The following is a 288358-nucleotide window of genomic DNA, read 5'->3' as shown; positions in this document are numbered from 1 at the left end:
ATGTAGAGATGGGGTGGAATGAGTTGAATGAGAAATCACAAGAGAAAGAGACCTGGCCATTCAGCTGGGTGCCACACACCTCACACTGCGAGCGGCTCCTTTCTGTCTGCAATGGTTTGGTTAATGCTTAGAAAGGGAATAAAACGTGTGTATGTCATATATATATTTTTTTTTTTGTTAATAACAGTGATCTATTTATAGGCTGTAAATTATACACCGTGAACATTGCTCAGAGACAAGACATTATTTTGCTGCCAACAGGGAAAAAGGAAGGAAAGAAAAAAAGACAGAGACAGAGAGAAGGCGAGAGAGAGGAAGAGGGACATAGAGAAAGTGAGGAAGCTGTGAGCTCCTGCGATGCCACCCACCCTGCACCTCATGCATTTACAGCAAAGGGCACGTTGGCTGCAAGAGGGATGACGCTGAAAAGGAGAGGCATATGGGGGCAGCTCCAGGAGCCCGATCCCTCTCCTTCCTTCCTGCCATGCTGGCAACATGTGGGGGCATTTCTGAATGAGTTGGGGTATTTTCTAGGGCCTCCTCTAAGTGCCAGAGCAAAGCACCGTGAAAAATATTGCACAGGAGCTGATGGCCTGTGGTATCTGGCACCCTCCTGTCTGCTGCAGACACAAGTGCATGGGCCACCTGGCCAGCTTTCCTGGCCCCGCAGCAAGCAAAATCTGGGTGCTTCAGAAAAATGCTTTACTATCCCCCCTCTCTTTTCAGTCTCTTTTCTGGTTTCTCCCCGAAGCCCTCTCCCTCCTTTTGAAACCACACATGCACAGAGAAGACATTTGAACCCAAATTCATCTGCCAGAGTTAGAAACTCGTCACATTGCCTGCCTTTGCAGCCAATAGGGAAAGTGAAAGAAGGCAATTTGCCTGCTTGGTCTCCCCATTAATTATAAGATGGCCCTACAGTATTTAATTAAGTATAATATTTAAGTATCTGACATTAGATAACATAAGTCTAGGCCTTATGAGAAACCCTACAAATTCTTTCCATCAAGCTTGCTGTGCACAGGATGAAACCATTCAGAAGTAACCCTGGGCCATGGCAGAATAAGAAAGATCTATTTTTAATGCAAGTACTGATAAACTTTTCCATGACTCCTGGGGCTTCAGAAAGGATCAGAGAAAATCTAACATAGCTTCTTTTTTTCCTGAATCTTACTGACCTCTTTCTTTGGATCTCTGGGCTTTATTACCTAATTGTTCCTTTCTTTCCACAGTAGTCCACTTCCTTTTTAGTTACCTAGATTTCATACTGGTTTTAGTACTCCATTCCTTTTGTTTTTATACACTGGGAAAAGAATAAGAGGTTTTGACCCAGCTTGCCTATAGAATTAGAAAATGTTTGTCATCTCTGATGTTTCCCTCATATGTATCCTGTATGATCAAAATGGAAAACCTGGAATGTGAAACCCACTCAATTTACAGCCTCACCACGAAAAGCACCATATATCCACCCTACTGGCACTGCAAACATTCCCACTGCAAAACATCTGTAATGTCCTCTGAGGGAATTCACAATCCAGATATGGACCAGAATCAGATACTACTCCCTACACAGCCTCAAATGCAAGGAGCATGTGTGGAGGCACTGAGATCCAAATTCAATCCACATCTCTGTTCTGTGGTACTTAGTAATTGGCTCCGATTTGGCATGCCCAGGGTCAACCATGGTCTGCACACAGGGCTTCCCTGCATTTCAGTGAGGGCAACAAGAGATGACAATACAAAGACCTGGAAAAAGATGAGAGAAATTTGTTTGACAGTCTATTGAATCATGAACAGTTGAGTAACGGGTGGCTGAGTAACTGGCGGGGTACTGCTTGGCATTGTTTCAAGCCACGTATTCCTCATGAGGAAGGAGCAATTTAAGCCAGTCATCCTCGGGATGGAGCTAAAGTGAGATCATGAATTCGGATCTGAGTTTGCAGGGCAAAATCCCCAAAGTGATTCTCTAAGCTGCTAGTTAGGAGGGACGGCACACACATGTAAGATGGTGCCCTGTTCAATGCAAGCTCCCTGGAAGCACCAGCAAAGGGAAGGAACAGCATTACAGCACTTGACTCCAAGACCCTGCCCTCTGCAGTTGGTGTTATAAGCCAGCCTAGGATACTGTCATAGAGAGCAATCCTTTTCATGATGAGTGCTTGTTTGGTGACCTGTGTGCAAAAGGACTTTCTGATTCCACTTAAAGGGACACAGAAACACTATCCCAGATGAATCCAAGGGTAACTCTCATGCAGTGCTGTACAGAGATATCTGAGCAGACACTTAGCAAAATGTTACATCATACAGAGTTCCGTAAGTGTGTTCAGATGTACTGACTTCTGCCCTGGAGGTATTATTGATATAGAGCCTTTGGCAGAAATACCATGTCAACAAATGGCCCTTGCACCCCAGCAGCAGCTTTTTCTACAGCTAGGAGAGAACATCCATGCTGGCAGTGATGTGTGGGCAGGGAACTTGCAAAGCAAACGCTGCTGCCAAATAAATAGAAACTCAGATCTCTAGAGTTTTCAGTTTGGCCTGGAGGACAAGTCAACCAGCAGAATGGATCAGCCTAGCTACTCCTCATCCGAGCCCCAGGGAACAGCCCTAACTAAGCCTAGTGCACCCTTTCCCCCTCAAGCTCTGATCTTGCCAGAGCTCAAATACAAGCAACATGAAAGAATATCCCACCGTTGCTGATGAATTAGTACATGCTGCCTTCTCTCCGAGTCGGTGCTAAAGCTAAATCTGTCTGCATCAGATTAGAAAGCTACGTTCCCTCCCCAGAACCCAACACCTGCAACCCTGCCTCAGTCCTATCCGCTGAAGCTCAGAACCGATTCCTGGACCAGTGCTCCTAGCAAGCAGACTGGCAGCACCTACCCTTGGCAGGGTTTTGCAGCCAACCCATATTTTCACTGATGCAGCAAATCAGAACTGAGAAGTCTCCTGATCTCAGCCTTGCAGGGCACAGCAGTCTCCAGAGCTGCTGTCTGTAGCCTTCACTCACGTGCCGTTCCCGTGCCAGAAACCCCTCTCCTCTCTGTGCCACACAGCCCGGCCGTAGCTGCCACTCCAAGGGCAGACGCCTGCCAGGGAGACCCAGCAGGGCTGAAGTTCTGCAGAATCACATCTGCTCCTTTGTCCTGGTTTACCCCAGCTCATCTGCGATTTCATTCAAATGAAATCACAACAGCTTTTCCAGTCCTACGTAGGCAGGGCTGATCCCTTCCCAGTTAGATTTTTTTTTTTTTTAATGAGTATTATTTTGGGGTGGAGGTGGAGGGGAGGGTGCTTAAATGCAAAAGTCTGAATCTATAGCATAAAATCTTCACTCAGCCTAAAGGAAGAAGTTGGCAGATTGATGGAGAGCGTCACCATAGTGTGAAAGAACAAATAGGGTGAAGATGCTGCCAGATGGGAAACTGAATCCTCCTTGGCTCAATGCACATAGATATCATTGGTGGTGTACGTACCACTGGCACATTCTGCAAGCAAACTTTAATCTTAGCTGTAGCTACCACCAAATTCTGCCCTGATCTATAAGCAGCAGCAAAATATTGCACTGAAGTGATCTGGGGGCTTGGAAAATCCTTTCCTTGTCCCACTCACCAGATCCCAGATTCATACCTCTGTTCTTACACCAGCGACATTAGCAGCCATAGGTAGAGGACCCTGGAAGGATATCTCCCTCAAGCACATCCCTTCCACCTCTGACAGCTGGAAGTTTCTTGCAGCAAGAGACCTGGGAGAGGTGGTTCTTTGCAGAAGGCAAGATGGTTTCTACGTGGGTGAGATTGTTGTTGTGAGGGCTCTAGAGAAGGAGAAAAACCTCCTCTGTTACTAAGCAGGGATCTGAAGGCCGTTGTCGGGGGAGAAGCAGAAGAATTGCCATAAAAGGAAGAATTATTCTGCTTGCAGCCAAACCACCTCGACTCTGATCTTGTCAGATCTCACAGCAGTGGCAGGGCTGGTCAGTACGGGGAGGCAATTCCTGGGGGGAAGCAGGGTGTTGCAGTGACGCAGGGAAAGAGGGAGGGAGCTCCTCACCCTGTGTAGACAGTAAACACATTCCTCCCATGGACTTTTAAAGGTTTTCTTTCCTGACCAAAAGGAGAAGGGCCCCTTATGATCTGGGGGGTGCTAAGTGCGCATCACATGGAGCATCTAATCCGGCTTTCTCATCTAATTCCAGAAGGACTAATTAGATAATGTCAGAGTACCCTCTCCCTCTTTCCACCTTCTTTCCTCCTTCACCTGAACTACTTCCACTGGTTGCTGGCCCCTGTTTGAACACCTGTGTATGAAAAATATCCTGTTATAAGCAACGTAAGGCCTTGGGAACAAAGCAACCCATTGCAAAGCCACCCTTTGGGAACAGAGTGACCCCTTGCCTGATCAGCAGAAGGACCACCAGGACACTAAAGCAGGAATGGGTTTGGTGGAAGAGACGGAACTTAGAGCACAGGGCCTCCATCCATTGATCCAACATCAGAGTCAACATTTCGCTATGGACTACAAGGAAAAAGAGACACCCCCAGATCCCAGACCCCTTTTCTGAGACAAACTCAGGCAGTTTGTCTCCTTGCTTCACCTCTGAACCATGCCCGGCACAGAGAGCAGAGCTTCAGAGGCTGACACAAGAGCATCACCCTCCAATGTCCATGAAGTCTCTGGGACAGAGCTGAGAGCAGGGGCAAGTGCACCCACAGCAACTTACCCTCAGCTTGACCGAGTCCGTCTTGATTTCTTTCCACAGGCCGGTTGTTTAAATCCACCATAAGACAAGTTGGAGGAAAAGAATAGATCAGTGGGAGCAAATAACCAACTCTTGTCCTCCTGCTCTTTGGCCAGTAAAGTGATAAGGCAGAAAAGAGAGAGCAGGCTTTTCCCCTACCACGTTAAGAAGCTGAAAATTGAAGAGCAAATGAAGAGTATATTTGAAGATAGCACAAATCCTCAATAAAGCCTCTCTGAAACTTGATGAAAAATTTCAAAGTGTATCAGGAAAGCTGGGATTCTCTAATGGATAAATCCATCAGACAGGACAAATTGAGGAGAAGAGATGGACACAGATGGTTGGTGTGGGCCCTCTGGAGCGAGGTAGGCATGTAGAGTGAGCTTTAACCTCTGTAGGCCCTGTTTGGCTCAAGGTCAGGGACAGAGCACTAGCCTGGTGATGAAGCACCCAGGGCCTTCAGCCTCTGCTAAGCCTCTCCTGCCATCTCAGGAGACAGCTCCAGTGTGCTGGCACTGAAGATGCAGAGGCTTCTGAGGCAGCCATGAGCACAGCATGGTCCCTATCTTGCCTTGCTCTCTGTCCAGTTTCCTGCCTCAGCGGAAAGCTGTGGACAGCACAGGCAAGCAGCATGCTTGACAGCTCCCTGCCTCACCAGGAAAGCAGGGGAGCATGGCCAGGGTCATTGCAGATGTGGTGTTGAGGCCTTGGGAGGAGATATAGCTGCAGTCACTAACCTTAAGTCTTGGTTTTCTCCAGTGTCTCCTACAGGTGAGCAAGCAGAAGCACTCTGCCTAGTTTTCTAGATTTGCACTAACCCCAACTTCCCCAACATTTAAAAGATTTGGCCTAAATTTCTTACCTGCTCTTCAGGGATTTGTCTTACCCCCTTCCCTTTTCCAACAAATTAATTCCCTTGGAACAGGTCTGTAATTAAGAAATCGTACAGGGGACTTTGTCATCAGGTAAATACAGAACATAGTGTCTGGAGACAGAAATTCTTCCTATGAAGATTAATTAAGCAGAGTTCCTGTCCCAGTCTGTCTGGCAGTGGGGAGACCAGGGTTTGAACATGGGAGAGAAACGCCAACACTCCCTCCTCCACAAATCCAGCACCACCCACCCAGCAAGCATCGCTCCGGGAGGCTCTTCAGAGGATACAGACGGTTTCTCTATTTGCAGGCTTTTTGTTTAGGAAGAGCTACTGCTCAGACTAGCTCATTCAGCAGCAGGGAAAAAGGCCCGAGAAAATACACTTATTCTTGATCAGAAAGGACCACATTTATTTGCCCTGTATGCATTTGCTTCCCAGAGGGCATGTGGACAGGAACTGATGCTTGCAATGCACCCAGCACTTGGTGGGAAGGCAGGTCCAGGAGAGGTAATAGGACATGGCTATGCCTCTTCCTGGCAGATCATCCTGGCAACAGATGTCTTGCCTTAAGAGTTTGTGCTTATTGGTGCCCACCAGGCAGCAGGAACCTGACTGCAAGGCCTGAGTGAAGGGAGCAGGAAACATGGCGGGGATAAAGAGAAAGCACGACTTTGTTTTACATGTTGAGTGGGAAACGAAAATATCCCAAATGAGGACAAAAATCCACAGAGGCCACAGCACACAAAGCAGAGGAATGGATGGAGAGATGATGCAGAACTCAGCCCTGAAACTGTGTTAAAGCAGGGAGGAGAAAAAGGGCTGAGGAAAGATGTACCAAGCCTCTGTCACTAAAATTAATCAAAGGTAGCCAAAGAAGGAAGAAGCTCAAGAGAAGAGAGGGAAGACAGGAGCAGATCTTGATGGGGAATGAGAAGAACTAGTGTAGAAGAGAGTGCTTACCCTTTTGCCAGGAGACTCACATGCATAGGTCCTGCTAAAGGAGATCTGCAGGCAGGAGTGGATTACTCCAAACAACAAGACTCCTCTGCCTCCATCTTGCACAACCACATATGAGCCTTTCCCCTGTGTCTGAGCTTCATGTACCAAAGCAGCATTGGCAAAGACCAGAGTGAAAAGATGTGTGTGATATTCACAGTGGTGAATTTCCCATCACCAATCCCCAGCAGGTAGTGTGGGCTTTGTGGGTATCAGCAGCAGATTTTGACTTGGTATGGGAAGGGTCAGCCAGACTGGCCACCCCTGATCATTCAGCTTTGCCCAGAGGCAGCCAATAACAGGAGCACACAGCTCTAGATAACAATCTTAGAAAAGCTCCTTCTTATGCATAATAACTTGTTCTTTTAATAACAGTTACAATACCTGCACTCCTTGTAACAAGTTCAGCCCTTGGGATGTTTAATGGCAGAGTCCCAGAAATCTGGATTAGCTAGCTGGGAAGGCATGGGCACTTCAGGGAACAGCAGGTCTCATCTGGGAGGCACAGGGCTTCAAGTAGGCTTTTGGCCCAAGGTAGTGATTGAAACACTGCCGACATTCCCGGGAAGGAAGGAAGAAAAAAATATATTCCGAGAAAGTGAAGAAAGCCTTTGATGCTCAGTTTATTGGGAGGCATAATGTGATATATAAGAGATTTAGCCAGCATTATCAAGAACTGGAGGAGACTGCCAAGTCCTTCAGAAGAGTGGCACAAAGCTATTCAGGACACTTCCAGAGAATTTATAAGAGGCAGCACTGTAGGCCTAAGAGACAAAGAGTATTGGGCTCCTCCTTCCAGCTTGATCCCACACTGACTTTGGTAAAAAGCAAAAAAGCTACAAGAGTAGAAAAGAAGCACGAAGACTTGGAGGGTAGGGTGTGCAGAGGAGGAAGAAGCAGGTAGGTTGACCTATGATAATGCCCAGGCAGGTAAAAGGGACCAGGCACACCACAAAAGCCTCCAGGGACAAAGAAAGAAACAAACAACAGAAAACATTCTGAATATGCCTATGAATTCAGGCCCTGTATTTTCATGCCCAAACAAGGTTACACGAGGCTAAAAGAAAGAGGGAGCTCAAGAGAGGTCTGTCCAACAAGCAAGGATGTAATTAAGAGAAGCTGCATTTGACACAAAAAGACACTGAGGTGTGCAGAAGCAGGGTAACCTCTCACACCTCAGACCTTAAGGCACAGGATTTCAGGTGCTATGATGAAACCCTTAAGGCAATTACTTCTTGAATTGCCAGGAGGTCCCAACAGAGGCAGGCTTTTTTTCCTGTAACTCCCAGGCTGGCCCAGTCTTCAGAAAAAGCTGCCAACTGGGGCAGGTTGACTTTTTTTCCCTCCAGCTGTCCCTTTGTTGTCAGCAGATCCATGCTCTATACCGTTTGCAGCAGCCGTCCAGTCATTCATAGTGCATATCGAAGAGCTCAGCCTGGGATATTTTTCCCCACAAAGCTTTCCTTAGGAGGCAAAGATCATACCCTCTTTTGGAGATGAGAGCAATAGAGGTAACAGGAGATGCGTTTCTGACGTGAGGAAGGAGCTAGATACCCAGGTGTGATTAATGCCCTGTAATTTTTGATGTCTAAGCACAGATAAAAGCCTAACGTAGGAAAGGGAGCTAGACCTGACTGCAGTCAAAGGAGAGACAGGTACTTTTATATTGTGATTCTTCAATCCATTTGAGATAGGTACGTAAGGATGAGATAAATCATGCTCTTCCTTTCCCATGGTTACAAAGGGAGCCTGGCATTGTGGTAGGCATCTATCCTTAGAGAGAGAAACCCACCACCAGCACCTAGAGAGCTTTGAAAGGCTCCACTTACCCAGGCCAAGGCACAACTAACCAGGTGACAATAAACAGCCTCCTCCAGAGAGGATACCAGTGGCACAGGATCTGGTGCTAAAACCAATATATCTGTGAAGATGCTGTAAATAGGTCTGCACGCTATGCTTGCTGCAGGTGAGGGAACACTCCCACCCCAGCAGGAGTGGGATGCTCAAGACCCCAAGCATTTCCATCCCAAGGCCCAACATGGCCCCAGCAAGTGGACAGATGTGGAAAGCAGGGGCTCATCACTCCCCACTCTGCAGACAGAGCCCCAGGGACTCAGGGCCACCACAACCTTCAGAGGCAGAAGGAAGAAACAGGCAGTTGTTATGTCCTCCATGAGGAAAATGAACTCATCTGTCCCATTGCTTAAGATAGCCCCAGTGCCGAGCAGGAGCCACCACTTTGCTCTGCCCAGCCCGTTTTCTCATTTCTCTGTTTCTCTGGGTCTACCAGCCTTGGTCCAGGAAGGCCACAGCAGAGTTGCTGGGGAATGTAGCCCAGCAGCACAGCCTGAAGAAAGGACAATTAAAGTGATCATCTGCCTTTTCTCTGTTTGATTGACAGCTAAGTGTACACGAGGAGAGCTGGGCCACAAGCAGGGCCCAAGTAAAAAGTACTTCACAGAGAAACTGAGAAGATGCTCTTAAAAAAATAATCTCCTGTTCTGGGGGACCCAGGGAGGTCTCTGTTTAACAGGCACCACACAAAAGTGAACAGTGAAAGCTCAGAAGCCCCTCCTCTACATATGAGTGAGTGATTACTGCTGCTTTCCAGGAGGGAATATTTGTGTCTTGATGTTGGAGAATGACGTCCTGTTTTGCAGAGAGGTACAGAGCAGCTTCCTCCCCCGAGTTCTTCAGCATCACTGTCTGAGAGAAGGAGCCGGTCTGCTCCACCTCTGGCATCTCCTCAGAGATCGCCAACACAATTAGTTCCAGTTGCAGAAGGCTGTTAGTTTTGTACGTGCACCAGCCTGTGTGCTGACTGTGTAAAAATGAGCTTACAGAGCTGGAAAACAATAGTTTTCCTCTTGCATAAATTTCTTCCTCATCTTCTGTGCAGCCATAGGAGCCCAGGCAGTGGCCACAAACAAGTCAGAGAATCCAGTCAAGACCTAGAGAGCTCCATGGAGGTCTGTTGGGCTTGAAGGGATATTTTACTGCTAGGCAAGGATCAGGGGAGATACTGCCTTTCAGGAGAGATATAAGCCAGGTTTCTTTGCATAAAGGCATCCATGGGGATTCTCCACAAATGGCACATACTGGCCAAGCTCTGGCCACATGCCAGCCTGATTCATTGCAACTCAGCTCCCCTTCCAGCTCACATATTCTCACTTGTGCAGAGACATACATGTGATAGGGGTAGATTGTAGATGCTCTATTTCTGCCCCTGGAGCATTGAGAAAAAAGTCACAGTCCCATATTATTTGCACTGTAATCACAACAGTGATCTGAACCAAGGCAAGTTGAGGCTGTTCATTCAGGATGTGCTTACGGAAGTTTTCCTCCTTGTTTTGCAACCACCAGATCTAGATGCTTACTTTCTAAAAGCCCCCTGAGATTTCATGAAATTGCCAGAGTCCAAGCCTGGTACTTTAATAAAATCCTACGCAAAGCTAGGAAACTTACTCCAACAACTTTCATCAGTCTCTGGGGTTACTGCTAGCTGTAAGGTCCTAGACGCAGTCTCTAACTTCTACCCCAAATAAATTATAAAAGCAAGCATCCTGCAAAATAAACACAGGCTAAATGAGGCTGTTTACCATCTATGCTTCTCACACTACTTCGTTTCTCTATTCCATCATCTTTCAGCTGTTGGTGTCTGTAAGCACAAGCTGTCTTTGGAGGCACCTGACCTACAGCACCTGGATTAAGAGCACAAATACAAGCAATTCAAACTGGCCCCACAAACCAGCTCCATCCCCCAAAGGGACTGGAGAAGATAGCAGCAGAGATATAAATCATGACTGATGTTAAACCCCAGATGCATCACTTCACAAAGTCCCAGGGACTGGTATTCAGAGCAGATGAATTTGGGAGTTTAGTTTGAAGTAAGAGGCAGAAGACTTAGCATCAGGCAGTCTGAAGGATGTTAAGTACATTCATCTTGTCCACAGATGAATAAAATGTTATCAGTAGAGCCAGAGAGGATAATTTGACCTTTCTGTCTGTCTGTCTCTCACTCTCTCATTCCCTCCCTGCAGTTCAAGGAGAGAAAAAAAAATCCTTCACTAGTTCTATCAATAAACTTCAGTTCCATTTTTGTTCCCCAGGTCCTGAGAGCGTAGGACATACCAAAATGCACCTTGCACACTGGAGAGGCTCAGGTTGCAGCAGAGGGAGAGGTGGAGTAGTAGAGCTGGCAAAGGGTTGAGCCTACTGGAGCTCACAATAAGACTGGGATTTTGCTGGAACAGGTTATGGAATACCCAGGAGACAGCAACAGGACTGCTGTGCTCACTGAAGAGCCTGTTTATGGAAAGGCTGGACAGTGGGTTGTACAATGGGCCTGGGAGTCAGGGGTCCTCATATACAAGCAGCTCCTCTCATGCCAAGAGGCTTCCAGCATTGGAGACCCACCAGCAACGTGCTGCAGAAAGCATATCACTGAGGGCTGCATTCATCCAGAAGAGCAGAGCAGGAAAACCAGAGCATCATTGGGAATGCCTATTTCTTGAGCACTGGGAGTCCCAGTTGAAGAGGTGTTCCTATCTATCCCAAGTAGGACCAGACAGACTATAAAACACAAGAAAGGGAGTACATACAACGAAATTAGGAGCCTGTTGTAGGAATGAAGACCAAGGACTGTGACAAAAGCCAGGCACAGAGTACATTGTACCTTGCGAAGTCCCAGAGAGGTCTGGCAACCAGAATCTCCCACCTCTTCCCCCTCTTGCAGGAAAGCTGACAGACACAGCTTCTTCCCTCCCTCCCAGCTTCACCTCGCATTTCCCCCCACCCTCGGATCTCCTGTGCCTGACACAGCTGATTGCATGGCCTGCAACCTGTCATGGGGGCCCACTAAGCAGAAGGAAGGCTCCAAGGCTGTGCTGTGGCAAAGAGACCCCTGCCCTGGCTCAGCATCCCTATCTATGTTTGCCATGTGCCTCTTCTTTCAAGTTCCAGCTATCGCCTTCACAAGTCCAGGACGTTGTAGTGATTCCAGGTGCTGGACAACAAACTGTTCCTCAGCTGGCTCTGCACAAGCTTAACAAAACCCTCAGCAATGAACCTGCAACAAAGCGCTGTCTGGGGAAGGTGGAGGAGCAGGTAAGTCTCCCCTAGCTGTAGACTATTGGTCTGGCCTGAGAAACATATGGCAGGAACTCCATCTATATGGGTCCTGGTCAGATCAGAACATGATCTGGTAAAAATTTTGCCAAAAAAGTTATGGCTTCATTTTCTTTTTCTTTTGTTTTTTTTTTGGAGGGGGGAGGCTGTAAAATGGAAGCAAAGAGAAGAAAATTGCAAAGCTTCTTGTGAAGTCCAAGAGTGGGAAAACGTGTTCAGCAGGAACAGTACAAGCACTGCATGAGTGTGTCCCAGGAGCACTAGGGGAGAAGAAAGCAAAACCTGACACATCATCTCTTCCATCAAGATCCAACACGCTGTCCCTCCAGTACTGGCACTGAATGCAAAATCCACTTTTCCTCCAAAAAGCAGCCTAATTGATGCACAGAAGTGTGAGCACATTACCAGGAGGTGGAAGCGCTGTGGATCTGTGTGTGCAAGCAGGAAGGCAGTCCTGTGGGAATGGGGGCAGGAGGCAGTGGGCAGGGATCGGTGCCCCTGAGCAGGGCACCAGAGCAGAGCAGGGGGCAGTGGGGTCGGCACAGGGGCTGCAGAGAGAGGCACCCACAAGGCACTACACAACAGCCCAGACAGCGCTCAAGTTTCTCAGTGCTCAGACAAGTGCACAGCCAAAGCACTTGATGCGAGTTGTTATTTAAACGAGCCAGTTGTTAATAAACGGAGCCTTTTAGTCCTAATTGGTGGAGAACCACAAGCCTGCAAACCTCCCAGAGTTCTTCAATTATAGATACTGCCCCAGAACTGCTGGGAACAGCTGAGCTATTTTGTGAGTCACCAGAGAGCTGCTCCTGCCCATCACTGCGCACAGATCTGACACCAGTCTGGCATGTTGGAGAAGCCATGATGTGAATCTTCCTTTATATACTCCCCAGAGGCAGATTCACCTATAAGCAGCCAAAGGCTCTGGAGGCTGAAGGAGAAGGGGGTTTGGTGCTGCTGTTTGCACCTATTCTGCATCCTGTCCACTGCTGGCTTCCTCCCCATCTCCCACCCATCAGCTCACTGGCTCTGATGGGGCCTGTCTGACTCACACAGGTTTTGTAGCGAAACAACCACTCAGTGTTTCCAATGATAGCCCTTTTGCTTGTTTCCTACATCTCCTGTGACTTCATACACCCTCTCCTATACGTGGAGTGCTGGACAAGCCCAGAGGTACTTTGTTTCCACACCCAAGCAGAAGCAGCTCAGCACAGTCAGAGCCCAGGTACTTCCTTCTTTCGAAATTATTGCCATTTCCATGCCTTCAGTCAGGCTAAGAAATCCTTCCCCTTTGGCCTTTCTCTCTGCTGCAAGATACTACCAGTGTTAACTACCTTCCCTCGTGTAACCATGAGTACAAAGCATGCAGACAGGCACCACTGACAGAGGTGTGAGTGAACCTTTCCTACCTTGCATCACACCAGGTGAAGAGCCAGCACACACCTCAGTTGCGGGGATTCAGCTAAGAGGCACCAACATCCATTGAAGGCTCTGAAATCCCTCTTGTTCTGCCATTTGGAGCCCCTCTGGCTTGCTAAACAAAACATTTAAAATGTTTCATTTTTTAAAATGCCTAAGGGAGAGTTGCCCTTTAGATACTAAAAAAGAAGTTTCCTGGTCTGGCTGCAGCTCCTGGGCTCCAAGGCCGGAGGCTGGGATCCAAGGTGAGGGGCAACGCAGCAGCTGCTAACTGTTTTCCTGTCCTACCAAAGAAATATTTAACATGCCCAAGTCCCAAGCATGGATTCATCCAATTGAGTACACTCCTGCCAAAACAAATGAGCCTCGTGAATCAGCGTTTTCTAACAGAAACGCACTGTCAAAAAAATTATTCACCAAGCCCCAGAGCCCTATATAACCTGGAAGACCCTACAATACAAAGCTAAGTCTCAGGGGTGGAAATAATCGCATGGTTTTAAATCCATCATTTGGACCCTCCTCTTTCTCCATAAGAAATTAAGTTACCCGTCTTCTGGTACAGCCATGTGCCTTCATTTTCAGAGCTCTCAGTTGTAACTCATGAAGATAAATAAAGGAGTAGAGGGAAGAGGGAGCTCTGAGGTGTTACAAAAGGGGCTGGGCTGCTTCTCTACAGCCAACCTATTTGTTCTGTTGCCAGCGTCTTGCAATGACTTTAACTGGCTGCACCTGAAGGCACCTAGATGCTAATAAGAAAAGGGGAGAAGGGAATGCTATTTATTCATGCTTAGTTATGCATTTTTAGACTCAAAAGTAAGCCACACTCTGGGTGTAAGCCAAAATCCCTCTTCCAGAGCAATCTCTGTGTTTATGAGCTGCCTGCCCAACCCAACTGGCAAGACCCCTCAAGGTAAAGGCATGCTGGCAGGAGGCATCATGCAAGCCACTGCATGCAGAGGACTGAGCTCTGCAGATCACATCTGCTGCGTGTACGGAGGGTAGAGGGATCCTCAGAGCTCCTGGTCACCCCCATTCCTGCTTCTCAGAGCAGTGGAGATGAGCTTACTTCTGAGACATGTTCAAATGGCATGTGGGCACACACATGAGCTACGGTCAGTTACCCCTTTTCTGTTAGTCTCAGACCTTTCCTCCACAGCCACAACTGGTTCACCTCCTCCAAGTCTCTATTCATAACTCTTCAGTAAAGCCTTTTTCTCTCCTGCAGTCCCTTTCCTCCTAGGCTTGGGTTCTCTTCCCTGCTTTTGAAGTTTTCCTTTCTGTGAGATCTGTTCAGGTTAGCTCTTCTGCCAAGGGCAATGGTGTTAGCAGCTTCAATAGACTTAATCAATCACTAACAGTATTCAGGGCACATTGCAAAAAGACTCTTGCACGTGTTCATGCCAGGGCATTTCTGTTGTTTCCCATATGCAAGGCATACACCACAGCATGCTCTTACTGGCACAGTGGGAGAACATGCTAAACGGAATCCACATGCACCTTCCCATGATCTGAGGTTTGTCTCTTGGCTCCTGCTGTGATGTGCTGTCCCAGTTCCCCTCACGTCTATGGGCCAGGGGAATACGGAGCTGGAGAGCACAGTGGTTCATGCCATCCTATCAATAGGTTGCCTCCAGCATATCATCTCTCAAGTTGGGCTTCACCATATCTACTCCTTCCTAACCAGGAATCAGCCTTTGTAGCTGAGTAGTATTGGAGAATGAAAAAGAAAAAACAAACCAAAACACAAAGCCCCTTAGGAACAAATATTTTGGTTTTAATGCAGAAGATTTCACGCTGCTTTGAAGTTGTGCCAGAAAACTGTGTGCTGTAACTCTTTGCCCTTGGGTTATCACCTTACCTAACCTCCAGAGCAAGCAGGAAACATTGGGCTCAAGGAGAAGACAGTACAGAAAACCCTGGGTGCTGCAGAAGATAGGAGTCTAGGGCCTAAGATATGGGCCTGCCTTATATGGCTCCTCTGCAGCTTAGCCCCCAGAGGTTTTGCCCAAACCTAGTGCTGTGGGGTCAGTTGGTGGCAACACCACAAATCAAGTATAACGGGTGAAGTAAAGGCTTCTCCAGATGTGCAGGTGAGAGAGGGCTGCAAAAGCCACTGGGTCTTGTCTGTAAAAGCATGGTTGCCAGAGCCCAAGAGGATGTCCATCCTCAAAAGCCTTTCATTCAAAGAAGGCTGTCAATGGGGACAGATAGCACAGGGACTGCTGCAGCAGAGGGTTGGCGGCACCACAGCAGGGTGGCCGGGGAAGCCCCAGCATTGTGGTGTCCAGGTAAGAGCTCCAGAAGCCCACCTGTCTGTCCACTGTACTTTGCTGTTCAGCCCCTCCACAAATGGGTCATCCTGCCTGGGATTTTCACTGCCCACCATGCCAGCATTCTAAATTTCTTCTCCTTTTTAACCCTTTGGCTCCTTTTTTTTTTTTTTTGTTGGGTTGGGTGGGGGTTTTTTTCATTTTTTGCTGTCTGCACCACAACAGGAGCTCCTTACTGCAGGCAGCACTGACCTGCTCAGTAGCACCAGATCTCCATGCAGGGATGGGGCAGCCATGGTATGAGGAGAACCTCAGGCCTAAGCAGGCTTTATGTTCCTGCAATCAGTTCAGCCTGAATAAGAGCCTCCAAAGCCCTGAAGCATTGAACCAGTGTTCCCACTGTACAGTGACACAAGGAGGCAGGTCACCTGGGGACTTGGTCCTTCAGAAGCTGCATTTGTTTTCACACCCTTCACCTCGCTGAGGGATCACCTGCCCTGGTGCTCTGAGCCTCTGGCACTGCTCACACTGCTGCTGGTAACACTGAGTGCTGTAACGCAGCACAGCAGCCGTGTCCCAAACGTGTCCACACCACTGCAGCGTGCAAAGCTGCAGACAGCAGAGCTGCCCTTACTAGATGTTTGCAGCTTTGAAATCGACCAGCAGAGGAGATCTGTGTCATGTCGCAGCTACAGCAGCTTTTTGTGCAAGCAGATAATTAGCTCCTGCCCTCTCCATCTCTGAGTCCTGCAGACAGCTGCAGAGGCTACAGCCCACAAAATGCCCTGAGGAGATTCAGAGAGGGGAGAGACACTCACGATGAGGGGGATGTAGGTCCGCATGGATGCTGAAGGGCTCAGAAGCTGGGAAGGTCACATAATAGGTGAAGCCAGGAAGGAGTTTGGCTTTTGGATGTTTCGGACTCTTTGCAGGTGGTGATTTGACAGTGATGATAGCTGTGTGTCAGATGGGTGTAGAAGCAGGTCAGATCCTGTGGGGTTATAGCCGCACGCCACAGTGAGACCAAAAGAGAAAGAATTTCTGTGTGTACTTGGGGAACTCCAGATGTCTGAGTTATGGAGAGGGAAGAAAGAAAGCGTAGAGACTGTGTGTGCAGGGACAGGTCCAGTTCTCAACACAGCCTGTCATTCACTGTGCTCCAAAAGTCATACATCAGAGCTTTCCTCTGATCTAGGAAGAGAGTGGTGAGTGATTCCCCATGCCCCCTTGCATTTGGGAGAGGCAGGTCATTGTCTTCTGCCTCTGTCACAGACATTCATTTCCTTGAGGAAAGGCAGACACAGAGATTTGTAATGCTACTGTGCCTTCAAAATTTTCAATTCTCTTTCTGGTGACTGGAGCGTGCTTGAGGTACTCAGCAGGCATGTCAGTGACATGAGACCCTGGGCTGCGAGTATCACACAACAAGAAGAAATCAACGTTCAGCAAGGGACGTGTAAGGCTGCCAAGAGAGGAAACTGATCCCCAGTCTTGCAAATGGAGTTTACACATTTGTATTCCCAATTCACATCACATGAGGGGGACATTTCAAAATGTGCAGACAGTGCCACAGAGGAGCTCTCATCATTGCAGTGCCACATGGAGGACAGATCACCTGAATGTCTCTTCCTGGAAGAGAGAACAGGTGGGGGAGATGGTGCGAACCACTGGCAAGTTAGGGATCACCAGTCTCTCTGTACAGCTGTGCAGAAGACACCACATATTACAGCCTACTGCAACTCTCCAGCTCATCAAAGCAGTTCTGGAGGGCTCGCATTTGATCTTCGCACTGTTGGTTCTGACAGCAAAGTTGTCCCGTTTCCAGTTTCTCCTTGCGTCATGGAGATGACGTGGGCATAACTACATGGACAGAGGTGAGATGTGGCAGGTTGAGAGGCAGCAGAGACCTACAATATAGGTTTTGCCTAAAAATGCACAGGCACTGCAAAACACTGCAAGCTAGAGATCAGTGCGAGCGTGTGCATGTTGGCAGGATCACCATTCACCAGCGGCTGCAAAGAGCAAGGCAGAAGTTATTCGAGAATTTTCTGGTTTGGATGAGAATGCTGTTTGGGAAAGATGCCCTGTTTCTACCAGAAACTAGCTGGCAGACTGCAGCATCGATCATCCTGTTAGAGAGCATAGTAGGGAAATAAAACAACATTATATAAATCTGAAGTGGACTATTTGTGATATAATTAATGCTCAAAAATAGCAGTTATTTCAAGAAGGGGACTTGACCACTTGACCTTGGAATGACCATGAGTACTTGTAATGGCAGCGAGAGCTGCACTTTCGATGGGTAGGATCAGATGACTGCCAGGCCTGAGCTGGCTTGTTTTTTAATGTTACCTCTCTCAGCTGAGATGCGTTTGTAGCAGTGGCCACAACAACACTTGTGAGAGATAGATGTTTATAATGCTCTAGCTGACAACTGCTTGCGGTTGCTTACTGCCCAGCCTGAAGCGCAAGCAAACCCTGCAGGAACAAATATACACCTAATTAAAAAAGCCGTGGTGTGTAGGGCAGCGAAACAGCAGTGCCTGGACTGACTTGCACTAAAGCAGAGACAGTCTCAACACAGCGAAGCAGCGCCCAGGCACAACAGCTCTGCACCGTGCATGCTAGAAAACCATTGGAGAGAAATGTTGTTCTCAGCAGAAAGAAATGTAAAATGAATTAACAAAATGTCTCTGAAGGACAAAGTCCTGCTGCCAATTTAAATAACTGTTTTGAAACCAGCCTTTACCACAAACTGGTTTGTGATTGACAGAAAGAAATGAACAAAAAGACAAAGGAAACATGACAGAGATCAAGCCAAGCACAGCTACATCACAGCAAGCAAGTCTTTTGATAAAAAACGTTTCCTGAAATAGCCTCCAAGTGGGTCCATGTGGCAAAACTAAGCCTGTCATCTTTACATTACCAAGACCAAATACAGAAGTAGAGTTTGTAGTGGGAAACCTCACCTGGGTGTAGTTTACAGAATGATGTGCCAGTGAACACATTAGTGCTTGACCTGGGATAGCATACAGAGAAACAGAGCTCCCTTTAGCACCCACCAAAAGGATAATTGCTTTGTTTTCTCAAAACTACTTTTTTCCCTTTTTTTTTTTTCAATCAACAGAACTTTATGCATTTTCCTCTGCTGAGAGCCAAGGAAAGAATATTTAAAAGAGCATAAACAAACAACTGAATGAGATTAGTTAAACAGAACATCTGTGAAAAGGGCAGTTCATAAAAATCCAGGGAAATTTTTACTAATGGCAAAAAATTCTGCTAAAAACAGAGGGCTTAAAATAATGAGTACAGTAATACTTAAACAAAGTCTTTCTGGTTTGTTGCAGCTGAGTTCCTCATATGAAGAAAGACTGAGAGTGCTGAGACTGCTCAGCCTGGAGAAGAAAAGGCTCGGGGTGATCTTATCAATGTGTACAAATACCTAAAGGGAGGAGGCAAAAAAGACAGAGTCAGGCTCTTCTTAGTGGTGCCCAGAGACAGGACCAGAGGCAATGGGCACAAGCTGAAACACAGGGGTTTTCCTCTGAACATTAGGAAACACTTTTTATTGTGAGGGTGACTGAGCACTGGCACAGGTTGCCCAGAGAGGCTGCAGAGTCTCCATCCTTGGAGAAACTCAAAAGACACCTGGGTATGGTCCTGGGAAACCTGCTGTAGGTGGCCCTGCTTGAGCAGTGAGGTTGGACAAGATGACCCCCAGAGGTTCCTTCCGACCTCAACCATTCTGTGCACTTAACTGCTAAGAGGAAAAGCTTTAGGGAAGTAAAATAAGTTGCCAAAGACTACTTTTTCAAGATTAACAGTCCAAGGTGTTAGCTAGTGTGAGATCACAGAGAAGGGGCTGTTGGAAAGGCTGTCAAACTATGGCATCTACAAAAAGTCTAAAGACAAATTGACAAAGGATCCATGGAGTTCCTAGAGATTACTGATTGTCCATAGTCCAGACACTGCTCAGACTGAATGAAATGGGAAAAAATTACTTTCATTTCTATTAAGTGAGCTGTTGCACAACAAGGAGTGCCGGTAATAAAAGTAAAAAATTGCAGGGTTTTTGTACCAAGAAATTTTGGGTACGTTCCTAGTAAGTAGTGATTCATCTGCGTGTTTCTCTTCAATGTGTCAGTTCAAGCATAGCCATCAATGCAGAGTCAAATAAGGTAAACGAGAAATCCATACAAATGACACTACTGGATAGATGAAGCCCTACCTGATTCAAGTGATCTGTCTTAGCCTAGACCAGAAATACCTGGCAGCACTTCGTAAGTTTCACGATTTCAGTGATTCTTGAACAGAACTCTGCCATCATCTAAAAAGTTTCTAGTTCCAAGGTTAATTAATACTGAAGTTGCTACAAAAAAAACTATATGCTAGGAGACAGAGCAGACCTATCTAAAAAGAGGGTCAAACTGTTACTTGCTAGAGAAATGAGAAAGAATTAGATGTGTCAAAACCACTAAATGAGACCATGTGGCAAAAGTGACCATGACATGTTTGTATAAAGACAAACTACATCAACAGAGTTCCACATAGAAGGATGAGCATGAATCTGGCTTAAAACACAACCTGCCAGTGATGAAATCACAGCATGATTGTATCAGGTTGGTGTGGCAAGGTTTTGGTGGGGAGGGGGGGGTGGGGAGGGGAGCTGCAGGGGTGGCTTCTGAGAGAAGCTGCTAGAAGCTTCCCCTAGAGAGCCAATGCCAGCCGGCTCCAAGAGTGTCCCAAGGCTAGCAAAGGCCAGGCCAATCGGTGTTGGTGGTAGCGCTTCTCGGATAACATATTTAAGAAGGGGGTGGGAGGGGAATCTTATGTCATATATGTCACTGAGGAGTCACTTATACTCTTATGTTACAATGCCTTCTTCTCCAGTGAAAACAGAGAGATTTTTCAAACACACAGGTACTTTGTCTTTGAAAGCAGCAATGTTGAAGGGCTTGTGTGTCTCAAGGCCCCTATGCACACCTCCCACAGGATTAAGAAAAGACCTCCCCCACATCAATTTTGCCTCCTGCACATCCATAGATCCCTCACTTCTGTATCACTCATGCACATGGCAGATAAAATCAGTATCAGGCTGAGTCTGTTTGCACTGGGCCTGCTGCAGCTCTCCTTGACATGCAAACCTGCTTTCCCATCCTTGCAGCCAGAAGGACACAGGAGACTGTGGAAATGGCTCATGTTCCCTCTGTGCCTGTCACAAGAAAAGCAGTGCCATGGGACGCGGCGCCAGGTGACAGTTGCCTGTGGAATATTCTTTTCTCCCAGTGTTTCTATTCAGGACACCTCAGCATTTAACTAAGCAAAGCAGCTGAACTAGGAACAGGAGTCGCAGCAAAATATCTAAATCCATCTAAAGAGGAAAACCAGCTCTGGCACTCACAGCCGATCCCATTTATATCCTGCCAGCAGGATGGATCCCATGTTACTCCCAAGAGCAGGGAATTCCCATGCAGAGCTGCCTTTAGTAGCTAACCCACTCTGTGAGTTTGCTTTTGGTTTGGGATTAATTTCCAAGAGTGCCCATGTGGTTTTGCATGGTTGTTTGTTTCTAAAAGCATTTAGCCTACCCTTTTGAGTTCTGCTTTTCTTTCACTGGAAGACAGAAGTCTCACTAGGGACTGAATACCCACTCAAGTACTTACAACTCTGATGTAGGTGGCTAAAACACATTGCTTTTTCGGGAGGCTCACACTGTGTTTGTATTATGGCACACCTTTGGAGGCAACATCACTACAGACCAAAGACTTGATAGATCCTGCACAAACACAGACAAGAGCTAGTCCCTGCCCTATGAAGTCTGCATACCAGACAGCAGACATGGTGAAAAGCTGCTGGCACAGCAAGACCTGCAGAGGAGGCACAGCCCACCAGCTGGAGAGGAGGCAGGTGAGCTGTCTTAGAGGCCCTGAGTGGAGATTCCCTCCTCAAGCCTTGTACCCATGCCCGGGAAGCTGCTCTGCCTTCCTGACCGCTCAGCAGCAGGACAATCTGTGTTCATGGCATACCCTCTTCCCAGCCCCTGTCAAGGACTTATTTAACCATCACAGTAAAGAGAAGTCTGAGCCTAGAGACACTCTTACAGTGAGACAGAGGGGAGAAGCAGCAGACACATTCCTCTGTTCCAGCTACCTTTCCTCCCTCTTCATGGCTGATGTAACCATGGAGAGTCCTTGCTGGGTGGTCCAGAACCCAAGGGTACCCACAGTGTCCTCTTGCTAATGTCAACAATGGCAAATCTCATCACAGACACTGGCTTTCTCCACTCAGGGACTTTGTGGTAAAAAAGCAGTAACAGAGATGCTGCTGTTCATGTTGTGTGCAGCTACCAGCAGTCAGCCTGCTTTACGCTCATCCACCTCATCTTAATACACTTGAGTGATCTCTCGGAGCAGAGACCCTCCTTCTCCTGCAACTTGCTTTTGCCATGGCCTAAGATGCACCAATAGAAGGTGTAACAGTTTCTCTCCCCTACCTGAGCCCTACACTACCCATAATTGCATAATCCTGTAATGTCTTCCTGTCCCTGCCAGAGATGAATTTATGCTTTTAATCATGCTCTTGGTAAATTTCAACCAAGTTCAAACTACTCGTTAGGTCACAGCACTCCTATATAAATGTCTAATCTGTAAATTTACTAGCCCTTGTGCTGGTCTGTGACAGTGGTTTTGGTCTGGACAGGTGGGAATTGATGAATTTGTTCCTCTCTGAGGGGTGTTTTGAGCAATGAGAACTCCAGCCAGCTGGAGCGATGGGGAGAAGTGCCGTAAGTCTCTCTAAGGGCACTGCCCAGGAGCCTTGCTGTGAATAAGTACCTGCCTGACTTTCCACAAAATCTGTTGCATTATATATATTTGATATACGCAACAAGAGCAAATCCCAGGGCCTGATTAATTGCAGGGTGAGAAATGTAAGTGCCTTTAATCTATAAAAAGGAAAAGCATGTAGCCTTTAAGACTTCCTCTCTTATACCGGGCTGACTTGGAATGTCTGTTGGCCTGTTCTTGGTCATTCATCATGTACCTGTTTATTACCTTCACTTTGGTCTCCAGCATCCCTGGTCTCTCCATGCATCAGAACCTTGCTCACCCCCTGACATCTCCCCAGCCCCTCTTGCTTTGGATCATTTGAATTGCCCTTCAGTGGACCTCTATGATTTCTGCACTCCTCATTAATTACACCGCTCCTTTTTTCCCTCCTCATGTTTATCCTTCTGTTTGTATCGGCACACCTCTGCTTGTTTTACAACCACCTGGCAACACATGATGACAGGGTGTTGAAACAGCTTAGCTGGTAAGGGCTGGATAGCCGTCAAAATGCCATGTTAGTTACACAGGTGCTGCTGACTGAGGAATTGGCTCAGACATCCAGTCACCTAGAACAACACACATTCAGATTGCCGTACTACTGGGCTGACGGAGCGGGGAGACCCACCTGGCCACAAGCATCGCTGCCTCCCATCTGTGTGGGTGTGAGCAGAGCAGCGGAAACATTGGGGAGGTGAAGAGAAAAGCTACAGCCTCCTTCCCAACATGATGCACACGGAGGAGGAGACAGGGCTTGGAAGAGATGCTTAAAGCTGTTTGTTCCCAGCACCAGCAATGACATCACTGTGAGGCTGTGATCTCAATGCCATCCACATGCTAAGGAAGCCAGGAAGCTAAGCTAAGGCATGGAGGCTATTTCTGCATTCCACAGCCGTACTGAACAGCCCTCCCACCCAGAGCTGCCTGGTGGCAGGAGCTGCTGTGCCATTGGAAATACCCTCTGTCAGCTGAGCGGCAAGACTAAGCACCGACTCTGCTTGCAGAAGGGTCATTGGAAATTCTGCTGGCTCAAACTCAAATCCTATGTGACAGGACATACGTGCAGAGACCACTTTACTCACCACTAAAATGCACTAACCTCCCACAGCCAGTGGTACCCAGGTACTCAGGTTATCACAGCCTGGTATCAGAGGTGGAAAAAGGATGTACAGAAGGACGTGTCTAATTGCTCTGGGAGAGCAGCCTCACAGCACAAGCAAACACCACTTTCTGGGCATGTTTCATCTTGCAGTCAAACAGGGCTTCCCTTCACTAGAAAATATTTAACACTATCACTCACAAAGCAAATGTGCTAATGTAAACAGCTTCAGTGTTGGCTAGATTAACTACACAGCACATCGCTGCACTGAGCTGGGCAGAGCACCTTTGCCATGTCTGGGCTGCTGAGTTCATCCACGCTTACGAATGTGCTACAGCAGGCGGTTCCCCTGGGCAGGGTTCAAGTAAGAAAATCTGCACAGGAGCCCTTCAGTCAGGCACTAAAACAAGGGATTGTGCAATAACTTTTCTGGCATTTTTGGGATAGACGTTTTCCCGCACATTTTTAATTAGAGAATATATCTGCAAAGAATAGGTATCATCTCACAGAATAATCTTTTGCTGATTGCATCTCCTGAGCTCAGACATATTCAAACGCGTATGCAGTGCTGAGTACGTGGCTGATTACTGAATAAAGAGCAGCATTCAGATAGCTGGTGCAAGGAAGACTATGCAGTAATAAGCAGCCAGTCTTTGGGAGGTTTGGATAGTTCAGGGTGTTTTCAATATATGGATGTGCAATCCTTCTTTTACATTTTCTTAGCAGGATATTATTGCATATAGCCCTATATAGTTCATTTCACAATCACACAATAACTTAAGCAAAGTGAATTACAGCTTTTGTTGCTGGAACAACGCAAAAGATAAAAAGAGGAATATAAATATGCATGCATACATGTGTATAAAGGAGGCATAAGATATTTAAGAAGTCACAGAAGAAAAAAAAGTTGGTGGTTTGAAGCCATAGTTGGGAAAAGATTAAAAAACCCAGCCATACACATTCAAAATTACAGGTAGAATTTTTAGATAAGGAGAAATTAATTATACAAGCTGGAACTGGGCCAGGACACTGTCCTTTTCTAAACTACACAACGTTATCATGTTTGAACATGCTTGTAGCTAATTGAGTCAGAGGACACAATGCTGAGGACAACTTTCCTTTGAGAGCAGGAGCAAACCAGCACAGCCCCCTCTGGGTCACTCTGGTCCTATTGTCATGGGGCATCATGCTTTAGAATGCATTTTTTTCTAGGGTCCTGCTGACCACTAAATCAGTCAAGATCAAGTCTCTGACTGAACACAACCTTATTCAAGCACAAGGCAGCACTGTCCTTCATGCTCTTGCAGGCATTTGTGCTAATGTCACACCAGCTGAGAAGATGGTTCACCAGGATTTGGATATGCAAAACCCTACTGTACAGCTGATACTGCTAAGCAATACAGGGGGACCTGTAAGCCCTCCACTTGTAGTGTTTTATTTACATCTCATTTGGCAGAAAATGGGGGAAAGGGAGGGGAAATACATCACACCTGTCTGCCAAGCCTCATTCAGCTTTTTCAGTCCTCACTCAAAGCAGTGAGTACTTCTTACACCAACTTATTCTCCTGCAGAATCCTGGTTTCTTTCTCCCATTAAGGATTTATCCTATGCAAGGCACCAGAGTGATGACTTTTGCTTTAGGGTCCTCTAATAAGCCTTCCTAATTTGAGAATAATGAGGACTGAAGGGTTCACATCCCGCAGGCCAGTCAAGGAAGAGGGCAGCCCAGGATAGTACAGGTTGGGGAGGACACTAATATGTTTTAATTGCCTGCTAAGCTTTTGTTTTTCCTCCTGGGCCAGAAAGGGGCCCTCTTGCTCCATGAATTTCACTGACGGCACATGATGGAATGGTCTCATGCCCCACACCCCACACAGGACCTTTACTGGAGCAACCGAATTTCTGCATACCTTGGGATTAATGTTGAAAAGATCTGAGTAGATAGTGCTTATGGAGATGGAAGGCAGTGCATCCAGTCTGAGGGAAGGAGTCGTGAAACTTGCCCACTCCTGGTGGGTTGAGTCCATTGCCAGCATTTTCTGAGGGTACACCGAAGAGGTGGTTCACCCAGCAGAAGAGAGCTGGTCCCCAAGGCAAGCAGAGGAGCAAAGCTCCTTCTCAGCTGCAGCCGCACTGACAATGCTGTGGGAAGTGTCAGAAATCAGGTCCTGAAGGATGTCAGAGTGGTTGTGTTTTGGGACAGACGTTCAGAGATCTCCTTGATGTATTGAAGGCAATGTCAGCCACTGCACTCATAAGTACCTTTGATTCCAGCTACATTTTTTTCCCCAAAACACACACATTATTTTCTGACTCCTCTTGCTGCTTATTGATCTACCATTGAGTACAGGCTGCCGAGATGCCTCAGACAGTAGAGCTCGTTACACTTCATTCTGCTCCCATTTTACATCAGTCAGCCCTCCTCTCCTCTGTGCTTGGCGTTTTCAGCTACACCGCAGCAGAGAATTTGGCCCAGAAGGGAATCCAAATCCCACCTCCATCCTCAGGGCCTGGCACTCAGTGCAACTCACCTGTAAGGGAGACCTGCCCAGGCAATGAGTTTGGTGGGAGATTTGTCTGAGCCAAAAGAGGCATCTATTTGGAGAGGATGTAAATCTTTCTCTAGAGTCCATTGGCCCATTGACTGGATGAGTCTAGATGACAGTGAAAACCTAAGCATATAGCTGAGATTTCAACCCCTAAAGCTTAGGTGAGCCCCTACAGACACAGAGATGTGCATGCTCACATCCACGAAAACACACACACACACACACACCAGTGCCAATCATGTGGACAATTATCAACAGAAATGCTCATCCAAGGGCGGTTGTGCCCTAGACACTGGCTTTAGGCCTGCAGCGCTTATGTTTGGGAAATGCCTCCTGCTGCACCATGACCAAGGGAAGAGGCTTGGAGGTGTCCCCTGTTAGACACCTAATGTTAGGGAGGTGCACCCCCACATACGTGGCAAGGGTTGCAGACCCTGGATGGAGCAATTACTGAATTTCACTGAATTTCACTGAATTTTTTAGAGTTGGAAGGGACCATAAGGATCATCTAGTCCAACTCCCCTGCCGAAGCAGGATTGACCAGAGCATGTCAGAGCATGTTACTCAGGACTGCATCTAGGCAGGTCTTGAAAATCTCCAAAGAAGGGGACTCCACAACCTCTCTGGGCAGCCTGTTCCAGGGCTCTGTCACCCTCACCGTAAAGAAGTTTCTTCTCATATTTGAGTGGAACCTCCTATGTTCCAGCTTGTGCCTGTTGCCCCTCGTCCTCTCACTGGCAACCACTGAAAAGAGTCTGGCTCCCTCCTCCTTCAACCCACCCTTCAGATACTTATAAGCATTGATAAGGTCTCCCCTCAGCCGTCTCTTCTCCAGGCTAAAGAGTCCCAGCTCTCTCAGCCTTTCTTCATAAGGGAGATGCTCCAATCCTTGAATCATCCTCGTTGCCCTTCGCTGGACTCTTTCCAGTAGTTCCCTATCCCTCTTGAATTGGGGAGCCCAGAACTGGATGCAGTATTCCAGTTGTGGCCTCACCAGTGCAGAGTAGAGGGGGAGAATGACTTCCCTCGACCTACTAGCCACACTCTTCCCTGTGCAGTGCAGGATTCCATTGGCCTTCCTGGCCACAAGAGCACACTGCTTGCTCATTGTCATTTTTTTTTTGTCATTAATAGCTCTTGTCTTCCTGTGCTGTGTTTAAAAGCTTTTCTGTAAACCTTGGCTCTTCAAAGAACCATAGGGGTCAGTGAGTGCTGATAACATCAGAATAAACCTTTACTTGTCAAACTTGAGTATCATAAGGCCGGTGATAATGTGATTATTTCCCCCCATATTTTCACCCATTTTTTCATAGCTGTTCCTGGGCCCACCATATTCTGGATGAGGTGAAAGTGAAAAATAATCTACCAAGGAAAACTAATCAATCTCTTCCCAGTTCTAGCCCATTGTTGTGCACCTGGGAGATTCAGAGAGAACCTGATTTTTCAGTCGCTATCTCATTCACTGATAGCATCTCTAGTCGTCTTAAAAATCATTCACTTCAGCTAAAACGCTGTCAGTTGAGCCATCTGAAAAGTTCTGGATGGATTTTATTTCAGTGAGATTTACAGAAATAAAAACCTCCTGAGAAATATTTTTCTACTGTTTGAATATTCCTTCAATCCCTTTTGATGATTATCTTTGCTTTTCACTCACACACTCCATTTAATTTCCTGTTTGGATTGTTTTTTAGTCTATTAGCAGTTTTTAAGTGTGCATCTTGGCCAAAAAGGTGAATATTTTCAAACGTGAAACTAAATTGGCAGACGTTTCTTTTTTCAAAACAGAACTTGTCAATTAACAATTTCAGTTACAGAAAAAAGGAGAAAATGCTGTGAACAGTATTGAAGAGGTAGAAAATCTTCATGTTTTGAAAAGATATTTGAGAGGTGCATGAAAACTGTTTGTAACTTTCAAACTGTTCACATTTCCCCTGCACCTCCAGCCAAGACCTAGTTCTGGCTAGCAAGTGAAATCTAGTGAAATACCTGCCCCTTCCTTTGGCAGATGAACCTGTGGCAAGAACGAAAGTTTGAATAACCTATACAATATTTCACCTGTGTGTTGGAAGTTAGCCAGTTTTGATGAGTGTCCTGTGTTTGTGGGGGAATTAATGCAACTCTGTCCCAGACCTGCAAAACAGATTTTTGTTTTCTTAACAAAAAATATCAGCTGCTGTCAGAATTGGCCCAAAACAATCACATTTCATTTTTTGTACTAAGCCACCGTCAAAAAAAATAAAAAAGTTGATTGCCCACCAAAATGGTGCTGTTTTGAACTCAGAAATACAAGGGTGAGCATCTTTGGCTTAGTAGCTAAAGTACATGGGTTGAGACTGAAAAACAAAACCCCAATATCCACCTTTTTTTTGGCCTTCTGGTATCACTAAGGTCACTATTGCACTGGTGGATTTTGAGATTGGAAGAACCACTGTCACAAGACCATCCACACAAGCAGCTGAGTCATTTCACTGCAGCAAGCCCAGTGACTTACAGCTGATAAGAGAATGGGGCAGGTTCCGCAAGGGACACAGAGCTGTGACAATGGAGGCCTGAAACTGAGTCCCTCGCTGCACCCCTTAGAAAGTCACCCAGTTGGGTCTTAGATAGTGTCCCATTTCCTTTGGTGGTGAATGGCAGTGCTGACATTACCCACTGCCTCTCCAGCTTCATATCAAAACTGAGTATTGAGCCTTTTAATCTCTCCTGTGCTATTATTGACTTATCTTTCACAGTTAGTGCTTAACATCTATTTTTAGGATTCTCAATGAGCGTGTATTTATATGTTTATGTGTATATAATCCTCTTTACCTTTACGTCTACTAGCCAGGGATTCTTTTTCCCTGGCTCATAATTTTGTTCCCCTTATCAATTATCTGCATTTACTAATGTTTAATTTCTGTCAGCTGTTATGACCTTCCTTGGCTAACCTCTGTTTTTCCCCTTCTGAATCTGGCTTGCTGCAACTGAGTGTTTCTGCCGTGTTCCACCCTTTTAATTGCACCCTACAGGTAGTCTAGCATCCTCGGACTAGCTCAGCTAGTCCATTTTCTTTATTTTTAGCTCCCCTAAAAATAGCTGACTGCCCTCTCACCATTAAAGGTGACCCACTGCTCTGTGTTTCCAAAACTTGCCACTTCTTAGCACTTCTTTATAAATAACCTCTTTGGCCTTTTCCATTGGTTGGACTGGGGTAACCTCTGCAAAGATCAACTCCTTCCCTCAACTTCCCTGTAGTCTTGGGTCACGATTAATGGTTGGTGCCAAGATGAATTGACATAATTGGAGACTTCCTTACCATCCCTGCCACCCTGTCCCCTTCTATAGCCCCAACCTGAGTTTTGTTTTATGAAGACAATGTACCAACGCCTTGTCACTTGCTGGCCTGACAGGAGGGGTTCAAGACAGCTCCAAAATCCTACAGGTTGATTAACAGTGTTATCAGCAGCTTCGTGGTGGCATTCAGCATGCATCCCATTGCCAGTTTCCAGGTGGAGTAAGGGGAAATTCAACCTATGGAGACAGTCTCACATCCACGCCTCTGCCTCAGTATGTGTTTGTGCTTCTTGAATGTAAAAGGTGCTGGAAGCTATTCTTTCATCCACTCTCACCCCAAGACACGAGACTCAGCCCACAGCTACTAGTGAACACCAGGGCAAGAGCCCTAACTTCAACTCATCCCCATGTCAGGCTTATAAAACATCACACAAGCAGCAAAATTCCCAGGCATTCTCCAGGTTAAGAACAAAATGAAGACAACCAAGAAAATGTTCCAATTATGTGTTCCGATTTTTTTTTTTACCGATTTTTTAACCCTGATATTCTGTGGTAGGTTTCTTTATTTTTGAATATAAAGTGACAGAAATAATTTGTTGTTAGAAAAGAGAAAGTATCTTTGACTATTTACAGGTTTTGTACATCACAAAGGTTTTCATGTTTTTGTTGATTTTTCTTCTTTTTTTTTCTTTTTTTTTTTTTTCTCCACATCCTTTAAACAATGCTGAACTGGAAATCTCAACAGTTCACAAAAACTCTCTTCCCAAAAAACAAACCCCAATGAGAAACAAGAGAAATCAAAGGGGGAAAAAAATCAGTTCCTTTCATAGTTCTCCAGGAAATCCATTTGCTTAAATATATATATTTATATATTTATATATATTATTTTTTTCAAGTTCAAACACCAAAATTCAAGAGAGAAAGGAAAAAAACAAAACAAGTGTCTTTCCCGCCCCCCTCCAGAATCTGTTGATCCCTGCTTGTCCAAAATCAGAAAGAGTTATTTACAGAAAGAAGAACCGGAGGGGGGTGAGGGTGTAGGGAAGAGGAGGATGAGGTCGTGACTGGTGGAGGAAAGATAGTAGGATTAGGGCCTCAGAGAGACGAGGCAAGCCTGAGTTCGACTGCGCTTTCCCTTAGGAAGACGCTACACTGGGGAAGTATCCACAGTGTCCCCTTGCCCTCGTGTTCATTGCAAGGGTGCTGCCTTTCTGGGTCCCCATCTCAGCCCCACACCAGGTGCTCGGTGGTCATCGCTGCCCTTCTCCCCGCGCTCTCCACGGGTCCTCCCCATGCCAGCCAGCCATCCCTGAACAGCCTTAGCCAAATGTGGCACTACAGGGAGCAGTGCAGAGCACCTCGAGGGTATCCACTGCCCCCAGCTGAGCCCCTTCATGAGGATCAGTGCCAAGGTAACCAAGCCATGACTGGCAGCAATGGTTGCTGGCCCTTTCCCTCCCACTGGCTCCTTTTGCTGCTCGTCCGTTTCACTCCAAGCCTAAAGTCGCTGAGCACGCAACTAAACTGTGTGTTCACAGAAGCCTGACCCCAGGGCCAAAGCATTACATGAAATTCATCCTGTTGCCAGCTATCCTTGGCATCCTCTTCTTCTGTTTCATGACTGCAGGGTATTGGCAAGTAACAGGTGCTAAGAAAAGACTTCTCCACAGAAAATCCACCTCTGATCCCTGTTCCTCCTTCCCTCCCTGCCATATCCTGACCTCAACTGCAACCTGCTGGAAAAGTTCTGCCAGACAAGTCAAATATTACATTGTACAAAATGAAGTTTATGTTGCAGATGTGAGCCTGTGTGTATTATAATGTATTAATCAGGAAACACTATGTAAATGTGTGTAAATGCAAACCACGATCTTAAATCAGTTTTGCATAATGCAAGTAAACAAATTAATCTCCCAATGCACTTGTAAATGTTAATAAAAAATTGACACTAGCCATTAAGTTTAGATAATGTTACTGGATGAGAAAGCAGTGTTGTATGTCACATGTGCCCTTGAAATGCAAATGAGGAAAATTTACATGTCCAAGACATGCATGTTCGTAAGAACTCGAGTTGCTGTTTGCTGCAAGTCATGTAAGCTCTACTTTTTCCGTCAGCAATTTCTTTTTAAAACACTGCCTCCTCCCTGGGGAGAGTAAACCATTCAAAAATTAAATGTAAGGAACCCTTTAATATTTGAAGAGTGGCAGTGACTCTGTAAGCAGGAGTATGCATAATTTAAAGGGGTACTGGCAAGACAGACCTAAAATTTTCGAGCAATTATGAAGCTGGAACTTGAACTAAGCTGAACTGTAGCCCTAGGAAAACTGGTGCTATCATCCTAGCCTTTTGAAAACAACAGGAAGCTAGGTCAGCCTCTGTCCAGTTGCATATTTGTTTGCACTTCAAAGCATCCTGGAAGGTTTGGAAGCAAAGCCCAAGAAGAAGCTGGCCAGGAAGTTCAGCCAGTATTCAAACAGACCAGGATGTCTTGGATGAACTTCATCAAGAGATGCCAAGTTGGATGAACACTTTGCAGGGTACAATGAGGTTCTTGATGAAGCCTCTCGGATGTGACAGCCTGAGGTGTTATGCACACTGGTGGAACTGAAGAAGGAAATTACTTTCTATACAATGTTTTGACAGCCTCCCTGCAAAAGCTGAAACTTTGCAGCAACCTGACAAAAGCAGCAGAGGGATGCTCAAGACTATTCATGAGGAGTACACTAAGACCTTGATGTGCAAGCTTCCAAGGAAGGGAAATGTGTTGTATTTTGAATCCTAGTAGAGCCCCCACGATCAGCTCAGAGAAGTCAGGTCAGGGTGGCAGTAGAAGTTCAGCCCCATGCACCACACACATCCTGAGAGCCTGTACAGCCCAGCACCTCTCTGGATCAGGCCCATACATGCACCTCCTCATGCTACCTGTAAAAGTAGAGTTAATTAAAAATGCATGGAGAAAACTGTCACAATTTGTGGTTCAGGATCTGTTTGTCCAAGGCTGGGATGATGTACAGCACCCTCAAGGCTCTGTCCAATGGAAGAAGTTAAATGAAGCTGGAAAACCAGAACACTGTTGGAATAGTAAGATTTCTCACCAAACCCACCTGAAGCAGATGTTAATCGCTCTGGACGTAGCTTTGCAAATAGCTGTCATCCCTTCGTGACCTCCAGAGGGGTAAGAAGAAGAAGAAATCCTGCCAGGTACTGAAGTGGTGATATACAATTCTGGGGTCTGGTGGCCTGCTCCTGTATGGACCACAGATTTGCCTCCTCCCTGTTCTCCTGCCTGTGTGGGAAATTCTCATCCTGTTACTGGGTGGGGGGAGCTCAACTCAGTGATGTTTGCACAGTGCTGCAAAGAGGGGCATGTTTCTTTCTCAAATCTCGAAAAAATAACAGGCTGAGACCCTGACTGGCCCTTCAGGTTGAGGTCCCAACATCCCAAATCCTGTCTCCTCTCTCTTCCTGCACTACTTCTGACCACATCTCAGAGAGATTCCTGCACTGTTTTCTCCCAACAGCAACCATGAACATAATATTTTTGCGTATGAAAATGCCAGATGTCCTTTTTCTCTGCCCCTTGGCTTTACCATAGTTCACACAAGTCACATCAAGTCACCTAGCTTATCATATGTCTGGATGCCTCAATTGTTTCCCGTATAAAGTGTTCATCTCATTTAATCTCAAGAAAATTAGATGCAAATGGATGCAAGATTTCAGTATATTTGCATAATATATGTAAACTATGGCATCTGTCAATTTACTTGTTAATGTAAATGCTAATATTAACGTATTTCAGTTTAGCATCAAAATTTCAAACTCTTTGAAGTAAGGGCTATGGCAATGCGAAGCATCAAACAGACAAATCTTGTTTGAAAACAGGACCTAAAATTTTTTGATCAATTTTATGTCAGGGTTTCACCCTGCTGGCAAAGCATTTCACTTTACTCACTGCTTCCCAGATTAATGACTGATACTGACACTGCCCAGCTCCATAGCAATAGCGGTGTTGTTAGGAGAGGTGGAGTAATTTTGACCAACACAAAATTACCCCTGAAGCCATCAGTCACTGCATGCATTCCATGTGCATCCCCAAGCATACCGTTCTGACAAAAATCCTGCCAAATGTGCTACCTACTTCCCCCTCTGTGGCAGGTGCTATTGAGGAAGGAGGTCCTGTACCCTCTGAAGATAACTTCATATCCTCAGCTCAACCCAGCGCATCCTCCAGAAATATGTGAGATTATTATCACAGTATTGTAGGCTCAGGAGAGCTCAACTAGTTTGCCTCACTATTAAATACTCCAGCCACTTCACAAAGAAAGAACTCTTTATTCTTTAAAAAGAATAAACATTCTTCGCTTTTGTAGTGGAAATTTCTAAAATCACCTGCGCAGCTAAGCGCTATTGGCTTTTAGCGAGATGGGGTTTGTTTTAATAAATCTCACAGGTGCTTCTAAAAATCCTTCCCTAATCGATGCAAACATGGCACAAGCACAAGCATTAACTAATTATTTCTTCCCAACAGTCAGTGCTGCTTGCCCCCAGGCACCCCCAGCTATCCAGGGTGTGTAGTAGGATGACTTGAACAGAGCCATGCAAGCAGCAAGCACCTGAGACTCTGCACTCATGGCTCACCCCCCGAGACCAACGTGGAAGAGAAAGTGGCCCTGCTTTTCTAGCAGAAGCTATGCTATTCCCTCAGAAAAATGATGCAGAAACACACCCACAGCCTCTGTATGGCCACCAGCCAAAGATCTGTCTTATTCTACCACTGCAAAACAATACTCTACGCAGAGAGACGACAGTCTGAGTTTCAAGTGAGGCAAGAACTTTCCCTTTCCCCTTTTTCAGGAAATTTTCCCTTGGGAGCAGGGGGAATAGACAAGGAGAGAATCAATCCCTTCTTTTCTGCTTAGATGCGAGTCTACACACCAATGTTGAAAGGGTGGCGAGCACGTGGTGTAAGTCACTTAGCATTCCGGTGCGCGTCCTCTCTGCTAACAGCACAGCAGCAACCCACAGCCGAAGGGCGATCGCTTACCCAAAGCTTAACCTTGGGGCTGGCAGGCCTCGGTCTCTTGCCTCGTCAGCGAGGATAACTAATCAGAGCGCCACAGAGACAGGTCCAAAACGTCATGCTTCTCCAATTTTAATCTAACACCTCAGATAAGAAAGTGGCCATGAAGCCCTTACTCTCTGCATTTAAAGAAGGGGAAGGTCAGCATGGACAACAAATTGGGCTGCCACTGCAGCACAGAGAGAGCCCTGAAGTGGCTTGGGGAGGAAGTGATTCTGTGAAGGAGAACATCTGACCAGTTAGCCTCTAAGCACTATGAAACTGCAAAGCTAGGAGAAGTGGCTGGTTTGTTAGAACTAGCTCTCTTTGGTCACAAATGGGATGCTTTCACTTGTATCTTAGCACAGCAAGGTTCAGCTCCCAGAGCTGAAAAAGAAGTATCTGTGTGCAGGAAAGGGCCACCAGAGCCAGTGGGAGTGCATTTATCACTTGGAGAAGTCCAAGTGATATCACGTGAGAGACCAAAGAGGAGCCCTGAAATTGTTTGCTCCAAGAAGTGAACAACATCAGCTAATATCCTCCTGGTATGGGATATGCATCTTTGCAGATGCCTTTTCTGTAACTACAATCCTGGTCTCTTGTTCAAATGTCAAAAAGCCACATTGCATAGCTCTTCTCCACTGACAGAACCTTGGCTTCCTGATGGACCATGCAAATCAGCTGTGAGGGCAAACAAACCCAGCAGCACTCATGTTACCAAAGACACAGAGGTGTTTCAAGGAGAGCACCTAAGGCTTGAGTGCTCAAAATTTCCATACTGTACATGTGTACTGGAAGGATTTCTGCCCTCCCTCTGGCCTGGTTAAATGTCTACCTTGAGAGACCTGAGATCTGAGCAGTGAGGTGCAGAGACAAGGTGGGCAAAATGCAAGCTGTTCCACTTCATCATTAGGCCCTCTGGGTCTAAGGGAAAAGATGAGCCTGCCGCTTCACCCCAGGGAAGGAAAGGTGAGTGAGTGCAGAGGCTGGAGTAGAAGAACGGCCCCTGGCTGAACTTTCAGCAAGCATAACGCATGGCCAAAGCCCTGGTTCCAGACTCTGAGACATTATGCTTGGAAATCTGAATTTTCAGAGCTTTTGCCAAGTTTCTGCTTTAGCTCTGTTCCCCTCTACTTCTAAGGAGTTGCTTTCAAAATGTATTCCACCCAGACCCATATTTCCAGGCCATGTTTTTCCTCCTCCTAACACCCTGTGTGGCAAAATTATCTATTATTCTCCACTGCACTCTTTTCCTCAAGAGAGGCAAAGCCCCCAGAGCTGAGGTTTTCACTGTGACTTTTCTCTGCTTCCTGCCAGAGGCAGCGCTTGCAGGTCAGCAGTCTCGACTCTGATGTGCACCATGCACTTTCAGCACTGAAGCTGAGGACTCTGTAGGTGCTCAGTCCCTTGCCCTGTACACTGCCTTACATCCTCCATGGGGCATCCTGCTGCCCAGAGAAGAGGAAGAGAGACTATCTCTCAGATGGAGGAGACAAGAAGACTGGGGAGTCTTAAACTCACAGTGCTGCTCTTGCTCCATGCCACATTCTTTAGCAGGTGAGCACACACCACACACCAGCACAGCGTTACATGGTCACCCACATATCACCCTCTCCCTGATTCGCCTTCTCCTACCCTTCCCTGCTGCTATTGCCTTGATCCCTGACTCTGCTAAGGGGACACGTATAAATAGGAGGCTGCTGGTAGAGCACCAGTCACAGAGTGATTGTCCAAGCTAAAGATAAGAAGGTCCTTGCGATTCTCCTTATTATCTTTGAGGGAGCAAATGCAGGCCAATAACACAAACACAGACCTAGTCCACTGGTCACAGATGTAAGATACCATGTTCTTCGTAAGCAAGGCAACTGGAATATCCAAGCACTGGAGGAAAGTAAGGTAAGCAATACCCCTAAACTGTTTGTAATGACTTCTCAGACTTCACTGTTCATTGAAGGACATAGAACAGTGCTACTTCCTCCCATAAGGGAGCAATGGCCCCTTTTCTTAACATGCAAGGACAGGAGGCCACAGAGGCTTACTGTTCCTCATAGCAAGACAATCTTGCTGGCACGATTTCATGGCAAGAAGATGGGACTAGGAGACTGGAGGAACAACCTAGATTTATAACGAATAATGACAAAAGTCACTCTCTTCTTCCTTGTAGGAGTCAAAAAGCAAAAACAGATAGTGCATGGGATAGGGATTGGCAACAGGCAGAGACAGGCTATCTCAGACCTAGATAAGCCAGGAAGTTGCTTCGGGATTTCGTCTTTCTTATGATAAAAGGACTGTCCCTCTCTTTCCTCCACCAAGAGGTAATGTTCCCATGGATCGATCCTCTTTCACATCTGTATCTGGGGCTCAGAATTCAAGAACTCACCAGTCAAGTTGGTCTACACCACCACTGCCTCCATGTCCTCCCTGTCCACTTCACCCAAGTCTATCTTGACTTGAGCAGAAGACAACATTTTGACCCAGGGTTCTTTTTCTGCACACTGCTAGAGGAGTATTCTAGGCTGATCTTGAGTCTTTATTGGTTTTCATTCTCTCGGTCAGTGCTGAACCCATATTTTCAGCTACATGGTGTGCTATCCGCCTTCTCTCTTTCAGCGTACAATGTAGAAGACACTCAGACAGGAAGAACAGGAGCAACAGAGAAAGTCCCCTGCTAGCTGATGGGGCAGTGTTTTAATGATTGTGTGGAGATGATAGCATGATGGGGGGAAGATGAAATTCATGTGCAGGAGGTCTGATTCACTCAGGCACAAGGAATATTTTCAAGACAGAATGGACAGAGCAACATACCAACTTCCCTGGAACAGTCCAGACACCAGCATCTCCTGTCCTCTGACAATTCAAAGGAGCAACACCTTGATCCACAGCAAGGTGGGATGAGTGCTACCACCTCCTCAAAGGCAATCTAGTGCTCCAGCACTTAGCATCAGAGGCCCCAAAGGAGGCAAAGAGTACTCACACCCCACTTCCTTCAGTGGAGCAGAGAATCACCACTGTCATTTCTAAGAGGAACTGGAGTACTGAGACAACATACTCTTTTGACTGAAATTGGCAGAGGCGGTCTGCTTCCTTTAAGAAACCTATAATTTTCCTGTTTTTTTTAAAGGACTGAAGAGTGGTACCAATATGTCCTGCAAAAGGACATTACCTTTTTCCCTTATTCAGGACAAAATCTGAAGAGACCCTGGTTTAACTCCTGCGCCCCACATAAAGAAAACTAGAACTTTGTCAGCCCTTCATTAATGTCTTACCTCCGTCACACCTGCCTCCCCAGTACCACAACTTCAACTACACAAAAATCATAAATCAAGCAGAAAAGATCCATGGTCACTGTTAACACTTACAAGCAATTCATGGCCATTTTCAATTTGCCTTTTGTTTTTTGAGTCTTTGGGATTCATTCTGTTCTTATTTTCAAGATTTTCTCCACAGCAATCAGAGGTAAAAATATCTTTTCATATAAAATATGAGTTGTGATTTTTTCTTTTTTTTTTTTTTTACATAATCACAAGACTCCAGTTACGAAGATTGAAACTCACAGTAAAAGCCATGGCAGTAGCATCTCTCTCATACACCACTGCTTTTCTCTTCCTTCTTTTCCCTCAACAACTAAACAAAAACACCCGCTGCACAGCTTTTATTCTTGATCATTTTATTTTGGTGGTTTTCATGCTACATAAAAATTAGTTTTTATATCAAAAAATTATTCACAATATTTCCAAAATAGTTCAAGTTTTTTTTTTCCTTTTTGTGTTTTTTAAATATTTTTAATGTATTTTTATTTCTTTTTTTTTTTTACTGCAGCTAGGGTTACAAAACATCCCATTTCCTCTCGCCACCACCAATTCGCTGTCAGTTCCCTTTTACATTTGCATATGTAAAAAAAAAGAAAGAAAAAGAACAAAACTTTTTTTATCATTTACTTGAGAAATAAAAAGTCATTTGGCACTCATGTCTCTGTGGCTCTGATTTTCACCAGTGGAGTGGCTGGAAGTGGGCATGTGTGTGTGTGTATGTGTGTGTGTGTGCACGCATGTGCGTGCATAAAGGGTATGAGGAGGAGGCAAAATTTAGGCAAAGATGGTCTCAGAAGCGGATAGGATATATCTGCTGTGTGCAAGAGCCTGATGGGTGGCAAGGTTCACTGCAAGATACCAACAGCTCAAGAGAAGAGGAGGTAGCAGTGTTGGGCAGTAGAAGACTTAACATTAGAGGTGAGTATTTCTTTTTCTTTTGGTTGATAGATTGAGCTCATCAAACATGCTCTCCAAAGTAAAGGTACATTAATTAGAATTCAAATACAGTTGAAGCTGACCTGTGCCAGCTCTAGAGATGCTACCTGCCCCAACCCTAGTAGACACGACAGACCTCCACTACTGCTCTCAGCCACTTCCAGGTGCCAAAGGATGAAGGAGCTGGGCTTTCCCTTAGGTGTCATGACATCAAGAGCTGGCCAGATACCATGCACCACCTTTAACCCCTACTTCATGGTCTGTAAGACTCTGCTCAGCCTTGAATGATGTTGTCTGAGTCAAGGATGAGACCCATTCACTTGCAAATAGCTCAGGAGAGGAGAGTCTGAACCCCTCTGGCCCGTGTAGGGTCATTCATTTGGCCTTCTTGTGGACCTATGTGCCCTGCTTCTGCTCCGACATGGGAAGGGCTGTGCAGGGGTCGGTGAGCTATCTTCCCCTGCCTGCCCTCCAGCCTGACCCACAAGCCACACAAGCCAGAGGATGATCTCCTATGGATGCTCATTCCCTTTGGGTGAGGCCCCTCAGCAGCCACAGGGTCCTTGTCCCAGGAACGGCCGTGGAAACTGCCAAAAAGGGCTTTTCTCCCTCCTCACGCAGGCAATCCTGCATGGCTTCAGGAGGGCAGGACCCAGGGGTCAGACACCCTCCCTGCCTGCTACCCGCCTTACAGCAGCCTTTGGGGCAGTGGCCAAAGCTCACTGGAGAAACATTTTTGTTGTTGTTTAAAGGGAAAAATAGAAAAAGAAAAAAAAAAAAAAACCAGGAAGGAAAGAGAGGGAGTATCAAAAAAAAAAAAAAAATAACCAGCCCCAAAACCCACCTGTGCAACAGTTAAATAGTTTGCCTTCTGTGACTCCACAGGGAAGTTGGTGAAAAGCTACTTCCCAAAAGGCTGCTGCCTCTGCTATATACCAGCCCTCACCTCCAATGCTTTTGTCACTGGCAAAGAGACATTTCAAGATAGCCCTGCCATTCAGGAAAAACACATACAAAGGAAAGACCCCAAACACAGCTGAACCATACAAACAAAAACTGCACAGAACTGAGGTCTCGGAAAGTTGTATTGCTGAAAACACCTCCCTGCTCCCACTAAAAGGACTGCATAAACAAACAAACAAACAAACAAAAGAAATCAACACCTAATCAACAAACTTTTTTTTCCCCCCCATGTTAGAAATTTTGAAAATGCAAAGCTAAAAAGAGCAGTTTGCTGCATTTCTGACCACTTGTGAGAGAGAGCCTGCTCCAAAGATAAGAAAAGCAACCAGACAGGCAAAGAGGCCTCCAAAGCTAGCAGCTTTCTGTGCTAACCTCCGCACTAACCGCTGTCTAGTGGGAAGGTCATTTCCTACAGCACCTCTTGAAGGCTCCTGCTTGCTAGGAGCTTTTAGGTGTATAGCATGTTGATAATAGTAATAATACTTAAAATACACACACACGTGTACACGCACTCACACACATATATCTTCTCTTCCATAAAAGACAAGCCTGGCAGAGCACAGGATACAATTTGATGGAGAGGAAAGAGTGGCTGAACATGGAAGAAAGCAGAGCAGGTGGACGGAAGTAGTCTGATAGAAGGAGTCACTGGAGGCCACAGATTATTCTGTTACGTTTTATATATATAAATAAAAAGAAACCATCAAAGAGGCCCAGTGACACCAGCACTAAAGGGCTGGTTAAGCAGACCTAAGATAGTGTAGGTGGTAAGGGCCCTAGCCCCCACGTGTTGCTCCTTCCTTATCTGACTAGTCATGGCATCTCTTCATTAGGTCCTGATTGTCATTTCTGGCTGCTGACAGGGGACAGCAGTGTCTTGTTCAGCAGTTTGACCAGTTAAAGTGCTGTGCTAGTTGACACTGTAGGGCCCTCCCAGCAGGTCACCCTCTGTGGTGCTAGCAGCATAGTGATCTCTCCTGAAAATGAATGGGATGGAGAATGGCTGCAGAAAATCCACTCCCATCCTCCCTATTTACTGTCCCCTCTGAAAAAACTGAAGCCCTCCAGAGCTTGTAATTTGCAAGCTCCCTACCCAGCTCCAAGCAGCAATGATGAGGTTCTTCCAAACAGCATAAATAGGAGATCAGTCCACCACAGCTCAGCTTTTGCCTGTGTCCATCTAACACAAGGGCAAGAAAGGACAGGCTAGTGCGTGCTTGCAAGTGGAATTTCAGTGCTTGCATCGCCCTAGGAGGGAGTAAAAGGAATGGCAGGGGAGCCTCTTGTTTCAGTCACAGGACAGACTGATCAGATCTCTTCTAAAAGACCTTCCAGGTCAGTGCATGATTGTCTTCCTGCTCCACCTACCAATTAAGGCGAAGTAGGTAATGAGTATGGCACAATGGTTTGAAAATGTGGCACAGCAGATTCATCAGAGAAGTGAATGAACGCATGGAATGGGTTTCTGGTGCTGTAGTCAAACCATCTCCAGGAGGAATCTGTGTCCCAGCCTTGTCACTGGTTCCGAGCTGGTCTCCAGAGTCCAACCAAAGCAGCCATGCAAGGGCCTACCAGGTAAGCAAGAGCAACAACAGGGTTGCCAACGCACCTACAGGTACTCATCACCTGGCTTTAGCAGCATACGGCTTCAAACACTTTTCTCTCATCTCAAACACATGCGTACAAACACCTAAGCACACATACAGACTGTGGCACCACATACAAATGTGTGCAGGCTGCATAAATACACGTACCATGAACCCACCCCTGCCCCCCACAAGTAGACACGTGCAAGGAATACAGACAAATAGCAACAGGCATGCAACATACACATGGTGATCCCAAGTGGAGGGAGCCCCCCTAAGCTATGTTCAAGCATGGTGAGTTCCTAGGAGATGAATCCTGGCAAAATGCATTGCAGGAAGAGGCCTGCACAAGCAAGAGAATCCACAAAAGGCATTCTAGGCATCTAAACCCCTAAGTAGCTGTTCCAAAAGCTCCTTGAATTTTACAGGAATTTAGCTGCCTGTGTCAGTGGATCTGGTTCCAAGGCCTGGAAGGAAAGCAGAGGAAGAAAGCACAAAACTTTCATCTTATCCCCTTGACTGATTTTTGTCACTTTAGGGGCACATGTAATCTTTTTCCAGCTGGCATGGGACTTAGCAGCTACTGCCCATGGGCCTAGATAGAAGTCTCATGTGATGGATATGTTCTCCCTGGATGCCCTGCAAATGTTGCAGGTATGTCATGCTTATGGCACATCGAATAAGAAAAGGAAACACGTCAAGGAGCCTGGTGACACTCAGAAAGGTAACTCACTGCTCTGGCCAAAAGCTAATCTATGGGATATACTCCCAAGGATATGCCTGCCCACATCGCTGGGGTAGCACCAAATGGGCCAGGGATTTCCAACTTCATTTACGTTTAGACTTCTGCCAGGAGTCACTCGAATGCACAAACATAGGCCTTCTTCCAAACTGACATGTATTTGCAGCCATGTATACACAAGTACACAAGTACCATGCTGGAAGAGCCATGCCAAGGTCACAGCAAGCGAATATGAGAGGGGGTGTCTACCCTGCTCATGCCTTTGAGCAGAGCTCCATCCCCATGTGGCTGTAGTGGTTTCTCCCACTCAGAAATCAGAGATGCAGGCCTGCAACAGCAGGCTGAGCAAAAATTAGCTGCAGCTGGGAGAAGATTGCTGCTCTGGATAACCTCTGGTCATGTTGACCCTTTACACTGCTCCCTGCACTGCCTGTATACTTTCATACAGTACAGCTCCACATCTCAGAGACCATGCTGCATGGCAACACATATACACACACAGAGAGGCTGACTGACCCCTTCTCAGACTGTGACCAGCAGACCCAGGTGTCTTCAGGGATGAGCAGCCAGTGCCATGGCTGTGGAGAATGCTGTGTTGATGGTCATTCTTTCAGGAACAATGCAAGTTGTCCAAAAGGGAAAGAGGGAGGTGTCTTGGCATCTGCCTAGAGCCCCTACTAGTTTTGCATTGGCTGTGTCTCTGCTTATTCACCACATCACACCCTGTCACTCTCCTCCTTTACCTTACTGATGTGACACTAGACCACAAACCCTAGGCAGCTCATACCAAGCACCAGCTTATACTGACTTGCTGGACAGAAAGGGACCAAATACTAACAGACATTCACTAACAGGTTTGCAACACAGCAGAACATCGTGTAGGTGTTTACAAGCCAATGGCCTCTAGGCAATAGAGGAAGGTAGCCCTATGCTTCTAAAAGATAGCATATGTCTCTCAAGTAGCCTTGTTTTATTCACATAGAGTAAAAGCAAAGATACTCTACTGACCCTGATGTCGGTCAACCTGGAGTGGATAAAAACTGTATTTACCCCTGCTCTAAATTCACCAGTCAGCCATCAAGGACAGAAATTATGTTCTTTCTCTTGGCTTTCTCAGAAAAGACAATTTCACTGCTTTGTTGCACTAGCTAATTTGCCAGAGTGATCATTTCTTATTTCTTGAGTGAGCAAGAGCAGAACATCACCTCAACGAAAGTGACAGAGAAGTCAAAAACAGCTACCAAATATCATCTTCTAAAAATCTGGTCAGGGCTAGAATTTTCCAGGAGAGCAGAAGTAGAGGCCTGCCCTTCACTCATCTTCTGCAGAGCATTGCACAGTCTGATGAAGACAACGGAGCAACAAGACAGTAATAAGAGGAACGGAGTGGGCAAACAGCCAGCATAAGTCATTCTGATGGAAGAGGCGTAGAGATGAAATTGAAGGATCAGTGTGAGTAAGATGGGAAATAAGTAGATAAGAGGCCGGGGAGATGAGGCAGTAAACTGCTGGAGAGATCAAACACCTGAAAGTGAGGTTCTGTGTAGAGGAAGGACAGAGAGGGTCTAAATGAGAAGAAGCAAAGTGGACAAGAATGGCACAGAGCATCCGAGATCACACCACCTCCCCTCCCACTGGCACTGGGAAGGCCACAAAAAGAGGGAGATGGAAGAGTTGGTCAGGAGATGAAGGCCCAGAGAGAGATCCCTGTAATCCACAGTAATGAACGTACTCTGGTGACATGCCAAGGAGAAGACAATGGGGACCAGGGAAGAGAAAGTAATCAAAGAGCAAAGCACACAGAGAAGGAAACAGCCCTGTGCCTCACACAAACAGTCCCTAGCAATCAACACAGCTTTTATTACAAGAAATTATTAACACCCTCTGCTACCCACCACCCCTCACCAATCCCAAACCTCCCCTGTTTGGGGACCCTTTCTTGGAACACACATATAACATCCAGATAAACTTTCCGAACCAGCAAAAGCAACCACTGAAACAACTTCAAACACCACAGACCAATAAAACCACAATTTAGAAGTTAACTTTCCCAACCCCCCCATGCCATTATTTAATAAGGAAATACTGTACAGATATAAAACCCACCCTTTTCCCAACCTGAATATAATTGCTTGAGTTAGTTTCTGTACATATATACACACATATTTACACAGTAATGCTGCAGTCAAGAAAGCAGATGATGTAAAAGTCACAAAATGAATACATAAATTAAATAACTACCAGCTGAACATTAGGAAAGGTCACGTTGTTCCTACTTGGCAAAAATGCATTGTGGGACAGAGTCATTAAGCGTACTGCAATGTACCGTGCGTGTGTCTGTGTGTGTGTGTGCATACAGGCACGCAAGCCTCACAGCTTCCTGCTGCGTCAGGTTTTTCATGTGTGTTTCACTCCCCCAGCATGTCTTGTATGTGTGCACGTACCCAGAGGAATCCCTGTCCCACAGCGTGGAATTTTTTTCTGACCTGTTGGAGTGTATACTGGTGCTTGCTGTGAACCTTTAATGGCAGGAGGCCAGCAGGTTAAGAGATCTGTAACTACTAACACATCACAGAGATCCTCCTTTACCTCAGCACCTAGGGGACTGTACCCTTGGCGTTGGCAGACATGAATCTTGCTCTCTGCGATAGGGTTTCACTGCCTTTTTCTATACACAAGCAGATTCATGCTGTGTCAGTTTTGTTGTCAGGAATGAGAGAAGGGTGCCAGAATTCACTCAAATGGCATGGCTAGGAGAGGAGTTTGGGGATGCTCAAGAGATTAAGAAAGAAGTCAAAGCCAATTGCAAAGTCTTTTTTGTTGTTGCCGTTGTTGCCATTCTAATGGCAGACATCCAGGTCTGTCTGCAGTCAGCCCCAGGGAGGTCCAGAGAACCCGTGATGAAGATGAAGCAATAGTATTCATATTGCCAGTGAGACAGTCAGCGCCCCAGTTTGCCTTTGAGGGGGGAGGAGGGAGGGAGCCACAGGAAAGTGTAGGTGGGTGAATGCAGCAAGGGTCTATGGCTTGGAAATCTATTTGGCTGCAAATTGAAAATAAGCCCTTGTGGGGACAACAATCAGGTCCCACTAGTTACTATCTCAATGTGCCCTGCAGCATCCAGCAGCATGGTAGGTGTGTTCCAGGTGGACACGACAGGTGTGTTCAGCAGCAGGGAAGCACTTATGGGAAAGAGTGGGTGCAGATGGGGATCGTGGCTTGGAGTCCGTCCCCATTTGTTGCCAGCAATCCAGTTCCTTTCTCGCACACAGCTCCCAGGGGCTCCTGTGGTGAGCCAGGCATATACCACCGAGAGGCAGCATAATTGGACCCTGCCCTTTGCCAGCTTGGATTGAGCAGGAAGGGTGAAGCGGAATTCCTTAGAGCGATGGTGCAGAGAGTCAGCACAAAGTCCCTTCATCAGCACTCCTCATCTTTATCCCCTCCCCTTTTTCTTTTCTTTTTGACAACCAAAAATACGTGGGGAAGTGCAACCTCCCACCCTTCTCCATGGGAAGGGCTCATCAAAGGTTGCTTGACTGGAGTGGAGGATGTGTGAAAGGCCTAAGTCTGATCATTGGCTGTGTTCCCAGGCTTGCTTCCATCTGTTGATAAGCAATGGAGGTGGGAGGATATGCCACGTTTGATAGAAAGCTCTAAAGCAAAGACTTGCCTATAAAGATCCCTGAGGTATCTCTGATCACTCTAACCTGTCACCACCATCATATTCATTCTCTGTCTCCCCCTCTCTCTTTTGCTGGCAATGTTGCTGTGAGAAACAACCCTGATTTGAAGGTACAAAGGGGCTTTATTTAAGATAGATGCTAGTGTCTTCTTGGAGTGAGGAGCTCAACGTCAGCATGCATTGCTGAAGAAGTCAGAAGCAAAGAGGCCCATTCTGGCAACTCTTAACTCCTCCACCAAATCCTTCAGGACAACACAAAGGAACCTTCCTCCCCTCCTGCACTGGAAATTTAAATATCAATTCCCTACGGGCAAAGTTCATACTTGCATATTGCTGAGCATTTTGAACCTGCTGCGGTTCTTGCCTGGAGAGTTCTGACAACGCATGCTGGATTTCAGAGAGAACGGGATGTTTTTTGCTGAGGAAGTGGGACCGGTGTGCTTCATTGTCTCAACTGACAACAAGTCCTGACTGCAGCTTTTCTTTCCTACTTATGATGTGACACGGCAAGTTCTGATATTGCCCTCACTGGGAGGTGTGACGGGAGACAGAGAACTACTACACCAGCCTGTGTTGTGTTGCGCTATGGTAAAAATCTGGTGTGAATACTCCAAGAAGGTTTATGAAGTGGAGATCCACGGCTGCAAATTCTACCTGCCAGCTGCTTTCCACTGTGCGTGGCACATTTCTGATATTTTTTGAATATTTCCTCTGTCTCCTTCATGCACATCCTCCTTCAGCTGAGTACATACACTCCAGTACCACTTTAGAAGAACATGGCTCATGAAAATACCTCTCAGAGAGCCATGCCTGGGGCTAGAGTGAGGAGGCAAATGTCAGAAACATTGCCAAAGGCCCCTAATCTTTCCCAGGAGGCTGGCTGCAAATATACAGTAGAGGTCACCAAACTGTAGAGGACACAATGGTTTTTGCTTGGTATTCTTGTATGAAGAAACCTTCAGAGAGGGGAAATGTTCCCAGCCACTGCCCCAGAAAATACTGGTGTTTCTACAGGAGAGAGAGAGAAATGGCAAGGGAGGGGATGTGGAGTTTGTCAGGCTCTGGGTATGAAATCCCATTCTTTTCTGGACAGGTAATAAACAGCACATGTGTGGTTTTCTAGTATAGTCAACACCTGCTGCTAATATTACCTGATTGATTCACTTGAATACTTAGAATGAAAATACACCAAATCTAAAATTCTAAATATATAATCAGAGTTTAATAACATCATTGATTTATTTTCTGGATTATGAATTACACCCTCCCCCCTCCCACCCTCTCCCCTTCATCTCTGTCCCCAAACTCATTAACCTGTCAGAACTAAAATAAACAAAGCAACCAGAAAAGATCGCTTATTGGAGAAAGGATTAACCTGATGGACACATGGCCTAATCTATTATGGGAGAAGGCAAAATACCAGACTCCTGTGGTTAGACCAGTGGTTCAGTCCAGAATTTCCAGTTCTTCTTTTCTGGTTGCCCTAGAGCATTCATTTGAGTGGTTTGTGGCACAGTTAATATTTGCAGAGCACTCGGAGTGTTAACAGTGCTACAACAGTATCAACACTAGATAATGATTTTGGCAAACTATCATTTGCCAATCAGTGGAACAAGGGACAGACCAGTTCGGAGAAAATACGAACCAACTTTCACCCCGGAACACAAAAATCAGAACCTTTAAGAAGAGATTTGAAAAAAGTTCCATTAACTTCTTTTTGGTTTGTTTTCGGCTTAATTTCCCTGCAGAGACACCCTCCAGGTTTCCTCGTTCCAGGTGGGGAGGGACAGAAAAGTACCGAGATAACCGCCAAAGAGATTAGCTGCCCTCGCCAGCTGTCAAGCTCCCCCCCAAGCCCTTAGGAAATACCAGAAATTATCACGAGCTTTCCCAGGTCCAAGATTTCTAAACCAAAGTAGCATTGGAGAAGTCTCTTAATGTCAAAGTGATGGTCCAACCTGAGCGGCCAGCTTGATGGTTCACCCCACCACTATCAAGACATTGTAGTGCCTTGAGGCCCAAACTCCACAGAGAGATGCTGGTACAGAGAGTTTATACGCAAAAAGGAATTGGGGGTGTTCCCATCAAAACATGAAACCCTGCTGGCAAGGCTTGAAGTGACGTTCCGGCGTCTTCCATTCATGAAGATAAAGGTGACAGGGCAATACGGGGGGGGCCTCGGGGGAACACAACACACATGGGTTTCTCTCTCTCTCTCTTTTTTTTTTTTCTCATTCATACGGCCTCGACCCGCGTAAACCGCTTCCAAAAACGCAGTCTGAAAAGTCGTAGAAAACAAACAGAACAGAAACAAACTTCCCCTCCCTCCCACCCCACGACCTGAATATTCACGAGAAGAGAAACACCAATTTATACAAAAACGCAATAAAAAAGAAATATTTACAAATGAAAGGAACGCCTTCTCGGTGGCCGCTGTCAGAGGCATCTGACAAGCTGCCATGTGTTCTGGATTGCAGATCGCTCTGTTAATTTGTTTGGTTTCTTTTTTTTTTTTTTTTCTTTTTTTCTTTTCCTTTTTGTCTTTGTAATGAGAGAAGAGGGAAAGAATAAGAATTTCCCTTACCCTGAAGACTAAGGGGTGGCATTACAAAGACTCTCCCCCTCTTCCCTCTTTAATTTCCTCACTGAAATATAAGAAAATACTCCCCTCACCAACCCTGCCCACCCTCTCCTCACACTCTTTGATTTTACAGGCAAATCCCACCCTCCCCTGCCCCAGCCTTAAAAAATAAATAAATAAATAGGTAAATAAATAAAAGGCCATCTGTTGGCTTAAGAGAAAGATAAGATAAAATCAACCAGGGTTCGGTGAGGAATGTGAGAGAGGTGGCTTTCAGCTCCAAGAAATGTGGCTCATAAAGATGGGGCTGCCATCTCCTTTCAGAGTCAGTCCCCAGCACTGTCCCCATGCCCTCAGCACAGGGCTCTCTCAACCCTTCCCCTGGTGAGCCATGGTCATCGAGACACTGGGACAGACCCAGGATAAGCAGGAGAGATGTTGACATATCTCTCAGGACAGGAGAGGTCAGCCCACACCCTCACCTCAGGAGAAAGAAGACATATGAAAGGGGAGTTCAGCTTCTCACTCCTACCATTGCTTCCTTTCCTTTAGTTTAACTTGCATCTAAAATGATACAATGGAAAGAAAAAACCACTCTTATCGATACTAGGTGCACCAGGAAAGCTGTCACTACAACTGCAGGGATGGGAAACCCTAGGCTATTCCAGCTTTGCACCTGTGCTAGTATCTCTCTCTCTCACACACAGAGGCACACATACATGTACACACGCATCTCAGCCTTGCACGTATTGTCTTCAGCCCTCAGCACAAGTTTCTGTGCTCTCTGGCATTTATTCAAGCACACCCCTTCGCAGGAAGACAAGCCGCGAACTTCCCCTGTACATTCAATAGTAAATATACATATGTATTTCCCATGGGTGCGCACACCCTCCTCCCATTTCCACATGTGCAAGGAGGCATAGAAACAGTCCACCAGCACCACCGCCACCACACACACCCTTTCATGGCACTTTTTTTCTTCTCAAGCACCATGCCAGCATTGGCAGAGGGCACCCTATTCCTTTTGTTCCAACCTACTGGCCAAGGATAGGGAGGGCAGAAGGACGAAAACCCTTTTTTCCCTGCCCTCCTCACTAAAAGAATATGCCAAAACAGGCTTGCTGCACCCTGAAGTGACAGTGACAAAACTCCCCACCCTTCCCTGTTCTTTAGCTCTGTTCCACTGTGTTTGCTATCCAGACACCTTATAGGATCATGGGTTTATTTTGCTTTCTCCACAGACATTTCAAGTATAAAGTTACTGTATATACTCGCGTATAGGCTAACCCATACTATACACTGCTCCCACCCTTGAAGTATGCCACAACTAGTGAGCAATTCACAGCTAATGAACCAACCCTGCACCCCTTTCCCCAAACTCCTCTCATTTCAGTGCAAACCAGCATTCTCTGTCAAAGATCCCAGCAGCCTCCCTGACTCCAGGGTTGCTTTCCCAAACTCAGACCCCACTTCCTTTCCATCTCTCCCCTGGTCTGCCACAGATTCAACGGCTGTAATAGCCATAGTGAAACCACTAGCCAGACCTGCAAACAAGCCTTCTCTCCCTCCCCCCACACCCCCCAGCAGACAATTCAAAATTTTAGCGTAAAATTTCTCAGCATATACGCAAATATATATATATTTCAGCCCTAAACCCCCATAGTCTTCACAAAATAATGTAACGAGAACCTCAGTATAGCTAACATAAGTGCATCATCAAGTCAGTCGTGTTATTCACCCTTCACTTTCTCCATGTCTTCGAACACTACTTTTCTAGGCAGTCTTAGGAAGAGTTGCCTCAGCAAGCATCTTTTCCTGCATGTCCATTACACTGCTTCTGCTGTCTCCTCCTGCCACACACATTTGTGTGCGTGCACATGCCTTTGTCTGCTGGGAGCCAGCAAGAGTGAAATGTTAGTCACTGCCGCTCCCCCTCAGCCCACCCCTTCCCTGCCTTTTTCTCCCCTTCCTGAAATCACGAGCGAGGATATCCAACTCCGACGTCACTGTAAAGTGCAATGGCCAGGAATGGAGGAGAATGGGAGGAGCGAGAATATGGAAAAAGAGATAAAAGGGGAGGGATGGGAAAGAGGAGGAGGAAGAGGGGAAACCAAAGAGGTGGCACTTGTCACCAGTGCTGCACTACTCAGAACTCCAGTATCCCACAAACTAAGGATGACCCGGGAGAGTAGCTGATGGGATTGATCCCACCCCACCCTCCCACACTCCACATACACCCCCAGTTCCTCCCCGCGCTCTTCCCCTCTCACTCAAACGTCAGACTCAATACTGGAGAGTTTCTCATAAACATGCCCGTTGCTGGAGCCATTGAAAGCCCTGGGGTTTTTGTTGTTAGGCACACAGGGGTTGGACTGGTTCCCTATACAGATGTCCTTCTGGAAACGGGCTGGCACAGCCCCATGAAGGGCTGAGACCACCGGCTTGTTGGTGGTGACGATGGCTCGGAAGTCTGGCCTGGCTTTGGGCCCTCCTGCCACCACAGGCTGCCTGAAGAAATAAGATTTGCTGCCGTGGAGCAAGCATTGGTCATCCCCAAAAGTGGGGATGAAAGGGTTTTGGGTGACCCGGTCGGGGTAGAGCGACTTGCTGAGCATGTAGCCCCCGCTGCTGCCGGGGTTGTTGTGGTGGTGGTAGCTGGTGGCGGGCACTGAGGACTTGTTGTTGGCAAACGTGGTCTCACTGGCTGGCATCTCAAACATGTGAGCGTAGGGGCTCCCTTCCAAAAAGCGGCCCTTGTCCTTGAGGCTGACGCTGCGGGGGGCCAGGGCCGAGTCATCCTTCTGCAGGTCCACAAAGGTGTCGTAGGAGTGCTGCCGGCGGAGCTTGTTGCGGTTCTTCTTCTGCACCTTGGAGGCAGAATTGGAAGGGCTCTGAGGATATTTGGAGGAGGAGGTGGCACTGGTGGCCACGGGCACAGGGGCAGGTGGCTGGTCCAGCTCTTGGAGCGAGTTGTCCTCACTGATGTCATACAGGTTGCCCGCTTTCTTGCAGGCCTCGCAGCGGATGCAGGCCTGGCGGGTGGAGTTCTGCCCCACCACCGATGGCGTGTAGTTGTGCAGCTTAGAAGGGCAACCGCGGCAGAAATTAGCCCCAGGCCGGTCCTCCCAGTCTAGGTTGGTCAGATTCTTCTCCCATGGCGCCGGCACCCCACTCACAACGCCATGCTTGTGCTCATTGCCTCCTCCAAACTCGCCCGAGCCATGCTTGTGGTGGGCCCTGTTCGTGCAGGATCCACCCCCTCCTCCTCCCGTATCGCGCTTAAACTCATCTCCCCGCTCTTTGTAGATATCTGTCAGGTCCACGTGCTCCCAGTGCGGCGAGTTCTCTTTGGCCCGAAACTGGTCCAGGTAGAAGTCCCGTAGCCCTTCCTTGTCCCTGAAGTAGCGCTTGTGGTCAGGCGAGCGGGGTGGGCGCCGGCGGTAGGCCAGCTCTATCTCATCAAACTCCCGCCGGGACTTGGCAGAGGCTGGGCGCTTCTTCAGGCTGTCCTTGTACTGCTGCTTCCGCCTCTTGGCCGCGTTGCCCTCGATGTTACCGTAGGTGACCGTGTGAGTGGAAATGTCAGAGACGTCCGAGCGGATCAGGTCGTCGTGGGCCCCGCTGCCCCCATAGCGGTCACTCTTGAAGGAGAACTTGCCATAGAGGTCACCCAGCTGGCTGTGCTTGGCAGGGGGTAACCCCAGGTCCAAGGGCTTCTTCCCGATGGACCGCGACTGGGCATTGAAGGGCGGGTTGTCACAGTCGTAGAGCCCATCGATGGAACTGGTGCTGCCAATGCTGTGGGGACGGTGGTGGTGGTGGTAGTGGTCCTGATACACATTGCTGTCCTTCAGCTGGAGGTTGCCAAAGGTCCTTTCCACCTCACTAATATAGTCACTAAAGAGGTTCTCCTCACAAGGGGGGTTGTTGTAGGACTTGCAGTCTGAGTGGGTGAAGCTGCGGCGGTGCTCGGAGATATCATAGACCGACGATTCGCGGCGGATAAAGTCCAGGGCACTTTGCGGTGAGCCATTGACCCCTGACAGGTTGGCCATGTTCTTGGCTGTCCGAAGTAGGCGGAGGATGTTGGAATGGGTGTTGTTCATAGTTGCCGTGGGAGAGTTCATTGCTGACTGGCGTTCCTCGATGGCCACGCCATGGATGCAGCTGTAGATACCCTGAAATGAGAGAAAGCAGGAAGGTGAGTGGTCCTGCAAAGAATACACGAAAGGGGACCTGGACTGGGAAGCACTCTGTGCAGCAATAGCATGTTCCTGTAGGACAGCAAGGCCTGTCAGCCTTCCATCATGAAGCACAATCAAATCAAATGAAACCAGACCTGCTTTACCAACCCTTGCTGCTCTGCCCCTTTTTCTCTCCCCTCACATTTTTTCTCTCCCCTCCATTCCTCTTCCTCTGTTTTGCTTCATGCCATATCTGTAGGATGCAGGAATACCTGCTTGCATCTGCAAGAGTTACTCAAACCTAGTAGGTGTAACATGGAATTGCAAATGGGGAAAATAATATCCTTGGGAACAAAAGCATCAAGACAAATGATTCTGTGTGGATAAGAGGAAGAAAGTCTGTTTTGGCCCTTGAAATTCATCTGGACATCGGTGAATCAACGAGACAGAAGCTATCTTAAAAAGGGAACAGTTTCATTTGTCATAAACTTAGCAACATTAATCACCAGTACAGATTAGAGAAGGAAACAGAAAAAGAGCAGGACTGCCGAATAGGTATTTAGGTCTTTTGCATCTGTTTGAGTGAGGTACAATAGAATTTTTAATTGCATTCTGTTAAATTTAACAGTGATAACAGGCTCCAAATTGACATCCCTGAAAGCAAAGTCCTCTATTCAACCTCAAATCAGCCTGATTCCCCCACATTCCCACTAGCTCATTTCATCCATTACACAGACTGTTTGCAAAAGCTACCCCTAGGAGTAGAAGGAAAGGGGCTCATTTATTCCCTGGCCTGCCAAATGGCACCTGCTGATTAATGTCAATTGTGAAATGGACACCATCACATCATGTTACCATGGTTTCTCAGCAGCTAGCAGATGTTCAACACTTTTCAGACTTTTCACCAACCTGGCCCAGGTCTAACAGATAACCCCAGAATGAAAGAATCTGTACTTAGCTAAGGATCACCAAAACACAATCCCCCATCTCATCTCCAGACTAAACCAGGTTAGAAACTAACAATATAGAAGAGCGGCTGTGCCCCTGCATTGAAAAGGCTTTATCATTTTCCTTAACAATATGTTATGTAGCAATTATATATGCCTTGCACAAAGTTAACTCTGTAACATCAAACACTGAGGTCAAAATTCCCTCACTTCAGAATGGAACGGGAGAAAGGACCAGTGGCTTGAAAGAAGGGAAAAAAAAGCTCCAAATGGCATACTGTAAGCTACACGAATAGCAGAAAGATGACTCAGAAATTAGTAGAATCTGCTTTAAATATAAGTATTATACCCTAAGGAAGATTTGCATAAAGCAATTGCTAAATTCATGTGGTCATCCTCTCTGGAAGGACTTCTGCACGCTTTAGGGTGTGGCTTTTGGTTAGGGACTTCTGACTGTTCATGTTACAGTTAACTTCTCTTTACATTGCATTTTCATTTCCAGGTGAAATTTCGCTTTCCATGACTACAATCCAGCAGAGATGTCACAGAAAAATATTAGATGCTCTTGCAACATTAATGGTGAAAAAGATGCCAGCCTTTATCCTGCAGACCACCACTCCATACCATCTGAGTGTTAGAAAGTCCTGGTGGATTTCCCCACCTCCAGTATCTAGGATAAAACAAATAAGTCCTGTGTTCTTCCTCGCTAGCTAATGACACTCACCCTGCTGATGGAGAAGACCACACCGGGCTTGCCAGAGCAGACGCCCATGAAGCAGTGGCGGAATTGCCAGTAGAAGAGATGCTCACAGATGAAGGTGATGAGACTGAGAGCCATGGCTGCTCCCAGCATGTAGAAGACACCTGCCATGTTATCTATATCTAGCTGGCTGCTCATAACCTCATTCTTCTCATTGTGACAAATGCCAGTGAGCCACAGCGCTTCCAGCTCCTCCATCTCCCCTAGAAAGACAGAGAGAAGAAAAGAAACAGGTTAGATAGCCCTGCAATGGCTAAAGAGCTCGAGCTGGGAGAGACTGAAAGCAAGAAGCCGATCTAAGGTCATTTCCAGTGGCCACGCTCTTTTTCCAATTCTATTACATCCATGAAATATCCTGACTGGCCTTCTGATAGGGGCAGGTGCAATTTGTCACAGGGAAGGAAACAGGATTTTTCCACCGCCACATATTAGCCACAAAAAGCTGTCTCACAGGACACAGACATTTGCCAAATGTCTACACTGAGATTCTGAAAAAGTTGTCCACCAGGTGACTGAAGACCTGGCCTCACAAACTTCCACTTTCATATTAGGTCAATGAAGGGAAAAGTCAGTGACTGACACTGGTAGACAAAAACGAGTCACTTCTAAATGAAAACATTGTATGTTTCCAGCTCAAAACTCAAAATATTAATTTTTTAAAATCAAAATGTCTGATTTTGAATTTGTTTGCATCATAACCATAGCTCATTAAAACTAGGTGCAATGTTCCCAAAAATATTTGTGCATTTTTACCTTCTTTTCTCCCCTTCACTTTTGTCCAAATTCATCACTTCCAAGCCCTTCAACCAATCAAAAATATTACTAATTTGTATCAGCTAGGAACAAATGTTCTGTAGTCTAATTTCATACCCCACTTACTCCCATTATAGTATTTTCATGAAGGGAGAGAGAGATAAACACTCACAGAGACATTCAGAAATAAACTAACTTTGCAGGTTGGCAATTCTTTTCATTCTGTTAGGAAAGTTAGTTTTTCACATTTGCAACCTCTAGTCCAGTGACAGAGGGAAAAAAATCTGTATATTTATGTGGCGCGATAGCACAGTCTTTAAAGCTTTATGGAGCACTTACGTCTTTTTCTGAAATAATAGATATTAGGTTGTTTAGGAGACAGAACATCCTATCCTTCAGGTGCCCACTTTTCTGCTGAAGCGTATCAGTTATACTCTTTCCATATTTATTACACTGTATGTTATTTTCAGATTTCAGGAAAAAAAAAAGAAATATTTATAAATAAAATAACCTGTGAATTTTATACATTCAAAAGAAGGACACAGCAAGATGTAATATGGAATGGAAGGGGAAAGCCAGGAAAACATTTTCTAAGAAGGAATTCCTTATCCCACAAATATTTTTTTTTTAATAACAGCAATTTCTCTGTAAAGGATGAGATGAACTAGGTAACTATAATGTTCTGATTGAAAACACACTCCAAAATATGCTTCTGAGTCTCAAGTCCTTCCTTGTTTTTTCTGAGGTCTTGGAAAATCTGAGTTAAATCTTTCATCCAGAAATACTTACCCTTTAATTTTGTAAACTCTGCATGGCTTGATCCTGTCTAGAACTATAAAGCATGGGAAGACCACAGGAAGTCCAGTATAATTAGTGGGTTTGGTCATGGCAGAACCTCAAAGGTAGTGAAAAGTTCACAACAGAAACCTTGTTTTTATAAAACATTCTTTACACAAGATATTCTTCAAACACACATCTCAGCTGGTTCTGTGAAACCTTCAGTGCTTTTGACATTGCTTTTGATGATACTGCTACCCTGCATCAGCAACATAAACCAAGTGACATCCTCACATTTTTGGTGTAATGCCTCTAACAAACCCTTTTTAATAATTTCCTGCTCTCAACTCAAATCTGAAGCATCAGAGCCAGGAACTTGTATTTCTTACATGGGAAACTTGGTATTTCTTAGGAAAACTCCAACTCCTCTTTTTCTTGTCACTTACCATCTCCAAAAAGCTGTAGAATGGCAAGATCAACCTGGCGCTTCCAGCCTGAGTCCTTTTGGATGGCAATGCCATAGCCAGTGGAGGCAAACACTTTCCCACTCCCAATCGTCACCAGCTTGCAGCCTTCATCTCTTCCAGCCATGTAATTTAGCACTGCTGCGTCATAAATGAATGCATCCAACTTCCTGCACAGGTGCAAGAAACAAGAGGGATATAGTACAGAAAAGATAGAATCTGTATGAGTTCAAAGGGGTTCTCAGGTAATTAAGGCAGAAACGAACGTCTTTCAGATAGACTGTAATAGGTTGCATATTCACCTTCATCAGAGTTAACTAAAAACTGAGCCTGGAACCTGTTTACAGGTGAAACTAGATTATAAATGAGGACTGTCTATTTCTTTCTGATTCTTTGATAATCGCAATTTCTGATCTGAAAGAAAATTTGGAATACAAACATACTGCAAGATAAAGATGAATGAAGAGGAAGTCAAGGGGATCTATAGTCCTAAGAATAGCTTATATTTGTGTACTGCCTTTCATCTCAAAGGAACGTGAAATGTTTCACAAAATGTATCAATATTAGATAGCAAAGTAGGGGTTGGAGTAAGGAAAACATTATCTCCGATTCAAACTGCTGGCATCACTTAACTGAGTAAAATGTAGTTTTTTCGAATTAAATATAGTCAGGACATCATGTTTAACTCCTCAGTTACTGTGAAAAGCACTATTTGATCTTTACCAATGTCAAGTGGCCACAACAACAGCTTTATGTTTTACCATGCTGAGTAGCTCTTTGGTAAAGAGTGCTTAGCCGAAAACCACAAGAAAAATTCTATTTCAACACAGAGAAATCCCCATTGTGGGCTGGGATGGGTAGACAGCACAACAGACTGATGAGAGCCTTCCACTCACTGCAACAAATTGATTTGGGTGTGGGGGGCAGTCTCGGGGGCTGCATCTTCCACATAACCAAAGACAGACAATGAGTAAATCCTCCCACTAGATCTGAAACGAAGCACTTTCCGATAAAAGACCAAAGACCTTCCACCTTGCACATTCTCACACCCACGCTATCTTTTCAATCCACCTCCTGCACATATATTTCCACTATGATGATTATCTCAGTTCAAGTGCATATCTGTGGGGAAGTCTGTCCAAGGATGGATATAAAGCCAGGATGACATCTACCACAAGTGATGAGCTCTATTTCATCCATATATTTCCAGGACAGAGCATATTTATTTCCTGGATGATGACTATCCTGGCAAATGTACCTTCCCAGGATGGCATCCAACAATGGTACAATCATTTATAATGGGCTGTGTGCCTCTGAACCTGGCAAACAGGTCTAGGAATATTCAGTCAATCTAGTAATTAAATTGGCTGAACATCTTCATTCGTGCTTTGGAATGAACTTTCTCATAAGAGTGCAACATGAGTGTAAGCAAGAACGTTTTTTTTTCACTGGGGCTGGGCTCTGACAACCAAAATGGTCAGCTCTGGGAGGAGGTCTTTAATTGTAAAGGAAAAAGCTTGCAAAATGGCATTTTAAGTTAGCTCCTTTACAGATTCACTGCTATTAAAATAGGATGAGCAGTTCAAACATACGTTTTGCTAATGAGTTTTCCCACATTTCCCAAAATACCCAAGGAAATTTTATATACTTCCTCATTATTCAAACATTTTGTTCAGCCCTTGATACTAAAATATTCCAGAGAGAAGGGCTACTTCCAAACTATTTGCTTCAAGCACACCTTCTATTACATTATATTAGCTAGTAATACACTGGGGTGGGATTAGTCTGACAAGGATTGTTTCAGCTTCCTGATTAACATAATCTTTTATACATAGAAGAAGGGAAAACAAAGGAATTTCCAGATGACAATATGAATGTTCTGAAAAAAATTTTGTCCAAAGAGGCCTGTGAGCTTTCCCTGTGTATGCATAAGGACCTATTGGCATGAAACATCTCAATGAAGCAAGGTCTTCGGGACTAATACACACAAAGCTAACATACACAAGGATACAGAAGATCCTCTTATTTTTTTAAATAGTTTTATAAACACAGCAAAACCAGAAACTCTTACACAGATGTCAATAGAAAAACCTAAGAGAACCACAGAATTATTTTCCTGTGCTGTGTATGGTCTCGTTATACTTTTAACCATGGAATGATAATGGAGGCTTATTTTCCAAATCCCACAAAAACAAAAAATCCAGATAAGTATGAAAAGTCAGATATCTGTGGTGAGTAAGCATGGAAGAAAAAAGCCTCACCCAGTCTTCAGTGAGAACAGTGCATCATCCACTCCTCTCTGATTGAACTTCACCATGTAGCTGTGCATTTCAGGGTAGTTGTTGCGAATGTTCCTTTCTGTGCTCCCATTGGGAACCGTCCCGAAGCGGAAAGGGGGTGAGAAGTCATTGGGTTTCTGGAACTGGAGAGACAGAAAAAGAACATTTCTCACAATCTTTCAGCAAGAAGCAATCATCTGAATGGGAGAACACACTTTCCTTGGAAGGTAGTTCTGATTTTATTTTACTATCATGTAGAAAACATTATTGAGAAGATATTATAATTCACTGTTTTCAAACATAAACATCTCCTGTTAGTGCCTAAGAACCAAGAAGTGAATCTGAGCAATCCAGTCTTTTTGTCCACTCTGGATTAAGTGCATAAAATAGCCAGTGATCAAAGATTAAAAGGACGTTAGATAAAAGGAAAAAGGAAAGGGAAAAGGTAACAGTGGCTTTGGAACACAGTCAAGGAAAGATTTTCAATAAAATCTATGTGCATTTTATCCACAAAGTGTCATTTAGTTTCTACGAAGTATCTTTTTCAGCTCTGTGGATGCCTTTGCACTTCCTGATTCTGACTGAAGTAGAAAAGTAATTAATAGGGAGAGATGCCTCTCAGAACACCTCATACCCTCTTCACCAAACGAATGATCAGCTTTCAAACTTTTGGGCAAATGTCCCAAATGAAATGCCATTAGTGGCTGCAAGTCACTAGTAACATTTGATGCCCAGAACAGAGCTGGCAGAATACTCCAAACCTTTTGTTGTTCCCAAGAAATACATTCATCATAACATTTCCCTACGGCTGCAAGGCTGTGAGATTTTATATGCCACTTGCTTAACTCAAGTCATAATCAATGCTCTGTGGGGTTTTACGAGCAGTAAAATTTAGGCTGTCAATTATCAAGACTGCTTAAAAACCCTAGAACCAGCAGACGGGAAGGAGCATAGAATTGTAAGCCAGGAACTGAACAAGCAATAAAGAAAGATGCAAAGGTAGGTTAGATGGAGGGAAGCCCCCTCCTCTCTTGACATATCAAGCAGTAGCTTGCCTCATGCTAATTCTTGACTCCCAACTGTGGCTGTATATTTGGATGATCCTGAGAAGCACGCTAAGAACTTGCTAACGGTCAGACCAAACCCATTTAACAGCAACAGTTCACCTGGTACATGAATATATGCAGTCTTGTACTGCTACCTTCCATAGTGGAAATGTGGCTGCAGACCATAGCTATAGCTTAAAAAACATGCAGATGAGCCTTGTTCTTGAGTTCTGCTCAAAGTCAATTTGGAACCTAGTCAACTAAGCTGAAAAGACCAAAGCCACTAAAGAAGTGTATCTCATTCACAATATCTCAGCAATAAGGCCAACCAGCAGCTGTATTTGTGGGGAGGTGAATGCACCATTCATATGCATTCATTCCAGGGTGCAGGTGATTTTTTCACCACTCCCTCCAGTGGCAGGCAACGAAGCTGGGAGGAGCAGACGCATCAAATCAGTCAATACATGGCTCTGTGGCTGGTGTCGCCACCATAACTTTGGGTACTTTGATAGTGGGTTGGCCTATACGGCACTGGGCTCGTTGACAGGGAATGGAAGATGCCTCTCCCAAAGGGGGAAGAATATTCTGGCCCAAGAGATTTCGGGGTTGATTGATAGGTCTTTAAACTAGATGGGAAGGGGGAGGGGGGTGATAACATCAGGCCTGTCCTCTAGGCTCCTGAGGCAAAAAGAATCCGGGAAACACAGATAAAGCACCACAAAGGAGGGCCACCTGAAGTGCGACACAAAGGAAATGGAGCCATTCCAGCCAGTAAGTCAGCCCCATTGGGCGCACAGCTGAAGTGCCTTTACACAAACACATGCGGCATGGGGAACAAGCAAGAGGAGTTAGAGACGTACGCACACCTCCAAGGCTACGATCTTATTGGCATTACTGAGACATGGTGGGAGGGCTCTTATGACTGGAGTGTTGGAATGAAGGGTTACAGACTCTTCAGGAAGGACAGGCTGGGCAGATGGGGTGGGGGTGTTGCCCTCTATGTCAATGACCAGCTGGAGTGTGTAGAGCTCCACTTGGGGATGGATGAAGACCGGACAGAGAGCTTATGGGTCCGGACTAAAGGGAGAACAGGGCCAAGTGACGTTACAGTAGGGGTCTGCTACAGACCACCAGATCAGAGTGACAGGGAGGATGGGGCCCTTTATAGGCAGATAGAAGCAGCATCGCACTTGCACACCCTGGTCCTCATGGGGGACTTCAACCACCCTGATATCTGTTGGAAGGACAACACAGCAGGGCATGTGAAATCCAGGAAGTTCTTGGAATGTGTTAATGATAACTTTCTTCTTCAGATGATTGAGGAGCCAACGAGGAAAGGAGCCGTGCTGGACCTTGTCCTTACCAACAAGGAGGGACTAGTGGGGAATGTCAAGTTCAAGGGTAGCCTCGGCTGCAGCGACCACGAGAATTCAAGATTCATAGGAAAGCAAGGAGGGTGTGCAGCAAGCTCACTACCCTGAACTTCAGATGAGCAGACTTTGGTCTCCTGAGAGATCTGATTGGCAGGGTAGCGTGGGAGAAAGAACTGGAGGGGAGAGGGGCCCAAGAAAGCTGGCTGGCATTCAAGGATCGCCTCCTCCAAGCTCAGGAGAGGTGCATCCCAAAAAAGAAGACACTGTCCCGCACGACATCCTGGTCTCAAAATTGGAAAGTCATGGGTTCGATGGATGGACCACTCGGTGAATAAGGAACTGGCTGGATGGCCGTACTCAAAGGGTTATGGTCAATGGTTCAATGTCCAATTGGTGGCCAGTGATGAGTAGAGTTCCTCAGGGGTCAGTACTGGGACCAGTGCTGTTCAACGTCTTTGTCAGAGACATGGACAGTGGGATAGAGAGCACCCTCAGCAAGTTTGCCGATGACGCCAAGCTCGGCGGCGTGGTCGACACACAGGAGGGAAGGGATGCCATCCAGAGGGACCTGGACAGGCTTGAGAGATGGGCTCATGCAAATCGCATGAAGTTCAACCAGGCCAAGTGCAGGGTCCCACACCTGGGACGTGGCAATCCCAGGCACAAACACAGGTTGGGCGGAGAATGGCTGGAAAGCAGCCCTGAGGAGAAGGACTTGGGGTTGTTGGTGGATGAGAAGCTCAACATGAGCCGGCAATGTGCACTGGCAGCCCAGAAAGCCAACCACATCCTGGGCTGCATCAAGAGAAGCGTGGCCAGCAGGTTGCGGGAGGTGATTCTGCCCCTCTACTCTGCGCTCGTGAGACCCCACCTGGAATACTGTGTCCAGCTTTGGAGTCCTCAACACAGGAAAGATATGGACCTGTTGGAACGGGTCCAGCGAAGGGCCACAAAAATGATCAGAGGGGTGGAGCACCTCCCCTATGAAGACAGGCTGAGAGAGCTGGGATTGTTCAGCCTGGAGAAGAGAAGGCTCCGGGGAGACCTCGTAGCAGCCTACCAATATCTGAAGGGAGCCTACAGGAGAGCCGGAGAGGGACTCTTTGTCAGGAAGTGTAGTGACAGGACAAGGGGTAATGGTTTTAAATTGGAAGAGGGGAGATTTAGATTAGATATTAGGAGGAAATTCTTTACTGTGAGGGTGGTGAAGCACTGGAACAGGTTTCCCAGGGAAGCTGTGGATGCCCCATCCCTGGAAGTGTTTAAGGCCAGGCTGGATGGGGCTTTGAGCAACCTGCTCTAGTGGAGGTGTCCCTGCCCATGGCAGGGGGGTTGGAACTCGATGATCTTTAAGGTCCCTTCCAACTCTAACCATTCTATGATTCTATGACCTCTATATGACCCGTTTCTGTGTACCAGTCAACTCATCTGGCTGTGCAAGGAATCATCTCTCCAGTTTGGATGGCAAGATGGGCTGGCCACACATGAGTGTGTGAGAGAGATGACGTCCTACTGCTTTAAGCCAATAGAAAACATCAGGGCTGTTTTTTGACACACAGGCTGGCACATCACCAAAAAAAAAGAGGTATCACATAGCATAAAACAGGCAGTAAGGTGGCTCTTAGAACCCTGTCACACCCCCTAGGGATGAAGACAAACTCATAGCTATCAAAACCTGTAATGAAAGCAAACTTTGATGGGAGAAAAATCACTGCAGAATGCTTTTTTACCAAGCTGATTATAGCAGCAGCTTAGGGGAGCCATCACAAGAAGGGCATTGCCATACTGGGTGCAAAGGAACACAGTCTCTCCCCTGGCTTGCTAGGAAAGGAATTGGCACAGTGGGCAGCTTCCTTCCCCAGAGGCTGACCAAGCCCTGAGGGCAGATGGGGCACCCCCCATCCCCACAGAGCCCTCCAGCAGAGTAAAGTCAGCAGGGCAAGCGGCAGGCAGGCCCAAACAATATTGGTGTGACCTCAGCTTCAGCATGCCCTTTGGAGTGGCAGCAGCTATGAGAGCCTCACTCCGGGGCCAAAGAGTGTTAAGAGAAAAAGAGGCCCCACCCAATGTCCATTTTATACCTCCACCCTCCATTCCCCGTGATACAATCTCTAGCTTTGTCTGCTTCCATCACTGTGTATATGAACTTGAGCAAGAAGAACTATAGAGTCAGGCAGGGCTCTGATAAGGGAAATGATCCCACCTCTGAACTGTCCTTTGTCCTCACTGTGCTTGAATACCCATGTTAGCAGACAGAGCTGAAAGGCTCCATATTTCATTTTTAACCTCCTGGGCAATCAATAAATAAATGAAAACATTCCTCTTGAAGGAAATGACTGTTTTCGACAACTGGAAAAGCATATTTCTAGAGAAGGAAGCCAGGCTGATGGTTTCTACAAAACTACATACTACGCATTCACTCATCAGCCCTTAGCCCCGTTCATTCCTCAGTCAAAACAGATCTGCAAATGCAAATTATTCTTCACACACCCACATGCACACACACTTCAACCATAGCCTAGTGGACAACAAGACAGGAAACCTTCTGAAAGGATCTGTACGGGACCCACACTAGAGATCTCTATCTTGAATGCCTAACGGAAACAAACATCCCCAGGCACCTGGTTTGGTGTTTGCAAAGCTGAAAACAGTTGATGCCCGGCTGACTCCACAGTCCATGGAGACCAGGAGATAAGCAGCTAACTTCTCCACATTTGAGAAGTAATAGTGGCACATACATGCAGCTTTCTGGCAGTAGACAGCAGCTGAAAAATCCCCATGTTTGTTGCTTGGCAGTAGATGGCCACAGCTCAGTATCTTCAAAGAGCTGTCCAGACCCAACAACTGCTGCATCTTTCTGAGCTCAATTCTGCCCCACACAGCTCATGCTGAACGAGGAAGAATATATATAAGCCTTCCCAGAAAATATATGGGACAGACGGGGAAGGATTGTGTCCTCTCCTGGCAACATGGTAGAGGAATATGTGTGGAGAAACTGGAGAAGATCCATAAAGAGGGAAGTTAATTGACGTTGTGAAAGAGTTCAGTAGGGAAAGCCACCTGTTTGGCTTCTCCCAAGGGCTGGGACAGCGGGCCTCAATCAGAAGTGTCAGCCCCAGCGAAGTAGGGCACTTTGGCAGGCTGGTCTAGAAGGAGTCTGAGAGACATGGGACAGAGCCGAGGCACAATGCATGAAGGCAGCCTGTGCAGAGGTAATCTGAATGCCTCAGTAAATATCGACAAAGGAATTAACCAGATATTGACAGAAAGGGTCAGAATTTAGATTAATGAGAGAACTCTCCCATCATTTCATGTAAATGTTTCTCATGCCAGAGCCCTATGTCACAACTAGTCTACCCCGACCATCTACAAAGATGAGCCCTGTGAGGCTCTGGCAAAAAAATACGGTGGTAGCAGGGGAGAGGAAGATAAGTAACTGCACTGGCTGCTGAGCAAACCCAGCTGCAGAGAGACACAGGGAGCAGCAAACAGGGATGTACAGGGTCCACACTTGTAGTAGCCCCACGTCACCCTTCCCTGCAGCAGGAGCCCTGTCCTGCTGCCCAGCTCTACCTACCTTGAAGGGTGACTGCCTGGGAGGGAACTCTTAGGGCTCAGCTGCAGTCCTTCACCCAAAGAGCTCTGGATGGAGGTATACCCCACCTGCAGCCTCCTGCTTGCTCACCATGGGGCCTCAGTCATGAGATGCTCCTCTGGTACCCAAGGTGATGTGACACACTCTCACTCATGAGAGACATCCCTTATGGAGCTGGCTTCACATCAAATTTGGAGGGGGAGGTAGATGCTGGAGATGGGGGTGGGAAGCAGACACCAAGTATACCTGAAGGGCTGGGGTAGCTTTGGGACATGAGACATCTGTTCAGAGCACAGCGGCTGCCCCCTTCTCCAACCCCTCACTGCACAAATTGAAATCAAGAATTAAGTCCAAATCAGACCACAGCTTTGGGAAAGTAGCCTCTCTGAGTCAGAGAGCAAAAATCTTCCTGCTCTGGAGAGCGATAAACACACAGGCTGGGGGCTATTAGCACATTCAGAGTGGAGAGCCCCTTTCCTGCTCCCCCCCACTACTCGCCATGAGAGCTGTCGGCAGCAGCAGCAAGAGCGGGTTTAAGTGACTTGTCTGGCAGAGCTGTTTCATTAGCAATTTGGAGCCGTGCCGTGCAGAAAGCAGCATTGTTCTCAGATGTTCGAATATCAATCTGCATAATGAAACAGGTGATAGGAGCTTTTCCCATTCAGGCAGCCACGATTGGAGGGGATTCAGGGATGAGGGGAAGGGGTTATGTCTAATTGGCCACAATTAATTTGATGAGAATTTTTTTTCCAATATATTGTCTATCACCAAATGGTTCCTACAGAAAAGCGCATCTGCACTTATTTATCTGCCTGATGTAGGCCTTGTTTATACTGTAAAGTGTTTGCCAATAGCATTGAAAGCAGTTTCCCAAACTCAGCAAGCTCTCACAACCAAAATGCTCTTTTTTATCAGTTGATCTACTTTTACACTGCTTTAAAAAAAAATAATCCCTTGCTGGATAACATAATGAGCTGGCAAAACTTGGTCTAAGTATGTGTATGTGTGTAGTGCCTTACCCTTACACAGCTTCTCTGGGAAGGCTCCTTTCACTTTCTAAGGCCCAGACCCCTGATTTAAATTTCCTACCACAGGAAGCTCCACAAAGACCCACCAAAATAACGTCCCCGGGTTCAGCTCCTCAGTTAGCTGCAAGTCCAAAAGAGCTTGAGCCCATGTTGGATACTCTGGGTTCAGTTCATTTGCCCAAGTGCTAAGTGTCAAGTTGAGATGCTCCAGGGAATTTCATCCTGGGAGCAGGTCTCTCATAGCCTCCGTGTCAAGATTTGCCAGCCACTTGAGGGTATTTTGGATACTCTGGTGCACCTTAATTGGCTCTAGACATCTACATTTGCACTGCTGAATCTAGCCACTGGACCATTTGGCCCTCAAAACAGCTTCTCCCATCAAAAGTACAGGGATCCAGTTGCTGTGGGTACCAGACAGCCCAAAGTACCCACCACTCTCTCGAACTTGCCCATCAGGGCACCAGTCACAACCTTTTGCACAGGCACCTACAAGCACAACTCTGCTTGCTCTTTTGGCAGCTGTAACACCAGAAGATATCTGTTGTGGCACAGGCCAAATATCTCTTAAAAAGATGACATTTATTAGTGAACTGCAACGTAAGATTTAGTGACATCAGGCTAGAAAAGCAAAGTCCATGCTCGAGCGCATAATTTTAGCACAACCTCTCTGCATTGGCCAAACACCCTTGATTGCCCCCTCTTGCTCTGGTTCAGCCGCATGTCGTTGCAGTCAGCTTGCACCTTTCTTCATTGCCTGAGAATCCAGTCAGGCTGTTTGACCCGGACCTTCATCCAGAACTTGTTAAAAATTATAGAGTGGGTCAGCAGTTTTCAGATCTAACTCTGATCTAACCCTATGCTTACACTTAAGTCTTGATAGACTACTTATGTCCACAGAAACATCTCTTGTCCAGCTGCCTTGCTTTTGTATCCTCTGTTTTAGCCAGGAAATTAACTTCACACTAATGGATGACTCTAAAGAGAGGAGGCTTGTCCTTTTCATACCCAAAAATCTGTCATTTTTGTCCCCAAGATGCACCAGGAACAATGCCACAAAATCACAAACCCGGATCTGGCCCTGAGAAGGTATCTGCTCTGCCCTTCCCTCTCTAGTTTGTCACTCCTAGATCATAGTTCCTGACAGTTTTTCATTTGGCCTGCTGTGGAAGATGGCTACTGCTGGATACTCTCCCATTCCCTGGACAGCCTACACCAGGGCTTTACTATTGGAAAGTTCTTCCAAGTGTCTGAACTAAAGCCTTCCTGCTGCAATCCAGCTGCAATATCTTCACCATGGACAGGGAAATCAGAATAGTCTCTTCTTCTCTGAAGGTGCATTTTATGCTTTTGAAGACCACTGAGCTGTTTCTTCTCCATGTTCTTGTACTGGGGCTAAGGAGGCCCAGTTTCCCCAGTCTTTCTTTGCAAGGTGTATTATCTAGACCTGCAGCCTTTCTTGCTACTGTCCTTTGGCTGTATCCAGTAGGCCTTTCCTTGACTTGCCTTTGGTTGGTGGACATGCTTTCCACCTCCACTGTACTGAGAACAATCTGATCAGGATCCCAAGATGCTGAGAGAACATTACACTAAAAAAACTTGCAGCAAGACAGTAAAAGCATTGCCAGTGACACTTAATGCTCATTATTACTCTCCTCAGTGCCTCTCTCTGTTATATCCTTTTCCCTCTGTCCTTTAGTCATGTCATCTGCACCTTGCAAGTTCTTCAAAGTTGTATATCTGTCCTGATCTGTATTCAGGTGGTGACCAGTTTGTTTCTGGAATGTCAATCATCAATGTCAGCACTATCTCCAGGGCTTTTACTACATTACTTTCTTTATCCTGCTTGATCGTGCACATAGGCACATCCACACAACTGTTCCCCAACACCTGTCCTGGTAGAGGAAGTGCTCTACAGATTCCCAGCATGGAGCCTGCTCTGTTGGTATGATGGTGCAGGGCACTTTTACATTGCTACAATAGGATCCCAGCTAGGAGTGTGCCAGCCCAACAGCGTCGGCAGAAAATCATACTGCAAACCTAAATCATAGCACTGGTACAATAATATGTGAAGAGAGCAGACTAAAAAGACTGTGCAGCTCATTCCTCTATTACTCATGAATCTCTTGTACAGAGACTTCTCAAGTTCATTCCTAAAGCATCCCTCTCCCCTCTGCACAGTCACCTAGTTTTGACATTACAAACATTTTTTACTCCCAAGGTGGAACTCACAGCCATTTTTCAGTGACTACAAGTTTTCAGATCCTCCTTTTACTCTAGTTCTGATTTCCTCCCTTCTTCTGCATTCCCTCACAATATCACTCTCCATCTCCTCAGCAGCAGCTGGGACTCCTCATAGCTCAGAATCCAGTTGCCACATCAACTCTTCCTGACTGTTGGGCCCAGTTGCACAAATCATCCCTAAGACTGCGGTGGCAAAAAACCAATTTCTTGTCTTCGCCAGTCAAACAATACATGCCTTGATTTATAAACAAAACAAAACAAACAAACAAACAAACAAAAACAAACAAAAAAAAAGAAAAAGGGAATGAACAGCATCAAATCCAATAAATCCAATATAAGTCAGTTTTGGGAGGGCATAAAAATACCTTGTGCTCCTTCAGACTTTGACTTTGTGGTTTACCTTATTATTCAATACCCAGTGATGTTTCAAATTCTCTGGTCTTACTTTGCATAGTGTTTTCACCCATGAATTCCTCTAGATAACTCTGAGAAAGGAGTTATCAGTTAGTGCAGCTGACTGCAGCAAAGTTGGCAAAGAATTAAAGTCACTTTTAAAGGAAGATGTAGGGTGGGCCAGATCCACAAACAAGAAGAAAAATATCTATGAATGTCTGGTGGTGAAATAGGGACAGGTGTGGGTCAGGGAATGGAACAGAGCAACCTAGGGACAATGCAGAGGTGAGGGGGGGCAGGTGAAAGCAAAAGAAAGGAGTTCAAATATAGCAACTTTAAAAATAGTTGCCCTTGTAAAATAACTGAGATGAAAGCAGAGATCCAATTGGTGGAAGAAGCCACGATCACATGCAGTTATTGCCAGAGCAATGCACACAGTAGGATCGCGCAGCCTCTTTGTAAACTGGATTGCTATATGCAGACCTGCTCTGTGCCCCTTCTGCACAGAGCAGAAGACTGAAAACCTTGGGCAGCACAGCATCTCCCCAAACAGATGGCATTTCAGGGGTCCCATGTCTCCCACAGCCAGACGTACACGCGCATGCTGGGACCACACTGCCTTCCTGCTGACGCAGGTGTTACGGATACGGCCTGGCCTGTGGGGCCACTCTAGGATCAGACCATCACACGTGGACAGAGCCTACTCACCACCAACAAACCAGGCGTCTTCTGGGTCTGCCAAGTGTGTGAGCATTATGCAGATTCTGTGCAGCTTCTCCACCCAAAAGATAGCACTAAGGCTTTCAAACCTCCTCAGGACACATTCAGCAGGCTATAGGCTTCAAGTCAGTCACACTGTTAGGTCACCCTCGAGCTTGATCAGAGAACAACGTCTGTATTGGAATAACTGATCTTCACCAGAGACAAAAGCTCCTCACACAGCCCTAGTATTAGCAGATGTGGTATCAGATGAGCACAGTCATATCTGTTGCAATTAAGTGGGCTATAGGATCTTAGCTATAGTACACAATGTTTTCTTGCATGCATGTAGAGAGGATGGAGATCACCTGTTTATCCCAGTATCAAACCATGCCGTGAATTCCATCCTTGGAAGACAGCTTCCTTGGAAGCTAAACACAATGGGGCAAAAGGCACCTACTAAATAATCTCAGGCAAGCACAAACAAGAAATTAGTGAGGCAGAAAGATGCCAGTTAGTACACTCATGTTAATATCATTAAAAGTGTAGATGTTCATTCAGAGGGAGAAAATTAACTGATGAAAAAGACCTTGAGAGGAGAGGTGGCAGCTAAGTACAGAGGAGTTTGAAATCGGCTTTGTTTGCACATGAGACAGCTGGTTAACAAATTATGAAACACTCTGAGAAATTCAGAGGGTGTAGTTTGGTGGGGGAGCAATTCCATTTTTCATCCATTTTCACTAAGAAAGGCAAGTCAGAGCCTCCTATCTTCTGAGCACACAGTAGCCAACCTGCTTCATCACCTTGTATGTGGGTACCAACCACTAGGCAGTAGGATGAAACCCTGCACAAGTCTGGCAAAGACTTCACTGCGTCCAGAATTTTCATCCAAGTAATTAGAACAGCCTAGTCATAACATCAGTGCAATTTCTTAGGCACCTCTGTAGGCAGGGCGACAAAGCAAAAAGCAGGGCACTCAAGGCAGAGCAGCTGGGGCATCCCAGCACCATGCTAGAGGTGGGAGATAAACATAGAATGGCTTAGGTTCGAAGGGATCTTAAAGATCATCTAGTTCCAACGCCCCTTCTGCAGAAAGCTGCCTCCCATCTGCAGGCGGATGACAGCAGAGGAATGAAAGCCGTATTACTCCCTTGTGAGTCCTGGGGCACTGAAGCAAGTACACCTGAAGCAAGCAAGCAAGCCTGCTGGGCCACCAAGACTCGGGGGAAGTTTGACCTTGAATAGCCAAAGGCCTGGGAGAAGCAGGGCTCCTTTCCACCAGGTGAAGTAAAAATGCCTGGGAAGATACAACCTGCCAATTATTTATCAGTATATGTATGTACATATAACTTCAAATGTTACAGTCACTAGGCATAAGCAATGAAAGGGCCATGGAGGGGGGAGCTGTTGTACTTTTTTTAATCCTGTAGATCTCATCCTCCCGTCCCCTCCCCACCAGCAATTCCACCCTGATCATTCAGATGGAGGAGGCCAGCTCTCATCTCTCAGGCTGCCAAATCCTGGTGGCAGGGCCATTGTCTTTTATTTGACTGCAGAGTGCCAAGTACATTTATGGTACCATATAAATAATAAATAAAAATATTCATTGCTTCCCTCTCCACTGACTTATACTGACGCGAGAAGCAGGACAATCCTTTGCTCCCCCCTCTCACTCTCCCCTTACGTAACTCCCCGAAGACAGCTTTTTCCAGACTGCCAAACAATTAGCACAGAAGCGACCAAATTTGCCGAGAGCCTCCAAAGGGTTAGCCCCGAGAGACAGTTAAAAGGGAGGTGAAGAGGCAGTGGTGGCCAGGCCTGGGAAAGGCCAGGACAGTGCGGCAGGGGGAATGCAAAACCTGCAAGCTAAGGACCATGCCATGGCTCCATAGCTGACATCCCTCATCCAGCGACTCTCATCCCTGCTGCCAGCAAAGCCCAAGGGGTTGCGTTTCTTCCTTTCCAGCAAGGATGAATTAAGCCTACAGTCTGACTCTGAGTATCCCTTTCCCTTGCATCTTACCTGCTTAAGTTCCCAACTAAACTTCATTTTCACTGGCACTAATCCTGAAGAGTCCCATTACAAGTTTTTACTGCCATTAAATCCCACCAGCTCAACAGAAAAGAGAGAATCCTGAGAGACTGAGTCAAGGCTAAAGCATATCGCAGCCTCCTCGCTGCTCTGCGCTACACAGGCGCTGAGCTTAAAAAAAGAGAGGGAGAATGACAAAGAAAGTAGGACTGAAGTGGTGGGAGAAAAAGCATGCTTGGAAACTCACTGACTTTATAGTCTTAAAACTACCGAATCACTTTTTAGCACACAGGCACAGAAGTTTGTTCCAAGGATCTCAGAAAGCATAAAAATTGTGCCAATCTGAAGAGTGTAGAATGACTGAGTCTACAATAAATGTACCTATCTACAACTGTAAAAAATTATCTGAGATCATATTTATGTACATAATAAATGTAAGTCACTAGTTAGAAAGATCTATTATAAACATAGGATATGCTCTAGCTATTTTAATAGTTATTTATTAATATGAAGACTTTAGCATAATATGCAATTACACAGATATATACTGCACTATATAGTATTTGTAAATAGTTCATACTATCGGAACTGATGATTTCCAAAGAGGTGCAGAGAAATCATCAGATTTCAAGGCATAAAATTTCTGACTATCAAAGCTCTGAGTTTTCTACACTTCACTATAAACCAATGTTTGTTATATTAAGCACTAGTCGGTAGCATTAATGTTATATATAAAGGTCATATTTAAGCAAAAGACTGAACACAGTCGAACTCATTTACAATAAATTGTCCCCCCAGAGAAGCGCCACAGAAAGAAATTCAAGTCTACCCCATGATGTAATGTTTAGAGGTTTGAGGACTTCCTTATTTTTTTGGGTTTTGGTCAAGTACGTACATCAGAGTGTACACATTTTTAAAAAGGTTCTGATTTATCACAAGAGGACAGAGTTGGAAGTGGCATGGTCTTATTTCTGTCTAGGTAACTCATATCTCCACAAAAGTCACCCAACAATAAAAATCATACCGATGTTGAAAAGACTGCATATTTTCTGCTTATGGACACCACGACATAAAACTTCCTTTGTATCATGCAGAAATGTGTGTAAGTACCACAAATGTCTGTTGATAGTAAATGCGCAGCCCCGTGGAAGATTTCTACATCTTCAAGCCATCCAGTGAGACAATCTTCCCCTTACAGACCTTACAAGGGTCAAGACTGACTCCCACTTTTGGTCCCCTTGGATATTTTCTAGCTGACACATGTACCCGCTCTGTGTTTTCCCTAGACTTCCCCAGAGCAGGTATTTGTTGTATAAAAGCTGCAAGCTCAGAAAAGCATTTAACTTCAATCATGTGAATAATAGCCCATTGACTTTAATGTTGCCACTCATGAGCGCAAAGTTAAGCACATGCTTAAGTGTTCTGCATATCTGGGATCCTTGTATAATTTAGATTTAATGTGCCGCAGAGTACAATGTGGGAAATAATTCATTTTTCAGTTTCATGGCCAAGCATTTATTACTGCAGAAATACAGCAGATCCTTTTTTGCAGGTTTTTCAGTGAGACTATTGCTTTGTATCAACATGAAATATTTCATTCAGCTCAGAATAACGTGTGTTGTTTTGTCTTCCAATTATCTCCTTCTGTCCCTTTCCTTTGTTACAGAAAAAAAATCTTTATTTTCCTTTTTCTTTTTTTTTAAATGTAGGTCAATTTTATGAATAGTTCCTTTAGAAAATGACAAGTCAAAAATACATGTCAGAAATATCAAACAAAATATTTTGTTTCAAGTATTTCAAGTATACTTAAATGAGCTACTTTGGCAAATATCAGAATTTCTCACTGCCTTCTTACACTCTCCCCAGATTTTATTTTCAGTAAAAATATTGGCCAGTTTTAACTCCAAAACTTCATTTTTTGGAAAAAAAAAGCAAATCTGTTGAAAAAGATAGCTGACCTCTGCGGCATAGAAACAGGCCCTTTGTCTCAACATTTCATTAATATCTTATAAAGCAAATAAGTCAAATACGTGTGAAATTTCAGCAATCTATATTAATTTGCAGGCATGCAGAAATGCATTTCTCTCCTTTTTATGTCAATTACAAAATTACCATTTTGATACTTTATTAGTTTTTTTGGCATTTTCAACTAATTTATAGACATGGATACTGTTTTTTTATTATTATTAACCTACTGCATTCTAAATTATTTTATTTAAATGCCCTGCTGGCTGTCCACATTTGCTTTTATTCTATTACTACTGTGTATGAATGGAAATTACGTATAGCTATTAGATTATTTCACACATTAGTTCATTTTATATAATCTTTCCTGTATTTATTGCCTTCGTTAGACTGAAATACTGCAGGCACTTGTTTCTCTAATGTGTCTGAAGCTCTCCTGTTATTGGAAATTGGGTTATATCTCCTGATTACAGTCAGATGAAACCCAGACCCGGGAGCCGACTGCAGTACTCTGCGACAGGCCGTCTTACCAGCAGGGCTTTCATGGGGGGTCAGGGCCAGAGCAGCCCCCCAGACGGATGCAGCCTGGCAGCGTGTGCAAGGATGCTCCGGCTGGGCTCACTGGCGCCGCCACCAAGGGGTCGAGCTCCGGCGAGGGAGCTGACCTGGCCAGCATGGCTCTACCCCTGCCCGGACCACATCCAGCGGCTCCACTGCCCAAGGTGGACCAGTGGAGGTGGCGGGTGCTGTTTTGGCATCCACGCAGGAGGAAAGCGGTTCAGCGCACCATGAGCACAGGGAGCGGGAAGGGAGATGCTGTCAGGGCAGCTCTTTGCCTGCAGGACTCACAGGGCTAGCGCCGCTCTCGGGCAGGAGCGGCTTTCTTCCTCCCTCGAACTGCCGGTGTCTGCACCAGCGTTAAGAGCAGCAGCTTGACATATGATTTAGCAGCTATAAGGGTTAACTTGGGTAAATTAACAACCATCCTGAGGTGGGTTCCTAGGTCAGCTCTGGCACCAGTTTTGGGCTAGCTGGGCACAAAGAGGTAGCAGTCAGCAGGGTGAGCATCACCTGAGCCACAGAGAAAGTGGCAGAGGTCACCAAGGGCACTACAAGGAGCCTCCAGCCACCCTCAGTCCAACCTGCCACCCTGGGCACAGAAGTATCTGCTCCAGCTCAGACAGGCCTGCTCAAGCATCTACACAGCACAGTGAGGACATGACGTTAGTCACTGTCTTGCATGTCATGAGGAAGTAAATGCTGGGGCACAGCCAAGACACCATCCAAGTCCTTAGACAGCTGGAGCATTTCATCCCGCTTTTCTGGGGAAGCAGTAGGTCAGCGGCCATAGGCACGTCTCGGAGCAGCTCTGCCCAGGCAAGGCCCAATGAAGAGGGTCCAAGAAGACCCTCAGGGTGGCTGTCACAGGGTGTAGCCAGCCTGACCTTGACAAGCATTCCCCAGCCAGGCACAGTAATGGATTTTGTGAGTGCATCTGGCATTTTGGCTGCTGTACAGTGCCAGTGGGACACCTTCCCCAGGTACTGTCACGCTACAAAGACATTTGCAAGCAGATCTGGGTCTAGGCAAGTAGGAACAATATTCCTTAAAATAACTAGCCCTTTGCCTGTTGGCTTGGATTATATTCTCTGCTGACTTCTTGTGCTGGACACAGCTGCCCTCACCAGCTGACGTCACAGGCCAGGAGGTTATCTGCCTCGCTTCTACTCTGGACACCAGATCACACATTGGAGATAAAAGAGACTGAACGCTATAGTCATTCCTCTTGGCCACCTGGCATCATTCAGTGACTGCCTCCTTTGAAAGTCTAATTTAAGGAGGCAGGAAACGGGAGGAACAGCACAGCACACCTCCATCTCCCCTGCATGGAGTGCATTGAGGAGGTGAGTGAATTGCAAGCAGTATGCAGGCTTTGAAAGAGGGAAAAGAGGAGATTCGTAGATTGAATTCCTCCCAAACTAGGGCATCTTGAAGCAGTGTGACAGATGCCTGGATGGCTGCTCTCAAATTCTGCAGGCCCCTCTGCACATCCAGAGAGTGGAAATCCATGAGCCTGGTAGATCAAGCTCATTCACTCACATCTTTTGGATGGAGATATTCCCACCTGTCTTTATTCTCCAAAGGCAGCAGTTGGCCTTTAGTTTTTACCAGCCAATTTTCATCTGATTCCAGATGTTCTGATAGATCACCATTTTATCCAAATGTTGCACTTGCACTAGCAGCTGTGTTTGAGACATACTGCAACAATCTGCCTATGTACTGTGGCCTTTCTCTTCCCCAAGAAAAAAAGCACATATGCTTTAGGATAGCAAAAGCAAACACAGGTATGTTGGTAAAGAAAAGTAAAAGAAAATGACCTCAATCCAATACACACAGATGGCTCTCCAGTGAAATCGAATAAAATACAACCAGAGAGCTGTATCCAAAGGCTCTGTCAAGCTCCAGGAGTTACCACTTTCAATTGATATTTCATGCACATATCTCTGCAGGTATGAAGAATATCTTGAAAAACATGAGAATGAAAGCTTGGCTCTCTCCATGAGCCTAGGCACTGCCTGAAACAATAGATCACAGGTATGAACTATCCCATTTAGCTCAGACAGTTGAAAACCTAATGATGACAAACTAATGTTAACGCTGATAGGGCTGGCTGGTTTTGAACAGCGCCTTTCAGTCTGAGGGAGTCCACAGCTTCTAAGGAGTCTCTCTAACAACCTCCACCTCACAGAAAAGCATCCTCCCTCCCACCCCCTCCTCAGCACAGCACACTGCAAATGTGGAGACAGCGTGAAACAAATTGAGGTTGAAATTAAAACAAATAACAGGAGCACTTCTGCACGGATTGTATTATTCTGTGTCATATTTCATTCCAGGAAAAAACAACAAAAGGGGAAAAAACCTCTTAAAAATTAATCCACCACAGAATTTCCAGCCTGCTGCTCAAGACACTGTATCCACAGGGGGCCTGGCCACAATTTACTTCTGGACTACCATGGGGGACACAAAAGACAGTAACTATAACCAGTCTATCAGTAGCAAATCGACACTTGCAGACCTCTTCTTGCTGCTATCTCTGGTAGCAGCGTGTGCGACCTGTTGCTGTTCGGTTGCCCTACAACGGCATGATGCCTTAAGTAGCCCCAGTGACTAAATAACATATTCAGCATGGGCAATCGAGCCTCACAGCACTCAACTCCTTGTGAGTAACCTCACCACAAAACAAAAATAAAGCAGTGTGCAAAGCTTCAGACCTTCATGAACCAAACAGAGCTACCCTGCATGCATGAGCAATCTCCTCAAAATCCTCAGTGTGCAGAGCCCAGCAAAACCAAATGCTCTGTGAGGATGAAATGTGGTGCATGTAAACAAGGCAGTGAAACACACTCTGAACAGGAAAAAATTTCTTGTGCTAAGCTTCCAAAGGCCTCGAAAAAATGACAGTATAACTTCAAATGTAAGCAATAGTAAGTCATCAAAGCTACGCTGATTTACCCCCATGGGCAGAACTTGTCCCCATAATAAACTAACAGATCATATTTGCTAGCGTTCCCACACAGACAAATTATTTCATCCTGAAAAAACAGGTTACAGCCATTATACACATCATCTCCAAAGCTCAATTAATTCATTTCTTGCTGACAATCAAGGTGTGGTTTGGGATCATGCAAGCAAGCACATTTCAGTTCTGTTTCTAATTCATTCCCGGAATGCTTAAAACATGTAAAAATGCAACTGAATACCAATGAAGACCAATTGTGCTTTTTAAACTAAGGACTAAAGCTGTGATATGACTGAAAAAACTGAACACTTCCACAGTAAAAGCAAATAAGAGAGGGTAGAGCAACCTCTTCTATGGAAAAGGCTGCTTTGGGGGTTTGGGTAGATCCATTACCTTTTTGTCGCTCAAGCCAGACACCTGGTCCACGTATTCCTCTTGGATCATGAAGGCAGCCAGGTTGGCAGTGTAGCTGGCCAGAAAGATGACAGCGAAGAAGGCCCACACTGACACCATGATCTTGCTAGTGGTACCCTTGGGATTCTGCACTGGCACAGAGTTGTTGAACACCAGCCCCCACAGCAACCAGATAGCTTTGCCAATGGTGAAAGAGGGACCTCCGGGCTCTGGAGTGATTGAGAAACATGATCCCATAGTGAGCATCTCAGAGAAAGGGGTCTGCATTTCTATTCACATACGTATCTTGACTTAAGAGCAGTATCTATTCCCACATGAGATGAATGTGCGCATCTGTGCTCCCCTATGTTCATGGCATCATAGCTCAGCAAAATGCGACCCTGAAAAATGATTTTTTTTTAAATGTCCTCAGGCTCCCGTATTTATTGTCTCAAAGATTTCCGCCAAAACCTTATACAAGGGCACTTTTCCTGTATCTGACTGGAGTGTCTAAAAGCCCAAACATTCCATTTCGGTTCAAGTGTTGCCACCAGAAATAGAGTTTGCTCAGAAAAATTCCGTCCTCACTTCTATCTATTCAACAGTGATGTTGTCCTTGAACTTTCAGCATACACCCTATGTAAAACATGTCCTTCCCTGTACTTGTACAGGTGCAAGGAAGAGCATCATCTGAAGTAACAGGGATCTACAAATACCTCTGCAAGAGGGTTTCATTACCAGGTCTGTTGAAGACACAAGCTAGAGAAGACACAGATCCTTCTCCCCATGTTCTGTGCCTAAGACACATAACAGTGACATATACTCTGGTCTGTCTCAGGGAAATCAGCAGCTCTGCCCCAGACAGTCCAGGAGCAGATCCAGTGTTTTAAAAGCTGTTATTTCCCCTTATTCACTTTTCAGCATGGAACATCACTCATACCCCAAAAGCCATGTGTGCTCATCAAGCACCAGGCCTGAAAACTTGTGAAATCCTGCATGTCTCACAGCAGTCTCACATTCCTGGCATATGTTGATTCCATTAGTGGGAACCCAAACCAAAATTTGCTCAACTTGAGCACAAGAGGAACTGTCAGGGAGGCTGCAGATGCAATTACTCCAAGGATCCTGCTTCAGACACAAAGACCTTCTTAGGACAAGAGCCCTCTGGCACAATTCAAGGGTCGGTCACTTTTTCAATGGTGCCAACCTGGCTCTGCAACTTTTTGGTTTAGCATCCCATGTTTTATCTCCTCCCTTGGGTAGGCTGACTGATGACTAGTGCTGCTGCCTGTGGTTAATGTTGGCTCCAGCAGTGGAACAAAAGGGAAGAAAGTTTTGACACTCCTCTCCAAACCCCTGAGGAGGGAATAGCATAAATAATCTGAAAGCACTAACTCTGTTATTCTAAATGCAACTGAAAGGTGAAAGGGGCTCATTTTGTACCCTGGGAATGGCACACCAAGTTCAGAGCAGAATCATTACCTGGCAAAACTGGAGCCTCTAGATGCCAGGGAAACAAAGCTGCTATAGGAAACATGGTTTGGCAGTCCTTGTCTTTTTACATGCTGGAATGATAGCTTTATGTCCCTCTCTACCTGAGAAGCCCTAAGACACACAGGTGCAAGGCCTGCAAATCATTGGTGGGAACTGTGAAGTGTAAGGAAATCTTGAGAATTTCCCTCCTAAAGCCTTCCTCTCTCCATGAATCACCCCATGTGCTTTCACAGTTACTTTGTCAGCCACAAACCAAGCCAGCAATGGAAGCCTCCAATCCACACAAGGGACCTGGAATTCTGAGCTCTCCAACTTTTTGCCCTAACAACAACCTAACCTCATTTAGGGGCTAGGCACAGGGCATGCCCACCTGACTCTGGAGAAAAAATCTTGGTGTCTGTAAAGAGAAAATTCAGGTGTGGGAGGCAGGGGTATACTATTGTAGACTAGTTCAAACGCAGCCAAAGTAACATTACCAGAGTGTTCATTACCAAACAAGTGTTGCGGTCTCTGCAGCAGACTTCTACATCCTCACATTATATCTGCCTGACCATGCAGTACTGTTCATAATTACTCAGAAATATTGATACTTGCAGCTGCAGTTCAGCTAACTTAACTCCATAACTGCACACCTGTACTAAGGACTGCTTCCACTTCCACATCTGTATTAACGTCTGTCAAGAGACTCACAGGTTTATCAGTATTTACTTGTGTCCACAGATCCATGTGGTTACGATCAGTTGCCATAAAGGCCTTCCACAGCTCCATGTTAAGAGAGAAGTCTTCCACTTCCCTATATATGTAGTTCTGCCTGCATTCTCTTTAACACTTTTTTATTTTCACTCCTCTCTAATTTGATGGCATGAATTCATTCAAAGTACTAGATTGGGGAGCAAATAAGTGCTTTTTTCCAATAACTCTCTCTCTCCCACTAATCTGAACAGACCAATAAACCCAGAAATGTTTGAAAGGCCAATTCATCGGGAGTGAAGATATGAAGATGACAGAAGGCTCAACTTGCTAATTGTCTTCATACCAATACAGCAAAAAAAGGCTGTCTTTTAGGCTGTCTGTCCATCCTCTCTTTAACTCATCAGGCTGTCTTCTGAAAATCAGAAACATGGAGACAGGTCACTCACTTGTTCCCATCTTTCCTGCCGCCTTTGCAAAATAATCCATTAGCCACTCCCAGGAAAATGAGCTTCCCACTTTCTCAGTCACCCTTAGCAAGCCAGAGAGCCAACAGGGGGAGGGACATGCCCAGGTGACAGATGTGGAGTCTGGAGGACATAGCACTATGCTGGGAGTAGCTTTCTCTACAGGAAAATGTAGCACTGAAGGATGGATTGACAGTGCTGAACCCTCCGATTGCCTCAGAGAGTGCAGCACCATGGGTGGTGCCAGCACAGGCTACCAGGAGCCATTTTCCCTCAATGAGAAACACATTGGAGCTGGTGCGTGCTTTAGAGATGAAAGGCGACAAAGCTCCATCTCCTGAGCCAAGCAAATCATCCATTATACACATCTGCTCTCTTCAGAGCCTTTTTTTCCACCTCCATCCCTGCCCTCGTTAGTCTGAATGCAGAGCTCAGAGAGGGTTAGATCCATATCATGTTCAAGGCAAAGGAAACACCTCGACGAAGGAGCCGGGACTGGAAGCAAGAGAGGAACAAGGCAAGGAGGGACTCCCCTTACCTCTGCCATCAGCAAGGCACCGATTATAGCCCACAGGGCTGAAGTACTCAAAGACAAAGACAGCCACCGCAGAGATGATAAGCAGCATCACAAACATCATCACCCATACGTCAGCACTGAAAGGCTCTGGAAGGGAAGAGAAAACCATGATGAAAGACCCAATACACCACCTCAACCCTCTCTCACCTCCTTTGCTCTCCAGAGCACCCCGGGGAGAGTGTGGGGCAAACGGGGCTGGGGAAAAGCAGAAGTTACAACAAAGCCTTCCACCAGAGTCTGAAAAACTTCTTGAATCAGGAGAAGTATAGTTTCTGTTTCTGTAATGACCGCATTCCTTCTTATGGTTACATTTGTGACACATAGCTCCATCTGGAACTACATGCAGCCATTGTGGCATGCATTGATAAAATAAAATGCATTGATAAAAGATTGTTCCCAGGAAGTCCTCCAGCACCATCTGGAGAGAGTGGGGAAAATCAAGCAGAACTGGCAGAGTTTCAGACAAGCATCCAACTTTCAAGATGCCATTGAGCCAAAGAGCATCTCCAAATTTCTGAGGTTCAGCCATAATGATAGTATTTTTTTCAGTTATTCCATTCCTGTAGCAATGGGAACACTGGCTCATTCTAAAAATGTTAGCATTCATATTCTGCAAGTGTTTAATCTTTGCCAGGTTTTTTCCTTCTCCAAGCCTGAACAATAAAAATGGGACTGAACCAGATCAAAGAAACTTAGAACTTTGCTCCAGACTACAGCCAATATTGCAACCTCAGTTAAATCGCAATTTAAAATTTTGGAGTTAACTTTATCGTGGCTTTTACATACCCCAGCAATACTGGTGGACTTGGCTAAAGGCAAAAACACCTGAAGAGTGAGTACTCATGAAAATCCTACGTAAAGAGGTTTGGAAAAAATTCTTTACCCATATAAAGTTATTTCTGTTTGTAAATGTTCTCAGGATGCTGGCAGAGAGCAGACAGTAATTATATAACTCATATACTGTGTTTGCTGCATCATAAAGCATTTCATAAAGCCAAACAGTAGATCATAGGAAGACATGGATGTCTTGGGGAAATGCAGTATCATTTCTGCATTCTCTGATCACCTTCCACCACTGAAGAACATTAGAAATCACTTTACTGGAAGTCACAGTGTCAGCACAAAACTGATAGCTCAACTATTCTTGAAAAGCTGTTAGATCTCTAACTTCTATCAGTTGCTCTGTCAAGGGAGGGTCAAGTTAATACTTTCTTTACAAATATAATGTCTCTCAAAGTGCAACAATTTATTGCTAATTGTTATCACCAAGTGCTATGGCATACCAGCTATAAGGTTTGAATCAATTTTCTTCTGGCCTAAACTCCTTGAACATGCTATTAGTTGAGTCACTGGGAAACCACACGCTGCAGAGTAGGTGACAACTCTGAGTGAGCCCATTCTTTGCCAGGTTTAGACATACAATCACTGAGAAATGCCTTGGAACGCATAGGCAGTGCCTGTTTGCATTTGCCTGGATTTTTCTTGCTTGGGATTTAGAACTAAAACATCACAGTTTATTTTTATATACCTGTCCCAGAGGTACTCCCAAGAAGGGACTTTCAGGCTAAGAATCACAAGCAACCTTCACCTAATTTTTCATGAACACTGGGTGAAGTTTTAATTTTAGATTAAAATGATACCTAAGAAGGCAGAAGGTGAGACAGTTCCATTGCTACGTGACACCATGACACTGATTCCCGTCTCAATGAAGGGCACAGAGAAATCCACCACTTCTGATCGCTCCTCATTAATGGTGAGGGATCCCACAGCCATATAGGCCCTTTTGGTGACGACCTGGAGGAAGGAAAGGAAGAGATTACACACAGATCCGAGGCATCTCTCAAGCACAACAGACAAACCCCTTCTCACCTTCCTGCCTTTCCACACAGTCCTTTTACTCCTGTAATCCCATTCCCCACATTGTTTCTATCATCTCTCCTTTCTAATCTTTCATCAGGACACCTTCTTCTTTCAGGAAATCTATAGACATTAATCTTCCCCTCAAAGCTGGTATGTGTATAAAAAATAAATCCACAGAGGTCTTAGGATAAACACATCATCCACTGAGAAGACGTCTTATCTCATTTTTTTGTCCTTGCTTTCTCCTCCCTCTAACACTGCAAAGTCTTATTTCATTCTTTATGCACCTTATATACAATGTAAGTATAATCTAGGTTGCAGCCTCTCTGGTGCGTGGTTATCACCCTCTTTGTTGTCTGTGAAGGCCAAATTTGTGACACTATAGAGAATAATAATTAATCGTCAAACAGGAAAGGTAGTCATGGTCAGAGTATCAGAGCAGATTAATTCACCTGGTGTCCAGAAGGCATCCAGGGCAACCATTAATATAGAGTCACCTCTGTCCCTGCTGCAGAAGGGGAGCCAATAACGATGGGAGACCAGACCTGACCCATGTCACCCAGCCCAGGGATAAATCCCACCATGCCCTCCTTTTGCTGCTGACCTCTCCAATCATTCCATTCCACGTCCCATTGATCTTTTTTCCATGCTTGCCGTTAGTCACCAAGTAGAGGTCATAGGTGAACTTGACAGACTTTGAGATTTTCTTGAGGATGTCAATGCAGAACCCCTTGCAACATTTCTTCATGTAATCCGGCTCCTCATCGGTTTTGTTCCTGAACCGTCACAACAATAATGGGTTAGAAGACTGGGGAAAATTCCCTTAATTCCCTTCTGTTGTCAGTATGCACTCCCCCTCCCACAATATAATGTGGAGAATTCCCTTGTGCTATCTGTGCTGGAGGGTGAAGGGATACACTACAACGATTTGCCCAAAGGTGCCAGTCATGAATGGACACTGGCCAGGACTGGCCCAGGACTCTGGGCAAACAGAGGTGACTATCAGGGTATGATGGTATTGGCCCAACAGACTCTCTACATTCTGCTGAGAAGGCAGAGCCCAATAGGAGGAGGAAAACCCTGGGATGCATACTCAGTCACTATGCGTTTTTGGCAAGGGACCGTGTTCCTCATGCAGGTGCCACTTAGAGGGTCCACATTCTCCACGATGACAAACGGTGCCTCTTCCAAGGTCACAATACTCAGGTGGTCGTCCTCTCGTTCCTCAGAGTCAGGATACAGCTCAAAGCGGGGCCACACATAATACTTCATCTGCAACTTTTTTTCTTTCCATTTCCCCACCTGTGGAGACACAAACCACAGAAGATAGACTTCTAGCTGCCCCATGGCTCTGCATCAACAGCTCCCAGAGGCCTGGCAGGAAGACCGCTCTGGAGTACCCAAGCTCACAGCTCATGTGAGGTGAGGACATTTATGAGGAGTGGGCTCTGAGTAAGTGGGTTCAAACCAGGGGGAAGTGGAGAACAAGAAAGATGTCTGGATTGTCTCATCTCTGTGATGGGAGGAGAGCATGTGACTTGCGGGATACCATCACCATGGTTAAACAGACTTGATCTCTTTCAAGTTTCTCAGCCAAACAACAGGAACAGAGCTTGTCTCCTGAAATGTTGACTTCAGCCTACTAGCTACAATAAAAATGGGGTTTTTTTCTGCTAAAAAAAGAGGAGAAATATATACAAACACTGAAACAAATGTCATTTTGAAACAGAGAAATTGAAATACTTTACTTGCAAAAGTCAAATAAAAACTTCTTTATTTTTTCAAAAATTTGCCTGCATTTTTTTTTTCAGTGAAATTCATCAAACAGATTCATTTTGGCCAAACTTGATTTTGTCCAGAAATAACTCCTTATTCTGGGAAAAGGTTGCCCATTCCTAGTCAGGACTGAGTTATTCCAAGAGACAGGCAACTGAGGAGGGAGATGTTCTTCCATTTCAGGAGTGTCTTCACAGCAGAAGAACATAGACAGAGACGCTTGCTAACAGTAGTGCTTGCTATCTCCTGCTAAGGCCTTACTGAAATACTTGCTCTTGTCCCTTCCCAATGACTTGGTTACATATCTTAGCTGGAAACAAGGAATTGCTCTGTGTTTCTGGCACATGAAAAATATAATCAAAGAGCATCTATGATTTTTTAATCTTGCTATTTTTCCATAAGGATATATTGCAATTTTATGTATTTTCATTTTCCATTTCTTAAGCAAACAGAGATCATATCTTCCGCAGTCAGAGAAGGGGAGTGGGACTCAGTTGCCTTATACCTACTGCCACAAATAAAAGTGTTTTGAAGCCACTCCAGTCCCTGAAGAGGCGATACGTGTAGCACACCCACTGCCCATGGTAGACCACTCCTTGCAAAAATTCCAGGCAAAGAAAAAACCTGAACATCAACTACGCTTTCAACTATCAAAGTCTTGCCTTTGTTCTCAATTCCCCCCATTACAGTTGACACTAATTAGCACCTTGGCTGGCAGCTGAAGCTGAGAGGGCAAGAAACTTACTGGGCTCTAGAAAGAACTTTCCTGTATGATCCTCAAAGAAAGCCCTCCAGGCCACGGCTGAGACATGTTGACTTGATGGCAGAGGTAGTGTGGGTGTGTGGGAAGCTTGCACGACTGCTCTTAGCAGTGTACCTGCTTGGTGGGTAAACAGAAAAGCTTCATTCCACCGCAGTCCAACACCCCTCCCACCACCCTCAAATTTCAGTCATTTATTTATTTAAATGACAGGATGGGAGAGAGAAGCACTTATTAGAGGCTCATTAGGTGCCAGCAGTTATTATGTGAAACTCAAAGCCCAGCTGGGGTTTGGCATTTGAGAGCAGCTAGAATTCACATAAAACACTTGTCACCTTCAAAATAAACAAACAAATGCTTCATCTGGCCATGAAAGAAAAATCCACTCTGGGGGCTTGTGGAGAAAGAAGAAAGGCAGAAGAAATCACCCAGAGACAGCAGCCTCCCCATCCCTCCCTCCAGTGTGAACACAGCACTCCAGTGAGGGCAAGGCAGTGGTTTTGTAAGAAGGGGGTGAAGTGGCCAGGCAGTTGGTCTTACCTTCCCAAGGGCCCTTATGACCAGCAGATGGCAAAAAATGCCAAGGAGAGCTTGCCCCTAATGTTCCCTCCACCCATGGAGTCATGCTGCTTGGACCAGCAAGCAGGGTACACAGTTATTTTTCTTCTTTTTCTCTCTTCTTTTTTTTTTTTTTTTTTTTTTTTTTTTTAACTTCAGCAGGCAGGGAGGATTTGTTCTATTTTTAAATACACTTTGAGGAGCAGGTGAAAGCTGGCAGACCAGGACCCCCAAGAACTTGTGGCCCTTTTTGTCCACAAAAGACAGGTAGTGTTGTCTAGGGCAGCAGATGGTCTGTACTCATGCTAACATCTAAGCCTGGATGTGGAGAGTGCCTTTCTGAGGGAATAAAGAGCATATACTCACACGCTCACACAGGGTCTGCTCAGCCCTGGACTTCCCACTCGTTGACCAAGCAGGTCAATTTATCACCATCTGAGCCAGAGATTCCTGCAGTGCAACTTTAGTCCTCAAGTAACTGCGCTCAAATCCCCAAAACCAGTTCAGTGAAGCCACCAGACAAGCAGAATAACTGCACACACAGGGCTCAGTAGGGACCAGTGATTAAGACGCAGCACAGACCAGCCCAGACTTCAGCTCAGTAACATTAACTTATCATAGAAATAAGTGGTTGGTGAAAGAGACATCTTGCAGTATCTCAGCAGCACTTAGATATCACAGTAATAGGCATGATATAAACCCCTAAGTGATAAATTAGATCAGATAGGCAAACCCAACTCATAATTACCCAGAAGTTCTCTGGGACAGAAAAGGGAGTTCATAAGGCTGTGTGCCAGGCACGTTTCACAGTGTTGTACTACACAGACAACATTATGAAATTAGGGAAACGATGACACTCTTGCCACAGCCTCCTGTGCACTGAAGCACCTAACCTGCAAATATAGTAGTACACATCCTTTCCTTATTATTCCAATAAAACTATTCTAAATTGTCTAAAAAGGAGAAAAACCAGGATGTAAGGGAATGTGCTGACCTAAACTTTCAGATTAACTATGGAATGTCTCAAGAATACGTGCAAATATTACATTTCATTGCTAACCTGAACAATCAGGTATGCTATATACCTGCAGATATGTACAGATATAAAAAAGGGAAGTCAGAAAAGCTTTGTGAATTAAGAGGTGGCAGATTTCTTTACATACCCATGCATGCAAGGCTCAAGTGTGTATGCATGTAGTTAAAGAAGAGCGAGCTTAAGCAACATGTGGGCAAGGATAGTAAGGATAATAAGAAACATCCCGTGGGCAGGGGATGGAGACAATGCAAGAGAAAGAAAATACAAATGTGCATTGTATGCTAGATAATCTGCCATGAGAGGGAAGGAGCAATTCACTGTGGGGACAGAGGTTAGCCACAACAGAATTAAATGTCACAGATTTGTCCAGGTAATGATGCCTACTCTTAAAGAATATAACCTGCCAAGCTGTGCAGAGCAGAGCAAGGCACTTCTGAAGTCTCAGGGTATTTGGTATTAACAGCTTGTGAACTGTTATTACTTAGGTTTTGCTCAGTGCTTGCCTCAGCAAAAAGAGGAAAAATAAACCATCCCAGGCATCCTACATATTTGTCAACCTGCAGTTTTGAGACCCACTGAGGGTTCTCCGATCAGAGTCCAGTCATCCGAACTCCCACCAGGAGCCCTGGAGGGTCACAGAATCAGCAAAAGTAAGCATGATAGGCATCTTTAAAACCCCCTTTCTAACCATATTCTCCAACCCCTAGGTATGTTCCTCTATGCCAGAGCAGGGCTCCTAAGAGCCAGAATTTCACCTTAACTTCCCTTTGCTCTGCCTGTACGACATCTGATCTTATCAAGAAAGGAAAGTCACTTTGGTTTGGGCATCAATTGGGAGGTGTTAAGAGAGAAGAGCAGCTTTTACCTTAACTATAAGTTCCTATTTTGGATAACAAGCTGTTGGAAGTAGAAGTTCAATACATTCGCAAAGAAAGAAAGTGAGAACTCTTGTAGAAGAAAAAGTCAATCATATATGCTATTGGTTTGCCTAAGTATATAACCTACCCCATGCAGACAAAAGGTAAGATTGCCTATGCAAAGGGGAAAATAAGTGAGAGCCTTCCGAAAGCCTTCCAGCAGGCTGGCAAATTGCCTTAACCGCGGTATAATGCAGCCAGAATAAAAGTGTTTTGCAGTATGTTAATGCGCATCTTTAATGAAAGGTGTATCATATTAGTTCCCTGAAACTAACTCTTAACAGAGGCTTTTCTCTCCTCCCTAGGGAAGCAAAGGCTTTTAACAGCCATTTGTGGCAGATGTTTGTCTAACCTGTCCTTACGCCAACAGAGAGCCCACGGTCTCCACGGGCAGTCTATTCCAGTGCTTAACTATCCTTCCCATTAAAAAGGGTTTTTTTTCCTGATGTCTAACCTAAATCTTCTTGTTGCAATTTATACCAAGAGAGTGTATTTCCTTATTCTTCTACATGTGCTTTTTTCAGTGTTATCAGGTCAGTGCGATATTTATAACACAGAGGAGTTGGTAGTCTCATTCAGTGGATATCTTATGTGCTACATTGGCAAAAGCAACCACCTGTTCAAATGACCAGCACCGAGTCTCACCATTTACAAAATCTTTACCCAGATGGGTCATACAGACAAATACAAGCTACTCCCATGAACTTCCAAACTTGCCTGTTCTAGCCAGGGCAGAAGCCAATCTCTGAGCTCCTCCTACTATGCCAAGGCAGGACTTCAAAACACAAGAGCATCTGGAGAAACCTCTAACTAATGTCAACAGATGGAAATACAAAACCTCCTAGAAATTTGGCTTTCAAGGACTAAGCAGCAGAATACAATTCTGGATAAAACCAGAAATGTTCAGATACATTAGGCAAGACGCTCAGAGCCACTGGATTCGTATTTGGGGTCAAGGTTCAGGGGAAAACCCAAACCTTCAGGTGCTTGTTTTTCAACAGGCCACAGAAGAACTCCATCTGGGCAAAGTCTTTTGATAGCTTTTATTTCATTCAGGCTCCCATCTGCACTGTGTCTTGCGCCACTGTCTTTTCATTTAAAATCTTCTCTCACTTCCTGTCACTCCTGGTATAGGAAAAATGCAAAAGGAACAAAAGGGATTTGGTTTCATTTACAGAATAAAAGAAAGACCATCCCAGACTCACTTAGGACTTGAATTGCTTTCTGCATTTCCCCAAAGGTTCAATGTTTCCTCCCTTATCACCATTTTTTTTCCAGGAGCTGAGGGACTTGTTCATTCCAGTGGGGAAGCACTAAGGCAATAACACAGAGCATGGATTAGAAGGCAAAAATCCCCTATTCCACCAAGGACCTCTTGAATCCAATCTGCACCCTTGTGCCTCCACTCCACATTGTGTAAAATGGAGATAATGGTATGTTTTCGCTTCTGGGATGCACTGGGCAGATGAAAACAGGAAAGGCCATGAGGCTTACAAATAGTATGGAAATGAGGAGACACACACATGTGTCTAGAGCTAGATGAGGGAACATACAGCATGTACCTGTGAATGGTGTAAATGTCAAAACTTCCTGTCTTTTATCTTTGCTGTCAGATAGTTAACTGGAAAAAGCTTATGTAACTTTTACACCTGATTTTAATACAAGACAAAGGGATGATCAAATATAGAAAAGGTAAAGGTAGGATGTTGGGCAGCGGGCAGAAAATAGCAGCGTTATTGGTAACATAGCTGATGGAAAAGCATACCTAACCCCTCTGGGAAGCAGGGAGAGTACAGGGAGAAGTAAGAGTCTTGTCAGTACAATTTGTACAGATCCTGAATGAGGACATGGGAAAACCAGAACAACTGGGCAGGACCTGAGAAGGGCTACTGTAGGAATAATAGAAACACCATAGAAATAGCAATTATAACTGGGGCACTGCCAATGGAAGTAAGCACTGCTCAGGGTACATAAAAGTAAAGGTAAACTTGAGCGATGCTGTTGTAACCTTAATGCTGCCGTAGACTGTGAAGAAATAAATCATGCATAAATAAAATGGAGTCATCTGGGATTGAGGTCGTTTTTGGAAGGCTGGTGCAAGAAATTCCAGGACTGAACTACAGAGGTCCGCTGTAGCTCCACAGGATTGGCTTCCGGTCTGGATAGAGATGTCATTACTGTTATTAAAGAGAAATTATATCAGGAACTAAATCATTATGGGAGACTTTAGCTTCATAGAGATAAAGTGGAGAATAAATGCAAATTTTAACAGCAGTACCCTGATGTCTTTTTTCTGGATCTGATAGTTGACACATTTCTTCACCCCAAAATTACTCAACAGGCAATAGGTCACGCTGTTTTACGCTCAGTTTGGACAAAGCAGCAAGGAACCTTACAGAAAAGCTAGTTATCAGAAATAACCTTGGATTGAGTGATTAGGGGAACAGAGAGCCTGCCTTCAAGGAGGAGATTAAAAAGCTTGTTTAACCTAGATAAATGAAAGCCAAGAGGGGATATGACTGCTCTGTATAAATAAAGGGGGGACAGATACACAAGGGAGGAAGAAAAGGTTTTTTTTAACCAGAAAAGCAATATTGGTACAAAAACAACTGGTTGTGAGGAAATTTGCCTTGAAAATAAGATGGATTTTAACCATCAGAGGAGGGAAGTTCTGGAATAGCTGCCCAAAGGAGCTGTGAGAACAACTAAAATGGGGTCGAGAAGAAGCACAAGTGGTTTGTATAGGGCTACATGATGTTGCTGCCTAGAGCAGCAGAGGTGGGACCAGAAGAGCCTTTCCAGTCCAATGGCCTTAAGTCAGCAGAAGCAAAAGAAGTAATTCACAGAATCATAGAATGGTTAGAGTTGGAAAGGACCATAAAGATCATCAAGTTCCAACCCCCCTGCCATGGGCAGGAGCACCTCCCACTAGACCAGGTTGCTCAAAGCCCTGTCCAGCTTGGCCTTGAACACTTCCAGAGATGGGCATCCCAATTTCTCTAGGCAACCTGTGCCAGTGTCTCAGCACCCTCACAACAAATAATTTCTTCCTAATATCTAATCTGAATCTCCCCTCTTTCAGTTTAAAACCATTACCCCTCATCCTATTGCTCCACTCCCTGAGATAGAGTCCCTCCCCATCTCTCCTGTAGGCCCCCTTTAGGTACTGGAAGGCTGCTATAAGGTCTGCGTGGAGCCTTCTCTTCTCCAGACTGAACAACCCCAACTCTCTCAGCCTGTATTCATAGCAGAGGTGCTCCAGCCATGATCATCTTCATGGCCTCCTTGACTTTTCAGCCTGTAGATGTTAAAACTCAGTCTTAATCATTATAGCTCTGTCCCCCAGCTAACCCATGTGAACAGAAAGACTCTTGTTATTGATATCTCCAACTCCTAGGTTCATACTTCCATCATTCAGCAGCAAAACCTACTCCAGTGCCCTGAGAATAGAACATCACTCTTAGCCTTCACCCAAGCTGGTTAAGTCATGACTCTCACACTTACAGTGCTGACTTCACAGCCATTACCAAATGTATAATTCCTGTGATGCTACAGGTCTGTGCCCTCACATAGGCTGGTCTACAGCAGGTGGAGAAGAGATGCCACAGAGAGCAAAAAATCTCCTGTTTACAGACACTTAAGGTGATTAATTAGCCACATCAGCCAAAGCAGTCAAGAAATGGTTGTGAATGCTCCACATGCAAAATTAATTAACGCAGAAACAACACTCCTTCCTGAACCTCAAGTTCACCTTCCACAGCCACCTGGGGAAGGCTGCTTTCTTCACTGCACCTGCAAAAGCAGGAATTGCTTCTAATAGCCTTTCAATTAAACATCTAGGCTGCAGGAGCTGGTGGAATTTTCTTTCCTCTATATTTATACAGCACCTAGCATATGCCAGAGAGAGGCTTGGCTTAGAATACAGACAGGGTGAAGTACTTGCTCTTGCTTTACAACTCATTCTGGGAATAAAAGCTCTTTGCAGAAACACAGTCCCCCAGCTCACTGAAGTCTGGCATTTACACAGCTCCTGCCATTTTTGCTGAAACATTTCTTTCCTGGTGCGTTTATATGCTTTTTGCAGTTGCTGAGGTCCTGTCCCCTGCCGTGATTAGCCTGAGAAGGTTAATGAGATATACTTTGAACGCTTCTGACTTCTGCAAAGTCAGTGAACTATGGAGCTCTACTGGTGTCACAGAAAGGTCAGAGCTGTGAGAATGCCAAAGTGTTTGCCTTGGTAAATCATTCCTCCAAACCAGAAGGTATCAAGAGATCACTACAGGCATAAAACCAGCCAAGATCACCTGATGGCTCCCTCTGGGAGGTGGTGGTGTTCTTGGTGGTAGTGTTAACTCGGTAGCCCAGGAAGTGGTTCCCGCAGGCAAGGCTGGATCATGCAGGAGCAGCATGGTTTCCAGGGGGACATATTTGTTCAAGGTCCTCAGTGCTACCTGATGTACACATGACCATGATTTATGGAAATGCAGACTGCAGTTAGCACAGGCCTAATTAGGAGGCATGAGGGGAGAGATTAGAGGAAACTGTGGTAGCGCGGGCTGTGATCTGAGTAGGCTGGGGGATATAACTCAGCAAAGCCATAGCTTCTGGGGGGGTGCAAATCAGGTGTTAGGATTTTGGAAGAATGATTAAAAAAAATTCAAATCTTAACAAATACTGCAGACCAACTGTGCCATCCAACATAATCCACCTCTAGCTAACAGGCAGCGACAGCACCTGACTCAGGCTTCAATGATGTTGCATCCTTAGAGCCATCATGCCCTTCTGAAATGACTGTGTGAGGAGAGGGGAGCTTAATACAAAGTCTTAAACTCCAGCAACATCAGTCTATTCTGATTCTGGTCTGGGAAATAATAGCTAAAGGCTTATACTGCCCCTATCCTTGCTCATCTAAGGTCAAAAAAGGTTTCACCTTGAGCATCTCTGCTGCTCTCCTCTGCAGAACCGTGGGGCAGGGGAAAATGTAGCAGAGATACTGGTAAGATTGCATGCTTTGTGACACAGGGGGGTCAGGATTCAAAAGGTTTAAAGAAAAATGTACTTTTATGTGCATGTATAGGCATCTAAATGCTTTATGAAAGCATTTCACGGTCTCTAGGAGTGCATCCGCATTGTGCAGGTGTATGTCTGCATCTAGTACGTGTCCATGCATGTAATGCCCTATCTAATGATTTTTCCCCTTGGCTTTCCCTGTTGAGTGCTGGGCTTAGGTTTGCATTTTGCTGGCCTTTCATTTCTTTCACTCAGACTTTTTTTTTCCCTTTAAAACATGTTAGACAGAGGGAGGGATGGGCTTGGCAATTCACACCACAGTCTGGGAGATGGTTTAGGGCTTCAGCTGGTAAGTGGGTCCTGTACAGTGGTGTACAACACCCTGACATGTTCTCCTGTGCAGTGACACCTACTCTTTACAAAGAGCAAACATCTCTCCCAGCATCTCTTGGGACCTAAGGCTGAAGGAATGTTTAAAAATGCAGATCCAGAGGAAGGCCAAAACCATTTCCTTTTGCTGAGAAAAGCTAAACGTTGAAGCAGACCCCAGCAGGGTTAGGAGAGGAGGCAACATGAAGAGAGAGGGGGTGGGTTGCCTAATCTTAACTGTTTTCTGAGCTGTGCAAGCAAGACCGAAGGCACTGCTTTGAAAAGCATCTCTGAGAATATCAGAGAGATTCTTTAACTTTCACCGGGGGGGTGTCACAGAGGGGGAAACACCTCCCCATCCTGAATACACCAGCCAGAGGCCCTGCCCTCCCCACGGCAGCCCCGCGTTGCCCCCATGCAGAGATGCACACCTGCCAAGAGAAGCACGGCTGCACGCACGCCCCTCCGCAGAGGGATGCAGCGTGCCCAGCTCTTCTCTCGCTGGTGAAAAGGGGAGGAACCTGCCTCCTCCAGAGGAATTACTGCACATGTCGGCAGCAAGATTTCAAGGAAGGCAGTTACAGAGCTGCACGCCTCTGTTCCTTTCCTCTCCCACCACTGAAAGCTCTGGGCAGGTGATTGCAAATGTTGTCCTCGCCCACCATAGCCACAGCCAGCCCCACCATCTCTACACCTTCAGGGTGCACGTCTGCATGCCCCTCACAAACACTTGCCACATGGCGGGCTGCCTAGTGCACTCCACGGGGGCCGTCCCAAGGCATAGCCAGCAAAGCCACTGCTCCAGGTTGTCACTGGATCTCCAAACTGAGTAGAAGCACCGGATCTGCTCTGCACCCTGGTTCTCTGCCAGGTCTCTTCACTCAGCTTTGCAAAGGGGCCAGATGGTAAGAAGGGTGTGGGATAGGGGCAACGAGGGACACACTTGCTGATTTCCCTGTAGCCCTTGTGTGCTTAAGGGGGCTGCTCTCTGGCAACCTTACACCTTTTCTTATCCACAGTCTCCCTTACCTATGGAGATAATTAATCTCTATGGAGATAATAGGCCTTGAGTCAGCTTCTCACTCCCTCCTTCTTTCTTTTATTCACTCAGGTGGTCCCCAATAAACACAGGGGACAGGGTATGGAGGGAAGCACAGGCAGTAGATAGCCCCTGCCTCACCTGTGTGAGCAGAAAGGGATGGCGGTCCCTCGTGCCCTGGCTCATCAGCACCCCACTTCCTGCCCACCCACAGTCCTACCCTCCATCACTGGTGTGCACCCATGGACATGGTCCCCACTGCACAGACCTGTCTCCTCACCGCTGCCTCCATCATGTCTTCAATCTGCTGCCCTGCTGCCCCTCTGCCAGGACCAGCCGCAGGACTGAGACCAGTACAAGCGGTGGAGGGATGGGGGAATAACTCATGGTATTCCTCCCTTATCTCGGCTCCTGGTGACCTAGAGCTGGGATGGGTGGTTTATCCCCATCCCAACAGTGCCCAAAAAATAGCCTCACCTCTGTCCTGAAATGAAGTGGTGGGCCCTTTCTGCTGGCCCAAACCAGAGCCGTGTCAGCATTGCGAGTCTCCAGGAGCTGGTATAGGCTGTAGTCCCCAGCTGAAGAATCTTGCCTCATGCTTCAGGCTCTCTGGTGGATGAAAGCTCCAGAAAGCAAGCCCACGAGCTGCAGGACCCCCACCTGACCCACTGCTACAGCCAAGCACTGGGCTTTGCTTGAAAACCCTCGTGCTCTGCCGTGTTTGGGCAGAGCATGGGACAAGACCCACCAGCTCTACCTACACCCTACAGAGAAGCCTTGACCCTTGGACAAAGGCCACCAGTGGGACAGCTGGTTCACTGCACACGTGTGCATTACTGCCATGCTGGCTGGAGCCAGCGAGTACTCTATGAGCAGCAGAGAGAGTCTCTGCCAAAGATTTTGCTCCTTTCCCATCCCATATATAGGTGCAGACACACACACACACACACAGAGGTACCCCCAGCAGCAGTTATCCTAAGCTGATCTGGGCTTGGAGTCCAGGCAGAACTTGCCAAGGACCCAGCTGAGGCCATCTGGACTGCAAGGCATCTCTGTGCAAAAGGAGCACAATCAGACCTGAGTATGGATAGAGACAGAGGTAACCTTGAAATCAGCGATTTAGGAAGGAAAGAGGAAGCTGTGTATTTGTCAACCCCAGCTAGCAAAGAAGGGTTAAGCCAAGGACTACTTTCTTGGGAGCATGGCCTTAGGGAAATAAAATCCTCCCCTTCTCTCAGCCCTGATGGACCTCAGGCGCACCTATTTTTCAAAGATTTCCCTGTCATTTTGTGCCTAAACATGTCAACACAAAGCAGATCTTGTGCCATTCCCTTTCTGCAGCCCAAAAATAAGAGAACAGGCATGACACAAACAGTCTTGGAGACATAAGATGAAGCTAAGGGTCTCAGCAGGTTGCAAAATGTCTTTTGTGGCACATGTAAGTCCACACATGGAAAGACTTCTTGCAGGCTGGAATTAGCTGGATTACTTCATATGTGTATTTAAATGTCTGTGTAATGTGTAGTTACTTCTATTATAAGGAGAGTAAGTAGTAAGTCTGTTAATTAGGTTCTCTGACACTTCCCATTGCAAGAGTCTTCAGGCCAGTTGCCTGAGAAAAGCCAACATCTCCATGTTTTGCAACAGGCATTTGAAAGTCAGCAGGGAAAAAACCCTGAGGCTAAGGACACGATTTTTACTTTGGCCCATCAAATTTCATTCACTCTTAACCGCATTATAAACTGTTAAATAATCATCATTTCTTTTCTGTCACTTTCTTGCAGAAATCCTGGCAGAGAGCCCAAACAGAATCTGAGCATAAATGTTTTAAGAGCTAAACCCATCAACCCAGTAAATCAGTGGGGATATCCCCACCAGTACCACAGTCAGTACAAAGAACACCTCAGCTTTGGCAGAGCCAGGGGAAGGCAAAAGCCTGACCAGGCTGCCCACAAAATGTGGACAAATCTCCCAGGTTCTCCTCTATCTTTTAAATGGAACCCACTGTGAAAAAGTCACTTGCACTCCACCATTTAAGATGCAGAAGAAAGAGAAACCAGTTTGAGCTGTCATGACTGTCTGTGGAACAAATACAGGTTAGTCACTGGGCTGAGCAGTCAGACTGAGTGCTGAAGGCTCAGCATGCCTAAGAACGAACAATACCTTTCTACAGAAAAGACTTTGGGTTTTCCCTTAAAAACAAAACAAAACATGCACACACAAAAAGCACATAAAGCAAACTACACCACAGGAACTTTATTTAGGTTGAAATATTAGGAAATGGAAGGTTTACGGTTTCTTTTTCAGCTTTTCTTCCATCCCACTTGTGTGTGGACATTTTAATTCAAGTATTAATTAATGAGTGCATGCAACTCTCTCCATGGGGTCCCTGCCTCAATCCTTGTACTGCAAAGAAACTTGAAAGAGCAGAATTAAGATGGCCTGGGAAACAAGACTGACATTTCCTAGCTTGACTTCACAAGCTAAAAATGAAATCACTGTTCTTTTATTTTCTGTATGTAATTGCTTATACAGCTTGAATGTGCATGAACTCTTACAAAACCCTAAAAGGGCAAGAAAGTATCAGGGAAGATGGAGAAGGAGTTATCCATGAATCACGAAGCTCTGGCAGAGAAGGAAGGAATAAAGAAACGGTGATGGACAGCAAACCAATCAACCAAAGAAGAGATTATGCAATTCCATTTTACGACGAAAGAAGCAGCACTGACCTTGCCAAGGGGTTGAACGAGGCAAAGAAAGTAGAAGCCAAATTAGAAGGGAGCATTGGAGAAAGGTGGAAGAGGGTGAAGCTGGCAGGTCCTTCATGGTCATGGTGCCCAGAAGGTGAGAGGAAAGGAAGGTACTAATCAGGTGGATTATGCTGCAGGCAGGTTTCTCACATTGCAGCAGTATGCTTGTAATGGGCTAAGGGAGAGAGAGGGCTGGTCTGCACGGGAGGTATGGACAGGACCAAGCTGATCTGACCTGTGTAACTGTCACATAGAAGCATGAGGGTGGGAGTAGGTGGCATGGGGACACCAATCCAGTTATGGTCCTGATGCTGCCTAGCCACGTTAGCCCAGCAGGGCTAAACTGAGAGCTAAGGCAGCTTGCCAGGCTCACACAGCTGCCTTGCCCCCCGCCATGCTGCTGCATCCCCGTGGCGCTGCTCTGCACAGCATGGGTTCACCATCACAAGCCTATGCCAGCACAGGCGACATGTAGCCGGGTGTCACAGGGCAAGCTTGCCCTAAGCAGCTGCAGCAGCTGTGCAGAGCGCAGATGCTTTTTCCCCAGATGCCCGGGAGTGCAGGGACCCAAGTGCTGCCTGTAATCTTGTCTTGTGCTTGCTCCGTGACCTTAAGCAAGCCACTGAAGCTTTCTGAAGCTCAGTTTTCCCTCTATAAAAGGCTCTTAAAGGTCCATCCCATGTTGCAAGGGGGATGAACAGGGACCTAACAGCTGGGAGCAATGACAAAAGTCAGTATAGTAAGGAGATGCCTCAGCTCATCCACCCCAGAGGAAATTGTGCAGCTCAGGGCTACACCTACAGCACCCTCACGCCCCACCTCAGAGGAAGTGGGGAAGGAGCTTCGCCATAGGAGGGTGACGGCTACTGCAGAGCGGCCATGCGTGCCGGCAGTCAGCAGTGGAGATCACACTGATTAATGACAGAGCGGCAACACAGCAGGTCAGGCATGTGGATCGACAGCTGTAAAAGGAGCAGCGGGATTTTATATGGTACTCACTAAGGACTAGTTTGGGATCAGGAGCTTAACTACAGCTCGAGAGCATGTTCTTGGTCCTCCCCAGTTGCTCTGGAAGCTGAAGTGGCAAAAGTGACCAGGCAGCTGTCTTTCCTGGCTCTCTGAAGACACCTTTCCTGGAAGAGGGAGCACAGTGATGCTCAGGCTGGCACAAAGGCGCTCAGCCCTGCCCCTTCCAGCCTCCATCTCATCTCCCACACTCAATATAAAGCTCAATCAGCTGAGGGCCCAGGCCACAAACCCCCCTTATGGCTCTGAAGCAGCTTCTCTGCCACCCCAGGACCCCGTGCAGTAGGTCGCCACACACACAGGCAAGATGTGGGTGGGAGGGAGGCTGAAAGTGCTTCTCCTGTCCTGCCCCCCTGGGAGCCCTCCTCCAAGGATGCTCCCCAGCTGCAGCTGAGACCTGCAGCTCACCAACGCAGTGCTGTTCTTGCACAAGGAAATGGAGGGAACCTCTGAGACCTGGGCAGGAGAAAGAGCCTTAGAGAAGGACCTCAGTGACAAGACAGGCATTGTGGTGGGGTGGCCTGCCAGGTGAAGAGCAGCCCCACGGCCAGCCCGAGGCACATACAAGTGCAAATTTGCTTCAGTGCCAACGTTAGCCCCGCCTGCTTTTCTGCTGTGCCAAGAATATCCAGTAAGCCAGGCCTTACCCTCCTTGCGACAAAAGAGATCGTGCTTACGACTGAACATTTAATGCCTTCCAGTCTGCTGATTATTTCACCAGGCAACCTTAACGTTCCATTAATATCAGTCTTTGTGGAGCTAAATATATACACTAAGCACATATACAAATACATATAAATACATCTCTATCTAGCAGAGAATCCAATTAAGTGAATATGTTACGCCTTAGCAATTAATGAATTCAACAAGCTGAGCTGCCTCTTGCATATGATTAAAGTTCAAGCAATATCAATCACAACAGCAAAAAGATTCCAGATTTTCCTACGTGCTATCTACAAAGAGATTGTTAACACTTAAATCAATGGGCCAATTCAAGTGTGTTTGCAAACCTCGGGAAACTCATCTTTCCAATGACATACAGGTTGTCCTTCAGCTCACAGTGGCCTACTCTTGCATGCAGCATCTCAGACCATTCCTGTCTCCTTATATATCTTCCTGCAGCATTTTCTGGAAGGCAGGTCTATAAAAATGCTGGTGTCCTATGGGTCAAAATAAAGCAAATTCCGTGACTGAATGGAGCTGGTTCTCTAATCACTTGACTGGTGCAAACGCTTTCTTTCTCTTTGTGTTAAGTTGCGGATTTTTTGTTTGTGTTTATATATGTCTAAGTGTGTCTTTGTGTGCACACGTGTGCACGTGTGCATGTGTTCTTTCATACGTTAATCTTTTTTCCAGGACAAGGCTTTCTTGTGCAGTTTCTGCCTCTCAGCAATAGACAATACCGAGCCCTCTAGGGGCTGCTCATTCCCTCCTTCTCTCACAATACCCCTCCTCTGCATTCATAAGACATTCCCCAGGGGCAAGTTCTACATAAATAAATATTTAAGTAGCCATTAAACCACAGAAGATGCAGAAAAGCACACGAGGGACTTGGCTGCAGTATTCGGGGCACAGAGGGGAAAGAACAGAGGCATGGCTTGGAGGGCTGGGAGAAGACAAACGATGACGAGAGTTTGAACTGGAAACACAACTTCCCCCTTCTCTTCCCTGACCCAGCCAGCACAGCAGGTGGTTTTCACCCCGAGACCAGAGCTGATATAATACAGGCCTGTGTTAGTACCAACTGCACCAATCCAAAAACCAAGAACGCACCTTTGTGGGAGGCGAGTAGAGGAACTGAGACACCAGAATCCTTTAACTTTAATCCTTTAAAGAATCCTTTAACTGAGGCACCAAAGACACAGCTAAATAACTGTACTTCTAATGCTGAGTCTTTTTTATTTTAGCTGCTCTATTGTTCTCCTAATTTGTTGTCACACTCCAGAAAGAGGCCTCGAATGCCCAGGAACAGGTTGAAGGCTCTTTTGTGGGGACCAGTTGGAGCTGTCGCAGACAGAGGTCAGGCCTGAGCTCCAGCCCTGGTTGCTCCTTTGCCCCCTGAGCTGGGTACCAGGAGGGACAGCTGGCCACCCTCCAAAACCCTGCAGCCACTCACCCACACTTGTCCCTGCTATGTGGCTTGGCAGAGGCTGTTACCCTATCAACAGCTCCTTCCAGGCTCACCAGCTCATGGATCCTATACCCATGCAGAATTATTTGTGTCTACACCCACGGCACTACAGATTTCACAAGTCTCTATGAGATATTAAAGAAAAAAGCTTGGATCTTTTCTAGACTACTTGAGAAACACTGGTTTGAAAGTGGGCATTATATGGAATTGGGTATAAAATTGGCCATTTATGTCACCTATGTAAGATGGTAGTTTGAGGGGTAATAGCCTTATAAAATATGACATACCCCAGGAAACTACACACTATTTATATGCTTCCCAATATATCCAGAAGAGCTAAAAAGCCCTCAGAAAATACAGTCAAGAGCCAGTTTCTTGCAGAGCTGTGGGAGCACACTCTGGCATACACACAGAGCCCACAGCAGGCACCTGCAGACTTGAAGGACCACTTGTATGATCAGAGAGGGACATTTTTTGTGCACTGTCACAGTCAGAGGGTGACGCTTCAGAGAGATTTGGAGATCTTTCCTTCAGGAGTATGTCCCAGATTTTTCGCTTCCCCAGAGAGCCAAAAAGGTCAAGGAAGGGCCTCTTTCAGGTTCACTAGTTTTATTTCCTCCTCTAGGTACAAAGATGATGGCTGCTATTCGAGTTGTACGAAGGAAGCTGCCAATGAGAGTTTTGGGTCCAAAGTGAATGCAACCAGCTAAAGCTACTTCTTCCCTATGTTTCAGCAATTTCTGCAGGTTTTTTTCTGCCTCAGCAGGGTATTTTTATCACCATTTTACCCTGCTCCACATCAGTGTCCTTTAGGGAAGGGAGACACTTTGGGGAAAAAGCTCCTTATTGATAATGAGACAATAACGTATCCACTCTGTATATAGACATCAAAAAACTCAGCCTTTGCACATATGCAAACAAGTGTGCTCAACAGGAATGAGAGAGAGGATGGTTTCTTACCTGAACTCTGAGCAATACGTATAAAGAAATGTACCTTCCCCTAGGCAGCCTTTTTGCATTACAGGGAGAAGTGCACTGTCTCTCAGAAATTTGAAGAGTGAGAAGAGCCAGCAGTATCCACCAGAGCAATAGATGGAGGTGCCCTGTCAGTGTGGTGTGTACCACTGAGCATGAGAGGCTAGCCCATTCCTTCCATCCATTCCCACTTCTCCATAAGCAGAGTGGAAAATGAAAACACCCTTTCCACAAATAGTCATCTAGATGTCAAAGTATAACAGTATTTGCGCAGTTGGGATCCCTTGGGATTTTTCACCCCACACAGCCGTCACAGCTGATGATTCCCCAAAGTGGCTGCTGCATTGTCAGGCTCCTTGCAGTTTGCTTCCTCTGTGGCATCAAGCCCTTTCCACCCATCGCCTTCTCCCTGTCTGTGATTACCACTGTCTGTCAGCACTACAGTAAATATGGGTATATTTCCAGGTCCCTCATTTCTCACTTTGCAGAACTCTCTCTCCTAAAAAACACAGACACTAATATAGAGAACAAACAGGAATTTTTGACAGGCTCACCTGTTCCACTTACTATGCATGATACTACCTGCATCTAATAACTTTTTTTCTGCTTTGTGCAGGAGGTTGTTGCACTTCTGCAACTGTGACACTGTGAAGTTGTTGTCATAGGTGCCCATGATCTTAGAGGTAAGAAAAAGTCAAGTCTCATATGAGAGCTGGACAAGGTATCTCCAAAAAACAGAAGTCTGATGACATACAGCAAGCAGTGCAGCAGGACTGAGTGGAAGGACAGGTCTGTGCTCCAACTCCTGGGTGTAGGAAAGCAAACCCTGCTGCTGGACAGACTGGCTTTTTGGAGGGAAACAGCCAGGTTCCTGACTCCACGTTGTCATCAACGATGCAGGTCTGAGGTATGGGAGTAGGACCCATGTCTGTTGACCTTCACAGAATATCACATCCCTGCTCTCTCCCTTACTCTAACATCTTTTCACTTTAGCTGTGAAGAACACCTCTCAGCCCCACAGCCCCTGCACATCCATTCAAAAGATTTTTTCAGAGATTATTTGCCTGATATCAGTTTTCCCCTTTCTTTTCAGTCTTCCTTTGCCTCCCTTCTCAGCTGCATCAAGCACCTCTTTTCCAAGCAACTTGATGCCTCTGATCCCTCAGTCAGTGGCAAGATGTGAATGCTGACCTGCTCTACTTTCTTCAGTAGTTTTTCAGACCCACATAGCTTTCTTCAGTTTTGGCTGCCTTCTTGAGGGAAGTCCCACGAATACCAGTGAAGTTATGTCATTGCTTTTCTTCATACTCTACCCTACATCTCTCTTGCCCACAGAGCTGCAGACAATTTGCAACAGTCAGGCTGCTGATATGCTAGAGTCCGCAAAATTTACAAAATCCTCACCCATTTTCCCCTTGTAAAATCAATGCAAAAGTGTTTGCTGCCATCAGTGGATAAAACATGCCATCTCTTTACAGACTTTCCCTAAAGCATGCACAGCAAGAAAATCCTGGATATTTATTATTGTTCTTAACTTGCTTGCACTCCCTGTGCATTGTCTCTCTCATCTGTCTACATGACCATGTTTTCTCAGCTGATACTTAGAGTAAGTGTTTAGTGGCTATGGCCATCATCTTGGTCTCTGTGCAGCTCCCAGCACAATGAAGCGCTGGTTAATGGCAGGCTTTTTCAGAGACCACAGTAATACAAATAATCAAAATAACCAGAAGCTTGTTCTGCACAGTTCATCAATTAAACTAACCAGGGCTGCTTTTTTGCAAGACAGAGAACAATAGCCATATTGCAAACCCAAGTGCTATTCATTATGATCTTTGTCTCTCTAATTACCCCTCCATTTTCACCTGTTTCCTAAACTGCTGGTTAGAATGGCTTTGCACTGACCGCACAGCTGCCACATCTCAACCCAAGGAGGTACGGCTGCATCTCTACAGAGGGCAAAGTGGTGTCTGGGAACAGAGCGCCCTCACAGAGAGCTCAGGGACCCCCTAAGCTAAGGGAAACTAGGAGGTCTGCAGTGTCACAGATTTGCCTCTGCCTGGCCACTGCAAGATCATAGATATGGAAAGTCTGTCTTGTATTTAAGTCATTTATATATATTTAATCGCAAACGAAAAAATAGCAGAAACTCAAAAAATGGATTTCTATTTTCTTCTATTCATACCTCAAGAGCCTCTCTCACCATGCCTCCTTCCCCCTGTCCCAGTGCAAAACACACCCTTTAAGACATTAGCCCCTCACTCCATGCATTTGACAGACTCTGATTAAACTCCCAGATAATAACCTTGCAAGGCAGAGCCAAACTTGCAGCAGTACAGGGTGTTCTCATCATTGGCTCCCAAAAATAATTCCTTGCCAATAAGAGTCAATCGGTTCAGGCTTTGCCAACCTGCACTTCTACTGTGCCCACCCAACTCACAGGCTGCTGACACAACTTGTCCCCTCCAGAAGGTTGTGAAGCTCTAAATACAGTGAAGAGTTGTGTATTGGTTGCTGAAAAGACCTCAGGTTTGTAATATTGATGTAAACCAGGCTTCCACGGGTCATCCCTGTCTCCACTCCCTGGTACAAGGGAGATAAGGGAGTCCTGGACTGCAATAGCCGTGAGACATCGTTTGTGGACTTTGGTCTACACCTTCCACAACCTCCAGGCAATGATCATCCTGGGATAGCTATTTTAGCTTTGTCTCAACAACGCCTGCTGCAAGGACTCAGCACAACTGGCTGCAAAGAGGGCACAGAGGGTGGGGAACACATAGCTTAAGGGAGCGTGTGATAGCAGACAAGCAGATCTAAAGGGATTTGGAAGGAAGACAACAAGGAGGAGAAAAGAAGGTCCCAGGACCAAAGCAAACAGAAAAGGGGGCTCTTAATATGCAAGGATGGAGTGCAGCACTGTCAACAAGCCAAACCAAGCCCAAGAATGGGTCATTTTTGGGACAGAAACTACTCCATTATGCCTTAGTACTCTTCATTTTGATATCTACATTGCAAAAATTTACCCCTGACGTCAAGCAGTGAACCTACTCTGAAGTCAATGGAATTGCAGCCCCTTATGCCAGAGGTGAATTTGGCTCCCAAAGGATTTTTCTATGCAATGATTTAGATAATGACCCTTCAAAGCTTATGTTGCAGCCATAGCATGAGAGAGGGAGAAAAAGGGCCAAAAAAGGCTGCAACAGAATAGCCATCTGTCATACTCAAGCCTAAAGCTCAGCTAACCCAGGATGGCATAAAATAATGGCAAAAAATACTGGAAGTTAATGAGCACCCCTGGAGGAAATCTTACCCTCATCTAGCAGTACAAAACAGTACAGATGTGTTAATACAGGCGCCTTTGTGCAAACTGCATCCCAGAATATTTTGCAAAGTTAAATACAAGACAGCAAATGGCATGCGGCATAAAGAATAGCTGGTGCACTGAGCAATCAAGAGGCAGTGCAAATGGCCATATAATTTCGCATTTTAAAAGCAACTGCATAAAAGCTCATTCATCCATGAAAATGCTGTGTTTCTGTTTTCTGCCTTCCTAGGAGCTTTCTTGCCTGCCCCCTTTATCACCAACTACAGACTTCAGATCTTCTCAAAAGATTAAGAACAAACACCTGTCCTTCCATGCCTGATGTGGCAAATACACTTGGAATTTGAAAATTAGCAATGAATAGGATATGGTTTCAGGTATGGAAGGATACATTTGTTTTCCAGTTCCTTTGAGAAGGCAGAATCTGGCACTCTGGCATCCAGTAAAATCCAGATATCATTTTAAACACCATGAGATTCAGCCTTCAAACTCTTGAGCCATGATGTCTGCAAGAATTGCCAGCCATCTTACAACAGCTAGTCAGACAGCAAGTTACAAGCACCATTTGTTATGCTATAATACAGGTATCTCACTTCCTCATTGCCCCCAAGATCTCCCACTCTCTCCATATGCATATTTATTTTATCTACTCATAGTGTGCAACATCTCCTTTAAACGCTTTGAGAGACTGACCTCTGGAAGGTGTTTTTGCAGTGCCTCATACAAGACACCACAATACCTACATGAAAGATGAGAGAGGTGAGATCTGGAAGTCCAATTAGTAGTCTAGATGGAAGAGGACAGAAGACATGTACAAGAAGTCCAGAAGAGTGGAAGTTGGGGCAGTATCACAGACAGGCAAGCTAAATCACTGTAGATGTATACTGGTGACAGACAGGTAGCCAGATAGACAGACATAGACAGACGTATACATATAGAGGGTGCAGATGAAAGAAAAAGGCAAGGTCAGTGAAAAGGCCAAGTAAGGCAATAAAAAGCAAAGCCTGGCTTAAAGAAAGAACTAGAAGAGATAATATGAGGCCTTAATCCTTTTTCCAGGGTTACAGAAGCTGTGCAGAAGATGGCCTGCCAACCTTTCAACCTCACCTTGAAGACCTCTGCTGGCATGCAGCACACATTGTGAGTGGTTCTAACAACTCTTGGCTCCAAGCGGCCCATTTGGGCCCGTTTGGGCCCAAGGTGCACCCATTTGTTTCAAGTGGGAGAGATTCCTAGTGAGCACTGTTCACTTGCCCCTTTCCCCCTTCTTTCCCATGACAGCCTCCCGTGCCATTGTGTTGACCATGGTCCAAACGAACTGTTCAAGCAGACAGGAACCACCTGAACTTCCAACCACACAAATCCTATCATAGAAATGTTTCCTCCATCAGGGACCAGGTAAGGGTGCTGACACAGTCACTGATGTTGTCACCTAGTGCTGTCAAAGGGATTGTTACAAATGGGGAAGACAAAGAATGCATTGCCTGTTGTCCAGTCTCTCCCCCTTTCTTCTCAGTCCTCTCAATTTACAGCTAAACAATCCCAATTCACTAAATCACTGATTGTATGTCTTATTTTCTACACCTCTGATTATTGTCATTGCTTCCCCTGGACTCATCCCAGTTTGTCCAGATCTTTCTTGAAGTGCTATCCACAGAACTGCACAGAGTTTTTCAGCCCTACCATCACCCAGCAGACCACAGCAATTACATCATGCGCCTTGCAGGCTAAACTCCTATTTATATATCCAAGTACAACATTTGTCTCCTTCTCAACAACACACAATCATGTTCAGCTTGTGATCCTCTTTTATCCTCCCCCCAGTCCTTTTCTGCAGAACTGTGATCTAGTTGATCTTTCTCTGTACTGTATTTATGTAGTGCATTATTCCTGCCACGGTACAATAGTTTGCGCTTGTCTCTATTGAATTACATCCCACTTTTTCAGAGTGTATCTCCGATTTACCAAGATTATTATGAATTCTAACCCCGTTCTCCAACAAACTCACAGTTCCCCCAAATTGCTGTCATCTTCAAATTTGATATGCAAATTCTCCATCCATCACCAAGGCTGTTAAAGAAAACATTGAACTGAACTGAGCACAGGACAGACCCTCACAGAACCCCAGTCCGTGCTCCCTTCCATTTTGACATTCTCATTCATTTTGCATGCATTTGTTATTAGCTCTCCTTGAGACCTTGCTCCTCTAGATTGCTAACAAAGTGCGATGAAAGAGATGGTAAAAACCTTACTGGAGTCAAAGTAGATGACACCTTCTGTTTCACCTCTGTCCACAATGCCTGTTACCCTGTCACAGAAAGATATTAGATTGGTCTGACATGACTTGTTCTCAACAAATCCTGGTGGACTTTTACACGTCTCCTTGTTATTGCTCAGGTGCTGACAAGGAGTTTGGTTGATAATTCATTTCATATTTTTTCTGAGGGTCAGGGTTAAGCAACAATGATTCCATAAATCTGCAATTCCCAAGCGCCTTTCTCCTCTGCCCCCTATCCCCTGCCCCCAGCTCTTTTTTAAAAACAGGCATTCATGTTTCTCCAGTGTCCGGTAGATACTAGCTCGGTTAGCGTTACAGGTACAGATCCAATGCAGTGCATTCACAGAACACCCTTTCTGTAAATTTTCTTTGAAAAAAGGGGTAGGTTGGGTTGGTAATGTGTTGCTGCAACAGGAGAAGGGAGGTTGTTACCTTGTCTTGGGAAACACGCACCCTTGCCCTTGTGCAAGTCTCCCTTGTCACGCTGACAGCAGAATAGAAACTGCTATTAACATGCACCAGACCTGCTGTCCTACAGCCCTGGCCTGCAGCATATCCTGTCATTTCAGCCCTTGACAGCAATAAGCAGTTCAGCCAGTGCACCTTAGACCCCATCCAATAGCACCTCAACTATTTCAGTCCTTCCTGCCACTCCACACTTAGTTTTGTCAATATGCCTCCGTCCTGCTCAGCAGCATCCCCAGCTACACAGTCCTGTTACCCTATTCCACCCGTGTGCTTAGCAGGGACTGATGATGGCCTGCGCCTTCCCTGACATGACAGTTCTCACCCACTCTTCCTCCTCCTCCTTCTCCAGCTCCTCTGAGACCTTTCAACCCTGACTTCCCGCTCCCTCCTGCACCCACAGCTGTGTCAGTGCACCTTCCACCTCAATATAGAGCAGTTAATCCTAGGCAGGCAATACAGTGTGCAATGTTTCAGGATAATAATCGAGGCCATGGAAACCCAGGAGATGACCTGAGGCCTGCTGCACTTGTTTTACCTGTAGCAGAGGACAGGCTGGACATCAGTGGCCAGGAAGCAACCTACTGGAGGAAGAAGGAGTCTCAACTGTGCTCTGGTGTGCCAAGTGGAAGTCAACAGCCATGCGCTGGGAGCAGGCACAAGCTCTTGGCTGGAAGAAGTCAAGCAGCTGAGACCACTGGAGAAAGGAAGTTCCTCTATAACTACTGAGAGAACAATTAACTGGTATCCTGGGGAAACGGTGCTGTTCCAGGGATGCGGTCTGATGGGCAAAATAGCTTTTCCATGTACTAAATACCATGTGCACTCTTCAGTGCAGACAAGGACCCAGGTGCTCATCAATTATTGAGCTTGCTTGAAAAGGCATTTAGGAGAGTGCACAAGAGGCCAGTCTGCAGCTCTACCTCAATCCCAGCTGGGCTGCTCTTAGAAACCCAGCCAGTGAGAAGAGAAAGAGACCAAAAAAAAAAAAAAAAAAAGAGAGAAGGAAGGAGAAGGAAGTAAGGGGAGAGAGAGAAAAGGGAAGAATCTAGTAGAGCTTTCCCCTTGCCAAAGGAAATCATGCATGGTACAGGAAAGGCCTCCTTGCTGCCTTGTAGTATCATTTCTGTAGTATCACCCTTTTCCTCCTCCCTACTTTCTGGGATGAAAACAGCATCTACTTATTTTTCCCTCAGGGTGCAGCCCACACCCTCTAAGACCAGCTACTAGACTGCAGAGAAGACCTGGACTGGAGTCAGGTCAAGGCCAGAACACGCTGTTACCCCAGCAGTGTTACCACAGTCTGAACCCCTCTACTGCTGGACTTTACAGCTTTATTAAGAGCTGCCACGTTTACCCTGTTCAATGGACTATGAAACATCCTAAGCGCTTCTGTGACAACTCCCATTTAGGGAAAAAGACAGCTCTTACCCCAAATCAGCTGCCAACATTCAAACTCCCACCTGTCAACACACATCTTCACATGGATCTGCAACAGAAGACTGTCTCCTGAACAGAACAAGCCCATGCATTTGCTGCAATTCACCATGCATGTTGGCCATAGCCAGCATTTAATCTTCATTATTGCTTTGGAGATGAAGCACAACTCTCTAGAAAAACACATGTCTAGGTGCAGCTCTCTCAGGAGATCCACAGCTGATACGCATTCAAAATGAGAAAATGAGAAGAAATCTCAAGGAACAGCTGCAGTCTCAAGGAACATTCACTCACAATCACTAAGATCTTTTCTATTTGTGAACTAGATTTCCTCAGATATAAAAAGTCTCTTATACCACTGAACAAGCACGAAGCTAAAATTTGACCAACCATAGAATTATCCTAGCAGTAAAAAGTGTGTCTTTTATTAAAAATAGATATTTTTTTCTGAACAATAATATAAATTGAAAAACACTTAGTAAGGCCAAATTCTAAGTGCTTTTATTATTTGAGATTTTTGTTATAATTCTGAGCTTTTGAAGAAACTTTGGGTCAAGTACATATCGAAATAAGAGTATTTTGGATCATCACAATCCCCAAAAGGCAGAGCTTTCTAAACTATGAGCTTGTGGAGGACTAGATACAATTACAGCAGACAATACAAGATGTCTGGAGAGTCAAATTGCTTCCAATCCAGGAAAGAAAGAAAGTCTTATTTTTGTAATTTGGAGCCTTTAAAAAGCAGCTACAGGTTTGGTTTTTTTCATTAGTGTCTTTCATTTAAGATCATACATGCATCTTTTGATCTTATGGGACCTAGAAAATACTTTTCCACATGCTGGAGCATCGTGTTATGGAACCTGCTGTCATAGCACAACAGTGGTGGACATGGCCTGATGCTGATGAGGAAAGGACTGAGCATTCCCAGGATCAGGAACCATTCCCAAAGTTTCAATGGCAGTGATTAGAGAGAAACAAAGAAACTTGGAGTTACAGGAATGCTAAAAATTCTTGTGATACGGGTTAAAAATCAAGACTGAAAGAAGTGAAGCTGCCGTTAGGCAGCGCTCCACACACTGCAAGGACCAGTATCTCTAACTTACACATAGCAATACATGCAGGGCCAGTACACTTCCACGTGTACCCTGTTAAGCACAAGTACCCATATGCACATCTACAGCTTTCTGCAGGCATCTAACACCACACACCTGTACTCCTCACAGAAAAACATGTGCAAAGTTTTGTCTGCCCTGCAGGCAGCTCACTGAAGTGCGCATCTCCTGGAAACACTGGGGAAACAGGTCTAGATTCCCACCCAGTACCAGCCATTGCCTGTTCGCAGCCATGTTGAAGTTTGTTTCTGGGCTTACATTTGGTGTATTGGGTGCAGCAGCTGGCAAAAGCCAGAGGTTAGCCTGGACGGTGAGAAGCATCAAGTACAGCACAAGATTGCTGCATCAGACCTGGCATTTTGGCTGCCTGAGATCTTTGGCCATTGAACAGAAGTCCCCAACAGCAGCCAAAACAAGCCGGTAAAGAGGATGGAAAATAACATCACCCCAAAACTAAAAACTTGGGCTATTTTCCCTGAAGACATAATACTGATGGGGAGGCTAGCTCATATAATTACATTTAAGCCATTCCACAAGTAAATCTGCGTCTGCTGACTGTCCTGGCCTAAGGGAAACTCTGAAAGAACAGAGCTTTTAACACAAAATTCTGCCAGAAAAGTGCTTGTCTCTAGCACAAAGTTTTCTTTCTTATACTGGGCCCCAGGGGATCACACACTTAAAATATCGAAGGGACGAGGCCTTGTCCTCCGAGTCCAAATCACTGGACACTCACTAAGTCCACCAGCATTTTTAACTGTTCTCAGCGTCTGTGGAGGAGCCTGGAAACTTGGAGATCAAATTCACTTTGCTCTCCAGAGACCATAGGCCAAAGCAGTCCTACCTTGTTACTGAGAAAATGGGACATTATGTCTTGAACCACTCTGAAGTCTCCCACATCATTTACTGCCAATATTAAAACACAATGAACTGATACTTGCTGTGGAGATGCTATGTTCCTAGCCATGGACAGAAAAGCCTATGGCATAGAAAATTCTTAGCAGCTGCAGGAAAAAAAAGCACTATTTCTGATCACCAGTGAAAGCCCCCAATCTGTGTTCACCACCAAGTTAAGTGGCAGAGGCATTGGACTGAAGGAGATCTTTAGGATTTAACATGTTCTTTCAAAAAGTACTTCTCTCTATCACCCCTTTCTTTTGCCACAGTTTAATTTCAGCTGCCACTTCTCCATGTGCCTCTTTCTCAGCAGCCAGGAAAGCTGGCTTCTGGGCCCCCTGTGAAGACGAGGGAACGGAAATCATCATAAGGACAGCTCTACCTCTTCTCCTTCAGCTTCTCATGGGCAGTTTGCACAGATTAAAGATGAAGAAGGAGTGAATTGGTCTACACCACGTTACCCGTCACAGACTGTAGGGGTACTACCAGAAGGACCTAGAACAATCAAGCATCACCTTGCAGAGGCAGCTGCGCCTTACAACGTTGCATTAAAAACTGCTCCTGCAAAACACACACTAAGGACACTCGCCCAAGGCCACAGGTCAGAAGATCACTGATACTCAGTATGGCTTCAGGGCGGAGAATTACAAAATCTCAAGACTTTCCTTTTCTCAAGTAAATAAATTTGTTGGGGATAGGGGCACAGAAGAAAATTTCATTCTTGAACAATAAATCTTGAACTAATTTACCATACATATATGCGCCTTTGTAAACTGTATTGACAAAAGACTGAGGATAGAAATCAAAGTAAATAAAATTTTGTTTCCTTCAGGTGAATTTAGAAAAAGGATCATCAAAGAAAGTTTTAGAGAACTGCATTAAAAGTTTAGGGATTTCCTCTAGATATGGCAAACTGCAAGAGGCAAGGGACATCACTGTGAGCTCTGTTCTGAACTCTTCTTCCATAGCCATGGCTACACAACTGCAAGTATCTCCAGATACCCATGATATAAATGGGAAGGAAAGTGTTGTCTCCACGATGTGAAGCACCCCTTTCAACAACAAGTGCTGATAAAAGCAGTCTGTGTAGATCAGTCCACCCACAAGCCAGAAGGTTCCTCTTTCTGCAGCTGCACCAGCAGAAAGAGGAAACTTGACCTCAGGCACTGCTGCAGCTCAAGGGCTTGAGGAGCTCCCCAGGCTCCTGTGCTGCTCCTCCCTTATGGATCAAGTCCCATTTCCTAGGACTTCTCCTGGAACAAGCTGTCCACAGCTCATCAGTCATCTTGCTAAGGAAATTTGAGGCATTGTCCTAACTCAGACGATGGCCAATTTTTCAGATTGATCCCCCCTCTTTTGACTTCTTGATTAACAACGGAGTCAACAAATCCCTCAACTTTGATCTGTCACTTTGTGCATCCAGTCAAAGTGTGTCTCCCCTGTTTGCTGCCCTGTCTCCCATTCCTTAGCATTTCTGGTGCTCACTGTGTGTAAGAGAGAGATCCTGTGAGAACACTTTCTCCAGAAGAGAAGCCAGAGAAAGAAGGACAAATAGTTTATTAGCCAAAAAGGAGGCTTCAGGCACCACAGACGTAAGATTTGCCAAACCTCATAAGATCATTGGTTTTATTTATCCCCCATTCCATATTGTGTATTATTTCAATCTCTCCAAGTGCAATAGCAATAAAATTGAAAAACATCTGTGGAAACACTTCCAATTAACACAAGGTCAGAAAATGACATTAAAGACCTCCACAGCCCATAAAGAAGAAATACACCCAACACCTCCCTGTACTACCATTCTCCTCAGAAACAGCCTCAGCAAACAGGCAGGCAATGCAACTTGTCTTAAAGGTCAGCAGCCTACATATGCATTTTACCAAGGGCATGGAAGAAAGTCTCTGTTTCTAGCACCTGGTGCCAAGATCGCACCACTGGTAAGCTACATGTACAAATGTACAGATTTTTAGCTCAATCAACCTAGCTAATTTCAATCCAGGCTGAAGCACAGAGCTACAAAATACTCAGGATGCAAAACCACAGAAGGCTCTGGAGAACACATTTGGTATCTTCAGCTGCACCAGAAACACAAAAGAAGGTAGGCCCACCACTGAAAAAGACATGTACTATAGGGTCAGTGCATGAGCATCATTCAATGAAATGGCTTTACCTCACTACAACTTCGTCACAAGCTCCTGTAGAGTGCTCTGTGGCACCCAGTAGCAAGAGAGAGAATGACTGCAGCAAGAAGGGCACAAAACACAACTAAAATAAAAACAAAAATGTTTTTAAACAGCTCTGGTGCTATTTCTTGTCTACATGTCCAACATAAAATAGATGGGACACCCTGGTAGCTGGAAGTCAGACATCCAGGCCAAAGGGAGCGCTTGTCTACTTTAAAAGATAGCTGTTTGCAGTATCTCTTAAAAGTTGCTCACAGAAGGCTGGTAACCTGTCTCTTCTCTACAGGGGTCAGGGTGATGTCAGAAAATCCTTGAAGCCAGTTCCATTTTCCAGCACTGTCAGTATTATGCTGTAGGTGGATAGTTGACTGGCCACATGGCAATATTTGGTTCACTTCTCTGGAAAGTGCTGCAGAAATGGATGACCAGTAACAGCAAAATTCTAAGCAGAAATAACTTTGGTTTAGTCTCTTCCCCAAAATACAACTTTGTAATCAAGGATGAAGTCAATCTGCTTTCAACACATATCTCATGAGAGTTATTTATTTTAACCCTTCCCCTTCCAATCCCTTCTCCCTTTTCTTGACTATCTTCATGTTCTGGCTTTGCTGAGCTTTGCACCGCTATTCTGTCCAGCACTGTCTGGAGGGAAAATGTTGGGAGAGCATGAAAAGACTTCCTGGGCATACGCACTTCATATGAAGGACCAGGCAAGGACTGCTGTCCTAGTCCACCAGAGGACAAAGATGGTGCTCAGGCCCCAGAAAAGGGGGCTGGGTCAGGAACTTCAGTACCAATTTTATAGTATCAGTATAACTCAAAATAGACTGCTTTGCAGCAACAGAGCAGCTTCTGGAGGAAGGAAGTGGGAGGGGGTGCAAGGCACCGAGGAAAAGACACAAGCTTTTGACACTATTGAGGATGGTGTCTAGGTGGCCTGTGGGAGAGGCCTCTCAAGAATAGAACACTGCGTTTTTGGTTTAATTGTTAGAAACCATCTTGCAAAGTTGCGATACTGTCTAAATATTTATCATTGATTCTTATAACTCATTCCAATAATCTCTGGTTTTCCTGCCACACAGCTGTGCCCTGTGCTCACCATACCCTTCATAAACCCTCAAAAGGGAAAGAGATCACAGCTTCAGATTTGCCCAGGATCTCGACCTTGAACTGGTATCCATCCCTAGCTGTTTCCTCAGAGATCAAGGTTCAGTTGTTCCCTCCGCATCTGCACAGCTTTGCATTTATCATTACAGAACCTTCTGGAGCAGAGAGAGATGGTAATTTGCTCTGAAGGAGGTACACTGGCTAAGAGTATGTTCTTTTTTTAATACCAGAATCATCTGGTTTGTGCTTCTGGCTTCCTGAAACACACAGAAATATCCATTTGAATATAAATGAGAGGAGGTTCCTGACATCGCTTCTTTTGCTGAAAATTTCAAAATAGTATTCAAAAATTTAAGAACAAAATACCCAAATCAATTTGTACCCATTTGTAACAATAAAAGACTTTGGAGTGTCTCTTTTAAAACTTCTCAGCCTTCTCACAAAAAGTTGGAGTGCCTCAAGGAAAACAAGCACCTCATATGAAAAATGTGCTTTAACTGAAATACTAATTTTCCAGCAAAAAACCTTTCAGAGGATTTTCTGCAAGTTAACTCAATAAGAGTTGCTTTTAGGCAGAGCCACTCAAATAGATATGTTTGTATATTTAGTATTGTAACACACCAGCATCAGCAGCTCTATATATCACTGAGGCAAGTCCTGATGAGCACAATAGACAATTGAGTCTTAACCAGTGCTTCTTCCAGGATAACAGTCACACTTTCATAATATGAATATCTTCATTATATCCCTTTTGGTGCATTTCTCTAAATGAAATTATATTAAGAGCTTGCCTTCAGGGGACAATTTACTGGTAGAAGCTATACCAATTGACAAGTTCACAGCTTGAAGTCTCTTGCTGACCTTCCATCATCCCTTTAGAAAAACTCCGCAGCCTTTCACTTCACCTCTGTACAGCTGTAATTTCGTCAAAACCAGCAACTGAGGTGGGAGACAGTACCCAGCACAAGGGCAGAAAGGTAGCATGCAACATCTCAGGGGTTTGAGACATGGGTTTCATCTTCACCTCGCATCCTTGTCTACCCATTGTGACCCTGGCTGCATTGCTGGCCAAATCAAACAGCAACCCCCTATAACATCCTTCTGCTGTTGGGCTCTACAGAAAGGTTCAATAGCCCCCAAGCCAAGGCCCCCTTCTCCTGGGTGCCTCCACCCTGATGCTAGAATTAGCATGTAATGTCCCCAAATTCTATTTTTGCTCACTGCTCCCCAATTCTGCCCTCCATGGTTCTCATTGTGCCCCTTCACGTGTCACTTAGTCTCTGAGGGCTTCTCCTAAACCTGTTCTGACCTCCACCTGGGTCCTCCTACTTGGCCCTTGAGCCTTTTCTTAAGGCTCCCTTGCAATTCCCTCCCCACTGCATCAGCCCCCAGGGAATGTGCTCACTTTTGGGGAGGCAAGTCATCACTACAGCTGGTTCTGTGCTGTCAGGAGGAGTCTTGGCTGTGGACACACACAGCCCATGCAAGACCTCTGGACTGCAGTGCCAACAGAGCAACAGCACTTCTGCAGCAGAGAGGAGACCTTGCTGGGATCCAGGCTTGTTCTCACTTAAGTCTGCTGAGGTTCATCTTTGCAGGGTCCCTCTGTATCAGGGGAAGTAAAGGTGCTTTCAAGCCTGACTTTGCCAGTCTGGACTGTCTTCTGGAGCAGTCTCACCGCCGGTCACAGATCTGACCTTGGGAGCATCACCTTCCTTTCCCCTGTGGTCCCAAGCTCTGAGCCTGCTCAGCAGAAGTGGCAGCACCCCAGCTGCCAGTGAGCCAGTGAGCCCAGCTGCCCTGCTCCCCTTGAGTCTGTTCTCAGAGGTTCTGTCTTCCTCATCTTCGCTGATAATCCTCCACATTCTCCTCCTTCCGTAGCCAATGTACAAAAAAGGCAAAGATTCCCCTTCCTGGAGAGGACGTGGAAACATCTAATCCTACAGTCACATTTCCTTTCATTTCAGATCCTAACTGAAATCACAGGGGACTTTTTTTTCTCCCTTACCTACCCCTTTCACTGCCCTCTGTCAGAATTATTCAGCTCTCTGAAGCACTACCAGATACACTATGTAGGAAAGACATGGCAGAAGAAATTAAATAGTATTGTTAGGTATCTATAATTACCCCACATCATTTTTTCCACAGTGCAGCAATTTCAAATCTCTCACAGCGCTCTCTTTGGAAACCAGATGTTGACCATGTCAGCTGTGTGCTAAGAATGCATTTTCATAAATTGCGTTTCTTGGAGTTTGCAAAGGGATGGTGGTGGCAGAGGGGGACGCTCCTGGAAAATTCCACCCGTGCACGGTGGACAGCGCAGCGACCCACAGGGCTCCTCAGGGAGTGGGGGGGCTTCCCAGCCCTCTCTCTGTGTCACAGCATGAACTGCGCCCCTTCCCTTCAAGCAGAAGGCAAGGGAAATTTCTTCCACGCTCCTGCTTGTAGGAGGGCAGACAGAATGGCTGGGGGGAAAGAGTATCTGGGAGAGGGAGGATTTCCCCCCAGGGATGCTGTGCTGCTCGCCCTGCAGAGTGACACATGGACAGACATGGAACAATGAAAAGAAAAAAAATTGGTGGATGTCTCTCCAGTCAGTTCCTCTCCACCTCCCTCCCATTTGGTCTGTCCCATCCCATAGTCAACAGCCACAGCAACCAGAGTCCCAGCATGTTTATCAGACAACTGTTTTGCATCTTCTAAAAGAAGATGATCCCTGATATTCAATCTAAACACACCTTCTGCCTCCCTATTACTCTTTAATTACACTCACTTGGATTGTCCTAAAGAAGTCCTTGCTTTCCTTGTCAATTATTCACTTCTAACATTTGCAGAAAATTATCATACTCCCTATCTGGCAAAAATATATATTTGGGAAAAATCTATCCTCAGCAACCAGGCAAGGGTCCAGTAAGACACAGGCTACCCAGAGAAAACAGGTTTTAACTAAAGTTCAAGTAACATTGCACAGCAAACCCTGGGAATACTTCAGAGTGTTTATTTGAGACAGGGGACATCTTAATGGAGAATGTCCTTAGTGCAGATTTCACTAGATTGTACTGTTTTAGTCTTTATTTGTAAGACAGCGTCTCCATTAGTCCCAGGCTGGCGCAAGGTGTCTGGGCAATGAGCAGGAAAATATATACACACACAGGACTTATTCTGGGACCAAACATAGGAGGCAGAGCACGGATAAGAACAACTGTTCAAATATAGACACACACAGCTCTCTATGGGTCTGCTCCTCAGCCATCCTGAAAGCCAAGACCTCGATTGGCAGCCATCTGTAAGAAAAGGGACAAGGCATGAAGCTGGTGGAAACTACAAATGCAGGCTGATCTACATGCAGGAGAAGCTCAAGGAAAGCAGCGGTCCACAGGTAGCCCCTGTCAGAGGCAGAAAAGCTACAGAAATTAGATGCTGCCATAATCCCAGCAGTCTTTACAAAGCAAACATAATTAAATGCAGCGATACAAAGAACTCTGGCCTCGGTGAAAATGAGCACACATCTAAGAAGGAAAGCAAATACTCCCACTTCTAAAAAGGAACAAAAGTAAAGCACTGGCCTGAAAGAAGTGACCTGAGCAATCCTGAATTCTTAAAACACTCAGATGATGCTTGGAGCAAACAGTTAAACGCGGCGTGCAGGAGCTGATGTCAGGCAGCAGACTGCAGAAGAAGGGACTCTTTCTATTATCCCCAGATCCCCCAGCTTGGATAGTGAGATTGTTGTATGACACTGCTTAGACTGGAAAACTTGCAGCACACCTATGCTGCACCCAATATAAGTTGATTTACCAGGAAACACTATTTCTTCTCAAAAACCACAGGATTACACAATACCAGGGTGGATCTACTGGGAGAACAAAAGGATCTGCAGCACCTATTAGCATTAACATTGCAGTGTGCACCCCGTGTTATGTGGTAGGTGGCAAGCTGCCCTGATGCAGTTTCAACAGCTTCATAAAGGCCGGCCCTGCATGCTCCAAGACTGACCAAAATGGTGTTTTGATTAAGCTGCACCAAAAAAATGATTTTTCAAAGCAAGGTCTTAACAATAAAGAAAAGAAAAAAAAAATTAAAAGTATTGTTTCCATCTAAACCCAAGTTTGTTTGCTTTTTTTTGAATTTTCCACTAATGAAATTCGTCCACTCAACACAGACACAAAAATCACGTTCTTTATCAGACATGATTAATAAAAATGATGGAAATTTGGATCCAGACAAACATCTGCAAAGACACTCTGAGTACTCACTGGTAAAGGAGTTTGTATTAAAAGAGAAAAAATAAAGAAAAAAAAATCCTAGTCCCAAGGGTTAGACCTCTCTCCTGAGAGATGACGGAGACCACAGTTTAAACCTCCATTCTGAGTCAGGTAGAAGGGATCTGAATGCAGTTTTCCCATTGCCTAGGAGTCTATTCTCACCGTCTGGCTAACGAGGCTCTGGGATCTGGGGGAAGATGCTGCCATTTCCTCCTCCACGTCGCCTCTGTGAATGGTATCTAAAGGCTTTTGTGAGTCTACAGGAAAACACCAAAATGTCATTTTTCATTTACAGCACGAAAACTTCCAAAATAAATCCTCCATATCTACCAAAATTAATTAATATTTTTGTTGATCCTGCCCTATGTTTTTTCACAGACTCATTTGTTCCTCCCACCATATTTCTGAGGCTCAGGCATTATCATCTGGAAAGGGAAGGACACAGGCCTTACCACTCCTGGTCTTTAATGATCCATGTCATTTTCCCCAAAAACAGACTTTGGGGTCAAAATTGGCCAGAGTCCAATTAAAAATCCCTTGTTTCCTTCCATCTGAGACTCCTGTTTCTTACCCTACATGGCTGTGCAGTGCTGTTTTGCATCATTAAACAGCCTAACCCCATTCCACCACACGAGCGGCTGAACGTTACTCATAGTGAAATGTTGCCTGTATGTTAATTTTGCAAAGGGCTTAGGATCCTTCTCGAAGGCAGGAACAATAGAAATGTAAGTCATTATCGTGTACAGGAACCAAGGAAATAAACCTAAGGGAAACAAGCACCAGAAACTGTCACATAAAATGCAGACCAAGTCGAAAGCTTAAACAGGAACAAGAAAAAGGCTGTCAAACAATCTTCCAGGCTTGGCATGGTGGGAGACATTGCAGAATGCAGCCAGCCTGGCAGAAGGAAATTAAATAAGCCTGGCAAACTGCTGACTCAGCAGAAGACAACACAACCCCTCGCACATTTTAGAAATAAACCCAGGTCAGTAAATGCCAGAGATTTTTACAAATAAGAAAGGCCAAAGGATAGTGACAGAAACCCAGACACCACTACAAGGCAATGAAAGAGTAAGTACCGGGATCTAACGTTACCAAAGGCAGTCTGAAAAAATTACAGACTCGGGGAAAACACAGTTCAGGCAGAGGGAAAACAAACGACGCTGAACATATTGTATGCTCAAATCGATGACATTAAACGCATGCCAGAGTTCATGAGCAGCGAGAGTAACTCAAGCACACAGTAGCTCCAGTGATAACCACAGTATTAACACTGAGATACCTTTGAAAAGCAGCAGAGAAGTTAACACATAACAGTGCAGACAAAACCACAGGGGGAAAGACTGTCCTGGTCCAGTAAAAAATACTGCCAAGGCGCAGGTCAGCGTCAAGCCAAGTCAACCACACACAATCAGGATTCAAACACAAAGCAAGGAGCGTGTGAGAACCAAGCACAGAAATGCTGGCCGGAACCAACACCAGAGGAAAGAAACCAAGCCAAAGACACAACAAGCAATCTATTCCTTACTGGAAAAAAAAAAAAAAAAAAAAAAAAAGCCTGAGCAATTTCCTATTAAGAAAAATTTATTTCAAATGGATTCAGAAGCAAATGTGGCCAGACTTCTACTCCAGGAAAAGCAAACTGCCAAAACCTAGCAAAAAAAAAAAAAAAGGGGGGGGGGGGACGGGGAGAGGAAGAAAACCAAAGGAAAAAGGTAAAGGAAAGAAAAATGTAGGGTCCTATGAATATGCAGATGAGGACACAGCAGCACCTCCCTTCTCTTAAGCCCCATGGAAGGAAAACAGAGCCTCCAGTTAATAACATTCAGGAAATGTAAAAATAGAAAAAGCAAAGGATTCACAGGCCAAGTAAAGACGTCGCCGACGTGAGACAGAGTCTCAAGCAAATGCAACCGAACAGATGAAAACACACCCTCAGGCAGCGGGGGCACGTTCATTCACTGTGAGTCTCCTTCAGCAGAAGCTATGCTAGCACTTTCTCCAGACTGAGTTTGGTTGTTTGCTTCCTCTCTGCCCTCATCTCTTCACAAATTTAAAATCTTAAAGCCGCCAAAATTCCCATGCTTTTTTCAGCTGTCTTTTTGTTGCATAATCTGGCCACCAAAAGCAACTGGAAATAACCTGCCTCTTCCAATGGCACTGGTGCCACTTGTGTGGTTTCTGGCTGCTACAGAGTCCCTGAAGTGATTTCGAGTATGTGGCTGGGGACAAAGCAGGGGAAAGTGAAGTTTGTTGTGCTGTGTATCCATCCAGTGTTGTAGGGGACACAACCTGCCTGTGTCGCTCCTGAGTGGAGTATAGCTGGAGCAATTACTGTTGGGCTGACAAATCGTCAGTACACTTGTAAATGGAGTTTGGAGAAAAAGTCAATCTTGTGCTCAGATTGAAATTAGAGAAGAGTTTTGACCTGAACAGAGGGCAAGGGAGGGGATTCTTAGCATGTCAGCATATATCACTTAGACTTTTCATAGTGACATGCTTTGCTTAAAAATGGCAATGCACAAAATGAAAGCTTTAGAAAATTTCATTTTCACATGACATTTTTATATCAAAACTCATCTATGTTACAAAATGTTTTTACTACAATTAAATGACCTGAATTATTTTTTTTCAGGTCAGAAAAACATTTTGTGGGGACTCAAAAAGAAATATGAATTTGTTTTCATTCACCCAAAAATACAAAACAACAGCCATGTTTGTTTCTTTCATTTCTAATGAAATCAAACCCCCATTCTTGTGATTTTGAGGTTGTTGTGGACTGATAAGGGATGATAGGATGGATCCTTGATACTGTGTTGTGATAGGAATATTTAATTACTTCACCCATGCTTGAAAGCTCATTTTCCCTCAGCAGCTCAGCTCTCACCTGAATTAAGATATGGATGTTTATTGTCAACATGCTGAGATAACACATTCCCACAATCAATTAAATGCTCACGATGAAAGGGACACAGATACACAGCAACATCTGACATGCCATGGAAACCTCCAAGCTGGTGGCAAGCAAGAGGGGTTTTGACCAGAAGCAATGTGACTCCGGCAGTAGTGCACCAGCCCTGCACTGAGAAGTGGTGCAGCATCACAAGATGTAGCCTTACCACGGTTTTTTTGGTTCTCTCTAAAGTTAGGATTATCCCCTCAGATGTTAAGAAGACTGGAAATTTTCCAGCAGCACTGGGTATTTTTGAGTCGCTGCACCTTCTCAGCCACAGCTCTCCAAGCATGCAAAAGCACCTTTACTGCTTTTTCCCATCTGCCCTTCACACTCTCGATGAGGCACCCATAAACCTGCACAAAGCCGGTTATAATTCTCTGCTGCCTATCAAAGCCTTCACAAGAGTTAGGCAGTTGGTGTGTAAAGCCTGCTGCCTACCATGCTGACTAATGTTGTCTGATTGTTCCCTTGACTCCCCCGTTGGTCCATCTGTACCCATCTGCTGTCTTTTGTCTTCTAATTAAAGTGTAACCACTTTGGGGAAGGAGCCACCTTTCTGGTTAGTGTTCACACAGCTCCCTGCAGAGCAGAGTCCCAGGTCCATAACTGGGGGCTGGGAACAGCAATGATGACGCGCAAGAGGTGGCTGTGTGTACAGGCAGCAAGGGGGAACGGTGACCCCCTTTGCTGTGTGGCATGGGCGAGCCAGCTGGAAGAAAGCCCCCAAAATAGAGCTCTCATCTAGAACACAACAAAGACAAGAGCAGTCTTCTCCTCTGTCTGGATGGTGTTACCACATTAGTACACAGGGCACAGTCCTCAGGGTTGCCCTGTCGGCAGTCAGGTTGGCAACCCCAGTAAAGGTCAGATGGCTACAATCACCCTCATCAGCAACACTAGCACAGAAATGGTAGGAGGCATTCTAACTACAGCCTGGGCTTAATAAAGATCTCCAAATTTTCCAATATCTGATTTGCATTAGAGGACAAGGTCTCTCCAAGAAGCTGTCATTGTTTCAATGTAAGAATTCCCTCCGGTAGCCAAGGAGTAGGGCCTGGTGGAGAAGAGCCAGAATATTTTTCTGCAGGCTCATGAATCATACAAATGCACTCCAAAATTCAAGCAAACACAGTCAGAAACCACTTCAGGAAGAGGCAAAGACAGCAAACAGCTTATACTGACATAACATACAGTGGTTAGGAGGAAACACCCAACTAGTGTCCTCTTTGGTCAAAGAGATGGACTATCTCATTATTGCAGGATGCAGTAATCTAATCTAATGGTGTGATACCATCAGTCAGCAAAGATACCATTTGATCAGCATGTCCACAAGATTTACGTAGGAGGCTTTTTCAGAAAGATTGTTCCATTTATTGTCTGATAAGGAAAGCTTTGTGTGGCACTTGTATCTGCCCTTCTCCTTAGGAGTCAGTGTAAGACTAAGGTGGCCATAATTAGCCACAAATATATACAGTTACATCCTGGACAACTGTGAGAAGCCAGGCCAAATCCTGGCAGTGGGTACAGCATAGGTGCACAAATAAAGCCATCTGGTTGTCTGATTGAATCAGGGTCATCAACAGACCCATCAGATGTGACCTAGATCAGGTATCTAAGGGACACTCACTTGGGAGTGGGGTATCCATAAAACATGCATTCTTTGATGATGTCTAATGAGAAGCAAGGGATTCAGCAAATTACAGTCTCTTAGAGAAATGTCCAGAAAGAAAAACTTAAAAATAAGGGGGGAAATGCACATACAGACTCCCATTCTAATTTCAGCCGTACATGCTTAAATCCAGAACGGTCCATCTGCCCTAAGTGAAGCTATATCCTTCCTAAAACTGGTTCTATGGGAACAGAATCAGTCACTAACTCTGAGTAGGTTTAAACAAACTCCTATGCCATTTCTCCTCAGGGACAATGAGTCATAAATCCCCATGTACACCGGGAAATTAGCAAAACAAGACTCATTGGCAAAAACAATCCAATCTTGTCTCACCATAAAAGGAGTCAGTAGGATAAAAAAACATTTCCTCTCTGATGTCCTGGACATGCTGTCAAGATGCCAAAGCTCCACACACAGAGCAGAACCTGACCAAAGGCAGTAACTTCTACCCCAGAGAGACAAGCATACCTCTGCATGCACGTGTAAGTGATCAGAGAGGCTTGCTTAGGTGAGCACCAGACAACACAAGGAGGTAACTGTCTCAAATGATCTAGTCATCTTTCCAAAGGCAGGGGAGGGCCTTCAGAGAAGATGTTTGGATTTGTATAACTGCAGTTTTCACCTCACAACCCTACATTCTTGTTCCTCTCATTTTAAAGAGCCTTCTTCAGAAAATGAAATTTAAAAAAAAAAAAAAAAAAAAAATCTAAGTCATTCCTTCTGCTAGGCATCATAACAGGTACATGATTCATATTGGTTCTTCATGGAGTGACCAGTACCATATAGACCCTTACTAAAAGGCCAAGAATACTGATCAGATTTTCAGTGTTCTTCCCCCTCCCATTATTTCTGCCACTGGGACATTGAAGCACACAAAGAAGTGACAATGAATATTTCTTTTAATCCACACAAAGACTTAAGATCAGGCCTGAAGGCTGCATTATCATCAAAAGCTATAGCCTCTTCAGCATCTCTGTGGTGTTCATCAGCCCTCCAAAGCTGCAGACTGCAGGAGGTGGCAAGTGCCTCCATAAGGGCTTTATTTTCAGCCATCCACAATAGCTTTCATGTGCCAACTGCCTGCTCACACAAAAAGTACTGGTAGAAGCTTGCAGAAATTATGTCCTCACTGCACCAGGCTTGAATTTTTTTCTGATCAGCTTGTCCATAACCTAGGGTTGTTTTCCTATCAAATAAGTGGTATCTTGTGAGACACTCTTCAGGTTCATCTTATCAAAGAAATGTAGGCTAGCAGAGAACCACAAGAGATCACTTATTGCATCCACTAGCTCTGAGGCAGAACAAGATAGATTTAGACCCTACAATGTTGGGTATTTTTCTATGTGTCCTCCAGCAAATGAGCCTCACCAGCAAATGAGCCTCATCATGTCTCACCATGCTAACAATTAGACAGCTCCCTACATATCTTTCTGCTTGAAAATTTAGCAAGATGTCATCTTCTTTCTGCTTGCTGGGGACAGGAAAAGCAACTGACCATAATGTCCTTTTTTCAACAATGATTTGGATGTCCAAAGACTTATCTTGTTCCCCTTCCTCTTTTTTCAGATAAAGCAAACCTTATTTTTCCATTTTTATTTTCTAAATCCTCTTTCCCTTTTGCAGTTCTCTCCCACATCCCAAGGGAACCACTCCCAGGCACGGATGGGCATAACACTTTTCTGGCCCAAGCAAGGGACAGGGTCACACAAGTTCATAAACTCACCTTATGTGGACTACGATCCAAGCTGAACCCCTCTGGAAAGCCTGTGTGGCAGAGAGACCGTTTTTCACCCTATTGCAGCGTTAGGAAGTACTGGAAGTCTACAGTCACCGAGGCAGCTGACAGCACGTCACAGCAAATGGCCCCAATCCCAGGGAGCACTGTGTGCAATGGTGTAGGGGAACAGGCTAAGAGCAGCCTGTCTGTGAATTTGTAATCATGGCCACACCGATGGCTAGAGGAAGCAGAACAGATGCTGCTAATTGATTTTCAAGAGTTCAGAAGTCAAACACTTATAATTATAGGAGCAGCAGCAGGCAAACATTTTATCTGCTGAGGGGGGTGAGGGTTGATAGGGGCAGAGGATTAGCACATGCAGCAGGGAGAATTAATCTTTCAGCATAAGTTTCCCATCAGTCCTCTTCTAAGATGGCTTGTATTAGCACTCTGACCAAACCCATCACATGGGGCTTTACTCATCCAGCCAGGAGCAGGAGTTGCTGAAGCCTGTGTGGTAAGAGATGCCCCAGGGAGCCTGAGAATCAAAGGGCTCTGTGGGGTGGTACAAGAGGTTGCTTTCATAAGCCACATGGAAAGGTCCTCTGAATCACCTAGGGGAAGAGGCAGAGAAACATCAGAAAGGAAGAAGCTGGGAACAACCTGGTGATAGAAGTGATGCAAAACTCACTAGAAATTAAAGTAGCGAAAGAATCCCAAAGAGGGTCTCGGAGATAGTGACATTTGTGTCATCCCCAGATTTGCTGGGGGAATGTGAGGCAGCAGACAGGAGGAGCTGGGAGCTAATGGGGCAGGACTACTGTCCCCTGCCTCAGCATAGAAGACAGATGTGAGCAAGAGCTGGACAGCAGCCCTTGCCAGCTTTCACAAAGGGATCATGAGCCCAGAAATAAGTCCTCATCATATGTGGGATTATAGGAGGGCAAAGGAGAAAGGCAACCAGTAAAGAAAAAGCCTGGGTGAAAACTCTTCCCATCACAACCCACAGACACAAAACCTAGCATAGTACCAAGCCTCTGGCTCACCTTGTGTGACCTCTGGCCCCAGCTAATGGTTGCATTGAGGCAGGGCCCTTCATGGGCCAATGGGGCGTAAGGGTGGACCTCCTACACCACTTCCATTGATATATCTGCCCCTCTATGATACATAATACAACAGGGGCACCTAGGCACCCAAAGCACGCGTCGGCTGTCTGGCCAGTGAAGTGAAGAGCTCTACTAACTAGTTAATTAAAAGGTAGTGAGGGAAGGCGTGCAGTCTTCTGCCCCTAAGGAACTGAGAACAGAGAAGTGAATGAAATGCAGCACATTTGCTTATCACAAAAGGAATCATTACTCATGGCTACAAGAGCAGAAGAGCTGAGGTTACTGCCCCTTTCCAGAAAGTGGTTGCTCTATGTTCTTTCATGATTGTCAGCCCTACAAGGCTTCAGTCTGTCTGAAGGAATGAGGAGGAGATTTATCATCATCAGGGTCTGGGGACAGTTGTAGCTCTTCTGAAAAATGAATACCTGTTCTGAAATAACTGGTGAGGTTTTGGAGATATTTCTTCCCAAATTAGGATGCAAAATCAAAATCTCAAAAATTTTCACAGACCTGAAATCCTGAAACAGTTCAGTCACTGTCTGCATCTTTGCTGCTCAGAAAATGGAAGGCTTCACACCTGTTTTAAACCATTTCTTTATACCTATATACCTCATGAGACATACTCCTCACAATCTATACGCCATCTTTCAAGAATCAACTGCACCAAGATGTACAAAGCAGCAAACTGCGTCACTAAATCCAGAAGAGACTAATAAAAATGATCAGAAGACTAGAAAACATGACCTACCAGGAGAGACTGAACAAATTCTTGCTTAATCTACAACAGAGACAAGTGGGAGACAACATGATAGAAGCCTTCAAACATACATAGGGAAGATAAAAAGAGGGAGAGAATAAGCAATTCTCTATGTCCACTAGGGAGATGCCAAGTAGTAATGGGCTTAAACTGCAGTCAGGGAAATCTAGGTTAGACATTAGAAAAACTTTCCAGGGTAAAGAGAAAGAAGCCAGGGAAGAGATTGCCTCAGGATTTCATGGAGTTTCTAGAATCGAAGGACTCTCTCAGAGCAGGTGAGACAAACATCTGTCAGGAATAATTTCAGTCTAGTTGATCCCTCCCTTGGGCACAGGGAGGGACTAAATGACCTCTTGATATTCCTTCCAGGCATAGCGTCTTATTATGGATAAAAGTGTGCAGCGATGTAATTAAAGACTGAGATACAGTGATGAACACAAGTGGGCTGAATCAGTGTTTCCTATGCAGCCTTTCATCTCTCATCTCCTACCACCTGAGTGTTTGACTTGGAAAGTCTCCTGTGCTTTGCACAGTTTCTTCTACATATTGTGTTGAAGTTGTCAGGACAAAGTGCCTGGCTAATTTAGCAAAAGTTAGTGAGAGTTTGGATGATTGTACACTGCAAAGCAGTGCACTTGAAAAGGTGTTGGGATTGTGCGTTAATAATATATGAATTATTTATGGCCTGTATTGTGGCATTGCCTGGGAGCTGCTGTTAAGGACAGCACTTTGCTTTGCCTGACTCTCCACAAACACTGAACAAAATTATGATCTTTGCCACAAAGAGCTCTGTTTCACCCTTATATTTTAATGTTTGCATTTCTGCTGAATGGAGAAAATTAAGAAAAAGAGTATGAGATTCCAGGTATGAAAGGCATTTGTCTGTGATCAGAGCATGTTGAGATGACTTCTGCATTCTCTGAGAAGAATCTACCAGTGTGAAATTCAAACAGCTCAGAGTTTGATTATAATAATCTGATCTTCCCACTGAGCGAGACACCCACTTCAAGGTAAAACATTTGTGTTCGGGAAGCACTATGGCCTTTTCATACCACTAATACCATAGTTTATCGTAGTCTAATTTCAATCCAGCCCCAGCTCCTATAAAACAAAGAGCTGTTCTGGTTTAATGGATGCCAAGTAGTTCCCACAGACAGCAAGACTTAGGCAGGTCCCAGGTCTAACCCAAACACTCCAGCTCACCAGCATCCCTTCCAGTAATTGTCTGGTTCATCTGAGAGACCACAGATAGGCTCTCAGAGACTGAACAACTGCTCTTACCACTCATGGAAGCCCTCAAGCCTTCACTAAGGGTGCATGTGACAAGCTGGATAAACACAGGACTGCATTTAGCTGTGCCTCCCCAGAGCCTCCAAAGCACTCCAGCAACAAATTCCCTATAGCCAGTCCTGCTAACAATCCCTAGCAGGATTCATGCTGCTACTGCCTCATTTTCCTACTCTGAAGATGGAGCTTTCCTCTGTGAGAACAAATTTGGTGCCAGCTAGGAACAAATCCTCCTGGACTTTGCCTGGTGGGCTTTAGTGAAGTTGTGTGATGGACAGAGCCTGACGTGAAGCCTCTGCAGCCTGACCCTTGCCTGCCCACCCCCTGTGCAGTGTCCAGCCAGCCTGCCTCCAAACATGTCCAAGAGTTGTCCACACATGCTGATGCCATGCCTCACACTCCTGTCCCACTGAGACCTCTGTTGACTCTCCCAGACTGTACACTCTCATCTGGTCTGCACAGTGCCAAGACCATAAGGTAGACGGGTCTTCCTGGAAACCAGGCACGAGCTGGGGCCTTTCACGCTCTCCCCAGACTCCTGCAACTACTGGGAGACCTTAGGGGCTGCCTGGCAGTAATGCGGTGGCTCTTCTGCCTCCTTCAAAAGTTGTTCCTCCAGTCCACTTCTGAACGCATTTCTCCTGACAGCTCCCTACTTCATACTCATTTCCCCATGAACTTCTTCCCATCTTTGGCCATTTAGGCCACTTGTAAGTCCATTCAGAGAACAAGAAGCCAAGGACAGAAGGCTTTCTGTGCCTGGGGGGGCAAAAGGGAATTTTTCTAAGCCATACACATGATCATATCCAGACCAAGTTCTGCTTCATATCTATTGACTGCTCTCCTGAATTCTCCTTGCTTTCACTGTGACTTCTCACTTCCATCATTTTCTTATACCTTATTTTGTTAGCCCTTAAACTACTCCCTGTACTTCAATTCAAACCCTTTGGGAGTGCTTGTTCTGAGCCTGGACCACTGACATTTATGTGGGAGGTGAAACGAACCAAAGCTTTGCACTAACACAGAAATCTACACCATTTCTAAAATGGTGCTTTGGGTTACATGCAAATTATTCAGAAATATGCAAATTTGGTTCTTTGAACAACTCGATACGATCTCACGTACACATCCTACTTAATGCACCATCCCATTGCAAATGACACTGGCCAGATATATCAAGCACAGTTAACACTGGAATATATTACTAAGTGTGGCTGTAGCTCAATCACAGTCGTTTAGCATACAGAACTTCACTGCCTCCAAGCCACGCAGAGAAGTATTTTCTGTCTCTGCCATTGAAACCCATGGCACAGAGGAAGTGTCTTCTCTGAAAGGCAGGAAAACTTATGTTCAGAGGTTACAGAAGGGAAGCTGATGAATTTTTTACGCACACTAATGGAAGAATGTAATGGCATCCTGCATGGAAAAGACAGCAGCCAGGGTATTGGAGATACCAGTAGTCCAGGATGCAAGGAGATTGCCAGCCCTTGATAAGAAGTACAGGAGGGTGGGGGGAATTATTCGCCTGGAACCTTCCTCCATCCTCCTCCCTGAGGCAGTTTGAGAATTACCAAAAATGTCCTACCCTCTCCCACTTCCTCTCCTTGGTCAGAAGGATGATCACCAGCTTGGGATGCATCTGGTATCCGTCCTCACTGAACGACAAATTCCTGCCTTCAAAGGTAACATTGATCAGGTACCTGCAGGAGAGAGAAAAGAGCAAGGAGAGTGTTAATTCCTGGGAACCAAACCCGAATGAGAGCCTGCCCCCCGCCCTGTAGCTTACACTGGGATGGCAGGAGCCAAGTGCAAACAGTGTTAGGAAGCTGGGGACAGCAAAGGAAAACCTAAGAGGAAGGGGGTGGGAGAAGCAGGACAATTACTCCAGAAACCGGGACAAACAGGCAAAGCAAGGCAATTGTCCCCATTTTGAGACTGGGAAGCAATGTCCCACGTTGGCTCTCAATTAATTCCTGAAATTACGACTAAGAGTCACATGCACACACGAGTGCCCATGGTCCTTGATTTCCCCTTACTCCAAAGGGCAGAGGGATGCATAGCAATTACCTGTGTAAACACACTCCACAGCCTACACTTTGCTCGCTTTCCAAAGGGGATTTTACATGTCATTTGAGGACAGTGATGGCCTACAGGTGAAGCAGCGGAGACAACCTCCCCACCTCCCCCCAGCCCAAACATCAAGGCAATACGGGAAGCTGCAGAGAGCAGAAGAAGGAGCAGCACATCTGCGAGAAGATCCATCCCTATTAGAGCCAGCACGCCTCACAGGGCCCAAAGCAATCCTCTGAAGCAGTTTAGGAATAGGGACAGTGGATGTTGAGATAGTGCAGTGAAAGTCCTTTTCTCTAGGGACAGAGTCATGCCTTATACCCGGCAAGATCAAACTAAAGGGTGATCAGCCCTGCAAATCCCTGCAGCCAACATTAATGATTCTCTTTGTCTGGAAAGGCCCCATCACTTGTGTGCAAGGCACCCCCCTTTGGGGCATCTCATGTCAGCTGTACAAATGGACTATTAAACAGTCCAGGCTTCAATCTTATTTATCCTAAGGCCTCTTCACTCAGCTCTGGCAGTGGGGAAGACCTTTAAGTGGACCGAGATTACAGCTACACTCATTTCAAGGCCTTGCTGTGTCGTGAGAGCATGTTAAAATGGTTTTGCTGTAAATGAGAATCAGGTCTATTGTTTTCTTAACCGTCAGACTGTCGAGAATGACACTGTAGGGAAGAGGAGGAGGCAAATACACATTTCACAGTTCAGTGGCTTATATGACATCTTCGTGGCACTCTGACAGTTTCCCCTGTTCATATATTTCACTTCAATTCACAATCCTGTTGCATGAAGTAGATTTTGCCTTTATACACCTGCTCTGGCACCAGTGGCATCACATCACAGTGAGAGGCAGAGGTGACCAAGCTGCCTGCAGGGCTAGCCCCAGGACTCTGCCCTCCCGTGCTTTGCCAAGTTCTCCTATAAATTACACAAGCAACATTTCCATTACAGACATAAGAGGTTCTTCTGCTCTATTACACCATGACACCAGGAAACAGTTCCTGATATTCAGCTTCAGTTTGTTCCTTCTGAATTTGGTTTGAAGGGATTTCAAGAAAAAAAGGGGAAAATGAATCTGTTCTTTCAGTGGGTTCACACTTTCCCACTATCTGCATACAGAGAACTCCCTCCTAATTTAATGAAAGCATTGACAGTAGGGGAACTTCTTCAAACAAATTTTAAAAAGATCATGATTTTAGCTTCTTCCTTTTCCCAAACTTTTTTTGTCTAAACTCCATTAATCAACCAAACTCATCCACTAATTCCCCATTACCAAGTGCAATCAGCAATTATGTTTATATCTAAATGAAATTCCATACTTGCTCCATGTTGTGACCTTCAAGGGATGTGCACAGCATGGAAAACACAACCATAAGGGAGCCCAGCATGAAACATGTGCAACAGGATGATGATTTTCAAAGGCAGACTATTGGTTATTTTCCAAAAGCCAGACCCATTCAGCACCCAAACACTGAGAGATCCCCAAAACATCAGCCACATGGGAAATCTTAGCCATGCAGTTGTCTGTAATGGTGTAAAATATCCCATATCAGGACTACACATGCTCTTTTTCTGGCCTTTCTTTGCTGGCCATTTGCATTGCTCTAGCACTGAGGAATTCCGGGCCGTTGCCAGGTATGGACAGCCTACCACACCTATGTAAGGCTCTGGTGGTCGGAAAGACCTTCCAGCGGATAAAGAATACAGCTGCACCCATTTCATGACTTCTCTGCACCGGCCACCAGAGTAAAGACAAAGCAAGGCTCCAAGAAGATGAGGATGCCGTTAGCCTGATGGGAGTTGCAGCTTTATATGTCAGTAGTTACAAAGCAGTGCCAATATCTAATTAAGCAAACAGCAATAATAAACATTTCTCAGCATCTTTCCCCTCCCACCTGAAAATGATGCCACTATGGGAATCTCCCTTGCACAGCCTGACAAGAAGTGTTCACAGAAATCAGAAACAGATATGACACAAGAAGGTGTCACTTCTGTTCATTTTCCACTGGAAAGATTAGAACCACTAATAATAATCAAGGAGGGATCATCAGCGACTCCAATCCTTGAGTCTAAAACACATCCTCCAATCCAAGCTGCCTTGAGATTTACACTTAAAGCAGCACTAAAATCCCTCACTTCTCACCTTAATGACTGAAATTAGTCTCCAAATTTGGCACAATAACTCTTCAGAGGGTTTTCTCTTGAACCCATTAGCAACATGTTTACAGAAGTCTGCAGGACGAGCGCAGAAGCACCTGCTCCCCCAACCCTGAACTCCTGCGGCTTGCTGGGTCCCGTCACCTCATCACCGACACAGGGATGCAGGGTGAGAGCGGCACATGAGGAGCTGCAGGGCTTGCTCGGGTGCGCTGAGCAAGGGGACGCCTATGTGACAAAGCACCAAGGCTCGAAGGACTCCCTGGCAGGCCAAGCCAGCAGCATGCTGCAAGGCAGCCACACTCAAGTGTCTCTGCCCTCCATCACTATCAAAGCGAGAGTCATCCCCTTTGGCAGCAGCGCTGCCCTGGTATGCCAGCACTACTGCTGCTTGCTCTGTCCATGGGCATTTCTTTCCTCCCTACAGCCTACATACACTCCAGTCCCCAAACAGGCAACCAGGGGGCTGGGAGACTTCCTGGCATGCCCGCAACTGAGCCACCAGCTGTAAGAAGGGCAGAATGTGAGGGCAGCAAGCGGTGCACACAGGTGAGGTAACCCAAGATGAAACTGTGCTTGTAAAGGGCTTAATCCATGATTTCCTGAGTGTTCTCCACTCCAAGATGGAGACTCCAAGATGGAGAGAGAAAGAGAAAGGCGGGTGGGGGACAACAACGACAAACACAGGCAAATTAATTTAATTTGCTAGAAACACCTTCCAGCAAAGAATTTTGTTTATGTGAGTGTTTCTGGAACTGCTCAGCACAAGCACAGGAAGGTTGAGCCCTTCCCTCACCCAGTGCAGATGCAGCAACCGCAATGCCCGAACTCAGCTGAGTGGGAGCAAAGCACACACGACAGTGTGGAAACATGCTGACACTGTGAGCCCTGTGGTAGAGATGAGCAGGCAGGAACAAAGAAGGAACGGACATGTCCTTGGGCAGAAAGCAAGTCAGACTCAGAGGGACCTGACTCCCCATCCTGTGCTCTGAACATTGGGTAACATCACCCACCCTAGATGTGAGGCTGACAGCCCTGCAAACTAATGGAGAGTGTTTCCAAGGCTGGAAATAGAGCATTAAAACCACATCAGATGGACAGTTTAGGACCAGTGGAGAGATGCTGACATTTTAAATGGTTTCAGCTAGTGATGGAGAAAGCCTGGAGAGGCAAATGTGGTAGGCACCTGGGGGGAGACAGGGAGGGCGTTAACCAAATTTTTCTCTGCCCCAGAAACAGTTCTGAAGGAGATGCATTTGAAATCAGCACTAATCACTCCTACTTCTGCCTCGAGTGTCTCGCTGGGAAACAGCTCGTCCTGAAGCTGCTGACCGGGTGGGCAAATTTGAACAATGCCCCGGTTCAGTCCACCGCACTCCCCGCGTCACGTGTGCGCGCACACACACATACATTCCCCTGTGCCCTGTCAGTGCTTGTTATGCTCCAATGAGACAAGCGGTATGTCTGAAATGGCACAATTATCCTAACATCAACCGCTTCCCTGAATAAGACAGGCCATACAAATAAAACAGCCTCTCCACTATCAGCATCGAGGAGTCATCTTGGCAGTCCAGCATACGAAAGACAAACAGGGTGTAGGTGGACAGTGGGGAAAGAAAGGCTATGAGATACCTCTGCCAGAGAGGATTTGCAGGGTTAAAGGCTGGTGGAGTTTGATGCAGGGTAAGGGGATGGGGATGCAGACTACCATCAGCCTCTTTGGAAACTCACTGTAATGTGAAACACTGAGGCTGAAAGTAGCAGCAATGAGGTAAATGCAGTGAAAGGCCTTTACCCCGCAGAATTTGCATGGTGAAATAGCCTTTTTTTTTCCCCTAAAGAAAGCATTAAAAACCCACCAGCCAGGGGTACCAGGGACAGGCATAGCTGCCTACCCAAACCTACTGCATGCCCAGGAAAGAGCAAGGACAGATGTGTTACTGTATCTCACCACGAGTGAGATACCTCCAAACATGTTCCCTCACCCATCCCTGGCAAGACCTGCCCAGCCTGGGCTGATGCAAACAGTTTTGGCAGGGTACATCATTCCTGCCCTGCAGCAGGTCCTGCCCACCCCACACACCTGCTCCTGGATGAGGATGAACAGGAAGAACGCAAAGGACAAGGAAAAAGGAGTTTAGCACCAGTGTATTTATCTGCAAATGGGAATTCTGACCTTCAAATGGCAAGTGATTGACAAAGAAAGGTTTAACCAGCACTAACTATGCTGTTAATAGCTTCTGCTCTCATCTGAGAGACTGAAATAGGGTGGATTTTTTTAAATGAGAAAGCTGCAACTGATCCCTTTGACTTCTGATTTAAATCTCCATTCTCCAAACCCATGGGAAGCTTAAAATAATACTGATATTTTTTCTCCATACCATTGCCCGACATTTCCATGGCTGCCTCTGTCTCAGAGGACAGCCAAATACATGCAAAACAGCCATCCAGATCCAGCTGTGTGCATGAGATCTCTGTGGGATATCAACCCCAATGGCTCACCCCCAAAAAGGTGAGAACAGGCTCCACCTGGGCCTTTGATCAAACTTCCCCATGGCTGGTACCGACCCTGGCTGAGCCTTTCCAAGGCTCTTCCATTGCTCACTGGCCCAGCCTCCTGCGCTGCCTCCCACTGCTGCAGTGCCGGTGGATTGTGAAAGGCAGGCACATCTGGCTGTGTCTGTGTAACATCTGTCCTGTGTCAGGTATGATTTACAGTGAGAGGATTCCACGCAAAGGGCACGAGTGCAGCTGATTTTACATAACAAGGGGCACGGGCTCTGTTCTTTCTGCTATCATGAAGAACAAAACCAAAGCAAGACAGGAAAAAAATAGAAGCAACCATTGACTAGGAAAATTAAATCTTAAAGGAACAGCATCTCACTCTTCTTCATTTGCTCCTTTCTCCCTCACTGCCAGTGTTACCACTGAATCTGGGGAGATGCACTGCAAGAAAGAAAGCAAGTGCAGAGAAGAATCCAACCAAATTCCAAATTGTGCAGGCATCCTGCACCAGAAAATCTGTCCAGGCTACAGCCATTTTATACAACTGGGAACTAACTGCCCAGCAGGCTCAGAGAAATGCCCAGAGCTCAAGATTGTTTTCATTAAGCAAAGAGGTTAGGAGAGCATCTAGATTAGGAAATATCCCTCAGGCTACAAGATAACAAAGATATAAGAGATTAATTTGGTTGCTCCCTGCTGTCCACACCTTTTTAAAAGAGAAGAGGGCAGATACTGGGCTGGAATAAATCAGTGATATTCAGCTGACATCTATGGAGTGATGCTGTTTGATCTGCTGAGATTCTGGCCCCTCACCTCTAGGAAGATGAATTTTCTTGGTGTTTGATCCTGACCTGTGCAATACCCATTTCTAGTGGAAGAGAAATTTTAACTGATCTGTCCTTGCTGTTTCTGCATCATATTCAGCAAAATTGTTTTGAAAACAATGTGCTTGTGTGCTGAGACTTCCAAGTGACAGCTCCTATATACAGTGGAAGGATGAATCTTTTCCATCACTCCCTCTCTTAATCATAAAAAAATGGTACTTCCACTTTATTTTCCATTTCTTCTATTCAACTACCATGAATTTGTCATTTGAGAAAGACTCTGAGCTGACAGTTCCTGGGGACTGAGGATATATCTATCCTTAGAGTACGTAGGGAGCTAGAGCGATGGCAGGGCCGCTTTCCTACACGCATTGTTTGATCCTAATGAGACGGGAACATTCCTGAGAACGAGAAGCAAAGCTTGCTTTCCACAGCCTGTGCAGTCACTGGCCTCCCTCCTGAAAATGTAAGAGGAAACTCAAGCACCACAGCACAGGGTTTTCCGGCACGGACAGATGTCCATCAGGAAGCGGACAGAGGGGAGTCTCATAGTGCGGGGTTAGCTCCAATCTAGGGCACAAATGACAGTAATGACACCTAGGTGAAATGCTGCTCAGTGAGCTTCAGAGTTTCCACAATAACTTTTTCTTCCACGTACCTAATACCACCTAGGACCTGATCTCCCATTTGGTTTTTGGTCCTAAGTAGTCACTGCCTTTGATAACAAAGGGGAAAGAGGTGCTGCCACTCAGCTCTAGTGGCATTTTACGCTCCCTTTGCCAGCGTGCCGCTCACAGTACCAAGGCCAGACTGAGAGAGCTAGGTCACTTGTAGGAAACATTAGGATGAAGTGACCTGTTTATGGAAGAAAAAAGGGCAGGATAAATCTTCACTTTGCCCCATCTGCTATATCAGTCACAGCAATATCTTGAAAACCCAACAAAAGCCAAATTTTTCTCACACACATCCTGACTGACCTATTTACACAAATGCCAGAGCTAGGAAAAATTACCTATCAAAACCACTTTTTAGATGGGAAAGAGGGATAAGAACTTGGCAACAATATTTTCACATGAGGAGGTCAACATTTTGTTGGAAAGAAAGAACCATAAGATCTGAAAACTGTAACAACATGGGACAGAAAATGAAGCTTCTGGCACAGTCATGCTCCCAGACAGTCTGGTCTGTTGCGTGACACCGTCTGCCCTTTCTTTTATGGACAAAAGCCCCAGTTAAAATATATCTTTAATGTGGCACCCTGAAAGAGTCCCCCAAGTTACAGCATCACCTCAACAGGGGAAAGTTATCACTGGATATTTAGTCTGTCCAAGTTTCATGAAGGAAAAACAAGAACATAAAATTCCCATACTCCTAATCACAAGAGACAGCAAATAGGATTTCCACATCAAAATATTCCATTTTAAACCCAAATATTTGATTTACAACTTTTCTTCCAAAATTATCTTTTTTGCTGGGAAAATGACACAGTCCTAAGTAGCTTGAGAATATACCTTTACACCTTCTGGCCTCACTGGAAATAAAACAGAAATAAGTAAAAGTGCTTTAAGAGCATACTCTGGTTAAAGCTGGAATTATCTATAAATCTCATAGGAAATCAGCGTATTCTCAGAAAGTTTTTTTTTATCCAAAAATCTTTGATAAAAACAAATATACTTCTGGATTGACTCACCAAACCTTTAAGTAATAGAAAATAGCTAATAGAAAAATAGCTTTAAGGTCAAAATTGTTACAGTGACTGGATAAAATAAAAACTAAATGTTCAGTCCAAAATTGGATCAAGCTGCAAAGCTTTGCTGAGTTAATAAATTCCTGCCAATTACTCCTTTTAAGTATTATTTTTTATTGCAACGTCTTTCCATCCTTCCTTATTCATTAGGAACAGATAACATATCACTTTTCTCCAAAGTAAAACTAGTCTTCGAGGTATTGCTCCCATTTGAAAGGGCTAAAAATCTGCTTTCATGGGGCAGTAAAAGCATGGAAAATTACGTTTGTCAGAACAGCTGACAACAGGTCATAATTATGTCTTGGCATCCACCTAACAGGTCACTGATGAAAGCTATACCACTAGGATCAGTCAAATACTGAAAGGTTAAGAGATGTCCTTCAGATTTGTTTATCTGTCTTAGGGCATAGTCATACAAACATTGATAGGACAAGCAGTCACAGAACAGAAGTCAAATGAGGCTCTTCACAGTTATTTTTCACCCAGGATGATGTTTTTAGAGCTCTGTCAATTTGCAGAGCCTTAAAAAATATTCCAGTTGAACTGCTATCCCCATACAGTGAATTTAATGCCACTTTTCTTAATCATTTTTACACATTCTTTCAAAATCTCCCATGCACCCACATGGCTGTGGACCACAGCTTAAAAAAAATGGCCAAGTAGATGTGTATGTCAACAGCCCCTTTGGTCTTCTGAAGGTGGCTGGTGTGCTGGGAGTCAACCATCAGGGCATCTCGGTATGGTATTTACCCAGAACTCATTCCAGTTTCTGTTCTGCAAGTCAAGACCAGCAAGCAGGTGAGCACATCAATTTTCCTCTATAGCTTTCAGGACTTTCTTCCTTGTGGAAAACCACTCAAATCTGCCAGAAAGGTCCCTCTCACTGCCTGCCAGAAGCCAGACAAGGCTAAACTACCTGGAGAGTTTGAAATAAATCCCTTTATTACATTCTCTGAAACAGCAGACTAACTTAACTTTTTTGACCCACCAAGAAACCGCAAGCAATTTGGGGGTTATTCAACGTTTATCAAGTGTTGAAAGCATTCACACATTTGCAAGGGCAGCAAATTCACAGAGCTCACAGGAGCAGAGTCGTTGCCCGCAAGGAGACTCAGTCCAAAAAGTATAACTGAATTTTCCTGGGTCGGTAGCGGTTCGGCCAAGATGGCACGCTATCACTTTCTTCCCTATCACATCTCCAAGCAGGAATCGATTAAAACAAACAAACAAACAAATAATCACTCCCATCAGTAACTGTGTGGGGGTCTGGAGGCTGCTCCTCCTTTGCCAGAGGAGCACTCTGCTGCCGATCCCTCTCCCTTCTCCCTCTTTCTCTCCCTCCGTGGGTTGATGTTTCCATGGAAACATGTTCTTTAGTGCCGCTGAAATTACATTGCATTTAAAGCATTAACCCTTCCTTGGGCTGAGGAAGGTCTCAGAACAATTAGGGTTCTTTTTTATATTTTTTTTTTTGTTCGCACTCCCCTTTAAACTTCCTTGCAATTTTTTTTCCTTGCAGCTTTAGGAAAAACTCGTTCTTCCCAAGAAGATCTCCCAGCTAGCATTTGTCTGACAAGGGGCGCAGGAAGCATCACCAGTGAGGTAGTGTCTAATTTAGGATTTTTCTTTTTTTTTCTACACAAAACCATTAACGCATTTCTCTCCACACTACATGCAAATCAGGAAAATGCTGCAGTAGCAAAGAAAGTGAAGAGTGAGACAGAAGGAGAAGCAAGCAAGCCATGAGCTGGCACATGTGGAGAACACAGCTTCAGTTAATACCAGAGCTGAACCCCTTGTAGCCCTGCACTGAGCAGCAGCTTCTTCAATGCAAAGTGCCATAATCGCAGGCCTCACCACTCCTCCTTGAGCCTCCCTCTTCTTCCTCTTCACAATCATGTCTGTAATTAGCCACCCTTGTCTTCACTTGTAGTTAGCATTCCAAACACCACTGTAACACTTGCTGCAATCAGCACCCTTCCCTGTGCCACTGCTTCTCCACCCCAACTGCCGCGTTGGCCATCATTCCCATCAGCTCTCTATTGCCAGCCATCACCTTCAACAGCACATCCAACGCAGCCATTGCTGGGGCACTGCTGCAATGAAGATTGCTGCCAGCTCAACCACACAACCACTGGCATTGTCTGTGCTCCCACTGTGGGCCAGCAAGGCTCTGAAAGCCAAGATGTCCCCATCCAGGCACTCCCTGGACCCCAGGTCCCAATTCAAAAATTACTCTGCAAATCCTCAGCCCCTAGACTTTGCTTATCCCCACTCTGGTCACAGCCGTAACCCCTCTGCGCGCTTCTTCCACTGACATCATCCCTTTTTCAAACACTGGGAAAATACAGAAGGAAGGTAAATACCAAGAATCTCCTTCCAGTCTTTTGCCTGGGTTCCTACACTCAGGCATGCATCTATTCTACCCCAAAGTCCCATGACTTGACAGCTTGCAAACCTCTTTCATTACTTCTACCTGCATAGCTACAGGGTCCATATTCCTTTGCACCATCTATTTTGGGTTTCCCAACACACACTGAATGTTTCAAGCATATCTCACCATTCTCAACTCTTGCCCCATAAGTCAAAGTGTGAAGCCTCCTGCTTTGAGCTGGGTGCATATGTAGTGCTGTGAGAATGGATCAGTGTGGGAGGAAGATGCTATTCTGAAATGAACGATAAATATGGATAATAAACTCAACCTAAGTCTTTTCTGCCTGTCTCTAGTGGGTTCCCAATATGGAAGATAGAAATATCATGGGTACATTTTGAACACGGCTGGGAACACTGCCAAAGTCCTACTCAGAGTTCACACATTTACATCATTTATATCACATCCGACTTGTGCCTTGTATTATTAACTTTGTAGAGTGTTTTGTGATGTAGTTTGTAGTCCAGGCTCTGTTAAATAAAGTTACATGCCCTCTCTCTTTTCCTTTTGGTAAAAGAGAGAGTGGTGTTTAGACACAGTCTTGCTAAGCACAAGGAGGGCGACTGTGTCTGCTGATACGGTCAGTGCACTCCTACATTCTCACACAGTGCTCTGGAAAACCTTTTGGGATCCATCCCTGGGGCCTGAAATGTGCAAAAAGAAAGGAAATATTTGCCTTCTGGTCAGCAGTTCAACTCCTAGCCCAGATTGGTAGTGACTGAAGATTTTTCTCTGCTGCTGGATGTTCAGGAGCCTCTGTGAAACATACAGGTTGGGGTCCACCTGATAGGTGCCCAACATGGCACTGCGACTACTCAGGCTTCTTCCTCAGCAGTGTCAGAAAAGAGGTTGAAGACAGAAGGAGACAAACTACCCCAGGCATGGGATGGGAGAAATTATGTTTGTCTAGAAAAGAGTAAAGGCATATCAACAAGGAAAAAGGTACAGCACTGCTAACAGATCAGACTTTTTGCTTTCTGCAGGACAAACCACAGTCTGTGGCAGCTGAAAAATCTATTACCTTCCAGGAATTCACGCAAAAGAAGAGGAGCTACAATGACCCAGCACTGTGACTTTATGGTTTTGTAAATCAATAATTTTTCCAACAGCCTGAAAAGACTCCAGGTTTATACTCCATCACCTACTCCACATGCCCGATTTAGACTCTGTGACTATTACGACATCTGAGGCCAAGCGAGCAGCAAGTGACTCAGATGCCTGGTACACACAGACAATGGGGAGAGGTAACCACAATGCGTAGGCTAGGTGTCTGCAGCAGGCCACCTGAATGTAGTTGTCTATATAAAAAAGAAACAAAACATGCACCCTCAATGTTTCCTGAACAAGAAAAGAGAAAGAGTCAACTTCAGCCCGTGTTGCTGCACCTCTAGTGAAGTAAATGTGCCATTTTACTCTAGAGCTGCGTTTGATCTTGAATTACTCCTCTGCTTCTTCTCCACAAAAAGGTCAGTTTAAAGAAGCCTCAGGCGTGATGCTAACATCACGTCCAATGAATGACTCTCAGGAGGTCTGAAATAAGTACAAGGTTCAAATCTGGGATATATTCTCTGAATCCTTTCCCTTCCCCCTCCTGAACAGAGTGGGAAATATCAAGAATATTTCTTTACTCAGGAGCCTTCCAGGACTCCTCAGACCTAGAAATATTGTGAATAAGGTTTTCCAACATGCATCTGAGGATCCCGGGCCACAGTGCCCACTGCAGGAAGCCTGAGCACAGCACAGATGGAAACAGCAAGTGTGCTGGGAATGAGACCAGAACATTTCCATAGAGAGTGCAGCAAAGGGTCAATTTCCACATCTATTACCATACCACAGCTCCCTCCAGTTCAACCAGCTCTGCTACCCAGAACAGCAAAGCTATCAGAGTACCCCAATGCTTTTCAGAGATAACTAGGTGAGTTTATTTAATTTGAGCAGAAACTTAACTGATTTCACCTTTAATTGGTGCTTAAGATAACAAACTAAGATGTAACCCACAATCCTCACACACAAGTCCTGATAGAGTGTAGACATACCCTAAGAACTTGGGAATTAGCATGAGGACCAAGTGGGATAATGTGGGCTCTAGTTCTGGTCTCATTCAGTACCTTCAGCTGCATCATTTCCACGGCTCTTACTGTGCACATATTGTGGCAGCGTATGAGTTGTCTGCACCCTTTTCTGTTGGCAGCACTCACTATGATCATTTCAGAAAAAGCAGCCTCCAGAGGAGGCACCTTTCAGAAATCTCTCACTCCTCCTTTTTCTCCAACATGTCTTGGGCACTTAAACGTCATTGAGTCAGGCTCCAGACTCCAAACGACACAGTCCCTTCAAAAAAACAGTCATAACCTCCAGTGTCACACAAGCACTTCTCAAAGCCATAACCCTGTCAAGGGTGCCCATCAGTTAGAGCTCCTCTCTGCAGCTTCTTACCACCCTCCCTCCAGGAAGACTTCCAAATCCAAGACAAGAGTCTTCCCTCTTGCCCAGGGACAAGGTTTCAAAGAGGCAGATGGAGCCTGCCCTACCCACACATTAAACTGAAAAGCAAACTTTTAACACCAAAAAAACCCCAACCCAATGGGTGGGGGGAGAACTGAAATTCTTTGTGGATTATGATTTTTCCATGGCAACAGGCTTGAGAAACAGGAGGGCTGAGGAGGGGGGCGAGGAGGGGGAGAGGGAGGGAAAGGAAAGCAGAGCTCTGAGGAGGGAGTGAGCAGCACTGGTACATTGCCATGGAAACCCTCTTGCAACGGCAGCCAACTGCCAAAGTCAGTCAGAATCCCAGAAATGGGCTTGGAGGGGGGCCCGGGAGGGGTTGGGGGGCAGGAGCCATCATCTGGCCAGCCCTGAGGGTACCCCATTGCCAAGAACCTCAGCCCCACTGCTCTCCCGCTTCCCCACTAGCCATGACACTCCTGGTGCCCTCACCTCTGCCAGACAGAGCCAAATTTGGCCCAGCTGAAGAGTGGGAGGAAATAAGGATTTGCAAACGAAACAACCAGGGCGGGCGGGAAGGAGAGAGGCAGAGAGGGATAATTTTTCTGATAGCCGTTGGTTTGCTTTCCACCTTTCTGGATCGATTTGGACCACGCAGATGTATTTGTTTTCACACCCCAGATGGCTGTAGAAAGAGGATGTCACTCCTAATCACTGAAATTGAGATGGAAATGTTACTTCCCTGCAAACTTAGCTACTGAGGCAAGAAGAAGGGCTGTGTCTGACTAAAAGTTGCCGGGTCCACGTTCGCATAGGGCCACATCCCTTTGGAGTGTGTCTATCCCACGCAGTACAACAAATGTCCCAACCTATCTCTAAGACATGACAGATGCCACCATGTTGCAGCCAAGTGAAAAATTAGAGGAGATTCTGCTAATGGAAATGAAGCACACTGTGAAAATGAGTTAATACTGCCTTCTAACCCTCTTCTGCTACACTCAGAGGGCAGGAAGCTCAGTGAAATGAACAATCAGCCATTCACACCCCTTTGCACGTTGTATTTCATCAGAAGCCTTTTGTTGCTTTAAGAAGTGGTCAAAGACAGATTTTGGAGAAATAACTTAAAAAGGGCTGGCAATTTCTGTGAACTCTTGCTAGTATTTATAGTTGTACCCCTAGGATGGTAAGGGATAGATGAGTCGTTTCAGGCTGCAGACGGCTGCAGACGGCAGGAAGGAATTGACTCCTACTCCAACCACACAACTGGCTAAGCAAATTGTGGAGGAAGATTCCCTTCTCCTGAAGCATCTGTTATCACCCATCTGATTGCACAATGAATCAGTAGTATGAGGACAGGCTGCTGTGAGGGTGGGGGAAGAGGGAGAGAAAGATTGCAAATCAGACAGTTATAAAGCAAGGAGATGCCAGTATCCACTCGGTCAGAGGAAAGGACATGGACTAAACAGAAAGGACCTGGTTTGTATACTTTTAAATTACGTGTTGGGATTACTACTGGTAGTATAGCACCAATGAAGAAGTTTAACTTTTAATGCAAACAGCAGCTTGGTTTTCCCACATTATCTTTCAGAGCAGGAGATCCCAAAGTGCTCTGCACTGACCATTCATCTCTCTAAATCATCTGCACTGATGAAATACAGCAGCCAGCCTGCACTGACAATACTACAGCAGAAGCAAAATCCTTATCCCTGTGCTCCCTGCACAGAGCCCAGCTACAGCTCTGCTGGACCACTAAGTGATTCATCTGCACTGTTCTGCTTATTACCGAGAATGGAGCCCAAGCCCAGGCCACCAGATCACTTTTAAGATATTCTCACCACCAGTCATGTTACCTGGGAAAAACGGAATGAGCATGGATGGTGGCAGAATTTTTCCCAACTTTCCTGATGAGGCAAGAGCAACTGACTGACTCTTCTCAGTTCCATAACTTCCCAGGTATATAATACAGATGGCCTGCTGCAGACAAAGCTACGACAATAATGTCTTCATGAGCTCGGCATCTGGGTGAAAATTGTCAGTATTGGCCCAGGCTCCTACCTGGACTGTTGGTGGGACCTGAAACCAGTCTGCATTTTGGAGGAAGAAAAAGGAAATTATAAAAATGACCTGTTACGGACTTAAGAAGTAAACTGGTCAATGTGGAAAAGAGCCAGCACATGATTAGTTTTTTTACATGGACTGAGCTTGGGCAGCAACCAATAAATCAAGTCCAACTCATTGCTGATTTCCAGATCTATATCCTGGTAAGCCTGTTCAGTTGGGACCAGCTTCAAACAGGTGAGCTCACAAGGGATGTTTCTATTTAGGCTGGGCCCATTTAAAAGTTTGAAAAGCTTGTGGCCCACAATCTGTTTCCAGAGACCTTCTTCTGAGCTCAGCAGGGGCTCCCAACAAGCCCACCCCCAGTTATTTACTGGTCAGAGACTGTACCAAACAGGATCCTGCCCCTGGAAGCTGGACTCCTATGGGCTACTTTGTGCCTGGCACTGAACTTTTCTTATCCTTGTTTCCCTTGCGCCTGTGTCTGCCTTCACAGAAATGGATAGGCTATTAAATAAGAACTTGTATCACTTACAAGAGCTTTACTGACCCATCTGTGAAATTGCTCTCTGTCTCTTGAAGGCGTACACAAGAGACATTCTCTGCCCCCCCTCCTCATCCTCCATTGACGGATCGGGTCTGTCAGCTTGTCAGCTCTCATTGGGCACTGTTTGACATCAGTCCACATCGGGGCAGTGAAAATCTGTTTGCAGTCAGCTCTTCCAATAGCTCCTGCAGAAGAGGGGAGGCTGACCCACTCCAAAATATGCTGCCTCAGCTGGCTACAAAACGGCCACCGATGATAGTGGTGTTAGAAAACAGCTTGAGCCAGGGTGGCAATGCTAGAGGTTTCTTTAGGGTTTAGTTGGGCATGGCAGGGGGGAGGCTGGGAGCTGGGATGGGGACCTCATGGCTCTTGATCCCACACACAGACGTTGCCACCAAGACCAGTAACCAATGACTGAAGAAAAGGAAGTTTGCATGGTGGAGGTTGTGCAGGGATGCAGCTCAGTGGCATGGGCCCTGGAATAATGTCCTGAGCTTCCCTGGCCTCTCAAGCTACAAATGTCATCTGTCAATCCCAGGCTCAGTCCTTCTGGAGCAGTTCTGACAGGGGTAGCTGAGAAGGGACATCAGAGGCTAGCTAGGCCTGCAGTGCCTCCAGAGGGTCAATTGCCATAGTACATCAAGTAGCTAGTCATTCAAAATAGGGTTTCTTGACCCTGCTTTCTTAATGTCTAAAAATATTATACTGTTTGATATCCCTGAAAATCCTTCTCAGAGTCTTTATAGAAAGCCAGAATGAAAGCTATCAGTGTCTTGGAAGGAAAATATTAAATGATTAGGAACACTGAAGTTGCCATCATGACCACCTCCCCTCCAATTCATTTTATTCTGATATAGGAAAAACCATGCAAGAATAGCTGGGTTTCTAGGAGGAGCTCAGGTGCTATGATGGGCAGTTCAGTGACTAAGAAGTGTAGTCCACAGAGCTTCTCTAAGGGAACCATTTCAACAGGGAAAGAGGGGAGTATGCTGAATAATTCACGTATGGGTCCAGTTTCAGCCTTCCAGTTCAGCCTTCCTTCCAGCTGCAAGCCCTTATTTAGGAAACACTCACTCTGAAAATGTAAAGACTTTGACCCTATTTGGCATCGCAGCCCTTGATTGGCAAAACACTTCTACAGATTGAGCTCTTCAAATCATAATTTTGTGCACTCCTGCAAAGTAAGATTTGTTTAGGCCGTGAAAAGAGAAACACTCGATTGGATTTCTGTGCCTAGACAACAAGATTCCAGGTACTGTCCAGTCCCACCACGCCATACACTGTGAGACAAGCAAATAAAAACACACCTCAGGATGAAAATATCCCTACAGCAAACAAGATTTTTAGAATTATAGAGAAATTCAGGTTAAAAGGGACCTCTGGAAGTGACCTGGTACAGCCCTCTACTTGAAGGAGGGCCAGCTTAAGTAATTTTTTCACATCCACTTTCCAATGAAATAACCAAACATTGAACTATGATCATTAATTTACTTGTCACATATTGTTTCATATCACAGTCACCCATTCTTACACAACTGCACAACATGCACACATAGAGATTTTTTAACCTCACCTTCAAAACAGCATGAACAGAAGCAATGGGTCCTTCCTGTTACTCTAACAAATAGCGTAATAAAAAACAAGCAAACAAAAACACTGTAACACCCTGCAGTCAGGTATGATGGATGAAGAGCAGGAAGGAGGCTGGACCAAGAAAGGAAAGAGTGAAGGGCAAAAAATTGTAGAAAGGGGTGCATGGAGAGACAGAGTGTTGTGGCAAGGGGAACATCTGGATCTGTTTTAGCAGTACTAAGAAACATTAAAAATCTCACAAGCAAGGTTTAGTTTTTCTGAGTTTCCTAGCCTAGCACTTCAGAGCCAATGAATACAGACAGTTGAGCTAAGTAGCCATGTTTTAGATACTGAAGGGAGCTTCCTTGTTTGCAGAGCCTCCTTGCACAGAGCCTCAGTGGGTGCCAGCTTTCCACTGGGGTCCCTGACCACAGTATCTGCTCTCCCACCTCTTCATTCAGGAGCTACCCTATGTGTAGGCAGAGGGACCCATGGCAGTAACAGCTCAGGTACACAGATACAAGGATGAAAAAGAAAGCTGATGATGATGCTGGAGAGGAAGCTACAGTTCCCTTCCTGCACCAGGACACACAGTAGAAAGTGAAGAGGGATGAGAGTCCCCGAGTGAGCGGTGAGCATATGGCCAGGCTGAGTCACTTAAAGATGAGCCTGTTCTCCACCTCACAGCCCTGCCCTGTGCATCAGTTTCTTTATTATCCATGACAGTGGTGACAGAGGATTCCCACCCTGGAACAGAGCTATGAGAGCATCCGCAACTCCTTCCCATCACTGCCCAAATGAACTTCTTCCTGTCTCTGCAGTATTGATGCACAAGCCTTTATTGCTCCTATCAAGCCCTGTGTAATAGTTGGGGCTAGTCCTATTCAGAAAGCTGGCTAATCCATTCTGGTATCTTTTTAAGCTATTTGCCATAATATTCCCTTAAAGAGGCTATTTCCATACTTTAATTAGATACTGTATTTTTAGGTCTTCTCCTTTTAGCCTTCTCCCTTTCACACATTTTACATTTGCTGTATCTTAACCCCAGGAAATACTATTTGTTCTTGGACTATTGAAGAAGGTATGGAAGGGTCAAGCAAGGAATTCTCAATAAATTAGTACTGCAATGGAAGAATTATAAGCAAACTCTCTCAAAGATAAAGGTGGTGGCAGCTGAAGTAATGGAAAATACAGATGAAAGAAATAACACCTTGAGAGCACCCTGCAGAAGGCATATCATGGGGTGTAGGGGAAATAGGTGAGAGAAAGGATGCACCTCTTGGTGCATGCTCTGATCAGTGCCACTTGACAAGGAGACATTTTCCCACTGCATTCATGGCAGTCCTGGGCTAGGCTTGGCAGAGGTGTATCCTTGCCAATTCCCTTTAATAACAGGGCCTTCTTATCCATGAATTTTTGTGAGGTTCTTCTAGAGTCATCAGTATGGCAGCTGACTGCCTGAAGGAATTTACTATAAACCACAAACATGGAGAATTTGCTTTTCACCCAGTCATTGATAATGATTTTGAATAAAAGGAGTTGGGGGGGGGGGGGGGGGGGGGGAGAGGGTTGTGAGCCCCCATGCACAATACAGGGTACCCCAGCTCTGACTGGCTCTTCAGGGGCGTGCAGCATGCCTGAAGAGCCAGCTCGCTATTTCAGACAAGAGCTTCAGGCAACAGTAAGCCCTGCAGTGAAAAGCTCAGCACTGGCTTGGGACTAAAAACAGAGCACTTCTTATTAAGGAGGCTGATGTAAAGCCCAGAGCAGGGGGGTGGGGAGGATGATGCGCAAAGGGAGGACATGTGATATTCATTCAGTAAAAGAAAACCAACAGCTAAAGAATGCGCAAGGTTGATATCAGCTGCTTTTCCTGCCCTAGAGCCCCTTGGTGCTTGGAAGCCCAGTTGTCTGGAGTGTTTTCTTCACACACACACAGAAACATGCATCACACCCCCCATCAGCCTCAGCCTCCCTCATCTGGAAAGAGGAACAGACATCCAAAGCATAGACTAAAGGGAGGAGCTCTGCAGGGAGGAGTGCTTAACTCAGAGCAGGACTGGTCCTAGCCCAGAAATCATCACCAGCTCCGGGGCTGGGGACAGCTTTCCTGATGCCAGCCATCTCCAGACCCTGAGTAAGCACACAGCCACTCACTGCAAACTGGAGAGGAGTCACAGTCCCTGTGGGAAGCATATGCAGGGTGGGAACACCCACATCTTACCCATATCTGTCTCTCTTCACTAATCCCCTTCTAGCCTTCCAGATTTCCCACTCTTTCTTGGAGCTAAAGGCTCTCCACTACAACCACCTCTGTGATTCCAGAGACTGAGGGCAGCACAGCCACCCGATGTTTCAGTACAGCAACCTCACCCACAGCAAAGGCTAAGAGGAGAACTCTCTCCAGGTTAGGACAGCTGCTAATCCCCAGCCTCCACCCCGTGTAGCTCTGGGTCTGGTTATCACTGGTCTTTTGGCTCCAGCATTCATGCTTAGAGCTACCCCACTGGTTTCTGCCTGATTTCTACCCTGGTTTCCGGGTGCTTCTTATCATAAATTGGTCCTGCTCTGCTTTCCCCTCTTCCCAAGGCACAGTGCAGCCTCTTTGCATGGTGGCCCAGAATCCAGGATCACTGCTAACCACATTTGAAAGGAAGAATCAATGGGGGTAACAAGAAAGTCCATTTTAGCTTCAAGTGACAGCCAGGGAGAGCTAACAAAGACAAAGCAGCAAGGGTGGCAAAGTAAGGCAGATGGACAGACAAGAAAGATGGCACAAAATTGATATTTTCTATTATCCAGACATAAATGGATTTGTTGCCCTGCAGCAATTTACAATAGCTGGAAAATGGTCGACAAAGCCCCAGAGGGAATGAGGATGCTGTATGTCCCAGGAAGCTAAAAAGGTGGATTCAATGCTGAGCTATTCTACACTGGGAGTCCTTCTAGATTCCCAGCCCAATCATAGAATCATCTAGGTTGGAAGGGACCTTTAAGATCATTGAGTCCAACCGTCAATCTAACACTGCCAAAACCACCACTAAATCATGTCCCTAAGCACCACGTCTACCCATCTTTTAAACACCTCCAAGGATAGCAATTCCACCACTTCCCTGGGCAGCCTGTTCCAATGTTTGATAGCCCTTTCGGTGAAGAAATTTTTCCTAATATCCAATCTAAACCTCCCCTGGCGTAACTTCAGGCCATTTCCTCTTGTCCTATTGCTTGTTACTTGGGAGAAGAGATCAACCCCCACCTCTCTACCACCTCCTTTCAGGTAGTTGTAGGGAGCAATAAGGTCTCCCCCTCAGCCTCCTCTTCTCCAGACTTAACAACCTCAGTTCCCTTCCCCGCTCTTCACAAGACGCATTCTCTAGACCCCTCACCAGCTTTGTTGCCCTTCTCTGGACACGCTCCAGAATCTCTATGTCTGTCTTGTAATGAGGGCCCCAAAACTGGACACATTACTGGTGGGGCCTCACCAGTGCCAAGTATAGGGGCACCATCACTTCCCTCGTCCTGCTGGCCGTACTATTTCTAATACAGGCCAGGATGCTGTTGGCCTCCTTGGCCACCTAGGCACACTGCTGGCTCATATTTAGCTGGATGTCAACCAACGATCCCAGGTCCTTTACCACCAGGCAGCTTTGCAGCCACTCTTCCCCAAGCCTGTAGCACTGCATGGGGTTGTTGTGACCCAAGTGCAGGTCCCAGCACTTAGCCTTGCTGAACCTCATACTGTTCACCTCAACCCATCAATTCAGCCTGTCCAGATCCCTCTGTAGAGCCACCCTACTCTCAAGCAGATCAAGACTCCCACCTAACTTGGTGTCGTCTACAAACTTACTGAGGGCGCACTCAATCCCCTCATCCAGATCATTGATAAAGATATTAAAGAGAACCGGCCTCAATACTAAGCTCTGGGGAACACCTCTTGTGACCAGCCTGGATTTAACTCCACTCACCACAACTGTTTGGGCTCAGCCCTCCAGCCAGTTTTTTACCCAGCAAAGAGTACACCCATCTAATCCATGGTCAGCCAGTTTCTCTGGGAGAATGCTGTGGGAAATGGTGTCAAAGGCTTTACTAAAGTCCAGGTAACCAACATCCACAGCCTTTCCCTCATTCACTAAGCAGGTCAACTTGTCATAGAAGGAGATTAGGTTTGTCAAGCAGGACCTGCCTTTCATGAATCTATGCTGACTGGGCCTGATCACCTGGTTTCCTGCATGTGCCATGTAATGGCACTCAGGATGATCTTCTCCATAATGTTCCCTGGTACCAAGGTCAGACTGACAGGCCTGTAGTTCCCCAGATCCTCCTTCCAGCCCTTCTTGTGGTAGTCTCCAGTAAATTGGGACCTCCTGGTTAACCAGGACTACTGATAAATGGTGGAAAGTGGCTTGGTGAGCACTTCCACCTACTCCCTCAGTACCTTTGGGTGGATCACATTTGGCCCAATAGACTTGTGTATGGCTAAGTGCTGTAGCAGGTCCCTCACCGTTTCCTCCTGGATTATGGGGGCTTCATTCTGCTCCCCACCCCTATCTACTAGCTCAGGGAGCTGGGTACTCAGGGAACAACTGGTCTTACGGTTAAAGACTGAGACAAAGAAGGCATTAAGTACTTCAGCCTTTTCCTCATCCTCATCCTTTGTCACTATGTTTCCGCCCCCATCTAATAAAGGATGGAGATTATCCTTAGTCCTCCTTTTATTGCTAATGTATTTATAGAAACTTTTTTTATTGTCCTTAACATCAGAAGGCAGACGAAGTTCTAGTTGGGTTTTGGCCCTTCTAATTTTCTCCCTGCATAGCCTCACAACATCTTTGTAGTCCTCATGAGTGGCCTGCTCCTTCTTCCAAAGGCAATAAATTCTCCTTTTTTCCCCTGAGTTGCAACCGTAACTCTCTGTTCAGCCAGGCTGGTCTTTTTCACCCACAGCTCATTTTTCGGCACGTGGGGACAGCCTGTTTCTGCACCTTTAAGACTTCCTTCTTGAAAAATGTCCAGCCTTCCTGGACTTCTTTGTCCTTCAGGACTGCCTCCCAAGGGACTCTGTCAACCAGGCTCCTGAAAAGACCAAAGTCCAGCCTCTGGAAGTCCAAGGTGGCAGTTCTGCTGACCCCCACCTCCTTGTTTCTCCAAGAATCAAAAACTCTATCATTTCATGATCACTATGCCCAAGACTGCCCTGGTTTCAGTATTTTCTTCACACCATGACCAGAAGAACAGAAGAAATCTGCTCCACTGACCACCTTCCTCCCCACACCTGACTCAGCCACATGCATAACAAACTAATAATTCAGTCATGCATATTCACCACGCTCTCACGGCAGCCCACATGCTCACCCACCTGCTGCCAGAATAGGCACCCCACCACCACCACCATTGCCAGAGTCGGTCAGGCATGTTTCTTCTCCCACTCACACAGTCCCACTCAGCTCCATCCACACCCCAACTGTGTCTGCCTTTAACAATTATCTCCAGCTCTGGGAAGAAGCACTGCAGATTTGCATCCCAGCCTTCCCTCTAACTGCTCACGCATTGCATCATAGAATATGCCCTGAGCTGGAATGAAATTTCGCCCTTTGCATATCCTTCCTTATTTACACTTGCTGCCTATGCTGGTTGCCTAAAGGATAGGAAGGAGACAGGAGGCTATTAACATGATACCTCTTAGAAATAGAATAGTTGCTGCTATCTGCATCATTATCTTTTGCTTGAGTGAAAATCAGGCAATGGACCCACTGAGGACTCCAGTCCTGGCTATTTTTCTATGTCCACATGATGCTATATAGCACACCAAGAATTGGGCCTTGAATGCTGGCCCATCATTTCTAAAAGCTAGTGCTCATACACTAGGCTCAAGTTTTACAAGGTGTAAGATGGAAAGTGGCTCAGACACTCTTCAGAGCTTAAGAGAAGGTGATGACCTTGTGGAGACAGAGCCTTTTACAATTCACATCCATTCTTCCACATCGTTATTCACAGGCCTTTGGATGCTTATGTTCTCTACCCTCTCCACTGCCTTCGTCAATTCAGTCACCAAGATCTTCCTTTCCCCTCCAAAAAGCCCAATAGTTAAACCCAGTAGTTAAAGCACAGGGACCTCAAGTACTAAATGCTTGACTGTTCAGATAAAGATATCAACCAAGGTCTCTCTGGGAAGGCCCCCTAAATTTGAAGTTGTCATATATATTGATACAGAAGAATTTATCTAAATCCCTTCTTCTGAAGCAATTTTATATCATAGAAAATACTTAGATCTCCTTTGAAGCCTGAGTCTGTGGCATCCAAGCAGAGTACCCTCACAGTGGGGTATTGTGCCAGCCCCAGCCTGGCTAAGGATAGATGTAACTGTACTGATAATGAAATATATGTGACATCCCTACAGCAGTTGCTCCTTTAAGGTCACAGAAGTACTAAGAAGGATTTCTCCTCTAATCCAAGTGTTTTGTGGCATAAATGATACCAGTCAGTGGGACCAAATGAATCTTTTCTCCCACAAGCTCTTCCATCCTTCTCCACTGGTATGTAGTCCAGGCCACTCAGGAATGTGAGGACAAAAAAAAAAAAAATCCAAATTTTTTTCCCTGGATGCTGGTTCATGACTGACTGTCATGTTAAGGAACCAGAATGACATCCTTCCACTTATGCGAGCTCACTGAGTTCCCCTCTTCACTGCTAAAGCCATAGAGCCAGATTTTCTAAGCTATGCAGGTAAACCTCCAGTTAGTTTTCCTCTGCTCCCCAGTTCTTCTGCGGCACTCAGTTTTCCTCATTTTGGACACTCTGGTTTTACAGATTTATACCACGATAATTAAGGGTAGACCCTGAGTCTGTCTCCACTAAGGCAGGTTTGCTGTAAAAGTGTATAGGGAATTGTACTTCACGGGGCAAATAGATTCTGTGTCCCTAAAGGATCCCACCTGAGACAGAAACTGTGCTTCCAATCATCTGATTGCTACAGTTAAATGTTCATACCACTCCATTACACACATCTTAATTAATCTGCTGATTGTTCCCATACTCTCCCATATTAGGATACCCTCTCCTAGAAAACATTAGCTTATTAACCCCAGTCACTCCTCCCAAAGTAGTCCCAGAACAGAACATTGCCTACTCACTAAATGCCAAGGTGTTCATAATGTTCTGATTTACCAAGAGGCATTGCAAAATCTCTCAGAAATATTAGAGTAGAGGAACTCAACAACAGGCTCTTTCAGAAGCATCATTAAAACCAGACAAACCTTTCAATCCATTTAGCGAAGTGCCTGAAGGTTGCCTTTTCAGAGAGGGGAAACAGGAGTAAATACAGCATGCTGAAATTGAATACATGCAGTGCCACAGGCACCAGCCCTCCTGCACATCATTTGAGATGCTGATGTTTTTTCCTGTTTCCTCTCCTTCTTCAATCTGTACTCAGTATATTTCAGGCTCATGTGAGGAGGCATCATAATAGCCCTGGAGATTTTCATTTATCCCTGAGAAAGGTATAAAGTGGGCAGGAGCCGGGGAAGTTCCCTCCACTGTTTGCTGAATGCCACCCGGAAAGGATCACTTACCTGCCAGAAGACGACAGTTCATAATTCTTCCCCACTCAACTCAAGCCCCTGCTCTTTCTGCTGCCAACAACTCATGGGAACTATCTGAGAAGGCTTAGGAGAGGGATAACGTCAGCTCTGAATCAGACTGAGATACTTTGTTCATCTCACAAGTCCCACCACATTGCCATTAGGAGGCAGGAATATTTAGTCAGTGCTAGTAGTGAGGTTCAAGGCTGTGCCACCCATTCCCCTGAGCCACAGGGCTTCTGTTTCCAAAATCCCCTTCCAGAGCAGAGCATGCCTGGCCTGGGGTCCACAGAAGTGATTCTTCCCACTGGACTTTCTCCAAGGAGAGGCCAAGGGAGGATGCATCAAGTACCAGAAGATGCTTGGCTGTTGAAAAAAATTACCAAATCTCTCTCAGCATCCTGACCCCAAACTTGTCCTCTCTTCCAGTCTCCCACACTATGTAGCACATAGATAGAGCTCTCAGCTGGAGCCTCTAACTTCACCATGCCAGCGGGCTCTTCAAAATTTTGTACAAAAAGTACAAAAACCATAACTCTGGCATTGTTTTCTTCTTGTCAAGGCTTCCCATATTTGGGGACAAATCGTGAGCTGGAGGGTTAAAGCGCTTTAGTGAAGGTAGGACTGCAAAATACAGCCCTGTAGCTGAACACCCATGGCTGAAGCAAAGAGGGAGGGAGAGAAGGAGGAGAAAGAGAAAGACAGCGTGTGGAGGATTGGATTTTTTCCACTTTTTCACTTGTTTGTTCTAACTGCTTGGCTGGTTGGTTTTAGTTCCACGCTGGGGACTGGCACTGATTTTCTTTCATTGTGTGACATGCATTTTTAAATGAGTATTAAAGGTGCTGAAAGCCTGGGGTAGGCTTTTTTTTTTTCTTTTTTTTTTTTCTTTTTTTTTTGAAACCTTGTTTTTAATTCAAACTGAAATAAAACAAATGGTTTCTCTGCTTGTTCACTGACCCCCAGATTTAAGCTTCTACAAGGACATGTTTAGCCAGTGAGAAGACCCTCTTTGACCTCCTAAAAATGCTCCAGGAAGAGGTGAGATCTGCATTGCTGGGGGCTGGTACCGCTGTCTCTCCAAGCTGCCCTCTGCTTCCTGCTGTAAGCCTTCCTTACAGATTCCTCTAGTTACACTAAATTTTATCTTTCAGATTGAAATTTTCCATATCAGATGCTTATCCCAGGTTGACATCTGAGGCAAATGAAAGAAAAAGTCCCTTTCCAAAAATAGGCTAGAGTAAAGAAGCTATTTTACCAACATTAAGAAAAAAATAGTGACCGTTTTAAAAAGCTCCAGCAACTTCTCTGCTTTCAATGGACTTGAATTTTGATGAAAGGGTAAAGAAAAGGTTCCTTTCATGTCACGCGTTGATTTTTGCCATACTTGTGAAAACCTAGACGGGTCATAAGCTTTTGGAAAAACTGCAATTTACACTTGTTCAACAGACACTTAATAGAGCTTTTATTAATAAAAAAAACACAACACACCAACTTTTCTAAAATCCTCTCCTCACTGGGCCTTGTGTAGTCTAAGGGACTTTCTCTACATGAGCTCAAGGAAGGTCTATCTCTGGACTAGGGAAGCTAGAGAAGGAGGATTGCACCTCTTTGGTTTGCACCTCCCCTGATCCTGCCTGCTCCCCACACACAGGGATCACTGGAAGAGGAGGCTGGCTAATTCCAAAGTAGTAGGAAAGAGCCAGGAAGGTGATCAGGATACACTGACTTGGGAGAAGTATGGTCTGAAATGCTGCATGGAAGAAGAAAACTGGGAGGCGTGACACTCGGACCACTTGAGCAAAGAGTCTGGGACTTGCTGGGGCTGAGGGGAAGACAGATGAAACAAGGAGCCAGAATGTGAGATAAGTGGAATTGGATGAAAACAAGGGCAAAGAGTACAGAAGTGGAAGCTGGATTTTTCTAGATCTAGGGTCTGGATGTTCGATGAGACATCTATGAGGCTTTGCTAGGTAAGAACTGGACTGGGACAAGGAGCCAGAAGGTCAGAAGAGAGAAGGCAAGCTGGAAGAGACAGGGAGAGAAAAGCTGAAAAGTTCAGGGCCACTAGACCATGCTCTTTGGCAAAGTCTGGGCTTATTCATCACACAAAGTCAAGCACTGCAATATGGGGAAACGTCAGCATTACAGTTGTTCAAGCAACCTGAATGCAGCCCATTTTGCATAACCATTACAAATCAGTCCTGAATGACATAATCAATGACAATTTTTCTTGCAGGACCCCCGCATTTAGTGCACCAGATGGATTGAACTGGGAATCAAATTTAGCTGTTTGGAAAGTGGGCAGTAAACAGGGAAGAGGTAGAGAACGAGTAGGATAAACAAGACAATCATATGGCTAAGACAACTGAAAACTGTGCTGCAAAGCTGGATTTGTCCCTACCTCTACACAAGGGGCATGGAGAGGAGTGGAGTATTTGAGTTGGAAGGGATCTACAGTGACCATCTGCCAACCGCCTAACCACTTCAGGGCTGACCAAAAGCTAAAGCATGTTATTAAGGGCATTGTCCAAATGCCTTTTAAACACCAACAGGCTTGGGACATTGACCACCTCTCTAGGAAGCCTGTTCCAGTGTTTGACCACCCTCTCAGGGAAGAAATGCTTCCTAATGTCCAGTCTAAACCTCCTTTGGCACAGCTTTGAACCATTCCCATGCATCCTATCACTGGATGACAGGGAGAAGAGATCAGTAAAATCTCTTAAACCAGATCCTTTGCAAGTAGTCACTAAATCTGCGTCCCCAATGTTCCAGATGCTTGACAAAAGCTGGACAAACCTTCTGGCTCCCCTTTTGGTCTCGTGGTGATTCCAGACAAAAATAAGTGCTGTATAGGGAGCCCAATTTTGGCAAAGTTTTTGGTATAAAGTTTTGACTTTGTTGAAACAAAACATATGGTTCAGCCTGCCCTCTTTTGAATCTGAACATTTTCAAATATCTTTTTTTCAAGTAAAAAGAGACATATTGAAATTATAAACTAATATGAATAAGAAATTAAATGTTTCATCTAAAATATATTGAAAGAAATAATTCAAATCAAAATTAAAATAGGGAAACAGTTTGGTGACTGTTTTGTTTTTCTCCTGGGTTCAAGATGATTTCTGCAAAACAAACTATTAAACAGGATACAAACAAACAACCCATATTACTTGCATGCCACCAAATCACCATTTCTATATTTAAAAAAAAAAAAAAAAAAATCAATGAAAAATGGTTCTCAGTCCTACTTAAGATTTCACGGGGGCGATTCGAGGAATTGTTGAGTTGAAGTCAAAAAGAAATTTCCTTTAAACACAGAAAGCATTCTGTAATGATCAGTACTTTGAATAACGAGATTCTAGGTGTCTCAGATGGACCATGAGAAATTAATAGACATTTTTGACCTTAATCTTGCTGCACCTCAGTTCTCCGCCTATACAATGGATTTACATAAGGCAGCTTGTGTCTTCTCATCTCTTAGGAGTAGGGTGAAAATCCACAAACTTAATGATGTACTGAGATACTGCCCTAACGTATGTCACAGATAACACCTTGAGACGAAGAATCCTCTCTTCTCAGCAGCCTGTGAAAGTAGGCACAATACAAAGCTTAAGGCTACACATTAAGCAAGGTGAAGAAAACAAAATACTGAATCACTGCTCAGTCAGGAAATGTCACCCATCCTGCGTACGGAAGCAGGCAGGGGTCCTGTCTTGAAAGATAGCATGCAGTCTTGAAACCTCTGTTCTGTAACGCATAGACACAGGAGTGCCAAATTAAGATTGCAGCCTTAATTCTAGCATTTTCTTATGTTTGAAGTGCTTGCCTTCGCAACCTAAATAATATTCGTCTGACACAGTTGTGTGTGCGTAATAAATGAAAGGCTCTTGGCTCGGGGGCCTTGGACTTCACAGAACATTGCAGCAGTCCCCCTGAGTTTTCTTCCCCAGTTATTTTGCTTCCAGCTCATACCAGTTTTGCAGCACTGTATGAGAGCCTGCCTTTTTCTCTCTCCTCCTCCCTTACCACATGCCCTTCTTCAGACCTGCTTTCTGACCTCCAGCCACCCACCCAGCCAGCCCCCCCTGTGCTGACTTTCATTGCTGCATTATTAATTATTTGCTTGGGCAATCATGATCATAGGACTCAAAGCACACACAAAGGTCTCGCTATGTTAGATGTAAAGCAGCAAATACAACAGATAGAGGTTCCCTAATTTCAGGGCAGAATTGCAAGAGTTTAAGTGTTGGCTTTCTGCATCCTTCCCAGATCTGGTCCATGCTGCAGAGGTGCCTTCCTCCTCACTTGCTTCTTTGTGTCCCTCCACCCAGTAACTGCACTGGTGGGAGGCATAAAGAAAATCCTTGACTCATCACACCTGTCTCCAGTTCCAGCCTCAGATCCCCTAATGTTTTCACTGCTATCCAGCTTCTGTGGTCTTGTAGTCTTTATCCATATCTCTTTACCTGAACAGAAGCTGAACCGTGCCCTACTTCTCCCCTGAAGAAGACAAAAACTCTGGAAACTTCTGCTGGGGTACAACCCCATTCAGAGAACTTCTGGTATGGTTTTGTTCATCCCACAAAATGTGCCCAAAGCCTTATGTAAAGACCATGCAGGCAACAGATTTGCATCAAATGAAACAGAGGCATCATTTACTTTTCAGGGTCAAAAGGCTCTGGAGATACTGGTACCTCTTCTGTGTCTAGCCACCTCCAAACTTACACCAGGATGGAAAATTCATAGAATCATAGAATGGTTTGGATCAGAAGCAACCTTTAAGGATTGTCTAGGCTAACCCCCATGCCATGGGCAAAGGACATCTTTCACTAAATCAGGTTCCTCAAAGCCCCACCCATTCTGAACTTGAACATTCCCAATGATGGGCCATCCACAACTTCTTTGGACAACCTGTTCCAGTGTCTCACCACTGTCACTGTAAAGAATTTACAATGATACACGGATGTTATTCAGGAAGAAAACCTTCCCAAGCCTTTGGAGGTCTCTGAGGGTCCCTCATCAGGTCTGCTCAGCTCACAGTCACAGTACCTTCCCTCTCACCTCCACCTGCCCTTGCAGCCCTTTCTTCCATCCCGATAAGTTAATGCCCTACTGTCATCTGGGGCAATACAGACACCTATTTCTTAGCACTGGCTGGGAATTGCCCAGCAACATATTTCTTGGCTGAAACTGAGCTGATCTGTCAAGCCTGAAAATATTAGGGTGGGACTAGGGGCTGATGTTTAAAAAACCCTATGCAGAGGGAAAAATAATTTTGAAATTGCCAAAAAGGAACTACTTTAAACAAACAAACAAAAAAAACCAAAAAAAAAGTTTAGTTCTTTTTTTAATTTTAAACTTTTTTTTTTCTCCTAAGACTATGTTTCAGAAGTTGAAAAGATCAAAACAATATAAAAAGACCAACCCAATCCAAAACTCTTCTCCCTGGCACCACAACACCAGTCAACGCAAGATTCCTCCTTCACTGACGTCTCTTGTCCTGTCACGTTGTAAATTACTGTCCTCCTCCTTTTTCTTATTCCCTTTCTCACTCTCTCCTGGCTCTTTCCTCTGGCTCTCTCTAGTGAACAGTGAGCTGCAAGAGCATTCCTGGGCTAGAAATTAACATATTAATGAAGAAAGAGCCTTGAAGAAGGGTTGAGAGATGGGTAGAAAACACAGAGACAAGGCAGGCAGAACAAAATAACAAAGGGAAGATATAATGAAGAAGGGACACAGAGCCAAAGCACAAAGGGAGGAAAAAAAAGTGCTTTTCTCAGGAACTTGTGCTACTTCAAACACTTGCATGGGAAGAAAAGATGAAAGAGAGGAAAGAAAGGGGGTGGGAAAAATTGGGTGGTTCTTCTGTTTTAAAGCAAGATTTAATATTTCTGTAGAAAAGAATCACCTATTGAGAGAAGGATGAGAAGGATGGAGGATGAGAATAAGGGAAGGACACAGACACACAAAGGGGACAAGACTCGTAACAAGAACATCGGGTTCATCCCTGGCTCTTTGCAAATCACCATGAGCATGGAGGCACAGATATATCAGCACAATCTTAGAGCTTTGCCTATGAGTTATTGCCTCCCCTGCAACCCTTCTGTTCTCTCCTTCCACAATGTAACCCTGCAAGCCTGCCCCAAAATTATGTTGAAAAAGGCGAAAATGTCAATTAGAAAAGACTACTGTTGATCTGGCAAGCTCACAAGAGTCCCACTCCCAACCCCCCTCAGTGCTCTCTCAGGAAAACAGTGGGAAACCCATTAGGATCAGTGTATTGAGAAGGAAGTAAAAAAATTGTTAGTTCAAACATCTAAGTACGTGTTCAATCATCTGTTCCTCTACTTGACTGCCCACCATTTACATCCTTGGTTAGATGCACTGCAGAAGTCACAAAATTGTTAGTTCAAACACCTAAGCACTTGCTCAATCTTCTGTTCCTCGACTTGACTACCCACCACTTACACCCTTGGTTAGATGAACTGCTGAAGAACACATTCTGGATACTGCAGAAGAATATATTCTAAATTTGCTCTTGCACTCACTGGTCAGAACAAGCCCACCACTTCCATGCCTGCTAACAAGAAAAGAGAGCAAAAAAAGGATTCCTGGTCTGAAGAAGGAACATAAGGAAATGGCATCTTTAGCGGTGAAATACACAGCAAACATTGCAAAACCAAGAGTTGTAAGGACTTGGTTAGGAAAACAAGCTTTTTGGCATAGGTCTACATCAGTAAAGGCGTGAGCTGTTACCAGGGGGCCATTCCTGTAAAACAGACCTCCACCAATTTATCACCATCTTTCACAGTTCCACCAGCATGTGCCACCACAAAAGAACTTGTTCCACAGCTTCCTGGTGGTACCAAACCAGCTCCTTGACACCTTACCAGAGCACTGCTATACTGAGAATACCCACAACACCCTGAGGGCTTGTGGTGTTCTGCAGCACCATCCTGGAGACCTGACAGTTAAATGAATAACTACAGGCACAACAGTGTTAGCTCCACATCTCCTTTCTTCTATAACGGTGAGGGGAGAAGGACTGAGGACCGTTTCTCACTCAGCCATCTCCAAATGAGACCCCTAGGAGCTACCACACAGCTTTCTTGTCCAAGGCTTAAAAAGCCTTCCATCATGAGCCTCTGTCACAAATGTGACAAATTTATATGGCTGCTTTGCCTCAACTTCTCAGGCGACAACAGAAGGCTGCAGCAATTCTCTGGTGTAGGAGTCCCCGCTGCCCAGCTTCAGCAGAAAAGCCAAGGGCACATGCAGCTCTCTGGCTTTTGGCATTGCTGCTCTGACCTGTGGCAACTGAAATGGTAAGCTATGAACCACAGGGAGGAATAAAGGTCAGTGCCACCCACAGCCCTCCCACTTGGGGAACCAGCTGTGTGCTGAGCTCGGCAGTAGCCTGCATGCCCTTCACGGCGACTGCTGTAAAACCAAGCCCAGTGATGCTTTTTATTTCCCCAAGTGCTCCTCCTTTTGCTCTGCCATCCCCACACTCCTTTGCTGCCTTTCTGTCAGTGCTCTTCTCTGGGGACCTGCTTCCACACTGCCGACTGATGGCTGTGACGAAGGTTTCAGAGCTGCCACAGTTGAGTACCAAGAGGAAGGATCCAGAAGGAGGTGGCAAAAAGGGAGGCAACCAGCAACAGTGAAAACCAGCCTGATCCGCAATGGAAGGTAGTGAATGCCTCTCACCTGAGCAGCTCTCCCCTCTCCTGTGGCTAATCCTACCCCTGAATGACTACATACCCTCTGTACTGACTTACATGGTACTTCCAGCGCCACCCACCGTTGGGAGTGCCACGCTCTTCTCATTTGGCTCCATCACTCTGCCAAACTTTCTTGTTAAGCAATTTCATGGAACTATAATAAACTATCCCAAATCAATTTCACAGCATTGCTAAGCTTCTGCCTTCATCAATTCAAACTTGAGCTTTCCATGAAAAAATGCTTGAAGAAAAAAATACAAATCAGTAAATTAAGTAAACTTCTCACTCTAGCCAGTCAAACTGGGGCCCTTTCCAGAACTAGCATCTTTGCACAGCCACCAGAGAAACTGTGACTTAGCACCATCTCCAAGGTATTTGTGTCATCTGACCGGTAGTCTCACATTGGCAAAAAGCAAGACCTCCCCCTCCTCACAGCTACATTAAAACCAAAATAGATCTGCAAGTAGACCTCCCCCAGTATCTCAACTACATGCCTGCAAGGAAAGAGAAAGAACAGGGAACTGAGACGAGGGCAGCAGAACATGCAGAAGCCTGAAAGAACGGTCTTGCTGCAGGTCCTGGACCTGGGCAAGTCAAATACTGGAAAACCCAGCACCCCGTGCTCTCCCCCACAACAGCTATTTGACAGGAATACATACTAGACATATTGAAGAGCAGATGATAGATGTTCAGATTTATTCAGAGGCTCTAAGCATCTGTACTTTGCACCTCAGAGTCTTCACAGTCCCTTGGTGTTGCTGGAGAGCATTTCATCATGGCTTAAGTACCATCTCTTCTAAGCTCTCACCGTGCCACATGTCACAACTCAGATGCAGAAGGGCAGCATCAGCATCTTTGAGAAGAGGGTGGAAAGCATTTCTTGCAGCAGTTTGTGTTTGAGGTACCTCGTGTCACTCACAGGGCTTAATCTGCCAGCGATGCATTATTTCAAAGGGGAAGAAGCAATGGAAAACGTCCTTCTGGGGGGACCATCTTTTATTTATGGCTTCAATTACCTATGTGGCTGCATCTTCCCAGAGTTTCATCACAGTCAACCCTTTTGCTCCTCATCCAGTTCTGGTTATTACTTGTCTATACCCAGCAGCAGGTACACACCAGCCTTGTTGGACACCTCCCTCTGCCCAGGGCTGAGTTTCCAAGGGAAATAATCAGGTAATCAGTGTAGAATGTAGGTACATCTGCCCAAAACATGTCATGGCCTTGCGATGAAGGTGGCCTCTGAAAGCAGATATCATCTGCCAGTGAAGTCTGCAGACTGGAAAAGCTGCCAACCTCCTTCCTGAAACCACTTCTGGAACTGCTGGCTGCCTGCTTCACACAGGCACGCGAGAGGCATGTGTGGCACTGCCGCTAATCTCTTGTGCTTATTAAACAGCCCCAATGTCCTGGCGAAAATCCACCTCTAGCACTTTCATTCTGCCAGCTGAAATTCCTCGTGCAGCTCCAGTGAGGTGCAGTATTCATCTCTGCTTCGTACTATGTGCTGTTAAACAGTTGCTCTATTTCACCCCAGAGATGGCTGAATTTTAGTGGTGAATTAAGCCATCCCTTTCTACTTTGTAAAGTGCTTTGGAACTGCAGATAAAAGATACTACAGCCTGTCATAAATAAATGTAAGATGCTGACACTGCTACTGGAGGTAGCCATCTTGCTGAAAAATGATTTCATTTGTGACACTAATAATACAGGGAAGAACGCCGGGCAAGACACTGAAAACTCATTTCCATCTCGTTTTAATACAGCTTCAAAAACCAGGAAAAAAAAGTCAGCGTCGAGTCAGCATTTGTGCATTTTTAACCACTGTCAGTCCACAGAGATTCACAGGTTTTCAGTCCAGTGTGGCAGCTCTCCTCCACCCTGGCCACACCATCAGTGGGTGAACTCTTCATCCAATTACCTGCTGCCTCGCCAGACCCTTAACAAAGACCGACCCTGAGTTCTCAAAATCTGTTTTTTTTCAAGCATTTCTCATGGTGCGTTACTGCAGAGGGGAGCCATAATCACCTTACAATCTTTACTTAATCAAGACAGGTGTGGAGACCTGTTCAGTGTGATATAGCAAGCTCAGAAATCTCTCCACAGGGGTGGAAAGGAGCTTTCTTTGTGGGAAGATGGCTGGCAGCATTCAGTCTGATTGATCATTTCAAGGGCACTATGGTTAGATTTTAACATCCATTTTATATTAAGGTGCTTGCAGGATTGAGTAGGGACATTTTTATTACTTAAATCGGGAGACAACATGCTGCAGGTGTGATAGAGCAGGTAGTGGACTGGACAAGCTGACAGGCCTCTGCCATTTCTATTTTTTTTGTTAGTATTTCACTCACATTTAAGCATTTTAAATACCACATTTCTAGATTATCTTTCATTCAAATACTTTCAGAAATATAGCGTACAGTGAATTACAAAAAAAAATAAAATGACACTAAGGTAGCATACACTACCTTCAAATGTTCATATTCAATTCAAAATCAAATTTTGTAACCTTAGCAAAGCAAGAATCCCTCATCTAACACTGCAACTGATTTCTGAACTTTGAAGTGACACTAGCTTTGAGTTATTTGTCTACACCAACAGAAACCCCATTGCTGGATAATTATTTGAAAGCAGAACAAATGCATTCGTTTCACACTCTCATAACTCAAAATTGGATGGACAGGTCTTTTTGCTCAGAATTTTCCAAAATTTTCCTTTGGACTGAAATGAAAAAAAAAACAAAAAAAATTGCAATATGAAACAAAACGTACTTTAAAAATTATAGTGACTGGAAAATAGGCCAGTGGAGACCTCTGTGAGCTGCAGAGGGAGGTCTGGATTCTGCACAGGTAACAGGTGTTCAAAGCCACGGTTTGGTTTGGCCTCTTTGAGATAAGTATGCAGCTGCCCCACAGATATGCAGATCCACATTTTCCCCAAATTTGGATGCAAGACTTGAGTACACCCTCAAAGCAATGATTTTGAGAGGAATTTCAGCAGCAGCATGTGGTCAGGAGAGCTCTACGCCTCAGCAAAGCACTTAACCGCAAGCTTAGCTTGAAACGTGCACAACGATTTCTTAGAGGAAGCATATATGGCAAAGACCACTGAGCGGCAGGTGCCTCCGGAGGGGAACAGTCAGGGCTCAGCTCAGGGTGTAGGACAGAACAGGGAAAAGAACATCCCATTGGAAGGAATGGCGTGAAGACTGCAGAACATAACAAAAAATATCTCATCCTGGACGCAATAGGGTTAATACCTTGACTCTCTGCCAAGATAGGCCATCTGATTTTTTTACTTTTCCCACACACACACTTTTTTATTCATTAATTTCTGTCAACGGTGAATGCTGTCGCGGCCCCCCCGCCCCCCCGGGAGGGAGCCACTAGGCGGCGAGCTGGGCTGGTGTCTTGTCAAACGGCATCGTGAACCCAAATCGCATCAAAGAGTAGAGAAGAGAAGAGAAAGCTGCTCCACAGTTGCACAGGGAGCCATAGCAACGCGGCAGTTCCTATTTTTAAAAACTTGAAAGATAGTAAGAACATTAAGTCTGAGGGGAGAGAAAAAAAAAAAAAAAAAAAAAAACCACATTTCTATCGGAAAGAAAAAAAAAATGCACATGTTCCTTACAGGCTCTAGTGATGAATCTGCTAACCATCGATTTGCAGGTGTGTAAGTCAGAAAATATCCACAGCCTCAACAAGCCGGTCCCTGAAGGAAAGAGGCTATTTCTCACCTTCCCTCTGCTTATCTGCTAAAGCAGGTTTTCAAATTCCCTGGGGCATTTTAAAACCTACAGGATCCCAACTGCATTTTGTGATTGGGGTAAGATACTGCTGTAGCTGACACTAAACCGTACCCAGAGCTGGGTTTGCGGTCTCACACTACTTCCTTCAGCTCCACCACAGAGGAAGGATTTTGATTCACTTTTCATGAAAAGCAAAGAGAGCCTGAATGCACAAGTTAAAGCATATTGTCACCAGCAAGTGAAGTTGCCACGGTATTAGCACTAATTGGACTTGGCTGTGGAGCAGGAGATGTCTCAGAGGGCTGGAAGCAGAACATGGACATTTTCCCATCTGGAAACTGATGGCGCATACCAAAATTCATTCCCAGCTGGTGGATTTTGGAGGCCTTTATGAAAGGGCCTGTCCTCTAATCAAAAGAAAACCCTTGCCAAAAACCCATCACTTCACTTGAACCCTCCCATCCTATTTTAATTGCAAAGAGGATGAAAAATACAGCTGTCTACACAGAACAAGTGCCTCCTCTCCCCCTCAGACAAAGCCCTGCTCTGCAGGACCATGGCGTCCTGTGGCACCTGCTGAGGAATGTTATTGCTGTCTCCCCATCATATACTCCCTTTGAGAAGCCTGGGGTCTGCAGTATCCTTCCAGTGCGCTGAGTTGGTTTGATGTTAGACCTTCCCCCACAAGACAGCCGTGCCTCCCACTGCCCAAGCAGCACTGCTTAAGGGCTGAGCAAAGCACAGAGGATAGCCAAGCACAGACCATGCTCCTCTGCATCGGGCACCCTTAGCAGCCCACCCATATGGGGGAGTTTTGAGTCAAGAGCATCCCCTTCAAGCATCCCCCTTCAGGGGACAGAGAAAAAGGAGTGAGAGGAAGCCAGCACTGCCCCCAAGATGTGGTGGCACACGGATAAATGCTCACTGCCACCCTCACTGCTCACCTCCTGGGCTGGTGGTGTGATTAACCCGTAGCCCCAGGGTTACAAACCCAGCGCCTTTCACCAGCGCTGAACAATCACAACAGGGAGCCACGCACACAGGACAAATGAAATGCAACTGGAGATGCAAGGCAGGGTGGAAAAAAAAGAAATCAATGGCAGTATGCAAGCAGCAGAGAGCAAGGTGATGTGTAACAGGGGACGTGGGGAGGCAGAGAGACCCCGACAGAGGCGGGAGGCGCAGGCCAGCCCCGGCCTCCAGCTGCTGCTGGAGCGGTGACAGGAACAAGCAGATTTCAACAGCAGGGATCTCTAATCCGTCAGCAGCACTCACGCCACGTGCTGCCAGCTAGCACCAGCCTGACGGCAGCCGGACACACCAACCAGAGGGAACGTAATGAGCTGCTAACAAGACACCAGCTTAAAGGCTCTGAAAGGTCAAAAGTTACATATGCTCCCTCACCCTCTAAGTTTCTGAAAAGGGCAATTTCTGCATCCATGGGAACATGCCATTTATACCTTCTCTCCCCTCCTCCCAGGAGTTAAAAAGCAAGTCCCAGCACCGAGCCTCACACTGCTGGAGCAGGACTTCCCAGCCTGCTGCCAAGCAGGAAGATGTGGCCCCACCGAAGCCAGTGAGAGCTCAATGCTGGCCAGAGCTCCTGTCTCTTAGCATGAGCTCAACTCAACAGTCCTATGAATGGAGAAAGGGTGACACAAATAGTCCTTTCTCCATTCCTGCTCCCAACTCCCTTACTGCACTGTGTAAAGGTGTGTGGCTCACTTGGGTAGGAGACAACACCGAGTGGCTCCATGGCACTACCTGCAAATGACATGTGATGATCCCTGTGTTCGACGTGGCAGGCGATAACTGCCGTGACTGGGGAGGATAGGTGGGAGAGGCCCATGGAACAAGGAACGGTACTGCCTGGGCTGACCTTGGCACTGGACCTGGGGAAAGCAGGTCCAGGATGCTATGGGCATGGTGCTGCTCCTGGGTATCAGGGTGGCACAACATCCTGAAGGGTCACTGCACCTTTCCAGGGATATGTATAGCCCCTAGGGCCTTGGGTCTCCAGGGAAGCAATATATTTGTAGTCCTATTTCAAGTCCTATAGTACTTTCTCTGCTCACTGACTCACGGTTCAGCTGACTAAGCCCTAGCAATCCCCAGTTTCCACTAGGGGAATGTGGCCTGTGAGAACAGAGCTTGCCCTGGGTGTTCCAGGGAAAATAGTCTCCAACCATTCATCAAGGGCTCTTTTGCATTTCTTAACTGGTTGGCATGGAAAGCTCCAGATGAAAGTTAGTATTCCCCCCAAAGTGGAAGTATCATGTCCAAACAATGCACTGAGCTAGCTTGCCAGCTGTTTTCATATTCGAGAAATCTGAGGTGCAGAATTGAACCTACCTTTGTTCCCCTCTTAATGTATTTCTTTGCAAAGGCAGTATAATTCCACATTTGTATTTTCATTCCAAAGCAAATGCTTCACTGCACTTTTTATTAAAATGAAATCTGGTGTGTGCAGCCTGGTGTTAAATGAGAGACTATTAAAGCCAATCAGCGGAGAACTCATTAGTAACCCTACAACAACAAACTAGTAGTTACGGCCCAGCATTCACAAGCAGCCATGACAACCAGTAGGAAGAATCCAGGTCTCATTGAAGGCTATAATAAAAACACAGCTTATGTAGACCAACGACTGTGAATATCCATACAAAACAGCTGAACTTCTATTCCTCAAATATGTGCCAGAAATCATATTCTTTTCTCGTGACTCATCCCTGAATTCCACTCCCAAGAATGCTCCTGTCATTTAGTTATTTCATCCCATCTCTAAAATGTAATGAAAAACACCAATCCCGAGCTCAAGGAAATCTGTCCCATCAATTAAAATAACGAAATAAGCAGAAGGCTGCCTATAAACATATCCACTTCTGCCCACTCACTCCTCAGCAGCCATGGTGAAGGGAGAATAGATGAGCTTTGCAGAATGCCTAGAAGGTTAGCAACTCTCCTTGGAAGGGCCAAGAGGGAAGAACTCCATATCTGAGCATCTCTCCAGAGGAAAACCCTGTTAGAAACTCGTTCCCAACCTTCTCACCCAGTAGAAGACAGCAGATACCACAGTGGTTTGCCCAGGAGAAGACCGACCGCTGAGATTGGAGTATTCAAACTAGATTTCTTTCCAGGACAATGAAGGAACAAATGAACAGGTAATTATTACATGCAAAACAAAGAATTAAAGAGTAATTGAACTGGAAAACAGCATTTGGATATTTGGACTCCAAATGATCACCTAAGCCTATTGTGAGCATAAAGAGAGATAAATCCCTCATTAGAGGAAAACTTCCTCAAGAATCATTCAAAAAGAAAACTAACAATTCTTGTAGAACAAATATTTCTCAAAGTATCATTTTCCTACTAGTTAGTGGAGTTACCTTACCAGTGGGCTCATTTCTAGGACAAAATCTGCAGTGTTCAATGGTTGTGATCATACTTCTACAGTTGCAGTCTAACACAAAGGAGAAGTGGTTTCAAGACAGACAAGAAACAGGTGCTATGAGACCATTATTAACACGAGAAGATGCAGACCAAACACCTACATTGGCAAGAAATGACATTTAGATAAAAGTCCGTCTTGTTTCTTTTTGTGCTTGCAGCCGTACTTCAAACAAAACTTTGTTTGCACAAGCTCTTGCAAAACCAAACAAGTGTCAACGTGAGAGGAGGGGAAAGACATGGAGAAACTGAGCTTTCTTTCTAAACCTGAGAAATATTCAATTCATTTCCTCCTTACTCCATTATACATCCAGATCAACCACCAACTGAGACCACGTTGAGCAAGACCATTTGATTTTAGCTGCATTCAGAAATACTGCACTTTCAGAAAGTGGAAAAAAAAAGTAAGAAATGGTCAGAGTTCAAAGGCAGATCTTGAGAAATGACTAATGCACACTCTTAGTGTATAATGTGCCCCAGCTGAACTAAATTACACATTTTTTTAGTTGGATGTGTCACTCTCCGAAGAATAAAACAGGAAAATTCCTTTATCGCACTGCCTCCCAGCTATGGACTTGAAGAAAATTGGACCACTTTGGATTAGCTTCAAGAGTTTCTGAAACACCAGCTACATGATGATGTATTATCTGAGGTCACTTACACTTTGCAGTCTCCCCAGACATCAAGCCCACGTACATACATTTCTCTATTCTGTGTAGGCATATGGAGGGGGAACTGTAAGTTGCAGATGGCTGAATATAGTATTGCTGGGTCCAGGGCAAGACTAAAATTAGTTTTCCAGAACCTTCAGTCCAGTCCAAAGTGAGCTAGACTGTGTCGTGTCCCAGACATGCAGGTATTGCTGCTGCCTGGTGCACATAATGCACAAGTGCTGTGTGATCTTAGTAGGTGGGAGGGGTTAGGGAAAATAATCTGTATCTGTAATACCACAGATAGACAAAGCATTTCAGGAGGGATTTAAAGAACTGAGATAGACAAAGTATAGGAGAGGTTTAAAGCTTAGCACATAGTAAATTCCAGTGAGTTCAATGGGACTTGAAGGTATGAACACCGATTACAGCCACTAATCTCTGTGGGTTTCGTTCAGAGAGGTGAACTCATATCTTTGTGTCCACTTCTTTCCACATCTTGTCTGTCTTCTCTGCCCTTCCTCCTGCCCAGACTCCAGGCTGTGAGGCTGAGCTTGAAGCTCTCACACTTCTATCGAACCTTTGGATTTGTAAAAGCAATGGCTTATTTCAGACACCATTATTTTTTTTTGCATCTAAAGGTGCCTGAAATTAATTTCAGTTAAACAGAAAACTAAGCATCAAAGTCACTGGAGTCAAACTTTTTCACCGTCTCACTCAGAAGTACAGAGAGGGTGGAAACACTTTTGGAGGGCAGAACACCCAGACTGGAAGAGCACAGGCCAGCACCATCGGAGGCCAAGCGAATATTTGCATTGTGGTCACAGAAGCAACTGCAACACAGTGTAATTATTTCTAAGATAGCTCAGGTGCCTGCAGCAATCTAGGCAGTGGCAGAACGGAGCTTGGCATGGACTAATTGACTCTGCTTCTCAGCAAGACTGATGTCGGTATCCAAACTAAGCTGGGTGTATCTACATGTATCTGCAGTCAATTCCTGTGAATGCTGGGCCCAAAGCAGACAAGGGAGAAGGAACAGCATGATTTGGGCCATGAAGGTGAGAAGAAAGCCAATATTTTCAAAAGTGACAAGAACTGCTTTCATGTGGGGTGCCCAGGCTTCAGGGCATATCTACATGGCACAACAGTACTGTCATATCTAGAGACTTAAGAGTCTCTGAGCCAGCGACCTCCACACTATGCAAAGAAGCGCTATGCAAAGAGATCATGTCAGGTCCTCTAAGCAACATAGCTATATGGATATTATGTTATGCACAGGCTAATACAGTGTCAACAGAACTAATTAGCAGAAGGTCTCTGCAGAACACTGCATCACATAGCAGGGGACAACATCTTGTTTTCTAGATAACTGCTGAAAAGAGACAATATAACTCCCCAAAAAAGTCCCTATTCATTTGGAAAGGTAGAACAACAGCCTGCCTTAATGCTGCTTCTGATAACTTTTGTATATATTAAATATATTTTTCTTGCTTAATCATTCCAGGGATGACTCAAAAAAGCAGCAGAAAACACCTCTTACCCCTAAGCCTAGATGGGAAGGAAACTCATAAAAGCTTTGGGCACTTTTGGTGATTCCAAAGCTTGCTGACAGCAAAAAGCCAATATGAGGATGAGGAAGTAAAGGCAGTAAGACCTGGTAATATGCCAGTGGATCATAGAAACAGACAACAAATAGCAGATAGCATTATGGATAATATAATGGGTCAAAAAATAGACTTTAAGTCCTCAACTTTCAGGCAAAGCAAAATCTGCTTTCTTCTCCACCAGTCCCTCTATCTGCCTAAGACAGTTGACAGTGAGGGGTCACAGCACACAAACCAGTCCATCACATTTACACTGTTCCATGATTCATCATGACAAATGAACAAAGATGCTGAGCTCTGTGCGGCCACCAATCCTGATGTCTACTGTTTGGATTCCCCTTATCCTACCACAGAGACCAACCTGCCCAAGGATTCTGTATGTAAAACACTGGAGAATGACAGCTGAGCAGGTGAAGGGACATCTCGCTAATTGCAGATCCCATGTCTAATTATCTGGGTTGCTTAGCAACACCCTAAAAATCCAGCTAGGACAAAAAGGAAGATCTAGTAATCAGAACACTGTTGTAGAGGTTGTTCCACCACAGGGTTCCTCTATGACCTTAAACAGGCATCTTAGCACTGTTTCTTAAAAAAAAAAATCTGAATCTGGATCAAAAGATGAAGTTTATTCAAACAGGTTTTCCCTATTTTTAAATGCTCTTTTCCATCTAGAAGAAATTGTCATTCTGATGGAGGTGTCTAGGCTCTCTGCATAATGTGCACAAGAGAGAATGGGACCCAAAACACACAGCAGACAATGGCCAACAAGGTGCCAACAGGGTGATAGCACAAATCCTTCTCTTTGAGGTAAACTGGATTCTTAAGACAGCCAAGGGCTTTAAAGACTTCCAGTATAAAGCAGGAGCTGAGCATAGTTGTTGACTCTAACTCTTTGCAACTCTATTTCTCCACATCTCTCTGCACTTCCTTCTCTCCTGTAATTCAGGGCTAATGGACAGCAGGACAGCTGGTCCTCAGACAACAAGTGCCATGGAACTATTCCAGGTGGGTTACACAACCATCACCCATAAAGGACAACCATTCACATAATGCTGGTGCCTGGAACAGAACCTGATGCCTTCTAGATTTCAATACAAACATCCCCGCTGCTTGCAGCAAGAACCCGCCTGAGAGTTACAGACCAGTTCATGCAAAGACACTCCAAGAAGTTCAGCGCTGCTATAAAAGCAAAATTTTGTGCATCAAGGGGCACACTCAAATTTTTTGCACTATGCCTTCATTGTTCATTTTTCTCTTGCTGGCTTACATCCTATGTTATATAGAGGCTTTCTAACGGGGTAAGAGTATTTGGCACACATGATGCACAGCAATGCGAGTCCAGCACATCTCCAGAACATTGTCCAGGTTCTGGCCAATCCCACCCACTGTCCCAAAGCACCATGTGCCCTAGCAGAATTATTCTGGTCTCAGTGGTTCTCTCTGACCCCTTTTTGTAAGACTGGCCCAGCCCCTACCCTTACCTGTTGAGCATGTTGGACTGGTAAATCCTTTTCTCCTGGGTGTTGTAACAGCTGCTCTTGGGCTCAGGGATGAAGCTGTGTTCAGACAGCATATCAGAAGCAGCCGTGGTGATTATGGCTATTCCATCCCTCACTCTGGCAGGAAGACCGTAGTCCCATTCATCATATGAGACAGAGATGAGCCCGGTGGGGAACTCGGATGGCACTGTGTCTGTATCCCCTGCCACCAGGCTGGGCACGATCCACGTGTAACCATAGCCTGTCAGGCCCACAGAGTTGGCCACCTCAAAAATGTAGGTGGCCTCTTCCTTTGTGCAGTAGAGGAGGATAACAGGGCTTTGGAGCTTCTTGAGCTGGTTCTGGATCTTTGAGTCCCCATCGTCCAGGGACATGTCCAACAGGAGGACCTCCTCCAGTTCCCAACCCACAAAGCTGTGCTCAATGGTACTGCGGATCTTGTTCACAAAGTCCTGGTAACCGGGGAAGTAAGTAGTGACAATGGAGAAGATGTACCAGTCATATTCTTCCATGATGTTGAGCATGACAGAGGCTTGCTGTTCTATTGATGGGCCAAACTGGAAGAACATGGATGACTCATCCTAGAATAGGAAGTCAAAGAGAGGAAGAGAGAGAAAAAGAAAACAAGAATAGGTCAAAGAAAATAAACAGCATTTCTAGTCAACCCACTGAGCATGGAGGGGGAGGCACGCAGTCATACACTTCATGCCTTGTCCAGAGCTTAAGCTTTTTTAAGTTTTAAAAATTTAAAATTTAAGTGAAGCAAGTGGGAAGGAAGTAAAAGCCTTTCTATGGCCAGCTGTCCTTACTTTATTTTTAAAGGCAGGTTGCTGAAATTACTTTAAGGTTTCAAATGTTAGGCATGATTCTAACAGACAGGGAACAAGTGGTACACAAGTGAGGACAGAAAAAGACAATATGTACAAAATATGACACGGTTGCAGAAATTAAGAGTTTTAATCCCAGGATTATCATAACATTATATGTAGTACAAACAGGATACACAGAAAGTTTGATATTGACTTAGTTTGGGACAGTTACTCTAGTTTGAGCATCCAAACTGAAGTACAATTAGAGTAGGTAAAACCATTGGACACAAATAGTTCTGAGAACCTCCACTGCAAGCTCCTCTCAAACCAAGCAGTAGCACAGCATGCTACAACTGTGAAGGCTCAGTCTCAGAACAACATAAAACATACTAAAGTGGAAAAAAAATAAAATTCTAAACTATCATGGTTTTTTTTTATACCATGTTTTGGAGAAACATCAGCTCAATATTTCTCTTGGTATTGCTTTCATATTCTTCTACCATATCACGTTCATCTTTGCAAGAATCAGAACCTGTATCATTTTATAACCTCCAAGACTCCAAGGGAGTTTTGTACAGATCTAAGCTCTCCCATGGCATAGTGTAAGCCTTTTTTTGTCCTGGGATTTCACAAGATACCAAGCTTTCAATTTGTGACAGATCCAGTAAAATCCAAGTCCCCGCTTTTGCCCAATTCATGATGGAACGGAATGGAAAAAGCATTTGCCAATATGCTCTCTTATAGATTGATCTTCTGTCTTTTAAAATCAACTGCAAACTCCCACTGACTTCTGTAGAGTAGGATTAGATCAGAAGCAAACAAAAGAAAAAATCAGAATTAAATTATATCTCTCTGCAGAGATTCCCGTTACAATAAGAAAGTTCTCCAAATCCAATCACCATTTTTAGGAATGAGATAGCAGCCCCGCCTTCTTTCAATAAACCAGAAGAGCTGAACCAGAGATACAAAAGGAGGTAAAGAGTTTTAGACCTGAGGAAACTCATTGTGCAAATGTCTCAAGACATTACCTCAAGATATTCACATTTAGAACAGCTCTCTACCAACTCACTCTCCTACAGAGAGCTCACTCTTCAGCCTGGCAGGTAAAGCTGTTTTTCAGCAGGGATGCCAGTTAATCAGCCATCCATCGATCCATCTATCCATCCCTTTTTCAGTCATGGTTTTGATTACCTATAATCATTTTCTCTGTTGGCATAATATGCCATAGCTCAGCAACTCCAGAAAAAAAAAAAAAAGCAAAAGCTCTGATTCTGCATCCAGCCTTAGCCTTAAGCTGTGTGTTTCTCTTCCCTGAACTCCCTATGGGCCACATCCTGTACGAAAGGGTCCTTGTTCCCAGATCCTCATGCCTCTCCTATGAGGTTTGGTGATTAAAGTCCGTTCACTTCCTCCACACGGCTCACCACCCACTTGTGAAAGTACTCTTAGGGCTGCTCTTGCTCACTGGAAAAATAAACATACACGAAATGAAAAAGGAAAAGAAGGAGACAAGTTGAAAAAACAGAAGCAGCAACTGAGCCTCTCAATCTGTGGAAAAACCTGCTTTTACCAGAACTGTGCTCAGGAAAAGAATTTACTCTTCCAATAAAAAGAAACTTTTTATCTTTGAAGCTTATGAAGAAAATCAAGAAAGGCAGAGGAAAGATTGAACTATTGTCACAACATCTGCCAGAGCTTGAAGAAAGCCTGAACAAGCACCCCCAATACCCTTCATTGCACTGTGCCTTTGAAAGCCACTTGTAGCAAACTGAATGGTAGAGCGTGAAGACTCAACCTTACTGTAACATGAAAAAGCAAGACAGCTACATTAATGACTAGTATTTATTTTTATATTAAATTCAACAAAAGCTTTTCTATACTTATGCATAAGAACTTCTAAATTGCATGCGAATTTCCACAGTTTCTAGCAGAGAGTCTAACACCCAGAGGACCTGGCTACCGAATTACAGGAACATCTGACACACAGCTTCTTGAAGTCTTGTCTGAAAATGTACCGGATGCTCTACCCAGTGACAAATAGGGGATGGGAGATGGTAAATCCACTAGTATTTCAAGGCTGCATACACACACACAGAGGAGTTAGTAGGTGCAGGACGTACTGCCCTCCCTGAGGTTCTAAACCGGGTCAGATCCTCCAGCTAAAGCGCCCACTAACAGTTCGTTCCACAGGAGTGCACAGCCCAACTGTTGAAGGGAATTCAGTCTCAAAGACTTGGGGGGAGAAAATTCGGAGCTCCTCACTAACCAGAGTGTATCCGAACATCAAAAATCAATACACCAAATAGATAGCTTTATCACAACCCAGCTAAACAATTCCTCTCCACCGATAAATGTAAGCACCCCTCCTTAAATCAAACAGCACAGACCACTTGGCTGTGCATGTAGTAATTGCTCTTGAGAAACTGCTTGCATTTTTATTATAGAAGCAGCAAGAAGAGGCAACTCCTGTTCAAAATGAGAGCATTAAGGAGGTGTGAGCCAGTCCAGCTTTTGGCTTGCCAAGATATCTCCTGGCATTTGATCACCCCAATACTTGGGCTAGCCAAATGTTCTTCATTCCTTAACCAACTCAGCAATCAGAAAAGAGAGGGCCGAGCAAGGAAGGACGGACAACGGTGTAGAAGAAAATGTCCCTCTCATAATAAATCAGGAGAATTGCTGATAGAGCTGGATGGGAATCTCAGTGAGTACCTTTTGGGGTACAAAAAGCAAACTAAGAAAAATGCCTGAGAGTCACAGTTTCCTTCCTGTCCTTATTTTTGACCACACCTGATGGAAAGTCAGGGAAAAAAAGGAGATGAACTGACAAAGAACCACAGGGCTAACTGACAGAGCAGGAATTTGATCTTACTGTGGTGTGACAGTGAAACCTTTTAAATTAGGAGATACATCTAAGGGGGCTTACCATTTTTACACACCTATCCCCTATAGAATCATTATTGCTTTATTACCAAAAAGGAGAGTGGTCGGACACTGGAAGGGGCTGCCCAGGGAGGGGGTTGAGTCACCATCCTGGGATGAGTTTAAGAGTCGCTCAGATGTGGTGTTGGGGGATACGGTGTAGGGGAGAACTTTGTAGGGTGGGGAAGATGGTTGGACTCGATGATCCCAAGGGTCTTTTCCAACCTGGATGATTCTATGACTCTATTCTATGAGTATTTTACCCCTCCAAATATTAAAGCTCCTATTTTTCTCCTGCAGAAATTTCACACTCTCCACCTCCCTTTTTCACCTTGGAACAGCCAAAACATGGTTCAACATTGCCACTGGGAGACAGATTTAAGTTTGGGATAGGTTGAATTCGAAGCAGAAGTCATCCCTTGTATTGCACATCATCTAGGTGAAATACAATCCCCTGGCTACAGGGGAAAATCTTGTCTTTCTCCTAGGGCCCTTTCACCTGCAAGCTCAGGCTTTCCATAGCTAACTGCTGCAAGAGACAGCAAGATGCCGCAGGGTGTCCCTCACACAGTCTGAAAGAGTAGAGGCTCCATTACAAGATCTCAATGCCTCCAGAGATCCTACTACTCCCCCACTGCCACCCTGCAAGGTCAGGGATCCATGGTTTGCAAAGCGGAGCTGGAGGTGGAGCCGATCAATTGACACAGCACCACTCCCCAGCTGACAGATGGCTTCCCACAGAAAATCTGCTCTGAGTTTACTGCTGCTGGGACAAGTATTGCCTCCTCCTCCTGCACGTTCAAGCCCTCAGATAAGGAGGCTGGGTTGCACATGGCGAAGGCACAAAAGCACTCACCATGAAGCCTCCTCTTGGAGACTGGTCACCGGCGAGTTCCTAGGTGGATGGAAGAGGGTTTGCAGAAGTGGCACAAGGTTTAGAGAGCAACCAAGAATTCTTGCCACCACTCCTAAGTTGCCTAGTGCCTTCTGTCCCTCAGGGGCAGGCCCATGCAGATATTGCACAAAGGCCAGGTCTGACCCACACCTCACCAGAAATGCAGGCCTTTGGCAAAACTGCAGGTGACTCTCCAAGGAGCCCTCCTGCAGCTGCACCATTTGAAACCAATCACTGCCATTTAACAAACCATTTACCTCAGATGTGGCAGGAGAGGTCCCCAGGGTGCTTTTCTCACAAGTTTCTTCCTAACAGCCTCTCTGGATTCCCCAAGCAAGCAAAAGCAATTACTGCCTTACAAACTACATCCTACTATCCTGAGCAAAAATGCTTCTCGGCATGGGGCAGACTAGAGAACATCCCTAAAGCAGAGGAATGCAAGATCCCCAAAAATGGTTGCCAGTCATCTTGAGGAATGAGAGAGCCTTTCACTGAGCCATAGCATAACTGCTGACCTGGGGAGTGAGGAGATCAGCATGTTACATTTCGTCTGTGCAGCCTGTATGAATGTAAATCTGGTTCTGTGCACCATGCTCTGGTGGCTGAGCTACGAATAGGTTTCTGCTACTGGTGGCAAGTAGCCACCTTTCCCCACAAGGGCCGGGTGTGTCAAGTTATGCACAAGGAATTTGACTGAGGAGCAAGGCAAGAGCATGTATTTGCTTTTCGGATTTGGAGAAATAAACCATATTTTTTCAAAATGCCTTGGGCTGCTATCTCTGCACAGGTGCAGGAGAAATACATTTGTGCTGCTCTGGGAGTAGCCCCTTTTTATTAGGCTTTTGGGAACATCAGTATATCGAACGCCATTTGCTGCTTCATTAAGCTTCTTGCGCAGCCATAATTTAAAATCTGGGGTCTGTCCTTCCTTTCCAGTTTACAATGGGGATCCTGTAAGATCCTAATGACTCAAGCCACTGTCATTTTCCAAAGCCCTCTTCTCCTTTTCCTAATTTAGAAGAAAAGCTCTTTGTGTGTCTTTAGTAGTCTTGATTTGCAAAATTCCTCTATAACCTACAGACAAATCACATAAGGCTGCCTCTTGTTTAGACTTTGGCCCTGCCTACCACACATTTTGTTGGGGCAAAAAGGAGTGAGCAAGCACCAAATAACTTCTGGGAAAACATAGACCTTAATTTCCCTGCTTATGTATTTCTTTTCTTCAAAATTGAGACGCCACTGTGTACCTATTTGTCACAGGCCTGGTGGGATACCTGATTCACTGGGAGTTTTATTGTTCATGATGGAAAATGCCACAACAGTTCAAAGTCTTATAATTAAATTTTCTATATTTCTGAGTCCTGTTTGTTATAACAAATCTGACAGGAAATCAAGATCCTTGTTGCTTAAGTGTTCATTTACTCCTGTTTATTCTTACCACAAATGCATCACTGCCTCAGGCTAGCCTGCAGTCAGGATCTTCTGCCTGTTTGTTTTTTCTCCCCATATTTAAATTTTTTTATTTAGTTTTCAACGACTCAATACAATAAAACTCTGTTTTTAATATTATGCACTGCATCATCCTGTGCGAGTCCTTTCCTTGAGTGCTTGCAGTAGGGATTATGAGAACACAGTGACACTACGGCCCTAGCACGGTGTCCTCGTGGTGGGATTGGCATCTAGAACAGCATCTCTGCGTCTCTCACACACATACACACTCACATTTCCACAAATACATATATTCACAGAAAAACCTAATCAAAGTAAGGTTGGGGCACATCAGACTGTGTCATTTCGTAATGACTCCCTGCCTACTTGATACTATTTAGTAGGATTTCAAAACTTTCCTGTCTGACTGGAACAGGTTCCCTGGGCTATTACTGATTTTGGCTTGCACAGCATATGGAGAAGATGACCTCCTGCAATCCTTTCCCAGTGCTCTGATTCACTGATGAGTAGATTGTTCTTGGTGAAAATCTTCCAAGCTGCCCTGGGAATGTGCCGTCAGTGGCAAGTTCGAATTCGTTAGATGCAGAAACGTGGTTTACATAATCGTATCATTTATCAGTTCCCTCCCTCGTTCTCATAATAACTACTGAACACACTGGCCCTATTTGACAGAAGGATGCATAGATCAGAGATGATGGTTATAGAAAAGTGATTACAGAAACTGGTGGATGAGTGAAAGGGAGGGACTCGATTCAGTGTCCTCACTGATGGAAAGGCAGGCAGGATGTACTGTGATCAATCAGTGCAGGGCTGTAAGAGCCCTCTCTTACAGGACAGCATGTTGCTGTCCTTCTAATCCCTGCCAGGAAAGGCATACAAAATAGCCACAAAAGGAGGTCTGTGGCAATTAGGAAAATGGTTGATGATTCTCTAGGTCTTCTCTGGAAGCCACAATCCCTGGTAGCTACTGAGAATAATTGCGATAAGGAATCTAGACTTGTGAGTGTAGCTCAATTTTGTTGCACTGGTAAACGGTAACAAATGTACCAAGATTCATGTGTATAAGGACATTATACACCTAAGTATCATCATATACACAGATCCCAGTCATGGCTTGGACATTAATCTCTCTGTAGCAGCGGAAACAGATCTGCTGCAGAGCTCTAGCCCAGGGGCAACTGTTTAAGCGCTCCGGCACCAAGGAGCTCCTGAGAGTTGCAGTAAAAAGGTTTCTGATTAAAGATGACTCAGGGGCTGGAAACAGCTAAGTGACTTCCACATTCCACTTCATGGTCTACAGAAATCATTCGTTCAAACATTTTGCAATAAAGGAAACCCACAATACCCTAGATTCTTGATCTTGGGATTGTTTCACTCCATGCCACATGCAGTTAATAAAAAAGATGAAAGAGTCAAACATGCTAGGGCCATTGTCTGACATACAATTCGGAGAAAAACCTCTGAAGTTGTTTGGCTAGGGAGACGGTGCACCGTTTGTGAATTTTATACCCAATCACTGGTCAAAGCAGGCTAGTATACGATGGTATGCCATACCAGCTTCTCAGAGCATCACATATGGATGCCAGCACTTTTCCACAGAGGGGAAATGGCAGTTAGCAAGCTGCCAGGATAAACAGTTTTCACACCAGGCTTGATGCATTTCCATTTTCACCTCTGTATGTGTGTGTTTCCTTGTTTGATGAGCTTACATGGATGGATTAAACCACTGGTCACTCTGGATAGATTAAATCACTGGTCACTCTGGATAGATTCCACCCACCAGGTGCCATGTTATACCATGCTGGCAATCTGAACAGCCCACACCTAGCTCCCTTGTCCCAGCTCAGACAAGCCCACTAGTTTGGCTTAATATACTGACATTGCCAGCCCAACACAGTTAGAGGAAAGTCAGACTGCCCCATTACTCATCCATCCAATTACATCATGGTGTTTGCCTGGGGCTTCTTTTCTGGCTGTCTTGCCCTCCAGACTTAGGACTGAATTTTGACTATAAGTTGAATGGGATGTCATTGGTATAGCCATATTAATCAATAGCAGCCATAAAACTATCCAGCACTCTTTAAAAAGTCCACTCACAGCATTTGGCAAGATGTCATTGAATAAATTTCTCAAATCCACTATCCAGGGTGAAATACAATTTCTTTTTATCATTTCTAAATTAACTGCTCTTCCATTGCATCAAGTATGCCTTCGGTCTCTCTTATTATGAGCAAACCTTATTATGAGCTGAACCTCTAAAGGTTCACAGAGTCTATTTGGATAAGGCCTGGAAGTTCAGCATTGCATCCAATGCCCTCTGAGCCTCTCAGGAGCTGAAGATCTCCTCACACTGTGGCCCAGCTGTGGACAGGTCAGAGTGTGTCTGTGAGGGCTTCCATTCCCCTTCTGTCTCATGAAGTAGCGATACCCCCTTTCTCTCAAATTCTGCATTGCTATTTTAAGCACTAACCTTCGCAGGCCAGGCTGTTAGTTGCTCTGCGTCCCAACACATGGCACCTGCAGTCCTGATGATGCCAAGGTCTACTCAGCCTTTATGGACAGAGCGAAGTTGGCTGTGCCTATGCTCTCAGCTGGCCGGACCACAGCTGAAGCAAAGTAGTCAATTTAAGGTAATACTGTGCCAGGACTTAATCTTTTCTTAGAAGCTGGCCTTATTAACCAGTTCAGATAATTTTCTATGTGCTGATATAGCTTACGTACCCTTTGGATCAGAACTGGCTTGCCTCAGAATGCAAGTGAGCAAGTAGCTGAAGGCAAAGCCTGTGTAGATAGATGTACCCTCCACTTACCTTAAGGCAAGGAGCAGTAAAAGGTTTCAGCCTCATCCATTCTGCCCAGCAGTGAATATGCAATTCTCATACTCAAAAAAAAATTTTAAAAAATCAAACCAAAATAAAACAAACAAAAAAAAACCCCAAACACTTCAAATGGAAGCGCTCTTTAGCAAAGGGACAAAACCAAGAGCTGAGATCAGACTAGATTACACAGATTCCAGATTTCCCACTGTCACACACCTGTCTGCCTCTTCCCTAAAAGGGTCATAATTGATGCTCTGAGTCAAAAAAAAAAAAAAAAAAAAAGAGAAGGAAAAGGTCCGGCCCCCACCACTCTGGTCCCAGTTCAGCAGCAGAGTTTCCCTGGCAACCAGGTGCACGTAATGCAGCCATGGCCATAAGCTCCTTATAGCCAGCACTGGGGGTCCCACGTTGCTCCCTGCAGTGCTGCACAGGGTGCCAGTGTCAGGTCTGGAATGGATGGGGCTGGGCATCGTGACCATCAACCCAAAGACAGACTCATCCACCAGCTGCCTGCTGGGAAGAGGAGGGGGGACTAATGGACCACTCGCCTGGACTTCTTGTGCCAGGTAACCAGGGGCAGGCAAAGAGTCAAGTCAAGATTTCCCCTCATCCTGCCCGCACAGGCCTCCTTATCCAGGGCTGGTTCCTGACTGCTTCCATGCCCCTTGGTGCTGTTTTGCTCTGTGGTGCCAGAAGAAGGTGTGAAGCATATGTGCTCCTGTATTTGCTTCCCTGCGTTCACACACCGCTCTGACCTGGCAATTCAGTGCCACAAATTTATTCCATTAGCCCAGATCACTGGCTTCCTGCCATGAGGTGGCCCCAAAACTCAGAAAGAAGGGATCCCACCTTTTCTCCTCCTGACCCTGGGAGTAAGCATTCATCCATTTCATACTCACAGCCTTCTGAGACCATGAGGTTCCATGCTACCCTTCACTGTGCCCTCCAAATCAGATCCTGTCTCTCTGGAAAGGAGGTGCTGCTTGCTTAGAGTACACCTCCCCCCTGCCCTGAGCTCTCCTAAACCTGACTCACCCCAGCTCACCCCAACTTGCATTTTATAGCATGGGCTGGGAGAGGAGTAAAGTCAGCCCCTCACAGTGCACCAGGCGAGAAGGCAGCTTGTGTGGTGCATTTTAAGAGGGATTTTACCACCTTCCTTATGCTGCCACCATAGTATAAAAGAGCCTGGGCATAAAATTAAGAAGCAGTACCCTGGTCCACTTTTGTTTGGACACTCTGCTGGCAAGCAGCTGCCTCATTAGCACATAACATGTACGTCTGCACCAGGCAACAGGAGGGATAGAAATCCTGAGCTGGCCCTAAGGCATCCATGCATTAGCACTGTATGGAAGCTCCAGCTCAGGTCCAGTAGAGCTGTCATGTCAGGAGAGGAGTGTGAACTAGTTCAAATCCTGGCCTACACTGCCGTGGTGACACTCCTTCTGGTTTCAGATCCAGCTGGAGACTGTCTAAGCTTAAGGAGAGGAACCAGAGGCGGATTTCTGAACCATTGGACCTGGACTCTGGATTCAGCCCCTGCTTTGAAAAGTGACTGTATCACTGTGTTACAAGAGTCCTTGGCTGGAACAAGCAATAAGGATTTCAATATGCCACCTCATTTGTCATGCTTGAAGGCCTCATCCCCCTCAGAGCTGGCTTTGGCTATAGCTAGTTACCTCTCGTGCTCCAGGATGGATGAAAATGTGGCAGCACCTACCTTCTCTCTACCCAGCTCACCTTCCTAATCAGCCAGTGAGCAGTGCCTCTGTTGGGAAGCTGCTGTCATGCCTGTCTTGCTCATCTAATTGGTTCACAAAGTTTTAAACAATTATTGATTCTCCTCTTCCCCACTGTGGAGACTTTGAGACCAATAAAGCACATGGAGTTATTTACACAGATATTAGAAAGGAAAGAAGCTCCCTCCTCAAATGTTCTTCTTGAGCTCCCATCTATTAAGTCTCAGAAACTCAATAAGAGGTTTCCTACAGCTTTACAGACAAAAAACACTCTCAAATGTATGAAGTCCTCTGCACGTACACATGCCCATCCAAACATTTGCGGGATGTTCTGCCAAATTCACACCTGCTGAATTATTGCTTCCTTTTATTTTGTATTGGGATCATAGCTCTTTAGTTCCTTTTCTTTGCCCTGATGATTAACAGCCATTTGCCATACCCCTTGCTGCTATGAAACTGAGGCAGAAATTGTGTCAAACCTCCTATTCAAGGAAAAGCCGTTTCTGAACTCCAACGAACTGGAAGTTGCTCTTAGTAAAAGACCGGACCATAGGACACTTGAAGAGCTAGAGCTTGCAATCTTCCCCACAGTTCCTGAAACACTTCACATTCATGGTTGCTACAGTGACTGGTGCTGTAAGGACCATTATATCCATCTCCATGATCTAGGCACATGAACGTTTACACTCCTCAGGCTTTGATGAAGAGGATTTGGAAGAGGGAATCAGTCCATCTGACTTTGCAATAAGGGTGCTGTGAGTTTCAGTTTTGTACTTCTTTTTGCTTGGGCAATGAAAGTCAACAAGCCCATTTCTAGTCAGCTCAACTTTGTGCTGGAGCACACATAATTGAATTCACTGTTTTTTCTATACTAACCTGCACATTAATAGAAGGTGCCATCTATATATTCAATATGCCCTTGACATAACTTAAAAGCAGCAGCATAATAAATAAGATGCTCTTTTTGTACTTGAATTCAAATTTTTCTATCTATATTAGGCTTTGCACTTTTTTAAACAAAACCCAAGGCTGGGACTGAACTGTCGTATCTATTTCAAGATCACATGCACACATGAGGCACTGAGATTTCTGTCGAGGATCGGCACAGCAGAGAAAGGGATTGATGGAGCAGTAAAAGAATTTGCCTCTGCTGGCCGTTAATAATAAAGGGTAACAAAAGCATCTGAGAGAATAAAAGCCAGGGTGAGGCGTGTAAGGTATAGAAATAGCTCTTTGACTGACTCAAAGGAAAAGCCGATGCATCTTGTTTTCCTGCATCTCCTGTTGTCTGTCCTCTTTCTTAACCACACACTCTGGCACGATGGGGGAGTGGGAAGTAGATGGAAGAATCAGCAGGAGCTACAGCAAGCCAGGCAGAAACGAGCTATTCAATCCGAACGTCGCCTGGCCAGGGCCCATGACAAAAGATGAACAAATAAGAATATGAGAGGAAAAAAAAAAAAGCCATGTCCAGGACTGCACCTCCTGCAAGGGAAGAGCCATTGCCTGTGATGCTTTGTCTTTCCCTTCCACTTTGTATCACTCTGTCTCATTATTTCTTGTCTTCCTGTACACGGCTGCCTCCAGGTTCTTCAGTGCGTGCAGGTGTAGATACATATATAGATATATATATACACACACACATACATGCAGGATGGCTCAAGACAGGCAAATTGCCACATCTCCAATATGCCAGTCCCACTCCATCTCAGGCTGGCAGCACCTGAAGTGGATTAGCATCTGACAATGGTCCCTATGAAATGAGGTGATGGTGCAGTCCAGCCTTACTGAAGATTAGTATCTACATCACCTCATGTGCATTCAGAGCTAATTAAGCCTCTGGTTAGCACTCTGAAAGAAAAGCCAAGGATTACACAGGCTGCTTCACTACAAAGCCCTGGCCACAGCCCAGAGGAAAAGAGCTTGCATGCCTTCAAATTGTGGGTGAAAGCATTGCAGATGTGGTTTTAACAGACTTTATTCTTCCCGACAAAGTACAGTCCTTCAGGACTCATCCTTCATGGGGGCACGTAGTCATCTAATTAATATACACCAAGATGATCTGGGTTCAAAAAAACAAACCAAAACTGTCTTTCCTTTAGGCAGGTCAGAAGAAGCAATACTTGTGGGAAGGGAATAGCCACAGAAAGGTTTATTTCAGGGTGCAGCTAAGCAATTCTGGAAGCTGAGACAAAGTCATCGCTCTGGTCATCTAGCTTCAGCATACATTTTTTTGCTAGAAGGAAGAAGTGCCTTTTCTCTTTTCCATGCAAAACCTCTGAATATCTGGCGCCTGAGAAATACTGAGATGAAAAACCTTTCCTTCAAGTTTGGTGGCTAGTGCAAGAAGCTCGACCTTTTCATTATCTCAATGGATGCAGGATGTGTACATTACTACACTATGCATCCTTCTGCACTGCGTAGGAGCCTGCAGCAGTCGCTTTGCACACTTTATCTCAGAGGACATTCTCCTCTTCTCTGTGCTAAGAGTAGAAGAAACAGAGTTTATGAACTATGTACTTTCATCATCTCTGCAGCCTTGCAGAGTAGGCATGCTTGGTGAATGAAGTCCACCACGTGGGAGATATCAACTCAGTGCTCTACAGCTCGTTTGCTGTCCAGCTGCTCTTGTTATGTTCTAAGGGCTGATAGTAGATCTCTTTCTCCTTTCACTCACCAGGCTAACCCCAGTAACTTCAAAGTCACACCATACTCTCTAGGTGGAAGTGAGAATGTGGGCAGGCTCCTTGTGCATTCAGCAGTAGGCTATGAACACAACCTCACTATTCATCACTGGGAAAACACGGCCTTTACCGATATCCTTCACTGGCCTTCCTTCCCATGGAATCTCTCTTTATAATGTAACTCTAGGATAACCAAGGAAGGAAAAGTATGCAATATTTTTACATAATTGCATGTTTTAAAATGTACATACTCCATCCATACATAAAAGGCTGCAGATCCTAAATCCCCTTCTTTACAGGCAGCTTTCTGGGGGCCATGAGTTGCCCTTCAGCTGTCTGCTGTGGGGGACTTTGCACAGCTCATTGATAATTCCCCTATTTCATTGCTATGCAACAAGCAAATTGTTGGGTCCCCAGAAGATTTTCACTTCACTCCATAAGCACCAGCATGTCTGTTTCAGCAGAGATTAATCATACAAGCCCTCCCGGCCTTGGACTCAACCCTTCTCAGGGCTCCTCTAAACAGGGCAGTTTACTTCCTTGCACAAGGTCAGTTGTGCGCCTTGGACTTCGACGAAGGAAGCCCTCAGTCCTCTGGGCACACTGACAGCAACATTTTAACAGTGTTCAGTGATGCTGCCCAACTGTTTACAGTCTAAACTAAAGATCAACAGCATTTCAGACCGAAGAGGCTGAAGGACTTTTAGCAGGCTGGTCATAACCCCTCCTGCCAGGATGTGGGCAATAGACATAACTGGTCCCATTCCTGGTGAGTCTTCGTAGGGGGTTTTTCAGGACTGTAAGTGGGCAACACCTTCCATCCTACTGCTTGCATCAAACCACCTCCTCAGAGTTTAACAGCATCTTGCAGTGTTCATGGACTCAGAAGGCAGATTACTGCCTCTTGAAGCACCAAGAGCTTTTGCTACAGCTTCTAGGTTTTCCCTGAAGTACTGCCCTGCAGGTATTGAATGGGCTAGGTATTACAACTGAAAAGGTTTTCATTTAGCACATTTTTCTTCTCAGCTGATGTACTCAATGCAGAGGGAATACGATAGATGAGATCTCTTTGCTGACCCATATCTGCATAAGCTTGTTTTTAGCATATTGTATGATTGCTTCAACTTCACAACAGCCTCCTCACATCTCCAAGCATCTCAAAACCATGCGTGGATTGTGTAATGGCACAGCCCCATGTCAGAGATGCCAGGGCTAACCTAGACAATTTAGTAAGCCCACAAGGCACACCACCACCTTGCAGAAGCATTAGCTTGGATCCCTGAAGCTGAAGAGTGATTTCAGTACAGTCCCTGAGCTAAATTAGTGATGGCACGATTGTACCACCCCTGGAGCTAGCCTGCTGGGTGCTACCTAAAGGTCTACAAATGTGCCATGCAGCTATGACCACCCCAAGGCTCACTCCCTTCCTGCAATACCTGGGCACCCCAGTATCTCTGGGTGCTTCCCACCGCAGCTGCCATGGGAAACTTACCCTTGCTGCCTGCTGCTCGGGCTCCCTTTGCCCTCACTGCCTCAGCAGAAGCTGTTCTCCATTCCATAGGGCCCAGGCAACATCTTAAACCTTTTCTCCCATGCCCACCTTGGACCCTTCTCCTGCACCCCCCAGCCCCACAGGGTCTCTCCTCATAGGCTCCCCTCCTGCCTGCTGGGCCTGAGGTGGCCTTGACCAGCCAGGACTGGGGCAGCAGGAGGTAAGGCCAAAAGGACAGCAGACGGTGGATTCACATCCATGTAACACGCGCATCCTGATTAAGAATCCAGCTTTGTTTCCATGGCAACGTGCAGAGCCACGGCAGCACGGTCCCTTCCCGCATGGCAGTGGCTGTGGTGGCCGCGCTCTGTGCTGCTAAATCCTCCCACCGCTCCCGGCCGCTGCCAGGTCCTCCTGGCAGTGACCCCTTACGCGCCTCCCAAAGCCCCGCAGATTAGGGCTCGCAGATTTCCCGCTCGTGATGTGCCGCCCAGAAACAGGCAAATACGGATGCGCCGACTAATAGCAGTAACAGAAATAACACCACCCATGGCAGGCCAGCTGTAACCCCCTTAGAGCAGCATTACAGCGAAACACGCTTTCTCTCCTGAAAGCTGGCGATGGTAATCAACGGAGTGCAGTTCAAGGAATTAAAAGAAGATATTTTTTCCTGTGTGCAGGTAGCTCCTTAGCACATGGCCAAGCAGCCAGCACTCCCCTGGATCTACTGCCAAACACCACTTGCAACCAAAGCCAACTCAACCTTTTGGGACAGGTTGTCCCACACAGCCCATCTTCCCATGGGGACGTACTAATACTCCTTCCAAACAAGGATAAGCTTGATCTGTTCCTCCACTCCCCCCAGCCCCTGCAGTAGGGAGGTGAAACCCAAAAGGACAACCCAGACAGCAGGTCTGGGAGCTCGCACCCTTCCCAGTGCCTCTCCAGGGAGCAGGGAGAAGCATGTTAGGCATGGCCAGATGTTTCTTCAGGCCTTCTGCAGTCAGAAAAGCTACTTGCTGGCTTCGAGCTGAATCACGGGCAGGACTGTAGTGCTCATGATTTCTTGGTCATTTCTACTACATGTCTTAAGGGTTGTCTGCTGAGGAGCAATTGGGAAAATTAATCCAAATTAACTAAAGTTGTGAGTTTAGCATGAATTCATTAAATCACATTAGCCTTGAATGGACACAGTTCTTCCAAATTAAAGCAACCCTTAGAAGAAAATTGAACTAAACTGAATTAAGGTCCTTTTAATTTGGAAGAACAGAGTGCCTACATGGGGTTTGATGTAATTAAGGAACAGCAGTCTGGAAGGGATGTCCCAGCCCCAGTCTCCTAGACAGCCTCTCCATATCAGTCTTTTCAAGAACCTATCATGCTCTCACTGAAGAAGAGTTCGGTTTCTTGCTTTCCCTGTGCGGTTTGGAAGCTGGGGCAGAACCTCGTACCAATGACTTTCTGCTGACGCCCATTCCTGGCCAGTTCAGTCCTAGTTGCTCTTTACCTTGAAGAGCTCTCCTACTGCCAGGGTGTTTTCCCCTCTCTCTTGTTTTAATGGAGGGCAGCCTTTTATGTTCTCTGAGCCTGCATTTTGCCAGTTTAGATAAGCTACTCTTTCTTAGTCTCCTCTTATAAAACGTGTTCTTCCTTCTCTCTACCAACCAGACACTTTTCTTACTCCTTTTTGCTTTAATTGGGGTAACTGGAATTACACGCAGAATTGTACCCAGAGGAAATTACAGTAGAGCCTTTTACAATGATACTGATACTTCCCTGCCTTGGCAGGGAATATCCTGCCTGGCACCTAGGAACATAATTGCCTTTTATGCTGATGTCTCATATCGAAGGCTCAGTCATCACATCAGTAAATAATACTCCCACTTTTTCTCTTTTTCATTTGCTTCCAACTGATAATCCCATTGTTTTTAGGATCAATTAGTAGGAGTAACAAAGAATCTTCCCATACAGGCCAGCAGACTGCACAAAGTCACCCGGACCAGCTAGAAAAAATAGAAATATGGTAGTGCTGCAATCTCCAAACAATTTCTGCTGCTCAAATCCTTCAGATCTAGCGTGGGTTCCACCACATGGCTCCAAACCAGGTGCTGTAGACCTATCTATCTTCATGTTCCTGGACTTTACATTGGTATGTTTCACCCTGTTCCTATACCATAGTGCTCAAGACTGCCCAGTTCTTTCTTTTTGTTCCCTATTCCACTCTGCATTGACCACACTGCTCCCACGTGCGCAAATGTCCTCATGAACATGATCCCTCACACTCCTCCATCATAAACCAGAGCCAGACATTTGGAAACATTTAAAATTCTGTGGTTTAGAAAGCTTCAGATTATCCACACTACACGTCATCACATTTCTGATGTGGGAGGTGGGAGCGAGGGAGACAGGCTAGAAATGGATAACTAATGGAAGCGAGGCAATCGTGTCTCCCATTCAGCCAAGCACTACCCATTGCAGGACATGAGTACATTTACAGCAAGTGTCACAAATACAGCCAGATAAAAAAAAAGAAAACAGTTTTCATACAATACATATCCAAGCTGGGGACTATGTTACTACATAAAATCCTTGTACCGAGCAGCAGAAAGAGGCAAAGAGGTAAATTATTAGGTTCTGATTCAATACGCCATTATTGCCATTCAAGATGCCATTTACGAAGGACCAGGTTACTTTGCTATAAAATTAGACTTTTGTCCTGGTAATTTAGGCCCTTTAAAAACATTCATTCACAATTTTTATGCAAAATTGCTTAGACCTGGCTTGTCTGGGTTTGTTTGCTGTCAGTGCTGCTGTATAGGAGTTTTACCTGCATATTCATGTATGGAAATGTGCAAAAACTTGCAGAAGTGTACATCTTCTGTGTTCATATGCAAGTATTCAAGCCAGAAGTGCTTGTGTGCTCATTCAACAAGGGAACAGAAACAATACCAAATAGATCTCTCTGACCAACCATAATTAAGTAATGCAGCCTGTATCAATCCATAGAGTAAATATTTTCCAAGAAGTTCACTGAATAAATTCAAATAAATTTGAGGAAATTATGATCCGCACAATTGATATTCCATGAGCAGAAAAAGAAGCTAAATTCACTGAATAAATTATGTGTTGTGAATTAGTCCCCCAGCTCTAGCAATTACTATAGCTGGATTATTAAAATGGATGGATAATTTAGCATCAATAGTACTATTTTTTGTTCTGGGTACTCAGATAATAATACTTAGGTTTTCTATAGCACTGCTCAAAATAAATTAAATGACAGTGTCTCCTTAATATTTTTTTTTCTTACAGAGAAAGAAACTAAAGTAGAGAAACAACCTTCCTGGTGTCAGCGTGTACCAAACTTCCTGGTACGTACCAGCTTGGCAAAGTGGAGGAAATAAAACCTAGGTCCCTGAACAGCCAGCTCAATCCTCCCTCCAACAAACCGCAGCACAAGAAGTAGTTAGGATGTGATCCCTCATGCACATCCCGTGTCTCTCTGTACAAGAGGATCACCAAATTCAGGAAGCAGGAAGAGTAGGGATCCTTTTAGCCTAAAGCAACAGGCAACAGTTATTGTTTGAAAGTGTCTCACCACATTTAATGGGCTAGCGAGCACTAGATTTGCCCTTTTAGAACAGGTCCTTTGGGAAAATCCATTATTAATTGTGATCTCTTGTGTAGTGTCACCGAACTATGATGTTCAGCAAACCACACGCCGGTCTGAGGGGTAAATTAGTTATTTGGAGAGCTAGAAATAAGACTGAAATCAGCCTGTTACCACAAAATAATTTGGGAAGTAATCTACAGGATCTTTACTTAGCTCCCTATTGATCCCTCCAAAACACCTCCTTCAGCACGACATGTATAACTGCTGCCCTGTTGCAGGACGAAAAGGGAGGAGGAGGAGGTCTGAGCTGCCTGCTGACTCCCAGGGAAGCTTTGCTGGAGTAGGGGTAAGAGACTGGCCCAAACCAGGGGAAATGGGAGGGCGGCTGCAGGGCAGCCTTGCCTCGTGCTGTACCTGGGATGGCAACTAAAAGAATTTCATGCTGCAAAAATCATCAGTTTGGCACCTTGCAGCAGCCTCAGAGCTATTCTCTTTAAAAGAAACAAGGCAATTTCCTGATGTTTTCACTAAAAATAAAATCCTGAGCCCTCCCGGCCCTCATGTAAAGCCATGGGTTAGTGCTTGTCCATTCCTCCCTTCCCCAGGTGCTGTGCTGCTGCCACACGCGAGATTAACAAGGAGGTTATATTTAAACTTCCAAGAGGAGCTGCTGTGCGATTATGGGTCTATTTAAAATCCTCCGGGCAGCTGCAGTACATAATAACAAGTCAGCGGGAGGGAGAGAGAGGGGAAGGAGGAGAGGGAAAGGAGGGGGGTCTGGAACGTCACGGATTGTCTCCGAAAAATTGATTGCCAGGAGATGGCAGGGAGCGCAGTCAAGTTAAAGATGCCACCCGCAGGGAGTGAAAGGGAGAGGGGGGACGTACGAGAGAGGTGTCAGCACCGGAGGAGCGTGATGACGGCGGGGGGATTGGAGAGGCCAGTGTGGAAATCTGCCAGACCTGAAACCTCACTGCCTCGGGCAAGGACGTCATTCCCCTAAACCCACTCTGCTCTCTCCCGAGGGCTCTGTCACACGCCACTGGGTGCCTGTCCAGGCTTCCTCAGATCACAGGCATTTGAATGAGTAAATAGCTATTATTAGACTGTCCTCTCCAGCCTACCCACGCACACACACCTCACCCTTAGGCCAGCACAAAACTACCCCCAAGAAAACACTCTCCCAGGACTTTACCCAGTCCTAAGCTCTGCTATATCCCTCAGGAATCTGTTCCCCTGTCTAAATTGTGACTAAAGAAGAAGGGTTTCTTCACAAGACCGGAACAGGGACTCAGCTCTTCCTGCCTCACCATAAATCACATTTTCTGGGTTTTTTCCCAATCATCTCACCAGCTGTCTCCATCATCCTCTGTCAGCAGGGAAGAGACAAGATGGGCTGAGGCCTCCTAGGTGCTCACCAACAAACGTTCTCAGCTCACTATGACATCAGAGCTCAGTGACATCACGCCTGGTGAGGTCCAATGGGCAGTAGGGCAGGTGAGGTGGCAGCAGTAGTGGCTGGGCAGGTAGAAAAGAGCCAGGTCCCAACACTGCAGGAGGCTGTGCTGGAGGTACCAGCTCTGGCTGAGCTGAGGACAGGGGCCCTCAGTGCTCCACATCACTGAAGGATGAACGCTAATTCATTTTTAATTGCAGGACTGAGATCTTTCAGCTACAGGTGTGTTTCAGGTAAGTCCCACCCTATCACAGAGGCTCTCATCTGATGATTTCCCGTTGGTGGTATCATAGCCACCTGCCTGCCTGCCCTCTCCTAGTCAAATTTCCATGTCCTTTCAAAGACTTGCTGCAATCCAGCCAAGATGACTGCATTTCAGTGCTGACTGCAGCCTTTGCAATGCAGCCTATAAAACACTTTGGGAGCTTTCCAGAGGAAAGATGCTCGAGAAACATCAGTCATAGCAGTCCACACACCTTCTCTGATACTGTCCTTTGTGACCCTTTCCTACTTGTCTCTTCTTTCTTTCCCATCCTCTGGTCCCTACACAGCCATCTTCAGTACTGGAGAGTGGCGCTACCAGGCAGGGAATGAGTGTCTCTCCAGAAAGAGATTTGCCTCAATTTCCATCAGCAACGGAGAAGAAGGGAAAAAAAAATGTCCAAATTAAGCTGCTTGATTACTGAAATTAATCTTGTCACTTAGCATCCCTGTTCCACAGAACGGGGCCTTTGATTAGCCTCCTTGTTTCAGAATATTACAAGCAGACGTTTATTAAGCAGAAGGCAATTCCTCCGCAGGGGAAGAGGGGCAGCTGATTCCCAAAGGAAGGCTGCTCTCAGGATAAGAGATGGCCCCAGCTTCGCCCGCATCCCTGGCAAGCGAGGGGGTGCTGCTCTGACAACACAGCAAGGGTCCCCCAAGGATTCTCCAAGATCCTCCCCCCAACATATGACTAAGGCCCATCCTGTTGTTACTGTCATAGCCTTGGTATTTATAAGGCTGACAGCTCTTGCAGCAAGTTATCGCTTATTATTACCGTCATCCTGACAGCCCTCAAAGGTTGTGAGGTGCCATGTCCCCACTGCCTGGCGCTCTCTGAGTGCTAAGATAACGCAGCTGGATGGGGAGCACTCCCAAAGGTGACCAGAGGACCTGCATGTGGGACCTTCAGCACCTGAACTTCCCTCCACACTTCCCCTCCAGGTCCATGCAGCATCACAAACCACATGGCTGTGACTTTGCATGTCCGTGCCGTCACAGTCAGCTACATGCTTTTCCACTCCATAGGGCATATGAGAAACCATAGGTGTTGACTGCACTCATTGACCTGTATGGTGTGCCATACTTGCTGGGATGGCCAAAGGGAGAGCTTGGAGAGGGCAGTGGGATGCCTCAGGGGCGCTCTTGCAGCACCCAGGGAATTTCAAGAACCCACCTTCCCCTAGGAGGCGCCATCCAGGAGCTCTGGAGCCCAAAAGTGGTGCTGCTGGTACAGAATTGGGACAAGAGAGAGTAGAAGGTTGCTTCTTATGGCTTGTTCTGCCGCTGGCCCCTGCAGCCAAAGGGTGCTTCAACATGGTTACTGGCATACGGACGTATTCACAAGCATCCCAGGCAAATCACTGGCAAATTTTAAGTAGGCTAAACTGATTGCTACGTTTCAAGCTACGCTGGTCAAAGTGAACCAGCGCTGAAAGACTGTAAAATCAAAGATTGACCTTTATGCTGTCTTCCTTTCCCTTACTGTGCAAGTGATGTTTTTGGTACTGCAGGCCTAGTGTTGCAGTATGGCTACTAAAACAACTGTATTCCAGCCTCTGTGCGCTACAGCATCACAGTGCCAGTGCTCCATCCTGCAGGAGAAATACAGATCAGAGGGAACATGAGGGTGAGGCCTTTTAAGTATTAAGTAGAACTTTTTACAGGCTGTTGACCTGGAAGCCGGCAAAATTTGGCAGTTTTCTATCCACTTTCATCAGAGGGCCTCGAACTACTTTCCAAACATTAACTAAATAAGTTTCATGGTAACCCAAATCCTCCAAGTACTTGCTTGCATTCGTGGGTGAAGTCAAACTTGCCCAGCCTATGGGGAGGTGTCATTATCATCTCTGTTCTACAGATGGGGAAACTGAGGCACAGGGAACCCAAATGATTCAGAGAAGGTTGTGCAGATATACCAAGAGCGGAAGAGAGCTCTTCATGCTTTGGGTCTTCCTTAGCCCTCTGTATCCCCATTCTTTGCAATACAACCACTCAGCTTCCAGACTGCATTCAGCAACCCACATATAACAGCAGATCAAAGATCCTAGAGCTGATCAAACTTATTTGATCCTCCAAAACTATTCTGAGGGGCGCAGATGGAGGTGGGGACACAGGTGTATAACAAGCTCTAATTTTAGTTGATTCAGGCTTGCTCCTCCTTTCCTCCCCCAGGGTGGCGCACAGGGCACACAGGCTGAATGAGAAACTGTGCTCTGATGAGGCATCTACAGGTTTGGTGTGGTTTTGTTTGTGGGTTTGCTGTTTCTTGGGTACCAGGGCTGCGTGAAGCATTGAAATTCCACCCTGAGCAGCAGAACCTGGTTTCCATAGCACTGCCATGGAAACCGCGCTCTGCGAATCTGTGCCTTCAGGCCCCTCTGCGGCTGAAACATCTCTCTGCTCCTCCCCAGCACCCACCTCCACACTACAAGCCCCCAGAACTCCTTGTATGTCTCAGATGATTAAAGGGTATGGCACATAGGAAAAGCAGGACCCTGTTTGGCTCCTCCCTGGATCATAATGTGTAAAAGTGTCCTTTGAAGAAAAATACTAATAGTGTACTGCCTTCCCCCTTTCCATACATAAAAGTAGAAAAACCTACAGTTAAAATTCCTCAACTAGAAATTGCACAAGTAAAATTTTGCCTGGTAATACATTAAGATGCAAACCCAATAATCTCATGCAATGGGTTCTTTTATCTTCCTTTGTCTGCCTAGAACACCAGCTTCCAAAAGTAAAGGATTTCATTAACTGTTGGAATGTAGAACAGGCTCCCCTTAACCTGCTCTTCTGGTTTTGTTTTTTTCTTTGCTTCCCATCCCATGGCTCATACTAAAAAAACTCATGGCAAAGGCTCCATAAAATGGAGGGAGAAGTCAGACAATGGGCGTACGTAAGATCTGTATTTTTTCCTCTGTGCATCCACTGACTGCTTGAGGAAGCACACACTACAATGCACATGGAGCTGGCATTCTAACATCTCAAAAAGAGACAGTCTATGAGCATTCGCAAGCCACCCCCACTGGCTGGGAGGCCACAGGTCCACCCAGCAGCTTGATAGATCAGCCTTGGTCATCATGAGGAGTTTGAGTTGTAGTGCTTAGGTCCTCTATACGAAGAATGGGACAGGAAAATGCAAGTCTAAATTTCAGAGGGACGGTACCAGAGAAGCAAGCGGGAGCCAAGACCTAACTGACAGGAAGCAAAAAGCAAAAGCTTCTTCTTATGACCCTCCACCGTGGGTCTTGAGAGAAGAACCATACCCAGAGTGAAAGAGAAATCTAGTCTTTTTACTTTACCAACACCCTTGTTTCTGGTACGGTTATGGAAAAGGATATTATGTTGCCAGGACAGGCCAGAAAATTTTGTTCCAAGTGGGCTGGAAACCACCCACAGCCAATGATACAGAGCTGCTTTATGTACTGTCAAAAGTGGCAGCTCTCGTCTGACATGCACGGAGCAAAGTGAGCCCCTGGATGGGAGACAGACCAGTTCTAACTGGCTTAGGTCAGAGTCCGTCAAGGGCACAGACCCTCACATCTTCCTTTCCCAAGCAAGTGTCAGAATAACAGCAATCAACAAATATCAACATAATACCAAATTTTGCATTTTTATAACCTGTCCACTGCCTACACAAACAAGCACATTGCGTTACTCTCTGAGGCGACCTGTGCTGTCACGTGAACCAGCTCTTCTCCATGTGCGGAGCAGTGTTGAGTCTATCAGTCACGTCGTGACCAGGGCCACATCTCTCTCACCTGCTGTGGCTGTAACTCATCCGAAGCCTTGCTGAGAAAAATGACTGATCTGTTGCATTTCCTTATGGAGCGTGAAGATGATCACCTGTCTTCCATCATATGCATCCACCTGACCTGACAGTCTCCTGCGAGGACAGAGTGTTTTCCTGTGTTGCCAGGCCCACCTCTAGCTTTTCTTCTCCAGCATGTATATGCATAATGTCATTTAATGTAGAAAGGAAGCTCCTCAGACCCCAAATGCTTTGAGCGTTTTTATTTTGCCCTGCTTGTCCCTCCATATAGCTAACTATAAATCCCAAGTGATTTTGACCCCGGTTCCGGACTCTAGTTTTCTGTTGAACAAAAAGCCTGCAGGAGGCAACTCTCACTCTGCTGATGCCATGCTGTGATTTAAAAGAGCTTAATACAGATGAAACTATAACCCCCATCCTTTTCACTCTGTTCTTTATGATTGGAATGAGGTTTTCGACCCATCTGTTAAATCATGGATGAAGAAAACTAGCAGTTACATGTAAAAATCCATGCAAACTACTTAAAATTCATGCCTACTAAACCGGCCTATAGTCAGATGTTACTAAGTCAGGTGTACCATGCCTGGAAAAACAAATTTGGTATGCATGATCACCTACTTAGCTGGAGTGTCTTCTAATAAGGTTAACTGGAGGAAGTGAGAATAATAGCTTAGGACAAGTACATACTGAATTGTTTTATTTTTGTGTTTTTTTTTTTTTCCAGGCAGCAAGAAAAGATCAGTGGGTACTTTGCTGCAAGGGGCCAGTTTTCCTTATACCACTAACTCTTTCACTTGACGTAGCCTACATTTTTGGTATGTGTGTGAAAAGCTTTGACAGCCTCTTCAACATCACTGTTCCTCTGAGCTCAGGATAAAACCTCTTTGGCCCCTCTCAAGTTCCTTTTAAATCCCTAAATTACCTTCATATAATCTTCAGTCTCTCATCTCGTATTCACTGGACATCTTTGCACAGAAGTGCTGTCAAGACCAGGGCTGCTGAAACTAAATGAGGCACTAATTTTTCTTACAAAGATCATGACACTTTTTCCTTGTCTGTCGGGCAGTATTGGCGATACTGTGATCTACCTGCATTAACAAACCTTCAAAGTATGTCGTTTACACTACATTGGTACTGGTTCCTCACAAAGCTTCTCAGATCATCTGATAATAGCTTTATGGAGTTTTAATGCAGCTCAAAATCTGCACTATCTAAATGTTCATACCCTCGATATCAGAATTCCTCCCCTCAGTAGCAGGAACGGATCTATTTTTAAACATGTATTTACTCTTTTAAATTCTATGTGTCCAGCTTTGCACACTTCATCACCTGATGATTTTCAGAGAAATAAACTCTTTGATTTATTCTAATCTCCACTTAGGAACAAAAGGGAATTTTCTAGGGTAATGAACCATGGGCTGACTTAGCTTCTACCACTCTACCCTATAGCCAGGCAGCTTCCTTCACCCCAGGAAAATATCCCCAAATGGTACCTTGAGGAGACCTTGGCTTAGCTGATTTTGAACCTTATAATGATAGTATATCCAGAATTTCCCTACTTTATCACTTCCTTCCATTAGTTTTTCTTTCAAGGCTAATGACATTTTTTTTCTGGCATCAGACTAACATACTCCTATGTAATTTCACTTCAAGAAGTATCCCGCTTGCTTTGACGTTGACAACAAAATCATCTGCTATTGCAAAACTGTCCTTTGCAGCTACAAGAGCTGCCCAGTTTTAATTATGGTGTTGGCATCTTCTTTAACTATATTGGGAACGTATTTGCAAAGTAAAGCACAGCACTGCAGTTCTTACACCCTTTTCTCAAATGTCGGCACTGTGTTGGTTATTGCTGTTTGCTGCAACATCAGTAGTTCCCTGTGTCATTCTTGGTGGACACTGACTTTGAAGCAGGAAGGTGGCCAAAGTGCTTTTTGCAGATTTCTCCTTTTGCAGCATATCAGATTCCCCACCCAATCCAAGCTCTCTCTGGGCCCAGTGATTCCTCCCCTAGGGAAATTCAGAGTACTCTTCCAAGGCTTACCATGGAAAGTCTTGTGCTCATGTTCTGTCTCTGGTCACCCTCACTAGATTTTGTCTCCTACCACTATCCAGTCTTACATCAGTGACTGGTTTAACCTTTCAGAAGTGCCAGGCAGGGTCTTCATCCTTTGTGTTTTCACAAACCCTCTCGAGTTTTTTGTCTTCTTTTTAATACTCTGGTTCAAAGCCACAGGTTAAATTTGCACTGACTGCAGAATCGCTCCGTTTGTATGCTCCCATTCCAAATGAAACCTCATATGGCGTAAATCCCCTGAGAACAGTCCATGCTCCCAGCTACCCACAGTCTTAATTCTGCTTGCAGGTTTAGGGTCAGTTAGTACGCAAGTGTTAACTTGCATCACCTGCATTTCCAGAGGGACTCAGCTCTGGCAAGGCTTTTGTCTGCTCTGTTCTTTTACTCAGCATGTTTTCTTAGTTCATTTTACTCCTGGTGCCATGTGCTTTCCAGCAGTCACTCAGAGCCAAAGAGCCAGCTTCCTTCAGCATCCACTCACTCCTCAGGAGTAAGGGGAGCATCCCTGTAACACAACAGCTGGCTACAGCTGGCTCCTGCCAAGGCATCTTAAAGCTGCATGTCCCCAGAAGCCCTGGAGAATGTGTCCTCTGTGCAAGGGCTTGCTCATGCAGCTCAGAAATGACTAGTCAAAAGCCACTCAAAATGAAGCACACATTACAGATCAACATTACCCTTATGTGCAGGACTTTGCCCATGCATGGCCTGTTTTAGAATACATTTCTGGTGATGGCTGAGCTTTTCTTGGAAAGGCCTGGTGATCACTCCAAGGGCTTTTGGTCATGCAGAAACACAAGCAGATGCTAGCGGTGAGTGATTGGCTATCCTCATTACAAACTTTGGAAGCAGATTCAGCCACCCATGCACAGCTGCAGAATGGACTCCCTTTAACAGGCACATCTGGCTCAGTTATTTTATGAGCCATGCCCCTCACAGAGCTGTCATTTCTGCACCCCCATATTCCCTGGATATTATTCATAGCAATGTAGTTTGGACTGACATTGCTTTGCAGGATGACCAAGATCAGCAAAGGTCACCCTGCTCACAGTCACACAATGCGTCAAATTGCAGATAAGTCCAATTGCAGAAGGTAAAATTATAAGCATCCTGGACAATCACCATACAGCGTCCAAGCAAAGCACCTCTCCTACCTCCTGTGCTACCCATCAGGACTTGGAGAGAAGAACACAGACCTACATGGGAAAAGGATATAACTCTTTCATAGGTGTGGCTCAGATATACCAGGCCCAGACAGCAGGATGTTGTAGCAAAGTCAAAAAGCATCCTTTTTTTATCTAGACTCTCCCAAAGATATATTTGCAGACACAAGTATGCAGACATGATATCTTGGACCCGCACAAGCTCCCACTGAATGCAGCAGAATAAAATGTTACACAAGACATCCGCACTGAGCACCAAGCACAGCCCCTCTCCAACATACCATGTGCGTGTCCTCAGAGTGGAAATCTCTTGCTTCTCTGCCTATCCTGCCCCCCCCATCCCATCTGCCTTCCCCAGATCCCTGACAGCGTCAGCTCGATGTCCCCTCACTGCTCCTAGCAAACACAGCCTCTGTCTCCCCAGTATCGCTGTCACAGACTGTATCATCCTGCACTTACAAATCCCCTCTGCCACATCTCCTCCCCTCTCTCCCCCCTACAAGCCCCACAGGCCACTGCAGCCCCTCAGAAGAAGAGATACGGGTCCTCAGACCAAAGGGGGGACTCCCAGCAGACAAAGAAGCATCAGGAGAACCATACATAGTATTTTTCTGCCACTCTCCTGCACCGCCTACGCTTTCTGCAGGTAGCCAGCTCTTCCCCTTTGCCCCATCTCACCCTATACCCTGCACCAAAATATGCCCTCAGGATGGGGAAGCATCTGTGCAGTAGGTGGTGATGAGGGGGGTGAGGCCAAAAAAGCTGCAGACTACCAGGACCAAGAAAGAGTTTCAGCGATGGGCCCTGCATGTTACAGCCTTTTGCTGATGAGAAAGGCACCAGAGCAGCTTGAGGGGCATTCCAGCAGTGGATTTTGTCTGAAGGGGCACATGTGGGTAATTGCACTGCATTTCTTGAGCTGGCAAGAAAACAGAATTGCTATTTTGTTTGTAGTTGGAGGGCAAAAAGCTCTCACATTATCACATCTGAAAAGTCAAATATTTGACAAAATTTACAGAAAAAAAATCACCGAAAAACTCCATTTCGGGACATCACAAAAGGATTTGTTGTTTTTTAGCCTGTCATCTACTAGCTGGCAGGAGAGGGATCTGGAAGAGCCGCACAGCCTCTCTGCAGACCTACCAACCTGCCTCATTTCCATCCACAGTTGTGACAGGCCTGACACATTCCCAGGGGACTCTTCAATACTGTAGAATCAACATTTTCCAGCAGAAAATTATTCCACTGGAAAACCTTTCATGCAGCTCTACTATACATTTAAAAATGTTTTGTATACAGCAGTATGCTGAGCTTATATTCATACGCTATCCACATTCTATAATCTCCAGATACTTTAAGTGCCTATCCCCGAAGAAAGAACAAAGTAGAATATGGCCCTTAAAATGCCAATCCCAGTTAAAATGACAAGTGATTAACTCGAGCTTTTGCAAGAGGAACTCATAAGTGGACTCTTAAAATTTTCATTCTTTCCCTTCATCTCCACCCAAAGGCTCTGGTTCCCTCCTCACTTTCAGTTAGCAGCATTTAGCTGCTTTGGGCTCTGATCCCACTGCTGACTGCAGAGCAGCTTCTGCCATGGCTGTGAAGAGCCTCACCGGAGTTCATAAGGATCTGCCGAGGAGCTGGAGACACAGGCATTATATCAGCACGCAGAATCCAAGAGTGCCATCCCTGTACGTTTTCTGTGGATATTGTACACGCGTACAGGATTGCAGTCTCAATTTCATCTTTTTTTGAAAGCTTTCCTCATCCCCATGAGCTCTCTCCTGTGGGACTCCATGGCTGGGAAAATTAAAATTTTGTTTTCTTCAAATGCTACATCCCTGTTTTTCCTAGAGGCGGCTACAATTCTTTCTATGTGATCTGAAATTGCAGCAATAATTATATTTCCTATTTTGTTCACTGTAGTTGACTGTTTTGGCAGTCATCCTGTAGCAGTAATCCACACATAAAGAGTCATCTTGCATTTTTCAATCCAATTTAAAGGGAATTGTTTCTCAAGGAAAGCAAGGGGGTGAAAATGTTCCCCTCCGGCAAAAACTTCAAGTACTTGGGTATTACATGCAAGAATTTTACCTACCTGTCTTATTCATCATTGCGTTTTACAAGCACTGATTTAAATTCTTTGCACTTCTAGGGAGGCCTGAGAGTTTCTTCATGTTGCTTTTCCCTTAGTCCTCCCTCAATTCTCCCAGCCACTCAGAGAACTTCAGTATCCTCTTTCCAGATGATGCTCAGAGCACTGAGTGCTCTTGTTTTGTTCTGGGGCTGTTTGTTTGTTCTAGACCAGGGGAAAGGATGCTGTAGAAATTAAGGCAGGGATGCAGCAGGAGGCAAGGGAATAATTATTCATTCTTGCCATCAGCTCATTCTCTCGGTTCAATTTACTCAAGTTGCCCCAAAGTTTTCCTTCTAATTATTTTCACTGAAATACCCAGAAGCCTTTGATAGTGGCATTTACATGTATAATTTAGCATTATTAATGTTAAACAAAGCCTTTGAAATCCCCTCCATTCTGCAAGCCCCATACCCTTACAGAACAAATTATTTTCACAGTAACCTCTCCCAGACACACACACCCCACACCACTATTTTGTTAAGTCCAGACACTTTTTCCTGTTCCCTATTCATTTTCAATCTTAATATTCTCTAAGTCATGAAGATACAAGAGCAGCAAAACAATGAAGATGCTGGGACCAGAAACAGTTAGGGTGAGGGCAGACATAAAATAAGGTGACTAGAAATTCAGCCTTAAAAATCCTGCACATTCCAATTGCTGAAGCTATCTCTGCATTCCAGACAGGGCAAGCACCTGAAGTAACAGCATTAGAAGAAAGACAAGTTTCAGGATATCTCAGGAACAACTAGAAGAAGAAAGCACTGAAAGTTTAGAAAGCAGAATTGGTACTTGGGAAGTATCCCGCCTCCACATCCCGGCACATCTAAGTTTTCAGCCATCTTTCCAGTTTACACCACCAAAGCCTGCTCATCACCTGAGGAAGCTTCAGATACACCTGTTGCAATTACAGGAAGTCTTAGGAGCTTTGCCCTGTTCTTTTTAATTGTTGTTTTAATTGGCTTTTCCCTCTCCCAGGCATGCAATGATTCAGGCGTCAATTGTTTCTACAAGACCTCTGCTGCATCCCCACCCTGTGACCCAGCTGCTGCTCTGCTCAGCAAACCAAGCCCGCTCCAAGCCATGCCCCATGCCTTGCTCTCTGCTAGCAGGGGTCTACTCGAGCATCCCCATGCAGCTGGGCAGGCAGCGCTGGCGTGTCACAGACTACACAGCTTCTACAGCAGCTATTCAGAATGTTGCAGCTTCCCAGGGATGGGTACAGGAGCCGCCCCTGGGTCAGAGAGTGCTAAACACCCGCCTGCTCAGCATCGCAGCACCCAAGCTTGTGGTGTGCTTGCTAAAGGAACGCAGCAAAGGGACAAAAACCTAATAGATCAATGCCAATATAAACTGAAATTTCAGGGGAAGAGAGCCACAAACATTTTTTTGCACCATAAGGTCAATTCTAGAAAGTTTCTGCACCTTAGACTCACGTATCACTTCATGGCATCACAGAAGTGCTGGCAGGATGGAGCCTTGAAGGATCCCCCGGCAATGAGACCATCACCAACACTAGATCCGATCAGTCAGCTGTGGCTGACCTCAGGGCTCTTGTTCCCGCACTGCACTACCTTCTTACTGAAATTTTTTTCCTGATGTCCGAGGAGCTGCCACGGCCTCTCATTACACACTCTGGCACTACCAAGAACAGTTTGGCTCCATCGTCTTCATAACTGCCCTTCAAACAGTGATGGACACCTACACCTCTTACCCGTATCTCAGAGAGCAGAGTTGAAATCAGTCCCTCAGGACAGCACAGGGCATGTTGCATCTGTGTCAGGGGCAGCTCATTTAGACACTGCAAGTAATACCCACGGTCTACAGATCTTCCTTGTTTCCACTGGAGAGTCTCTGTTGAATTCCTTCCCCAAAGGGATGCAGAAGAGGCAAAAATGGTGTGAGAATGGGTGACACAACTGGAAAGGTCTTCCTGAGAATCAACTAAATAAATTACATTTCTCCTGCAGAAAAGTCATAGCTAGGGGGGGAATATGGTAAGGACTTCTAAGCTCGGGGGCTGGATAGGGAAGGTGAAGAGGGAATAATTGTTAGCTGCTTTTCTCCAGTAAAAGAATGAGGGGATATTAAATGAGAATGCCAAGTGGCAAGTTTCCAGTGAAGAACTTATTCACCCCATGAGCAGTTAAGTGGTGTAACTCGTTGTCTCTTGGATGCTAAAAACATGCATGGGTTCGTAAATGCCAAGAATTTGCATGTAGGTAAGTGTATGTAAGAAAAACCCATCCAGCTCTACTAAATGCAAAGAAACACTGACTAGCTTAGAAAGTCCCAAGCCGTAACTCACAGGATTCTTGGAGAATATTCTGAGGAAGTACAACTAACTGATCCACTATCAATTGCTGTTGGATGCAGAACATCAAGCTAAATCAGCTTTTGATCTAAACCAGTTCACACATCATTACAAAAAGGTTTCTAAATTAACATTTACTGGAGAACTTTAAGTCTACTAGGACAGTGCAGCAAAATCCTTACCACTATGGGTGAAACCAATTTACAAGTTTACCACCTCTTTTTATGTAAACCCTGCATCATTAAATAGAATCAAGACCTTTGGCTGCCTGGAGAAAAGGAGTGTAACTGATCACCCCATTAGTCCAGCAGGACATTACTGCTGTCCCACACCAGCCAAAGGTGCAAAGCACCCAAGATTGAGCCCAAGGACTTCAGCCATGACACATCATTCTGCTATGCTCTTTGCTTCACAGCCAACTGCCCCCAGCTCCAGAGCATCTTTTATGAAAAGCAGCAACACTGTACCATGGCCAGGATGAGACAGGCTTTGAGGCCAATCATCTTCTTAACCAAAATTTACACCTTCATCTCCACTCCAAATATTCACAATCCATTATTTTTGCCCTCCGCTATACATGGAAGTCCCAAAATATACCACAAGGTTAAAAACTGGTCCTGGGGTAGTAGCTCATTTGGCCAGGGGAAGAATGAGGAAGGAAGCCTCACCACATCACCTTTTCATTTCTGCCCTGATGGGTAGAAAATGCTGGACTGTACTGCTCTGCCACGCATCACTTCACACCGTCGTGATGACACTCCTCTGGGACAGGGGATCTGCTCCTAACCCCTGACATCACTTAGCCACCAGGACCTGCCCACTACGGGCATGCCTCCATTTCTGCGAGTTTCTAGTGCTGCCTGTGCCAACTCCTTTCTCTCCCTGCTCCCTTGGGTCAGAGGTGTAGCCCAGGAAAGACATTTTGGCTGGGGGCATTCCTGTGTCAGACTAATCCCAGCTGCCACGGGGGCCCTGGGAGCCTGTCAGCAGCCAGAATAAACTGAGGTGGGTCTGATTCATGCCAAATCCCAAGCCAGCAAGGGGAACATACAGGTGCAGAAGTGGTGTAAAGCCACTTGTCTGCTTCAGTGCACTGACACGTTCCAGGCACAGCTCGTCATATTCAGGGGAGAAGGCCCAGCAGCACGACCCCCAAAGAGATAGATGACTCCTACAGTCTTGCTGCAGATGCCTGCCCCATAGAGCACGGGACCTTGGGAAGCCAAGGTTGTCCAACAGATTTGTGCATGCCAGCACATTTATGTTCACCCCAGGTTTATTCCATTAAGATATATTTTAAGCTAAGCAACTCTCACCCTAGCACCTGGGCAGAGATGAGGCAATGATGTACTGAGCAGGGAATAAGCATGCCACGGTCACACACGGCCGTCCCCCGCTAACCTCACCACCTTTACACCTCTCCTACCCCTCCTCACCCTGATCCTGTGGTGGGTTCGTTAAGGAGCACAAAGTTGGTCCTCACAGAGCCAGCACACGCCAAGCTGGCACGGGCTTCAGAGGAATTAATTCAGACGGGCAAAGTCTGATCCCTTTCAGGGAGCGTGCGAGAGAGGAGGCAGCGCTCAGCACTTCAGACATCAAGGGAGAGTAAGAGAAAAAGAGATGAGAGAAAGCCTTGCATAGAAAAGGCAGCAGGAAAAATGTCCTAATTTGGAGAGACAGGCCTCATTGCCATGGCAACCCAGAATCGCCCCAGAGCGGCCAGATCCGACTTTGTATGTGGTGTTAAACGATTCAACCATTAACAGAAAACACTAAGGGGAAAAAAATAATGGGGCTGTGGAAGGGAAAGTATTTGGCAACAAAGATTTTTCCTCTGGGGCTACTCGGGCAACTGAAGTGAACCTTTTAAGTCTTAAGTTGTATTTTTCCCTCCATCTTTAGGTGCAGACACATTTTTGTGCATTTGCTTCGTTTCTGGAGAATGAGTCACTCCTTCCTCGCTGCACTGCCTTCCCTCCCCAGCCTGGTACCCACCAGCAGTGGGGCCAGATGCTGCCTCCTCAACAACAGGGGGAGAAAAGGCAACTGGACCCTCCTTTTCTTTAAAGCCCCCTTCAAAGACATCCCAGGACAAGGCAGAAACTGGGAAGGCATGACAAACCACATGGGGACAGTGCAGAGTGGCAGCACACGTCATCAAGAAGGTGGCAACATGATACAGTGTGACAGTAGACACCAGCAGCTCCAGCCTCTGGTCCACGGCCTCGAGAAGGCACGTACGGGATGTTTGCGAGAGAGCTGAGGGCTGCTGAGCACATCTGGCAACGGGGTAAGCAAGACAAGAGGCAGGAGAGATATGCTCACTAGAAGTCACACAATGCACGTATTGCTGGCTGAGAGATGCAGTTGTTAATGAATTATCTGATCTCACCCTGAGATCTTTCTGCCTGCTTTAGCCCATGAATTACTCTGAACATCATGTCAAACCTCCTCTTCCCACACCCCCGCCTCCTTCCATCCTCACTCTTGGGGTACCCTAAGCCCTTCCTCCACACTGCTGCTTCTTGTCAAACACCCTCACTCAGCAGGTCTCCTCATCCTTTTCTTATCCCTGGCACAGTTCTGCCACCTTTTGCAGCCCCCACGAGAAGTCTCACCCATTTTGCAGGTACTACCCTCACAGGGTGCTAGCATATGGAGACAGACCAGTATGAAGAATAATAAGGCCAGGTGAGCAGCAAGGAAGGAAAATCAGAATATTACTTTATCCTCTGGAGGTTCCTTCCTTGTAACTGAAGGAACAAATCCCAGGGGTTGAGTTCCCAGAGGACCTTCCCCTACAGTTTCCTAAGTGCAAAGAGGTAAATTGATTGTCACAGCAAGATCTTTGTCACCTCATGTCTAACCTACTCATGTCAGCTCATTTCCCTATCCAATTTATTCACCAAATGGCAGCAAAACGTCCGGCCAAAGGGATTCCTTGATAGCAGGGAGGCATGCAGTGTGGAGGAGGACAGGACATGCTTCTGCACAGGTATGGTTATGTAGAGACACAGCCACGGTTATGTAGAGACACAGCCACACATCTTCCACATGCTGTTACCCATTCCCATACAAAACTACTTCTCCCTGGCCACAGAAACCCAAACGGGCCAAGCAAGAAAATCCTTTTCCTAGTGTTGCAGCCTAGACTAGACCAGGAGAGGGGGAAATGGAAAAATTAAACTCACTCCTCTACTACCAAACAAAAAAAGCCATCAATGTGTGATTTGAGAGATTTGTGCATTTTACAGCAGCGGCACGGCAGGAGCTGCTGGCTGGCTACTGGCACTCTGGAAGCACAAAATGCTTCCCCACAGCTTGTATTGTATATTACTGAGTATTATTGTAGGAACATCTCAAGACATAGCACAAGACACTGATGGACCAGTACAGCGACCAGTGAGAGACACTGTCTGTCAGGAATGTGGCCTTAAGGACAGCAGAAGACAAGTACCACTCACAACCTCCATTTCTCTCCTCCCGGTGGTCAGTATCACAGCATGTTTTTGCCAGCCCATTTTGCCTCTGGTGAGAAAGCTGCCAGCCACAGCTTCAGTTTATAACAATTAAGCAGATGAAACTTAAAATCCACATGTGCACATAAAATCTTCCAAGGGAGCTCAGGCAAGGGCAGAGGGATCAGACAGAGAGAACGGCTGGGCCAAGACCTGGTGAAGATGAGCCCGTGGCCCCACGCCAGGACATGGAAACAGAGAAGGTTAATGGCAGCATGGCTCATTGGGGGAGAACGGACCATAGGCACAAGGAACGGCGCAGCCTGGTGAGGTCTCCAGCCATTCCCTAAATGAAGCTGTTCCACCATCTGCAGGCGAGCACGCTTTGGCATTAAACATTTTGCATGAAGGCCTAACTAATGGAGCACAAAGTAACTTATGAAATGTAAATTAAGGAACCAACTGACTAGCAAACAAAATTACATCTCTGGCCAGGTAATGGCTGTATCAAACATTTGGATGTGCCCAAAGCCCAGCAAAACTCACCTGGCAGATTCCAAATAAGTAGAAGTTTACCAAAAGATAATCAGAGACTTTTAAAACAAAAGAGAGGGAGGCCACATGAGCTTGGGGAGTCCGTCAGATGACCAAAACTTGCAGAAAGAGAAGGCTGGCTGGTCTGTTCAGTTCCTCCCTATCTCCTTCCACCTCAGCAGTGCTGTCTCCTGCAGGTATGCATATACTCCAAAACTGTGTCAGTCCCATTATAAATGATTTCAGCATTCAGACTGCAACTGCAGGAGATTAGCCCACAGAGCCAAGGAGGACTCGCTGCTCAGAGACACATCCAAAGTGTGCTGTGCACTTCCCTGCCCCGCATTTCATCTCATTACGCCTTTCGGACCTTCCTGTCTCTCTCCTTCCCAGGGGTTCAGCACACCTCCTCCTCCAGATGAAGGGATACATGCTCCCTTATTTTCACCTTCAGGCTGACTCCCTCTCACCCAAGGCACCCACTGGTTAAAGCATGCCCTGATCTCCTTCAGTGCCACCTGAGGAACCCAAACCACCACAGTTTGCTGCAGCCTTGCCACAACCCTAAGAATGAGGCTAGACAGAAAACTCAGCCAGCCCAAAGGCAGAAAAAAGTGGGGCAGAAAACAGATGTCTGCTTGTCAGTTATGAAGAAAACCGAGGTGCAATTCACATTTTAAGTGCAATTTTTAAGTCTCTGCATTGAAAATATAAAGGCACGTGCCCTCCTCTTCCACAGAGGATACTAACGGAATAATCCAATTACTGCTGCTGTCATCAGGCTAATTTCTTTTCTCAAGAGGTCTGGGTTTTGATAGAAATATTAAAATCTCCAAGCCTTGCACCACATTCTCCTTCAAAAGCTAACCGCCAGGAGCACACGACGCTGAGCGAGTGCCTGTTCACGACTATGTCTCATTTACTGCTGCTGCCATCCAAGCCACCATACCGTGGTAGCGTGAGTCACAGCGCGCGCACACGTGTGTGTGCCGAGCACAAGTGTGAACCGAACATCCAGCCCCAAGAGACGGCGCCGCTCGCGCCACGCGCTCCTCCATGCGAACGGCTGCGCGGGACCGCGCTGGGGTGAATCAGAGTGAGTCACCGCGGGAGCGTGTGGCAGGGAGGGCGAGCGCGCTGCAAGCGTGTTCGGGGCGCAATGCGCACGGGTCACTTGTGCAGCAATCTCAGCTCCCCAGACGCTCCAATGCAGGGCTTTGCCCACCTTCTGCATGTGCATTTTTAGCTTGCTTTCTTTAGGAAACAAGGCTCTTGGAAACCTAATGTGTGTGCGTATGTGAGTCAGGCTTCCCAGTAACTCTTGAACCTGCTGGCCAATTTCCACCTGATTTGACAAAGGGGCAGAGGACTCAAGGAGAATTAAATTCTTACAGTGCTGTACAAAATACAGCCCTCAACTGCATGTAATCCCAAAGCCTTTGTCTGGCCCCACAGCAGTCTGTATGATTCACCCACTCACAGTTAAAGGCTCACTAGGCAATCAAATAAACTTCATCCTGACCTGGCAGCATGCCTGTAGTGGGCAGCCCCTAACAAACAGAACCCCAGGGGCACCACAGTACATCTCTCTTTTGCCTAGCCAGCGGGTGTAAAAGACACAGTGGAAACTGGGAGAAAAGCAATAGGAGACTTGGGGGAAATGGGATTATTGTAGGGAGGAGGCGTAGCCAGCTCTTGAAAAATTGAATCTGCTATGGGGAGACCCACTTACTCGGACTGTATATCTTCTAGTTGAAACAGGACAGTGGGTGGAGAAATGAGATCCTTTTAATGCCCCCGGTCCTTACCACTGGGGGAAGAATGAGTTTGGCTCTTCTGAAATCTCTTCACCCAGCTTAAGTTCTCTCCTCCGTGGACTCTCTGGTGTCTACTAAGGGCTGAGCTCACATTACAGTCTCAGTATTTAATTCAGTTAAAGAGTCAATTAACCATGAGATGTGAATCCACTGAAAACAGGATTCATTCATTTGGGAGCTGACAAAATTACTTGTTCCATCGCCCTTCCACTCACTCTGTCTTCTCAACAAGCTGTTCCAATGTCAGGTCATAAAATTCACTTTCAAGTGTGCCAGATAGGGGGAAAAAAACGAAAAAGAAAAAAACCCTCTAGTATGGGTTTGCAAAAGCAATGAGGAACTCTGGGTGTCCATTCAGAGATACAACATGAAAGGCTCAACTTTCAAAAGGTGGAGATACCCAGAATTTTTTCAAATTTGGGCTGCCTTAACCTGTTGGATGTCAAAAAAAAAAAAAAAAAAAAGGCACCTATAATCACTCTTTACACTCAAAACACTTTAGCCTACTTCTTCGATCACCATAGATTCCTGGGAGGTGGGCAGAGTCCATTCAGATACCAGGTGTCCTGTGCCTGGTGACTTGGCAGGCAGCGCTGCGTGGAAAAGGCACTCCACTCCACCAGCCCCGATGCCACCTGTTCCCAGCCCTCCCACCGCCCACCCAGCCCTGAGGAACAGGCTGAGCCTGGCCCACAGCCCAGGCCGTGAAGGAGCCCAAACGGAGCCAGGCAACTTAGAGACGTGAAAGGCAGGCACTTTGGAAAGACGCTCCCTCCACACACCATTATCTGACAAATGTGCCATTTTCCAACAAGAGCCTCTGTCTCCACTTCCCGAGCGACTGTCTCCTTTGTTAAGAATCTATTGACCCCCTCCTTTTTATCTACAGTACCTTCAGGAGAGGATCATCTTCCTTACGTTTCTGCTGAGCTCACTAGGTGGTTTGTGGAGGTTTTTTTTTAACTGTCTTTAGTAGATAACTAAAAGGTATTGGTAACCATCGGCTCAGTGCGTCCTCTGAAGGAAAGCACATACTCTCCTCTCTCAACCTCCTTCCATACTGCAACGGCAATGAGAGATTCCCTTCTCCCCACAAGCCTTCATGAACTGGAAGTGATGGAAACACTGTATTTCCAATGAGGGGAGTCTTAGCAAGAGGAGGGAAAACTTCCCCTTCAGAGGGAAAACTCATTTATTTCAAGAGGGTCAGAGCTACGTGCAGCCACTTGCAAGGAAGAGTATTTCTAGCAATGGTAATTTACCTCGCACTCAGCCCCATGCAGGGTGTGTGAACCCTATGATTTGGTAGGCTTAAACAGAAGTTAAGACAATAAAACCCTCCCAGATCTCTGACCTTTGATAAATGTGAAGAGCCAGTTAACGTGGCACACCAAACATTGAAACTTCAGCTCAAGTAGGTTTGCGTCGGGTGAAGCCCCCACCAGGCAGGAGCCACAAAGCCTCACCGCACACGCCACATCCTCATGGGCAGCTCTGTCCCAGCTGAGGTGACACCACACATTGCCCCTGGCCAGGTCCCCGCGGGCTCAGCAGCCTCGTCCCTTAGCCCAGGGGGAGAAACCAGCGGCGTGCGAGGCTGTCACAAACCTTTCCCCAAGCTTCGCCTCCCCTTACCCACTTGTCCGTGACGTGGTAGAGACAATGCTAGACTGAATGTTCGGCTGCGGTGAGAGGATCACCAGCTTGTCAAGCTGGTGATGTGGAGGACGGTATTAACTGAGTAATTAAATCATTTCTGTAATTACTCTCACACAGCTATAAATAATGTAAGCCCACACGTTCTCTCTGGAAGCCACAATAGCGACAGAAGAGAGGGTGAGGGATGCAAATGAAAAAGGAGAAATAATAATAATAATAATAAAAACACTTAACATTTATACAGCACACTGCATTTTCAAAGCACAGTGCAAACAATAATTAAGAAACGGGTAGAGTGACAGACAGGAGAGGGAGAGAGGAAGGGAAGCGGGAGAAGGGAGAGGAGGGGAAGGGGACCAGGCGTGGAGCAGGATTTGAGACCCAGCAAGGATGGCAGCCCTGTGGACACACTGCCCAGCCCGACAGCAGGGCCATGCCATGTGGCTCCTCATCCCACACCTCTGTACTGCTGGTAAGGACACAGCTCTGCCTCTGCAGAAAGCCAGCAGCAAAGCAATCACCCAAGCGGGAGCTGGGACAAAGCGTCACGTTTGCACGAGGACACACCTGGAGGAGCTGGCATCTCCATTACAGAGCATCTTCCTAATGGCTTCTGCCTGTCCCCTCCAGCGCGGAGGCCTGGCAGCGGCCACACTGGCCCAGAGCCAGGCAGATGGCAGCTGGTGGAGGCTGCAGGGGGCTCTTCCCCTGCTCCCGAGAGCTTTTCCCTCTTCCCACCAGGCCTGAGGCCTCTGCACAGGGTGGGCTAGTTAAGGGGGGGCAGAGCCAAGCCAGCCCCAGGCGTGCTTTAGCAGACCTGCTGTTCTTCCCCCAGGGGGAAGCACTGATGTCAGTGTGTCCCCCCACACGGGGAGCCATTTCTGACTCCCTTTGTGGCTCAGGGCAGAGTAGAGAGGGAATATTTCAGTACAAGCGGAGGGGGAGGCAGCGCTCACAGGGAAAAAATCACTGCCCCATCCCACTGCCCTGCCTCAGCCCAGACCTGCTCTCCTCACCCAGTTTCCACCCGACAGGCTTTTCACTCCCATTTCACAGCCAACATCTTGTTTGCTCAGCAGTTCTGACACCTCCCAGCTCCTACTACCATGGCAAGCCGGGCAGCATCACCTGGACAGGCACATCTCCTCCTCTTTCCTCTCCCCTTCTCCGCCATTTCCGGTTCCCCATCTCCTTATTCCTACCTTTTTCCGCCTCCCCTGCCCATCTCCTCCCTTCAGGATCTCTTCCAGATGCTCCCCCTCTGCACTGGCTCCTCATCACACCCTGCGTGCCCCTTCACCTCACCTGTGTTCCAGCCCAGATCCCCTGCTGCTCAACGCATTTCTCCTGGCCAGATCCCACTGGGACCCCACGGGAGAGCTCCAGCCCCCAGATCCAGGTGGAGTTTTGAAGCACAGTTTGCGAGGGCAAGATCTTTTCAAGATACGTGGCAAACATCTAAAAAGACTCTGCTGCACATACACAGTTTCTCATGCTTATAACAAGGCCAAACTCAGGGCAACCTATGCAGTGGTAGAAAAAGCACATTTCTGGTTAAAAATCCTCCCCTGCAAGACACCCACTCCAGACCTGTGTTCTGAGGACCTGTGGTGGTCAGCCAGAACCTTTGGAGGAAAACGTGCCAGCACTCGCAACACGGGTAAATCACCTATTTTCCTGTACCACATTTTCAGAGAGAGCTGTTTTATTTTCCAAATAAATGGTGAAATAAATCAATCAGCTTGAGGCATGCACCTGGCATAGGAAACTTTGCTCAAACAGTCATAGTCTGGCAAAGTTACAGGAAACCCCCAAGAGGATCTTATAATGGAGAATGCTGGGCAAGCTTACAATAGACGGTACTATCGGCCCTGCATACAATAAGCTCTCCTGCATGCCGCAGCTATTCAGCCACCTCTAATGGGGGTTACAGCTTCTCCTCCCAGAGTCCAGATTTTCATATCAAGCATTGTATTTACTTCAGCTAGAAAAATCCATTAATTGCTCCCTAGCAATTAGGTAGCCTTTGCCTTTTGTAGAGCTCAAAGTACTTTACAAAAAAATTGTTACGGTCTTCTTACAAAGGGCAAATTGCTACAGATAGAAGTTGAGCAGCTTTCTTAAAATCATGTTTTATAGCAGAGCTGCAGTGAGGACTCGGGTCTACTAGATCTGCTTGATTCTGCTGGCACCCTTTAGATCAGCCCTCCTCTCTGCGTGCCTGCCTTTTTTGCTTTTTTCCTGCCCACTTTTAGACTATCCATGTCCTTCATTCCTTCTTCCCCTCTTGCTCTGAAACATACATTTATTGTTATTATCAGGAACCTCATAGATACACAGCTAGAAGCTATTGCCAAAGCACAGAGAAAAATTGTCTCAACAGAGTCTTTAGGGTATTTTTTTTTTTTAAGTCACTCTTGGAACTTACTTTCTTTTTTTCTTCCTTTTTTTCCCCTCCATGATCCTTGATTCAGGAGAAGTTTTTCTGTCTCTCATCTTGTTTATCCTCTTTCTCCTCCACTCTAGCTATATAATACATTCTCCAGTGCTTAGTTCAGTCCTGCCTGAAAACAACTAAAGCAATGTGTTTTCCATGCTCTTCCCTAAGGAGACTAGAGCACATCCTAATACAACTCAGTGTCTGAACTTTTTTCTTGATACACACATATATCATTTAATATTATCATTTTACATATCATAATATATCATTTAATATCTTTTCTCAACTTTATCCTGTCACTCCTACTTCTACTTCTGGCAGCTACACCAAGCATTATTTTCTCTAATCTTAGTCTACCTCTATTCACTGCATATATAAATCATATCCTGACTCATTGTTCAGCCAATCTACAATATGCACGTATAGCTGTTTCAGTCTTTCTTCATATATCAGTTCCTCCAGACCCTTAACAGAGTCACAGACTACAACTGTATCTTTCTCTGTACCCTGCTTTTTTTCCAGCCTGTGTATATGTAATTCCCTTAACTTCCTTCATAATCCATCCCCTCCAAACTTGGTTAATGAGGCAAACAAAAGGCAAAGAGAATAAGAGATTCCCTGGAAAGAATTGTTTCTCTCTGTCCCATGGTTACTGGGGAACGACACGCGGATCTAAAGCAGCAGCATCGGGCAATTTCACACTCAGTGTTTTCAATTTCATTTTGAGGCCAGTTTAGGGTAGGGACAAATTTGAGTGTAATTAATTTAGATTTTGTGAGACAAGTAACCGCTTGGGGTTGTAATAAAGGACTGCCTGCTCCAGAATGAAGAAACTAATCTCCTTGTCCAGCTGCGGATGGCACAAATTGATTTAATACTTTTGTGTTGGGCTTTTTTTGTTTTGAAGAAAGGGGATATAATAATGATTATAAATAACTATAGGTCAGATCTCATCAAGCTCCCAGATTTTCTTTAGGTAGGTGCTTACAGATTCAGAGATCTACCTAAACATCATCAGTGTGAAAATCAAGGTTAGAAATCTAGCAAGAAAAAATTTGTTCACAAAAGCCCCATTACTTGCTAGGTCCAAGCTGGGAGGAAATCAGCCTTTTTCTCACAGATATTTCAGTACTTCTGTTTCCAGATAGACAATAGCAACACTCTGTTTTAAAATTAGTAGGAAAGAGGTTAATTCAGCTTCTCATTCCCCAAGGTAGGTTGCAGCGGTCGCGTTCAGAGCTAGGCAAGGAAAGGTCTTCTGTCACTCAAAAGAAAACATCACTATAACAACAGAAGAAAACTAACACTCAGTGCTCCTGGAAGAAGAATTCTATGACCCAAAATAAAGCAGCTTATAAATAGCTACAAAAGGCTGATGTAAAGGAATCAGACTTCAGTTTTGCTTGGTGTTTGTTGTCTGGGACAACTTCTGCCAAGGAAAGGAATCTGCACCTCTGTGTAGTTGTCTTCTCCTTCAGCATCCTCCCCCTGCTCCAGCACTGCCACTGCCCAAAAGTGCCCTAGGGCTCCTTGGCAGGGTGTGAGCCTCACCAGGATCCCTCCAGGTTTCCTCCTCCCCAACCCTGTGACACTCAAGCTCAGATGGTGCCTTCAAACTTCAGGTGTCCAAGACTCTGAACTTCAAAGGCTCAGGACAAAAAACAAGGCATGCAATAGAAATTATTAGCAGGGGGAGGGGAAGCGATGGGGACATATCAGGAAAATTCACATTTTGTAACGTATTTTTTTTTTAAAGGGGATTTCTTGTTGCCTTTTTTTTTTTTTTGAGACAAAAATAAAATGAAAAAAAAAATCAAACTCCATATTCTTTTTTCTTATGACTCTTGAAGACAATACCCCAGAAAAGTGAAAGCCTTGAAATGGAGTTCCTGCCAAGCACATGGGAGATAAACTAGGGGAAACTTTAAAAATTAAAAAAAAAAAAAAAAAAAGCAGACTACTTTAATAGGATATTTAATAAAAGAAACAATACCTTTCTTTGAAATGAATGAAATTTTTCATTGAAATAATATTAACGAGAGTACTTGAGCTCTTGTTTAGAGAATGAGAGTTAACATCGAAGGATTTAATGGCCCTGGGGAGAGGTTAAAGCTCTTAAAAGTTCATTTCCAGGTTTCCTAATATCTGAGGGATTTTAAGTGCTGTAATTTATTTGTAAAGTAATAAATATTGTTCTAGGGAAATTCTCAGATGTTAATTAAACTCCACAGAAATACACTACCTATGTTCCTTTTCTTTATATGAAAAAAATATAATTTTGGATTGATGGATTAGACACAGATGTAAACATAAATTACAGATCCACCTGGCGTGTTATGACGTGTGTATACTCAAGGGAAAAAACAACATTGGCATACAATACTGGCTTTTATTCTCTGTATGTCTGTGACCTACCTTTCTTCTCCCTCCCCAACTTTTGCAGCAGACTCGTAGTTTGAGGACACATGATATTTAGTTCATTATTTGTGAGCTACACAGAGCTTTGTTTCACAGTAAAAGGAAACTGAGTACCAAAAGCAAAGAAGTATATTAATCATGTCCTCAATAAAATTATTAAAAGTTTGTAAGGTTGCTTGCTGATCATCTTTATTTTATTTTTTAAAATCAATTTAATCTTTGCTAATTGCTAGATTAGTCTAAGAAACATTTAAACTATTACTATCATGAAATGCAATTTCAGAGAAATTAAAATGCTTTGTGAAATTACATGAACTGTATACAATTTTGCTTTGGAGGGAAAAAAGGGATAGAAATCTTCTAACAACGTTGAACCATACTCTTTCAATGTTTTCAGATCAAAATGTGTCTTATTTTTTCCCCCCTTCTAAGCAGCGTTTTGTTTGGAATTTATTTCACTTCAGTTCATATAATCCATTCAAGGGGAACTTTTTCTTTTTTTTTTTTTTTAATTAATTTCCTTCACACGAGGGCTCTACAAATTTCAGATGTCATCCCTAATGGAAATGAAACAAATTTACATCCAAAAAATGAGGTTTGCATTCCCCATGCATCTCTATTATTTAACCTTTGGAAACCTGAGAGTGAAAGTGCTTTCTTTTTAATTACAGATGTTCTGCTTTTAGCAGCACTGTCCCAATGTCTTTGACTTTGTCCTGGTTTCAGCATGTATCTAGGTGCTCAGCTTATCCAACTAGTTTTGTCTTTCCTGTACCTGCAGCATCACTTTGCTGCACCCTGACTGGCAGCCTGTTTTCTGCCCTGGTGCTTTACACCTATTGTCCCAGTCTGGACCCGTTCCCCGCCAAAATACCAAAGAATGTCATTGCTGCAGCAGCACGGCCCAGGCATGGAGCAATCACAGCAACCTTCAGCATTGCAAGAGACAGAGAGAGAGGGACAGACAACACATCTTGGAAACCTTTACAGAAAAAAAGGAAAGGGACATGGATCTATGAAATGGGGATGGAAAGGTGGGGGAGAAATTGTAGATTTGGTGTCAGTAGGGAAAAAAGAGCAAGGTAGTAGAGGGAGTAGCAGAAAGGTCAGCTCTATGCTGTGTGAGAAAAGGAAGGAGAATCTGGCCTAGAACGAATCACAGATTTTAGATTTCAGGTTAGTTTCATGCAGCTTTTATAGAGACTTTATCATGGGCACAGCCCAATTTAACAGATTGTTCTTTCCTACCATTTTATTTCCATCAGTACGGCTACCCCGCGCAGGCAAGCCCTGGAGAAAATAGCAAGGGATGCAGAGATAGAGGAGAATGATATTCAGCTGGAAAAACATAATCATCCTCTTCTTCCAATATTTTTCCTGGGTGCTGCCTGTGCACCATTGTGTTACTATAAAGCTGCACAGGGACAAGAAGCTTTGGCAAAATAATGTGACTGTGGAGATATAGCGAGGGACAGTTCCACCAAAAATGATGGTCACCAGCTGCGTTATAAAAGAACCTAAGGCATTTTCTACTCTTACCTTCTCTGCTTTCATTATCACCAAGTTGACTTTTTCTGTTATTTAAAAAAAAATTAATAGCCTACCGTTACAAAACAGACCAGTCAGCCAAATGGTGTGGTCGTTTTTTAGGCAAGAAGCTAAATCTTTTCCAACACCTTAAGCGTCCTAAATCTGAACAACAATTTGCTTTTTTCTTAAGGTACATTCCAACGTACATTGTTATCATTATTTCCTTTTCTGTGACTGCTCCTTCACCTTCTAGTTTTGGGCAGAAGTGATTTTCGGTAATACTGAAAACATAATGAGAAAAGCCCAGCCCAGATTTCCAGTCTCAGGTCTGCAAACACAAGATATTGGTTTGTGTGCTTTATCTGAAGCTTGGTTTGCAGCCTTGAAGGTTTCCTTCCACCATCAGTCTCCTAACACAGAGCATCCTCACCCATCAGCTATTTCCACACTGTGATAGGATTGAACTTCTGCTTTCAAAACAACTGGGGAGAAAGGAGAAATTATTTTAAACACTGGAATGGGAGCAGACATGCTCACCGGTCACGAGTGCATTGCAGTCCTCTGGACAGCGCAAACTAATGCTTAACATCAGACAACACAAAGTTATAAAAAGAAAGGTCATTGCATCAACTTCAGGCAAACTGAAAAGACCAGAGAGTTTCCACAAAGTTCTTGGATCACAAGAACCTAACATTGGTGGTGGTGCACATTTCTCTCCTCTGCATCTCATCTATTCCAGATTAAACATAGATCATCAGTGACCTGTGCTATTCCTGTTCTCATCAGAGGTCCAGGTGAGATGATGTTATCATCCTCATCCCTTTTCAAGGTGTCAGCACCAAAACAAGGACCAGCTGTTTCCTTGTAGGGCTGCAGCAGTGCAATCACTCTTCCACCCTGCCCCAGAGCTGCAGGGCTTGCTCCTCTGAGAAGACCTACCACAGGGGCTCTTGGACCCCTTCAGCCATCACTCCCAGGCCATCCAGGCCTGACAAAATGACTGCTGCAGTTCATGCTGTTTGGCATCACTGCTGGCACGTTCATCAGGGACTAAAAGGACTGAACTGGCTATGACAAGACTCAGCCTCAGCAAAGTGGTCTCTCCAGAGCTCGAGTGAGGCATATCATGCGTCTGTGCTTCACCGTTTTCCTGGAACTAAACCCAGATCGCAGTGTGCGCACACATCATCTGGTCATTTTCTTCTGATGCCAAATTAGGCAGCGATTAAATGCAACACATTATAACAGCTAAACAGGTGGAATTAGAGACAAGAGCACCAAGGAAAGAAACAGCAAAAACATATGCAAAATCCTATATACTTATTTTTCAGGGGAGAAAGATAAAACACAGGGAGAACAAGAAGATATATAACCATTCTCTACAAAATATAATCAAATGCAATATTAAAGAGCATGAATTTGAACAAAACAATCAGGAAATCCAGATGTTACGCTTTCAGCAACATACCTCCACCTGCTATGTTACACCTAGGGCAGGATGCACAGCATTTAACTTGAGGCATCATGAGCAAAGTTGAGGTACAGCCTTCTTTAGTAATCAGTGGGGAGAGACAGGACTATCCCATGAGCATTTCACTGCACCCTGAGGTGGGTGGGGTGAATTGTCCTTAGGAGGTGCCTCCCTCCCCACTGATTGTAATGATGCCAAGACCTACAGCTGGCCAGTAGCCAACTTCCAGATGCACGTTAACTAAGAGGAAGCCTTGTGTGGTGCACATTACACAATATTTATTTCTATATGTACAGGAGAGAAGAAAATTCAGGCTTGAAATCTTTTTTTTCTTTTTTCTTTTTTTTTGCCTGCCCTTTCATGTCTCAATTTACCAGCTTCACAGTATATTACAAAGCCCTTTTTACACATGGACCCAAATTTCCTCCCAGACACACTTATTAAACCCTCATTGAAGGTGAAACAGAACTTCACATGCTACTCCTGGGAAGGTGGTTTGACTGAGGAGTTTTTTTGCATTAACCTCCTGAGAAGAGGGGTTTATCTGTCACACCAAGGCATTAGTGGTTTGTAGCATTCCTTACATTTGCATTGGTGCTACTGATCAGAAACGCACAGGGAGCTTAAAGAAGCTATAAGTGCAGGTTTGAACCTGTGAAATGCTGAGCGAGTTCAATCACAGCTGACTGCTGTGGGTGTTGAGGGGATGCTGAAAGAAGCAATCCATGTCTGAAGGATCAAACCCCAGCCACACTACTAATCTGCAAGGAACACGACTAAGGGTCACTAAATGCAAAGCCTCTGTCAAGATCTTCTGTGGAAAATAGATTGTTTAAGGACTTACCAGGCTGACTTCAGTATTCTTAGCAGAATATCAATATATTTACTCTCTACCATATTTTAATTCAATTCATCAAATAAATATTATCCATTAAAGATTACACACCTGTGAACCAGAAGCTGTAAAGGTCAGCCTTTTCAATTTATGTTTAAAAGAAATCTTGGCCTTTCCTAAAACTGCAGATCTTTTGTATGTACCCTGCTTCTCCTGACTGCAAAACTACAAAAAAAAAAAAAAAAAAAAAAAGGGAGTTTGATAAAACAGAGGTCTCCATTCATAAGGCTTCCACCTTTGAGCTCCCCGTGAGCTGCCTGCCCGCCAGAACGCTCTTTAGAAGTGAGCCAGTGGGGTACACAGGGCAGTCGTGGGAGATGCTGCCTTCCCAAGGAGAGACTAGAGACAAGCAGAAAGAAAAATCTTTGCGAAGTTCAATAGGCCAAATTTCTCTTTGAATTACTGCAGCGTAAATCTGATCTAATCCTGCCAAAGGCAATGGGGCTATGCTGGATTTACACTGCGGGAATCTGAAATCAGAATTTGGCCTGCCATGTTCAAAGTCACAAGGACTTTTTCCCAGTGCTTAGGAGGTCTGGCATCAGTAACAGTCAACGCTTGTTCAAAGATAATGTAAAATGCCACCATAAGTGTGAAATGCAGCACTCAAGTAATGCTTCAGACCTCTTTTGCACAGACATTGATAACCATGCAGGAGAGCATGGAGACGCAGCATTGTTGCCTGACTGTCCTCAAAGACAGAAAAGCTTTCTTGTAGGTAGAATGGGGCAGAATGACTTTAGCACATCTGCAGCTATTCAAGAAGAGAGAGGGGGGAAAAAATGCCTGTGATTACTTTATTCAGTGACTACTTTAGCTCAAAGGCTGATACGAGAAAATAACACTGCATATTAACTGTATGTTATTTGGCAACTGAAGAGTTGGTCACAGAGTGAGAAAATAATTTGTGATTAATTTATTCCCATCTACTCACCTACAATAACCTTCATTGGATTATTTATTTACAAGGCAAATAAAACAGAAAGTGCCTGGATTTCTCAGCCCACTAGATCTCTTTCTGAGGAAACGCTGCCACAGTGGCCAGCTTAATTCTCCCCCTTCATTCAGTTAGACCCAATTCTGCCTAGTTAAATGTCTCAAACTCACTTAAGAGTGGCCTGTAAAAGAAAAAGGCTGTTGGCTCATGGCCCTGTTTATTTCTTTGTGATGCACAAAGCGTGGTCAAGAGGGTCTTTTCAATAAATGACTTGGCCCCGACTCTGTCTGGCACCAAGCCTGCAGGGAAAATGACAGCCCACTTCTCTTGGGTATTGGTATTCCCACTGGCCCACAGCAGCCCAGAGGCCACTGTTAGCCACACCATGTGGCCAAATGCACGCTCCGATTGTGGTCTCTTGTTCCTTCCGGGGAGGGAAGGCTTGTATCAGGTCCAGCTGCACCCCATGGAGTCTCCCCTAAGCTGAGAGTTACCAGCTGGCCAAAGGTGCTATTCCCTCTGCATCTCGCCCTGTTCAAAACCAGTAGTGGGAAAGCTTATTTGCGTAGTAATTCCCCAGAAGACTGGCTAGGGCTTGGGAAAACAACGAAATGTCAGGGATATGAAGGAATAAAGTAGTGCAGTGGAAAAAAAGAGACTTAGCTGGACTGGTTCAGACTGGTTAGTTGCTTTAGCTAACACCTATTTAACTTCAGGAGCTAATGAACACTTCTGAGAGAGGATGGCTTTATTAAAGATTCAATTATTTTCCAATTAAGATGTAAGAGCTATATTAAATGTCCCTGAAAATACCACGACGTCCTCCAGCTGCATGCATGAAAAATCCAAGCTACCATCCTTGGCTCTTCTAAGGTAAAACACAGGCAAAAATAAAACCTTTTTTTAAAAAAAAAAAAAAAATAAAAAAATAAATCAGAATTGTCAGGGGTTCTTTACCCTTCCTAAGGAAGAAGAAAAGGGCTGATTCTTTTGCAGCTCTCTTCTACCTGCTCCTTTCCCTCCTCGGTTTTTCTCTGTTGCAGATAATTCCACATGATTAATAGGCTCTTCTCAGCGGTGCTACACACAGTTAGCTCTTTTAATCTCTCTTTGAATCTGAGACTCTCTAATCCCCCAACCCTTCGGCCCCATGAGACTACACCTGAGGATCACAGAGTAAGATATTTCTTTCTGTTTTAAGTTTCAATCTGCAGGTCTGCGATAAAAGGAAGCTCAAATTTACCTTATCTGCCATGATCATAGAGGAGCCTCCATGGATGCCCAGAATGGGAGTGAGGGTCTGGGCAGAGATGAAGTCCAGGATCTGGGCAATGGCTTCCTGGTCTGTGTCATCAGCAAATACCACCCCTTGAATCTTCCGGTCTGACATGAGGTCACAAATGCGGGTGATGATGCTCTTGGGATCTGTCTCATTCATGGCCACCAGCTCCACTCGAGGCACCACTGAGAGGTGGTGGAAGTCATCTTTCTCGTGGGCATCTTTGATGGCCACTTCGTCTGAGGTCCCCACCAGGATGACCGCAATGCCAATGCTCGGGTGGCTTTTCTGGGCATGGGCCCCGCTCCCTGTTGTCGCGAGGACTGCCAGCACCAGCCAAAACCTCGGAGAGTAGCACTCCACCCTGGGCCTCATCTTCGGCTCTTACACTCCCTGAGCGAGGAAGGAAAAAAAAAAAAAGGAAAAGGGGAAGCAAGAGAAAGGGAAAGTGATTAGTTGACAAGTCTATCATGCACTCAGCCTTCAAGGCAGACCCATTGATCTTTCTCTGCCGCTAGCCCTCCTCCCACCAGTCCTTCTCGCCTGATGCCCAGCCTTTTGGCTACATTCAGGGCTCTGATAAAGTTGGGGGGGTCAGACTAGCCCAGCCTCTACTTCAGAGTTTGGAGTCACTTCAGAGAACAGCTGTCAGCAGAAGATGGGATCATGTCATCTCTCAGGTCCCGTGTCACTCTGAGACCCAAGTCAAAAGTGATAGAGAATTGTCCTTTGACGGCTGATTGGCTGTCTTTGTGAAACTAATTGTTTATGTCAAGCCCATGTCTAAGTGCTCACCCTCAACACAAAGGAATTGTGATCAGTTTGGCCTTCTGCTGGAGATATAGGCAGAGAGGCTGAAGGAACCAAGCAGATAAGGACTACTCCCTTTTACTTTCTCAGCATAGCTCCTCCAGGATAAAGTGAGGACAAGCAGACAAGGCCACTGGATGTATATGTACGTGTGTATCCATTGCATACAACCTTCCTAACACCACAACACACATCTCCAGTCTGTAGTACAGTCAGCCATATGGCTTTCACCCATACAAGGTTCATTTCTTTTCAAAAAGCGAGGAACACGAAATTTCCCGGCGGTCATGGCCAAAGCTCCGTGTGGGGTAGACACTCCCTGAAAGTCTGTATGACAGCTATTTTTTGTCCAGAAGCAGAAAGACCCACAGAGCTTGCAAAGGTTCACCCTCAGCTACTACAGCCAGTGATGTTACACTGATGTTTTCCCTGAACATGTCCACTTTATTTTGTAATCATAACAGTAGAAATGGAAAAACCCTATGAGGTCATCTCTCCAGCCCTCGCCTGAGCAGGACTATTCCCTGCAGGATTGTTCCTACCTCCTTCTTTATTCAGCCTCCTTTTAATAATAGTTCACATTTCCACAGCACTTTTCATCTTCAAGGCACTTTACAAGCACTAACGAATTAATCCTTGCAGCACCTATGCAGTGTAACATCAGAAATCCCCTGGTCTGGGGACAAAACAGAGCAGCGTCCCCCCACCACCCCTGTGGAAGGCAGCTCTGCTCGGTGTGCTCACCCAGGGCCATGATGCTGTCCCAAGGAGACTGCAGGCATTTCAAACAAAAGACGACTTCCCCTCAGCACAAAAGGTCCTGCTCACATCTTCACACCCATAACTCTGTTCTGCAGCAGCCAGCCACCCTCGGAATAAATACACCAGCCCTCTGCTGCTTTGCACTACACCTCTGGTCTTGGGGGTCCAGAAAAGAGACCCTTCCATACTGTTTGTTGCTGTACATACCTCTATCAAACGAACAGAAAGCCACAGCAGCAGGAACAAGGCTGGAAATGCTTTGGGTAAACTAGGACCCTGTCCAACAGCCCTACCTAGCACCAGCCACCCCTAGGGAAAGGGTGCAAGGGACCCCATCTTGCCCTGCCCAGGAGAACACGTAGGCTCAGCACCTGCTCCCTCATTGCCATGCTAAGCAGAGAGAACGTATCCTGCATTGATATTACCAGATAAATAAGCAGATAATAAAACAGACAATAAATATGCACCGGAGGAACCAAATCCACTTAGGAGGCTGAAAGGGACCATGGGTGTGAAGCGCCAATCGATTCTAAACTCTCTGACGGATCCACTTTCTGAGAGATGCTCACAAGGAGAACCAAGAGACTTTGAGAGTTTGGCAAAATGAACAGCTAACTTCATTCCGGTAGGACTGTTATCCTCCAATTACAAGTCACTAAATTAGATTCCTTCACAGTGAAATGCAGTCCCCACTCCTGCAATGCTTTATTAACTTTAATGCACTCTATATGCTCTCTGTCTCTCACTCTCTTGCTCACTCACTTTAATGCTATATTTGTTCTCTTTAAAATATGTCTCCTGTGATCCCTCTGCATAGTCTCACACAGTATATTACGCTTGGTTAGGCAATGGCTAGCTGTGATGCCCAGGGAGAAGACTGTAGGCTTTTCCTAGCCCCTTTCCCACCAGGAATACTTTCGAGGGCCTTCCAACCCAGGGCTTGGATAGCAGTGATGCAGGAGCTATGCAGGCAATCATGGCAGCTGTCTGCCTTCATGCCCAAACACTGACTTCTCCTACTGGGAAAAATCCTAGCCAAGAAACCCATTCCCTTCTCTTCACCTGCATCAAAGCCAATAAATCTCTAGCATCAGAAAATCCAAGCAGCAGAAAAGAGCCCAGATCCTGAAGAGTGCTTAGGTGTTAGTGTGCTGGATGTCTAGCTCATGGTATGTGCACCCAAGGGAGATTTTTCCACTCAACACAAGGTTATAGAGCTCCCTGTACAGTGCCAGAACCTCAGGCTTTGGCCAGGTATTCAGGGAGCAGCCAGTGTTAGGAAGAGGCTAATGCAAAGGGAAGGTCATCAGTGCCTCCACAGTCAACCTGACATCTCTAGTTTGGATCCTCAGTCATGAGCTCTGGTTCAGACAACTTGTGGCGACAAGGCAACTTCAGGCAACAATGCTAAGGCAACTTGTGTTCTACCACCCAAGACACCTCTCCCTCACACATAACACTTGTCATGCTCATGATGTGTTTCAGGTGCTCCATAGGCAGTCTGTATGCCAGGGACCAGCATCCATCTGAGGGAATAAGGAGGAACCAGGTTCAGGCCGAGCTCCCTGGTAGGATGGTCCCCAGGAATGTGTTAAGGCAGGGGAACTCCAGTAAATCACACCTGACCTGGTCTGGTGGCACCGCTTTAATTGAGGGGTGACCTCTGCTGTTCAGCCCCAGCACACTCCCCACAAAGCAGCAGCAGGTTCACAGCACGTAGGGGAGCTGCTCAAGGACGGCAACTGGGATGCTCACAGTGCTTGCAATCCCTCCCCTGCCCTCCTTGGGGGTGACTTCCATTCACAAACAGTAGCCACTATTCACACTTCTGCTCACATGCAAGTGGTGGCTGTTTGAGAAAGGGACAGAAGTCCCAGCACCAACCTCACCTCTCTCCTCTCTTTCCTCCTCTGGTCTGGCTCACTACAAGTCCCTTTTGAATGTGTGCTAGTAGAGGAGAGGCAGGGGTGAACCAGCAAAGACTTATTATCAGATTAAGGTGACCCCAGAACTATTGTGAAAATGTGTTTTTGCATACACAGCAGTGAGTTTTATCCATTGATTTCTACACTCAAATGAAAAAGTTTGAGGTACCCAATCAAGGAAGCACTGGAAGCAGGATGTGGACCTCCTCCTGAGTGGTGTTCGTGTTTCCAGAGAGTATTTGCAAATACGCAGAAATTCACAAGTGCCTGACAAGGCTGCAGTTGTAAAACAGGGCATTTTCCCTTAGTTGTTTCAAGTAACTTTAATATTGGCTGGAGTCTAATTTCACCAGTCAAGAATGATTTTAAAAATGCACCAGCATATTTTATTACAAAGCATTTCACATGAGCAGATATTTCCCTTGGTGGTGGTGTGGGGCAACACAGTGTTTGGTGTCTTTTCTGCGATTTTGCCACTCCAAAACAATCTAGCAAATCCCAAACTCCGGTCTGGCGAGTAAAATCCTTTACACATTACTCCACACTACTATATTGTCCCTTACTCCCTGGAAAATAATTTATGACGGGGCCATTAGACAAAGTGGTTTTACAGACATATCTATATTTAGGTATAAACATGCCTGTAAAACCATTATACTTCTATAATCTCATTTTACTTACCAATAAAACACATCCCCCGTTGTAGAGGAATGCAGCATCTACTTAGTGCTGCAGAGCAATGTTACACAATCACTGTTAAAACGGGAAGGGAAAGCTAACTTCTCCAATTGAAAATGCAAGAGGAATGTAGGTAGTCAGACAGTAATTATTCAGATTGGAATTTGGCCAGGACCAAAGGTTAGATTGCTTAAAAATATCATGAGAACCTTATTTGACACTGCATTTTTATGTGGATCAGATCTAAGATAAGTATTAATAGAAAACTATTAGGCTGCACAGGGAAAATACAGCTCAGCGTTTAGAGATATTTCTGGACGATATTTCAAAATACAGAAAGTACACAAATAGGTCACTGTGCATTCAACCAGGCTAACTGTAAATAAAGTACTACTCAGGCAGCGTACAGCAAAGCCAGGCAATCTTCAGGTCACATAAAGAAACTGAGGCAGAACATGGGCTGGTCCCAGAAGTTCGGGGGCAGTTCTGTCGTGTGCCGATGCCGGTACCGCCTTCGGCTGCAATTGTGTCAGTGGGGTAGCCTTGCACAATAGCCCCTTGGGAGGGTATTTGCCAGCCCCCTAAACCCTATCTCCAAGTTGAAGCCAGCAAGAGGAAAGGAAGTCCTGTAATACCGCAGTCCCAGAGAAAAAGCTGTCTTGAAGGCAGCTTTCCTAATTAGGAGGAAGATGATGCTTGGGACAGAAGGCTGAACAGCATGCACTAGCCATCAGCAAAGGGAACTTCACAGGGACAATGGCTCCACACTGCAGGAAGAAAAGCATCACCTACTTTCAGCCTGCCTCCCCTGGCGTGCCACAGGGAAGTTCATCTCTCAGTGCTTTCTAGGCTCTGCTCACTGGGAGCTCTGAGGAGGTCCCAGCACCGGTTAGAGAACTTCAAGCCACAGAATCTGAATTCAACAGCTGATTTTGCATCTGTAGCAACTACACTGTTAATTCCCAGCTCTACTCTCATCTCTGATCACTAGCCCAATTCCAGGACTTGCCACCACCCTCAGTTCCACTACTACCTAGAGACTGCCAGCCCCAGTGTTAGTCATCAGTGCTACAGTACCCTTCAGTATTTGCTCATCTTTGACAGCATCTTAATTCATACTGGCTTCATTTCTCAGACAGTTTGAGCAGTATCAGACGATGAATCAAAAAGCAATCCTTGTGTTTCAGGCCCTAGTTGGGGCTAGGAAGAAATCCATCTAACCTGCGAGATACGCTACAAAGCTGGAAGGTGCTTTGTGCCTGGTACCCAACACACCACCAGGGAACAGCAAGTGCACTAGAAGAAGCTGTAAGGAAGTTAACATTGCACTGGACACGCTACTGGGCTGTCTGGCAAGGAAATACCTGTTCATCCAGACCAGAGAAGAATACTATTTCTGTGTTTACAAACCGCAGAAGACTGGCATGTATTTAATCTTTTTGTCTACTACCTGCCTTACAGGTAAACTGCAGAAACTAAGAAGACTCGTGTGAAGAAAGGGGCAGGGCTCATTGCAACCCCAGAAACTATTACTCCTAAGAGCAGGGCTTAAAGCTATAAATCATGCCATAATTTACATCTAAGCTTCTCCAACTCCCAGATTTTTAGCAACCCGTTCTCAGCTTAGGACAACCTCCCATTCTCATGGTTACTGTCCTCTCCCCAATCCAGATACACTGCATATTGTATACCTCTGAAGAAGCATTTCTCATGTTCTAACACTGCTTTAACCATTGCCCTACCACACCTTCAGCCCAAGCTATTTGTACGCTCACAACTCTTGTGCTGCTGTTCCCATATTACTGCTTAACAGGTAGGTGACATAAGTGCCCATAAATCTTCGTCTGGCTCACAGCCCTGTTGTTCCAGGAATTTTGTAAACAGAGACAAAGAAGAGGGGGATGGATCTGGGGCACGATGGATGTGTCTTGGAAGCGCCTGCACACTTCAGGTGCTGATAAACAGAATGAATGATGCTGCAGGAAAATCTCCATAAATTCAGAGTAGGAAGATGGCAGAGACTAGAGACAATGGAAAATGCCATGCATAGTGATGAATGCAAGAACAATCCAGCATCTGGACCAAAATGGTTCATTATGGTGACTCTGAGTAAACACCCGCCCAAGGGCATTTCAGTAGTTATAGATGAAAACTGTGCAGTTTAGTTTAATTCAACTAGCTTTGAATATCACTTATATTCTCATTCTGATATATAAATGTTTCTACCACTATCATAGGAACATTTCTCCAAGGCCTTTTGGGCAGGTCTTCTTTCTGCTCTTCACCACCACTCCCTCTCCAACATGTACCTTTGTCGATGCCTGTAATGGTCCCACAGACTCATTTCTATCTAACTTACAAAAGGCTTCTTCTTTTCCCTTATTTCTCTCTAATCTGCCTTTTTTGCTTTTGGGGAATGCATCACACACCCTCAACCAAAGCCTTCAAAGCCCTTGGAACTCTCTCATTACTTTGCTGTTAGCTTTCCTTTCATGGACACTTGGTGGAAAGTAGCACACATACGTTTACTTCTATTGTCTATTTATTTTCCTTCAAGCTGTTATTTCTTTATTAAACCAGGTAGAAACTCCTCCTTGACTTGGGCAGTATCAGATTCATCCTATATATCACACATTCATTCCTCCCCGTCTCTGATGGCTAATTTGCCTCTGTCTATCCAACAGGTCTATCCAAGGAAAAGGTGAAGAAGTGCTTCCCCTTTTTCTGCCCCACGCAAAGGAGAAGAGCAATTCTCTCCCTTCACTTAAGGCAGTACAAAGAACACTTTGATCATCAATTAGACCCATATCATTCCCAACAGATGAAGAACTATGTCTCATTATTCTAAGCTTGCCCAAGGGTAAGTTCCCAGTGTCCTTCCCACTTCCTCCCACCCACATGTTTTACATATCACGGGTGATAGCTGATACAGCCACAGCCTGCAAGCTTCTGTTGAGACCAACACCAAGTGATTCATGGAAATTACAAATTAAAATTCTCTGCTTAATAGTCTTGCCCTTCCCCCAGACACTTCAGGATTGCTGTCTACGGCATCTGCTTTAGCACACTACCTGCTCTGAAACGACTCAAACAATAGGATTACCACTGCTAAGAGACGGCTCCAAGGCTCACATTTAGAAACGTTTCCCTAAACTCAGCCTAAATTTTCCCTTTGCTCAGCTATCCTGTGACTTTAATAATATCTCCTTCATTCAGACTGAACAATTTCTCCCTCTCGACTCACCGTTTCCACCCTGAAAACGCTTGTAGATGGTTATCTGATCACCCCTTGGGACTTTCCTCTGCTGCAGCAGAAGCTCAGCGGTGTTCATCCCTCCTCATAAGTTAAGTCCCCTCTGGTCCTCAGCAGGATGAGCAAGGGAAGATGAAGGTAACGGATGGGCAAGGAAGAGCAGGAACAAGTCTGACCTGCTTACCCAAGCTGGCACACACGTGCAGAGCTGCAGGAGTCAGTGTCACACACACAAAAGCCATTAAGTGAGACAGCAGGTCAGTCTGGCATTGCCCAGTGCCAACTTCTAAATGCCAGGGCATAGAGGCTTGGCACGGCCACCGCTCTCTGTGAGCCTGGCTTGTGGAGCCGGGCTGGAGCCACCGTTCCCCTGCCAGGATCTCACCCCCCCCAGCATCCCACTTGGACAAGTTTAGAGGGATGAGACAGGCCCTCCCTGCCAGAGACTGAAATATCCTCACCACCTGGAGGGTTCAGTTGCCACAGCTGTCACTCCGTGCATGCTCCATTTGAAACAAGGGTTTCAAAGCTTACGAGACGTGCACCGTTTCCCACTTCAGACTGTCATCTGCCCCATCTCAGAACCAGATCCAGGCTCAGAGGGAGACCATCCAAAGCAAGGGACGTGTTGCTGTGGGCACGTGGCCCCTCCAAAGGGATTTCAGCATGGCTGAAAGCAGCTTTGCATTCTAAAGTGCAAGACTAAGTTTAACAGGCAGCAGAACACTGCATCAGAGCAATGCTGGTCTTGCCAATTAAAACGAACTGGAACAATTTGGTAATGAATGCTGCAATCCCTTCCTTCCTTTCCTAATTCTCCAGTTCCAGGTTGCGTTTCCAAGCAGGAATCACCAGCACATTAACAGCATGAGGACTTTAATGACTGCGATTTCCAAAAGCTAGGGATTTAAATACCTCCAATCCATTAATATCCATGAGAAACACACGTTTAGCTTCAGCTGGATGGTTTGGAGAAGCATATCCTCTGCATTTCTCATTATTTGCTGTATTAATTTAAGGGTTTCTCTTCAACCTTAATCAACTCTGCATTTTGTGCATTGGCAGATTGTTATATTGAATTTCAAAATTTAAAAACTGATGAGAACTTTTACTTCCAAGGGTGGAAAGACTTTCCCGTTCCCCAGACTCTCTCATGCACCTCTCTCAGTACCTGTTCAATCCCTGCATCATTTCCTTAAAGGGAAAACACAGAGCAGGCAGACAGACTGCACCGTCTCCTGAAGGCAGCTGCCAAACACCACGCCAGTGCTGAAATCCCATGGGTTACTCAAAGTCTCACATCAAGAGACAGTCTTAAGTCCTTTGGATGCCAGATGTAAACACTCTAAAAGCCAAATCACAAAGGTTTCTTAAAGCATACCATAAGTGGGAAAGAGAATATGATTTTTCTTTTTGGGGGAACAAATTGAGTGATTCCTTCTTCTACATATTGAGAATCCCAAAAAGGGCATGTGAACCAAAGGGAGACAGCCTTAAACTACATCTGCACTTTGGATACAGACACCCAGACTGCTGCCAGTCTCCTCAGATATAAAGTGTGACAAGGGATAAAGCTTTAAAACATAAACCTGCCTATGTCTTAGGAAAGATCTTCATGGGTGCATGTTTCAGTCTTTTAGCCCACGCAGCAAGGGCAAGCTAGGAGAAACTCACTGCACTGCCTCTGTTCATTGTGGCACTGTTACAGCAAATCTTCAATAGCACTAAGCAGAGTGCCAGAGCTCACCAGACCTGATCAAGCCCTCTTAAAGTTGTTACAGACAGTAGAAATGGCAGAGTAAAAGGCTCGATGCCCAAAACACTAAGAAGTGAGGGGGGCAAGGGAGCCAACAGGGCAACAGAGTAGAGGGAGGGACGTACACCCTATGAGCTGGTCCAGGGCAAAGCAACAGTGCTACAGACGCTGATGGGCCACAGTTTGCAAACCACCAGCATCCCCCAGGAGCCTTGTGACCTCTTGATTTCCACTGGCACGCAGCATTTTGGAAAATGGCGTTTAGTCACCAACAGACCCTGTGAAAATGCCAGCCTTGCTCATGAAATGTGAAAGGGAATTAATCTGGAAATGAGAAGGACCAAGAGGTGCTTTTAGCATAAGCAAAAAGACATGCCACTGCCATCAGTGCCAAGAGGGATCAAAAACTGGCTCTGGTCAGGACACTAGAAAGGATGGATGAGTACCTAGAAAACCCTGTTGTGTCCCTTGTCCCTTCCCTTTTCCTCACTCTGCTCCTCAATGAAGGACTTATGTTCCTGTTATCACTAATAATAGAAAGAAAAAAAAACAAACAAACAAACAAAAAAAAAACACCACACAACCACAAAATCTACCTAGAAGTAGTAAGAAGGGAACCCCAATGTGTGACACTAAAAAGAGTGCCATTCAAAATGTTTGGAGTCATACACTCCCAACCCAGAAGCATTCCAAAAAACACTCATCCCTTTAGAAAAACTTGATCCTTACAATAAATACTAAAGACAGGATGAAGGTAGAATTGACAACTGCAAATCAGGAAATTATTTTGATGGTCTCATTTTTCTTCTCCTTTCCCTCTTTACTCTCCCCACCCAACACTCATCCTCTTTCCCTATCTTTCTCTCCCTGAGTTCAATGACCAGTAAGGCACCAGCCATCAAGCCGCTGGATACAATATGCTTTCACAGTACATTAGTGCTGTGCACCGGACCATGCTGTGCCTGCGATTGTATGACAGGTCAGGGCCAATTCGTCTTACCGAGACCTTCAATCAAAAGCATCCAGAAAGCTTTCCCACCTGGAGGGACCCAGCCCAGCAACCACTGACCTCTCCATCCTCTCAGCACTCGATCATATTTATAGAGTTCCAATGACAGAAACATACACAAGCAAAGCCACATCTGGATCACAGCTAGTCACTGGCTTTTGAAACTTCAGGGACAGTGACGGGAAGGCACAATCCAGTGCAAGCAAACAGATTAGATTTGGCTCAGCTGAATGCCATTTCCACGCATTTTTTCTTCTGCTCTGTTTTCTCCAGCCTCTCAAATTCATTCATGCTGGCTGCTTCAGCCACTTTTCCCGGTAGCTCACCTAGCTGTTCATTATTCCACATGCTGACCCATTACTTACAAGGATGTACGAGCTCATACCCCTTCCCATCCCAGGTCCACCACCAGCTTCCTCAGGGTGCAGCTCAGCACCACATCTCATTTACACAAAAGTCACTAGAGCTTACATTTGCAGCAGGGTTAAAAAAAAAAAGCATTAGTAGCAAGAGTAAGAAAGAACAACCACCAAAAGCAGACAATTGTCACAATAAAGAATATTCTACCAGTAAATAAAAGTCAATGCAATGGACAAAGTGTAGCTATGAGTTACTTATGCTTTAAGGTCAGTTTACACTTTTAAAACAGCATAAGAGGGCTTAGTGTAAAAGAAAATCCTGAATTTCAATATTCCCCATGAACTTCTTTCAAGCTACAATATATATCTCTAATCCATTTTTTGTCCTCCATGGCTCATACAGTCATGCCATTCTTCACTTTAAGCACTGTTATATTTTTGGTCCATCCTTGGTACCTCTTAGCTCACTTGTATTCACACTGTTAGTTATCTGGGTTAAATCTTGAAAGCATGGAGGGAGTGAACCACGACAAGTGAAGTCTTGTTCTAATCCCTTATACCACCATCTAAAAATCAATAAGCATTTTTTTAAAGTGTAAACACCATTGTTTTCTTCCTTGCCCTTCGCCTTATTCTCCTCATCAGAAAGATGTAGATGCATCTTCTCTGCTTCATAGAGTTAGAAGCTTTAATTATTTATGGTATTTAAAGTACTTTTGGCTCTCAAGCAATAGAGGCTACAGGAGCTGAGATTATTATTATTGCTTTCCATTGCACTTCCCCGAAGGCAGCAATGTCTTCTTGTGAGATCATACCCAACATTACTCACAGGATCCCAAGAGAGTGTATTAAAACCTGTATGTCCAAGATCTTCAGGACAATAAATCCTAGTTTAGCTAGGAGCAGAGAGAAAGGAATTGCTGTAATACCATAAATAGTTGTTGGTTTCCAAGCAAAATCCCTGATATTCAATATCGACTTTGCCACATTGACTCAAACTGCAAAATACTGCTGATCAGTAGTTTCTGATGAAACAACATGTTGTCAGCAAATGCTGGTTTGTTAAGCCTATTCTTATGAAAATATCTCTGCTTGCAACACATTTTCACCTACTCCAAAGCAACTTCCTTGCTGGCAAGGAAGAGCAGGAGCAATGCAGAGCTTTGGAGAGCAAGGCAGAGCTGCAGCAGGCAGCCAACCTCCAGGGTCTGGGCTGGAGGTGCAGCTCTTCTGAGCACCAGGCCCCATCCATCTGGCAATTTTAATTCAGACATGGAAATTTCCTGTTCCATCAAGAGATCCTCCACCCTGTGGGTCTGCCATGGATCCAGGGAGTCTGGTTCCGGCAGCTCTTGGACAGTGGAAATGCGAAGTCCAGCTCTGTCTTAATTCACTTGCAGAAACTCCAAAGACGAGATCCCCTTGCTGTGGGTCTCAGCAATAGAGACCCTCAGACCCTGGGTTTAAACAGAGCTGAGGAAGGTTGCCAGACCAGAGTCACCACACTTCTATAGCATGGCCAGAAAGTCCTGGGAGCTCTGGTTACCTCCTGAAAAAAAATCCTGGTCTTATACAAGGCAGCCTAGAGACCCTCAAAGTCCTGACTTGGGCTGCAGTGTCAGAGGTGCCAGAACTCTGGGATTCACAGAGAAGTCATCCTCAGATGTAATTCTGAGGGGCCACAGCCTCAGGCCATTAGTCAAAGTGCCCCACAGCTGCAAACCCTCAAGCCCTGGGAGCCAGAGGAGAAAACTAACAGTTTTGACAGTTCCACCATGGCTCCCTTTTATCAGTTCCTCTGAACTTGTCATTTCCCAATATTTGCAAGCAGAGGGAGGGAATTTTGCCATTAAGTTCAGACTAAGTTTCTACCTCTGAACACGCCCCTGCCTGGAAAACCTCCTTGCAGCTTGTTGCCCTGTGATTCTGTTGGACTTCACAAACTATGCCGCACTGTGCCAGTAGAGCACCTGAGTGAGACCTGTGGAGAAAGGCAAGGGGTTTTGAGGGGTGCTGCCAGTCGCAGGGTATCTGTTGTCATCAATGAGTTTACAGAGAGCAACTGCTCTGCTTTGGGGGATTTTTTTTGGTTGACCAGAGACAGCCAGTAAAGACTGGAATGGTCCTGGAGTCCAGAGAAAAGATGTTGTATTCCACTCCAACCCAAATTCTTCCAGTTCCCGTCGTTTCCTGGGTTACACTGCCATAGAGCAATGTTGAAAGACCAGTGTGTCCCCACTCCAGAATTAAGTATAAAGTAAAATGAGGGTAGGCATATGTACTTTTTTTTTTAATATACATATACATACTATAGGTTTCTTTAAGAAACCAAGAAAGAAAAAAAAAAAAAAAAAAAAGGTGGAGACAACATTCAAGTTGCATCCTTTTTACATCTAGGCTGGTCCTTGTAGGAAATCAGCTTCTGAGAAAGAAACCCAAAAACCCAAACCTTGCTGCCATGACAGGTCAGCCCCTGGGTACAGCAGCTGCTCTCCCTCCTAGAGTTGATTCTGGGGTGGAGGCAGAGGTGCCACTCAGCCAGAAGGTGGGGGTTTAATGGATATGGTGTCAAGGCTGTTTTGACACTGACTATCCTGAAGTGCTAGAATAGCGCTGAGATGCCAGTCCTGTTTTGTGAAGGGCTTTTGTACAATCCTGAGGCTATAGTGCCACATAACCATCCGGTTAAAGCATTCAGTTAGTGACAGGCTGCAGTCTGTAGGTCTCACCCTTGTTTGTATATGACAGTACCAATATTGACATCCAGAACAGCCAAAGATTATATGCTGCAAATATCACCTGGCCCCTAAAATGAAGTAGAGAAAGCAAACCAAGTTGCCTATATGAACTGCCTCTCCAAACTTTGCCTTGAGAGCACCACTTGTCCCCCTGGACCTTCCTGGTGCTATGCTCACTTTGAAGTTTCCTTGTTTCTCCTTCTCATCGCAACTTTGACACTTCTCCAAGCCAGGTCCAGGCCACAGGGCTGAACTGCAGCCCCGCATGGTCATTAGTTTCAATTAAAAAAAAAAAAAAACAAACCCAAACCAGCCCTTTGATGCCCCATCCCTGAAAGTGTTCAAGGTTAGATGGGGCTTTGAGTAACCTGGTCTAGAGGAAAGTGTCTCTGACCATGACAGGGGGGTTGGAACAAGATGATCTTTAAGGTCCCTTTCAACGCAAACCATTCTATGCTGGCTTCCTGACACAGCTCCTGCTTTGGTGTCCTGTCAGGGTGACACTGTGACAGGACCTAGTTTCCAAGCCCGGAGGCATTTTTGCATGCAGCTGCGTTGACTGCTATATATATGAAGACACTTAAGTACAGGAAATTTCCCGGAGGCCTTTACACTATGTGTTTCTGCTACCCCTGTGCCAGAGGGGTGTAAAGCCCCTCTGATCTGATGTAGCAGCATTTTAAACCCACTTTGCACAGGTGTTGACACCTTTATGAGGCGCTGGATGCCACAGGAGGAGGCTCATGATCTATAAACACAGCATACATCCAGAGAGCAGCCTCTTGCCATGCTCCCCATGATATTTGTCTCAGGAGAGAGAGGGAAAAGCTGGAACAAACACACCATGTATGCATTATCACCTGACTACATTGCCCCAGTGTTGCTCTGGGATCCTCTTCCTCTTGTATGTACTTTATCTTCTGAGCGGCGGCAAAGCTCCAGGGACCCTAAACCACCTCCCTGACCATATTCCTAGCACAGCCTTGTCACTACCCCATCCAGAGGCCAGGGATACTTCAGCAGGACAAAAAGTAATACTCATTTATCACTCCTCCTTTCCTAATTAAAGAGATCAGAGGACAAATCAGACCACGGCTGAGCTCCTGGCCCTGCAGCTGAGGTGAGTTGGTGGGCAAGCTGTGCAGCCCCTCCGGCTGATTCATTTACCCAGGCTGGCCTGGCATGAGGCTAAGGGACCGTCCTCTCCAGATCCATCTGCCTTACGGCTTCCCCCGCTGCTAAAATTCTAATTTATTTATAAAGAGCAATTGCCTAAAAGTATACATACACCAAAAAAAAAAAAAAAATCAAGCACCCTGACATTAGGAAAAGAAAAAGCACTCAGGCAATGCACAAATTCCCCAAGGGAGGTGCTCAGGCGTGAGTTACTGCCAAGATGACATCTGTAGGGAAATAAGCCACCAGATGCAGGGGAATGGACTAGAGGGGCCCAGAGCAATGAGGAGGGGAGAAAAAAAAAAAAAAAAAAAAAAAAAAAAAGAGAGGAGAGAGAGAAATAAAACAAGAAATTAAGCAGGCTGGTTTGCCCATCACTAGTTATCATGCTTTACAGAATTTACACGTTTCTTTCACTCCTTATCTCTGCTGAAGCAGCTTCCCAAATATCCCAATACCTGCTTCAAACCATCTGGCCTGCCATATCCCATCCCAGCAGACTGCCTGCCAAAAAGACTTCAGTGCCTATTGTGGCAGAGCAACAAAAGAGCCATATTCTCTGGCCACTGTGACCTGTCTCTCCCCTCCACCTAAAGGACCCCCATTTCTCTCATAAGCAAAAAATAATCTCATGCACAAACACATACATCCCAGCTTTCAAAGCAACGCACCTCCCCAACTATCTCTCTGGCAGCCACCATGAGGAGATAGTCTCATCTCCCCCAAGTCCTCAAGCCCACACTGGTACAACAGCAGTGGCAGTCTGAACAGAGGATACGTCCCATGCCAATAGAAATGTGAAATAAAGAGGATGATGTTTCACCAGATGGCTTCGGACATGTCACAGCAAGGAGAGAAACCCACTTGAAAAATCCAGCCCCAACACTAATTAACATCTCCTGGATTGGTAGTACAGGACTGCTGGAGCAGTTGGGGCCAGGGACAAGATGTGAGACAACAGGAATGCGGAGCAGCAATCACACAGGGCGAACATGGAGGCAGCGAGGACCATGAGCTTCATCAGGGACTGCAACATGTTCAGGCAGGCAGCATGCTTGGAGCAAGAGCAGAGGAAAAGATGCACATACCAAACAGTCAAGGGAGCAGAGTAAGGAAGAGTCAAATCATCTGACCACAGCTATTAATAAACAGCATCAAATCATCGCAAGCAATGGGTGAAAGGAGAAAAGCAAGCTCTAGAGAAGACTCTGCAGCATAAAACATGCAGCACACAAGCCTGCCTACATAGCTCACTAGCCCAGGAGACTTTAGCTTCTCAAACCCAGTATCAACCCAGAACCACCACATCTGGTGTCAGTGATCATTCTTGTGTCATATAGCCCCTCTAAAGGGCCATGTCCTTAGACATTATGCCTGAAAACTCAGATGATAACCCGTCAAGTGTACTGCATACAAGTGAAATCTACTGACGTCCAGCACACTGAAGGAAGTGGAGGAAGGTCCTTGCCCATTCTTCAAGGCTTGCTGTTTCCCGGGAGACAACCTTCTGCCAGTACAGAAGATATCATCACATATTGAAACCTCCCCTAGGGATACATTTTTTCTTTTCCCCCCTCCATGTTCATTGCATTTTTGTTTTTGATGGCCCTCATACCAGCACTGGGGGTATCAGCCAGTTGTGTGGGCACAGCTGACACAGAAGTCTGCTGCAAGCCCACAACTGGTGGGACAAGGGGACCTCATAGTGACCATGCTTCCAATCGGATGACTGAACCCATGCACTCTTCTCCTAAAAAGGTTTCAGCTAGAAAGGGACAAAAAAGGAAAAGGCAGTCGCAGTCCCCACAGTTGCAGTCCCAGAGCAGCTCTTGCATGTGCCAAGAGCAAGATAAATAGTCCTTGCAGACAGATGAGCTGCATCATGGAGAGGGATGATAGAGATGCTTCCCCTTTCCTTGTCCTCAGGGTGCTTTCCTGAGTCAAGGGGCACCCACTCCCAAAAGAAGCCATCAGCCTGCACGCTCTTCTAATCATGCGCGCTTTTCCCAGAAGGTAGGAATGCTCGATTAGATGCAGTCCATGCCTCCACTCCTCCATCACAGGCTGACATCCACAACAGGTGTAATTTACACAACCACACGCCAGCAAACAACAATTAGAGAAAGAAGGAAAAAGCTAAGGGGAAGGAAACAGCAGGGCAGAGAAAGTGAGGACAAGAACAAAAGTTGAAAGTGAGAGGGATGGCGTAAAGAGGAGATAAGGATGGGAGAGTGAATGGAGAGGGAGTTACTTTGCAAGCCGTAGCTAAAAATCTCCCAACGTTTACAGCAAATGATGCATGAAATACGCTGTCAGGAAAGTGATGCCCAGAACCTATTGCTGCTAAATATTTAATCTGATTGACAGGGAGCCGTTAAAACCTCAGTGTCTGGATCCCAGGCTTCTACAGAGCAACAGGTAAAGTAAATACATCAACATGTAGTGATTCACCTGGGGTCCCATCAGCCTTTCCAACCTGCAGCACTGTGCAGGAAAAAAAAAAGTCAGTGGATATTAACAACAGTAAAATTGGGCTACAGGAAAGATACAACTCATGTACCTTGGTTCCCACTGTAAGCTAGAGGCAAGTGGAAGGTGGATATGCTGAGTAATTTTCTTCAGAGGTGACACACTGCTGCAAGGACCTCCTGTGATGCAGTTCATGCTTCTCAAGCACTATGAAGTCACACAGAACTGTGGTACATGGAGACTGCAGCTCTAATGGCCCACACTTCCCTGCATGTAATCCCTGAAGCCAATCTGCGAGCAGACCAAGGGCTGCCTCCAGCAATCAGCTTCTACCGTCTGTCGAGCGTGAAGCAGGTCGGAATGTCCTATATATGTGCCTCCTAATGCCAGCACAGGAGAGCACAGCAGGGCTGGCTGGGTGCATACAGGTTTGCAGCACTTCGGGGTAGCAAACCTCATTAGCCAGTACTGCATCAGAGTGAGGGGACAACAGGACAGCCAACTGCTAGCCAGGGCATATATATGTGCGTAACACTGGCACATCCAAGGCAGGCTCCCACTTTGCTGACTCTACCCACACAACCTTCAGAGCGGCTGGTGGCCGTGTCAGCTCTGGTGTCCCTAAGCCGTCATCTGAGCTGAGCCTGGGCTCCCAAACTGCCACTTTTTGGAGCTTTGCGACGGAGGAGGATTATGTTTGGGCAAAGCCTTTGGTGTTTCAAACTACAACTCCATTCTGACTCACAGGCAAACGTGGCCAGTCAGAGATATTCTGGTGAAAGAAACAGACTTCCATCTTAATCATTTTGTATTGTTCAAACCAACTCATTTCTAGAATGAAGGTGTTTGGGGGCTTTGTTTAGGTATAAGGTAACATTTTAAATTTTCCAAAGCTAACTTGAAGGTAGAAATATTCTGCTCTGCTGTAGAGAGCTCCAGACCAAGTTCCTCACAGTCATTCAACCCACCAGCAACAGGAGTGTCGTTCTTCCTAAGGACTCTATAGGTCCAGGGCATGTGGTTAAGTCACTGCATTAGTGCTGACAAGTCACAAGCTGCACAAGTCCAGTGGCTGCCTTCCAAAAAGGAATAAATAGATAGATAAATAAATACATAAGAAGTGGAAAGTCATGACAAATGTAGAGAAAAGCAACATGACCCATACTTGTTTCACAGAGGACATAGGATTTTACCATAGCCAAGCCCCCGTATCCTGCAGAACATCTGCACATCTAACACCGGCTGCAGACCCTTAGAAGTCTGGGATGAAGGCTTTGCAGGTAAACACAGCACTGAAATCTTCTCTAGGCAAATATCTTGCAGGACTCATCATAGACTGGTATTCACCAGCATAAATCTCCCATCATATTCCCCTTTCTGTATTTCTGGCTGCTTCCCTGTCCCCGTCGCAGCTGTTGAAGGAGCTGAGTTCATCAGAATACGCTTTGTGAAGTGCTTTTCTGCTCTGTATGATGCTTTTGCTTTATTTCTTTCAGTAACTGCCAAACCACTGAAGAATGCCAAGGGTAGAGCTCTGAAAGTCAAGACCAAGTATAAGTATAGAGAATAAGTATTTTTCTATGGCATCATCAGCTGAAAAGTCACAAACGCAAAAGTAAGTGAGAGTTTTGAATACAGCTGTATAGGTGTGCATGTCCATCATCCCAGCTCACAGATGAGCAGGTACACCAAGTGACTTGCTCACAGGCTCTGACGAACTCTGCTGCTGTTTAAGACTTGTCCAACCCCAGCTTGCCACGTGAAAAGGTACAGACTGTAGCTGGCAAGGCAGAAGGAAACTTGTGCCTGCGTTTCATCCATGCCTGTCAACAGCCTGTCATGCCATCCTCAACCAGCAATGAAGGTGGGTTTGCCAGACCACCAAACTGCTGCAGGAACAAACTGCTAGGGCAGGAAAGGGAAGCAACTTTATTGACCACAGCTGTTGATTAACTGAGTAAAAGCCAATGCATGGAAAAGGCAGTTATGGGACCCTGCTGACCTGCCTCCCCGTCTTTACCACAAGACAAGTCTTCCCCATAGCCCAGGATAGCACAGCCCCACTTGCATGCAGGGCTTCAGCCTTTGCCTTAAAAGGTGCTCTTCTGAGTTTACAGCAATAACTTGTTTCTCTGATCCTGGGCTCCTGTCACTCTTTGAACCCCCTCTTAAAATTGCCCAGGAAGTAGCTGTGTCACTGGGACACAGTCACTGTCATACAGGGAACTAAGCTGAAGCATTTATTTTACAAACAGCCCTCCAAACAGGTAACAAAAAAATAAATTTAGGATGCTCTTCACATCGGGCTTAACAGAGCCATTCACCCAGAGAGACTGGAGCCACCGGCTGAGATACTGCATCGGCTCATGGCTCTGTTTCTTATCCTCACCTCTCCATTTCCCTTGGAAATGTGTTCAGTCTTAAAAGCAGATCAGGAAATTAACATTTCCAGGTATGAAATATCCTCCTAGCATCTGAAAATGGACTTTATAAGAAAAAGTGTGCAGAATTTCTTAAGTACAACTGGGTGAGAAACACTGTGATAAGAGCTCTCGCTTCATGATATTTTCCTGTGCCTGTCAAAACGAGGAGATATAGTACTGCACAGAGACTTTTTTTAAAGCTAATTAAGCTATTTCATACCTCAAAAAAAATTCACACTGAAGGGGCAAAAAAACCAGCTAGTCCACACTCCACTGGAACCCGCTCCTCATTGCATTTTTCAGAGGTGTGCATTTCGTCCATAGTCCCTCCATTGCAAAAGGAAGCAGTCAAACAGATCCATATTCAGAGAAGAAAATATAATTAAACAGAAACGTTAACAAACACGTCCTGAACAAATAACTTGCAAGGAAATAACAGCACAGCACTGGCTCATTTAGAAGCTCAACAGCCTTTTAAAGACTATGAAATCTTGCTGAAACAAGATCGGTTTCTTGATGCCTGTGTCACTCCTGGATAATCGAGTGTCTAATGTCACCCCTGAGTATCTATACTCATGGCAATTCCCCCACCCTCTCCTCCTAGCCTCCTTGTCACCCAACACTTCGGCTTCTCCTTCACACTGATCCCATTTTTCCCAGCTTCAGCTAAGGGCCCAATTTCTTCCAGATCTGCCCTTAGTGACTAAAGAGAATAATTGGCCCCTATTCTCTCTTTATAACAGTCCTTTACCGATTTGCAGACAGTTAGGTTTCCACCCACAGTTATCTTTCCTCTAGGCTGAACATGCCTGGCTCTCTTTGTATTTCTTATAGGACTTCATGTCTATTGTCGCCTACCCCTTTGCTGCCCTTGTTTGCTCCCCCTCCAGCCTGCAAACTATCTTTTTAAAAACACTACACCCTGATGTGGATGTAACACTGCACGATCAGAGCCAAAAGGACAAGGGAGAAATGATCTACAGGTCCTGCAAATCGGAGGGGGAGGACTCCTGCGGGAACACCGCATCCTTCCCCTCATCTCCTGGAGGATTTCGGATACTACTTGTAGCAAAACTCCCAGGGCTACTTTTGCTCAGAGACTGCCATCGCTTCCCTGAGAACGGTACTTTTGCCTCTACCACGCTTCACAGCGGGAACTGTGCTGTCTATTCAGTGCTTCCTTTTGTTCCATTTGCTGCTATTGTTTGGTTACAGCTACTTCTCCTTGGGTTCTGGTTAGGCTCCCACACAACTCCCCTAGCAGCACAGACCGGGCACCTAACCAACAGCTGTTCCAATGGCACTAAACAATCCCTCATTCTCTCTCTCTCCTTGGTGTTTACATTCTTAAGCGTACACTTTAAGGCAGTCATCACATCTCTCTTTAAATTGTCATTTGGCCAAGCTAAATGTAATTAGTTACTTTAATCTTCCCTCTTAGATCAATCCCTCCAGCATCTTAATCATTTTTGTTGCTCCACTGAATTTGTTCTAATTTGCTGCCATCTTTGGGGCACCGAGTTCTCCAGAAAAGAACTCAATAGCCTAGGTACACTCAGACCAGGCACATGAAGAAAACACGACTAAAAACACGGAGAAAACATTTCTTTGCTCCGAGACACAACAGTGCTGTTTATGCAATCCAGAAATCACATCAGCTTCTTGGCTGCCGCATTGTATTGCGAGTCCATATCTCATTTGCTAACTGGTGTAACCCCAGTGTCGTTTCTGGCGTTACTGCTTTCCAGGGGTGTACCTCTCATCTCTGCTTTCTTTCCGAGTGCAGTCTGATTTTAACTCCTACTATTCAATTTATTATCCACTCTGCTAATCCCCAAATCCTATTCTGAGGTATGACTGCTTAGCCAGCTATATATCTCAAATCTCTTTGATTTCCAATGGAAATACTCTCACAAAGCAAAAGGCACGGGGTTTGTCATGAGAGTAAAGTCAAGGCACATCCCTGAATTCACAAGACAATATGGATTTTTCACACACCGATCCCCAGCATCAGTCCCTCACCAAAAACTGCCAAAGGGTTTTCAAATGCTGCAGTTTGGCTTTAGCGGTGTACCAACGTTGTGCCGCTGCGTGACAGCTTTGCATCAGGCCCTGCTGCTCTCAGAAAAAGCAGTGGCCCCTGGAGACCCGCAAAAGGCCCTGTGAGAACCACTGGGAGCACTAGGCAGGTGCCAGTTAAGCATCACCCAAATGTACATTTTCGTACACTGCCTTACTCCGCACGCACCCTCAAAGTGGGCATGGCACCTTCCTAATAACCTGCGCGTCGGCTTCCTCTGAACGGTGGTGTCAAAGGCAGGCTCCCCTCCTCCTTCATCCCAAAGACGGGAAGAGAGTGGTGCTTCTTCAAAGCCTTTCTGCGAGACATCCTGTTGGTGCAGAGCACCCCAGACACTGCCTGAGCAGTCACAGAAACAAGGCCTGAGTGCAAAGAAGATTGTTAATATTTTATTATTTTTTAAAATGCAGAAGAAAAAACCCTTCCTCCTCCTCTTGTCCCTCTGAAATCTCCTCCAAGACTCTTCCCCTGCCCCCCACCCCATCCCCAGCTCCTTCTACACACACCAGAGCCTCCAACAGCTCCCAAACCTGATCAAAGGCACTGAGGCAAGATGGCTTTGCACCCCCCACCCCCCCCCACCAGTGCCTACAGGGGTGCCCTGACCCCAAGCTGGGGGTGATGGCATGAAGTCCAGTTGGGCTTGTTCAGCCTGGAAGAGGAAGGCGGGCGGGCGGGCAGGAGAAGGGGTTGTGTGGGAAAGAGGATGAAGCATCAAGGGGAAGGTAGGGTGCTGCAGGGGTGAATGGGGAACTAACCCTGGGCAGCATTGATGCACCACCTCTGTGGTTGTTCAGCTTGCGCGGTAGGGGGGTGAAGAGGCCAGCCCAGTCCTGTTTACATCAGCCACAAGGCAGCTGTGGCTCAGCAATGCCTAAATGAAGTGAGTCAGGGCCCCTTGCCACTGTGCCTGCTCCCCCTCTTCTCTGTGCCCCAGATGAAGAGGGACACCTCTACCCTCACCAGTTTCCCTCTCCCCAGAAAACAGGAGAAAATAAGGCACTGGCTACTACCCTCTCCCATGCATATGTACTGCTAGCGCAGGTAAATTTATGAGTCAGCTCTCTCAGTCTTTCATGGTCGAGGCTTTCCCAGGACCAGAATGCAATTTACTGCCAGTGAAAGTCCAACGAGGTATATAAATCTACCCTCCTGCCACCACCTATTCTCATGACCCACATCAGCCCACTTCCTCCTCACCAGCAGCAAGAGAAAAAGTCTTCTGCTTAACTTTCCACCCTCATGTGGCAACAGAAAGAAGTGAGGGAAGAGGCTTAGCACAACTCAAGTGACTTGAAAAGCCCCAATGTGTGTGAATTGTCTGGATTTATGACAGTTGTTAGTGCCACCACAGAGATCCTCACTACAAGTAACAGGATCAATTTGAGCAGAGGGAAGCCAAAACGGACTGAATAAAAGCATAAAACTGCAGAGTACCCATCCTTTGGATGTTCAGAAAACATGAGATGGCATAGATACACCTCTCCTACCTCTACACTTTGCATTTACTTGAAGCCCACAGGTCCTCCTTGCAGGAGACTAGTCTACAAGATCTTAGGATGCTTTTAGCCTGAAAAGAAAGACCAGGCCTATGCATACATCTAGAGGAAAGGAGCTCCAGCCAAACCACCTGACCGTATCTCCTGGCACAGACCAAAGATGGGCACTTTCTGCCAAATGCTGATCAGCATATACAGGACCAGCTCAGCCAGGATGGAGAAGGTCAGCTTGGCTTCAGCCAACTGGGAGCTGACTATGGCCAAGAAAAACGTTAGCGTGGCTCTTACCATCTTGCTCCAACAAGCAACAAAACAATTCTCAATTACATCTTCTGCAAAGCCTCCAGTTTTGCACCAAGGAACTCCATCCATCCAGTGCGCTGCAAGTGCTGCTCAAGGCTGAATGGTTGTTAACCAGTATGTTGTTCTATTTACTGGTATGAATGTATAATGTTTCACTTCCAGCTATATCAAGAGGCACAGCTTAACCTGCTGCTTCCAAGTGAAATTTGCCTTCTCTTTACATTGCTATGCTGATCCTTCATTGAATGGACTATCTCCAGGTGCTTTTATCCAAGTTCTGTACTTCTTTAGCTAGTGTAATAAATATGGCATTTCAGTAAAGCCAAGGTTCAAGTTGAGTCTTTCATACAAACTTCTCTAAACCCTCAGGCTTCACTTAAAGAACATGTAGATTTGTCATATCCAGGAGGAGCATTGAACCAAACACTGTCTTTCTGCCATCGCCTTTAAGTTCACTGAATATTTAGACATCCTATAATAAAGGAAATTAGGAGTTTTAAAGGGAAATTAGGTCTTTAACTTTCTTTTTTCTCTCCCTCTGAATATCTGACAATAAAATCAAGTTCTATGACTTTCCATCAAGTTTTGCCCTGCAACTTTTAAACCATCATTTTATATTACTCTTTCAAAGTCATCCAGATTATCAGAAAACACCATTAAGTTGCTTTAAGTCTCAAATTCTGCTCAAATGGAAACTTCAGCTATGCCAAATACAGACATTTTAAGCAGTTCTTACCAGAGAGTCATTGATTTTTCTCCTCCAGGCATAGTCCATGAGGATTTGGGGGAGGAAACTTCACACAACTTAATCTGATCGCAAAAATGAATGTCAACCAGATTCTATACTTATTGCTGTTTTATACTGCAGGAAAAGCAATACATTAGGTGATCAAGAAAACACCTGAAAACTTATACAGCAAGAGAAGTGTTGATGAATCTGTTCATATCCTTAAAATTGTATCGTTTAATGCTTGAAAAACAAGGAAAAAAACCATCCCACCCATTGTACGCAGCTAACATTAAGGATTTATGCAGCATTCATTGCAGGCACCAAAACAGCAACCTAGGCAGTACCTCAATAGCTCTTTAAAGTGTTCCTAAGATGACAAAAGTTAACAAGTTTATAAGCAATAATATTTTGAAATTAAGCTGATTAAAAGAAATATTGCAAGCCCTTGTATCTCGTACCACAGAGCAGACATCCAAAGTCAATCCAATCCTCACCACAGCCAATGCCGACATTCTGCCCAACTTCAAAGGGACAGTGAATCCAGCCTCTGGGCTGCAGCTGAACCCTTTTGTAGGTACACACTGCAATTTGTCCTGCCACAGTTGCAGAACTACGGTATCACAGAAGACTGTCGTGTCAGAGAAGAAATACAGATTTCTGTATTACCCCATGCACTTAAAAGCACACAGTTAGACTGCCAGGGTAAACCTTCTCTCTAATTTTCTGTTGTGTTTGATTTTTATGCTTCATCGTGCAAGCAATATTTTCTTATTAAACATCTGCCTTGCTAAAAACGGGCAATGCTTCTAAACGCATGCAGGCAAAGATGTACAAAGACATATAATTAAACATCATTCTTACACCAGCTCCCTCCTGGGACACAGTGGTTACAGTAAAAGAAGCAAACCCTGGCCATCTCTCCTTAGTTGTCCTGCAGCACCCTGAGGGACAGTTCTCTGTGGGGTGCCAAGGACCAGACCTATGATACCTGGTCATATCAAGGGGACCACATGTACCAACTCGCCACTCTCTGACATTAAATTAAGGTTTGAGAAGTCCAGAGATTGTGGCTGGGCTGAGCTATATGGACCTTGTTGCATCTTGCAAATTCAAATCAAGTTTGGGAGCGATTTACATCAGACCCAGACAGAGATCTCCAAGCCTTCACATTCAAAGAGATGAATCCCACTATCGGGTGGCCAGTTTTCTTACAGTGAAAAGATACAAGACAGAGGGCCAGGGATTAGGAGACTTTGGATCCCTCCTGAATCATGACTGTTTTCCAAACAGGGCAGTAGAAGAGAGATAGTTTAATACAACCATTGTCTTTTCCAGCCCCCAACCCTGTACATCCTTAGCATGCATTCACACAGAACAAAAGAGAGACTTAAAAAAGCTTTAGGAAGCTCACCTATGTAGGCTGCCTTTGTAGTCAAATGGCATTAGCTTCTCCAGAGGGCAGGCTGAAGCACATCCATTGGGCTCCTGCTCTACACTGCCCTTCAAAGGACCCCCTCTTTCTCCACTGACTCCCTGGAGATCATCTGGAAACAAGTCTCCCACAGCTAGTGTTAGCTTCTGGAAAAACTCCCCTTTCCATATAAAAGTCAAACATCTCACCAAGCTTATAAAAGCGAATGAATAATGAACAACGAGAGGGGATATACCGAGGGATACAAACTGCAGGAATGAAAATCCCAAGTGATTTTAAAGATCTGGAGACAACTTTAAAGAGCTACCTGCACATTATAGGAAATGATAAAATTTTTCATTGAACCAATAACTCTGGTTTCCTGTCACAGAGTCTCTGTAGTTCTCATCCCTCTACCTTTGTTTAAGAGCATTTGCTCGAGGATCAGGTCTTTGTTCCCTGGAAATTCACCTCCTCCTGTCACTTCTTCTCCCACCTGGAGCCAGTACTGAAGCTGGATGCTAAATGAAACATTTTGTTGTCACTGGGAAATACAAATGCATCCACAGCAGAACAAGAGCAAACCTGCACTGCCTAATTTGGAGGGAGAATTAGCTCCTATGTCTCTCATATCTCAGAGGACTCCACAGCCTCTGGGCCACGGAGTCTGCTTCTCCATTTCTTTCATGCTGAAGTCATTTCCCTTTATTATATTGGGCCAAAGAAACAAACTACCTCCACAGCCCAGTCGTTAGAGCACTCCCTCTCCAGCACAATGAATAGGCATTTATATAAAGTAGAACAGCTCCAACTGGAAAAGCTCCAACTGAAAAAGCATTACTGCAGAGGACCCAGTAGTCTGGGCCCTCACGTTGGCTAGGACAGCCTCGAGACAAGTCCCCACTCTACGCAGAATAGGAACGCGTCACCCAAAACCCAGTTACTTTTCTGCTTACCAGGCTGCTAGCTATTCTGGGCTTTTCTATGCTTTTTCATGAAAACACATCAAATGCACTAATTAATTTCAGTGCAGAACTAACAAAATCTATGAAATTAATATTATTTTTTTTGTGGGGCAGTAAATCCATTTTCTGCCACATTCACTCCATTACAAACCTCTCCTGTCAGAAACCTTAATCACCACCTCTAACGTCAAAAGCTGAAGTCAGGAATCTCTCCGACAAGCTGCAAACAAGGAACACGATTTCACCTCAATGTCCTAACAGAAAAAAGAGTATTAAGGCGAGGTATGTCATTAGCCAACACTCATCTCCTATTGTGTATCTCCTGGTTTCTGAAAGTTATTCCTCCCTCCACTTAAAAAACTACTGCACCGAAAGCGTTGCTCATGCAAGATGCCTGCTGTGGGCATCCAGCTTCTGCTTCAGAGAGTGCTGAGGCACAGACACTCAGCTCCTGCAAAGTTCTCTGAGCCCTGAAGTTCAGAGAGCCTTTTAGCCTCTTTACATTGAAATGGTGTAAATTAAAAGCAGATAAAGCATGAATCTTACGGCTCTCTCTGAATCCCTCATTTGAAAGTTTGCAAACTTTCAAACAAGGGATTCAAAGAGAGTTTTCTGTAAGAGCCACTGTATCTTTCAAGGCAGCTGTCACACAGCTATCCTATTTTTCTAAGCGACTTAGTTTTTATCTCCTCCTGTTTAGAGTCCAGGCCCCCCATCATGTAATGAAATGATTGCAATGTCTTTTCTGAGATTCCATTTATGCTTTTATGGCATTTACCACTTTGTTACTTCCAGATGGAGTCTCAAAAGCTTCCTCCCAGAATACTCAAATACATCATACTTCAGACCACATCTGCTTTTATACTTTGACTTTCAACATTTCAGGATATTATCTTTGCAATTTTAATTATATATAATATTCACCTTTTCAGTAATAAATTAGAGGGTAATTTCAAGTTGCACCAAAAAATGTGGAGAACTAAAGAGGAGAGACTGTGAGAACAGATTATGTCATCCTGTCGCTTTCATTAGACTCTCCCTTGGGGATTGTCAGCCTCTGATGTTTCAGCTTGCCTCTGCTGAAACACGTCTGACACGAGGGAATCTCCCCTGAGATGCTTAGGCCACTGACTACAGCAGCCAGCGATAACAGAGAATTACAGAGGAGGAAAGAGAGGGGCGCAGGGACATGCAGATCCCTCCCGCGTGCCTTCCACGCAAGGGTATGCCTACGTGCGAGTTGCCGCAAGCTAGTGCGGTTTTGTGCATTTCCTCTGCCACAATGCACTTCAAAGGCATTTCTCAGCAGAGTCCTGTGACAGAAATTCCCCAGCAATCCAATCATGGGTAATTAATTAACACCCTGCTTTACCTGGTGCAAAGATATTCACAGCAGTGACCCGTTCTCCATCCTCCTCCTGGAGCGGCTGGCAGCATCCCTATACCTTTCCATGCAGCAGCAGAGCCGTTCTTCTCACTGCACAGGCTTCAAAACCACCTGCCTCCAGATGCTGTGAGAATTTAGGATGACCCTTGGAATCAGAGCCAGCTTCAGGCTCCTAGCAGATCTTCTGCAATTCATTTCCGCTCGGTATTCCTCTAGGGCTTTCGCCTTTCACATTCCAAATATCCACTGTGTATCTCCAGGACCTCATTCCCAGCTGGGAACGGTGGAGTAGCAGAAGTCCCATGTGACAGAGGGAAATCAAAGTCCCTTCTTATGGCAGACTACAACTTCTCACCCATCTGTATCCCCCCGTATCCTGTTCATGGCCAACAGCCAGAGGTAATGCGTGGCCGCTGCTATCTTCAGCTATCATTAGGCTATGATGCCTATCACCTGAAAACAATGTTCTGTTCATTAGGCAATCAGCTGCGATGTAGGACATGGCATTTGTGCTAGTAAATTATCAGCAGGTTCATGACACCAAATCTCATCTGTGTCAGCTGGCTCCTAGTCACCATCTCACCTTCCAGTCTGTTTTGAAATAGTGAAGTTAATAAGTTTTATATTTGTTTCCTTTTGCAAAATCCTCCAAATTCTTCAGAGGTCATACATGCAAGAAACTACATCCACGTGAAAGAGTTGTGCATATTAGCTCATCAACAGTGCATGGCAACCCTAACTAAGAGATTAGGAGAAGAGGTGAAATAAAAATATTAAATCCAAGTATAATAAAAAAGAGAGCTTATCATGTAATTTCCTCCATTTGAGTTTGAGTTTGTCCTGGACACCCATATAGAAAATTCCTGATTCTTACAAAAAACACCCAGAGGTCAGGATTACACGCTTGCTGCTCTGCTAAAAAATAGTAACCCACCAGTAAGGTTGTACCACAGTCCCTGCTTCTGCTGATGCACAGGAGGATGTAAACTGGCATAGGCTTCTGGCCACGCAGCACATTCCCAACGCTGGCCAAACTCAAAATGGCACTTTCAGCCCTTCATCTACCAGCAGAGGAATCTTTACTGACTCAAAGTAGGGAGACCCTCCTCTGAAACCATTAACTGAGCCACCCATCCAAATCCAAACCATGCACAGGAAGCTCCTCCAACTCAGAGCACAGAGAGGGTCGACTGCAAAGGCTGGCTAGGGAAGCGATGATTCTCAGAAACCACGATGCTTGTGGCTCCCCAAATCCCATTTTATCTTCTGGAAGCAGTAAAGGCACTTTTAAACCGCGGCTCATCTTGCAAGACAAAAGAATGACATCATGACATAGCAAGGCGTGTATTTTCATGTCGTTCAGTATGTGATGATATACATTACCTCCCCTTGCAATATCAGGTTTTTGCACACTGTGTGTGCATCGCAGCACTAGCTGTGATGCTGTAAAATGTTGAAAACGACAGCCACAGATGGATGAAGCTTCTTAATGAAAGGGACATGGTCTCAATCTGGAACAGCCCAACTTATCCCAGGATTCAAGAACTGCACCTGCAAATGCTAAGGTATCATTTACATGTGACAGGTTTGTAAGTGTCTTCTGCACAGATTTCCATACCGAAGCTCTAGTCTGTCCCCCAGGACAGACCACGCTGTCACAACATACCAGAGGTTTTGAAAACCGGACATCTTTGGGGAGCTCCCGATATGCTTAAGCTATGCCACCAGCCAACACCATCGTGTTGACTCCTACAGGTACCATACGAGATTTGGAGCACAGGGCCAAACCCACTCAGGGGGGAGATTTTCCTCCAATGGGACAGTCAGTCCCTCCCTCCTGCACACAGAACAGATCGACCTCATTATCTTTCTTCCAAAGTTGTTTGATTAGGCATGCAAATATGATGATCTATTGTTCACTGGAGACAGACTTTATTAGATACAAAATCCTGATAGTTCAGCACCTACATCTAGCTTTAAATATCTTCAGTCACAGCCATGCTGCCACGTTTATCAGCGTCTTCTACTGTCACTAAACCATTATTGCAGTAAACATTTAATTTGATGTTTAATCTGTATTCTCTCTGCTTCATCTTAAACTCATTTATTTCCTGATCTGTCCTCGGTGACTAATGAGAATAATTGGCCCCTGTCCTCTTTCTGTAACGGTCTTTTATGTATTTGCAGACAGTTAGGTATCCACCCACAGTTGTCTTTTCTCCAGACTCAGCTTGCCTGGCTCTCCCAACCTTTCTTTACAGGTCTTGTTTTCTCTGATCTGTGATCATTGTCTTTGTTCACTCCCCCACACTCTCCCCACTCCTTCCCTCTCTTAGAAGTGCAACCCCCAAACGGAATGCAGTTATCTAAGCAGGGCTTAACCACATCTGTAAATAGGTGTTAGACATATCATTTCACCATCGTGAACAAATGAGGATTGCATACGGAGCTCAAACATGGGCTGGACAGCAGGTCCAGTAGAGGATGGTGGTAGCCAGAGTGATTCATTTCTTGATCAGTGGTTCAAATCCAGACTAGGAGTGTAGTAAGTTAAGAACTGTTCCCATTTCACAACCAGATAGCTACACACAGACGAAGTAATGTAGGCTGACTGCTACCGTGAGAAGTAACTTAGAAGTTTGTCACATGAAGAGTTAACTGGATATGAGCTCCTACACACCTAGCATGCCAGGGATGAGAAGGAGTGACAGAATAATGTCCCATGGATTATTCAGGTCACATAAACTGGTGGCCCCACACCTGTTTCGGTGGATGAGCAATCAGCAGAGACAAGCCACCAAACAGACCATAAAGACCAAATTCCTGGTTTTCCTCTAAAACTGTTTCTTCCCCACAAATGTTTCAGCACAGCCATGGACACCAATATTAGTGATGCTGCATGTGCTCTGGGAATATGGAAACACCTTCACTATTCAGAGCTGGCAACCTAACATTTTACCTGAGCCACTTTCAGTGACTCTTTTCAGTTTTGAACCTTCTTTGTGGATGGGGTTAGAGTTCCAAGGAGTGAGTGCTGCAGAGGTCTCAGCTTAGTATCCCTTTCACTTTGAGCCAGTAACCACACTCTCGTTTGTAATTTCTCTTTTTTCCCCAGATGCTTAATCAATCCCTCTATATCGATGGCTCTGAAACATGGCCTTTGATTGCTTGTGTTAGAAAGGGAAGAGAGCCACCCAGCGCACTTTGTGGTCTGCAAATACCCTCTGTATTAAGAAGTATCCGCCGACAGTGAGTCTCAGAAGACATACCCTTTCCCTCTCCCCTTCTTTAGTGGCCCTGAGTACAGAAAAAGCAATATTTTTATTCCATTCATATTAAGGATATTCAGTGTACATGTGAAAAGTAAAGAAAGAGAAGCCAGTCCCTCCTTCTGCCCAGAGCCAGCGTTCTCTCCTGCTTCTAAGAAAACACTGAACAAAAAGCAGGCTTGCCTTGAGAGGTCCAAATTAGCCACGGTTTGACTTGACTTGATTGCGGCACAGTTTGCAGACTGCCTAGCACCATACATTTGTTTCTGAGCAGAAAGAGAGGTTTTTTTTCTCTGCATTTGACCTCAGGTGCATGGAGGTACGCTGCCTGGTTTGCACAGATCACCACCATGCACTTGGTCGACTTTTACACCATACACTTGGTCGACTTTTACACACACCAGTTCACACGCCGATGTGTGATTCCAGCTGGGAGCTGGTAGTTTGCAGCTTAAGGAAGCCACGAGCTCTTGAACTATAAAGGGTGGGTTCATTTGGATTTTTTTTTCCCAACATCAAAGGTGGCTTTGACATTTAACCCAGCTGGGTCAGTCACCTGGTTCCCAGGCAGTTAGCACTATGTCGCTAATTTTGCCAGAGCAAGCGCCAGTCCATACCTGCCAGGAACCTCCTCTCCTGTCTTCAGATGAACAGACAAGTAAGATGGGTAAGTTCAGAGGGACGGTGGAGCCCCCATCGCGGCTGGAGAAATGGTCTTTTTAGTTGCTGTTATGACGCACTTAGCTGAAGCAGAAACACAAGGCTCAGAAGAAGGGACAGGGCAGTGGTAGCAGCAGGGCCACGCTTAGCCTTAGATATCTTATTTTCCGCTGGTTCCCCTTCCACATATTTCAGTGCTGCGATCTTCAAACTGCCATTTCATCTTATGCAAGGAGGCACCCAGGGCAGTAGCTAGTCCGTCTGACTGCGGCGAAGCAACGAAATGAATAAGTTGATTCACTGTGGTTTAAAGAATTCATGTGGACGGGTGGGTGGAGGACAAATCAGGGTAATTGCAGATAACTTATCAGCCATGTTTCTCCCAACCACTCCCTGCTTTTCTATCAAGTATAAATATATCTCAAAGAAGGCTAATCACAGAATTGCAAAAGAGTCAGGCAGTCCTAGAGCCCCGATGTCAGGCAGAGCGTATACGACCAGCATCCCGTTGTAGATTAGGCAATCACAGTACCTGAAGCCATCTCTCTCAAAAAGATCATCTAGTCGATTTCTCCTATTAACTAATGCATTTCTTTGTGATAAATTGCGGCATAGGCAAAGAAAAGAAGAAAAAAAATTTTAAAAACCTCTGCATATTCTCCAGTTGCAAGATAACTCTGTTTCCCCACTGTCCACCAAGCCATGCTGAGAAGTAGAGTACAGGCAGAGTAGAGCTGTGGCCTCCCTAAAGGCCAAGAAGATTAAACCCCTAGGGACAAGCCCTCAGTGTGGACTATCTCGCAGGCAGCTTTTGCGCATCTTAAGGAACAAAAGACGGGAGCAGGGAATGGAGCCCATTGCAGACACAAGCAGTGCTGTCTGCACAGCACTCCCATTCCCTTGCCAGCTTGGGGGAATGAGAAAACAGCACTGGGAATCAAATCCAGACCTCCCACATGGTACTGCAGAGACACCGATTCCCAGTGCCAGCCCAGGCAATGCGAGTCCAGCGTGGGAATCCAAGCGCAGCTCCATGCGCTAGCGCAGAATGGCTCCAGCACCAGAGCTGGGGTCCACCTGCCTTCTTCCAAACCAAGCACAATAAACAGCTCCAGCTGAGCTCCAACAGAAGATGAAACGCAGAAATTAATGCCACCACCTTTTCCCCCTGTAGGCATGGGTTGGGGGATAAGGTGCTGGTTTATAGGTTGATAGGGGTTTTATACAGGAGCAGCTGATAATCCAAAATGAGAATAAAACAAATCAAAGCCTAAATTGTTAGATGGTGATGGAGGGTTGGGATTTTTGCCCCTGCTCTGTATGTTCCATCTCCCCACGATCTCTTCGTGCTCTTGCACACACAGGTAACAATGTAAAACTCGGCCATCAACGCAGGTATCTTGAGAACCCTGCCCAGCCCAGGGTGGCCGGGGGCTGCTCCTGACACCTTCTTTTTCCCAGCTATGATCTCATTGGTAAAGGGATCACAAGAGGCACCAGGGATGGTGCAGGCTGAGCCAAGCTGGTGCTGTAGGTGTGTGTCACCAGGTCAGAGTCTGGAGTCCCCGAGAAGAGGTGTAACAGCTTTGACCATGCTTCTTTCCTTTCCCCTCCTAAGATCTGCCTCTGGGTACCAAAGGCAGAGCCAAGGGGCAACTGAAGCAGGTGTCACACCCACAGGCTGTTTCCCCACTCTACCCTCAATCTGCTCCATCCTGTCCCAACCCTCTTGAGACCCCCACCCAGGACTGGGAGACAAGCTGCTGTGGTGGAAGACCAGAGAAAACCAGGATATGCGGAGGTGACATGAGCTGCTGCTTTGGGGTGGCGTGGGTGAGCACTTGAAAATCACCCATACCCACACCTCCCCTCTCACAGAGCAGCTGGCACCCACGCACGCACTGCCGCTCTCCTCCGAGCTGCATTTGGGGGGTACACCAGGTCACCCCAAACCCCCAGATGCCACGCACCCGCTCTGCTCACCAAGGTCTTGGGCAGTGGGATAGCATTGGGGCCCCAAAAGCTGGGGGTGCTGCACGCCTAGCCCTTCCTGCCTGCCCCCTTACACTGCTTACAAGGCCTGAGGTGGCTGTGCTTGATGGTGGGGGGCAATATTAGAGGGCACCTCTTTTTGCCCATGATGGAGCTGGTAGGGAAGGCAAGGAAAAGTCCCAGGTGAAGGTAGCAGCAAGAGAGACTGAGAGGTAAAGGTGGAATGAAGCTGTGGGCCCATGCTCCCTGCCCCCTCAGCTGAGCATCAAAGCTGCAAGACCCCCTCCCCAACTCCCATCAACCCTGCTCTACCTCTGCCCAAACCTGGCCCAGGTCACAGCTAGGAAGAGCCATGGCAGGGATGTGGCACCAGCTTGGGCCCGGTGCTCTGTAGGGAAGGTTGGTGGCTGTGGCAGGCACCAGGTGGTGCTGGCCACCGCTCTCCAGGTGACCACGCAGCCCAGCCTGGCTGCTGGGAACTGCCATCCTTGCTGGACACCAGAGGCAAGGTGTCCCCCCTTCCCTCTGATCTTCCTGCAAAACCCGGGGTGAGGGGCAGAGGGGCAGGGGCTGAGTCAGGCTCGCCCAGCATCTGTACACCTCTCCCCTTGGCCTGCTCCTTGAGGGGTAGGGGTGAATCCCACCCAGACCCTGCTGCCCCCCCCCCCCAGGGGCTGTGCTTTTAGGGGCTCTCACGGGTAAAGGAGACCCGAGGGAGGGGGCTACAATCTCACCCCCGACTGGTGCTGCAGTCCTGGGTGGATCTGGCAGTAGGCAGGAGCTGTGGGACCTGAGAAATTCCTCCCGAAAACGGGAGAAAGGCTCCCACACGCCCTCCTCTCCGCACAGGTAAACTTTCTACTCCCACTTGCGGAGGCAGCGGGAGGGAGGGAGCGCTCTGGCAGGGAGGATCCAGGCGTGGATAAACCCTGGGAAGCCTTAGATATTTATAGAAGCACAGCCAGAATATGGCAGGAACGGTGGCTCTCAACCCCTCGACAGGGAACCGCTCCTGGTTTTTAACAATAGCCCAACGAAACCCCCCTCAGAAATATGGGAAAAAGCCGCTGGAAGGATCAAGGCGAGGGAGAAGGTGGGAGAGGCGCGCCCCCACCGCAGGATGCTCTGGGTGTCTCAAGCGCTGGGGGCCGCCGCCACCACCCCGGCCCCGCGGCTGGCCCGGCGGCAGGGCTTGGGGAGCGGACCCCTCCCTCCTCCTCCTCCTCCTCCTCCTCCTCCTCCTCCTCCTGCTGTGGGGTGAGCCCACTGCTCTGTATTGCCCCCCCCCCCGCCCGCTCCCAGGCCTCCGGTCTGCTGTAGAGACGGGAGGCAGGGGGAGGCGGGTCGGGGGGAGCCCAGGCGGGGGCTGACAGCGAGGGTAAGGGTGGTGGGGGTCCACCCCGGGAGGGTGGGGTGGGGGGGGGGTTGCAGCATCTTGCCCCTGCCCCCCTGCCTCTCTCTTGGCGTGGGGGCGCGCAGCCCCACGCGTGCCGGGCGAAGCGGCACGGCGGGCACAGGCTGCAGCTTAAAATAACCCCGAGACGTTCAACACCTTGTGCCCGGCGCTCCCGGGAGGATGGAGGGGGGGGGGGGGCGGCGTTCGCGGGCTCCCGCACCCCCCGGGCGCTCCTCTCCCTTTGTCTTGCCACCATCTTACGGAAAGACTCACATGTCACGTTACGGTCGGGACGCACCGGTGTCTCTCGCGTATCTACAGCCGAGCAGCACGATAGCCATTTTGCATCCCTCCCGGGTGGGCTGGGGAAGGGGCTGCCTGCGCGGGGACGCGGGGTGCAACGCGCACGAAGGGGTGGAGGGAGGTGGGGGGGGGGGGGGGCGGCGGAGAGGGGCCACGATGCCCGCTGACAGCACCAGGGGACCGGGGATCAATTAAAACCCGTGAAGTTGCCCGAATAGAGCGCCTCGTAGGTTCAGGTTAAGTCTCTTGACGTGCTTGGACTTAAAATAGCCCTTCACCTCCACGCAAGCAGGCGCACTCGCCCCGGCGCTGGGCGGGCTCCTGCCGCGGTGCCAGGGGCGGCCCCGGCGCCCCCCCCCACCCCCCCCCGGCTCCCCGGCCCCGGCCCCCGCGTTAGGCCGCTCACGATGGAGAGGCCGGCGTGGGTTTTAAGTAATGCACCACCCTCCTCGGCAACAAGCAGGTTTCCACGTACTGTTATTCCTAATGAGCTCTATTTTCACATCAAAGCGTGACAAGGAGCCGCTGGACCAGTGAAAAGAAAGAGGCAATTTGCGGGTGGATGGATGGACGCATGGATGGATGCATGGATGGGAATTATCTTCGTTTTCACCCCTTCCCAAAGTCGTGTTCCACCTCCCGTGTCGCCCCCCACCCTACCTGCCCACCCCAAAAAAAAAAAATCACAAGGGGCTTTCCCCCAATTCACGCCGCGGTATGTAACTTAAAGCATCCCTCTTGCCTTCTCTACATGTCCTATTTGATGAGCCAAGAGGGAATCAACATGTCTGGTGAATGTTTCCTCTTTTTTTTTTCCCTTTTTTATTTTTTTTTTTGGCTGTATCTGCTTCTAAGAGCAGCATCCCTAAACCTTTTGTTCTACCGTGAGTGGTCTTCCCTGGGCAAACCCGTGTACCGAAATGAGCTGCCGGCAAAAACACAGAACCAGGAATTTCCCTACCTTGGTTTGTAGAAGCAGAACCTCTAGACGGACAGATCAAGGGAGAGAGCATGTTGGGAATGTCCAGTCTCCTCTTCTTGCTTGCATATCCACATAAGAAGAATAAGGGTCGGGGGGCAAACGTGGGGGAATGAGTTTAAAAAAAATCCTATTTGGCTGTAAAAAAAGAATAGCGGATTCTTTGTGGCAATCTTGCGTCTTGAAGCGGTGCAAATTCAAAAGCCGGAGACAATCACTTCAGAGGATATTCAGCGCGAGTGGTGAGGATCGTCAAATGCAGGTTCCAGAGTAAGCATTCCTTTCGCCTTTTTAATGATTATTCTTATAATTATTCTTTCTTTTTTTTTTTTTTTTTTTTCCTGGAGCCCTAGTGGAGGAGGTTTTGTTTAAAGCAACTGGAAGTCGGTGCCGTTCTTCTGTGAAGCATGATTATCCTCAAAGCGTCCCCTTCCTGAAGGGAAAAATAAGCATCAATTTTGTATTAGAGGGGTCTGAAGGGGATAAAAACCGCTCCCCAACAAAGACATTAATATATTGAAAAGAAAGGGAGGCAAAACGCATTTCCCAACAGTGCACACAAGCGGAATAAAAAAAAATAATAATAATGAAAAAAAAAAACCAGCTGGCACGAGTCTATAAATAATTCAGATACGGGCTGACTACACCATTCCCGGGATAGGCATGCATACGAGACGGGAAAGCGGGCGCGATGTGAATCGCGGAGAGCAAGCGAGTCCCCCCCCCCCGCCCCCCGCGTTCCCCCTCCCCACGCACGCACAGCATTTCGCCCACCCCCGGGCCCAGCCCCCGGAGGGCTGGCGAGGGCCGTGCCCACCCCTCTGCAGTGCTGCCGGCACCGCTGCCCGCCGCGCTCCCTCCGGCTCAATGGGCAGCGTGGGGCGCGCACACACACGCACCGACACGGGAGAAGGGGGGAGGAGGGAGGGGGCTGCTCCACCTGCGACCTGGGCGCCCTCCCCTTCCCCCCCCCCCATCGCCCTCGGGAACACGACCCTTGGCTCCCTGGGGTTTGGGTTGGGCTCTTTTTTTTTTTTTTCCCCCCAAGGGGTGTGAGTTGATGGCCAGGGGGGGTCTCCCCCCACCCCCGCCTCCAGCACAGGCGGACAGTGGGTTATAGCGATGCAGGCATTTATTTAATGAACCCGCAGGTATTTTTATTTATTTATTTATTTATTTATTTATTTCCTTTTCCCCTCCCATCTCGCACGGCAAACAATTCACACTTAACAGCTGTCATAAAATACAGACCCACATACATACCAGCAAATCCTGCTTCAAGCACCCGGGCTGCTCTGAGCAGCTACTGCCCCCCTCTCTCCCTGCAAGGCTGAGCCACCTCAGACATGCTCAACTTCTTCAGTCTCTTCTCCGATACTGCCAGGGTAGGAGATACGGGGCGGGGAGGGGGAAGTGTTCAGAGCATCACCCTAAAAATACATTGGAAAAAAAATCCTCTGCAATATATAAGCGCCGAGAATGCTTCCCGGAGGTGGAGAAAGCACGGGAAGGTGAACTAATAAAGCGGCTTAATGATTAATAAGAATAATAAAACATACACGCGGAAAATGGTGGGGAAGGGGGAAAATTAAGGCTCGGGGGGAGGGGTGGGGAGGGCTGTGCGAGCCAGCAGCGAGGCAAACGCGGGGAGAGGAGGAGGAGGAGGGACCGTGCAGGGAACGGGAGATCAACCCCTCCCCGCCGCCGGAGGGGGCAGGTCTCAGCCTCCGACGCCCGGCGGGGGCGAAGGGGGAGTCGGTGCCCGGGCGCCGAGCCGCGGGCGGCACCGGTACCTGCTGCCGGGACGGGGACGAGGACGGGGGCCGGGGCCGACCCCCCGCCGCCGCCTTAGCCGGCGGGTCAGCTCTGCGCAGCTCCGCGGGGAGCGCCCGGGGCTCCGTGGGTCCGGCCCCCGCCCGGCCGCGGGGAGAGGCTGCTGGGGACCCGCCTGGTTGGGAGCGACAGAGAGAAGGAATGCTTAAAAAAAAAAAAAAAAAAAAAAATTAACAATAACCATAAAATAGTAATAATAAGAAGAACGGAACAGGCGCCCAGCCAGCAGGCAGGCAGCAGAATTGGATCTGAAGGAAAAGAAAGGAGTGAGAGCAGAGATAACGCGAATATCCAAATTGGATACTCCACAATTAAGCCCGGTGCTTTAATTGCTATTCTCGGAGCCCCCTGAAAGCTAAGCAACGTGAAATCAGTCTGAACAGAAAGCAGCGTGTGTTTGCACGCTCCTCCCCGCCCGCGGGTGTCTGCACCCTGTCTCCCCAGGGTGCTCTCGGCCTCGCCCCTGCAGTGTGATCTGCTCTGTGGTCACCCATCCATCCATGTCCCCTCCCATGCCTGGGTTTAGCTCTGGGTGGCCTGAGCAGAGCGGAGAGCATCCAACTGCCCTCCGCAGAGCTGCAAAGCAGTCCTGGGGGGAAGCCTGCCCCAAACCAGGGTAAGCCAGAAAGGACAGCAAGGCAGAGCGTCTCCAAGTAGACATGCCAAGGGCACCCTTCAGGACATGTAGGTGCCCCATGTTGTAAAGGCTCGTTCTGTCACTGGCAGGGTCTTGATAGGAGGTTTGGAAAGGCTCAGGCAGGCCTTGGTGACCCCTTAGAGACAAGGGCAGTGAGGAAAGCCCTCTTCATGCTGCCCTGCCAGCTACAGTTGTTCTGCAGGAAATCAGACCCCAGGCCCAACACCACCTGCTCTGCTTTGGTGCCGATCCGGGCTGCATCGTCCAGCTTTTGCATTCCTCTCACCGAAAGCACCTTCCAAGGAAAGCACATCAGCCTGTACCTGTCCAGGAATGCTCTGTGTCCAGGAGCAGTGAGGAAGGCACCCCTCAAAAGACAGGCAAGGAGGGCTGGATCCCACACACCAAAGAGCTGTGCTCTAGTGAGCAGCCAAGCACTCTCTGACTCAGTGCCGGCCCTTTGTTGCAGGTTATGTATCTGGAGGGCAACAGATGGATAAGGCAAAGGTCCACACTAGTATGGCTGAGGTTCCTGAGGATGAAAAGCCTCCTGAAAGCACCACAGAAGCTCTGGACTCTCTCTCAACACACAGGTCCTGCCAGTTTGTTCCTCAGAATCCATCCACGTGGTTCAAACAGGGTGTGCTGGTCTGTAGGGGTGGGTACGGATGGCAATGTGGCTGTAGCATCGTGTGGATCTATCAATATGCCATCTGGAGCTTGAATGAGTTGCTGTGTACGCTGGGTGTACAATGGTATTTTCCATGTAGCTGCAGTGACCACAAGCAATACCAATCTGTGCTTAAGCTCCTTGCCAAAAACAGACACCAAGATTTTTGTTTCGACAGCCAGGATCTTCCTGAGGGTGCTGGTAAGGTCTGTTCTGTTAGAAAGATTTTCCTAACATTTTTAGGCATGCTTATAAAAAGTGACTATGATCTTTTTCATTCTAATTTCAGTAAAAAATGGAAGACATATTAGCCAAAGCCTGAAGTAGTCTGAAATTATCTCAGAACAGTTGGAGGAAAGAAATGTAGAGTGATACTTACATACAGAAGTTGCTAATAGCTGAAGAGATTAGTCATTTGACTTTCCCATTCCTTTTACTGATAATAGTGATACAAGAATAGCAGATAGGATTTGGCCAAGGGATGTTTTTCCTTTCTGTATGGCAAGAAGGGGTAAACGAGGACTGTGTAGGTCCTCCTGCATCTTCTGGATTAAAGAAGTGGAGAAGGAGCTTGACCAAAAAAAAGAGGGAATGGGTTTTATCCTGCTTATTACTTAGAAACACAAAATGGAGGGTTAAGAAGTATCTTAGGAACAATTTCTGAAAAGGGGCCTATCAATCAGAAGAGAACAGCTGCAATTATTTTAAGCAAGTCAGCAGTATTTAAGATTATCGTTCTCTGTGACCTTAGGATGGAGGAATTCATCAACTGCAAGTTTTATTTCTAAAACAACACAACACAGTTACATGGTACATCGCAGCCTGTGTTATTGCTCACTCTTGAGGATAAGGCTAGTTGCCTTTCTACATGATATATTTATAGGTACATCTTATATAAACATTATAGATACATATATGTATAATTCTCTCTTAAATATATCATAAAGGCCAAGTTCCCTATAGTGATTAGGGGCCTGAGTGATCAATTTGATACCTTTTTTAGAGAAAGGTGATCCATTCCCCTGACCAAAGAAATCGGGCTCATTTACAAGCTTGAAATCGGGCACGCAAAAAAGCCAGTTGCTTTAGAATTATCTTCTTGAGATTCTGCACAGCCTCTAACCCCCAAATTACTTTTACATTAGGATGTAATATTTATTGTAAATAATGGGTGTGGAGTTAGGCTCCGAATAAAAATTGTTACAAAATCTCCAGCAGCATAGTACTATGACAGGGTTTACTCTCACTAGCTGGGGTTGGCTTTTATTTTTTCTCCAATCAACTAAGATGAATGAACTGCATAAAATGAAACAAATAGCATCTCTGACAGGAAATTGGTTTTTCAAACATCTCTTCAATTCAAAAACACTTAAATGTTATTTGTAAGACAAATTGAGGGATTTATTTTGAATGTGTCCATGCTTACTATAAATTAAGGACCATATTATTCTTGTCCTGCCTAAGATAAAAGAATGTGGATGAAAGTTCTTACATCAAAATCAACCAGGGCTGGATGTGGCAGTGTCAGTGTTGGGGAGGATGCGGAGCAGCGGAGCCATTCTGCCACCACAGAACAACATCTGCCAGCACTGACAGGGGCTGAAGGACCTACTGTATGTTTAACCCTTACTAAATGCCCTGCTGACTTCATAAAATCAGAGCCCACTGCCAGTGCAGTATGTCCCTAGATAAATGGGGTCTGCAGCTAAGGGAAAAGACTGGCAATTCATAGGTCATCTGCGCAAACACAGATGCAGTTGCATCAATGTAAGAAAAGCCACGTCTATGAAGAGCAAGTCCTTATAATCAATGAAGTGGATCGATTGCTCTGCATAATTCACACCATAAAAAGGTTTTTCATCATAGCATTCCTTTGGGTGTTTGCATATGGGCTGCAGAGCCTGGTAACCAAGTCTGCAGCTACTTTTATATGGTGCTCTGTGCTTCACCCAGCCAATTGGATCATAAAGTGGCCAAATACCCCTATGCCCATGTCCCAGATCTTCCCACTGCCTGAGACACTGTGGGAAGTCCTGGTATGATGTTTTTGGAAGATCACGATAACACTGGCCTCACAGGTCTACAAGCAAGGATGCCACGTCCTGCTGCATAAAGAACAGCATGAAGAAAATTTATCAGATAATTAAAGGGAAAGCAAACAGAGAAATGAGCACAGAAATCTGACAGTGTCACAACCACCTGGATGAAGGACTCGGGTGAATTTTGGCATGAAACCTTTAGCCTTTCTTTTGCACATGGCTCAGGATCAAGGCATGGTAGAGCAGGACTGAACCAGAAGCCACTAGGGGGGTTTCTAGTAAGTCTCTTGGAAAGACACCTGGACACAAGGAGACCACTCAATTTGTTTGCTGTCTCAGAGGAAATGCATCCTGCCAGCAGCTCTGCAGAAGAGAATTGTGAGCACAGTTGCATTTGCTTTGAACTGATAACCACGTTCTCTCAGCTGTCATACCAGGACACTTAGCTGAGCTCTCATCATTTTATATCACAATAATTGCAGCATCCCCTACTGTCTCTGCCATGGTCAGTCTGTCCCCAGAAATCCTGAACAACTAACGGACTGGTTTTTTTGTCATGCAGAATCAAAATAAGTGTGAAGTAGATTAAAGGAGAAATAGCTTTCTCTGTGTCTTTATAGACTTGTTTTATTCTTTTGAGTATGGAATGTCAGGCTTACTGAAATTGGTTTTCCTGGATGGTCATTTATATGTGAAATACATACACATTAAACTAAGAAACTGTGGAGTTCGTTCTTTCAAATGGAAATGTGTTATTTTTAAACTGCAAAAGCACAGACAAGATTTCAAACTGACACTGTCACTTTTTTAAGATGATATATGGCTCCTCTACCTATAGCACACGCAGACTAAAGAACCTAGCTGTCAAAAGCCATTACATCTAATAATAAATAGTAATTATCATCAGATGCTGTATTGTATATCGTCAAAGCACGGTACAAACAGTAGCCATATATGCCATCCCTTTTCACGTGCCATTCAGAAGCATGAAGGAAAGGTTGAAGCACTGCCTTGCAGCATTCTGAGAAAGAAGCCTTTGGCCTCCACCTCTGGGGAGCAAAGATCACTCTAGTCGATGGAGATTTTGTCCCACCTCACTGGTCTTAATGAGGCACAGTTTCCTGACACACTTGAATGAATGGGAGACCATAGCCCTCCAGGCAGTCATCTCCATCCTGTTCCAACCCTAACAAGACAAACAGATTATCTGGATTTTTTTCTAAAATCAACTTTCTGCTCAATGAAAACCTTATTGGTTCTCTCCAGATTTAAGTGATGACACTCTTTCTTCCCTTTACTGGAGAAGCTGCAAAATGGATTAGGCATATTGCCTTCATGGTTTAAAGGAAACTGGAAAACCGCTTTCAGTAAGAGATAAGGTGTAGCTTTTGCCAGCTTATCGTGATGAAAAGCTAAAGAAGAGTCTCTTCAAGAAAGTGCCTGCATTCACCTATTCTCCGTACAGGGCATACAGCAGCCAGGAAAATCGCCCTTATGTCTGAAAGCCATCTTCAATGTTCTAGTAGAGGATCCATCAGAGCATTCAAAACTAAATTAAAATCCCAAGGAGGAATAGGGGATTTAATTCTAGGATTAAGCTTTGAAGTCGCTCCCAGGAAATAAATTATTATTGGATGAGAACCAACACACCAATTACCTAGCTTACTGCTCATGCTACTGAGAGCTGCTGCACACACCCTGAGGGATCAGATACCGCAGCTCTACCTACCCAGTCTCATCTTAAACACAATATCCACATAAAGGTGAAAGCTCAGCTAGTCACATTCCAAGAAACTTAGCTTCCCAATTCCCAACATTAACAGGGAAACTGCCCACTACGAAAATATAGGGCAATAAGATTCAGTCACTTAAACTCCCCGCTTTTCACCTTTTGTCTTGCTTTGTTGTTGATAACAGAAGAGTTAATAACATGCCACTTTTTGCTCTGTACGTTATAGTCGGGTCAAAGTACTACAGTATGGGTGCTACCATAAATAAGCACATTTATTTTTCTTACACAGAAGGCTACACGCTAGTTAAGTAGCAGGCAAGCCCTGCGCCATTCAAATGGCGTCTAGACAAAGCAGTGGGAGATACCCAGCTTTTCACTTGCTGTTCCACAGATTTCTTCAGACTACCAAGAACACCTCACCTCCACTTACGCAGCCTCAAATCCTTAATGCTTGTTCAATGGGACATTGCTACAACATGAACCACCTCCCTTGGAAGGAATAAGTGAAGTTAAACAGCTCCGAGACTGATAAAAGTGTCTGGAGCAAAGAGGAGTACAGACATCAGAGCTGATATTTCACTCAAACTAAATGCTACCAGTTAATCAGTGCTATTATAAACTCACTCAGAACATTAAGTTACTGCGGGTAAAAAATAAATCCTTCCCTCTGAAAAATATACATGTCACCACTGAGGCAAAAGCTGGCAGCAGCAGTGTACACAAATACTTGTTTTTCTCCCAAATAATGTATTTTTTATTTAAACACCTTATGACCTAAACAAAGCATCCCTACTTTTTTCCTCCCAAACACACGCTTCTTATCTTTTCTCCGTGGATTCCTTTCAGTCCTTAAGATAGGGAAACAATGTACACAAAGCAAAGATGAAGTCTCACCTGCCTCCCATGTCCTCCTTCACCTGCAAGCTCTGTCAGAACTTCTGATACGATTTAGTACACACACATACATATGGAGTGGGGCATCTCCAGTGAGTGGACTCACTTTAATGGCAACGTGGCAAAGCGGAGGCACTGGTTAGTGTTACCAGCCAGGCTCCCTGCTGGTGAAGCCCCGTCGCTCACGACCTCCTAACAGACCCAGCTTTTTTATCAGAAAAGCTCGAGGCCGATAACAGCACTGAGTCTCTCCCTGTTCCTCTCATTCCTCCTTCAGGTGAAGCAGATGGTATTGCAAATAACTCGCCAAGCGGGTGCGGGGGGAGAAATGGTAGTGAAGGAAAATATTATTCGTACTGACAAGGATTCTGCACAAGGAGCTGCATGATGTTAGAAAAGTGGATCACTTTTCTAACACAGAGTTGTGGATCTAAAATCATCCTTCGAAACAGAAGTAAGAATGATTTCACCAGAACCAAGAGCCTGTGAGCTGGGGATGTTCCCACAGGGTTTGGGTTAGGTGCTCACTCCAGCATTTATTGTACATTTGTATTGACCATCTAATTTAAGACAAACGTTTTCTGCAGACACATTTTAAAGTGAAAAATTGTCTCAGTTAGCATGCAGCTATGGTCCCCAAGATAGCTCCTTGCCCAGGGGTAAACGGAAGGGAGACGTTAATGAGCTTAAAAGTAGCTCTGAAAACCAGCGTGCCCATGGTCAGTTGAGAGCCAGCAGGATCAGGGTCACCTGCTCCTGTGCCTGTTTATTTAGGAGTCTCATTAACTGAAAACATGGAAAAGCATGTGCTAAACCTGAATATTCACAGAGTGAGGAGAGAATAACTACCCCTAGCAACTGAGGTTATCATGCTGCCCCATCACCACCACACCTTCCTGAAAAAAGATACCTACCCTTTGCAAATTATGCAGATGGAGATAGATTTCCTTTGCCTGAGCTGTTTCCAAGTGAGCCAGCTGACTCAATAGTTCAGCCCTCTGGCTGGAAGAAGCATTAAGATTTCTGTCAGATTGCTCTATATTCTAAAGAAAACTGCCACCTTCTTCTCTCCTTTACTTAGACATCCCCTTACCTAGACATCTAGGAAGAGGCAATAAGCAAAATACCTCTGCTACACCTCAGCCGCCTCTTTTAATCTAACATCAAATTGAAATGGAGGACATTTACCTCAACTGCTTTGAAGCCCAGCAGCCCATTTTTGCTCTCACATTAGGTTCAACTCAAACTCAAGCCTCAGCATCGTGATTGCATGCACCACCCACAGACTGTCTCATGCTCTGGCTATTGTTTTTGCTGTACATCAGCTGTAAACCTGATCCCAAGACCAGGCCTTACTCAAATATGAGCTGTCTTTCACCTTCACAGTGATTACAAACTCAACAGAGTGAGGTCTGGCTTCAGCTGACCAGTCTCCATCCACAAGCAAGCCTGCAAGTTTGCCCTCTCCCTTACATGTTACTGCCAGGACCCAAGTGCTGATTTGGTTTCTGTGGCCTGGCAGTGGGCAAATGGAAAGTATGAAGCCTTCCCATGCACGGGGCATGCCTCTTCCTCAACCCTTACCAAGCACTGAATTCAGAAAAGCACATGCTGTTCTGTCCCTCTCCCCTCATCATCTTTAGAAAATGTTCACCTAGAGCTTTGGCCACACTCTGGCAATTTTCCCAGTCCAAGGACAGAGGCTGGGCATTAGAGCAAGACAACATTTATTTGGAAGGACAGCTCAAAGTGGCTCACAGTGAAAATTTTGGCTTCCTCTGGCCCTCGTAAACAGGTTTGCCTGAGAAGGGGGAAATCTGTGATTCTATTCTGTGCTCTTTTCATGCCATTCCCCTGTATTTATGCTGTTGTGTCGCTTGGTTTTACAAGGCCATTTGTCCTTTGTTGTGCCCTTTAGACGCAAGTACATAAAGCTCCTGTGGAGCTGTGGCTTGTTCCCCTGGCAAAAGAGCAGCTGGGCATCTCTGCTCCAGCCTCTATGTCGGTCAGGAGTTGGTACTTTGGGCTTGCCACGCTACCAGGCTTTCTCGTGCTGACAAAGCGTGAGCCTGCAGGCTGTTGTGTCCTTGCTGGTCATGTCCTTATTCTAGGTCAAGGATGGCCATGTGTTTTCATGCTACCTGAAGGAATTGTTCATTTTTTTCTCATGAACTGATCTGTGTCTCTCACGTGACTCAACTTCCATAGGCACCTCATCTTCTTGCCTTTGCCAGCTAACAGCTTTGTTGTTGGACCACAGCCTCTGCAGAGGACACTGTCTCAGTGGCACAGGTGGCACAAGGGACAGTCCATGACCTAATGAAGGAAAAGCACAGGGAAAAGGGGATATCACTAATGCCACTTTTACCACATATTTTTTTCAGAACCATCAGAGGAGGTCTGTGTCTCAGTTATATTGTTCCTTGTGGCACCTCAGGAGATACAGCGAGAGGAAGAGAGATGCTTCAAAATGTCCACCGTGACAGTGCCTATGACAACCTCAGTGATGAACTTTGCCTCAAACTCATCTGCTACCCATCTACACAAGCTGATAGCTGTCCCTCTGCACCCTTGGCCTTAAAGGCTGTATGGTTACAGTCTGAAACGTGTGCAAGCTCACAGCATAGCATGTCAGATCTTCACATGTATACAACCCCCTGTACCTGCTGCTGCTAACCTTCCCTGAGACAGAGGTCCCATGGAGTGTTGGTCCCTGTCTCACAGAAACGATGCTCCACAGCAGAGAGGCAGGGATCAGCCAGTCAGTTCCACTCATGCAAAAATATAAATAGCTCCCCAAAAACAATGGGACCAGAATTGCTTTTTCACTGTTTCCAGATATACTGGGTCCTGGAGTTGAGGATATATATGACTCTGGAAAAGGCCTTGCTCCTGATCCAGGTCCTCACCAGAAGAAAAACCAGCAGTCCACACACCTAGGATCCCTGGCAAAAAACACGCAATAGGAGAAGAAGATGGAGGTCATACGAGGCCTGGGTATAGGCATCCAAGCAATGCAAACTTAGTGGATGAGTTCAAGTTCTCTGTTCCTCAGGTGATTCCCACTGTCTCTCTCAGCCTTTATCCCCCAAAAATGCAAACTGGGCATACTCTGACCATACTAAGGAAAGACTAAGGGACCGTAACTGCCACAGAGAAAGCTTGGCTTCAACTACCATTGTTCCAAACACATAAATCTCCAAAGAAAGAGTGAGGAGGACTGTGCAACTGACTGCAGGAGTCCCCATCTGAAATGGCCATATTTGGTACCCAGCACTAGACTCAAGTGGACCATTCTGGCCACCAGGAGCTGGAGGCAGGCTGCTGTTGAGTAGGTCTCCATTACACACAATATCACCAATTTGCAACTCAGTGCTCTGAAAGGACAGCTATTTTGAGAGGCACTGGTGCACTTGGACATGACACTGACAAGGAGCAGAGTTAGGTATCTCCAGCCTTCAGGGCTGACTAGTAAGCCATGGAAATTGTAAGCAAGGAAACCAGCTATTATCATTTGCTGCTACAGTACTCTGGGATACAAGTCCTTAGGTACACCAGCTGTAAATAAAAGGGGTCACACAAAGGATACACTGAGTTGTACAGACAGTTTCTTTGCTTAGTGGAAACAGCATAGCAAGGCCACTGATACTGGTGAAAGCCCCATCCCCACCGAACTGTCACCAGGATCTGCATTACTCTTCTGTGCAGCTATCAGCAGCCATAGCTCAGCTGAATAGAATTGAAGTAACTAATCACAACGTCTCAGGTAATAATGGTAGGCCTCAAGCTCTATGATTGCAAGCATCTAGCATATGTACAGATGATAAATGTCCCCTGGAGTTACTGCTCAAAAGACCAATTTCAGAGTTTTCATCAGAAAGGACTGGCTCCTTAAAAATCTGTTCTTTCTTTTGAAGTCCAACAGAGGTCAGAACTGCTTGGTGTCTCAGTGTGCTGCAATGAAAGGAGTGTAATCTCCTTCAGGGGTGAGAATAGGAACAATTGGCTTCACTATTAACTGCATATCTGACTGTCATTGCATCCGTGATGCTTTTGTTTTCAAACTTCTCTTGATGATCGCAAGGGTTGGAAACTGCAAAGGTGCTGTATTGACCTGAAGTGCTTGGCTCTGCGGGCGTCTTAGAGCGCAGTGACAGAGGAACAGCAGCCACTCCTCACCATCAGGAAGTCACAGGATCATAGGATAATTCAGGTTGGAAGGGTCCTCAGGAGGCTCCCATCCAACCTCCTGCTCAAGACACAGTCAACTGTGAGCTCAGATCAGGTTGCTCAGGGCTTTAACCAGTTGGGTCTTGAAAATATCCAAGGATGGAGACTGCACAGCCTCTCTGGGGAACCTGTCCCATTGCTTTCCTGTCCTCAGTTAATTTCTGCAGAAGTATAGAAGTACACTCTGTAGGATCTTTAAGTCGGGATTTCTGAGAGAGCCCGTGTTTGCTGGGCAGACTACAGGCCTCATGTTTACCAGAATGCCTTCACAAGGTCATGGAGAGGCATGCTGCAGGGTCCCCACATCTTCACGTGCCATATATCTCTTCAAAACCCTGTCTGGTATCAAGAGTATGTGCCCAGCCTTCTCATCAACTGTTCTGCCCACATCCCCGTACAGCATCAAGATGCTCACCAGCTCCCTATCCCCATCAAACCCATGAGGGACTACATACAGAATCATAACCAGACCCAGTACTTGCTCCACCACACAGCCCTGAGCAAAGCACAACCAGTGTGGACCACCGTGGTTATTGTACTTACCCTCCTCCCCTAGATCCTCCTTCCCCTCCTAGTAGCAGTGTCCTCAAAAGTGCCCCCTCCTTGGATATCACCAGCTGAATTGTGACAACAACGTTGCCAAGCAACACAAATCCTCCAAGCAACCAACCACAGCAGATCGAAGCAACCCATCGCAGACCAACTCGAAAGCCTGCCACCATTTTGTCTCTCAGCAGCTCTTCCATCCAGCCATAGCTAGGATCGCCTCAGGTCCATCCTCTTCTCTTCCCTCATCAACCAAGAGCACTGGCCCAGGCACTCGTGCCATTTCCAAGCAGCCGATGTGCCCACAACTAATCAACACATACTCACAGTGCACACAAGCAGAGAGGCCAAGGAACTCCAACCAGGAACAGCCTTCATACAGGCACCAAGCACTTCCCTATCTTGCACGGATCACCAGTCTTCTGCCTCACTCCTTGACTCTCCCCCCTAGCCTTGGTGGTCACACACTGCAGGTGGTCATTCCCCATTCACTCCTCAGCCTCTCATCTTGACAGCTGCTGCAGGCTGTCATCCTGTATCTCCAGAGCCAGGGCAGAGACCCAAGGAAGAAGCTTAGCACTGCTCTCAGCCTAGCCCCGTCTCTCTGCCCTTCCCATAATTGTGCTACATACCAAGGATCAGCTCCCCCACATAAGACCAAGATAAATGATCCAAGCACCCACCACCTGCCTCATGTTTTCCTTCCCTTCAACAGGGCTGTTGCAATACACAGAGTATTTCCTCCAGCCCCACCCCAGTCTTTCAAAAAGAAGCGAAATGGTTTTTATCTGCCTTTGGAAACACAGCTAGTCTTTGCAGACCCTCGGCAGATGCAATAGCATGACCATCCTGTAGAGGAGGGTAGTTCAGCCAGACAACCCAGCCACAGGGTAGGCAGACCCCAGTTTCTCTAGGGCACTTTTGGAATGAGGTCCCCAGGGGAGGAAAACCATGGTGGCAGGAGACAAATATACAACCGCAAGATCCACAAGTGACTCTTTGCTGCAGCCCCTCCCTGCTCTTTCTTCCATCTGTCTCTTCTGCTTTTCTTAAGGAGGCAGCCACAGCACCTCCTGGGACCAGCACTAGTGACTCCTGAACACCAAATCCTTTGTCTCACCATCACTTAGCTTCCCATACAAGAAAACTGGAGACAGAAGGTCCTGTCTGTGCTTCACTGTCCTGCAGTTTTTAAGCAAATACTGTGAGCAAGTGTCAGGCAGTAAGCTCTTGGAAGGCATTCACGGCACTCAGGAGAAATTGAAGGCTTGGCCCTGTCCCCTGCAGTCAGCTGAGTTCAGAGGAAGTAGAGATCTCAGTGTGAGCTGAGTGCTGTCTGTACTCAGCACAGCCTGAGAAAGAGGCTCCCCAGGCTGCATTGGGCAATCTCACAAACCACCCCAGGAGAAGACTGAGCTCAGGGGCTCACATGCTGGTGCCATCTGTCTGGTATGGGGGGCCCATATAGCTAGAGGACTCTTTAGACACACTGTTTTTACCAGGCATATTACCATTAGGGGCTGGGAGCATCCAGGAAAAAAAAAAAAACAAAAAAAAAACTTGGTTTGCTCCAAGTTGACTGCCTAAGGACAGAAGGCTTAGAGGAAGGCTCTGTCTTGTTCAAGGCCACAAGCCCTGAGCACCAGGCAGAGTTTTAAAAGGAGCTTTTCAGGAGGGCCATGGCCGAACAGACTTCTCTTGGAGTTGTGTTTTATGTCATGTCACGTCACACAGAGCCCAAGTCCCAGGCCCCACTAGGAAGACAAATTTCTCCCTGTCACGAGCATTGAATGGCATCTGCACAACCAGAGAGGGCAATGATGAAATGAGCTTGCAAAGAGACCATGTTGCTTACCAACACACATCCCCTTATACAGAGTCATGTTAACCAAAACAGACTGAAAGGGTTCAGATTAAGTAAATCAATTCTTCCACATAAAGGGGCTGTATAGACTTAAATTGATAACTGCGCCAATCTGGAATAAACTAGTGGAAATTTGGGTATAGACAAGGATTTTTTTTTCTTATTAAGATCATTAACTAAACCAAGTTTTGATTGGCATTAACTGCATGGTAACAAATGTGAGTCCTCTGTCCAGTCTTACAGTGTATGTGTCTTAACTATAACACATAGAAGAGCTGGGCACACTCCTGATCGTGCCCTCAGAATTTGTATTTAGTGGGTTCTTACCTGAACCCCAAAGGACCCAGTAAGATTGCTGCTTTTTCCATAAAAATAACTTTATAGAAGCATCTATACAACCATTCCTCATGGAGGAATTTGAGCAAGGCTCGCTCTTACAGAGAAGCTATAATTTCTGAAGAAGCAGCAGTTAACCAGATCATTCTGTTCCAGCATCTCATCTATGGGCCCTGTATAGGGATGATGGTATTATCCTATTTTTCCTTCCCAGCTAGTTAATAGGAAATCCCCTTTCAAAGGCAATTTCCATTTTAAATCACCCACATTAAGAGAGACATGTTTAATACCAATAAATCCGCTTTCTTAAAAGAGACAGAGAAGCCAGGCTCATCAGCTGACTAAATCCTCTCCCCCCACCCCCATTCCTGCCTTGCAATCTGTAGATCTTGCAGAAGGGTGATCTAAGACAGCTGTAGTTAGCTAGTTACACTTCTGAGCACTAAGCTGCTCCTTGCTTTGTATTCACTCCGTGCCAAACCAAGGTCACAGGGACACGAGGAGCTAAAAGACTTTTCTCACTGTAAGGGAGCGGGAGTCTCAGCCAGAGATGCTCAGAGGCTGAGTTTCCACACTCCTTTCCACGGGAGCCTCTCCCTACGCCAGTCTCCCATTACAAGTCAGTGCGGGGTGAGTTCTGTCTAAAGGCTCTGCAGGTGAGATTACTTTCTCTCCTCAAAGCTTTCTGTAGCACACCTGGGAGAACCAGCCACTGACTCCCAGAGGGATCCCTGTCCCAAAACACATGCCCTGAGGGCTGCTTCTCAGCTGTGGGGACACCACTCCATTCTCACCATCACTGCTTCCCCTCTCCAGAGGTATTTCTAGCCTCATGGCTCTCGCAAGCAGTTTTACCACACCTTTGGCAGAGAAGAGGGTGGAAGTCTTTCCAAGACTCTCTTGTGAGCCTAAAAAAGCAGCCGGCAGTGTGGACAATGCTAAGACAATGTTCCATCAAAAGGCAGAGGAGGATGACCTCGAAGGACCCCCCCCACGTCAGGACTGCACCAGCACCGGGGCAGTGGCACAGGTATCTCACTTGTCTGACAGGAAGAGACACAGCTGACTAAGGTGAGCTCTGAAACCTGAATAAACTCCCTCCTGCTTCCCGCTGCTGTGACAAGGATCAGGAGCAAAACTACAAAGTGAGATAAGGCTTAGGGGGGGAAAAAAAAAAAACACACAAAAAACCCACAAAAAAACCCCAAGATACAGCAGAAAACCTTGGCCTGGCTGCCCTTGGTGCTGCCAAGAACTGACCTGAAGTCACCCATGTGATATTCCCCTGCCTCATCATGCAGCTCCAGTAGCCAGACCTTCTGCTGGCAAGTACAATGCTGTGTCGCTGCAATGGTCTCTCGTGGGAGAGAACAGCCAGCCCCCTTTCATTGGGCTGAGATCATGACACAGTGGTAGGAATCTTCCATCTGAAGCACATGTTGGAGATGATAGAGTATAATTCATCATATGTTTTTCCAGATAAAAGTCTGAACACCTTATTTGGCAAAACAGTTATTGACAGCAAATGGCATTTGCTCTGGACACATCCCTGTTTCCCCACCAAGTATGCAGGCTTCAGCGCTCAAGCACCCCTATAGGTAATTAGTTACATATAAGCATGCCAGAGACAGCATGGCCCTCAGCAAGTACCTGTGTGTGTGCCTGTATAAGGTAGGGCCTGTCAGTGTGGGGGGACTGAGCCCAGTAACCCAGGAGGTCCCTTCAGTGGTGTCCCAACCCTGCAGCTGGACCCTTACAACCAGATCCCTCCCTTCCAGGACCGCTGCTCGGAGAAAGCCGGTTGACGGAGGGACATTTCAGAAAGAAGCTCCTTTCTTTAAGGAGCATAAAGGTAAGAAGACAGGAGCCTCATTGTTTAAAGAACCTTGGCCTCATTTTGCTCCATGAGTCTATGGCTGACTGGGCGCCGCCCAGCAGCAAGGACAGCTCTTCCACTGTGGGAAACAGCCCTGCCTTTACTGGCGCAGGAAACCATCCTCCTCCTCCCTCGCAGCACCCTTTCCAGTCTAGATAGCATGGGTAATTATATCTGTTTCCATGCTCTGCTTAACCAAAGAAGAATTTCTTAAACAATTCCACAAACACAGAAAAGAGCACTTTGCTTTCAATCTTGTACATATTTTCCACCTGATACTAAGATCCATTTCTTGATCTGAGAGTGAATAAACCTTTAAAAAAAAATTAATCCTGTAGTCAATAGGGAGAAAGAGGAAGGGGAAAAACATGAGTTGGGGGAACTTCATGGCTTATTGCTCTGCAACTTGTCATAATAGGTCATAGCAGTTAGGTTACATTACAAGACAAGACCTATGATATGTAGACTAAGGTAAAGCATACAAAGATTAGTATAAAATTTATACAGCGACTTGTTCTAAATACTGCTGCTAGGAAAAAACAAGTTAAGGGAAATAACAGGAGGAGGGAGAGCACATTCCTCATTTTCTGTTATTCCAAGATCATTTTAACCTGGTCAGTGGACAAAACATCTCGCTTGACCAAAATCTTTTTGCTTGAAAAAAGATGAACTAGTACCCTAACTAACTTCTGCGATGCCCCAGGGTGGAGTTAGGTGTGTGCTAGAATGTTCCTATCTGTCTGTATCTGCACTGAACTGTTAAGCAGATGCTCACTGAGGAGAAAATAGACTGCAATAAACTGGCACTGACACAGATCTGAATCGCTGGAACTGCCATAGAGATAAAATTCATTTAAGAAATGTGGTTTCCATTTCCATTTTCTTTTAATAAAAAAGCTATTGAAACATTAAAAATATCTACTATTTCAAACAGCGCACTATACACATAAGTAAGAAAGGGAACAGAAACTTTATTTTATTGATGTAAGATGTGAATACATCACAATATTGGACCTCATGGAAGAGCCAAATTAAAGTCCCTTTTCATAGCAAGAACAGATCCCGTCCTCATCCACACAGCCGACCAACACTCAAGGTCTGGTCCATTTTAGAAGCTTATTCAACATATGGGACCCCCTCAGATCCCAATAGGAGAACCACACAGGGGAAAGAAGACAGCATATAGTGCAAGACACGTAAGGTAAGATCTCTACACTATGCTGATAGCGAACTGCCCTTCCCTCCCTCAATGAATCTGCTCTTTGGTCTTACTCTGAGCGCTCTACCCCAGCCACTGAGCAATGTGAGCCAATATACTCTGGCTGCTTCAACACTGCTCTTCCCAGAGTGGGGCAAGACACTAAAGCAGCCTATTCTTTGATCCTGGTGCAAATCCCTCCAAGTTCTGCCCAGGCTGCTTCAACAGCATATAATGAGCTCCTGTCCTGGGCAATGAGTAGTCATGACAAAGCCCCAAAATTACATATGTAAATTGATTTCTCCTCTCATGATCCTAAGAAGAGCAATTATTCTACCAAATTAATCTGCCTCCAAATCAACCCTTTGGTCCTGCATTTAGGAAGATTTAAGATATGAATTTCAAGTATCCTTAGTACTTGGATGAGATCAGAAGCAGAAGTGGAAAGCTATAATGGAGAGCTATATGTCCCTGCATCCTCTCCAATAACTTCTGTAAGCCAGGCTAACAGTTCTAGAGCCGGTGGTTAGTTGTCACACCGGCCTTCTACAGATATGTAAAACCTGGAGAGATTCAGCACCCTAAATGCCTGCCTTTACGTACCAAAGAGAAAAATTGCCATGCCAGGCTCATTGGTGATTGGGTCTTTAACAACGTGAATGAAGATCACCATGGATACTATAAGTCACTGCATACTTAACTCAGGAAAACGAGAAAAAACTGAAAAGAGTTTTAAATTCCATTTTTTCCTGGCTATGATCCCCTCACATTCTGCCTTGTGTAATTCTTCTGGAAACATTCAGCATCACAGTGTCCCTAGTCCCATCTCTTCATGCTCCCTTGTACTCACTGTCACGGGGTGAATGGGATGCATTGCACCACCCTGTTGTGGGAGAAATATGGTTCAAGGTGGTATCGTATCCATGTTGCAGCAGAAAGTTTTCAGGTCACTACCATTAATGGACAGCAACCCAGAATTAGCAAGAATATCAAGATTACCAGAAAAATAACTATATGGAGTTTTTGGTCTCCAGGGAGAAGTTAAGCAGCCTTTTCCACGTAGCCACATTTTGGTACATGAAAATACTTGCACTGGCTTAAGGAAAGCCAAAGGAGTATCAGTGCTGCTTCCAATAATGCTTAGAAAAGTACTTGTGATGAAGAAAAGGAAACTACAGCATTTTAGGGAGATTCCTGAGACAAGACCCAAGTATCTCCCAGGACCTCTACTTTTCTTCAGGCTCTCAGGGAGCAGAAGGTGCAGGCTGCTCCAACAGGTAAACCAATAGAAGATGGGGACTGCAGGACCATGCTGCCACCAACACAGGCAGAGCCCCACAGCACCTGAGCAAGGCTAGCACAGCAATCATCCAACAGCTACAAATCAAGTCCAAGGTCAGTCCAGAAAGCCCAACCAGATATATTAAAGCTGTGACCACACCTCCTCACTACACAGCTCAGACACACACTAAGGCTGAGGCTATATAGCACTCCCGGGACAAGGAGCAGAGTGGGTGCATAGGTAGGGGTCCCAGATGAGGCTGCTCAGGGCAATTACAGCCCATCAGGGCTGACAGCAGCTCGCTTTGGGCACTAGGCAATACTTAGTGTCTCCATTTCCCATGTATGGGCCGTGAGTCAGCTTCCATGGTTGCTGCTCTGAGTTTTTCACCTAGCAACAAGAGAGACGGATGGATGGGGGGGGGGGGGGGGATGTTAGGAGAGACGTTTAAGCAAAATGAGATGAGAAAGACAGAAACTAAATTGTCAGGGAGAATAAGGGGCGGGTGTGGTGCCTGAAGCTACTTGAGTTTCCAAAAGACAAAGATCAGTTTGTGGATAGCAAAGTCCCTTCTGCACTTCAGACTTTCTGGGAAACCATAACCAAATCTCATGGGGTGGAGGACCCATCCACCTCTCCCTTGAGCCACACTGTAATCAGTGGGCTTTGACCTGTGTGTCAGAAGCTCTGCACCAGCTCGACTGTGACCAAAAGGCTTTGCCATTTGCCGTGCAGGAGCTCACCCCGAGCCTGCCTCTTACCAGGCAGCAGAAAGTGCTCTGTCAAAGGGTAGCCACGGTAGTCCTTGGCATGCCCACTGAGGTACAGCGAGTGGCACCGCCATAGCTGATTTTCAGCTGGTTGAACTGAAGGCACTGGGAGGATGGGAAGGCGTGACAGCAAATGCTCCCCAGGGTATAGCTCCTGTCAGGGGCCAGAGCCCTTCACCCTCTCCCATGCTTGAGCCATCGCTGCTGATGGCAGGCTCAGGCAGAACAGCCAGGCTGCCCCACCACCTCTTCCCAGAGGAGAAGATGCTCTCAAAGACTCAAGGGTCAGCGCTAGGGAAGGCTGTGCCTCCTCAAGCTCTAAAAAAAGGACTTTGTTCCCGCTCAGCATTTTTTTCTTCCCATCTGGGCTAAATCCACTCTTAGAAAGAGATAACTCTATCTCCAGGGAAACAGGCTCTCTGTGCTCGCAGGGACTCAGCCAGCTCCCCCTCTCCTTTTGCAGTGGGGTCACTCAGCAGCGAGGCTGAGGCACGCAGGTGGCGTTGGGCTCATGGAGCCACCCCAGGCCAGGAGCACTGCAAGCACAGGATGCTCTAAGGCAACATGTTAGTCTCCACACTGGAGCCAGGGCCACCACAGGACCTTTGTGAGCCCACCCAGCCCTGGAGAGCTCACGCAGGAGTGATTACAGAGATCGACCGTGCTCAGAAGTCTCTCATTACCGAGACTGACTCGTGCAGTCTGCTTTGAATCTTCTTCTTTTCTGCCCAAAATAGCTCCATGTTCTCAGCACCAGTTTTCTTTGCAAACTCACTCACTGCCCTCCCTCCCACCGCAGAGAGCTAGACGTGTCCTGCTCACAGAAGTCCTCCCCAACTGCACTACAGCACCACCATCCCCCCACACAATCCCCCTCTGTCCTCTCCCCAGCTGGGCACTGCAAGTCCATGGGATGCTTTGGGCAAAGCGGGGGGTCAAAACAGCTCGGGAGGAGAGGGGGTGACATGACAACAGGCTGAGCTCATTGCAGAGCCCCACAGGCCCCTTTTCCAGCTTGCCTGGGTGAGTTATGCCCTCTCTCTGCCTGACCTCTGGGGAAGCAATGCATGTCATGGTGGAGGAAGGTTTCACCCAGCAGTTTAGGTATTTCCCATCTCTAGGTTTAATCCTCAAATCTGAACCCCAAGGAAATTCCCACAGCAGCTACACTTTGGGGTGGTTCTTTTTTACCACAAGCTGAACTGCATTTGAGAGAGCTGTTCTGCATTAGCTTCTGAGCCGGAAAGCATACAAGCCTGCAAGGGTCTTCTGGGCTACAGTCCCTCACCCACGGATGGCCATGAGATCTCTCTTATGGACACCATCCCAGATAACCTAGCCCTTGCCTACTTTGAGAATCAACTCCCACATCTGTGACCACTGCTCCTGGGTACCTCTTACTTGCTCAGAAGCAAAGTCATCCAACACACCCCACACTCCACGTTGCAGGAGGGTTATTCCCAGGTTTCCACGCAGCTCTGCCAGCAGGTCTGCCCTGCTAGGACCCAAGTCAAAGAAGAGCACACATCAGCAGCGGACACACACCTCTCACTGCCTTCCTGCGCCCCAGACTTTCGGGCTCACCACGGTGCAGAAGCTCAGCCTTGACACAATGCCCGCACAGAGTTCGTTGCAGGATCCGTGCCTTATCTCGCCTCAGCATCTGAAAGCAGACTTTGGCTAAGTCCTACACGCTGCTATTTAAAGTAAGCCAATTTGTATTCATTCTGCTTGCTACATTCACCAGTTGTTCTGAATTGTGTTTGAAGCTGAAGGGAAGAGGAAATGTACAACAAGAAAAAATTATACACTGGTAAATTTTGTTCTAATCCCTTCTCCTCCCATTATTGCTTCCCCTTTTTTGGGTTTCTTTTTTGTTTTCTGTGTTTTATGTATTATTAGCTTTAGCATAATTTTGACTGAGAAAATATGTAGCTGATAGGACAGACTAATTACACTACCTAGAAGAATTAATTACACCATCTGTGACTGACAGCGGAGCCTGACTCGTTGCTTCCTGGTAGATGGAGCTACAACACCAGCTGCCCCGAGTCTTTCCCTGTAGAAGGCAAAAGAGGAATTACTGTAGGAAACATCGTTTAAAAGCTATTACTTCTCTTTTTGAGCAATTTAACATCATTGGGTGACCTAGCCTGACTGGCTGAGACAGGGACAAGGCTCATCTGCCTTCCCTTGTGATCTAGAAAGGAAATATTTCTACACCTATCCTGGCCCTCTGCTACTCACGATCAGCTGGCTTAGTCAATTCTAGGAGCTAAAATGAGCCAGGGCCCATTTGCAAGGCAAGTGGCACAGCGTGGCTCATGTCCCTATAGCTACCCCCCTCTTCTACCCCTTCACACCTCCTGGGACCAATCCCTGGACAAAGCCATCCCTGAGCTGGAGCCAGGCTTTGTCTGCAAGTTAGCACAGGCTAAATCTGCCCCAGGACCTGCCCTAACAACATGATGGTCAGGATGACAAAAGGACAGCCAGTGCCCTAGACCTGCCCGGTCTACTCACAGAGACTCATTTGCTCTTGTTCCCCTACTCCAGCAGAGGTGGGAGGGCAGCCTGCTCTCTCACCACTCACACAGTCCATCACTGTGGATGGACAAAAAACCACAACATCTTTGGGGAAGCAAGGGGTTAAAGGCAGTGAGATTTTGCCTCTCTGGACAGACTGCATCTCTTAAGGTTCACCCACCAAGTCCCGTCTGCCTTCTGCTGGCATGTGGTCAGCAATGGGCTCTGGCTGCAGCCCTGAAAGTATGGTGGCAGCTTTGGTCCTGGTAGCCTGCTGAAAATCTGTCCTGGTTTCTGCCCTGGCTTACAATGGACCTGCTGAAGATTGTCATGGCTGAATGTGGGTGATGGAAGATCTGTTCAGATGCAAAGCCTTGAATGTGTGTTTTCAGCTAAGGGAGGGGAGCGGTGCCCACATGGGTCAGGAAACTTTAAATAGTCATGCTTTAAGGTAGCTGTTCCTGCCCTTTTTGCCTCCAGCTCTGCTGCAGTTCTTTTCCTCCCACTCCTCTTTTAAGCCCACTCAGCTTATACAGGATAAGCTGTTGTAGTTATGATGTTACAGCAAACCTCTTGACTGCTTAAACACATCCTTAGCTAAAATTCAGGACCCCAAATACTCCCTTGCTATTATTCAGATGCACGTTACATGCATGGAAAAAAAATGGAACTCACCAGTCCTCAATTCCCAGTTTAGACCAGGAATCTGGTTTCTCTCAGTGCTGAACAACCCAATGCAGCAATCCCTAACCTGAGAAACCTGAATCCTTTTCTAGGTAACTAAGGAAGAGCTCAAGACATCCACTGAGATCTGATGTTTGCCCAACTTAGTTTTGCCCCAGGTCTTGAACAGCATCCAAACTGTATTTTGATTAAGCCTCTAGGAAACACACACTAGCAGGACACAGACAGATCCTGGGAATTCCCAGGCACTCACAGGGGAGGTGAGCTTTATTTTAGACTGGGTATTGGGAAAGGTCCAGGATGATGACAAGGGACTGTCAATGCACAAAGATGCTCTGGCCACATCCAGAGGGTAGGCAGGGTGCCGAGAGCAGCCCACAACTCTCTAAAGGGCTTTTTTTACATCATGAAATTCCTTGGCGGGGGCTGAAGCACTAAAGTACTAGTCCTGCACTGCCAGAGCAAGGACTCATGTCTGGCTCGTAGCAAATATTTGCATAGATGCATTTCACATGGAAGAAACTTCCTGAAATCCTCCTCTTCTGGAAAGGAGAGGAGCTACGGAGAGCAACAAAATTTGGTGACTTTTCTTTCCTCCTCCCAAGTAACCCTTTGCCTTTCATTCTCACTGAAAGTAATGCTTCACCTCCAGCTTGGGAAATACTTTTCCCTGGAACCTATACGCACTTCCAGCTCTGAGGACACACCACTGGTTTCTCTTGGAATGACCTTTTTTTTTTTTTTCTCCAGCTTGCCAAGTTCTGTACATGTGGTGAAGGGTGGAAAAAGAATGGGCTGGTGGAGAGCCAAAGAGCAGAAAGGAGACATGGCAGTGAAAGAAGAACAAGAAGCCAGAGAGTGTCTAAGGAAAGCGTGTCTATATGAAGTAAAAGGACATAGGATGAAGGAGAATGGAGTTGTTGGGGAACAATGGGAAAAATCTGGGGACCAACAACAGAGGCGCAGTGAGTGAACAAAATGAGAGAGGAAGAGAGGAGCAGATGCACAGAGAAAAGACAGGGAGACGCCAGTCTGCTGTTTGCAATACTGGAAATAGTAATGGGGTGAAGGATTTGGATCTGGTACAGGAGTTTCATGCACACATTTTCTAGAAGCTGTTCCTGTATTTTCAGCTGGGTATTTCTGTGACCTTGAAATGTCACTTTATTTCTTTATACCATAGCTTGCTTACTTGTCACTTGGAGGTAGTGATAATATTTCCATCACAAGAGCATGGGTATGCTTAAACAAAAAGCTTCAAGATCTCAGGTGGAAGTGCAAAGTATTTTCACATTTAATCAAATTTCACAGATACACATGGATAGATGTGCTCAGATAACCACATATATCGCTAACTACACATATGTAGATATAAATATATTACAAAGATATGTATCCCTTTTTTATTTATTTAGGCCAAGCTGACATTTCATGGTTGCTTAGCTACCAGGGAACAATAATGAGAATCTGTTTAGTATATATTGCATGGAGAAGGGAAGGGAGAGGGCAGCTGGCTATCATGTCAGACACAACCACTTGTTGGGCAGATTAGCCCTTTTGGTGGGAAACATGGCAAAAGGCAAAAGAGATCAAAGCTGAAAGGAGCTCAGACAGGGAGGCAACGAGCTGGAGTGTGTGGTGCGTGTAGTTCTTGGTATTCCCATGGCAGCTCTGTGAGTGTGAAATCAAAGCTCAGGTCATCAGGAGTTATGAAGTGTTCATTACTTTCATGACATACGCCAGCTCGCAAGTTAAATAGATATTAGGAACAACGTAAGTGGTTACAAAAATCTCTCTCTCTTTATTCTGGGCCTCTACGCTCCTGATCCCCATCCACACCAACACCGGCGTCCTTGCTTCAAAACAAATACCTTTGCTAACTGTAAGAAAGAAGGAGGTTTTGCAGGTCAGAGCAAAAAGCACCACAGAAGTAAAAAGCAACAAAAAAGCACATTATGTCCTCCCAACTGCATTCATTCTGTAAGATTTGCCTCCACTGCAGCTCCCAACCATTTCAAAATTTGCTTGGCCTGACTTTGTAAACTCACGGAAGAGTCTTATGGTTCAGGAACTCATCTCACTCTTTCACTTCATGCTAAAGGTAGTCTGGGTAAATTTTGTTGATGGAAAACAGCTTTTCCAGATTGACATCTGGTGTTGCCAGCTCTCACACAAGCCCAGAAAGCTTAATGAGGGAGCCTGAATTTGTCCCAGGACACTGTAAGAGTGGTTTATGGTTCACCATTCTCTTGGGTATAGAATTTCTGGAGTTTAACCTTCCCCAAAGGCACTTCTAACAGCAGACAAAGAGGTTAAGATAAAATTAAAGATATCATGTATTTTTTACAATTCATATATCAAAAATAGAATTGCTAACCTCACAAACAGACATACAGCAATTAAAGAAAACCAGACTTTTGCTATAGCTAAGCTGCCAGAAGTTCGCTCTCTGCTTCATTCAGTTAAAAAGATGGTAGAACACAATCCTTGTATCAGGGATCTACATTTCAGGCAAGACCCTTGTCCTGGATATTGCTCAGACACATAATGGATACGTTACTTATTTTAAATCCATAGTTCCCTCACAGAATTCCACTGAGATTTAAGCCTTCTTCCCATTCTCCCTAATCTCCAAGAACTCCCTATGACTCACAACATTAATATTTAATCAAGGTATGTTAACATTTCTTCCAAATGATTATTGACTGTCCTAACTTTAGAGATGCTGTTGTTGTGCCTTGATCATATGTAGGAACAACTCCTGACAAGATAGTGAAAAAACCTCTCTGCTGATGAAGTTAAACACCAATGTTTAACTTGACTCCAGACAAGCTGTTTGCATGTTTTTAAAGAAATATTGCTAAGACCGTCAGAGCATATGTCTGGTACCAGACCCAAAGGACCACCCAGCTCCAGTGCTCTGATTGCACCAGGAAACAGCAAAGGCTTAGGCAAAGACAGAGCAAATATACAGTGATACTTCTCCCACTGTATTCTCCCAGCAGCCAGATATCTGTGACTGAGAGATTTCCTGAGCCAAAGATCACATCTGCGTCAATGTGCTTCGTAGATCTTAATGGCCTTCTTTCTTTCCATAAATGTGTCAAGATTCTCTTAGGACTATTTATAATTTTGCCCTCCACAAGATCCAGTGAATTCAACAGTTTAAGCGTGCACCAGATGAAAAAAGTGACTCTTTTTGGCTTTGACTGATAAATTTACTTGGAATTCCTACTTTTCATATTAAGAGAAAACAGTCATTTCCTACCTGTCTCTGTGATCCTCCTAGACCTCTGTCATCTCCTACTCAGACATCTCTTTTCCAAGCTGAAAACTCCTAACACCCTACCAAATAAAAGGAAAGGTTCAAATCTTGCTGCTTTATGAGCTGAAACATTGAAAAGTGCACAGAAGTGTAGAAAACAATATAGATATAGTATGAAGCAGATATACATTATACAAACATATTAATGAAAATAGCATGTGCAGTCCATTACCAGCTGTTGATGAAGACTGGACAGGATAACAAACAACCTCGGGGAGACCAATATACTTGGGACAAACCACGTCTGCCCAGCTAATGAAGGATGTTTTATATCAGAGCAGTAAAAGCAAACATTTGCTCATAATTCAAACCAGTTTCAGCTGAGCCAAACTGATCCCAGAATCAGCTGTGCTGCCACAGAGATCAGATGTCTGCTATATTTCTATCAAGCCCATTACAAAGCCTGTTCCACGTGAGGCTGAAACCCATTCAGCAAAAGTGGCTCTGACTGCCTGAAATTTGATCTAAATTACAGCTCTGGCAAGTTTTAGATGAAGCTTAACTGAGCAGGTTTTCTAAACTACCTTGAATTTTGGGGTCATATTCTCCAAGTCTGGACTGTAGTGACGTATCCAGATATGTACAAACCATTGCTTTTTAATCCCCTCTGCATGACATAAGTCCTCTTACTGCCCCACCAACCTACCTTCTGGGCTGTGCCATAAATCATGCTGGAGGTGTACGACATACAGGAGCTAAAGAAGCTACAAAAGAAAGACAAAGACCTGAAAATATCCACCTGCATATTATAACCCAACTTTATTCTGTAGCCTATACCCTCAAAGATTGCAGCACCTAGAGCCGGATGCTTGTGAGAGATACTGAAGTGACCCTTGACTATTACACTGCCTACCTACTTAGCAAGACTTATTTACTTCATGTTCATCATGCAATGTGAAATCATCCAATAATAACTATTCTAAAAAAGTCAACCACGTTTTCGTATTTAATGTACATACTGTAGCTAAATAAAACTACTTTCGAGGGGTAAATAATTGCAGAGGAAGAGAAAAATTCAAGAGCGTAGGCTATGAAGATGCACTTTCAGCTGAAATGTTTTAAAAACCGATTAGTTGGGGCAGAAAAGCAGGAAAGCTGTTCTTATATGGCTAAATCAACTCTAGAGGAAGGTTTCACACTAACTGTGGTAGAAAAGTAGAAGAAACAGGGCAATACACATGAAGGAAGGGGTGGGAAGCGGGATATGGTCTAGGATATATAATTGACAAGAGCAAGGAACATGAATCAGAAAATTCCCTCACCCTGGATCTAGGGGCAAGTCCCTTAATCTCCTCTGTCTGACAGTTTACCCATTTGTAGCAGGGGGTGGATCTTCCAAATGGGGTGGATTAATCGTGCGAAGAGGTTTAGGAATAGAAGTCCAGTACAAGCTAGCCACAAGGAGTGAAAAAAAACAAACGCAGGAGCTGGACTCCAGAAAAGTCATTGCAAGGACTTCACATTTTTTCCTCTGGAAATGGAACTGCCTTTGGAGCACCCTATTCCCAGCTCCTCAGCGTGTAACATTCAGAGAGTCACCAGTGTTCCCAAAAGCAGATGGTAACTTTGCAGTGACTGACTGGACACTCAGCAATGCAGAAAAACCGGCTCCGCCCCACAAGTGTTGGTGATTTCTCCTCTATACACCTCCTTATCTGCAAGACCAGTAGTGAATTATTCACTTCTCAGCCCCACCTCTCCAGCCGTTGTCCCAGCTCATACAAGTTGTCCCCATTTATCTCCCTTACTCCATAGCACACTTCTGATGAGATTCTCCTTTGCTTTCCAGCCCCTACCACAACATACCACATGGGTTGTGGTGAAACAAGGTGGAATAGGATGGGGTAAAACAATACAACCACAGCAGCATTCAAGCCTTCCTGCTTCTTTCTTGCCCAAGGGAGATAAGAGTTTTAAATCTCACTACTTCTCTTTTCCAAGCCTGGTACTACAATGCTAAAACTGAGTAGAGCAAAACGAAGTCAACCCATTTTCCCCAAAGGTGACAGAGGAGGAGCACTGTGCAGAACATCTGCTCCCTCCACTGTCTGCTGACAGGAGGTCGGCTGTCCATTCTCCCAGGGTAAAACCATGATTTTCCAGTCTTCTTCAGAGTCTACAAAAAAAAGTAGCCATCTGCTCAGTGAAACAAAGGGCATTGCTGGGAGCCATGACCTGGCCAGTGATGTAAGGCAGCATAGGCCCAAACCACAGAGAAGTAGCACGAGGGGACACAGGGACTTTTTCCAAAAAGACCTGCCAAGTGGGCAGGCTGGGCCAGGCCACGAAAAAGTGTGAAATGAGAGCATGCAAAAATCAGCTCCTTAATCACATGAGAATTGCTCTGTTGGGAAGAAGGAGAGAGCAAACCAGGAGAAACGTGTTGCAATGGACAAAGAGGATCTGAAGAAAAAAGGAGGACTTTTCTGGAGGTAGAATTGCACAAGTCATATACATTACCCTCCCTATAATGACACCACCTCAGGGTTTGTCCCCACAGAAACAGCCCGGCCTAAATTTGGACAGCAGTGGAACGAGCAGCATGAGGAGACAAAGCAGGAGCTGTGTTGGTGGCTCTGCAGACAGGGCTTTGCCACCCGAGACAGCTCTGGATGAGCATCTCCCTGAAAGACTGTAGCAGAAGTTGCTGTCTGCCAGATGGCCCCAAACTCTTCCCAAAGCTTTGGAGTTTTTGTCATGATTTCCTCCTTTTTTAGGACTATGATGTCCTACCTTATGCAAAATGAGGCTTCGTCTGCTTTAGGCAGTAGTGAGGCAGACGGCTCGGAGAGCTCTCAGCATGGGAGGCTGCTGTTTCTATCCAGCATTGGCAGGTAGCAGTAACACTGCTCGCTCCAAAGGCAGCTACCACACACTGTTGCGTCCAGTGGGGATGAAGCACGTCTCCCCCAGCAGTAAGAAATTCACTCTGTGGAGAGCAGGCTGGGTCAGGAACACATTCAGTTCAAGAAAAGAGACTAGAAAGCACGGAGGGGTGGTTTATAAAGCCAAAGCAGGACTAGGACCGTGTCTGAGCTCAGGTGAGGGGGGCATCACCAAAGCAACATGATGTTCAGGGGGCCAGAAGCGGTAAAAACAAAGAAGAAAGAGCAGAAGATTAAGTGGGAAAAGGAGAATGCTGCAGGGCAGAAAAAACAGCAGATGAGATGGGAGAACGCAAGCTGGATAAACACTATTCTATCCCCCCTCCTTACTGAGAAAAAGCACTTTGAAAATAAGTCATTACAATTATGAACATAAAGAAATAATCCCAGTTTTGCTCTATCATCTGTCCGTTTGGTTGAGAAATGTCAGATGCTTGGGGAGGGGAGGAGGAAAGGTTGACATCAGACAACATCCATTTGTAAAATTGTATCCGCCGGTTTCCCAGCAGCTGTGATCTCCAGTTAATATCAGGAGTGACTGTGAAAGGCTAGACCGAGGGGAGCTTGGGGCGGAGGAATTATGATTTTCAGTTCTCCCAAGCAGTACTTGGCACTAGAGCCAGCACTTGATAACGAATTGACTCAGTCACTGACTCGCATAGGCTCCCTCTCTAGTAATGGACTCCTCTCTCATTAGCAAATACAACTGGCAGCAAAAATAAACACACTTGCACCCTCCCCCTCTTGCACTGCTGACACAGCCCCGACTGACGGATCTCACAAGTACATCAATGAAAGGAGCGGACAGTTGCTGTTATCAGCCGGCTTGAACACGGGACGGAGCTAATAATAATAATGTTACATTTACACAGCGTCTTTCTGTCACGATCCAAAGCACCGCAGAGAACAGAGAGTGGTCTAGCAAGCTCTGAATGGTGTGCAGTAAGTAAATTTGAGAAAGGGCTCTCATTCTAAACTTCTCTGTTCAGTTGCTCAAAGGAGCCATATTTTAAGTTTATTCATTTTCTGCTAGCACTGACAGCGAACAATACCCAGAGTTAACAGCCTAGAAAAGAGAACAACAGAAAGCAGCCAGGCTTTGTTTTGTTTGCAAAGTGAACAAAGTCCCAAGCAGTTCCTTTGGTTCTGAAGCACAACTGCAGACACCTGTGCCTCATCCCAGTGATGAAGTATTCTGGCAAACCTCAGGAAAAAAACTGCAAAGACGTTATGCCCGAGTTAGCTGAGAATGAGAAGGGGAGAGAGGGAGAGAAGCATATTTGCTGCCTTTAAACAAATAATTAATCAGATCTTTTTGCACCGAAATTCAAGGAGTTGAGATAAACACTTCGGTGAGGAATTGTCGTTACACCAGATCATAATGAAGGAAAAATCTTCATCATTTCAGAAGCGTGTCTAGGCATTAGCAACATACACATGCAGTAACACCAGAACACTATGCACAGAACATGCCCAGCAGTCTGCAATGGCAGATGCAGTTTTGTGCAGAAGCAAAGCCTCTACTTCCCATCAAAGATTATACGTTACAAAAACTTCAGCAAAGAGCCATTATGCACATACTCCACAGTCT

General features: G+C 45.8%; 1 protein-coding gene across 1 annotated transcript; it reads right to left on the bottom strand.

Annotated features, from left to right (window-relative positions):
* Nucleotides 1-50303: 50303 nt before the first annotated feature.
* On the bottom strand, nucleotides 50304-221483 carry GRIN2B (glutamate ionotropic receptor NMDA type subunit 2B). Its single transcript, XM_074164357.1, has 12 exons — nucleotides 221073-221483; nucleotides 171054-171652; nucleotides 128055-128169; nucleotides 82664-82872; nucleotides 82175-82346; nucleotides 81351-81504; nucleotides 79672-79797; nucleotides 76483-76712; nucleotides 58180-58340; nucleotides 55901-56088; nucleotides 53889-54127; nucleotides 50304-52211 (listed from the first exon to the last, which is right to left on the bottom strand). Exons 1-12 carry the CDS (start codon nucleotides 221481-221483, stop codon nucleotides 50304-50306), a joined length of 4512 nt encoding a protein of 1503 aa, XP_074020458.1.
* Between the last annotated feature and the right edge of the window lie 66875 nt (nucleotides 221484-288358).

This window comes from Numenius arquata, chromosome 2 (assembly GCF_964106895.1).
Source record: "Numenius arquata chromosome 2, bNumArq3.hap1.1, whole genome shotgun sequence".
NCBI lineage: Eukaryota > Metazoa > Chordata > Aves > Charadriiformes > Scolopacidae > Numenius > Numenius arquata.
Note: the sequence above shows the minus strand (reverse complement) of the source record. Positions and strands in the feature narration are given on the sequence as shown.

Excerpts from the sequence above, each read along its gene's own strand:
- GRIN2B (XM_074164357.1), bottom strand. The coding sequence starts at position 221,483 with ATGAGGCCCAGGGTGGAGTGCTACTCTCCGAGGTTTTGGCTGGTGCTG. Across the intron at positions 58,341-76,482 it reads CTGGCTTGAGCGACAAAAAG|TTCCAGAAACCCAATGACTT; the intron begins GTAATGGATCTA and ends CTGTCTCTCCAG. Across the intron at positions 56,089-58,179 it reads CTGTTCTCACTGAAGACTGG|GAAGTTGGATGCATTCATTT; the intron begins GTGAGGCTTTTT and ends GCACCTGTGCAG.